The sequence below is a fragment of the Phaenicophaeus curvirostris genome, chromosome 2 (assembly GCF_032191515.1).
Source record: "Phaenicophaeus curvirostris isolate KB17595 chromosome 2, BPBGC_Pcur_1.0, whole genome shotgun sequence".
NCBI classification, from domain to species: Eukaryota; Metazoa; Chordata; class Aves; order Cuculiformes; family Cuculidae; genus Phaenicophaeus; species Phaenicophaeus curvirostris.
Window position 1 is genome coordinate 77,948,003 of NC_091393.1, and position 288,358 is coordinate 78,236,360.

The following is a 288,358-nucleotide window of genomic DNA, read 5'->3' on the forward strand; positions in this document are numbered from 1 at the left end:
TATCAAATGTGAAAACAGATTTTAATTTCTTGACTGGAGAAATGCAGTTGCTATATGTGATTTTTTGTTAACTAGATGATGTCAAACCACTGGCATTAGAAAGAGGTCAAGCAGAAGTCAAACTCAGTGTTGCAGAACATTGTTTTAAGGCATTATTGTTCTAGCTGGAGTAAATTGGCATCTCCATATGGCCACAATGCCTGCTGAGACTGAGATAATTTGCAAGGAGCTAATTGAAAATTGCTTATTCTGCCTTCATACTATGCTGGTATTGCCAGAACTATTTGCATTCACCTACCATTTAACTGAATTTATCAAGTTCAGGTAAAAAGCCATGCAGTCATTTTTTCTGTTATGGCCGCACAATATTTGACATGTCTAAGTTTCTGCTGTCTAAGGCAGAGCACTAAAGGTAATCAACTGAGTGTTTTGCAGAAATAGAAGATTCATACAATCTGATGATTCTATTCTAACTAGGTTCTCTCTCTTTCTTTGCTTGTTTGATACATACTCGGTTACCTGTTGGGTTATGTATCTTATCTCTTGTGTTAGCTACTGTCAATTAGCCTTCCCCTATCTGAGATCACTGACCTTTGAAATGGAGTGGTGCAATTCACAGAGCAGGGGAAAAATTAGTTTGCTGACAGCCGTTTTTGGTTCTGATAACCACAGATCAGACAGAGGTGCCCCAGTCCAATTGCAAGCTAATTTGCTTTAGGCCTTATAGCTTGCTGAGTTTTTCAAATATCAAAAAGAAGTGAAGGATACAGCTCTGTTAGTCTCCAAAAGCATGAAGTTATTTGGATTGTTAGCATTGCTATCACTGTGTGCTGTGATGTACATAGATACGCACATTTGTGACTTATGCTGTGTATTCTCATTACAATCAATCTTCATCTCTTACAACATTCCGCTCTTGGGAATTTCTGTGTGAGTGTGAAAGATTAAATCACCTCTTCCTTAGAATCATAGAATCATAGAACCACTAGGTTAGAAAGGACCCACTGGATCATCGAGTCCAACCATTCCTATCAAACACTAAATCATGCCCCTCAGCACCTCATCCACCTGTGCCTTAAACACCTCCAGGGAAGGTGACTCAACCACCTCCCTGGGCAGCCTGTTCCAGTGCCCAATGACCCTTTCTGTGAAATAGTTTGTCCTGATGTCAAGCCTAAACCTCCCCTGGTGGAGCTTGAGGCCATTCCCTCTTGTCCTGTGCCCTATCACTTGACAGAAGAGGCCAGATCCCTGCTCTCCTCAACCTCCTTTCAGGTAGTTGTAGAGAGCAATGAGGTCTCCCCTCAGCATCCTCTTCTCCAGGCTAAACAACCCCAGTTCTCTCAGCCGCTCCTTGTAAGACTTGTTCTCCAGGCCTCTCACCAGCTTCGTTGCTCTACTCTGGACACGCTCCAGAGCCTCAACATCCTTCTTGACATAAGGTGCTCTGAAGGCCTGTGCCAGGGGACACTTCTGGTTTACTGCCAAGAGTAAGTGTTTCTCCACAGTCAGAGCTTCTCCACCCAAGAGACCTATGGCACTCCTTGCCAAAGGATGGTGCAGGTACAAAGAATTTACATGGGCTAAATTGAAGATAAGATATTAAATTGACAGATATATTAATTGATGGTTGCTAAATAAACTACAAAATGCACAAGAAATCCATGGACAATTATTAGAGTAGAAAGTACCCTACTTGCTTGCTCCGGTTTCACTTTTCCCTTCCTCTAGTGACCACTGTTCAACACAGAAGACTGGACTAAACATGCTCTGAAGCCAGACTTATGTTCCTTCTAGCTCACACCATGCCCTGTTCTCCTCAATACCCCAGTCTTGCCATTTACATTTTAGGTTTCTGTAACTTTTTCAGCATAAGTATTTGCCAAGCTCACCACTGCATTTAGCTTTTCTCTAAACATGCAATGTTTAATTCCAACTGTTGCAAGGACTGTACAAGGAGAGCCCTGTGTGTCCATCATGACGCTCCATATCAGTTCTATATCACACTTTGTTTAGTGGATAGAACTTTCTTTTCCTTTCTACTCTTGTTTTGGCCGTTCTTATCAACATGCTACTGTCTGGGTTTTTATCCATGAATGCAGAGTTTTGTCTTTGGCCATTTTTTTGTTGCTTGCTTTGGGAATTTTCTAAAAACTTGCTGATGTTACTTCACTTGTTGAACAATAAACACCATTACTTTCCCCATAGATATGACTTCTGAATTTTGACTTGAATCTGTCAGTAATTTATATGTTTTTAAATGCTTTTGAGAAACAAAAAAGTAAATTATTCTGTCATCAAAACACAAAATCTGTTTCAGCACTTCTAAATTACTGGTGTTCATTTACATAGCAAAACACACTAATAGAGATACAATGGTTGGAAATCCATATTCTAGACAGACTTTGTACAGGAATGCAGAATTACATATGTTACATATTAAGATTGAGGCACACCAGCAAGTTACAAGAACCTTATGGATATTGTAATCAAGTGTCTTAAGAATCACATACTGGTTCAACCCACAGAAGTGACTGGGTAGGCTTGATGATAGCATCAAGGGATCTAGTCTGACAGTTTTATTTTTCAGGTCAAACATTTTTACTGAATATTTTATATCAAAGCAGTTCTCAGGATTGGAAAGATGGCAGAATGATGTTTCTGTCCTGGCCTGGAATGTGGAACCATTACTTTGGTGAATACTGGGGCCAAGCAAGTAATCACATTGATCTCACTAGCTCTTCAAAAAGAAAAAGGTTGTATAGATCAGTTCTTAGACTCATAAGGCCTCTGGTGTGGTGCTCATATCCTCTGTACTTAAAACGTCACCTTTGCCTGTGGCCTACTGGATCCATCAAAGTACTGAGTTAAAGCAAATACAGCTGAAGCCAAAGAGCTAGAAGAGATAAAATGGAGAAGAAAAGCATTTGAAGACATGTGAGTAGGTAAGCTCTACCTCCTGAGGAGTTCATGCTAGTTTTATGAGCCCTGCTTCTTTTAAAGAGTTCAAGGTCTGATGTCCCCTTTGCAGCACACTGACTGGTATGTTCTGCATGTTCTGAGAAACCAGTCTGTAGCTGTACAGCACCTCTCCTGTCATCTCCAGACTGGGTCTTCACACTCATCTTATGCATGTATCCGTATCTGCTGTGTTTGATTTTCACATAGGCACAACAGTTTTGCTGCCTACACAGTCTTTTTTTATAAAGGCTTGTTCCTGAGCCTTGTTTTTGGGTTCAGAGGCTCCTTAAAAATGTCCTGGCTGAAGTGCTTGTTCCAGCACTTGAGGACGGTATAAGGGAAAGGGGAAAGTGAGGCTTAGATGTGGAAGAAAAAGGATTTGTGGTAACTGGAGTTGTTAACAATAAGTTTGCATGCACTGTTTTATTTCTTATATATATAATTTATGCATAAAATAAACATTCCAGTTTTGACTTACATGGGAAAAAGGAAAGGAAAAATCTATATAGGAGATGGCACAATAAAGAAGGGAAGAACAAAAAATAAAATAATAAATTACAGATGTGGGTGGACTTTGTAAAACATTTTATTTAGATTTGCTGCTAGAAGGGAGAAATCATTGCCCAGAACCGATAAACAGCAGGTAGTGAGGATCACATCTGCTTTACATTCTAATTAAAGTTTCAAACAAGCACCTGAGATTCATGTTCTCTATAACCAACTGGCTGTGGTGTTTCAAGAGTTCTCTGATGCGATGAAAGATATAAGGTTCTAAGGGAGCTCATCTGAGTTATACCAACATCAGCCTACCCTACCAGACAGTCCTTGGTATTATCAATTATTTGTATAGAGTTAACATATTAAGATCCTAATTTTAATAGTAGCTCAGTAGGAATTACTGATTACATGAGAAAACTCTTGTCACAAAGAGTTTACACTTTGGATGCACAAACAGAAAAAAAGGTAAGAGAGGAAGTGAGCAGAAGGAGTTAAAATGAGCCAGGGCAATGATGACAGTCAGAGAGTTATGAAAGGAATCAAGTACTTTTAAATTCATAGTCCTATGCCTTAGGTATAAGACAACACATGCTGGTGTGCAGTGCTTGCTTGTGATACTGTTACTCTCGTGAAAGTTTTTCTAGAACAAGTGATAACTTGAAAGACAACAGAGAACACACCAAGAATGCTCCCTGGCTACCCCTGAGAAGCTTCAGAATTACATCCATCGTGCACATGTATAAACTGTTTTTCTTAGTGCTGATTTTTATTCTTGCCTGGGAAGGTCTAGATTGAAGCAAGGAGATTTACTGAGCTTATGCAATAATGCAGATAAACAATCAGGCTTATCCTCCACAAAAAAAGGTCAGTATTAAATAGCATGTGTTGAAAATAAACATTTTAAAATCAATAGGTTAACATAATTTCTGCAAGAGTAATAAAAATAATCCATGGAGTTTTGTAAACAGCTTATGTTAATATTTAATATCTCTTGAAAAAGAAAAAATAATCTAAATTGCTGGAGGGCTGCCATTTATATATTTTATATATGTTAAAATAGGAAAAGGAGACAAATCAGTGAACAGCAGCCCATTTAGGACTTAAGAGTGATTCAGTATTGGATAAGTTCATGGAGCAATTAATTTTGGAATTTATTATTGAGGTGTTCGAAAGCAAATACATAAATAATATCAGGTAACTTAGTTTTGTGGAGAGTAGGCCATGGTAAACAAATCTTTAAACTTTTTTGGCAAGTTTACAAATCAGTTTAATGAAAACAACTTTGTTGATACATTGGATTTGTTTGGTTTCTCTAAGGAATCTAGTACCACATGGAATCTTGAGGAGGTGGGAAAATATATATATATATATATATATATATACACACACACACACACATATATCTATACATATGGAAAGAACAGGGCATACTTTAATTGGATGAAAACCCTCTCACTAGAAGAATGGAAAATGCAATAGTTAATCAAATAGTTCTCATGAAATATTAGACCATAGACCTCAGTCAAATTGCCCCAAAATTCACAGCTTTCTGTGTTAGTGAATATAAGAGAGTAAATACTGTAAAAGCTTTTAACATTGGAAGGCACTTTGATTTCTTATGACAAATGCTTCTTTACACTAATAAATTGGTGAATACAGTAGATGTGTATGGGATGGATGGATGGATATATAGCTAAAAGAATGATATGAATACATGGATGAATAGATAGATGCATAATGCTCCACATACTGGAATAAAATGTTGACTACAAAACTATCCCAGGAAAAACTGGGAAGTTTCTCATACAGTGGTATGGACTTCTGCTCTTTGTGTCAGCTTAACAAAAACAAAATACAAAAAGGAGATATCTCAATTAAAGGCCACATCCTCTTTAAAGTATATGTCCTGATTTCAGTAAAAGCAGCTGAAAATCCTCCCATGTCGGGGAGGAGTTTGGCATGAATCCTGCAAGCTGTGGGCGGAGGATAATTGCCAGCAAACTTTGCACCTCCGCAGAAAGATGAAATTAAATGTAGCTTAAGCATTTAAGAAATACATTACTCTTCTTATGTTTTATGCTTAAATAGGGTGCTGGCAGGTATGGAGAACCACAGAGAAAAGTCTTACCAGCACAGTCAGTTGTGAAGTAGTTGTGCTTTTTATTTACATTTCTTTCATTCTTTTCTTCCTTTCCCTGGCAAAAGACTAAATTGATTACCTGTCTGTTTTTTTTATGAGTTCCATCTTTACCTACAAAACCAAAATAGTAATATATACCATGATTTAAAAATAATTTTATGCTGGGCAGTCAATTTATACTTTAATGACATATGTCTCATTTTCACAGGTAAAGAAAAATCAGTCCTACTTTTAGCCAGGCATGCTGGGCCTACAGATGAAAAATAGAGTTTTGGCCAGACTTGAGAGTTCCCCCTCCAAACTTGTGATGTTATATATCCTCTGTCACATTCAAATTTTAGAAAAAAATTGCATCCTTCTGCTTTGAGTTACCTACTTAAAAACATCTAAATAGGTTCATCTTTAATAAGCATCATTATTTCTACTACATGTCTAAACCCCTACTTTCTTTTGAATGAAAAATGTTAACTTTTAGAGTTTTCAGGTAATTCAGTCCTGGTAAAAGTGTCAAAGAATCACAGAGTGTTTGAAGTTGGAAGGGTCTTCTGGAGGTCATCTTATCCAACACCCCTTGCTCAAGCAGGGACACCCAGAGCCAGTTGCCCAGGACCATGTCCAGATAGCTTGTGAGTATCTCCAAGGATGGAGACTCTATCACCTCCCAGGGCAAATCTCTGCCAGTGCTTGATCACCCTCACAGTAAAAGTGTGTTTCCTGATGTTCAGAGAGAACCTCCCGAGTTTCAAGTTGTGCCTATTGCCTCTGGTCTTGCACTGGGCACCACTGAGGCTCTGTCTTTGCACTCTTCCTTCAGGTATTTATATACATTGATAACAACACTCCATGAGCCTTGCCTTCTCCAAGCTGGGCAGTCTCACCTCTCTCAGCCTCTCCTCATAGGAGAGATGCTCCAGTTGCTTAATCGTCTTTGTGGACCTTTGCTGAGTGCAGTTTGGACCCCTCCACACTAGACTTGACCCTTTCTACTGCACACAGTCTTTTAGCATGACCTTATACAAACAGTAATTATCCCAAGAGTATCTATACAGGACCCATGATATATGGGTCTCATGGTAGATGTAAGTACAGGTTTCTCCAGAAGCTGTCAGTGCTGTACAGTCTGGATATTAGCTACTCTGTGGTACTCTGTGTGGCTATTCAGAATAGCTCCCTGACACAGATGTCTTCAATGATGTGGGCATAGCTTGAACGGAAAAAGTAGTCCTTAGGGATGTTAAATCAGAGCACATGATTTCAGCAGATGGTACAGTTTTATTTATTTATTTTTTTTTATAGCCAGGCTCTGGGTCACATAGGAGTAGAAAAACTCAGGTATTCCTTGTGCTGATTAGTGGTAAAGCTCTATCATCAAGGAAGCCCTCCACAGCAGCATAAGTGAAGGTCAGATTTTCATGTTGTTTCAGCTCTGGGACAAGATCATAGTTATCATAGCTGCGTACCTGTGCCACTAAATTTTCTGTGGCAAAGCAGCAGTATATGGAGGTCCTACATAAACACCGGCAATAGAAAGTTGAAAGAAACTTGCAGAAGTTAAAGTGTGTATTAGAATGTGAATAGCAAGAGAGAATAGTTTGTGTAAGATTAGGGTGAAAAATATATATGATGATTATAAAACTTGACGTAATGAAACATGACAGGGTGGGGCCCTAGGGCTGAAATAAACTAGATTCTACTCTTTAAACTACATTATGCAAGAGTGAAGATATAGAAAATGGGAAAAGTAATGCAGTAATAAAAATGTTTTGGAAAGTAAGACAGGGTGAACCAACCCAGTCTTTTACCCCACATGAATCTCCTGCCAATATCTTTGAATATGAGTTTTATCTTGGCCTTGCTTATTTCAAGCTTATTTATTGGTGGAAAGGATTTATGATTTCTCTGTTTTCTTTTAATTGAGTGGAATATGTAAATAACCTCAACAAAGAAGAAATGATCATTAGCTAAAGCACATACAGAGAAATTTTATTACAATATGATCTGAATACTTCCATTCCCCTCGAGCCCCATTGCAACCTATCCATGGATAAGTGTTTACCCTCACACACAGTCATTCAGACATGATTCTACTTAGATGGTTCAAGGATCGACATGGCAGCAGTCTAATGGCAAGGAAAGAAATGCAGGTCTGTCCTGACGTGGAACAGGGACATGTGCCTTACTGACCATGGCTTACTATCATCAGCGACAAGGGTCTAGTCCCTCCTCCTCAGAGCTCCTTCTATTTTGCTCTATAAACTTGTGCTTTTGTGATCACAGATGTGCTGCATTTATGGAAGATATGCTGATAAGCATGGCTGTGTTTATTATACAGCCAAAATCTGCTGCCATGGAAAGGACTTAAAAGCTGGTCTGGCCCACCGCCCAGTAATGAGATGAATCAATCAGTTTCAATAACTCTTTGGAATCAAATACATGTATCTATGCATGCACAGACAGAGTTAGCGTGTTTATATGCTCATGAAAGAGGTACAGGACTTTCCATTTTATAGTCCAGGAAACTGAGTCGAAAGACATCAGCAGACTGATTCTCTTGCCATGGAAGTCAACAGCAAAAAATCCCTTTTACAGTCACAGAAAATGAAATGTTGAGTGAGATATGATACATCTCAGTAGAAATGCCAAATCTATTGGCTCACAACCTTTTACAGTTAAGCCCTTGTTTTCTTTCACTCTCTGTTAAGCACCTAAGGTCTATCATGATCAGTACTTTTTTGTTGCACATCTGTGATGCTTCATGAAAAAGTGATTCTTATCTGTAGTGAATTCATACAGATTTGCAGTGCTGTTTACTGGAGGAAATCAGATAGAAATGGTCTTTTTTACTAAATGGGGTTTACACTGAGGAAGAAATTAGGTTACCTTATTATACGCAGACATTATTTGATATGTATTACTGGTGGTAGAATTTTTAAACTTCTGGAATCTTGTATGGTGTATTGGATATGTGTTATATGATATTACTAATATCTAGCACAAGAAGTCTGACAGAACTCTGTTGGGAAAAAAAACACCTGTGCCTTACTTGGATTAGCATTCATTTTCTTTATCGTCTTGAAACCACACATTATCTATAAATTATAGGTAAAATTAAGGGACTGAGAAGTTGTCACCCTGCTGTATCTCTCTGGATCAACAAGTTGTCTTCTGAACATAAAGGGTTGCTGCTGTGTCAGAGCGGATTAAACCCTTTGCTCTTTCTCCTCTTTGTTCCGAGTATGGCAATGGTACCACACATCCAGCTGTTTGAACAGAGAGGATTAAGCATCTCCTGGGGCCAATTATACAGCCCAGATGTCTGCTGTCATTACAGAGCTGCCAAGGAGCCCAGCCAGGGACACGTATGGCAGGGTACTGCTGTAATGAACGTCTGTGTTTCTGGTGAGGGCTCCTGGCAGTTCCCGAGTTGTGGATTTGTGTAGCTCAGAGCACTGGCTGTTCTGCTCTCGTGGTGATTTCTGGTTGCTGAGGCTTTTGCTAAGTCATTCCACACTGGCCACCTATATGACTGAGCCACAGTTCCAGATGTGTCAAGGTCAGGTTGTCTTTCACTGGGTGTGTGGATCAGCCTTGTTATGGGTCAAGACGTGTGCATGTGAACACTGATAACTGGGGCTCTACCAAGATCCTGAGCATTTCTCAGGCCCTGGATCTTCAATATCTGCTCCTTACTTTGAGATGTTACAGACTGGTTCTCTTATAGGCCTTGAACACCAGCGGTCTGAGTTCCAGCTTATATGTGATGACTGACCCCATCATACTTCCTTTGTCAGTGGTAAAAACATGGCAACAATAAAGAAAGAGCAATTACAGTCACAGCTGTAGTCTCTATATGTATAAGCAAAATTCACCTACTCTTCTGATCAGTACAAGGCACTAAAATACAGTTAAACATAAAATCTGAAAGAATGTTTACTAGACTAGCCACTGGTAAAAGTACAAGGAATAAATTTTGAGCTATTTGGGGAGCCAGCCCCATGTGACAAAAACATGGATAGAAGGTTGACAGTTCTGGATATTTTCTTCTTGGAGGGAACCTGCCAAATCCACAAAGAGAGTTTGGATGAAAAATCGGGGGAGGAAATGAACAATGTTTTCCTTTCTCCCTGTCTCTCCAGCTGAGAACATCAGGACCATGAATCATAAGTTCCCACAAAAATTAAAGTATTTTTCATTCTGTTTTCTGCAGATGGACATTTTAAAATCAAACAATTATTATTTTATTTCAGGTTTTGAGGGAGGGCAGAGTATGAGGAGAAGGGCAAGGGTAATGTGCACTGAAAACTGTCTATTTAATTGTAGAAAGAAGTCCTTGAAAATTAAAAGGTAGTCTTGAAAGTGGTTGGTTTTAGTAAAATGACCTTGCTACTTTGGAAATATTTCTCAGCTAAATTTCATATTGTATTAGGACATGGTGAAGCCTGATAACAGTACAAGTTTACAAATAGTACCTTGAACTGCAACAACAGCTTTAACAGTGAATGCTAATACATTTTGAAAATGGCAGTAAACTTTAAGCCTATTTGTAATTGTGAGAGAAAAGGCTGAAACATAACAGAAGACTGCCTCCAAAACTGCTTGCAGTGAGCTGCTTCTATAGCTTCCACAGACTCCTGATAGGCGGAAGATTTGGGTCTGATCTAGTTCTTCTCATCTTCTTAATTATGGCAAGGATTAGAAAAATCAATTTAAATAAGAAATTAGGAGTCATCTGCATTTGAAGCACAGAGGAGTGGTTTTGCATGTGCAAAAGCCTTGCTGACCCAGATCTCCATTTTTTTTCAGTGCTTTCCCTGTGCGTACTAGTAACATGATATTCATGCTTGGTTTTGGCATGTTTGAAAATTGGAAAACTCTGGTTCTTTCCTGTGATCTATAACATAATGGGGATGTCAACTGGGTTTTTGCAGTCATTTCTCTAGACACCATGAGAAAGAATATGGAATGCCCCACTTTTGGGGAATTTATGTGTCAGTATCCATAAAATATGATGATTATTTTTCTACCAAAAAAGAGAATTGCTGGGGATAAAAAGATTCTTTATACAGAAAGTACATCAGAGGATTTTAAAGAGGTTCTTTCTCAATTTCCCCAAAATTATAAGTTAAGAGTATGGATATCATCAAATGTTTAAATCAGACTGTTGACCAAAGGTTTTTTGATATATAGGTCAGGAGTGACTGTTACTTCTTCAGGTATGAAACCTGTTATATATCCAGGGGTGAAAGCAGGGTTACTTAAGAAGAAAAGGCAAAGAGGAAAAAAAAGTGATGAAGGTGAACCAAAACATATATGACCAACCTTTTGAAACTGATGGGAATATCATCCCCTCATTACCTGAAATATGAATTATGAATACTTCATTTCATGCATTTAGCCCACACTCTTGTTTTAAATTTGTGAGAAAGTGGCAAAATAGTCTCAGATTTCACATTATTCACAGATAACCTAAACCCACAGTATTAAAGTTGTGCTAGAAGCTCCTAAATTTCTGAATCTTTTCACTTTTATAAAGTCCATAAGCAGCATATGCATCTAGAATGAAGAAGAGGATTTTTTTTTTATGTGCCAGGCATCCAAGCAATTAAATTCACTAAGGGCTGTCTCACATGAAACCACTGGTCTATGGAACGTGATTGAAGAAGTACTTTCTCAAAAAATGCTTGCCCATGATTCTGTTAGACTACCTATGAACTGTGATAGCTAGACAACAACCAGACTTTCTATGGCCTGTTTCTCCAAATGTTTCATTACTTATTTATAATTGTGATAACAGAAAAATAATCTCAAATGTTATAAAAATGTTCTCTGTGGCTTGAAAATTGAATTTGTTTTATGGAAAACAGATTCATCCCTCAGCCAAGTTCTAGTCCAGGAGAAGTAACAAATTATGCTAGTGACAGTGATGGAGCTGGACAAATTCAGAATGTGAATGGATGGTGTTTCTTAAGTTAGTATGGTTTAGTTCTAGTATCATATGAATAGGCACATGGCTCAGAATAGACTTATCACATCCCACATCTTTGAATCTGACTCTATACTTCTAAAAACTTAGAATAAAATAGTATCAATTGAAATTATTATGTAGAGTTCCCAATTAGTTGCCTGGAATACAATTGTTTTTGTTATTGTTTCACTTTCATCCTCATAAGGTGTTTTGCTGTACACTGGATGAGTACTAGGTACATAATGCTTATCTGAAAATGTCACATGTAAAAAAAATTAAAAAATTAACTAATTGTTCAACAGTATCTTTTCCTGCACAGTTTCTAAGTGAAACAAATATCATGGTACAATCCTTCTTACAGCAGTTGTGCTTCTTTTGGGTTACAGGAGAAACCAGAAGCTCTCACTGATATCTGTGGAGAATAGGATGTTTCCATACTTTATCATCACTGGCCATGCTGACAATGCGGACAGCTTAGTATATCAGGATTTGAGTAGGTAAAGTACCCAGATATTCCTGTTAAGTCCCAAAGGAGGCAACAGAATATAAATGTATGTCTTGAGTTTTGTGTGGATGTATGTGCTCTGTTGAGCTGCACATTTGCTATACAAATGGAATTCCTATCACTCTTGTGCTTGTGTTGTACTTGGTAGGATTCTAGACAAGTATCTATTGTTTATGTTTTAAAATTACTATGATATTATGAAGAGAAAATAATAATAGAGAGTAATAATCATAATTAAACCTCTAACTTTTCCTTGAGGTAGCCCAATTTAAATGCAGTGGAGCTATATAAAGCTCAGTTTGACCTATTATTTCCTATTAGGTTTTCTGACAGAACTAGGATGTCATACAAACACTAAAAAACTGAAAAGAACGCAATTACTACATGCCAGTTCTGTGTTCTAGAGACAATTGGGCGAATCACTCTGAGTTGAGTCTGTAACTAAGCACAATAAAAGCAAAAGAACTACATTGAAGACCTAGCAGTTAATTTACTATGTAGAAGTAAAAACCATCCGTGCTCCTAAGTCTTCCCGAAATTTACTACCAAACAAAAATAGTAAAGTACTGTACTGAAGTAAAAGTGTAAGAACTCCATCAGACTGACAAAGGCTTGCAGAGGATGTGTATTGGACACACATTTGGGAGTAGATGAAATTTCCTCTGTTCAAACATATTTTCTGTATGTGCGTGCTTGTTTACAATGCATGTATAACACGTAGCTATATACATGTATGCGGGTGTTTATATAGGTGTATATTTTGAGTTCTTTGTCTCTGAGTATTTTATACCTTGCTGACTTACTCCAATGAATTCACCAGCTTTGAATGCAAACTCGGGGTGGGAAGAACCCAATTTATTACAACACTTTCTGTTTTCTGTGCAATTTCTTGTGCCTGTGAATAGAGTCATCAGAACAAAAGTCTGCCTGAATCCATGACACACATTGCTGCTGACTGCAGCAAAAAAACAGACCTTGAGTAACTGTCAGCAAGACTAGCACAGTATGAACTTACTGCCCATACCTACTGGTGACTGGGAGAGATGTTGAAAGGTTTTTGTATCAAATGTCTTCATTTAATTAAAACAAGGGAGGAGAGAAAAAGGTCTAACTAATAAAGTAGTTGCATCCCTTGTGCTTCCAGCAAGCCCAGCTGCTCATACAGACAAGCACATATTCCCGACCAATATTTCATTAACAGCATTTTCCATTCCAGCTCCACTAATGTAGAGGTTTCCACTTTCAGGCCCCTTGCTGTGTTGCAGAGCTTATTATTAGTTACTATTCATCTGTCCTCAATTCAGTGACTGGATCTGTCTGTTGCTGCTTTAGGGGGCAGAGATTCCAGCCAAGATTACTGAGGGAAAAATATAGAGGTGGTAAACATAACCATCAAGTGAAGTAATTTTCCCGTGGACTGCCAACCTCACCCCGAAATCATGCAGATCGGGAATAATTTTCATTCAACAAAAAAAGGGCCATTGCAGATGAAGCCTGAGACAGACAGGACACAAAGTCACACTGTCCTTATCCCCAGCTGAACTGATCCTGAATGTTTCTCAAAGATACGAGTGGCTTCAAAGAACCACCTTACCAGAATTCCTGCTAACACCCTTCGTAATTCTTCCTCTCACAGTGCAAACAGCTAAGAAGGTGCAAACAGGAATATTAAGCTCTCAGCCAGGCAAAGGGGAACAGTCCTAGCAACCACTACTTCCTGGCATGGAAAAGCAAGCTACTGCTGGTTACACTGAGGAAGAAGGAAAAATGAGAGTCATGGGTCAGTATTGCGTCTTTATAGACACTGCTTCCAGCTGAGTGTGATTCACAGTGAATAAGAAAGCTCCTTCTTGAGCAGGCAAATTCTCTACAGCTTTGCAGGGCTTGAACAAGCCTAGGTCCATGTGTCTGCTGCTTCTGCTATAATGATTGCACTTTGTGGAAATATAAAGGACTGGGCTGAGGTGCAAATAGTGACAGAAGCGTGATACACAACAGTTATTAGGAGGAAGATTCTGGGTGTTCTGCCTGGGCTTGGGAACAGGGTAATTTCTCTTCCCCTTCACCTCTCCTTCCTGGGGAGCTATGCAAAACAGCTCATGTGAAACAGCTCGGCTTCCAAGGAAGCCAGCTGGAAAACTGGATAGCAAGCTGAAATAGGAGCCCGTTGCAAGTGATATATGCACAATAAAGTCCTCTTGTACAGTCTGGATGATCTGGCAGTGCCCATGCACAGTGTGGAAATGTGTCCCTGCTTGAACTGCCTCTATCTGTATGTTTTGTGACTCAGAAATGCAAAGATCTGGCATTGATAACAGCAGAATTGGATCCCTAGTTTACATCTGGGTAAAAGCAGTGGAGATAGCTAGCTAGCTAGCTAGCTAGCTAGCTAGGTAGGTAGGTAGGTAGGTAGGTAGGTAGGTAGGTAGGTAGGTAGGTAGGTAGGTAGATAGATAGATAGATAGATAGATAGATAGATAGATAGATAGATAGATAGATAGATAGATAGATAGATAGATAGATGAGTAAAAGTCTACTCATTTTGCTAGACAAGATGATTTGGTTAATAAAATGCAAACACAAGTTCTATGCTTTTGAATACCTAAAAAATCATCTAGTTAAATGTTTATGTGGTGAACACTATGCTCTTTCCAGGTACTTGCCAAGAGCAGAGATTTGGACTAAATATAAAAGGTAAAATTAATCATGGGTAACCTGCAAGCCTGAGAAATCAGGTAAGGTACACAATTAGTCTGCAGTTTTTTGGCTCACTAAAAGCCACCTGAACCAGACAAGGACGTCCATTTGAGAACATTAATAAATTTTGGCATGTCAGCCACAAATCAGTGATCACAGCCATGTTGATCCAAGCTGGCTCACACATCACTGTTAATCTACCTTACTATTTATTTATTGGATTATAAACCAACTTAGAATCTTCTATCCCCTGTATTTCCACATTCTGAAAATCTTCACTTCTGGTCCTCTCAGCTGGAAATGATATTTAGCAAAGGCAGGAACTGTTCAAAGATGGACAACAGGAATGACTGACAGGATGGTATGGCTGCATTAATGGAAAACACAAGCACTTGAGCCTGGGAAAGTGAGGACAAGCCTCTAGAAAAAATCCTCATCATATTTGACAACATGTACCCTTGTCTCAGTCCTACTGAAAGCCTACATGTACAAAGAAACTTCCAACAAAGTTCAAATTCCCAGCCTGAAATGTCTTGTCATGAGGAACTGAGAAGAAAAACCCAGGGAAAAGCTCAAGTATGTGGGAGGTAGATATAAGATTAATTCTCTGCTCTTTTCAGCCAAGAGAAAGCTGGGTACCTGCCACTCTGCAAACCCACAGATTTCTGAGATTATCCTCTGATGAGTAGATGTTTTCTTTAAATAGCATGCTGCAAATTAAGAGTTATCAGAAAACTTTAACGAAGTCTCTGATAAAGTTTCTTACTTAAGCCTTAAACTGCTGACTTGGAGCAATTAATAAAGTGATAGAAAAGGGAAGGTTTGACACAATCATTTCCCCTATGTTTAATAACCTCACATGGAAAAGTAAAAGTGGATGATAGTGTGCTTGTGATGTGGGAGACAGTGAGTAAATTTTGAACTCAGAGGCATCTCCAGAGGTCCCTTCTAACCCCTACTATTCTGTTTATAGCTATTTTCTCTGTTGCAAGCTAAGTTTCAGGGTGTTTTACATTGTTTGCTGTTCTGAATTAGGATAAATAAAACATAGTCTGTGAAATAAAAAATCAGGACAAACTCTTGGTTTTTTTTTTTTCCCTTCTCACAATAAATTAATCTAAAAAAGAAAATTAATTAATTAAAAAAGAAGTATTCAGATGTGTAATTCACAAAATCTCACATAATTTTACAAGTTTCTTCTCACTGCCTGTTTTAGAACCTTAAATATTTCAGAATGGACCTGTTCTGGTAAAAAAGATCTAGTATTTGCCTATAAGAAATGTTACATTGAAAACTGTCTGACTGATAGGCTACAATGGAGGAGAGGTTGCACCTGCACTTTTTGAAGGGAAGCATTTCATGTTCTTGCAGACCAAAGCACAGCAGTCACTTTCACAGCAAGAGAAGACATGTACAGGTAAATAAGTGTAATTTCATGTCTTTCAATAAAGCAGTGTAAATAGTGTAGGCAGCAAATCTCATACCTGGTTTCTAAAGCAGAATTTCCTGTCACAAATAAGTTAGTGCCTGGCTCTGTTAACATATCTTATGTGTCTCCTTAAAATTTTTCTACATCAGCCGTTGCTATACACCTTTGTATTGGACTGTAATAATCATGGACTTAATTACAAGATAGATGATGCTGATTCCTCTCAATGTGTTGCATAATAATATCTATCACTTTAGTTGAAACATCACATAGTCTTTCAAAAAAATTCCATGGGCACTTCCCCTGACTAATGAAGATCCACACAAAAGCTTTTGCAGTGTTGACACAATACGTTGCATTTACAAAGAAATACAAACTGGGCTAAATTTTTTCTTGTATTCTTTTTACTCTGCTGCATATTATTTACTCACTTGTGCGCCTGTGGATGAGAGTGCCATCATTTTTTATTTTTGCCATCTGACCATCTCATGGACCACTTTCCAATGTCCATGCCTCACAGACTGCCACCGGTTTATAATCCAAAAGACAAGAGTCACTGATGTGTAACACTGCAGTGCTGTTATTCTTAACCACAATAGACTATATATCATGTATTCTTTCTTTCATCAGATTCTTCTTCATAAAAGTAAATCACCCAAGTCCAAGGTCTTTTTTCCAGTGCTATTCCACTGAGTTTTGGAGAATTTTACTAGCATAAACAATATCATAACACTGTTCTTAGTTGAAAGAGGTATGCAACTCTGTCTGGTCAAATAGTTGAAGGCGTGCCATTAAATAATGTGTACTATCCGAAGTCTGACTCGTGTCAATAAAATCTGGCTTTCCAAAGCTGTTTCCTTGATTATTCTCCCATGGTCAAATACAAACCTCAACCATAGAAAAATAATGCAAAAATAGTATTCAGTAGTAGAAGAAAATACTTTGTCAAAGGAATACCTTCTTATAGTACAGTCATAGTACATTGGTAAGAACAGAACGACCAAACTCTCTAAACAGGCTCTGCAGATGTCTTCGGCAGCTGTATTGATGATTTCCTACCACATTCCCCAACAGTAAACTTTCTTCAGGTTATTTTCTGTATATTTTAAATGTAAGAGCTGGGATGGGGAAATTCAATTTGCAAGAGTTGTACACTGAGGAAGTCCAGGACAGTCATAGCTAACATCTGAAATAAAAAGAATCTTAGATAGAGAGAACCAGGCAAAAAGTGCAAAATAAAAATCTGTGCTCATTGCATTTAGCAACGGTTGTAGTGCAGCTGCAATTATCCTCAAGTGTACATTAAAAAATTTGGGACATTGAATTACAAATACAAAATTCGGGTCATTCTTGTAAGTGGGCCTCACTGTAATATTATGCAAGTTAATTCTCCTGAGTCTCATCACAGCTCCAGTTTATTGAAAATATCTTACTGTCTACAAGCATAACTAGATGATAGTTCTATTTAAATATTTATTCCAAGAAGTATGTGTTTTATATTAGAGGCAATCAGACAAAGACAGCATTTACTGAATTCACTAATTAAACGTTTTGCCTTTTCCACTGAAATCAGAGTCCTGGGAGAAGGACCTTTACTTGGTCTACTTGTCCAATATCACAGTTGTTAACAGCAAAGTGTAAACTGCTGCCTCCCACTTCCTACTCAAAAAGACTCAGACATTCAACATAATATAAGTAAAATACTCCACAGATAAATTGTGTTGAGGTACATCTTAGTCAAAAGCATTTTAAAATATGTATCATCAAGGCTTAAAAGCCCACTATGTTGAACTTTACTAAGGTACCTAAAGAAAATTTTCGACTCCTGTTTCCATCTCCAGAAAAGAGAGAACATGGGAATGTAAGGTAATATGTTCTTGAAGGAAATTACAAAGTGGTGGTCAATTTAGCCTTAAGTCTAGGCTTTAGTCACCTCTTTACACTACTAAGGCCAAAGACAATAAGACTCAATCAGTTCCAGCAGTATCTTCCATCAGGACTCTCGTAAATTACCTCTTTCAAAGTAACATAGAGAAAAATGACCATTTATTGTAATGTACTTTTATTGGAATGAAGAAGGCTGAATAAATTTAATTTACCAGGATAGTGAAGGTAGAACAGAGAAACTTTAGATAGTATTAAGTTTTATTTCAATTAATGGAACAAACTCAACTCAGTAATGCGAGACACCACTTGAGCTACTTTCTTTCCCTGATGAACTTCATTGAGCTCCTAAATGAGCCAAGTTTATAGGAACAGACACAATCTAAGTATTTTATGCTATAAAGTCATTGTTTTGCTTATTGCTTTAATAGCTTTGCTGAGTATTTCAAACTGTAAAAATCAAGAAGTTATAATAAGTTGTTGTGAAGATCTTACTCTTCAGATGACAGACTCTTTGGCTCTGGTTATCCATCTTTTTACTTTTAAAATACTTAATTATTTTCTTTGTATATATTGCTTGGCATTGTATTAAATAAAAGAATGCTGAGTTATGAAGCAGAACTAAAGTGATTACTTTTAGTCTTGAGATACATACACAGTCAATGAGAATAAATACATAAATTTCTTTCTACTTTTAAACCTCTTGTTATCTGCCTATCAATGTGTCAGGTTGTCCATGTGTCTCAGTTTCAGATTGGACAAAATTTTTAATTCATTCAAAAATGGAATATACCATTTGTTTGGAAAAGCAAGAAGTAAGAATTTGAGAAAATTATCTGTGTCTGGAGTCAAGATAAATTGAGAGATCATTTGGATACATCATAAGATCCAGTGTTTAGAAATTAGTGTGTATATATTATGAACATGTAAAATCTAATCTAAAAAACCCAAGCAACTAACCAACCAAACAAAATGTTCTCAGCCATAATAATAAGAACAAAACCCAATATGTTTCATTTTTCACTTCCATGGGCAGCTTCCCAGTAACCTGAAGTTAATGCCCCGTGTTGCCCAGTTACTCATGCTTAATATGATATTACAATGGTTTTAAAATATCTTTTTCTCAGGTTGGCCACTGAAAAACAATAACGCAAATGTATTCTTCACATGCTAAGAACAGAACTCAGTACAGAGCAGTCTCTGTTCATCAGGTATATCCCTGTGCTTCATTAATTTTAAGTTAATACACGTGCATTTCTGTGGGGAAAAATGAGAGTGAGAGAGAGCCAAGCAAAGGGAAAGGGAGAAAAATATTGCCATAGAATTTTAACACATCAAAGCTTGCCAGCTTTGCTGGAAAAAGTCACCTTGCTTTAGACTCTCTGTTTTTTAATTCCTTTTCTTGCTCTAAAATTAAACACATCCATTTCAAAGGAGCCATCTGGGCAATCCTAAGGAAAGCAAGAGAGACCAGACCTGACACTCTCTGAAGCTCAGTTAACCTGAGGAAAAAAAATGATTTCTCTTCTTTTTCCTCCTCTTTCTGATTTGAGGAATTAAATAAAGCAAAAGGAGACAAGAGAAACTCCTATTGTGAAGAATAATAGAGAATGTCATTGCAGCTTTTCCTTATATGATTCAAGGAGCTTGTTCAACCAGCATGTATCTGAATTTGTTTTATAACAGAGTGGCAGACAATAGGCTAAATGCTTAATATAAGGCTGTGATTCAGCAGGCTACATCCATTCAGAAAAAATACTGGAAGTTAAACTCTACTATGTTATTGGTTTCTCTGTTAGGTGTATATGCTCTTCTGAGCAGTAATTCCAGAGTCCAGTGCTGATTTTATTTTACAGATCTCCTACACAAGTACAGGAATGACTTAGCCATAACTAACCTAAGGACAAAGGAACAGTGAGGCAATATTTCCTCTGTATTTCTGATGTACACAGGTTTTAGTGGGTTTCTTTGTACTAAGGCAATATTTTTGTCCTCTTAGGGCAAAAATCCAAGATGATTTTTTCCTGTTCAATCTTGTCACTCCTATTTAAGTTAAACTATAACTTTCTGTGAAGAATGCATTGATTTCAGTAAGCAACCTGTGGAATAACATAACACACTGACTGAGTTAAATAAGGAAAACTAATCCCTTTAGAACGAGGTAACTAAAGAGCTGAATGGAGAATGATGGGCAGCTACTGTGGAAAGCAATATGTAAACTGAGTATCAGAGATCATTTGTAATTGAGAGATCTGTCTGTCTGGCTTCCATAGACACAGATAGGACAAGCAAGAAAGTTTTTTGTTAGGATTTTTCAAAGCAAATTGGTCAGACTTGTTGAGAACTGAGTTTACAGTGGCTGTGTTAGGGAATAAAATCTGAATACCCAGAAGTAACCTAATGTATTTTGTCCTCTGAATATTGGTGCTTACAAAATGGTAAACTGGTTGGCTTAGCTGGAAATGTGAAATGTGGTGTTCAATTACCTTTTCTACCCAACTACAACTATAGTTATTGGTTAACAACTAGTCTGGTCCCTATTTAAAACAAATCACTCTAATTGCCTTAGCGTCAGCATTATTTCCACAGTTCTTCCATGCACTGCAAGTTTTGTGCTTGCTTATCTCCATATTTTTGTCCTTTTCTATTTCCTTTGGCCTCTCAGCTGTTGATGTTAAGGAGACAGTAGTTTATTTTTCATTGAATACTTCAAAATTTTAATTGTTCCTTTTGTCTTCCTTTACATATTTCAAGCAGATGCCTGCTGGCACAAATAATCTTCATTACATATGAATCCAATACAGACTTCTAATCCCCCACTTTTACTTTAAGTATCATTTGTGTTCTACATTTCTTAAAGATGTACAATGAGATTATTTCAAATGCTTGAGTGAGCCATGTATTATACAGTACAAAATATAAGAAAATGTTCTTGGTTATCCTCACTCCCTGGTTTGACACACTTAACACCTTTGTTCTCAAGTTTATAGAGACGTATACCTCATGCTATGTCTAACTTAAGGAATTTTAACTGTGCTCATTATCTAGCTCCTGAATTGCTTATGCTGGCTTCTTCATCTCTTCCTCCTCTAGAGTAGCTGGCTGTTGGGCTTATAGACTGTCAGTGACTTTGATTTTTTTATTGTGTCAATGCAAAATATTTCCTAGTTATCCAAGATTTAATCTGCTATCATGCTTCCCAGATCTCCAATGACTTTAAGTACAACTGAGGAATTTCACAATCCTCTGTAATATATTTTTAGCTGAAACCACTTAACATTCTCTTAGTTTTCAGTAACTTGCTGTCTACTCTACTTTTTTACTGGTTTATTAACGCTTTAAAAAACACTGGTACCAATACTGACCTTTAGGACATTTCTATACTGACCATCATTCAAACTTAGAAAAAATCATTTTTTGGGTTCTTTGAATTTAACATATTAACTAATTTCTAATGTTATCTAGCCTTCTTGTTCTATTGTTATTATATTTATTTTAAGTCTGTAACAGTACTCCTTTCACTGATGATCATCCTGATTGTCTGAAATTTTCTGAGCCAGTAACCATATGTAGCATTGAACCATTTAAAGAAAAAAAAACAAACATGAAAATAAAACTCATGATAGTAGAAAAATCTATTAGATTTTCAGTAGGATTACTTTTGTTTTTTTAAGAAGAAATTAAAATATCTGTCATTCCAATTCAATGATATGGAGAAACTTGTATGTGCTCTACCTAAAACTGCATAGTTAGTGGCAGAACTCAGGACTTCCAAATTCTATTTCTCTCCCAGTGAGGTGTGCTGTCTCTCTTGCTGGCACGTTGCTAGTTTCCCTGTTACAGAATGTAGGCTGGGATGTGGTATAATTTCTCCTGAATGCATTTGACCGTTTCATGGTAGTAATTACCAAAAAGCAATATGAAGACCTAGTGTGATGTACACACAGAAAAAGTAACAGGAAGCACTCAGATCCTGTTTATGGTGGTGCTGAATGCAACAGAAACACCAGAAATAATAGGAGCTCTTTTCATTAAAAGAAATCACAATGATGTAAGTTTATTTAACACTTGGTAATTGCTTTATTTGGTACAAGTGTGACAGAAAATGAAATTAACTAAGTGGTTACAATGTATTTGCAAATGAATTAATGACCTCTTGAAATCAGATTTCAATTCATGCAAAATAAATATTTCCATTTATTTTGTTTCAAAATGTTTCTCATGATAGAATGTTTTGCAAGAATTATTGCATCCAAGCAAAGCCATTTATCTTCAAGGAAAAAAAGTGTGTAGAATATAGTGATAGAAGAGAAAAAGGAACACATTTAGCTGTATAAAGGTTCTTGTTCCACTTTTTAGACCCATCAGATTACTCACCAGGGCCATTTAATATCTCATGCATGCTTTTATCAGCACATCTGGAGGAGAAGTGATTGGTGCTAAATATATGCAAGGTAACAGACAGTTGGGCAGTTTTGATTCCCAGAAAGAGAAATGGTTTCTGTTCCGAATCATAGAATCACTGAGTTGGAAAGGACCTTTGAGATCATCAAGCCTAACTGTACGTGTGATCCAGTGATTGATGTTTTTTCCCAGTTGTGTATAAGCAGATACTTCTTTTGATTCTCAGGTGCAGATTGTGTTACAAACTCCTGACTAATTTTGTAGGATGTTTTTGGTTTTGTTTGCCCACCACTAACTGACGTTTCAGGTTTGGAACAGTGAGAGTTTCCAAGGGACGAGGGTCATGTTCATTGTTTTGGGAAGTGGACAGGATCCATGGTGGCTAATAGAGTGACACGATCACTCTAGTAGCTTTAAGGCCTAAATGGAGATAGGAATCACAAGATTTCCTGTTATTCTTGTTCTTTATATTTTCATACAAAAATGAGTCACCTGTCCTCTGAACTTGTTGATGAAAGAAGGTACTTGTTTCCCCTTGCAGACAACCTGGAGGATATACTCAGCCAGCAAAATACATTAGTATAAACTTGCTGTCACTTCCATGCTTTCACAATCTAGTTAATATGGTTTATGATATCTGCAAAGATATAGTCACATAGGCTTCAACATGTGTCAATGGGAAGCATGTGAATGCTATGCGAGCTTCTGAATCATAGAATTATAGAATCACCAGGTTGGAAGAGACCCACTGGATCATCGAGTCCAACCATTCCCACCAATCTCTAAACCATGCCTCTCAGTACTGGTTGAAGTCTGTATTATAAGCTGTGCTGATTTATATTTGTGAATACTGTTACTAAGGGCATTTAAAGTAATTTTATAAAAGTATGTTATTATGAGACACTGTAAGTCTGCCTTCACTGGATTATGGAGCAAATACATTGTGCTGGATTTCTTTCTATACAGGTATCTGAAAGATGTCCACTTGTGAACTGGTTACTCTGAGTGTGTGGTTAATCTGGCCCCATTTAGCAGAACAGTCCTGGAGGGAATTCATGGCAAATGTACCAGGCTTCTTCTTGCAAGAAGACTACACCCGGCTAGCTCATGTGTAATAATTTTTCTGGGAAACATCTGCATTTGTTCAGATGATTCCCATCTAAGCTGTCTCTCCAGTGAAATTGCTTTGTATAACAATAACAAACTCAGGGTAAAGGTATTAAGTTAGGGGAAAGGTTTGAACAAATCTTAAACTGAATTTGAACAGATTTTGGTTGTTGCTGGATTTTTGTTTGTTTGTTTGCTTTATTTTTAATCCTACTTTATTAATCTGAATTTTTAACAAAGAAACAGAGGCAGATCAAACCAGGGAAAACTCAGGTCAGAAGCAGTGCTCTCAGCATTCTTCTTCAACAGCATTACTCGGTAATAGTTCTGTCACCCCTTATTAAATGTTAAATTTAATCTAGGATGTATCTCTATATTGTCTGCTGAGGTTTTGAAAGAATGTAATAAAATTTTGAGAAGGAATTTCCCTTTTATATGTTTCTGCAGTAACTAGAATCTTTTCCTTCTCCCTATCCTTTTTTTTTAAAAAGCACAAAGATATCTGTTAATTAGTTATTGCTCCTAGAACAGAATGTTTTATTTATGTGTATCTGTGCTGAATATTAAATCGTAAATGTTTAGTGGTAGTCATACTTTTGTGAACACTACTCCAAACATATTTAATTACTGGAGAGCTGTACTTGGTGCTTATTGGGTTGCCGGCAGCCACTTGCAATTAAAGGTCAGACATGAAAAGCCTGGATTTCACAGGCAGAGGAATGCTGTGTTGACTCTGCAAGGTTCTTCATGAGAATAAACTTGCTACAGAGATGAAAGCGGCTAAGGTGGGCAGAACACCAGCTGGGCTGCTAAAACCACCTGGTACCTAGCAACAACTTAAAGCCTCATTCATGGTGGTTGGTAGGATGCCACCTGTAGCTGGGTGTACCTGTGTATACAGGTACAATCTAGTAGGCATGCAGTTCTGATGGTGCAGCCTAAGAATTTGGATGCACAGAGCATCATACTTACTGATTTACTAAGAAAGTAAAATTGCTTGTCTGTAAGCCATTCTAATCACTGTCTTCTTTCTGCTCCTGTATTCTTTCACTCTTGGCTTTTAAATCGAAAGAAGACCCTTTGTAATATATTTCTTTCCTGCTCTACAGATCTGTGTGGCAAATCACATAAGTATGAGCTGTCTTTCACAGCAGAGATTTCTGGGTTTGTAAGTTATATGATTCTCTATTGGAATGATAAAAACTTATCAATAGCTTATTTGGGGAAACATGTGGACCTAGAAAATAATGTGTCCTGGCACTTAAGACCAGAAGGGATTGATAAACAAAACTTTCTCATATAACTGTGCAATCTTTGCCTACTCCTCTATGCTACTACCATTCTATTCAAGCTATTTTTAAAACCTCTTTTTCCAGCCTGGGAGAAAAGAATTTTCTTTATAAATAGTCTATAGATTAACAGGAAAGGTCATTCATGTTCCAGGAATTTCCTGCTGTCATTTCATCCATCACAACTTTAAATTAAGGGCTCTGATCTGTTTTTATCTCATTGCTAGAGTAAATCATGCATCTTTTCCTGTTGAACTTTTGCATGTCCATAATTCCTTCTGTGTGATACGAAGATCAGTTTCTGAATGGGCAGTGAAGAGCTGAAAAACTGACGTGGGGATGACAGAAGTGAACTAAAAAGTAGTTGAGCCAGAGATCTTGTTGGTATCCTCTGCTTTCAGAAAAGGAAGTCATTGCCAAGTCATATAAAATGCAAAATAAAAAATGTTGGCTGTGGTACTTAAATATTAATATAATTCTCCTGTGGATTTGGAAGACAAGTGCATTTGCAGGATAAGGGAAGGATTGAAAGAGCTCCAAATGACACAATAGCTCATGACAAAAGTTTTACATATCCACCTAGTTTCTTTAGAGCTCGGTGAGGAAAACACAGATGTAGGAAGCTGTCTGGGATGTCTAGAGCCCACTTGTTTTGCTAGTCACTGAACTGCTTGACTATTTAAGAAAGGGACTTTTAGCTCATTTCTAAAGCGATTAAATATTTGGAGTCTGGGCTGAGGCTGCCTTGTAGAGTAGCTTTGCATAGTAATAATGTGATGGTTGCAGTGTCTGGTTTCGAGTGCAGGATCAGAAGTGTGGTTAATTTGACATCATCTAGACAACCTGTTCCACTGAAGCAGAGAGGATATGTATTAACTTGAAGGTGCAGCATTAATCAGAGTTAAAGATGTGCTTGGAACTCCTGCCTGTTCATGGTCTGACTTCAAACCACTGCACAGCTTCCTATATTTTTATTTTATCTCTTAACTGAAAAAAAGGGGGTAGGCAACTGAAGACTGTTACAACGTAATTGCATGAAACCCCATTATCAGTCTGTGCTTCCTTTCTAGGCAAAAGCACAGCTCAATTTTATTCCTAACCTTTCCAGCAGATACTTTTACCTGCAAATCACCTGGGAGAGTTTCTTGCTCTTAATCTAAATAATGTGCATCCACCAAGAGACTAGTAGTTAGAGAAATACATTCCAGTGCTGCCCACATTATTAAGAAAAATGTCACCACAAACCACCCAACAATTTATGCAATCCTTGAATTGCAAAAGCTAAGTGTACACACTATCTATAATGAATGAACCAGTTTCTGTGTAAATGCTGTGAGATCCAAGAGAGACTAGCTTGGATAATGGAGTTAAAATCAAGCTAATTTTTTTGTGAGATTGCTGACAGGTCAAAAGTCTCCTTCACAGCTTTGTTAGGCAGAGAGGTGGAGGAAGTTTCTGTGTTAGGCTCAGAGGTAATGAATGTAAATTTATTTCTGTCAATATACTTGGCTCTGTTGAACAAAATGAGCTGTATAGGCATGCCTCGTTTTATTGTGCTTCACGTTATTGCTCTTCACAGATATTGCATTTTTTATTGCACCATTTTTTAGCAATAAAGTATTTTTTTAATCCAGGTATGTAAATTGGGGTTTTTTTGACATAATGCACAGTTAATAGATTGCAATACAGTATAAATATGACTTTTATATGCATTGAGAAACCAAAAAATATTGCTGTGACTTGCTTTCCTGTGATATGAGATATTAGCTTTTTGCAGTGGTCTGGAACCAAACCTGCAATATCTCCAAGGTATCTGTATTCCCAGTTGTGTGGCTAAACCTGGACTGAGTCCAATGCAAGTAATGATCTGCAACAAAACGTTTCAGATCTGTGGAAGTATAAGCTGAGAGAGGTGAAAGCTGCTGACAGCTCTGGAGCTGAATGGGGATACACTAAATATAGAATGAGGAGCATGATCCACACTGCTTCTTTACTTTGTTTAACATGTGCCTAGCAATGTAGGAAACAATGATTGGAACTGTGAGAAAGAGCTGATTTTCATTTTGGACTTGTTGACTTTCTGAAAAATGTTAAATTTTCTACAGCTCTTTTGCTTTTGTTACCCATTTTGTTACCTTTCTTTATATCTGCCTTCCTTTCAGACCTTCTTCCCTCCTTCACAGATGCTCCTTCTTTTCAGCCACACTTTACAATATCTGTTTCTCCACCCACTGCATGCTTCCCACGACCAGTCCCCCTTGGCTATCTTAGCATATCCCCTCCGCTTTCCTTCATGATAGCTTTCAATGAAAAGTAAAATGGCTGAATTCTGCATCCCACAGAACAGCCTTGTAGCTTTTCTGTTGATCTCAGTAATTGTAAATGAAAACAATTGGATGAGATGCTGGCCAATGGCTTCAGAGAACCTCTGATTTTTCATCCTTCTTACCTACTAAAATTCCACTGAGAATATCTTCAGTTTCATAGATAGGTAACAGGGTTTTCCACTTAAATTTTTGAACTGAGTTGGAGAAGTTTGTTGTTCAAATAAAAATTACAAAACAACATATATATTTCCTTTTATTTCAACTGAAAATATCTCATTAGTTAAAGTTTTCAGTGTTAAAAAGCTAAGAAACAATGGTATGTAATAAAGAAGAAAACAGGTAGAGGACTCTTTTTGACCAGCAGTAGGTTCTCTGGTAGATCTCTCTTTGAGATCTCTGTAGTCTCATACCATAGTGTGTTGAGAAAGGCAGTATTTTTAAGATCATTATTAATCTTAAAGTAGATATTTAAAATGAGTCAGCTGAAAAGAAATTCATTGTCAGTTCTTTAAGCCATTCAGTTCAGCAAAATAGCCTTGTATCAAAATGTATCATTTATTTCCTTATACCTTCCTGGCAGGAGTCTAACTATAACAAACCACCTCAAACAGCAGTAGGATGTAGTAATATAGAGCAATTTAAGCCTAATGGAGCTTCAGAGCTTTCTAGTACTGTGAGATGACAGGTTTTAGAGGACAAGATATAAGGTGAGGAACAACGTTTTGTCTTATCCCTAGCCAGCAGTCACTGTCTATAAACATCCTTCCTATTCATGTTTCTGGGTCAGAGGGAATTTCTGAGTACTTTGAAACCTGCATTAGAACAGTCTTAGACTTTGAAAAGGCCTAAGGTAATTTTCTTCTACCTGCTGTGACTTTCTTTCCCAAGTCCTAAAACTGCATGACTGATTGGTCGGTAATTTCTGAATTTCATCTTGGGCAGTAATAAAGCTGTGAAAAGTATGTCCTGGTGTGAGGAGCAATTGTAACTGTATGCATTAGTATACATGCTCCTTTTACATTTATCCATTCAACACCTTTTCCATTTACCTTTCCTAAGTCAGACTTGAATGAGTTGAGAGAAATCAATGTCTCTTTGTAACCTCTGAATATTTTTTTCCCAGTAGAGTACTTCCCTAAAAAAGTGGTTAAGTTGAACAGCAGGATAGTCAACATTAGTTGTCACTAATGTCAGCAGTAAATTCTCTATTGGATCAGCTTTCGGTCACTTCACTTACTACCAGCCCAGGTGGTTTTGGAAGACATTTTCTATTAATCTCTTTCATCTGTTTTTTCTCAGCTTTTTGTTGCTGATCTAAATTTTGCTTGCAGTCCATTATGATTAAATAGTAATTCCAAACCAAGCTTGGTTTTGGTAAAATCAGTATTTTGGTTTAGAAGGATTCATTCTTTCCAGTAAGGATCTGAAATAAGAAACTTAATATCTCTTTCTGTCCAGAGACAAAAAGGTGCACTCAGCTCTTAGGCAACACTGAAATGTGTGAGACGTGGCAAAGATGCAATATACTCACCAGGCTCTTTAGTCCGAGGGAAGTCAGTTCAAACTTAAATTTTTGAGAAGATACTTATGGGTGCCTAACAAGCATAAAATAACTTCTGAGTCACTTAATTTCTACATATTTCAGTTCCTCCAGAAAATCTGACACCAACACAGAAGGATTTTCATTGACAGCTACATTTTATCTGGATAGTAAAGGAGACTTTGGATATTTCTCCATACCTTTGGGATGCCCAATTGCAGTTGACTCAGCCAGGTTGTCTGATGCCCTCAGTTCTGAAATGTTCTCCAAAAATGAAGGCTCGTACTTGAAGAGTGAAATTTTGTGTTTACTTTTCCTTATTTTGGACATCTGAGATGCCACTTGAGATGGTCAGAAGAGTTCAGCGTGACAGGCTTCAGAGGGTATCTTTTTCTGAGGAAGCAGCTGGTGGTTACACTCACTGACAGAACATTAGCAATGTAAAGTGTAAACTGCTTTCAGTTCCTCTGAAAAACAGGTTCCCTACCCTATGCCATTGTTTCACATCTAGAAAAGAGCTCACACAGAACCAAAGTGCATTTTCTGTCCTTCTCACAGAAGCACAATATCCAGATCAGAGCAGCTATCTGTTAATCTTTACAAGAAATAGATTGTTCTCATGTCCATGGAGACAGGGATGGCTATAGGAATAATTTCAGGAGGCCCTGCATTGCATCATAGTTCTCAACAGTATCTTGTCTCCTATGATGTAAAAAGCTCAGTAGCCCACCCTCCAAAATTAGCAGGAGTTGTTACTCCTTAAACAGATGACCTTTACAGAAAACATTTCAGTTACTCTTTTCAAAGCTGCTGATAGGCACAGATATTATAGTTTTCCCCTCCCTTGTTTATTTCCTATTTTTGACATTTTTCAAGCCTTGAGTTCTGTTTGGTGGAATGATCTTCAGATATGAAGATGGTCTTGCAGAAATACAGCTAGTTTTGCTGACAACCATATTGGCTTTTCATTCCTTTTTATTGTGAAAGGTTAGTTGTTCTACTTAGTTCGTTATTTTATTTATTTACTTCTGGCTCTGAGCTGTTCTTGAAATTAGACTCATTGTAACAACATTATGTGCAGACTATCTGCTGACTGTGTCAGATCAAGTGTTATAATATTTTATGAGTATTGAAAGAGCATGCACTGCCAGTAATAAGTATGCGCTGCCCCTGGGCCCAGCTCCTGTTATGTATTACAAATCTCAGAAATGTGGTCATTACTTTGTCTTAGCTGCAAAATGACTTTTATTGAATTCCAGTTAAGGCATCCTGTTACTTGCAATTGTTTTTTAAAAGAGTTTTTCCACATTCCTTCCCTTTTCTCCTCCGTTTCTGGAAACATCATAATGCCATTTGATCCCTGCAATACTCTGTAGCTGAATTCTCAGCCCAGGCTCACAATCTGACACTTCATAATCTGTGAAAATGAGGAGTAGTACTTGACCAACTTTGTTTTATGAATTTGCAGTAATGGCTTTATACAATATTCATGAACTAATGCACATTTTTTTTCTATAAACAGCAAATTTATTATTAAATGTGAAAGAACCTTTTGTAGCCCATAGGTTGTTTGCAGTGCATTTGTTATGAATATATTTTGAACCATATTTACATGGAAGGCCACATAGTGTATTGTTGTATTATGGTTTATACTCCATTATTGGCTATTCCTTTGGGTTTCAATCAAAACTTCTCAGTTTAAAGATGACTAATCTCCCAATAAGAAATAATAACTACAGTCTTTTACAACTTGTGTCTTGCATTCATGACAAAAATGTCAAAAGCATGTGGGATCTGAATATTGCAGTTCCAAAGGGTTATGAGCAGTATAAGCAAATGTGGTATAAAGGGAAAACAAACAAAACAAAAAAAACCCTCAACAAAACCTTGCCCAACAGTTAATGGTAATGTTTTCAAAATTCTTACTCACAACCAAGTTTTCTTCATGAAGTAGGTAACTGTTGACCGTGCAGGAGAAATAAAGTATTGAAAGTAGATATGTAGCTATGTAGAGACTCTCTTGGCTAAGCAGGTCTGCGGAAACTGCCTTTTAATATAGACGATAAGGCCAAACCTGTTTTTCATATAGCTTAAGTTTTCATGTTAGCTGTACATATAGCTTAAGTATGAATTTTATTTATAAAAAGAGACATTTATGCAAACCTTCACTTGAAAAGAAATCCTTTCAGAATGGTAAAACTTACTTTGAGAATTTTCTGGAATTGTGCTTTGCATATGGTGTTTTATTTGAATAATTATTCTAGCTTATTTTTCTATCCACAATATGGCTATTTTTAATGGTGTCTTTAAAAAGATTGATTCTTATAATAAAAATGAGTCAGAATACTCAGATAGTACTCAGTAATTTTTACAAACCAGCAATTTGTTTCCAAATTTGACCCAAAGGAGATATAGCTTAATTATAGAACCAGAGAATCATAGAATCACAGAATCATTAGGTTGGAAAAGACCTTTGAGAATCGTCAACTCCAACCGTACCTGTCCACTACTAAAACATATCTGTACTCGGCACTAGTGAGACCACTCCTTGAATACTGTGTTCAGTTCTGGGCTTCTCACCACAAGAAGGATGTTGAGGCTCTGGAGCGAGTCCAGAGAAGAGCAACGAAGCTGGTGAAGGGGTTGGAGAACAAGCCTTCTGACGAGCAGCTGAGAGAGCTGGGGTTGTTTAGCCTGGAGACGAGGAGGCTGAGGGGAGATTTTATTGTTCTCTACAACTACCTGAAAGGAGGTTGAGGAGAGCAGGGAGCTGGCCTCTTCTCCCAAGTGACAGGGGACAGGACAAGAGGGAATGGCCTCAAGCTCCGCCAGGGGAGGTTTAGGCTGGACATTAGGAAAAAACTTTCACAGAAAGAGTCATTGGACACTGGAACAGGCTGCCCAGGGAGGTGGTTGAGTCACCTTCCCTGGAGGTGTTTAAGGCACAGGTGGACGAGGTGCTGAGGGGCATGGTTTAGTGTTTAATAGGAATGTTTGGACTCGATTATCCGGTGGGTCTCTTACAATCTGGTTATTCTATGATTCTATATCCCCAAGCACCTCATTTATCCGCCTTTTAAACACCTCCAGGTATAGTGACTCAACTACCTCCCTGGGCAGCCAGTTCCAGTGCTTGATAAGCCTTTCTGTGAAGGAATTTTTCCTGATGTCCAATCTAAATTTCCCCTGATGCAACTTAAGGCCATTCTGTCTTGTACTATCATCTATCATTTGGGAGAAGAGACCAGTGCCCACCTCTACAACTACCTTTTATGTATTTGTAGAGAGCAATAAAGTCTCCCTTCAGCCTCCTTTTAGTGTTTGATAGGAATGGTTGGACTCGATGATCCAGTGGGTCTCTTCCAACCTGGTTATTCTATGATTGTATGATTCTATGATTCTATGATTCTCCTCTTCTCCAGGCTAAACAACCCCAGTTCCCTCAGTCTCTCCTAATAACACTTGTTCTCCAGCCCCATCAACAGCTTTGTCACTTTTCTCTGGACAAGCTCCAGGACCTCTATGTCTTTCTTACAGTGAAGGGCCCCAAACTGGACACAATGTTTGAGATGCAGCCTCAACAGTGCTGAGTACAAGGGCAGAATCCCTTCCCTGGTCCTGCTGGCCACATGATTTCTTGTACAAGCCATGGGGTTATTGGCTTTGTTGGCCACCTGGACACACTGTTGGCTCGTATTCAGTCATCTGTCAACCAATACACCCAGGTCTTTCTCTGCCTGGCAGCTTTCCAGCCAGACTTCCCCAAGCCTGCAGCACTGCACGGCGGGGCTGTGTCCCAGTTGCAGGACTCTGCACATGACCTTGGTAAATCTCAGCCCATTGATCCAGCCTTTTCAGATCCCTCTGTAGAGCCTCCCTACCCTCCAAGAGATTGACACTTCCTCCCAGTGTATTGTTGTCCAAAAATTTCCTAAGGGTGCATTTGATCCCCTCATCTAGGTCATTGATAAAGATATTGAACAGGACTGAACCCAGCACCAAGTCCTGGGGAACACTATTTGTGACTGGTCTCCAGCTAGATGTTGCTCCATTCACCACCATTCTTTGGGCCTGACTATCCAGACAGTTCTTAACCTGTGCAAGCCAATGGCACTGGTACAATTATGATAGAAATAATCCATCTTTCAATAAGTAAACTGTTTTTTTATTTTCTTATTTAATTAAAAAAATTAAAAAATCTTACTGTTAAAACAGAAAAGTTTGAATTTCAAATCACAGTAGGAAGGAATCTTGAGAGAATGTATAACCCATGTGTTTGCTACAGTGACATTAACTGCAATAAAATGAGGGAAGTTTGTCCTTCTTGTCCCTAATAATGTCTCATGGTGAAGATTCCATAACAACTGTGGTGAATCATGAGCTCTAGCAGTAGAAGCCCTTTTTAAATGTCTTACTTGAATTATTGCATTTCAAATGCCTTTACTTCTTGTCTTAATTTAATGGACATAGAAAAGTGATAATATCTTTTCTCTTTGGAGCATCCTTTTGCATATTTGCAGACTATTTCCATATTTCCTCTCATTATTTTCTTACATAGACAATCTTTCCTCTTAGTTTTTCCTTACAGGTTATTACTTTTAGACTTCTGAAAATTCTTCCTCCTCCTCTGTCTCTCCAATATGTCTTCATCTCTTTTAAAGCGTAGCCTGAAACTGTAATCCATTTTTGTTTAACAACTTCTGTTATGAACCTTAAAAATTGACATTAATGTTTGTACTGCTTAATGACTTAGGCCCAAGCGAGCTGCTATTAACAATATGTCAAAGATCACAATTTTTCAGTTTTCTATAGTAGGAAATAATTATCTTCCGTATCTATTACACTATTGAATTCATGGGTCTTTAAAGAGTTTTCTGGATTATAAACTAGTTGCCAGATCTAAAATCCAAATAAATCAGAAGACAGATTTTCACGAAGTTAATGAGCAGGACTTTGGTATCATTTACATTAGGTTTAGAGTAACATGACACTAGTAACATTGTGGAAGTTTTTCAGTGGTGTGAAATGAACCTGCACTTCTGTTAATTTTCAGAAAATCTCACCTGCTCTCCCTCAGCATCCAGCAGTGAAAGTTATTTGTGTCTGTCAGCATAACAGAGAACACAAATGTGTAACTTAGACATTGAGTTCGATTGTCTTGGATTAGCAGCAGAAATTTATCTTGTTTATGAAGGGAAAAAAAAGAATAAAAAACATTATTTACATGGGAAATCATGCAAGTTTTTTCAATTCTCTGCTGCATTTGAAATCTTCATCTCTACTTCTCTGCTGGTGCATCTTGTTTTCTTTTACTCTTTATCATATTGACAGGGGCTTTTGAACAGTCCAAGGTCGTAGCCTTGAAATGAAAAGAAGAATAGCTCTTTTTCAGGCCCTCTTGCCATTATAATTTGTACATAGCCTTTTAATGAGGCATAAACAGTATTTGTGGATTGTAATGGAGGACTGTTGTGCAGCTTTACTTTGACCTCTATTCTAAATTTATGCCCACGTGACTCTAAATTTCAATTTGTTTGCAATTCTGTTTGCCTTCCTGAGTGTTTATGGGTCCTTGCTAGCTATTAAGAGCAAGAACCCTAAGAGTCAGCCAGTTAAATGCTTAGTGTTTCAGTTAAAAAGTATTTGTATTGTACTCAGTAGAATACTTTCTTGGAGACATACTACAGACATTCTATGTAGATCCCACTTGCCCACATTACAGTATAGAGCTTGTGGACTCTTCAGCTGTGGGTAGAAAAGAGAGAAACTTCCTGAGAGCATTGTTAATAATACGTGTGGAGAGCTAGTGAAAAAATGGTGTACTGAACGCAGTTTATATGGCACGTCCCATTGTGTCCTACCGCTCTTGACCAGCTGTTCCTACCCCTGGTTTGTTCTTGCAAATAAATCAAAATCATAATAATAGAATCCATTTTGTTCACGTTACAGGTTTCTCAGATGGGTTTATTCCTAAAGCACGCAGTGAGACAAAAATGAAATCATGCGTTTTCATGACCTTGTCAAAGTAGGCATCATATCTTCATTAGAAATGCACAGGAGATATTTCTTCACTTTAACAAATGACTGCTTTTGAAAGGAGATTGCTTAGACTTAGGTGTGTTATCCTGGACTAATTGTGATATTCAATAAGTTACAGTCAGGCCTACTATCTGTGCCTTTTCTTCAACTCTGTCACTATCAAGTATTACGGGAAGGCATTACAGCTCCAATTCTGCAGAATTATGACAAATTCTAACATGAAATTGCGGGCTTTTCTCCAGGAAATAAGGATCTCTGCATGGCTTCCCATGAAGTTAATTCACTCCTTTCCAGCTGTGGGTTAAGTGGGGATCTAGTGATCCAAGTGGAAGTGACACAAGCCCCTGCAACAGCAGTGACTTAACAAATGCAGGTTTTGTTTCCTTTCTGATTTAGTGACTGCTTGTGGGCAGACCTGGTCAAAAAAAGTCCATTTTGAAAATGTTCTCATTTGCTGAATTTCAAAGAAGCTTTTACCAGCTTCCCCTGATGAGTGCCAATGCTACTCTGGGTAGAGTGTTTGTCATTATGTGGGACCCTGGAGCACACTGGAAGTCAGTGACAGAGCCAGCGGTTTACTTCAAACCCCTTTACTTCTTTTCTATGTGCTAATCACTGCACTGGGGAGGTCTCTCAGTGGCACAAAATGCTATGTGCACAGTCTCTTGAAGTCACACCTACACACTCTTTCTATTCCTTCTCCTCCTGTTTTCACGTATTTGCCTGGATAATGGATAATCCATTTCCTTACACCCCCTACTGCCTCTCGGCTGGAGGCAGTATTGCGTAATTGTGATAAAAGTATAAATCCCCTTCTACAACATTTTTTTTTGGAAGGAAAGGTCTTTCCAGTCTCCATGGCTCCTTTATCATATGCAGTGGAGTTAAAATGTTCATACTTTTAAAAAGCTTTCTCAGTAGTAATTATTTCACTTTCCTGCCAGAGGGACTTCGAATGCCTTTCTCCTCTTAGCCTCATGCTTAATCTGCTGTTTGTTACAGACATTAGAACTGACCTAAGACTAGTGTCTTATAATGCCTTGGGCATAATTTGCGTGTATGTCAGCTTCACATAACCAGTATAGAGGAATTGTGCATCTTTCATGACTTTTTTTTTTTAAATTTGTAGGGTTTTTTTCCTTTGATGTATATTTTTTAACCACCTTATAGTGTGATCTATATATTTTGCATAGACGTTATGAATAGGGTTTTCTAGGATCCTATTATGTCTTTGTAGTCTTACCTGTGGCATGAGAAAGGGAGGTAATGAAGTAGGAAAGAGATGAGGCAGGCAAGGCATGAGTAGGTGGGTGAGAATTAAAGGAATACAGAATGGAAAGATGATCTCTGCTTCCAAGATTTAGAGCTATATTTTCACACCTTACAGTTATTCCATTTCCAAGACTCTGTGAGTCAAAGTGATTCTTCCATCTTTCTTTGAAGGAAACAGAACAAGCAGCATGAAACAAAGCTCAGTGCTTTGCTAATGCATTGCACCTGTTTGGTCTTATGATTATTATGAACAGTGTGACGAACATCATATACTTGGCAGTTTAACTAAAACTCTGAAAAGTCCTAATCCAAGTGTCCCATTCTTCTTTCCAACAGTAAATTGGAAAATTCATACAGAGCTGGAGTCTTAATCACTGTACAGCACCTTTACACTTCTTTCCTCTGTACAAGGCTGTTAAAATGTGCATAAACATAATGTAAAATAATTTTATTTTCTATATATGACCCCAAATAGGTATTAAGAGGAATTAGTATTCATTAATCATTACATTCAGATCTATTGAAATTAATGAGAACAGGTCTGAAGTTCCTTTCAAAGAAAATATATTTTTCCTAGTTTTTCCCTACTTTTCTGTAAAGTTTGTGAAAAGGATTTTCTCTCTAGGAGGATTAATACTTTTTACTTTGAGCCAGACCATATTTGTTGTTATTTTTCAGTTCTTCTGCCTCTTTGTCCTGCTTTAAAAGACAAAGTTTAGACTACTGCAATAAATAACAGAAGAGGGACCACTTTTTGGGCAAGGAAGACCTACCTCAAATGATAAAGTCTCTGAGAAATATTATTCTGAAACAGCTAGGAAGCTGACCTCATTAAGTAATAGCTCTTTGCCCTCTTGCCTACTTTGCATGAAAAGAAAGAGAACAACCAATCTTTAGGGTTATTGTCTTTCTCTTAATCTTGAAAGACAATTTATCTGGAATGTTAAACCCAGTTTCATTTGTGGTTCTTTTATCTTCTCCAGATGGATTAATCTAATACATACTGACAGTCTATAATTTTATGCAGCCAGTGATGGGTAATAAGCTTTAGGTGTTTCTTGCATGAAATAGGATATCAGAACTAAATGATCCTGGCTATAGGCAACAACCATGTGAAGGACAGGACAGTTATCTCTGAAATAATATGTTGGATGAAATAAAACAGTGTTTCAACAGTAGTGAAAAACCTGCCATAATTTCTCACTTTTATCACAAATTTGGTGTTCTGTGCATACTCCAGGTGATCACTACAGAATATAGCTTTGAGAATGTGAAGCTTGTATTTGTACCCATCGACATATCGGTGTTCAGTGAACCTCTGGTGGCTTCAGCCCACTTTTCCACCTTCTGTTGCCTCCGGAGTTTTCCTAGGCAGAACTTTCTTGGATATGCAACAAAGCAGCAGTCACCACAAAAGGGACATGCTGGGAAGCTGAGCTAAAAGGCAAAATTGATGATTGGTCCAAAGCTTCAAACAATCTAAAATTTTTCATCCTTTACCATGATGATAGCCAGCATACAGCCAGCACAACAGCAAGAAATTCAGTTCCTTGGAAATATGATTTATTGCCTACAAGTTACCTTGGCCCTAACCAAGGTGTCAGTGTGTCAGAACAATTTGTTACACATATTTACTTTTTTTTTTTCTTTTTGTGGTGCTTCTTTTCATTGAGCATGTGGGTGGTACAAACATTTTGTTCAATACTTTGCTTTTCAATATTGTGCCATTGGGCTTTTTTCATCTGCCAATATTTTATCTGTTCCCTTTTTTTGCATTCATCCTTCACAAAAGTTGTTCAATTCATCACAGCCCATGCACTGAGACATATTCCTTTAATGAATCTGAGAGAGATCTATAAATAATTTTATTAACAACTCATCGTCCTTGAGAGAATCACAGCAGACCGTCCACAGATTAAGCTAGGAATAGGATAGCTGATTCCAGACTGCTGGGTGACCCTGGGGTATTTAATGAAGGGCCACTCCTTTCTATAGCAGAGTAAGTTGGGGTGATATAGCCCTGTACAATGAGAGTAGGATCCACACATGAAGAGATTCTTCCATTTACTTTATGCTGAATAGTGTCAGTCTACATCACCTTGAATCATATCAGCGACTCGGTGGTAGTTGTGTATTTATGAATTTCAGTACTTTGGAATAAAAAGCATGGCGCATAAATAAGATCATAACTTGTTGACAGGTATGTTCTTTACTCCAAATAGCTTTATTGCTGACAACTCATCATTTGTCACTAATATTGGGGGTGCATCTTTAGACAGTGGCATCATCTGGCAGTGAGACTAATCCTAATATTTAATTAATTGTTATAGATTGCTATTTCATGCAGGTGACTGTTCAGTGGCTTTGCTTAAATGACATTTTCCCTTTAGATCATGGAAAAATAAGGAGGTATGGCAAGGTAGTCATTAAATAAGAAAGAAGAATAAAGCACAATGGATCATGTTAATGGTAAAAAGCACAAGTAGTGTCCTAATTATTGAAACTTGCAAGTGGGCAAGGAGAGAGACGCAAAGAGAGAGAGGGGGAGAGGGGACAGGGACCTACTGGCCCCAGGGTAGGTCCTGAGATACTGTACCATTCACTTGCTAGCAAAGGAGGTCTTGGCTGATAATACTTCCTATGCCATATGGTAGGTGCGCATGCTGTTTCTCACTTGAACAAGATGAGATACAGCTCTTGTGCTGCTTGCTCTATAGCAATTGTAGACGGGGATAACTATGCACACATAGATAAATATAGACATGCTCACAGACATGCCCAATCATAACCTGTCTTTTGTTGCATGGTTTCATATGCTAGAGAGGTTTACTGTGCCAGTGGTAGAAATGGCAGTGCTACTTAATAGGGGAAAATGGTTTAAAAATCCACCAGCTGGCAAACTCTTCAGTTGCTATCTTGTACCACGCTTCTTCCTTGTCTATGAGGATGCATCTGGTAAAGCAGGAAAAGGTTACCTTACAAGCAATAAAATAAGGGTTTTGGAAGGACTGCAATAACAAAACAGTAAAGAATTGCTTTAGTAGGGGAATCTTTGTGAAACATTGCTATTTAGGTAGTCCACTGTGACATGACAGGAGCCTCTGTTTGCCATTTGTAGGAGAAGAGAAATGGACAGTAGAGTGAGTCAGAATACCTTGCAGATATATTTTCTTTTTCCAAAGTAAGGCCAAAGTTAACAAGCAGATTTACTCAGAGTTACAATGTCTTGAATTACACAGAGCTGGTTTGGCTACCTCCCTTCTTTCAGTGCTAGATGAGCTGTGGAGATAATGACTTACAAATTAAAATATGCTCACATTAATGGATTTTCAATAAATGAACATAGAGGGCCAGTGGAGCAACACAGGATGTTATTTGGTCCATGAGGAGTGATACACTTTTATAATTAGTTTCATTCACATGTGTTCAGTACCTACTGCACAAGTCATTTTTTATCTCTATCTCCAAAAATCTTTCTCAAATAGCTATCTTTATATATGCAACAGTGGTGAAAATGGAATAATATGCTGCCAATTCTGGAGAACCTAATAAATTATTCCATCCCCTGGAAGTCATCAACAGAGACAAGGAAATTACAAAGGCTAATAGGTCATTTTGATTATTTTCTTCTTTGTAATTAAATGTCCAGCCTACTTAAACATTCAGTAAAATAAAAGGGTTTATAAGACAAGGTTTTAATTCTTGACAACTAAAGCTATTTCCTAAACTATTCCAATGCTGTCAGTGGAAAAGTACGTGTTGATGTAACTGGAGGCTTTTGTGCCCCCTGTGGTGATCAGAACTCTGCAGAGCTCCCACTGGTTTGATCAGGTTACAGTAAATAGATACAGAAAACTAAAATGAGATTAAGAAACCTGTAGAGAAATAAAACTCACTATTCTGTTACATTAAAGCTATAGGAAGTTTATCTTTTTCTTTTACACGCATGTATATACCTAACTTTCTTCTGTTCTGCAGCCTTCCTTCTTCAGAAAACCCCTGCATGGAAAAATACTTGCTCAGGCCACAAGTTGTTTGTTATGAAGGAATTTCCAAATCCTGCTGATGTCACTGGATTTACCTTACCATGGCACAGGATTAGGCTTTTGAGGACATTGCCATTCATTGTATGCTTTACAGTCAGAAATACAAAATTATCTACTTCACAGCTGGCACTTGAGCCTTACTGGAGTAAAAGAGAACAACAACAATAAAATATTTTAATGAACCAGTTACTATTATTCATCTATTTTCTTGCCACGGCAGTGAATCAAAACTTGCATTATTTGCATATCACAAGAAGTATTTTTCTGAAGCTGGGAAAACTGCCATTAACATTGATTTCCTGGGATTATTTTTTTGCTAAAGCATAAGCCTTTTGAGTTCCCACTCCCAGGACTGAGCTTGAATGACAGGAGACATGTTCTGTTCTTGTAAAGAAAGAACCCAGGGAAATCCACACAGAGAGAAAAGTTTCAAAAGGCAACCTTCTCTCAAGATACATTAAGTAGGATTTGGTGCATGTTTAAAATTATTTTTGAGTTCAGTAGTCTGTGCACTCTAAAGAAAAGTACATTCTTAAAAATTGTCATCAGGGTGTAAATGGAGCAAACTGGCCAAATGGAAAAAAAATTGATTGCAAGCTCAGGAGTCTCCCTATTTGTATAAGAAATGCCAGACTGAAGAAAGCATTAGATAAAAAAAATAGCATTTATAAGAATAAATAAATATGACCATTTGTATGAATGAAGACAAAAGAAGATAGTTAATGAGAGTTTCGAATTAGAAACTGAGCTGCAGAGAAAACTAAACTGTTGAATGCTCTCATGTAAAGGGGTATAGATCATCTCCAGTTCAGAATCCTGAAAGAACTGTTAAATGAAGCCTTCATTTAGGAAAGAAAGATTTTAAATCTTCAGTTCAAGTTGGCAATGGAACCAAGCAGGAAAGAAAATATGTAAAATATCTTTTTGTAGAAAGAGAAGTGCATTGGGAGGCAAGAAATCCATGGGTCAGACGTTGGAAGCATGTTAAGAATTCAGAAAGAAAAAAATCATTGAAAAGACAGAGCAATAGGATATTAAAGGGCTTATTAAATGTAGATGCTACCAGGCTACTTGGATTTCTTTCTGTGAGGTTTTTGGGTTTTTTTTTCTGTTCCATGGAAACACATCTGATCTTATCTAGCCAGAAATACATAAGTGATTTCAGTTATTAAGTTGTGAAAGGAATTACTAGTTCTGTGCAGGAAGATGTAGATTAGTGAAAAGCATGAAATCATTAAGGAGGCAGCTAAAATCAGACCAAGAAAAGGGTGCTATTAGAACAAGGATTGTTGGGTTGTAAAACAATCATCAGTCCATTTTTTTCAAAAATTAGTCTTAAGAGTGATCTGATATGTTGTTTTTGTGAATGATCCTGGTCCTGATCCTGAAACAGAAAAAGAGATATTGATGACACAAACACAAGAGATATCAGCTATAGAAATCGGCTGTGAAATATTACACAGGAAGAATTAGATGACAGAAAATTCAGGGTGATAGGAAGGGGCAAGATGAGTTACTTCATATTTTCAACATCATGCGCCTGTGGACAAATGACAAGAATTTCTGGAATGCTATGGAATCACACTAGTCAGAGCAGAAAGAGAAAGGAAATTATCTGAATATATCTTTCAATACCAAAATGACATGTGAGCCACTAGTATGATGCTATCATTAAAAAGTAAAATGTCCTCTTTGGATATATCAGGAAGTATATAGGAGTGTTAATAGCAAAGTTTTGGGGAGGTGTTGTTTGGAATGCTGTGAGTGAGTTTCAACACCTGGAAAAACAGGATTCAGGCAACAGGAAATAAAAAGGAAGACTGGTAAAATGGTTAAGAAAATAGATATCATGGAATCATAGAATTGTTTGGGTTGAATGGTATCTTAAAGATCATCTAGTTCCAAACCCCCTGCCATGGGTAAGGACATCACTAGACCAGGCTGCACAAGGCCCCATCCAGCCTGGCCTTGAACACTTCGAGGGAGGAGGCATCCACAAATTCCCTGGGAAACCTATTCCAGTGCCTCACCGCCCTCATTGTGAAGAATTTCTTCCTGATGTATAAAATAAATGTTCCCCCTTCCAATTTAAAACCATTCCCATTGTCTTGTTACTACATGCCTTTGTAAAATAACCCTCCCCAGCTTCCTTGTAGGCCACCTTCAGGTACTGGAAGGCAGCCATAAGTTCTCCTTGGAGCCTTCTCTTCTACAGGCTGCACAACCCCAACTCTCACTCAGCCTGTCCTCATATCAGAAGTGCTCCAGCCCACTGATGATTTTTGTAACACTCCTCTGGACCCATTCCAACAGTTCCATATCCTTCTTATGTTGGAAATTCCATAAATGGTCAAAATACTTCAGGTATGGTCCAATGAGAGAGGAGTAGAGGAGGAGAATCACCTCAATCAACCTGCTGGCCAGGCTTCTCTTGATGCAGACATGGGTGGCCTTCTGGGCTATGAGTGCACATTGCTGGCTCATGGCAAGATTCTCATGAATCAGCACTCTGAAGTCCTCCTCTGCAGGGCTGCTCTCAATCATGTTCTCCCCCATCCTTTACTGAACCAATGGATTACCTGGAGCCAAGTGTAGGACCTTGCACTTGGCCTTGCTGAACCTGATGAGGTTCACACAGGCTCACTTCTTCAGCTTGTCCAGGTGCCTCCAGATGACATACAGTTATGAAGGAAGAATAGAATAGCATGGGCTGCTCAGTCTAGCAAAATGCAAGCTGAGGAGTTAGATGAGTGCTACTTAGAAATAAAATAGAGGGATACACACCAGTGAAGGAAGAGAACTCTTTGAACTACAGGACATTGTTGGCAGAGGGATAAAACAGATATTCATTTCCCACAATCAAATGGATGCAAGTTGTGGTAAATTTGCCAGTTATGGCAGAAGCAATGTTCTACAACACTGAGAATTCTGGAAACCCAGAGTCAAGAAAGATTAAATCAACCTGAAACAAGTGCAAAAAGGAATTACTACATGGGTAGCAGAATAATGAATGTATTGCTCAAGAGACACTAGAAGAAAACTTGCCTTTCCCAGTCTGGCAAAATAAAGAGGGAGAAGGAATATTGCTATTCTCTATTAATATGCAAAGGGAGTAATGATCAGGGAAGAAAATCTATTTAAATCTTAAAAAGCATTGATAGGAGAATAAATATATATGAACTGTCTATGAATATATTTAATCTAGAAATGAGAAAAGGGCTCCTAAAGATTGAAGTAGCAGTAATAATAACAGCAAAATGAATAAAATTATTAGTGAAATATAGTGAAATTACTGAGGGACACATAAATAACTCCTCTTTGCTAGTTACAAGTGGTTACTGCTTCTGATATCTAGGAGTCAGTGACAAAGGTAACCTAAATGGACAACTTAGGTGAATCAATTCTCAAGAAGTTCAGCCACAAAGGTCAGTGAGAAGAAGCATTAATTTGACATTTTTCTACATGTTGTAATTTCTTGATGCAGTCAACAATAATCCAGAGAGTGTCCAGACTTGATTGGATGAGAGATAATGGTTTTCTACATGTAGGTCTTGCACAAATCAGGTAAACTTCAGCACATCTACTAGCATATCTACTAGAAACTACAGTGAAGGTCCGAAGCAAATTATTTTCCTTACTTTTCTGACTCCAGAAAAGGCAAAACAATTTGGATCACTTTTACTTCTTTCTCTGCATGATGTGCTTCAGCCAAAAAAATGGTTACAGGAGAAGTGGAAAGGAGGCTAAGGACAGAATCCAGCTTAAGTTTTGCCACTCTCTACTCTTCCAACTGTTTATAATACAAACAGAGGAACAAAATTAGCAGATTCTGAATTTTTGACGGTGTAATATCCCCAGTTTAGTATGAATCTTGTAATGTTCACAAATAATTATGGATCTATCTTTTATTTTGTTATCATATTTACACGGCAAATTTCATATTTCAGTTCTAATCCAGCAGAGGGTTCAATTTTGAGAGTGGATTAACACAGATGTTTCCACTCATGCTTGCATGTCTCTGAAAATGTCCCTGAAGTTGTCCTTCTCTGAGATTTACAGACCTTTGTGAGTCAGTTCAAGCTATAGATACACAAAGGTTTTCTTCTGGTAATTGGACACTTTGTGGAAGCCAGAACAACACATTAAAAATAACTATGAAAAAAAATAAAGTTTCTGATACTTCAAAAGGTAACATTGTGATGCCGTGTTGAGTTTTCAGAAGGAAATTCATGCAGGTCTCATTTTGGTTACTGATTTTTTCTCTACAGCAACAGCAGACATGATGATAAATTTCTCTTTCAGTTACTTCCAGGTGCTGCACTTTATTTACCTTAAAAGGTAAGTGAAAAAGCCTACTTCATGAAAACGCAAGGCCTACAGCTCTGCTTATAGCTGGCAGCTGGATATGTAGAAAGACACTTGAGGGACAATCAAATTATGTCAGGGGCAAGGTGATTCATTGGAAACCACTGTTTTTTAAAGGTCAGGCATTGAGCCTGATTTATTTCCCTTTTCTTCAATGATAAGACAGAGTGAATAAACTGAATAGAAAACCATTGCTTCCAATGCTTTACAGGAACACAATTTGTCATTGGGGCCATACTTGAGTATATTTTTTAATTCCGATTGACCTTTTCCTGTGCTTTTTTCCCCTCTGGTTCATTCTTCAGCAACAGTAGCAAATCATAATTATCCCTTTCAAGTCACCTGCTTTTCCCTCCCTCCCGTAAGTTCTCAGAAATTTCTATTGTTCTCTCTTTTCTTTGTTTCAACAGGAATTTTGACTTTTCTACTAGTACTTAGTTATACATGAGGGTTAGGTCCCATATATATTCCTCATCCTGAAAAACCCAAGAAATCATTTTATCTGTTCACAAATTTGGTATCTCTAGAATGTCACACTATCCAGAAATGTTTGGTGAAAGTCTTACTACACCTATAGGTAAGAATAAAAGAATAGCATCCTACTTTCTACCTAAGATCTTTCAGGAATTCAGGTATTTTTCTGTTTTCAAATTTCATATGGTTTTGTTGTTGTTGTTTTTCCCCCAAACCTGAATCTTCTTTGCATGCTACTTTTAATCTTTTTCATATTAATTCAGGGTGTTTCTTCCAAAACATCAGGCACAATTACTGTTGTCCTTTGCAGTCTAAACTGGTTGTCTTGTAATCACTAGAGAGCTGGAAGAAGTCAGACTCAAGCTTTACATATCTTTTAATCATGGGTAAACTGAATAAGGGCTGTTTGTACCCAGATTAGGCTTGGTTTGGAGTGTGTGCTTGTGACTGGATCATGCCAAGTTTTCAATTTTAACAGAAATTGTATGATATTGAATCATCTCTTTGAATGTTTCTTCACAAGAAGGTAATAGTAAGTTTTTGTAAAGTGATTTCTACTATAAGCCTCCCCAAATTATTTTGAAAACAATTTTTCCCACAGGATTTTTATTGCATGGCTGTGGACTACAAAATGCATCCTCTTCTCTTATTCAGCCTAGTTACCCTGAACATGGGATAGAAAGTTTAAATTTTGATATTAGGACATTGTACAAGCAGCAACTTGGTAGAACCCTACACTATTTCTGGTCTTATGACTCTCTCTAGAGAGAGCCTAGTGAATTCTGTCAAGTTCACTATAGTCCACAACCTTGCAATAGAAATAAAATACACAAATTAGGATTTAAGATACAATGTGCTGCAAAATTGCCCCTAACATTTTCCTGCAGGAAAAAAACGAGATTGGAGTGAAATGAAAATTTCATCATTTGATTAACACCTTTCACAGCCCATGTAATCCAAATGGCTTTATGAATTACCGCCATTGAGACTGAAGTTTGGAGGAGGGATCACCAGTAGTTAAAAAAGTGAACCTAAAAGAAAGATAAGCAATGGTAAATAAAAAGCTTACAGAAAAAAAAAATAATTCAAGTTATCATTGCATGTAGAGACAGTTATGTTTTGAAAAAAAAATTCTGCTACATCATGAAAAATTTATGAAAACATGGCTATTAAGGATTGCTTTATTATTTATGTATTTTCTCTTTCATAATCATCCTCAGTTAAGAGAGTCTCTCCAGCTGCCGTGAAAATAATTAAAGAGCACAATACAATAAAGATAAAAACTTCTTTAATTATTTCTAATAGGGCTTTTGTTGGATTACAGAATGTCACTGAAATAATAATAGCATGAAATAAAAGATTTGTTTCTCTCTTTGATTTTCCAAAGCCAATGATATGTAACTGTCTGTTAGCTGTTGCACAATCGTGTCTCTAGGTATGAATTTAATACTTTAAATATGCCTTTGAATATATGAAAGCTTGATTATTCCAATATCTTTCAGATTGTGCATGATAATCATAGCTGTGCTAGAAGGGCCTGACCTAATGCCACCTGATGTCAAAGCAAAAACCAGCACTAAATACTGCAGGTAATATTATCAATCTTCTAGGTCAGCATTTCCTGAAGGGAAGCTGTGCAGTTCCGAACAGAACAGTAGTGGACCTCTCTCGTGGGTTTTTTGATGTGTTGCCTTACATTGTAAAGACAAATTTCTTCGACTCTTATGGTTGTGAAGAGCCATTTGGAAAATTTAAAGCAGATATAACTGGCTTCATGACAGAAACAATCTGTTGAAACTTCCCCTTAGCTTATTCCCACTGTTTAACCTCTCAATAATGGCCTTCTCTCCCTATGGTTCACCTATCCTATTTTCTGCAGGGCAGAATTGTGAGAGTAGCATGGTTACTCAGAGAGAAAGATAACCAATAATCTGACAGATGCCTTTAAAGTCCTCTTCATAGGGAAATACAGAAATAAAAAAATATTAGAGAACTGGAGTAATTATAGGTAGGTAGTGGATGAGTAAGTAAATAGGCAAACAGTAGGAAAAATGTGTTATGTCATCCTTATTTCCCTGTCAATGCAGAACGGCTTTTTTGAAGATTCTTTCTAATGTTTCTGCCATTCTTAACTTAAAGTGCCAAGCAGGAGCACCTGAATGACAATTATTACCACTTTGAGATCAGTGATCACAAAACTTCTCTCACTTCTTCCCTAGTCTTTAGACAAAGTCTGAATAACCACAGTTTCTTTGCTGTAGTATTTCTCAAGCACTGAATTCAGTTGTATTATTATTGGATGTTACAAAAAACAATCCAAACAGATACATGGAGAATTTGGGATGGGGGAGGGTGGTGGTGTCATAATCCAAATACAGACCAGAGCATCTTGTCTAGGGTTTAATTTTCACTGTCCAATGCCCGAGGCACTCGTCTGATCTTGTGGACATCCATAGCATAGGTGTCTGAGGTAACATCTGAATTAATCTAACTAGGTTCCTGTTTAAGGCAATGAGATAAATAGAAATTTCAAGAACACCAGTCTTCTGACCTAGGATAGACATCTCCTTTACCATAAGTTGAATCATATCCTAGGAGTGCCTATTTATCCTCATGAGATATAAAGCTAGGGTAATCAGTGAAATGGTAACAGTGAAGACATATGGATTCAGATGAGATAGATCCCAGCTTCATATATTCCAACTTTTGGTAGAACTTCTAGGAAAACTCCAAATTTTACTAAACCTGGATTAAAAACAAGGATCACCATGCCTAACCCAACAATGGTGAGTGCTAAAATCTTTTACTGCTGTAAATATCTTTTTTTCAAACCAGATTTCATAATCAAGATCCTATTGCAGGATCCTATATCACCCTCCTCAACAATAAATGCTTTCAGATCGTCTATAGTGTACTAGGTAATTTTTAAAAAAAGTCATCTATTCCGTTCTCTTCCTTTAAAACGAGGTAATACCTTCCTCTCATTGTACTATTGTAAAGGCAAAGTCCATCCATCAGTGTGAGGCCCCAAACAGTGAAGGGTGGAAGAGATGTTATTAGCTCTGTTTCACATCTTGTGTTTTGGTGTGATCTTAAAGACAATTTCTAACAATATCTACAAAAAATCAGTTTAAGCTGTAAAATTTTTGATGTATTTTAATCTATAATTGGAAAACCTTCTGTAGTTCCAAGCTTTAAAAACTGGTTACATCAAAAATTCTATTTGATGTGGGGATTTTTCCTGAAATAATGCCAATCTTACATTGCTTCTGATTATTTCTAATCAAAAGGATCATCTTTATCTAAGGCCTCTGCTCTAGTTCCTTATTTTCTCCCCTTCTTCCTCTGCTTTTACATACATTTTAAAGTCTAATTTAGGTCCCCAATACCATACTAAATATTATCTGTTCCTTTAGATCCTTATTTAACTGTTCTTGTCTTAATTTCATCTCTTGCAATTGTAACTTATTATTCAGGTTATTTCTCACAAGATTGATTTGAGTATTAGGGGATCATTTACTATTCCATTATACCAGCCACTTCAGGTTATAAATTCTGACTGTAAGGAGGAAATTTGCTTATCAGTTTTGTCAGCATTTGTATGAAACAGGACCAGGCTCATGCTGTAGAGACTTTCATGACTGATACTATTTCTATCCTTGTATTTTCTGTGGATAATCCTGCCACTGTATCTCGTGCATGTTGAAGGGCAGAGGAAAACATTTGGTTTTTATTGTCATTTTCCAATGTGAATTGATTATAGGCCTGAAGTTAGAGGATCTTTCAATCTAAGGTCTCTGTTAAGAGCTGCTACTTGAGGGAGCAGATAATTCAGGTGATTGCTAGCTATGTCTTATGCTGCTTCAGAACAACTATGGCTTAATTTTCTGTGTGCTGCACCTTTAAATTTCTGGATGTTTGCTGGAGGCTGCTGCCATTTTGTGTTCATTTGAGATAGGATATGTTGCAGATGATCTTCTGTTCTCCACCACTGGGACTTCTGTTCTTCCTTTTTGTTTGGATTTTCCTTCATCTGAATGAAATTACTGACAGAGTGAAACATGAGCTGATCTTTGTGCATGTAACAAGAATGTCTATGGAGACTCTGAAGCTGGTTTTCTAGCTTGAAACTAGCTTGATTCTTAGCAATTTGTAGCAAATACTACAGCTCCCTCCCAGTCTGGATATGTGGACTCAGAAAATTACGATCTAAATTGCTTCCCTGCCCATGTCTTACTGGTTATTTAGGCAAGCCTTCAAACAACATGTTGATTGCAGTTTGTCTGATGCTCAGTCTTGCAGGTCAGATATTGTTCTGCCCACTAGCAAAAGGGATTTGCAGGGGTTTGGTTTGACATCGGCAGTGCATTTTAGGGGAAAGTTCCCAAGTAAATGAATGGAGCCAACTTTGACTCCACGATTCTTAAAATTGCAGCTGTTATTTGACTGGGCCCTCTTGGCTGAACTTAAGACAGTTTCATTACTTTTTATTACTGAGGAAACACAAGCTTTGGTTTAGCCACCACCAGATGTCTTGGTCTTGCAAGGGTTTTGCAGCAGCACTGAGATGCTTGCCTATCTGAGGAGTGGCTAGAAAATTTGTTTTTAAGGTCAGGGCTTCCTTCATTGTGAAAGTCTTCTTCAATTTACAGAATGGTACTCTACCTGCCAGGTTCCTGGGGGCTCCACCAGCTACGCATACCCTTGCCCAGTACTTGGGACTTCCTCCCACCCTGCCTATGCCACAGGATCCCTTATCAGCCCCTCCTGGGCTGTCAGCTGCTGCACCAGTAATGCCCAGCCCACATCTGCTTTACCCAGGCACCCCCAGACCTAGAAATCTGCTGGACCACATAGCATCATGGCACTATCCACTCTGGTCTTAATTGAAAAGCTTCTCACTGCTTGCGTGGTCCTCTCTCACATCCCACAACTGTTAGCTTTTAGTGTTGGCTTTATGTGAGTGATTGCTGGGGAAGAGCTGGAACTCATAAAAAGAAACAGAGAAGATCTTGTTAATGACTTGTCATCATTTTTCTGCCTTTCTTTATGGGACAGGGCAAAGCAAACAGCTGTTTGGGTCTGTGTAGAAGGGCCTGACAGCCTTCCCTGACCTCCAGATGCTGAAATGACATTGATTAACAACAATACCTTAAACTGAAATCTTGCAGAGTGCATTTACACTGCAGATGAATGTGGTAATCCACTGAGTAAGAACAGTAGTATATCTGGAGGGGGATAGCAAAATGGCAGAGAAGAGTTTGTCAGCAAACATCTCCCTTGTCAATTTTCTTAAAAACCTTGTTCAGAAAAAGACTTGTCTGTGAGACCCTCAAAATGCCAGTGGCAACACAGTGTCTCAAAGGGCTCTTTCTACTGCAAACACTGCAAGGCTTGGGCTGGTGTTGATGTTGGGGGAAAATACTTCAAAGTGTCTCCAGAGCAGGCCAGGCCTAAATATGGGGGTCTCTGAAGTTACAAGTTTTCTTGTAAAGGCTCCAGATTAGTTCATTTGCTACTGAGCTACTGGTTTATTAGAGAAAGTTCCCATCTGTAATAAGACCCCTGATGTTGTGCTGAAAATATCAGCTTCTTTAAAATACAAACTGAACAGGATTCTCAGATTAAAAGTCTTTTTATCCTATGTCCTGTAAAAGGAAGAGAAGGAAGAACCCACAGGCAGCTGTAGATTAAGAGGCTGAGTTGGTGTAGGAGTGCATTAGGTTTTCACGGGCAAGGTTTTGTAGCTTTGATCAATTTGTGTGAAAACATAAACATTCTTTCATTCTAATATGAATAGTACGAGATTGTAAAATTGCTGGATTAGCATCTCCAGGGAAAAGAAATCTTCTATTTTTACAAGGGGGAAAGAAGAGACTTTAGAGATCACTTGCTTAGCTTACCCACAGCAGATTTCAGCACTGCAACAGACATTACTGCCTTGAGTCAAATGAGCTTAGATAGTCCTTAATTCAGGAGGAACAGGAGCATGTGGAGTATCTCTTCAAATCAGTTATGCAAATCAGTAGACAAGAAAAAAACCGATGTGTGTTATGTCATCTTCTCTTTCTGCAAGTGAACGACGGTCTTTAGAGATGTATCTATATTTGATCATTGGAAAATCCTCCCAAATTAGTGATGTAGGAGAGAAACCCCCTAGCTTGAACTCAGAAGTGCAGTTTATGTCTTAATTCACCCTTTCGAAATCTACTGGGAGATAAATGTCAAGACCCATTTGATATCTAAATACATTTGTGGATCTGAGCTCTTCTTCCTTTTATTGGTACACCAACTCTTTATAGTTATCTAACTTGTGAAGAAAATCAGGCCTTACATGGTAGTTTATAAAACTAGTACATTGTTTAAATACTAGATTGGAACAGCACCTGAGGAGACATGCTGTCCTCTTGGCTTGAGAGAGGCATTCAGACAGCTACTTAAAACCTCATCCCGTGCTCAGTTCAGAGCTGTTCCAAGCTATTAGCCGCGTTTCATTGCTAGCAGTAATCAGAGAATCAATAACACCTGTATCATCCACCTGAATAAAAAAGGACTGAACAGTATTTAGCTATCTCACAAGTACATTAAGAAAATTAAGCATTATTAATCTTCCAAAAGCTTTCTGAAATTTCTCAGTTAGAGCATTTAAACTTGGAAAGATTTGTGTTACCATAATCATTATTTACAGTGAAGGAATTCTCCAAATCTAGATATTCTGTTACTGTTTGTCTTCTAGTTTTGGTTTTCTCTTAACTTCCTGAACATAGATGGACAGGCCTGTGCATGTCTGATGGATACAGGTAGTTCCTCAACTGCTGTGATGCAAATAAATCTCAAGTATTGTGATGGCATATGTGTGACCACTTTTCTGTGATTTGCACCTTTGCATTTCTAGGAGATTGCTATCAACCGGAGGAGATGACATTTTATGTTGATTTTAGATGTAGCAGGTTACAGAGGACAGGCATTTGATGTGCTTTTCAATAAGAGATTTGTTTTCTTCTCTCTCTATGTTTTTTCTTTTTGCCTTACCTCATTAGAGTCATTCAGGATATGCCCAGCAAAAGACAATTCTTCTTTTATGGTAAACATGGCATCAATGTGCATCTTTCTCTTTTGCAGTTTCTTTCTTACCTTCCAGTGCCCAGAACAATTTGCCTGCTAATTCATTTTAGACTGCTTTTTTTGAGCCTGTCTGAACATGCAGTAGAATAGAGAAATTCGCAAGCATAAAAAAAGCAGGAGTGTTTCCTGCGCTGGCCATTTGTAGTGATAAAATAGTCATCTCCTACAGAAGGTTTACATGCTATTGTAGCAAGGGGCTCACAGTCTTCTCTTCACACTCAGGCTTAAAGATGAGAACAGGATCACATTTCCCCTTTTGGCTAGACCAGATCACCTGAAGACATCCTTCCTCCACACTAAAATCATTCCCTCTCCTCTTCAACTTTTGCAGCTATCTGATGAGTTACTGGGTGCTAATTTCTAAGCTTTTCTAGTCAAAGTGTCTATTTCTATGGCTGGCTTTGGCTAATCTTCATGCTTTTGCCTTACAGCAGTACGTGAGCCAACATATCTGGCGACAATCGCTGGGGTGAAGAATCTGTTCATCTAGTATACCTGTGAGTGAGGAGAATGACCGAGCCATCTGCCACCATGGGGTGCAGACTCATCATATAAACTGAGCCCTCAGTACAGGCGTGACACAAATAGTGTTACCTGAACTTGTAACATGCAAAGTATCCACTAAAAGACAGCGGTTTGCACTATATTTTCCAGGATGCCATACACCTATGTACTATCAGCAGGAGACAGTAACTTTACAGATGAAACAAGGCTTCTTTGTTGCATTAGTGTAGGTGTAGAGACAAATTCTGCTTAATTTGGCCTCACTGTTCTCATATACTTCCATGCACTTCTCATTCACCTGCGCTTCTGGTGATTTCTCTGTAGGTTTATTTTCTCTCTTGCTCAAGGCAATGATGATTGATTCATAAAGCACAGAGATGTGCTTTGCAAGGTCAACATCAGTGACACCATTAGTATGTGTAGTCTATAATCCCAGCTACCTTATTTTAAACATTGAGCACAGACAGAGACAGCATCTATTAACTAGAAATTTCCAGGTCTCTCTCTCTCTTTCTTTTTTTTATTTACTACTAAAAAACAATCATCCATTCTTGTATAAACTGAAACTGCGGGTTTTATTTGCATTATGCCTTCACAATAGATTATAGGCAGTTAAGCCGAGTCATGACTGATAATGACTGAGTGTTTTTTGTAAGGGTAGAAACAGTTAAGGTCAGGCTTCTGCTCAGGCTGCTTTTGTGAGCTTGTCTGAACACCCAGTAGAATAGGAAAATTAGCAGTAAAAAAGCAGAAGTGTTTTCTACAGTAGCCATTTGTAATGAAAATGTAGGCAACTCCAATAGAAGGGTTACATTTTGCAGGGTCTGCAGAAAGCAGACCTCAACAGTAGTTAAGAACTTCTCTTCACATTCAAAGCCCAGCAAAAGGATTTGGGAAAACTGGATGAAAAGTCAGAATATTTCTGAAGTAACATGGAAGAAAAGGTGTTCTGGAAATGGGTGATCTTTGGTCTGGGTCATAGGTTGGTTTTCGACTCTCTGGGAACATAGTTTAACTGGCAAACAGTATGTGTCCTGCAATCTACTCAAACATAAAGGGACTCACCTGTGCCACGGAATTTGAGTTCCCTCACCAAACAAAGTGAAATTTCTCATACTGTGAAGTGTCCAAGGATTTAATAATTCATGCAAGGTCAGAATAATTTGACTGAGTTATGGTTTCCTGACCTACTAACCAATGGCTACCTCCCTCTCTGTCTAGGAATATTCTAGGCAGAAAATCTGAAATATGAGGGGAAGAATAATATACCTTTGCCACTTTGTTTCTGAAGGAAGACCGTATGTTTGGTGACCCTAGCTCTGTACTGGGTGAGAAGGAAGAAGTGTATTCCTGTGAGTCACAGAATTGCATCGTGCAGCATATACTTCAAGGGGAGTAGAAAACTTGTTCAGATTTCTCATGAAAATGAGAAAGTTCTGATAGATAGCCTTTTCTGAATCAGGTACTTCAAATGTTTTGCTTTGGACATGTTGAAAAAAAGAAGAGGGTGAGAGCACATCGAAGAAGGGGAAAGGAATGTGACTAGAAGGTAGGGAATGAACGAAAGAGGACATCATCAGAAGAAAAAGAATGACATAGCAAAAATCAGGATATGTACTAGTGAAGGTGCAAGTTTGTATTTGAAGGTCTAATGCACATCATTAAAGGGACTCATGAAGTGAAGAACATGCAAGTGGCGAAGACAAAAGGTCACGCAGTATAAGCTTCAAAGAGATGTTTTGATATTTTCACATCATAGCAACTCTCTCTACAAAAAATGTTTCATTAAAGCTGATTTCAGCTCAATGATTTGATTTTTAAGTTTGAAATTTAAAATGACAAATATTTCTCTCAGTTTTCATTTAAATCTAAACAAATGGAAAGTGTTGTAAAAATACAGTTAAAATTAATTTTGAGGGAAGGAAAATATGACATTTTTGTCAATTTAACTGAAAATACAAACATTAGTTTTTTGGAAACTTTGGAAGCCAGATTGCAGCATTTTTCAGAATTGTAAAGCATAGTGTGTTTGGAATGGTGCTTTTTTTCTCTGTCTTGAAAAAAAATGATTCTGGAATGAAGAAATCTCCAGACTAAAGACATTCTGTTCTCACATAGTGCCTTAGGTGTTGCAGTCACTGTAAAGCTCAGCACTTTCCATTTGTTATTCTGTAACGGGCCTTTGTTCAAAGCTCACTGTAACTGTTCACCTGGGCTCCCTTTCCTGAGCTGCAAGGGCAGTATTTTTACCCTTGCTGTGTCATTCTGTTCTTCCCATATGGTTTCTCTCACAGCCTTGTACCTGTAAGCCGACATACCGATTTTATAGATGGTTCTTATGGGATACATTTACCATTGGCATGGAAAATCACCATTCATGTCTCTCCTCTCCTCTCCTCTCCTCTCCTCTCCTCTCCTCTCCTCTCCTCTCCTCTCCTCTCCTCTCCTCTCCTCTCCTCTCCTCTCCTCTCCTCTCCTCTCCTCTCCTCTCCTCTCCTCTCCTCTCCTCTCCTCTCCTCTCCTCTCCTCTCCTCTCCTCTCCTCTCCTCTCCTCTCCTCTCCTCTCCTCTCCTCTCCTCTCCTCTCCTCTCCTCTCCTCTCCTCTCCTCTCCTCTCCTCGATGCCTCCAAGAATGTATCTGTGTCTTTATCTGCATTCTGTGTCATGCATTCCTGTTGTTTCTTCCTACACAGTGAGTTCCAGCTTGAAAGAAGGACAAGGCAAACGTGCACAGTCACAGCATCAAATGCCGATAGCTAAATTGCCTGGAAAGATCACAGCTGAAACAGAGAGCCAAAAAAGCAAGCTGTTTCTTACTCTCCTCTCATCATTGCTTTCTTGCGCCTATACATTTCCAGAGAATCTTCAGGTTTAAACATCTTTTGCATAAAGTAGTCTGTCCAGGTCCTCTGACAGTGCTGATATATTCCTTGGCTAGTATGGACTAATTTAGATCCCGTCAGAGGTAATGGAAAGAGCATGGTGCTTGTTGACTGGAGTCAGATTTTGTCATGCCTCAAAAAATTTCACTGTCTTTGTTGCTGATGGCCACTTAAAGAGTTTATGTGACCTATTTATGAGAGACTACATCACCCTAATTTTGTGAAAGACACCCCTATATACCATTGGTGGAGTGGAATGAATCCCAGCCTAAGTGCTCTTGTCCTCTTTATCATGTGCTCCAGCCTTATCTAAAGAGCACTAAGCAGTACTATGTCCTGGAAAAGCACCTGCTTATGCTCCCCCTCAGGTCAGTGGGAATTTTTTGATTGCATTTCTTCATTGAAGAATAAAGCCTAATGTCCTTTTCCTTTTTTCCTTTTTTGCTTTCTTTTTTTTCTCTCAACAAATATACGTATTAAACAGCAAGGACATACGCTGCTATCCAAACAGTAGAGCACATTGAAGGAGTCATCTCATGGATCTCCCTGTACTTCTCTTGGCTGCCCAGTTCCCCCCCTACCCTGGCTGTGCAGATCACACAGGTTAATTATGCACGTTTCCGCTTCTTAACCTAACCAAGTATTCATCACTCTTACAAAGAAGTTACTACTCAAGGAATGGAAATGGAGCCACATTTTTCTCCTGATTTGGTACACCTCATTAGCTCCATGACAGCCTTTGGCTGAACTTGCTGCCAGGATAAGTGGCAGTGACAATGGTATTGTTTTGCCACATAGCAGTCAGCATTGACAGGAGTAGCCGTATCAGAGAAACACGCAGGAGATAAAGATGTCATGAAAATAATAATTAAGAAAGGCCTCTAGAAAGGCATGTCTTAATTTTATTAAGAGCTGTCGAGAACAATCATCTGTCTTATGTAACAGGTGACTGAGCATATATTTACGAAACGTCAGTAAATAGAATTAGCTGCAGACCACAGTAGCTGTAAAGAGGCAAACTGATCTCCTTTATTTTCCTCATATAAGTCAGCCAGAAAGTCTTGCATGTGTGGACTTCTTTTTCCCCACTGTAAATAAACTTCAGTGAGCTGTTTACTGGTGACTTCAGCAAGACTTATACGACTTGTTAGATAGAGTTTATTGACAAAAAAAAAAGAAAGGGGCTATGCTTAAATTTTAGTGACAGATCTTTTGTGAAATCACCATTAAAATTCTCAGAGATGATGTAGCAAGGCTAGATTAACACTGATTTATCCTATTCAATGTCTGCTGTACTCTGTACGCCATCTCATTTGACCTTACTTGCACCACTTACATATGGTCCTGGTGCCATGTAGTCAATTAAAAAAAACACAAAGGGCAAATTGGTACATTGTTTACATAAAATATGGAAAATTTTCTCAAAAACTTTGTTGTTTGATTTACAAGTAGAGATGTCAGGAGTTAACAGAATCCAGGAACATTTTGATCATAATTTCTAGGATTATTCTAAGAAATTGGCTATCATGTAACAACAGCATTTTCTCCAAATTTTGTTAAGTAATACAGTTAACTTAATTATATTGCAGTAATGTGCAGAAAAAACTGAGAGGTACCACTACTAGGGCCCACACAGAAGTAAAACAGAAGATAATGCCTGGCACAAGGATCATGAAATCCGAATATCATACTTTAAGGATTTGCCTGCACAACTTTTTAGTAGTTTAATTATATTTTGTACAGAACTGTTCAAACAATGTGTGGGCCAGCCAAAACATATGCTGAATGTATAGTTTCTGTTAAGATTTGCAGCATAAACAAACAAAGCAGCACAGCACACTGTCTGCCAAAAGCTATCGTGTGGCTGTTGTAGTCTTAAGGGACATATAAAATTATAGCTTTTGGAAGTACAGCATTTTTTATGTCAAAGATGATGAGATTGAAATAAATAAGATTGATTAGCCATATAGATGTCTTTATTAATACTTCATAGGAAGAAGATTGCTTGTTCTATGAAAATTTAATATTGAAGAAACCCATATCCATTTCCAATGGGAATACAAATAAAACCCATTCTTTAATTTATTTTTCATTGTTGAATTGTGTTTTGTTTCATTGCATAACAAAAAAAAAAACCCTTTTAAATGGAAAACACTGTCTTTTACTTCTGAAAAGGAGCTGAAATGCTCTGGTTTGACAGTTCTACAATATTTTCCTGAAAAATTCTGTAAAATAACTTAAGAAGAATGGCCTGCTCTCATAACTAATTTTGCATTTTATTAATTAGTAATTTCTGACAAGAAGTGTCAAAAAATAATTTCATTTCCAGTCAATGTAATGTGTATGTCTGGCATAATTCCATTGTCTTTAATTGCTTGTATTTTTCACTATTGTAAAAGAGCTCAGTATCATGTCTCTCAAAATTTACTTGAAGCTGTGTAAATCATTTAATCTTCCTGATAAAACAGTGATGTATTTTATCTCATAAAGGTCTATTTTTGCCCAGAATCTGGAAAGAAAAGAATCTGGAAAGCTATTTGTCCTTCTTTTTATGACATTTTCTGAATATTTAGTCTCTGCCTTTGACTCTAGTGGTTTTGTTCTCCCTTTTTATTTTTGTTTGTTCCAACCTTGCTTCATTCTCTTGCATGGCACTGGGTTGACAATTTCCCCTCCTTGGCTCCCAAAAATTAGAAAGGTAAAGAAAGCTTTAATTTTAAAAGAATTGAACTGTGGGAACAAGTAACATGGAAAGGCACGTTCTCCTATGTATATTATTTGAGGAAGTAGGTACAGAGCTTCACTTCACTTGGAGCTATATTTTTTTAGTTTCTCTAAACTAAACATAGGAACCTTCACATTTGTTATATATGCATTGCTTGATAGTTCCCTCATGTTTTCTATTGTGTTTTATGCACAATGAAAAGTGAGTGTCTTTGAGGCAGAGCCAGATGCTGCTTAGCAAGGGAACAACGAAAGATTACCTCCACCAAAGGGATATTATAGAGGTATGGAAGGCATAAGTAAGCACACCTATGGCCTCATAGACTTGAGTCGTGGGCAGCCATGGTGGGTAATGACAACTAGGTTCAGGACAGCCTCTCAGAGAGCAATATATGTGCAGAAATAATCAAAATACTGATGAACTGATCAAAAAGTACAGGTTCTTGGCACTTTCTTACCAACTGGATTGCTCTACAGCTATATTTTTGTCGTTGCCATGCCAAGTGAAAAGTCAGGAAGGAAACTTTTCCACTTAGGAAAGTCAAGAAGGAAACAGATACTTGTCTTCTTTAGAGATGTGATGGGAATGGTTTTAAGGACATATTGCCTCACATTTACCCATTCCCATTAGGTACCCTTCCTCTCTGTAGAGTGGTTATGAATACAGCGCCATTCATACTGACTGCTTCGCTTGCTTTTGTCTTGCCTTGCCTGCAGAGAATCCTGCATGAAGCTTTTGGTACCTGCCTGATTTGTTTTCTTTGTGCTGGGGCTAACAGAACAAAGACTGCCCCAATGTTATCTCCCATTTTAGGGGGGTTGTTTCTTTTACTTTAGAAGCTTCAAAAGCTCTTGTTAACTTCCTTCCCCTAGCATGTAAGAAAGCCCTTTTCTCTAAGCTATATTTCACATGGGATGAACCTGTCACATAAACAGCATGAAGGGATTAGCGTATGCTGTGTCTTTAATCCAACCTAATTCAGAGCAGATGGCTCTGAGATCTGCATAGGAACACCTGCATTACAAGCCTGTCCCTCCTGATTCCACTGCCTGCTTACCATCAGAAGAGCAGACCTCAGCTGCCCATGCAACTAGAGGGGCAGGAAGTGCTTCTGCTCTGTCCTGTGCTTGCAGGAGTCCAGAGTGTCCTTCCACACACTGCCTCACCTTATTATTTGTAATCTTCTGAAAGAGGTTAGTTGACCTTAAACCTTCTGTTCCTTAAACTCCTGTGACCTGGAAGATGTGGAGGAGGGATGCTATCCGGTTAGTAGCTTAGACTGGACAAAGGCTGGAACCTTCAATGAGGCAAGGAGTTCCTGGTGCAACATGTGACACTCATCTGAGAAGTGACATTGAATCAAGAGTGAGAAGTGATGGGATAATTTGCTGTTTTCCTCTTTCAGAATTGGATTAAATGCACCCTTGGAAATGTACCTAGTGCTGGGTTTCCCTAGCAGGCCCTAAGAAGAACTGACAGCCCTACAGAATCCCTTGAAATCTTCAATTGCAGCGTCCTATAGCCAGCTGTCAGCTCTGCTGGTTGCTGTAAAAGACAAAGTAAAAAGGCTGCTCCTAAACTAAGCTTTATTCTGAAGGGAGAAAGGATATGGTTTCTGGCACAGTCCAGTACACAGGAGGGATGGCCTCAAGTTTTCAAAAATCATGAGCAAGACTCACTACAAACCATAATATCATAAGACATTATAGTGCTGAAATAATAACTTTGACATCTGTATTACGTTCTGATTTTCAAATTTAGTCTAGACTTTTTTTGCCTCAGTCAGGAGGGGTAAAAATCTTTGTTTTAATAGAAGCTGATAATTTGCCAGAACAGTGTAAGCATAGGACATTTATGAAAGACACCAAGTATAGAAGCATCGTGATAAAATGGATCCAGTGTCAGTGATTTTTATGGACTGAAGTGTGCAAAGCGACAGCCCTTAGAATTTTTATGCCAACAAGAGTAGCTGCATATGCTATAATTATTTACATAAATGAAACATATAATCCTTTTCCTTAAACATTTTCATCTAGAAATTGGCTCTAAAAATTTAGTGGACCCAGCCCAGGTACTTAATCTTTCCCCACCAATCCAGTATCTGAATAGCTTGTAAAATCAATGTATATTAAGAATTTCAAGATCTCGGCTTGTTGGCAATAATTAAAGCAGTTTCTCTTTTCCATGAAGGACTAATTGATCTGGTTTTTTTTATTTTGCATATGATTCAATACTTGCTTTTGCATGTGGTGTGAGTGCTAGAAGATTATGAAATGATTGTGTTGAAAGAGATCATATTTAACCCTAAATCAGGCTAGTTTGTAATTTTGGACATTGATTGTTCAGAGTAAACTCACCTATTCCACACAATTCAAGTGTGTTTATGATCTGTCTCAGAGGAAAAAAAAAATCACTTGCTCTGACAGAACAGGAATGTGAACAGCAGCCAGAGACTTGGGAGGGAAGACAGTTTTTTTAAGTCTCCTATTCCTACAGCATCGAGGACATGAAAATGGAGATCAGGAGACACATACCCATGAATAATGAGATGTATAAAGTGTTAAATAAATACTTCGTGGATCACCTCCTGGATTTATAAATTTGAATAGCAACCAGAATCAATAACCTAGATGCTTTTGTAAATCTTATTTACTTGTCCTCACAGTTAGGTGGCCTAGATACCTTTGTAAAGGCCATTTCTGTCCTTACAGGAATGCATCATAATGGAAAGTTGAAAACACATGTACAAGGTTTTATTAGAGAATTCTTCCTGTTAAAACTGGAGCTTCTTGATTCATGCACCAGATCCAGCTTTTCAGGGTGGTCTAAGACAGAATAGAGAGCAGAATACCATATTAAAAGGTGTATCTGAGGAAAGGATAAACTCTGCAATTAAATATTCAAAATCCAGCATATCAAGTGGGGATGAACTTAGAGACTCAACACAGATGCAATGCATTTATTGCTTCTGAGTTTAATTTCACTCTTCTGCCCCACAGTGTGGAAGGGAAGAAGGTCATGGGAAAATCATTGAAACTAAACCTGACACAAGACGACTCTTACTCATACCTCTGTAGAACACTCTCTAATGCTGAAAAGAATGTAACCTGGGTAGGTGCTTCATGGCTGCACAGCAGAAGAGCCATTAGGCAGCAGCTGTCCAAAAAGGCACCTCCAATTCTTAAGTCACTCAATTTTAGCTGAATATAGCAGAATTTCCTCCCTTCTGCATCTCAACTATGTAGTGGAGGGAGCTGTAGTGAGAAGCCTGCCAGAAGCATTGCCAACTGTGGGTGTGTGAAGACACGTGGTAATGGGGCTGTACAAGATGTGAAGGTGAGGAGACCTGTGCAAAGTGCCACTGCTGCATCCATGAGTCATTAAGCTCACTTCTCCTGCTCCAACTTGCTGTATTCTCATTTTCCTCATGCTGGTTTTGCAGCAAAACTAGGATCCTGATGTTTGAAGCTTTTTAAGTACCCAGTCACCATTGAACTAAAAGGCTGTTAGGGGTAATGTCTGAAGTTCGCTGGAGAGAGACAGCGGTTAATACAGTGTGTCTGCTTTCAATCTCTGACTACTGACGCTGTCTCCTTCAGTGGAATTGGCCATTATTCTTTTCTTTGGTGCAGATAAATGAAAATTCCATGGAAATGCTATAATCGACTGGCACTGAAGACTGATAGAATTATTCTATATCTGTGTGTATATATATATGCGTGTATGAATGTACATACAGTTTTATATGTATGGGTTTCATTCCAGATATTTCCAAATTGCCTGTATATTTTCATAAGCATAATGAAAGAAAGCAAACAAACACCTGCACAGATGAATGGTTTTTTGCTTCACATCAAACCTGCATAAAGGGTATCATAAAAGGTTTGTAATCTTCCCTAGAACTAATAGAACAGATACACTGTCAGTACATGGATCAATACTGACCTGCTGGGTCTCTGAGTCTTCAGTCTCAGACAGAGAATATATAGTCTTATAAACATATCTACCAGAGTTAAGATGCATAATAACTTGAAACAGAGAATTTGTTTGTGTGTGAAGGAAAAAGGAAGAGATAAATGAAGAGGTGAAGCCATACTTAATTTCTGTGAATTCTTAATGGAAGTTTAAGTAAATGCCCGAACAAATCAGCTGGAGTCTTCCTGCTGCTACTAGTGATCAGAGGACCACGTGTAAATGAAGTCTTCAGACAACATAAGAACTGTGTCAGACAGGAATGAATGGAGACTTTGCCATCTTACTTTGGTGCCTGAGATTTATACACCCTTCAGGCCACTGCTTGTTTATGTGCTGAATGCATATCATATCTAAAGACTATTGAAGAAACATATTTTCCTAGAAGTTACAAATGTTGTGCCATGTGCAAGATTGCAAAAAAACAACTGCAAAAAAACAACTCACCATTTTGCCTGCCTCTTATCCCCCACAAGAGGAAATTTCTGTCTGCTCTGACTCCAGGGATTTCAGCCAATGTCAGCACTGCCAGGCTACTGGCACCCTGCAATCATTGTGTCAGGGACCCTCAAAAATCCCAGAGATCTATAAAAGACGCAGATTGTCTTGCAGAAATCTGGGTGATCTCCTCCTTCTGGGGCTGGAGGAAGGTGCTAAGAAGATTTGTGAGGTTTGAATTCACCCAATAGGCTCCTATTTGAGTAATTTTTTTCTAAGTGATGTAGGCTGTCTGTAGTGATTTTTAAACACTGGGGCTAAACATCTCATGCAGTTTAAGAGAGGTCAAAATGTTATAAATAGGAGACCAGATCAATATACATACAGTAATTTGGTCTTGCCTGTACCCTGCAGCAAATTAATTTTTCAGGATTTTATTCAGCGGTTTTATTCAGAGGAACACTAGGCCAGATTCTTCAGCTGGGTTAAACTGGTAGAAGTGTCCTTGAGAGTATATCCATATATACAAACTGAGATTTGGCCCTGATGCCTCTAGCGTTTTTTAAACTCAGCTTTTGAGGGAGATAACACAACCAGAAAAAAAGGAGAGAGTAAAGTAAAACATGAATACATACTAATTTGGATGTTTTTATAAAGTCTTGCAGACTTCTCTCCACAAACCATTAAGTCCTAATTGCCACACTAATGTTATTTTTTATTGTAAGTATAGCTCCCTACTCCTGATATTATGTCACACAGTGGAATTAAAGCAGACACTTATCTTTACCACCTTCTCTCCTCTAACCTTTTCAGTCCATGATTATTATTCTGTCAATGCATACTGGTTCATTATTACTTAAAGGTGTCATCCCTTCCACTAGGACGACATGCTTCTGTGTAAATTAGGGCCATAACTAACCTGGCTTGGTGCTGAAGTAAGCACCTTTCTTCTGACAAGCCATGAATTAAGGGCTTCTTTCCTCTCAGTGGAAGGAGCCTCTCTCCTTCATTGCTAATAAGGGCAATGCTGAAGTGGATTTAAAAGGTTCTTTTCTGTTAAAGGGGTTTGATCTGTGATAATCTCCTATAATCCGGAGAGTAGGAGCAAACTGAGCATTAGACCTTGATTGCAAATCCACTTTCAGCCTTTTTTTTTATTTTTTTATTTCAAAACCCATTTAAATAAAATGCACTCCTTTTCTTTTCCATAAGGGACATTAAGGATTCAAATTATGATTCAATTTTGGTTAATTATTATTAGTTAATCCCAGTTCTGGTAATTGCATTGGTCCTTCAGGATTTTCACAACCCTTTTAGAAATTGTACAGCATTGGGTTGAAAACTGCATGTGATAATTCTGTGTTAGCCTCACAGCTGTTTTCTTCCTTTGGCTGTATATGGAGTAGATACTGTATGCTTCAGGAAACATTATAATTTTCATTTTACCTCACCATTAAAGCTCTGAGACTTAACAATTTTCCAAATAAATCACCTAATCAATCTGATTCATTTTGTTCTTTTGTTTTCTTTCATGAATTGCTTCTGACCTACCCTAATATTAGTAAATCTTAGTTTCGTTTGAACATAATTTTGGAGAAAGACATTTTATTTTAGGATTGGTTTTTAGGATTTATTTTATATTGCTAATTTCAGCTGTTTTATTCACTATATAACTATATGTAGTAGATCAAATGTTATTACTTCTAGTCCCTTGCTGGACAAGGATAAATTTTCCTATGACCAAGTAATGAAGAAGACATGATGAACAACAAATAATGAATGGAGAATACTTGTACTCATGTGGGAGTACTGTAAGCTAATACAGTCAGTGGTAGAAACGCCACTCCCTGTGCCGTTATATGAATTAAAAATTAATTTACAGAAATATGTATGAGTTGAAGACAACACAGGATAGACAAGATGCACTGGAAGGAAACTAATTTGGAGTCTGACTAGGTTTTCACCAAAAGAGGTTGTAAAGAGAGCTTCATTCCCTCATCAGCTGCTTTGTATCATGTAAAAAATAACAAGGAACAAAAAGTCAAGGGAGACTCTTACCAGTACAGGAAGAGACTATAGTCTAGCTGTTTTGGGAAGAGCTGCTAAACAAATCTTGCTGAGAGTGATGAGGATAACAGAAAAGGAAACAAAAATCTACACCTGTAGAACTCCTGTAATTTATACAGGTCTCTAGCACTGGCTAGGTTATACTGGGGGTTGTGAGGGAGATAAAAACCAGAATAACACAGATCCGACTCTGTTTAGCATATTTGGGGTTGCACAAAACACATATTAATATTTGTCAAGTGTTAATTTCATATTTAGCTCTAATTTTCTCTTTCCGGTTTGTGCTTGAAGTGTAATTCAAAATAAACCCATTCTTGAAAGACTGGAGGTTTACTCTGATTTATTTTGGGGTATATTTAGTGTAATGTACAGGATTTCATTCTGAACAGTAGTATAGATAATGGGAACATGCCACACTACACTCTTTATATTTATAGAGATGAAGCTATATAGTAATATGAAATAAATGTGTACAGTAATTAGCTCGTTAAACGGACAGAGCAGATTCTCAAAAATATCCAGGAGAGGATGAAGCCTTGAAGTGTATGAGAATCTTTCCTCACTCAAATGACATCCAGGTCACCTGTCCTGAAGATTAGTTCTGAAGCTCTTCACCAGGTGTAATCCATATTAGTGCCAGATACAATTTAATCATAGTGGCATTAAGAGTAAATCTAACATACCTGACATAGTAATACCTTTCAGCTGTTTAAAAACTGGGTCACCAGTTTGATATTTGTAAGGCCTATACTCAGTTTCCTGGAACAGTGAGAAGCTGATGGATCTGTTTAGTCAGTGTATTTATGGTTAATTTATTTGTTTGTTTTGTACATGTTCTGAGGAAGTCATCCTGCAACTACCATCACCAAACTATTAATCATGAGTGAAAATGTAGCAAGTCTCTATATTGAACTGTGTTCATGCCACCTAATGGGAGAAAACTGAAGGATGACAGATACCTCTCAGGAAATATGGGTACTTAGTTTGTGAGTGATAAAGGAGATGAGTTCATCTAACTGTCTTGTTACACTAAATAATTCAAACAACTGTAATTATAATCATCAGTCACTGTAGTCAACAGCAAAGTTGCAGCAGGGTAACCGAGGAATGACAATGGCCAGAAAGCATATCAGCCATATTCAGCCTGGCCATTCTTCTGTGACGTGAAGTTACTTCATAGCACCAATTGGGCTGAGATGCAGAGTAGATAAAAAAACAAACAAACAAAAAAAAAAACCCAAAAAAACCCAAAAAAGCTTTTTGCCTAAAATCAAATGATAAATCAGTGAAGTAAGGAAATGGAGGAAGTGTAAAATTGGGGCGGTTGTGCACTTGGGGTGGGAAGGTGGTTGGTCCTGGAAGGCCAGGCTATAGATGTACAGTCCTTCCCTCTCAAATAAACTTAAGCTGTCACAGGCTAATCTAGATGGCAGTAGTGACCATTCTCCTTCTGGACTGAGGCCCTGGAGGGATCTGTAACCTACATTCCTCAAGAAAGGACATGTTCCGCAACATCACTCAAGAGCATGCTTGATGGTCTTTGTGGAGAAAGTGCAACTCAAGTGTCTCTGACCCTCAGATTATGGGTGCCCAAGGCAAGTAACAGTGCAGTAGTTTGGGTACCCAGCAGAATGCAGATGACTGTAGGCCAGAAGTAGCTGCCAATACTGTATTGCTCTCATCTGTATTCATGACTCCTAACCAATGCTAACTATTAGTTAACACTAAGTGTATTATGGGCAGTTACTTTTCACTCATTTGAGTCTGTGTAGTTGTTTTGAATGTGTTTGTGTAGCAGCCTAACCGTATAGCTAACTGAAGCTCTCTGGCAGTTGTTAAAAGCATTTATACTGATGACTCCAGGATTGTTTGCATCTTCACACACCTACTGAACCTTGCATTGGCCTCAAAATCCAGCTTTAAAGGTCCACAATCCCACTGTTTGGGTTTTTTTCAATAGAAAGCCATCATCTTATGGCTTGTATTAAGCAGGAAGACAAATAACATCTTCTACTGACCTTAAATATAGGAATATCTGTATCTTAAAATGAAATTTATACTTTATCAGGTGTTTCCTGTCTCCTCTCCAAATATTACTATACAACCTGGTACTGTTCATCTCATGGAAGATGGAATCTTATTTTCTATACAAATTTTGTATTATATGAATTTCCAGAGTAGTATTTGAATGGAAGAGACAATATATGATCTTTCATTTCTCAAAATCATGTGAGAAAGCCACTTGCTGAAGTGGTAGTATTTTGGGTTTTATTTTTTGGGATTGTTTTTATTTTGGCAGGGAGTTTCATATTTCATAAAGTTACTACAAATTTTAATGTTACTGCTGTTGCTGTGCACTTTGGTCTGTGTTTAACAGCAGTGAGACACACAAGAGGTGCACTCCTGCCTTCTTGCAAATGACAAATGTTATCATCATCTCTATAAATACTCACCTGTCCATTTCCGAACTCCTTGGGCAACCAAGTCTCAGATGACAAGCACTGTCCTGTTTTTAAAATCAGGCTTGACAGGCTCAGGAGCAAAAACTCCAAAACAAAAGAAGTCATTCAGGGCTTGATCTTGTCCCAGTTTTAGTTGTAAGTTGTGCTTTAATTGTCAAGCTTTGAATTTTGGAAGAAACTCTTTGCTTCCTTATGTGGAATAGGATAAAGACAACAAACCTACCAGGCCTTGGGAAAGAGCTCTCTGAAGTTTTCCTGAAATAACTTCCTCTGAAGTAGCTTGTGTTGGATACAGGATACTAGGATAAGAATGATTTATTGGACTAGCCAGGTCTAACACATTGCTACATTTCCATGCCTCCCGTCTGTGCTGTGACCTGTGTAGTGATTCCCTCCTGGGCATCCCACTTCACCAGGCCCAGCCTTCTTGGATCACACCAGTCCAGTAAGTGCTATTTTTCTGCCTATGTTATATCAGATTTATAAACTTAATTATTTGAAGTTTAACATCTCTGAGTCATGTTCAAAGGAAGGAGCATAACGCATCCCCTCTCTGAATTTCTGTTTCAACCTCACTACCACAGGTTAAAAAGTAGATATTTCACTGCATGCAGCTCTACCTATGCCTTTTCAGATCCTACATTTCATACCGGTGTACCAGTAAATTGGCAAAGATGACCAGCTCCCCTGAAACCACAGAGTCTCTTTTTCTCCTGTCAGACACTCATCCTGTGATTTGACTCAAAAATCACACAGGTGGTAATTACCTGCTTAGTATTAAAATGTTCCTGCATTGTTCATTCCAGGGAAGAGGACAGGATTATTAATACTTTTAAAATAAACTAGTCCAACAGAAGGAAGTTGAAAAGTATCGTGAATAACATCCATTCAATTTCTTTTTGCATGAAAAATACTATGGGCAAACATGACTGAGCAACTTCAAGCATATGTTCATGCTCATCTCTGTAACTGTACAGGTAAGTAATAAAGCATGTGATGCTGCATTCTCTTTCAGGGCAAACCAACTAACAAATTCGAACACAACATTGGCAGCACATCTAAGAGCACAAACAGAGGCAGTGAACGCAGAACAATAGTTCCCTATGGCCACTTGCCTCCCTGCAAAACATGAGTCCTCAAAGACAGCAAACTTAGCAGCATGTGATGGGAGAATCAGGTTGTTACATGCCCTAACACAGGAGTTCAGTCTTCATTGTTCATTGTCTGTTACAGACCACCCAGCCAAGGAGAAGCAGCTGATGAGCTCTTCTATAAGCAGCTGGGGTTAATCTCTAGATCTATGCTTCTCATTCTTGTGGGAGACTTCAATCTGCCTGATATCTGCTGGGAGTACAACAGAGCAGAAAGGAAGCAGTCTAGGAGGTTCCTGGAGTGCGTGGAAGACAACTTCCTTGCACAGCTGGTGAATGAACCCGGAAGGGAGGATGCCCTCCTGGACCTGCTGTTTGTGAACAGAGAAGGCCTTGTGGGGGATGTGGCAGTAGGTGGACGCCTAGGGCTAAGTGACCATGAGATGGTAGGGTTTTCTGTTCTAGGTGAAGTGACGAGGGTTGTTAGTAGGATGCTGGCATTAAATTTCCAGAGGGCAGACTTTGATCTCTTCAGAAAGCTGGTTGGCAAAGTCTCATGGGAGACAATACTCAAGGGCAAGGGAGCCCAGGAGGGCTGGGAGCTCTTCAAAAAGGAAGTTCTAGCAGCTCAGGAGAAAGCCATCCCCGTGTTCTGGAAAAAAAGCCGGCAGGGGGGAAAGCCAGCTTGGTTGAATAGAGAGATCTTGAGTGATATCAAGAAGAAGAGAAATGTTTATGGGCTCTGGAAGAGGGGACAGGCCTCTTGGGAGGACTACAGGAGGGAAGTGAGATTGTGTAGGGGAAAAATCAGAAGGGCTAAGGCACAGCTAGAATTCAGATTGGCAAAGTCTGTGAAAGGTAACAAAAAATCTTTCTATAAATATATAAATAATAAAAGGAGGACTAGGGAGACCAGATAGTCCCTATTGGACGCAGAAGGAACAACAGTGACAGGGGATGAGGAAAAGGCTGAGGTACTTAATGCCTTCTTTGCCTCAGTCTTTAGTTGTAAGGAGGGTCGTTCCATCTGTGTACTAACCCAGGAGCTAGAGGAGTATAATGAGGCTCCCGTGATCCAAGAGGAGGTGGTCAGAGCCTTGCTAGCCCGACTAGACACCCACAAGTCTATGGGGCCGGATGGGATTCACCCAAGGGTATTGAAGGAGCTGGCGGATGTGCTGGCCAAACGCCTTTCCATCATCTTCCAACAGTCCTGGAAGACTGGGGAAGTTCCACTGGACTGGAGGCTGGCTGATGTTGTGCCCATCTACAAAAAGGGTTGCAGGGAGGACCCAGGAAACTACAGGCCTGTCACTCTGACCTCAGTGCCAGGGAAAGTCATGGAACAGGTGATCTTGAGTGCTATCATGAAGCACATGCAAGAGAACTGGGTGATCAGGACCAGTCAACATGGGTTCACAAAAGGCAGGTCTTGCCAAACTAACCTGATCGCCTTCTATGACAAAGTGGCTCGGCTGCTGGATGAGGGGAAGGCTGTGGATGTGGTCTTCCTGGACTTCAGCAAAGCCTTTGACACAGTTTCTCACAGCGTTCTGCTTGAGAAACTGTCAGCCTCTGGCCTGGACAGGCACACACTCTCCTGGGTGGAAAACTGTTTGGATGGCCGGGCCCAGAGAGTGGTGGTAAATGGTGTGAAATCCAGCTGGAGGCCAGTGACAAGTGGGGTTCCCCAGGGCTCAGTGCTGGGTCCAGCCCTGTTCAATGTCTTCATCAATGAGCTGGATGAAGGCATTGAGGGCACCCTTAGCAAGTTTGTGGACAACACTAAGCTGGGTGGAGGTGTTGATCTGCGGGAGGGTAAGAAGGCTCTGCAAAGGGATCTGAACAGGCTGGACCGCTGGGCAGAGTCCAACAGCATGAAGTTTAACAAGGCCAAGTGCCGGGTCCTGCACTTGGGGCACAACAACCCTATGCAGTGCTACAGACTAGGAGAAGTCTGTCTAGAAAGCTGCCTGGAGGAGAGGGACCTGGGTGTGTTGGTTGACAACCGACTGAATATGAGCCAGCAGTGTGCCCAGGTGGCCAAGAAGGCCAATGGCATCTTGGCTTGTATCCAAAATGATGTATCCACCATGTCTAGGGTGGTTATTCTCCCTCTGTACTCGGCACTGGTGAGACCGCTCCTCGAATCCTGTGTTCAGTTCTGGGCCCCTCACCACAAGAAGGATGTTGAGGCTCTGGAGCGAGTCCAGAGAAGAGCAACAAAGCTGGTGAAGGGGCTGGAGAGCAGGTCTTACGAGGAGCGACTGAGAGAGCTGGGGTTGTTTAGCCTGGAGAAGAGGAGGCTGAGAGGAGACCTCATTGCTCTCTACAACTACCTGAAAGGAGGTTGTAGAGAGGAGGGTGCTGGCCTCTTCTTCCAAGTGACAGGTGACAGGACAAGAGGGAATGGCCTCAAGCTCCACCAGGGAAAGTTTAGGCTGGACATTAGGAAAAGATTTTTCACAGAAAGGGTCATTGGGCACTGGAACAGGCTGCCCAGGGAGGTGGTTGAGTCACCTTCCCTGGAGGTGTTTAAGGGACGGGTGGACGAGGTGCTGAGGGGCATGGTTTAGTGTTTGATGGGAATGGTTGGACTCGATGATCCGGTGGGTCTCTTCCAACCTGGTGATTCTATGATTCTATGATTCTATGATTGTGGTCATATGAAAGGAATGAATTGTTTCACTTCCAGATAAGTTCATTTGAATCACTGAACTTTCACAGCTGGGATGAGATGCAGATTATCAACTAACCTGCTTCATAGAAAGAGAAGGTTTCTGCTCTCTCTCTCTTTCTCCCAATTGAATTTCAAAAGATTGTAAATCTTCCTTTACTATCAAACTAGGAAATATGTACATTGGAAACCATAAAATTAAAGAGCACAACGTCTACATGTGTGCATGTGTTTACATGAACATGTACACATGAATACCAATACACACACTTGCTGATATATCTATATCTGGGTATATCTCTAGCATTTGCCATCTGCTGGGAGTGTAATACAGGGAATAAGTATCTGGCACTGTTTCATATACTAGGGCTTTTTGACAGCTGATGCTAGGGAATGCTGTACCTTTGGGGATTAAGGAGTAATTAATTAGGACAAGGAAAACATACTGCAGAACATGAAATTCCTATACTGAAAGTAAGAGTTTGAAGGTACACTTTGATTTAGTATTCATCTGGCCTACAGCCTAAAATTGAACCTAATTTAATTTATTTGGAGGGAATCCCTAGTCACATTTAGGGAATTTTAAATATGAAACATGTAAGATGTTAATAACATCATTTGTTCATTCCACACCCAGAGTATTATTACACATCCAGAATTTCCTAAGTGTTGAATTACAAACAGTGAACATGGACAGGAGAGAATGACTGAGAAAAGGTTCCCAAGAAATAGGCTGCTAGGGGTGGAAGGGCGTGCTGCATGCACCATATGGTAGGCTGTGGTTTATCCACCGGTTAATGGGTACAAAACATTGCAAACAGATGTGACATTCAAGCTGTTCAAAGAATAAAATGTTCTGTTGGTTATCAGGTGGAACTATTCATTGGCCTCCAGGTAAGAAAGCATTTAAATCATTGCTGCATTTATTGCACTCGTGCAGAGACCTCCAAGGGCTCTTTTTGTTTATCTGACTTTGAAACCCTTTTCTAGATGAAGAGTGAGAATGAAACAGTGTCTTCTGAAATATAATTTTTTACTTCTTCCAGAGTGGATCAATCCCATGGTGTGGGATATAAACAAGTTTAGCAAAGGAAAAGGTATCTCCAGTTCAGTCTTCCATCACGCAGAGCAGAAGTAACTTTCATTGTTTTGTTGTTATGCATTTCTTTCTGAGTGAATTAATCCAAATTGTAAACAGGTACTATATGTAGTATGGAGACATATAAAAGGTTATCTTCCTCTTAGGATAAGGGGAAAGCAAATTGGTTGCTGTTCTCTAAAGCTGGCAAACTCAAAAAAGACATTTGAAACCAGAACTATATTCAAATCAATGAAATCTGTAGGAAGATATAAATTGTAAGCAAATAGTATAATATGATTTGCTAGGCATATTTTCAAATGTAGACACACACACACACACACACACACACTCTCTTTTATTTTCATTTCAGACAACCATTTGCTTCCTAGCAGTAGCAGTCATCAAATTCACATCATCACTAATTTCAGAAATTTCCATTTCATCGTCCTGTCCAATAGTCTCCAGGATGATATTCTGGGGATTTGAGTTGGTTTTTTTAGCAGGACTAACTGTGTGCGGAATTTCACAGTGGAATCATATCCTGTTTTTTCAAGTAAATGGCAGATATTTTTAGAAAAAAAAAAAAAAGCTTATTCCACTATTATAAAACATGTCAAAAAAATTACAGGGGTTACACATATGCAGATGTCTTTAATTATTCCCACAAGCTTCACTTTAAATTCTGCAGCACTTTTTAATTCCCAGGCTTCTCTTTCAGAAGGTTCTTGTTTATCTCTGTTATTATCCTCACTGTCTGCTGTAGCTGACACTTGCATCTAAAGCACAGTTGGTGCAGCTGCATGTCACACTACCACATGTTAATTTGTGAGACAGCACTGTGAGAGGCCTGTATAAATTTCTCAGTGTCAGTTTGTGAGACCAGAGGACTAGGCCATTTGAGCTAACTCAGCTCCTCAATGATATATGAAAATATTTATAACACCCAAGTAATTGGATATCTATGTATTATTTCAGCAGCCACTGTTGTGCAGATTTTCTCAGAAGTGAATGAAGAATCTCTACCATGCAGCAGCACCACAGCAAAGTAATCAAATCCAGAGATGCTGAGTGAATTGTCCGTATGAAAATGGAAGCAAAACAAAGGCAAAGTATAGTTTGGTCAGATTGTGCATGGAAGACCCTGGAGTCACACTTGTGTATTAGGAATTAGGGTATTGATTCAGAGTGTAACCCAAAAGACAGAGCTGTTTTCAGCAGCTCTCAGATTGGTAAAGAGGAAGCCAGAGAATAATTTCAGAAGTCTGTTTGGCCAGCTGTGTAAGCAGGACAGTGACTAGTGTCACTATAAGGATGATCACAACCCAGCAGGTTCCCAGGCACTTACACCACCATGCCAGGCTGGCTCCATTCTTCTCTCAGGACTGGCTACTTGCTGACTTATCAGAGGGCTCACTGCCTCACCTTTGAGTCCCGGAGTCCTCTTCCTCTCACATGCTCTGAGCACCAAAGGTAATTGCTAAGCACTTGTTTAATTTTGCTCTCTATTTGCAAAATTGCTGATGTGGATTGAGCCTCATTCATTAAAGCTAAATGAATTAAAATCATGATTAACAGTAATGAATGCACCTGTTAGATTGTGGACTTTATTACCTGGATTCTTTAACAGTTGTTCATTATTTTAAAACAGCATCTGTTGGCTTACATCCTCTAATCTTGTAGGAGAAAGTGAAAAGGGTGTTTTTCTTTTAAATAAAATAGTATAGGATATTGCTTTTGAAAATTTTTGCTGCATATGCTACTAATATTGATGATGAATTCCATAGCTAAATCAAAACCAACCCAGGTATCGTATTCAAAGTGAAGGAGCAACATAACAAAACCATCCAACCACATTACAATTTTATAAGGAAAACAAAACAATTGCATTAACATTTTTAAGAGTCTTCAGTGTAACATAATTGTAAATGTCATTAATGTTTAATATGAAGGTACCATCTGGACAGCTGGGTGATGAGGATTCTGGCACTAAAGGTGTCATTCCTCTTGGAAAGCATTAGAAAACTAGAGACTTTTAAAGGTGTTGCAAATAAAATTTGACTGGATCTCTTTCAAATATATTAACCTCAGGAGTGAGCAATAATCTGAACAAAACCTTTCTAAGCCTAAAAAGAATTCCTGTAATTTCTGTAGGTTTTGGATCAGGGTTTAAAATACAATAGTGTGGGAATCTTTTCTTATTTGTTGCAAAAAGATCTGTATTTCTAGATTCCTACTCCATATCTAAAATCCTGAATTCAAAGATATTTTGAGGGAAAGAGACAGCAAGCGTCTAATTTTTTCAAGACAATTTAAGAAATAATTACTGTTTCTTGCTTAGATTTCAAAGCAGACCACATAATATCAAATAAATGAAAAACGAGTATTTTTCTTTTCCCCAAGAATGATTTTTTACTGTACATTTTGTAGAAAAAAAAAAAAGAAAATCAAGGAAAAATATTTTGATCACAGGGGTGTCATTTTCTAAAACTCCAAGTAGGAAACGTGACAAATACAAGATCAAGTACACAGCCATGTAACAATGTATCTCTGCACCTTTAAAAAAAATATACATAGAGTTTCTTCATGTGTTATTTTCTCTGTGCCTTGCACCCTTTCTCCCAATGTCTTTTACGAAATCATAGTAATAATATGCAATTTCAGAAAGGTTCCCAGCAGCTCATCGTATGGAGCCAACAAATAACTAAACAAATGAAAGACATTTACAGTAGCCACCAGAATGCTGGAAATCACAGTAAAGTCCTTGAGGGCAATGAAGTCAGATGAGCAGGCCATGTGCATTTCCACAACCATTGCAATACTCCCCAAAACCAAATCTGACAATCAGTTTACAAGCCCTAAAGATCTCCTGTTCTTAGTAAGAATCTTAGTGAAGGTGTGAAACGGGGGCAGGAGTACACTCGGGAATGGGGAAGGGCTACCTGTAATGCAGGGGACACATGAGAGACCCCTCTGCCTTAAGACATCTAATTCAATTTCCATGGCTAACTGTGAACATACCCAATCCCCTAAAATACACAAAACCCTTAGATTTCCAGCGATGTTACTGATGCAGTCAAATCGTGTCATGGCAACTGAACAGATAAAAGTCTTTTGTCACAATTGGGTGAAAGTCTGTTTTCTTTGTCAATTGAACGGAGTGACAGTGTGACATTTGCCAGAAGCCATTGGTATTCATAATATGGAACTTATGGAAGGTAATTTAGTTTTCCCTTTCTTTATCCTTTAATAGGAAATCTTGATTACTAATTTTCTCATCTTTGATAGCAACACCACTAGAGATATCAACAGCTGCTGCAATCTGCCTTAAGAATTGACAAGAAGAGACTATGAAGAAGATGGAAGAAAGAGGATGATTTTTTTTTTTTTAGTTTATTAGCCCCTAGATTTAATTTTTCTTAGGACAGGTGTTTGACATTTTTACATATCCTCTTTTTCATCTGTGGGAATTGATGAGACTGAAAACAAAAATAGGAAGTGCATGGAAGCATACTTTCTCCTGTGGGGAAAAAAACAACTTAAAAGCATTAACAAGGCAAAACAGAACAGAAATCATTAAATCCCAACCAAAAGCCCACTCAGCGACAGGTATTTTTTCCCCAGATGTCACAGGTAACATGAGATGATATTGAACAATTTGCTCTGATCTCTCCCTGTGGATGCTTTGCCTGTACTTTTGATAAAGTCACTTGCAATGACAACCAGATATGTCCTAGCACCAATCTTATATTCACAGAAGTGTACTTCTGTGGTTAGAAAATAAAAAAAAAGAGGTGCCCTTCAGAAAAAAAAAAATTAAATTTGTGCTGTTAAATCCCTTTTCATCCTACTTGTTTCATCTTGAGTAATGGTTCACCAGGAGCTTGAGTAACTTTTGGAAAGCAATGCTAAATACAACTAGCAAATTCCTTGAAACATTCACACATGGTTTAGCTGGGGCCAGACAAGAATGGTGCCATACGTGCCTATTCACATTTCACAACCTTCTTTCCCTTTTCATATCCCTGTTACTTATTTGTTAACCTATCTTTTTGGCCAGTACAACTGAAAAATATTTCCTCCTCTCTCTTTCCAAATGCATGGCCCTGAAGCAAACCACGCTTTGTAACACAAAGGGAGAAGAGAACCAGGGAGATATTGGTATTTACACTGTGCTTTCCATCACCCACTCTGAGCTCCCAAAAGTCCCTTTTGCCCCTGTAAGGTCATTGTCATCATACTGCAAAAGCATGCCGTTCACCGAGAGGCTCCTCTTTGTCCAAATGTTTGTTATCTTTTTTGGGTAGGTGCAACACTGTGATGTGCCGAAGTCCCCCATGTCAAAAGAATGGCTACGTTTAGTTTTGCCCTCCAGAGGCAATGTGAGGAGGCTGCGAAATTTGGACTCTGGTTGGCCCAGCAGTGGCTCTTTGTCTGAGTGGTGGGCCACTGTAGAAGTTCTGGAGTCTGTCATCTCCTCTTTTTTCTGACATTTCAGTTCCAGGGAGGCAAAAGCTCCCATTAGACGGTCAATATTGTGTTTCGACCTGGAAGGAGGCCTCCACTTACTGGACAATGTGGCCTGCTCACTTTGGAGGCTATAGTCATCACAGTCACGGCTATTTGCAGAGCTGGAGGAAGAGGAGATGCTGCTCCGTGCAGACTGGCAGTTAAACTCCATAAGTTCATTTCTCACCACCACTTTTGGGTTGACTTGGGGCAAGACTCCATTCTGAACTGGTTGTGCTCCATTTGTCTGTGAGTAGACATTGCTGACATTAGACATCTTCCCCTGGGAATTGTTGCAGACCTTGTAGCGGACCATGAGTATTACAATAAATACCAACAGAGTTGCCACAATGATGCCTCCAATGATCAGAATCATAGTCCCACCTAGGAACTGACTGTGCATTGACTGGCATTGAGGGTAGTCTTCTTTGGTGAAGAACTGGGCGCATCCCACAATATTGGTAGCAGTAAGGGTTGTGGCTGTGTCATCCCACATTGCCAGGACACAGAGGTCATAGCCTGTTCCAGAAACAAGATTGTTTACAACAAAGGCTTTGTTTGTAGCTGGAATCATCCTTGAAAAAAAAAATAGAAAAAAGAAATGGTTACTCTTTATGTTAAGGAAAAAGGGAGGAGAACAGACATAAGAACAGTGTGATGTTTACAATGTTGAATACTGGCAGAGAGGAGTCAGAGCCATAAAATTTAAATAAGCATTGAATCTTCCCAGCTCCTTAGGCTTCAACATCCCAGCATTTAGTAACCTGCAAGTTTTGAGGGCTATTTCTCAAATGTGCATTGTGCATTAAAGGGAATAAGAAAAAACAGACCAAAGTAATCTGTTGTTGGTTTGGTTTTTTTTAATCTTCACTTGTTTCTGTCTTAATCTTAAATACATTTAAGACTGAAAATAACTCAGAATAAAAATAGGTGCCTACAAAGACTAGTTCTTTCTGAGTGTACAAAAGATCCTTGCACTTTCTGAGTCTGAATCTGGCAGCTCCCACATTGCTTCATTGATGCTTAAACATTTACTGTGTAGCATTAACTGGTTGATTACCTTTTGGAGGTGAGGGGCTGTATTTAGTTTTCTCATTCCCTGATAAGGCAAGACAGGCACTTCTCTCTCTTTCTCTACTCCTCATCTACTTTCCCCACCCTCCTACTCCCCCCTGTGGAAAACATCTCCTATAAATGCAGCTATCAACTTTTTTTGCCAGAAATTTCTCCTTGCAACCATCTTGCCCTCTGAGTGATAAAGAAATGCTGGCATTGGCATTATGGGCAGTGGAAGTGTGAGGAGAGACAGGAAAACACGGACATGGAAAAAAGAAAGTTGTTTTTTTTTAAATAAGAAAATATACTGAAATACAAATCCATTTGCAAACCCAAAGTAGCTAGGCCCATACTGTGCTCCAAGTTTGGTCATTTATGTATATTATTCTTTGCTGCCACAAAACTTAAGCAGTCATTTGAACACATGCAGTATTAGAGCATTACTAGCATTCAAAAGTAGCAGATGAGAATAAATATGGCCTAAGCCTACTTCAGACTGGTGAAAATTGCAACGCACTAGTGGAATTCAGTGGAGAATCCCAAACTCAGTGCCTACTGGGTAGCCAAAAATGAAACCAAAGAGATGCCCCATGCGTGTTTCTCTTTTCTTCCACATAACAGGCTTGAGCGAAAGAAAAACAAGCTGAAATTAAAACCAGCCCATTGTGACTTAAAGCTGCAGATCTTCAGCACCAGCAGCAAGGGAGCCCTACTGGCCCTTATACTGCACAATAGCCGGTAAGACCTTGCTGGAGGAAAAAGGTATATTCCCTGTGGGAGTGCCAGGCTTTCTTAACCTCAAATTGTCATCAAAGCTAGCATGAATTGCAGCTCATCAGAGGCCTCTCTGTGCAAGTGGAAGGTTACAGGCCTGTACAGAGAAGTAGCCATGTCAAGGCATTGCAAAGATGAGCTTCTGATCATCTTTGCGTTTATGCATTCAAGCCACTTACACAGCACTTCAGTCTGGCCACAGGCGAGGATGTGGCTCCTTTTTAAAAAGCAAACAAACACAGAAAATATTCTGTAAGGAAAATAAATATTGGTGAGAGACACCTGGAATAGAAACATCATATGGCAGGTTTATTCAACATGATATTTGAGATTCTTGGCACATTTACCATCCTAACGCAGATGCTGTGCACAGACATTGACAAGCTATCAGAAAAAGCCAAGAGGTCATAAAGCAGTCACCCTGGAAAACTCCAGATGCAGTTGCTAAAATGTTTTTGAATAGTTGAAATGGTTTGTCTCAAGTTATTTCTAATTATTCTTTCCCTGTGGCTCCAAGGCTGTTGACTTGATCAAGGAATTTCATACATATGCACTAAGGATGATGTACATCATAACTGAATACTATTGATCTTCAAACATATGACCTTCAAACTCTTGGACGGTTTCACCTATTGCTTTGTATTGCCTTCTGTATCACCTAGTGCTATACTCTACTTTCCACCATCATTCCCATCCATATTCTTAAAAAATTCAGAAGTATGTTCAGACCTTCAGAAATTATTTCACTGCAAAACCTCATCATAAACAAGTAGAATTGTTAGCAGAAAGAACAGTCAGACCTATAAACCGGGTCTTGGATTTGGGTCATCAGTCTCGAAAAACAGAGCTGTAGCACCATCTGTTACAGTGGTTCCTTCTGTCTTGTACCAATGAAACACAGAGATGCCTCTATGTTACTCTCCAGCTGGACAGCAAAAACTGGCTTTTTATAGTATATAGCCTCGAACATATTTCACGCATGTAGAATACAGTCCTTCAGCCTAACACACTATGTCAAGTTCTATAGAGTGAACACTGATAACTTCAATAATTTCCAGCTTGTTTTCTTCAAATACTGTTACACGCAAGCTTCCAAGGAAATGTAAATGCCTGGAATAGTTCAAGGACTGACAGGTAGTGATAGTGGTAGGAAATGTAAACCAGTGCATTTTTAAATGTACAGAAGTAAGACCACAATGGGTACTAAAATTTGGCCATGTTAACTGTATTAAAATAATGAGCAATAAAAGCTCATCTTAGCCTTTAAAAGAAACTGAGTAATTTCTAAGCTCAATTGTGTAAGCTACAGCTGTGATAATATTGGCCGTAGTAATAGCTTTATAAAAGATCACAGTTGCAATCCCAATTATGGAAAAAGCAATCAACTCTCCATATACGTCTAAAATGTAGAAGTTGTGATATTTCCATAAATAAACTTCAAATGTTCTTGTAAACTATTCAAATAAATGTAATTGTAAAAGAACAGCGGAGCACAAGAGTAAGCACCAAGTTCAAGAGTCCTGGGAGTTAAGTAATTAATCCCAGGCTCAGTTTTCTAGCTTGCAAGGAAGATGATCTTGTTTTCATGAAGTTGCCAAATTGTAAAAGTATTTTGGCATTTCCCCATGCTTTAACTCACCCTCTCAAACATACTGCCAGTCAGCTATAATGGATGACATCTCTTAACATTTTCTACACCAAAAAGTGACAGACAGATTTTCATTCTTGGATGTTATTGACCTTCCACTTATCCGAACATCAGTATCTGCAAGATGCCACTTCAGTCTTTGCTTTGCTTGCCTTACAGGGGGAGTTCTCTTCATGACTGCTTAGTCCATACTCAATAGCCAGGAGCTACCACAAAACTAAAAGACTTCATTAAAACTGTGTCTAGGCAGAACTCCTGTAAGGCTTTATTCAGTCAACTCATCAGTGAAACACAGAACATTGGTTTCAGGTAGCAAGAATCTATAGCCTGGTTCAGTGGAGATAAAAGAGATCTGTTGAAAATGGTTAGCTTTGGAAACTCAGAAGATCCCAGTGCTCACTTAGCCCTCAGATAGCAAACAAACTGAATTGCAGTGTATCTTGAGGAAGTGAGCCTGATATTGTCCACCTGCTCTTCAGGGCGATGTGATCTTGCAAAGATGCTCCTTATCACAGAACAGGAGCAGAGATCTAAATTTGATACTAACCTTTCCTTAGAACAAAAAGAGTAACAGTTGACTCACTGCAAGAGAAAATCAACTAGAAAAACACTTGTTTAATTCTAAATTAATGATAGATGATGGTAAGTTTTAATTCATAAAGTTCAAGGAACAGAGAGGACTGGGAAGGCAAAGAAACACTCAAATATGTTAATGGTGTAAGTGTAAATGTGGTCCTTACTAAGACAACAAGAAATCTGAAAATCTCCTCATAGAGATTTCACTGGACAGATGCACAGGACACAGTAGTTTCTGTCTTTCTCCTCTGATTTATTTTTTATGTTGTAGGAGTAGCAGGCATATCTCCTCCACATTGGTTCCAGGTTATTGTTAACTGATTCTTAAGGCAGTTTCTGAATCCTATGTGAAGATCAAAATACTCCAAGGAAAGCTATTCATGTTAGAACATGTTTCTGACCTCTCTGAAAATCGTGTCTCTAAGGAATGAAATGAGCACAAGAGTTTTACAACTGACCTTCTTAATCTACCAAAAAAAAAAAAAAAGCCTTCTTCTCTTACCCTTTAGCACAATAACATCACTTACTCAGAGAGGAGGAGAGCTATAGCCAGGACTGAGGCATGGCATAAACATGTTGCTCCTATGAAAGTTTGTGTGTGATGAAGAACTACAAAGCTGAGATGAAAGTTTGCAGGGCTTGTGCAAATGATACATTCCCTTCAGTTCATGGAGATCTACGCCTCATTTTGCGAAAGCACCAAAATGAAGCCATGAGTCTGTTTTTTTGAAAAAAAAGAAACATTATGCTAGCACCCTTCTTAGAAGCCAGCCTCATTTTCTACCACTACTAAAAAGTCCTTGTTGTGCCCTTGTAGAAACAACATATGGAAAACAAGCAATTTTGTAATTACTCACTTCAGTGTGCGGTAGTATTAAGAAAATTAGAAAATAAATTACTTAGAAATGCAGAAGAAAAAGGTTTACTGCAGACTTCACTTGTAATCCCAGATGCAAGTAAGCACTGAACCTCGCAGACAGTGGACTGTCCTGAGAATTTAGGAGACCTGAGTTTATTCTCTCCTTTATCAGTTACACTGATATCAGGCTCTACTTTATCAGTAATTCTCAGTTCCTGAGAAATCATTTTGCTCTGCTGTGAGTCTCTTCATTTATAAAATGGGGATAATGCCAGCAATCTCCTTTCAAAAGGCCTGTAGTGTATGGAAGGAAATTAGTAGATATTATGATTACACTGTAATATACAAATAGGTTCTTTTCTTCTTTGTAGAACTGGGGATTAGCAGGAATGAACTGCTGGTTAATACCATGGTTATGCAAAACAGACAAATTAGAGAAAAGGCAGATTAGACTAATTGGCTAGGCAATTCTGTTCCTTTTCTCCACTGAAAGAGGGGTACGATACCATCTAATTTTAGCCTGAAACTGCTTTAATCACAGAACTTGCAGTGAGCTGTCAAGGCAGTTCCTTTGGGAAAGCACTTGAAACTCCCAGAACTCAGTTTTATATTAAACTGCTACATTATGTTGCTTTTCTCATGGTCCTTTATTCATATTATCCAGGGCTATAAACTATCTATACTGCAACATGATTTCTCCTTTTGAAGTGAATGCTAGAAGTTTGAAATGGAAAGTAATATTGATTTATCATATGCTTGTATCAGATAAGAAAAAAAGAGGTGAGGTGTTATTTCATTGAGGATAGGTAAGGAAAGAAGAAGGAAGAAATGGTTGAAGTGAGAGAGGATTCAGGAAGAAAAGTGGAGAAGGAAAGTTGGTGATTCTGGCAGTGTCAGAGCAGCAGAAAATGATAGAAAGACAAGAAAGGTCAAATAGGCTTTGGCAGGGCACTATCTGGCAAGTAGCTACCATCAAAATGGTGGAAGGATTCCAGTTGACCACTGAGTGGGCACCAAGATCAGAAAACCAGCTCAATGTATGTTGAGTGCAATCAAATGCAGGTTAAAACCTTTCAGCAGAGACAAGACAATTAGAAAGATAGTGAAGTAAATCAGGTCAGTGGAAAAAGTTCACATGGGGGACAGATATTAAGAAAGCGGGAGAAGAGGGCAAAAATGTTCAGAGGACTAGGAGGTTCTAAATTGCAGTGCAAATATCAGACATAATGTATTGCCTGGCAGCAAGAGCAACTAATTGACAAATTTGGATTGTAGAGCTGACATTCTTCTCTATCAACTTTTGTAATTTCCTTGAAAGTATTATGGTGCATACTGCTACAATTTTTTGCTGCATTTTTATCCTAGAAAGACCAATTTCTGGAATCATGGAATGAAAAAATAATCTAGACTTTTATTAAAAATTAAATAAACTAACAATGAAGATTATTTTTTGATCCCTATAATTGTCAAAAATCCCTTGAATATATATCTTCAGATGATCCTAAAGCCTTAGGAATCAAAAAACAAATACAAAGTACCAAGTATATTACTGTGCGAAATTTCACAGTCTTTTGGTGCCTGATTGAAACTTTATATTCTAGGAATCTGAGAAAGACAAAGGCCTACTGTGACCTGCATCTCAAAAAAATGACAGTTGTATTTCTGGTATCCTGGGAAAAGAGATAGTTATTAGCATTAGCAACAGGGCATAATTCCTCTGTCAGTCATGTCAACATAAGGAAATGTCAGATAATACCAGGAGGTAGCCAGACTTGTTCAGTAAACACTAACCCAACCCAGCATGAATAATTTCCTGCATTTTTTATTGTATTAGTTTTTTTTTGGGGGGGGTTATGACATACAATCATAATTTTGCCTTCAGATGGAACATTTATTATTAACCACAAATCCCTTCCTGCTTTTTCAAATCTTATCGTCTCATCACTCATGCACCCAGCTGCCCTTCAGAGAATATGCCTTGTCAAATGAAACCCATATCATTTCATTATTATTTTCTAATTTGCTTATGCTCTTTTCTACTCTTTTGAAAAGGTGGGGTGGGAGGTTTGGAAGAGAAGACAACGCCAAAAGCAATTGGTATGTCTGTCACAAGATGGTGAGCCAGGGAGATATTGATAATGAATATATTCCCTGCAGTATGGCAGAGGGGAAAGCAACAAAACATTAAACTGCTAGCTCAAAGAATATAAATTTCTGTTGATATCCATAAGGCTGCTGAACAGTGTCCCCTGGGGATGCACTGAAGTCATTCAACAGGTGACAGAATAAAGTGTTGGCTTCTAAGGCACATGACTGCACAAATGCTGAGAAAGGGAAACTGTGGTACAAGGTACTCTTCTCCCCTCCATCAGCCATTGCTCTAAGAGGAAATGTCCTTCTCGCTATCATTCCCAACCAGATTCTTGTAAAGAATAGGGAGCTGCAGGCAGGCAGAACTGCTGAGGCACTCCTGGATGAGTGAAGACCGCCAGAACCCTCTCATAATGCTGTAAATCAACAAAGGTGCTCAGTTCAGCTGTCTCTGTTGATATAGCTACATCCAGACCTGCCAGGTTTATTACTTCTTTAACATGATCAATTATTATTCATCATACATGAAGGTTTTTCCAGTTATGGTTATTTTATTGCCCATTGGTAGAACAAAAGTTTTTATCTATTGTAGGCATCCGTAAGACACTGTTACAGGTAACAGAAAACAGCTTGTGAATAATTTCATTGAAAAATTCTATAAATGCTGTGGAATCACGTGTAAAAGTACTGTTGAAAATGAAATTAATGATTTTTTTTCTTTATTTTTGCTTGAAAAACTTTCAAAGCAGTAAGAAATGAAGACAGAGATTGGCAGAATGCTCCACTATGCAGTGTTTCAAGTATAAAGCCTGCAAAACTGTCTCTTCTTCACTCTGTAAAACCTTCTCTGAGCTTTCCTTCTGTAACTCCAGATAGCTTAAGTAAGTAGGACATGCAAAAATGACTGTGAGAATTGAAAAAGGAAAGCATAGAACAAAATGCAAATAAAATACAAAATGATAATAAAACTAAATTTTTTGTCTGCTTGGAAAAATACAGAATCATTTGTCACCTTCACAAGGAAATGCCATCCATATCCTGTCAAATTGAGCAGTAGTAGGAATTTACCAAATGTTAATTGATGTTTAGGAGCAATAAAGATGAGCTGGACATTGATTCATAAAATCAAGCAGAATTAAAACATCATGATCCCTCAAAAAACCCCACTAAGGAGTAAAAAGCCACACTCTATCCTTCCTAGAAAGGAGTCTAAAACAAATACTCTAAAAAAAGCATTGCATAGAAATATAAGATTCCAGGCTTCTTGGAGAGCACAGATAGCACTGCATTTAAGGGTACATTAGTTCTATAACTCTGTTTTCCTATGCGTATATTCATCATGAGTATTATCAATAAGGACATTCAATTCAACATTTCTAATAGCCAATGTAATACTTCAGAGCAGACTTAAGCATCTCCCTCCTTAACAATTGTTTGGGCTAGCAAAGTTACTTACATCTGCAGTCAAGAAAGAACAAAATCTGTTGCCCTCAGTAATACATTTCCCCTTCTTTTTCTAATAAAAGAACATCCTAGAAGTACTGGAGTGCAGCTCAGAGTGTACATGCGACAGGATACAGCAGATGAGTGGTTTACCTCCTTGTGAAGTCTTGCAAAGCTGAGGTGTTGATTTTGGCTTCCCTGCAGTGGGCTGAGTAGGGAAGAGTCCTAAACTTGTCTCTGTACCACTTCATACAGTCTCTGAGCTGTAAGTTGTCTTCTCTAAATGACTGAGTCCCCTTTCTAGGTCATGCCAAGACAGTGCTGTCCATGTGACATGGAATTTGGGTGGGCACAGCCATCAGTTTGTGGTAGGACTTCATCAAGACACAGTCACTACCTTTTTACTTAAGATGAGAATAAGAACTGGATTTGAGAATCTTGACTGATAATATGACCTTTCCTGCTTTCTCACTGGGAAAGCCAAACTGCTTTGGAGAGGAGGGATTCATATATTTCTTTTTAAGTTTACTTTCCTTCCTGATTTCTCCATGTCACCAAAATTACAGAAGAGGGGGGAGTCACAAACAGAAGAAATTAAGCTATAAACCTGCTGAACAGCAACTCTGACCAAACTGGAGGGAGGGATGTGACTTGTACTCAGGTGTCTGTAATAAGAATGTCCACATATCCTCAAAAGATGTAGCAACAGAATCAAAATAGGAATGTTTTAACAAGAGATGATTCTTGTCCTCAAAGTCTTCTGGAAAGATATCTTTGTTTCCCCTGTTCCTGAAGTGATCTCAAACAGAACACGCTCTGTTTCATTCCTTATGCCTTTCCCAGCAGGTTGTAAAGGTAAAAAATATCCTGTGTCCAAGCATTTTAAGGGCTTTCTATGCATTTTAAGTTTCAGGATTGCTTCTAGAAGAGACATTTAGGTTGTAGTCCTTTCCTGGTCATGTGTAAAGTGTCTTTGCAGATGTGTATTTGTAGTGCTTGTTCACATTCAGTGTGAATGTTTTTCCTAGATCTAACTTAGGAAATTCTGACTCTGCTGTGATGCTGCCATAAATCATAATTTGGAGGTTGAAAAGTGCTGCATTCAGGAATGAAGTGGAGATATCTTCGACACTGCAGAAAACTTCAATGAGCTGCTTCCTTTTACATAACTTGGAGAAGCTATCTAATATGCCTCGTAGGCAGATTAAAAATTAACTTATCTCAGCCAACAGAAACTACAAACAGAGGCAAAAGATTCCCCACAATGCATGTGTTTCTCTCTTCCACAACAGCATGACTATAAGCCACAAGTCAAAGATGAGTCTGCTCCTTAATTCATGTGTCTAGGCACCCAATGAAGGTATAACTCTGACTTATGGTGATTAAATTTCAATGAAATATTGAAGAATGCTTAATTGGTTTTAACACCTCAGCAGTACAAAAGAATTTATTCTGCCATGAATAAACTTCCTAACAATGTTTCAGAAAATTAGTTGGTTTTTAATGACCAGGTTGGCTACTTTTTGCAGTGCCATACACAAGGTGGATGAACAGAAATGTTTTGTAACCACCAGCGCAATTTCTTGCTCCATAATGTAAATATATGGCACCCTGGTACAGGTTCCACCTAGTTGGTGTTTTTTTTCATATGCACTCTGGCTTTGTCTGCAGATACTGGTCTCTTTATTCTCTGAAGTGTCCCAGAACTTTCATAGATGTATTTCTAAATTCACTGCTATATGGATTTTTTTTTTTTTTTTACTTTGCTATGGAATGAATCACTTCACCCTCCCTCCAGCACGAAGACAAATGTGTTTGCTGCTCCTGAACATATGGTATAGCCTAAAAAAAGGGTTACTTTGTAGGAGTGTATCAGTATGGATCACTTGTCACAGTCCCCAACAGAGGATTTAGGAGATAACATCACTTTTTCTTTCTCAAACTGCTCATATTCAGCGTCTTTCTGTCTGTTGCTTTCCAATAAGCTCATGATTCCTCGAGAGAGAAAAGCCCACTCTCTTTAACACTGGCCTTTTACATATGCCTCAGAAAACTTGGATTCACTCTACTGACAAGGACTAGTTGTATAAGATGAAAAATCAAACATGCAAAAGTTATCCTCTGTTCTGTATTCATCATCCTGTATTTGTCTAGAGTCATTCCTCATAAGAATGAAATTCAGATTCTGAAATATTTGGTGACATTATGCCACTTTTTTCTTTGTCTCTGAAGAGAGTAACCCGTAATAATGTGAAAAGGCAGATTTTCAAAGTCACAGATTTCTATACGGATATCAGTTTAAGAGAGAAGGTATTAACAAATTTTAACCCAAAGCAATCTCAGAATATAAGGTTTTTCTATCTCAAGAACCTAAAAACATCTTCAGAGACACGCATGTGATGAAAGCAAAGGGTCATAATTTCAAGGGAATTCTCTACTGTCTCAGGCAAATACTTAGAGGATTACAGATTGCTTTTACAGATATCCAAAAGTACTTAATTAGAATAATCGCTAATGGAAATCCTTTATAACACTCAAGAGAGAGCTACTCTAACTTGAGGGAACACCTGGCTCTGTTCTTGGCTATAAAACAGTCTTCAATAGGTGGAGTTGGCTCTTCCAATGTTTCTGTGCATTGGCTAAAATAGAGTTTAAGGCTTGGTAGAGCAATGGCTACTGCAGTTGCACACATAAAAATTTACTAAAGCATAACAAATGTGAACCTTGCTAGGAAAACCTGACTGAAACACAACCCCCTTACCTAAGCAGAAATTGCAAGTTTGATGATGGCTGGTGTCAAGAGTGCACAGTTTTAAAGATGGGATGAGAAAAAGTTTACCATGGATGCAGGATGGCTCAGATAAAATGAATCGGAAGTACAATGGGTGATATCGCCATAAAAGATTATACAGCAAAAATGCAAATGCATCAGCTGGTTTCATGTTGGTTTAGATCAGAGTGGAAAAGATGAGCACAGTGGTCCCAGGGAGCCCTGTGGTACTGAGACTGTTCACCCAGCCACCAGCACGCTATGCCTTACAACATCCTTCAGTGAGTATCAGCAGAAATGTTTTAAAGCCATGTTTATGCTCATTAAACCTGGCCAGACTTGTGCCACTGCACTGAGTCTGTCCCTGATTCTTAAGAGAAACCTGATACTGCAACCTCTCAACTACGGCCCTATTGGCATTGCACTACTTGAGACCTTGACACAGGCATATCAGTAACACCGGCAGAAGCAGCAAAGAGGAAGACACTGATGAATTACTCCAGTGATCAATAAGCATTCCAGACATCAATATAACGAAAAAGACAGTTCTAGACCAAACACCTTCCACAATGACTAGCAGCACAGAAGGCAGACTGAAAAGCAGAGATATGTCTGCAGAAAGATGTGTCTGCAGAACTCAAAAAATCCTTTTACACCACTGTCCAAGGGGCCGTCTAGAAAAGAACACTCCTACAACGAAGCAAGAAAGAAGCATACATTTTCCTCTTTTTCATTCTCAGTCACAACCCAGTGCAAAGTATCATAAAACACTCATCTCCATTTACTCACAAGTACAAGTGTTTCTATCAAGTTGGATCTTACTGAGATAAAATACATTGAAAAGATTGCAGAGGATCAGGATAGGAGAGGCTTAATGGATCATAGCTTAATAGCTTACTCAAAGAATAAACAATCATAGAATCATAGAATAACCAGGTTGGAAGAGACCCACTGGATCATCGAGTCCAGCCATTCCTATCAAACACTAAACCATGCCCCTTAGCACCTCGTCCACCCGTGCCTTAAACACCTCCAGGGAAGGTGACTCAATCACCTCCCTGGGCAGCCTGTTCCAGTGCCCAGTGATAGACTTTAACCCTGCCACATGCTTTCTGCACCTGTGGACATTGCTTAAGGTTTGGTAAGATCTTTCCTACTAGAGTTCTAGACCAGAAGTCTCTGTAACAATCAGTACTGGTTGTTTCCATCAGCCTTACTTTCTGTAAGGTGAGAGCTGGCATTTTGAGACAAGCACTGACTGAAAGCTTGTCAACATTCTATCATGTCGGTTAAAAAGGTTCTTAGTTCTCAAGGAAGGTGAAGTCATGTAATACCTATTTTTGATATAGCCTGAGAAGATTTATTCAGCATATCGCTTCTGTGACATGACCACAAGTTAAAGTATTAGGTATTCACTTTCATAAAAGTTAAAGAAATTGAAGTCTCAATGTATACAATTGCAACATTAGAGTACACAGAGATAATCAATTTTATTGAACCTTCTAACTTTACCAGAAGACTTTGATTGACGGTTTGACTGCTTTTACATAATTGTCTTTGTAGGTGGCTGGTTCCCAAATCTTAAGAGCAGTGTGGGTAGTCATGATCATCTAGTCTGATCTTCTGGATGATAGAGTCCAGCATAGGCTGAAGTATTTATCCAAAGATTCTTCCACTTAGTTCCAGCTGTTTACTGGACATATGGTCTTAAGGTTTTCTCAGGGCATGAGAAGTGGGTGACTCCACCTCCTCCTGCTGGTTCATACCACAAGGTTAAAATGTCTTTTGCAATTTAAATATATAGGTTTTCACTTCAGCCTGATAAATATAAAGAATGGTTTACACATCTGCATGTAAAATTAAACTAATAAGCAAACAACAGACTTTGAGGCATGGATGGTCAGTTATTGGTCAAAATGACTGGCTAAATACTCAACAGCTCCTCATAAAATAGTTGAACTACGGGCTCAGATGGCGTCAGGCAATCTGCCCCAGGCTAGGATAAATTTGAAGTCAAGTATCCAGACTATGGGAAAAGACATAGGACAACTTGTTGAAATTGAAGGGGATGTAAAGAAACCATGGGAAAAGGAAGACTATGACATTTCATGTGTAGAAGGAAAAAGAAGGTAGTCGGAGGTATTTAAAGTTAGTCCTGGAACGCCCAGACACAGGACATTCATTTTATAACCACCCACTTCCACTTGAAATGTTTCTGTGACTGTGAGGTACTTCTCTGTGTTACTATCACTATTAAATAAAAGACATAGAAAAAAATCCCCTAAACATTTACAAGCTTTTTTTGAAGGTCATAGAACCACATGACCACAGAAGGTCATAAATCCACTCTTTTCAGCTTAGTATCTTAGTTACAATTTCTACAGAACTGTTCGGTTCTAAGGTGCCTCTATGATCACTTTGATCATGAGAAAGTCTGTGGGGAAACCCAGCATCATTCAGCCCAATGGTTTTGTGCAAATGATCTTTAATACTTTCATGACAAGCCATTTTCAAAACTTCTGTTGTGTAGATGAAATAAAGATGACCTTTATGCTTTACTGTTCTCCATTTAAGGTCAACAGCACTTCTGTGATCCACTGACAGCATCACATGACGCCCATGGAGAATATCCCATTCCTTCCAATGATTAATAGTTGCATTTCATTCTCCTCAGGGCCATAATTCACTAAAAGCTTCAGCATTTGAGAATTAATGAACAACTCTGGGACAGATAAACCCTTAAATCCTTCCAAGCCAACAAAAAATTGCCTGGTCTTTAGGAATTTCTTCACAACTTCGGCTACAGTTTTCAGATTAATAAAGGCATGTAACACAAGAGGAGGGAAACTACATCACCAACAGGAAAAATCAGAGAAGTAATTTAAGGCTGGTTATTGTCACTTTCTATTCGCTCTTCACTATTGTTATCTATGCAGATAGAAACCTTCTGACAGGCAGATATTGCTTATTGTCCATGGTATCTGCATCTGCAGGAGTTATTTTATTTGCAGTTGTACTGGGAAGAACATTTCTGAAGCATGCAGTTTAACCCAAAAGCAGCTGTTTAATATCACGAACCAGCCTTCAAAAGGACTGCCTGTAGGAGTAGTTTATCAGGCACATCATTTAAAGATATATCTGCCAGTTTTAGCCTCCAAAAGATGTTATTTCTGATAGCTCTGTGGAATAAATTCATGTATCAGAGAGAGGTGGACTATGTTTAGGCTAGTGCATCATCTACAAATGGCTCAGCCAATAAAAGCTCCTACTTCCCTATTTGTCGAGAGCTCAGAATCTACCACTATTGAGGGACAGAGTCTTTTCCCCACCCTGGCAACGTAGAGGAACAGCCCTGCTGCCTGGGGCTGTGGTGAGTCCAGCTTATAGGTGCATCTGAGATAAAAGCCCCAAGGGAGAGCAGCTGTCACTCTGCTCCGACTGTGTGCTGGACCTGGCGAAAAGAGGAAGGGCAGCCCTTCTTGAGCTGCCTCTGCAGTCACTGTCTAAACTAAATGCTGGAGCTCAGTTATATGAATGCATCTCCTGGGGATCCAGGCAGCCTGTTTGTGTAGGTTGTCAACTGCATTCAACTTTTTCATAAACAAAATGGAAGGCATGTGAGATTGCCAAAATGCTAACTGTAGGAAGTTCTCAGCTACACACTGTAAAGTTCTGCTCTGAAGTTTAACAGAGGTTTTCAGGACTCATAACAGAAAAATTTCCCATAGTTATCAGAAGCTGTGGTTTTATTTGCATCTTTTATTTTTAATAAGAATGTTCACAGGTTCCAGAGGGGAAAAAAAAAAAAGTGTTTTTTTCAGCTATCCATTTTCAAAAGCAGAACTTGGGAATCTATTTATAACTGCATTCTTTTCAGTGAATACCTTTAAAATTTTACTGGAAGAGAGCACTATTTTCTGCATATTTCTCTCATATGTGCAATTTCACTTTTTGTTTTGGGGGAAAAAGATCTACAATTTTCTGACTTGTTCCGCCTATAGATATTTAGTGTTAACAATTGTCTAATTAAAAAAAAGCTTGAATATTTCTTTGAATAGTCAGTCTCTGCAAAGTTTTGGTGCTTTTCCAAATCTGACTGAACAGCAGTGAATTTTCCATAGCTTCTGAAGATGTAAAATAGGACCCACAGTAAAGTCTGTTCTGCTTCCATTTCTGGCATGCTCTACAAGAAAAGAAAGCACCTTATGTTACCCCTGTGCTGGAGTAGAGAAAATACTGAATTTTAGAGGAACGCATGTTAAACCATCTTTGGAAGTAATACTGCATTTCTTATCTCTGAGTCCTAATGGCAAGTTGTTTCCACCTCTGATTGTCACAAGCGTAGCTGCCATTAAGTATATGACAGATATATGTATCGGGAACATCCCATGTTGACTGAAAAAACTACAACCTAAGCACATATTCACCTGACAATACTTAGTAAAATAATGACTGTCATAAAAGGTACCTTTTAGTGGGGAGAAGATAGAGATCATAAAACAGAGTCTCAAATGATTTATTGAATGGAAAAATTTAAACAACAAAAAAATGCCTTCAGAAAATCAGTCAAAAGTCATAACTCTCATTATTACACTAATTAGAAATAAGTCTCATAAAATCACCAGCTTGATAATTCTGAACATAAAAATAAAGATGAAGAAACCTCATTCTGATCATGGATTAAATTATGAGTGGAAAAAGAGTATCCGGTCCTGACAAGTGATCTGTTGTGATTTACTAGCTTAGCTCTACTCAGCTCTTGATTTGTAGCAAAATCATAGGGGGACAAAAGTAAAGGAAACAGGGACTGCGTTTAAAGTTACATTTAATTTATATTTGGGAAGGGAGAGAGGGAGGAAAAATTAAGAATTTTTATTCTCCAAACTGAATTCTCTGCCTTCATGTGTCTTTTTATGTGTTCACATGTCACCCTTTTCATACTGTATTTTCCATCTTCATTCCTCCGCCTTTAGCTAAATGTTCTGTAGCTCTCTGCCTTTTTGAACTGTCATTAAAATGACATGTAAGAAACTGCAGATAAACAGCAATACATGTCACCTGGTAAGTTATGATGTCACTACAGAGGAAAAGAAAAAACATCATACACTCAAAATTTAGCAAAATATCTGAAAAAGTCAGAGAGGCTTATAGTTTCACCAAAGCGCAAACCTTGGTGGGGATAGTGAAGCTGGGATGGGACAAGCATAGCTGGTATCTATTGCTGTTGTCAGAGAACAACTGAAAAATGTGATGGATCTCAGAACAAAAACTACAGTCAGAGGTTTTCGACTCCTGCAGCTCTGGCTGTGTAAGGTAGAGTCATTCAGTTTCTGTCCGGCAGAGGGATTCATTACTCAGGACAAATCAGTAGCTCCCTAAGGGAATTTGTGTAAAGTGTACAATTATTTTGCGTTAGTTGGATGTCTCTCAGACTATGTGTTCAAAGCTTACAGGCATTGACACTAGATGCATCTAGCAAGATGGCATTCTGACAGAAAATTTGATCAGATACCTCAATGAAAGGCATTTTTAGTGTTAAAATAGGGGTTTCTTCTAGATCAATTTTTTTTCTTATCTGTTGTCATGAAAATTGGAATGCAAGCTAAAGCTGTAGGAAGCCACAATGCTCTTCCTCTCCTTGGCATCTTTAAGGGATGCCCTTGCTCTTGTCCTTTTCCACAGACAACCACCCGTTCTCCTTGTACACCCTGACCATCCCTTCACCATTTCATTTGCTGAAAGCTGGGACAGGGTGCAAGGAAAGAAGACCTCTGTGGTGAGGGCAGAGAGCAAAGTGAATGTGGTGAATTTAGGGAGCTTTCAGGAGAGGAGTAACTCTCCAACAGGTATGATGTATGGTGGAGTCAGGGATGTAAAATACACAAACAGTTTGTTAGCAACATTTCCATGTTTCCAAATGAAATACTTGTGAAGTTTTCTTTCCATAAGCAAACAAAACAACTGTTATGGACAATATTCAGCCTGATTCTTGACAGAAACAGATGTTGCAACATTAGAATTTCCCATGGGACAGATATTCCAGGGTTTGTTCAGTTTTAAACATGGCTAGAAAATAAAACAGAATTGATGTATGGCTGTCTTCTTCATAACCATTGCAGAGGCAGGTGGTTAAAGGATGTGCTAGACAGATGTTACATGCTGCTGCAATGACTATGAGACCAGTTAGTGTGGATGGATTTTTTTTTTTAAATAGTTTTGGAACATTTTCCTCATTCTGTTTAAGGGGGAATCAATTACTTTATGGTTCTATCCCATCATACAGCAGATTAAAGCTTGTTTTGGGTAAACTGAGGCACTAGTTTGAGAATTTCCCCAACATGTTATCTCTTGTTTGGGAAAATGTGACCTGCTTTGAAAAGCAATACAGAGCTCTTTTTAGTATATGCCGCCCTGTCCTCAACAAGCTTAACCATGTCTAGACAGAAGAGAAGAAAATGACAGAAGCCAGGAAAACACTCTGATTTGAAGACTCTTGAGGATCATGTTCTTAGGGACTTTCTCTAAGTTGGAAGAAGGGTTCTGCTTCTATTGCTTTTCCTGGACTCCCTTTCCTTCTTATAAAAACATCAACAGCTTCTGGACTGAAATTAAGTGAAGAGGAGTAGAACAGAATTTAACCTAATGCAGGCTTATATAGTTTCACTAACTGATGGACATGAGGCACAGTAAGCATGTTTATCCAGCCTTTACTGAGTAATGGTCAAGGGCTCAATGTCCCAATGGAGATCCATGAAAGGTGGTGTCCCTAAGGGGTCCATACTTGGACCAGTGCTCTTTAATATTTTCATTGGTGATGTAGACAGTGAGATTGAGTTCACCCTCAGCAAGTTTGCAGGTAATACCAAGCTGACTGGTGCAGCTGTCACACCAGAAGAACGGGATGTTATCCAGAAGGACCTGGACAAGCCGGAGAGGTAGGCCTGTGTGAACCTCATGAGGTTCATCAAGGTAAAGTACAAGGTCCTCCACCTGAGTTTGGGCAAATCCGTGGTTTCAGTACAGGATTGGGGATGACGCAATTGAAAGCAGCCCTGTGGAAAAGGACTTGGGGATGCTGATTGATGAGAAGCTAGGCATGATCTGGCAATGTGTGCTTGGACCCCAGAAAGCCAACTGTATCCTGGGGTGCAACAAAAGAAGTGCAGCCAGCAGGTCCACAGCAGGTCCACCTCCAAGGGAGGTGATTCTCCCCCTCTACTCTGTGAGACCTCGTGTGGGGCATTGTGTCCAGTTATGGAATACCCAACATTGATGGATATGGAACTGTTGGAACAGATCCAGGGAAGGGCCACAAAGACTATCAGAGGGCTGGAACATCTCTTCTATGAGGACAGGCTGAGACAGTTGGGGTTGCTCAGCCTGGAGAAAAGAAGGCTCAGGGGAGACCTTATAGTTGCCCCGAAGGGGGCCTGCAAGAAAGCTGGAGAGGGAGATTTTACAAGGGCATGTAGTAATAGGATGAGGCAGAATGGCTTTAAATTGGAAGGGGGAAGATTAAGATTAGATATTAGGAAGAAATTCTTCACAATGAAGGTGATGAGGCACTGGAACAGGTTGCCCAGGGAAGTTGTGGATGCTCCCTCCCTGGAGGTGTTCAACACCAGGTTGGATGGGGCCTTAAGCAACCTGATATAGTGGGACGTGTCCCTGCTAGATGATCTTTAAGTTCCCTTCCAACCCAAAACAGTCTATGATTCTATGATTTGTATATGGAAATTGTCCAGCAAACTGTCATGAGGTAGGTCACCATGATGACTATTAAAGCTGGAGGCTTCTTAGCACTGTGCACCTCTAAGGTCACAATTTGGCACCTTGAGCTAGAGTGTGATCCTGATGAAGTTCATAGTAAATGCAGGTTCCCAAATGTTTCATCAAAGCCCTGGCCTTGTTACTGTGACTAGCTGCATCCAAGGGGTGCCGAAAATAAGAAAGAAGAAAATTGTCTACAATGCACAGTCCCACATACACACAGTGAAAGCAATGAGACAGCAAATAGTCTTAGAAGACTTTCCTCAGTAGTACCTTCAATAGTTGAACCACATCTAGTGACTCTAAATGAACACCAAACAATGGAAAAGTGGAATTTGCAATAGTCACTACAAGGTTATATGGATTTGGAGAGGAAGCTGTAGGACTTTAAGGGAGCTAGGCACTGCTGCAAAAAACATACCTTACAATTCCACATTACAGCAACATAAATCTTAAATTTGTGCATGTTAATCGGGCCAAGGAGCAGCCCTCTTTGCTTGCTTCACTGTGCTACTCCTTGTTATCTTTGTGTTTTTCAAGCAAGACCAGACAGCTTTGATTCCATTCACCTGTAACCTCTAGTTCAGCACCTCCGTGACTACCTAAACCTTTGTCTACAGTACAGCTAGCAACAGGAGCAAGACTTATATACTGAAAACTAAGCCTCCTAAGGAAAAGGGATTTTTGTTGTTGTTGCTGCTTGAAGATACAAAGGCTAAATTCAAAAACCTTTATACTTAATAGGTAAAATGTATCCTTTAAAGGCGTTAATATGAAGGTTCAAATCACCCTTCTAGGGATAAAAGGGAAGAAACACAGAAAGACAAGCCAGTTTCAAGCCATTTACCTTCATTACTCCTCCCCTATTGTCAAACCTTGGCAAAGCTGCCAAATCCTCCCCATGGCACTCCCAGGCTGCGAACCTCTGCATGCAGTGGAAAGAAGAGTAAATATCAGGCTGGTTATCCATCCTTGCTCCAGAGCAATCAGGCTGAAAGTCTGCCTCTACATACTCAAATTAAGAAGATTCAAGTTCACTTGGAAATTGATGCTGCAAAGCCACAACACAATGTGTGGGAAGACTCAGTGATCACTGTTATGTATCTTTCTCATTCGGCAGCAGCCTTCTAGAGAAGGGGTGCTGACATCCCCCATCCTCCAACCACTGGCAGAAGGACTGATTCATCAAGCCTGACTCTCTGAGGCAATCTGCCAAGTGACAGAGCTGCTGGTGGGGCGCCTTGATGCTGTCAGCTGCCCATATGTCTATCGGGCAGCTTCTGCCTGTGCAATCCCTACTCTGAGAGCAATTCAGAGTAGTTTGGAATATCTACATAAGAATCAATTCCACAACCCAATCCAAGCCAAACAAATAAACAATTAGACAAAACAAAAAAAACCAAAAAAATAAAAGACAGCTAACAGCTCTTTTATTTATTTTCTTGTCAAAATGAAGTAAATTATGAGGTAATAAATATATTACAACATGTAAACCTATGCATATTTGAAGGAATGCAAGGGAAAGGGAAGGGAGGACAGATGGGCAAATTCAGCACATATTCATACTTAATGCTGGCTGTCTCAAACTGTTCTCCTCTGCAAATAAACTAATCTATAAACCAGGAGCAGCTGAACAGAAAGCAGCTACAGTGTAGTCTTACTTTACCTTCTACAGGCATTTTTTTGGCCACATTAAAGCACAGCTGCAGCCTGTAGCTCTTTTTGATCTGAGGATGCCAGGCTTGGTATCTTTCCCTTGCCTAGCACCAATGCAGCCCTTCCTCTGCTGTGGCATACAGCTGATTTTACTTCCACTCTACAGTGAAAGGAAGATGAAGGCAATTCCCATTTCCTTTCTAGGCAGTCTCAGTTTGTGGGATTCTTGTCAAATGCTCTGGGACCTAATATGATCATGCTGTGACTCTGAGACATCAGCAGGGCTGTCACAATAAGGCAGATCAGCCTGCTGGCTAGGCTGCTTTTTCTCTGCTATGATAATAATTTTAAACATAGAAATTTCTCAATGGCATTATAGTTTCAAGTTTTCTTTTGATGGCAGTGCTAGCCTATTATCCTCTGCTAGGACTGGATTACCTTTGTTCTTGGCCCTATTACAGATTATTATGGATTATGGGACATGTCTGCACTGCTCTCATATTAGACTGTAAACCAAGACACATTTGGGGAAAAAGGTTAATATGACAACAAAATAACCTGTATTGTGTTTTCAAAGACATCCATTACCTCACATTTTCATTCTTTACCACTGAATGCTTGAGCTACATTTCTCCTGTGCCATTTAAGAACAAAGAAAGGATAAATGACTTCCTGGTAGCACAAGCTTTCCTTGAAAAATGACAAGTACAACACTCAAAAAATTACATGGAGTATGAATCTACCTCAAGTTTTAAGTTCCTCATCTTGTCTGAAATCATCCTCTTTCATCCTTCCCTGACCAGAGAATTAACACAAAGACTACTCACTATCAACATTCCAATTACAGCCTCAAAATAGGTTTAAATAAGAAACAAATGTCATCATCACCTTGTACTGAATCTCCTGAAAAGAATTATATTTGCCCCTTCTGTGCTCATATTTTTTTACTCAGAAAATCTGCCTAAGTAAATCCAAAACATAAGCAGACTTTTAAGAGATAAAGCTAATGAAGACCTACTCTATAATTTTAGTCTAGTGTGTTCTTTATTTTCCCAGTGCTGTGTCTTTTTCAGTTCTATATTTTTCAAATGATGAGTCTTAATTAATTTCTCTAAGGAAACAAGATGTACCATTGCTATCATATGTTAGAGTTTACCATTGAAATCATTGTACAAAATACAGCTTTTCTGAAAACAAACTGATTATACATACAGAAAGCCTGGTATGAAAGAGAGAGGATATGACAGAAAATTCAGAACGAGCAATTAGATAGCTGAGTCTGCAACTATGGCAGCGAAATAAGGCACAAAGTTTTGGCTGTGTTTGTAGTTTTGAGTTATTCTCCCCTTGCCTTCCTCCTTGTCCTGTCCTGGGTGTTTGATAGATAAAATAGCCCTACATAAAAAATTAAACATAATTTCTTGCACAAACCCCAAAACAAATTCCACAGTCAGAACTCAATGGGTCAGTGCAGGAGAGATAAGGAGTATTAGGAGTCTGCAGCATGAGGAGCAGGTGCCCTCTTCCAAGAACTTTTTATTAAAAACCTAAAACCAAGACAACTTTGAAAAGGGTAAAAAGGTTTCCTGTGACTTCAGAGGGGGGCTGGAAGGGGTAGGGTGCCAGATGGCTGGGGAGGCAGGAGCTGTCAAGGCACCGTGTCTCACCTACCCACAGCATGGAGCCTGCGCATGAGCAAGTGGGAGCTAAGTTATGTAGAATGATCTCAAACTGGCAAGGCAAATTTTAGGAACTCGATATGTTTTAGGAATGCTATACACGTTCAAGATTTGCTTTTTCTTTTTTATAACTCTCTTGTAAAACACCTGTGGATAGAAATAGATTATTCTCTCTTTGAAGTAGGTAGTTTTCAGCCACTGATTTTACTGGAGGTTCACCACTCTTGAAGGAGGTTTCTTAGCAGCTTGGACATTACCTGGACTGCTGGTGTCCCAGCTGAAATAAATAGTGAAGTTAGAGGAGGGAGAAATTCTCAGATACAGATTTAGAAAGTCTAGGAGTAGACATCAAGCTTTGTGGTAATTGTTGCTTTTTCCTAAAATGATCCAGACATCAGTATCTGTGACCAAAAATGATGAAGGGTTTAGAGTGAATCTCTGATACCACCTGGAACTCAATAGGTCAGTACAAGTGAGACATGGAGTGTTGGAAACCTGCTGCAGGCACCATCTGGACAAATGAAATCTAAGACATCAAACGGAGCATCTAGATCTCTTAAATGCATAGTACATATACAAGCTATGGAGGAAATCAAGCCTCACTGTTTTCACTGTTCCTTTAGGGAGATGACAAACCTCTGTTGTATAGGTACATTCCTACAGTGAAGCCCTGGTCTGAGTTTGATACTATCGAAGATGCCTCTCCCAAGTCAGATTTATAACCATATTTAACAAGAGTAACAACACCAGGAGTACTGTATTTTCTCTTCAAATCATGATATTATCAGAGGAAATTATCAGATTTGAAATGCGATGAAGGACTTTATTAGGAACAGATTGAAAGCTAAATCAAGATTACTTCCAGCTGTGATTCTGTAGGCATGTTGTTTCTTCCACTGGCTTACCAACTTACCTTGAGCAAAACACTTAACCTTGTTCTCCCTCCATCTGCCTCTCTAGAAAAAAGCAGTAATCCCTAAAATGCAAGATTTTCAGGCTGAACCGAAAATCTTCAGAGTCAATGGTGTCTAGTAATTTCTGAGGGCTTTGAGTCAAGCCTTCTGTCAAACATTTGATCAGTTAACACTCAGTGCTAACTACTATTACTATGCATGACTCCAAATAAAATTGGAGGTTGTTACTATTAAACAATTGGCAAATGGCAACAGTTTGGGGGTTTTGTTTTTTATTTTTTTATTTTCACTGAGCAGCACATGAACTGCTATAAGTCTACCCTAGATTTAAAACAGGAAAGAGAGTGATGACCATGCAGTTGCATGCTGGTGGCTTCTTAATATTCAGGAATAGTATGAATATGAATATGTTAGAACTTTTCATTCAGACATCAAACTGTTGATTCATCTGAAGCTTAAAAATCTTATTTCAATAGTTCTTTGTGGCATCAGATGTGTAGCTTGTTATTGCAACGACGAGTCAGGATAGCTCCTGGCACTTGGGTTCAGAGCAGCTGAGCGAGGGGTTGTGGCAGATGTTATGGGCAAGCATTAGCTGATCCTAAATTCCCCTCAAGTAAAAATGCTGGGCCTTTGATGAACTAAGTAAATAATTAGCAGCAGAGATTAAATAGAAGTACTGCTGTCTTATTTCCGAAAACTGGATTCTGACTTCTTTTTCACCCTGTGCAACACTCTTGGCTGTGGCAGAGTTATGTCCCAGCAGCACAACAGAGGTTGAGATGAGAATCAGGCTCTTTGCCTTTGTATTCAGCTCCTGAGGCCAAGCTCAAGGGTAGAGCTGTAGTATAAAACCTCTCCACATACCTTACTAAATGTAATTTGACAGCTGTTAAACTTTGAAGGAAATGGGAAGGCATCCAAGCTGGCAAAAGATGCTGTCTTGTCCTTCTCTTCCTGCTCTTTTCACTCTACTGGGGCACTACAAAGTGTGCAGCAGTAATGTAAGTGCCCTCTCATATGCCCTCACATGTGTCTCACCTGCCTAAAAGGACATATCTCCTACAGGGATAAGTGACTGCTTAGTATTTTACTTTCTGTAGCAGTTATCACATAAGAAAATATTGGTCTGAATAGCATCTACATGGTCCACCTCTGCTCATCATGAACTGGATTGGCTCTGACCAATTGATTTCTCACCAGCTCCTGTACAAGCATCAGGTGGATGCCAATTTGTCACAACAATCACTAATGACTTTAGTGACTTATTTTGTCAAATTTTTATTACATTTATGTTAATTTCATATTTTATATTTCTATTTTTCACTTCATTATCTAGAAATACATGTAATTTTTCTCATTTTCACTGGATTTTCTTTCTTATTCTTCAGAGATTTCTCATAGTGCAAGATAAGGGAAGAAAATAAAACCAAACACACACAAGCAAGCAAACAAATAAAAAAAACCCCACCCTAAAACAACACATGTCCCTGTACTTGTCCAGCAAAAGAGACAAAACACAAATAAAAGACTAGATGAAAATTTTTACAGCAGATGCAGATAGAACCTCATAGTCCCAGAATACATGGTTCCATGAAGCAGCTTCCTCATTACATCTGGTGCCTTTCAGCAAGCCTGCACTTGCTTGGGGTCCTCTAGAAGTCAATACGCAGTATTGTTGCAAACTAATTTTAAATGACCTGAAGTGCCAAAAATCCATGTCAAACTTTCCCCTGCTCTGCTTATTTAAATTTCGCTTCCCTTTGGGACTGTGACTTTACTTTTTTTATTTTTATACAGTTGCTGTCTCAATCTGTCAAATACAAATATATGTAAACATGATGGTTAATGATTTCCTGCAATGTCTTCCCTTCCAATGGTTATTCTATTCAATGCTTAAATATGCAAATATTTTGACCAATCAAGGTTTGTGTCCTGGATGCAATGCAACTGGAATAGCTCAGCTCATGTGTTGGGGCTGAGGAGGGCTTTTTCCACCAGCTCTGTGCCACAGAGGGAGATCAGTGCCTAACCATATTGGAGATGGAACTGAAAAAGTAGAAAAGTGATAAACATTTACCTGTTAGACTTATTTTGTATGAACCTACTGCCCAAATCACAAGTAAGGATAGATGTTCTGGTCTTGCAGAATAAATTAATCCTCTGCCTTTTCTAAAATTAGCAGAACTGTGTATTTCTAACTTTCCTCACAGCGAAAAAAATGCAATTACACTTTAGTACAGCATCAGGCTGTTGAGATTATTTGCCCCAACAGCAACAGGGTAGGGCTGTCTCTGTTTTCAGTCTTTAGCTGACAGACCTGCACACAACAGGCTTTTGTGGCGAGAACCTTTAAAAAGCTAGGCAGAGGCATCCTGTTTGATACGAGTGATGTTCAGTGTGGCACTGCTGTTTGAGAGAACATCCTTATGCAGCTAAGATATTTCTGAAGTTTACAGCACCTTAGTCATTAAATATTTTCTTATTCATGTGCAATTGACTAGAAGAATGCCTGGTTATGTTTATTCCAATACTGGAAATTCAAATTCAGTTAATTACTTCCTACCTAGATTACAGTATATGTAAGTGCAAATGATGAAGTTACATTTTGCTCATAAAATGGAGTTGCATTATCACCTGACTGACAAACTGCAGCTAATATTTAACTGAGAGGTGACAGGATAGCATGGGTTGGTGGAGCAATATCTCTTCAGCCAGTATGTAAAGAGCTTGCAATGAAAAGAGCTGTGTAAATGTAAATCACTATTAGATTGTTTAAGGAATCAAATCCACAGAACCATTGTTTAAATAGATTGGAGATGTGGAGCCATCTATTCATATTTTAATGCTTAGACTGCCTGCTACATAAAATATATATGGAAAAAATAAGCTTTCACAAATATATACTCTTTGTTCCAATGCTGAATTTATAAACTGTAGGGAGACTATAGCGCTACAGTAATTCCTAATTTGTACAGTTGTTTTCATCACTCTTACTATGTAATATCACAAAATAAAATAAGGCTAAATATTTCATAAATCTGTAGCAGTGCTGCAATTCAGATGTTCATTTTTAAGTGGCTGCATCATTGCTCTAATTCAAAACACAGCCAGCAGGCTCAGTATGACCTGTGAAGTTCTACAAAAGACTTCTAAATTTATTCATCATTTGAAATAGTGGTGAATTTATGTATTACACCAATGCCTGAGGGCCAAAATTGAGATTTGGTCCCACATTGTGTAGGATGCTCTATACATAAAAAACCCATAATCTCTGTTTCCAGATGCTGTACTTGAATATAAGCATTGCAGTTATTTAATGCTCCATCTTAATCATTCATGAGTATCCTCGTTGCTGCAGACCACACAATGACTTCAAAGCAACAGTCTACCTAGTCATTTATGTGGGCTCCTGATTCTACAATATATTCTAATGTGTTTATATCTATAAGCCAAGGCAGTGCTGTTACCTCAGGCTACAGATGGGAAACTGAGGCCCAAAGATACTATTTTCCTGAATTTTATATTTCAGTTCAAACCCTTATTCAAAATGAATTAGGTATGCCAGTGTATAAAGTTGTACTGCTCATAGATCTGAAGATCTTAAAAATCTAAAACACTTAAGAAAGGGGAGATTAGTTTTAGAAAAATGTACCCTTTAAGTTTCCTAGGAGCAGGTAGAATTTTTATGATAGAGCAGGTCTCCTAGTGATTGCTCCTTTAAACCTGACTGAAAGGACAGACATTGTTTTGCAGTCCTCTGGCCTTCTTCCATCCCTTTCTCTGTTGCCCATTGGTTACTCTTCCTGCATGTTTTTCCTTTGAATAATAAGTGATTTTCAGTTGTGCATTTTGTAACAAACTTCTGGTCTTTGCTGAAAGTGACGGGTGCAATAAACATTTACTGTCACTGGTATGTGTTTAAGGGTGACTTATATTACAGAAAAGAATGAAAGAATGGAAGAATTGCTACAATGAAACCTATTTAAATGCCTAGGCATACCCAAATTCACTTGACTCTGACTTTTACAAACTGATTTGTACTTTTCTAGAGGCACAGTTACAAATGCCTTTTCTTTGGTGATTAGTTCACAGTGTCAAAAGAAGTGCCCACCTGAGAAGCACTCAGGATTTCAGAATCACAGAATGGCTGAGGTTAGAAGGAATCTCTGGATGTCATCCAATCCCTCTGGTCAAGCAGGGTCACCTAGACCAAACTGGCCAGGACCATGTTCGGATGGCTCTTGAATATCTCTTGAATGGAGACTTCACCACTTCTCTAGGCCATCTGTACCAGTTATCAGTCACCATCATAGTAAAAAAAGTATTACCTGATAGAACCATAGAATCACAGAGACAGAATCATTTGGGTTGGAAGGGTCGTTCAATGTAATCTTTTTCCAATACCCTTGCCATGGACAGGGACATCTTCCACTAGATCAGATTGCTCAAAGCTTCATCCAACCCATCCTTGAACACTTGTAGGGATGGGGTATGTGCAATTTCTTTCATCAGCTTGTTCTAGTGCCTCACCAAATACACAGTAAAAAAATTTATAATATCTAATCTGAATCACCCCTCTTTCAGATTAAAATTGTTACCACTGATCCTGGTCTAATAGCTACTCCTTACAATGTTGCTGACATCAGCAAAATTGCAAAAGATACATTTTGTGCTGTCATACAGGTTTGTAATGAAAATATTAAATAGGATCAGATGTTAAATAGGTTGTGGGCTAGGGAATCTTGGAGTATACTGCTAGTTACTCGTCTCCAGCTAGACTTCATACCATTGATCACAACCCTTCTGGCTTAGCCTTTGGCTAATTTAAAATCCATCTCACTAGTCATCCAGCCCATATTTCATCAGCTTCCCTGCATGGATCTTCTAAGAAAGTGTTACAAGCCTTAGTGAAGTCAAGGTAGAAATCTGCTGCTCTTGCCTTTTCTATCAACTGAATTATTTCATTGTAAATGTTTATCAGATTTGTCAAACATGACTTCGTCAATCCACACCGATGTCTCTCAGTCAAGCCTTGTTCATCATGTTCCTGGAAATAGTTTCCAGGATTGGTTGTTCCATCTCTTTCCTAGGGACTGAGGTAAAGCTGACTGTCTTGTAGTTTCCTGGGACCTCCTTCTCACCTCTTTTGAAGACAGGAGTGATATTTGCTTTCCTCCAGTCCTCAGGTATCTTTCCCAAATGCTATGATTGTTCAAAGTTAATGGCCTTACACTGACATCAAGACGGATCCTTGGCACTCATGGGTGCACCTATCTGTGCCCACGTATATCTAATTTGCTAGATTGGGGCAGCATGAATCATGACTATGTGTGCCAGTGAAAAGACCTTATTACATGACAGTGGTTTAAAAAAATAACTTGCAGTTTTCAGTTAATTGCCACTTCAAAAAGGCTTCCTCTTATGACCTTTGTGTATGAACAGGAGATGTAGGCAGCAATCTATTATATTTTCTGTGACATCTACTAGACATGACATGACCAACAATTTCCATTTTCTCCATCCAAAGAAATATGTGTTTGAAAGGCACAAAGATAAAAAAGGCAGTAAAGGAGATTGAATGGGAAAGAAAGGTAAGAATGAGTAAGGAACATAAATCAGAAAAGGGGAAAAATTTAAAACGAGAAAAAAAAAGAACAAACAAGAAAAGGAAGTCAAAACCACCCCCCAACATACCAAAAAGAAAAACAAGATTTCCTCTCACTCTGCCTAGAAAGGACAGACTCCTGGTTCTGTTCCAGGTGAAACAAAATAGTTACCTTGACAGTAGGATTACTAAAACCAGTGCAAGAGCAAGTCAGAAAGAGAGAGAAAGAGCTAATTTGGAGCACAAATCGATCAGTGAAGCAAAGGTGTTTGCCTGTGTATTACACAACTCCAGCACAGGCCACTGTTGTAGGATCTTTTTCAATATGATCACAGGCCAAGTCAGAAGAAGGAAGCACTGAGATACTAAGAGCTAAGTGCATGGTCCACTAAAGATGGTATGTTCCCTTCTGACAATAATGTGAAAAAGATAATATAGCATGTCACCCCTGAGCAGCCTCAGGTTACAGATTTGGTTCCAAAGTTGAGGTAGTCATAGTCTTTGCAAGCTGACATTGACCAAGGTGCCTCTTTGAGACATTTGCACAAGCTATCACTCTCTTCCCTTCACCTTCTCAATCTGGGAAGACATGTGGAACAGAGTGCTGATCCAGGACTATGCTCATTAAAAACATGCATCCTGAATCCACTGAAAGATATAAAACACTTCATCAATGGCTCTGAGAAGGGAAGGTCATGTGGAAGAAAACAACAGTCCTCGTGCTAATCCTCATTATGATTGCACTGATGTAAAGTCAGACTTCAGATGATGATACCATTTCAGCTCAGTGAAATCAGGAAACTCAACAGACTCTTCCACTGTGAGTACAAAGTTCATCAGAAATTCTTAGCAGAAAATGCAGCAAAAGTTTGTCTTTTGTGCATACGCTTCTTACTAGTGAGGAAGGATTCCTTCAAGCTGAGCTCAGTCAGCGCGCCTCAGTCCTAGAATACTGATATATCTTAACATATACTAAGTGCCCGTCATTTTAGCAGCTAAGCAATATTGCATCCCATTTAGCACATACACAAAATTTTATAGAGCAGAGCACTGTAGAAATCTATTTCCCTTAGGTTTTTCTACATGTTCACTGCAGTGACATGCATCTGACCAATTAAAGCAAAACAGCTTTAGTTAATTAACTCTAAGGGACCAAGTGGTTCCCTGGCTGTAAGTCATAAGAGCTGGTTTTGATATTATGAGTGCCACTGATTAACTCTCAGACACTGAACAATTCACTTCATCTTTCTATGCTTCATTTTTCCCTGGTGCAAAATGTAGCTAAATAAAATTTGTTTTCTTTTGTGAAGTGCTTTTGAGAGCTGTGAATGAAAAGAGCTATGTATCATCAGTACATACTCAAAAAGGCCTGATGGGAGATTTATGGAAACAGCACTGTCCTTCCTGTTCTTCTGGAAAATTGAGCAACAACCAAGTAAAGCAACAAAGGGCCAAAATCTCACTGAGAAGCAGTAATGGGAACAGGATAACAATTTAGAGTTGCCTGACACCTTGACAGCCACTTGTCTCTTCAGACCAAGCTGACAAGACAACACCTTTCTCTCATTTCTGCCCACGGTACCCAATTCTCAGTCTTCCAGCTACTGGATTGCATGTCTCCCCTTCAGTGTTGTTTTTTTTATTATCCTGGCCATCCTTCTTCACAGCAAATCAACACATCAATCACCTCCAACAATTTACAACCTCCACTAACATCTCTTTCTGGATGCGGGGATATTCTAATCCATTGGGCCAAATTCATTATACAACTCTACATGTCTTTTGGAGTATTTTATCAGAATCCTGCTGGGCTGAAGATCTTAAATACTGTGGAGTTTTTGTCAAAAGCTTTGCCTCAAGAAAAAAAATTACACTAGCATATTGTCTTTGATTCTATTCCTATTACTTTATTATTGCTTAGTTTTATCTTATCCTTTCATTCTCCTTAACTCCACACAGTTGCAAGTCCCAAAGCTAGCACACCAGTTCCACAGTACATTAGCCTGAGCAAGGCAAGTAATTTGCACCTTCAAATTGATTTGATTATTTCAACATGTTTTTATAATTGAGCAATGGATATGAACAGAACTAAATTTCCTCAGTCTTTTTTTCAGTATTTGAACATCCTTTTTAAAATAAAATAAAAATATTTCTTTGGACTTGCTAGTCAGTATTCCTACTTTTGGCTGATTGATTAAGTCTGGAGTAGCTAAATAAGTCACTATTTTTTTTCTGCTCTACAACTGTTAAAGTATTTCTGACACAAAATTTTGTCCATGTCAACTAAGATTCAGTTCTGAAAAAAACTTAAGATTAGACTATATCACAGGGGAAGAGCGAGTGACAAACATCACATAAGGATTTATTACCTCTCATTTTGACTTTCTCATATTAAAAAAAAAATCACACTATGGTAAAGGAGGAAATAGCAAGGTCTGTTCTGGGATCTGGGGGCTGAGCACTGTGATTTGACTGGTGCCTCATGTCTCACTGCAGGACAGAGTAGTGTGCAGACCAGCAGATAAAAACTCCAAGCCTCCTGTAGAAATCAATGGCTTTGACTACATTTTGACTAGAATTTTTTCTAAAATTAGAGTAAAAACCTAAATCCTATTATTCCTCTACCAGATCCAGGTTTTCTTCACTAGTTTCAGGATGCCTGTAAATTATAGGAGTTTGCATTTGGTTCTACTTTGGCCTGAGATTCTGAGTTCTCCTGGTAGGTCACATACATACAAAGACAGACTTCAGTTCATCACATCTGATACAGTTGCCTCTGTAATAAAAAGGCAGGAAAGAGTCGTTTCTAGGAATTCATTGTTAGCAGGAACAAACCACAAAAAAGAAGCAACACTGTTTTTCTGTACTGTTAAGCAATTTCCTACTCATTTTTAGTGTCTAATATTTATTGCTTCTTTCTTACTGTTAGGGTCTCTGCAAAAGCAACTCCTGCTTTACATCATTACAAGTTGGAGTTGTTGTAGTACTGAAGGAGTGTAATGAAAGTTCTGGGCTTGATTTTGAAATTACCTCTATGTCTTCTTGCATTTAATATGATATAAAACATTAAATACTCCAAAGCTGTCAGCCATTACAATTACGTAAAACAGATGTTAGTGAAGTAAGAAATTAGCTTTATTACATAGGTGAAAAAAATCTCTTGCAAGCAACCCTGAATCTTGACTTGCAGAATAACTAGAGCCTGTGTTATGGGTAGACAGCACAAACTTCCTCCCACGTCGCTTCCTCTCTTAGTAGTATGTTTCAATCCCACCTACAGGAGGTGGAAACGGAAACGTCTGACTTTGAGTCGTTCGAGCTTTTCTTTCTTTGTTAAGCCTAGTAAGGAGGCTACCAACTGTGGTACTATTTTCTCCTAAATTGGAAATTTTACTGAAAACAACTCTTGTTAGAGAATGAATGCTATAGGGTTTTGCAATGTGTGACAGATAGAAAAGTGATGAACAAATCAACAGATGACCTGGCAAACACAATACAAATTTATTGGACACTGCTAATACGAGTGGTGGCAGTGGCTATGTTACCTCAGTTCAAAGTCTTATCAGTGATTTAAGAGTAAAAAACTTCATATCCTGCTCTCCTAACCCTGCCATCATCAGAGGACAAAATAGCAATTGTGTTTACCTGTAGATCAAGACTTCATCATCTGAGCAATTATACTGAAGCTGATACATTTTTACCCGAGGGGCTGACTTGCTCACTGTCCACTTCACCAAAGCTGAGGTAGTAGTCACCTCTGACACCAGGACAGCCCTTTCTGGTGGGCCTTTTGTTTCTCCACGATTAGACTTGCTGGAGCTTGTGATATCTGAGAGCCTTGATTTTGGTGGGGCTGCTCGGCCTGTGCCATTGCTGAGATGGGGTAGCTGAACAATTGAAAGCTCAATCGTTGCAGTGGACTCTCCAGCAGCATTGGCTGCTATGCATGTGAAAGTCCCATAATCCTTGGAGGTGGTGATGAGGATATCTAAGGTGCCATTGTCATAGACAGCTGTCCTCGAAGAGTTCCCGATAAGACGGTCATCGGGGGCCACCCAATGAATGATGGGTGTGGGATCCCCGATGGCTTTGCATTTCAAGGTAGCAGTTTGCCCTTCTAAAACCAGCAACTTATGGGTATGTTGTGTAATAAGGGGAGGCTCACAAACAAATTCTTCCTCCCGTACATACCAGAAATACCTTCCTTTTAGACCTGGAGGAGAAGCACAAGTTTCCATATCATCATCCCTGTCAAGTCGCCTTAACCACAGTAGCTCACAGTTGCAATGCAATGGGTTGCCTCCAAAGCTGAGAGACAAAGGTGGAGAAAATGGGGTAACGTCTAATGCAATTACTTGAGATCTGGCAAATATAGGGTCAGGGGGGAGCTTTTGAAGTCTGTTAGATGTCAGGTCCAATCTGGCCAATTTCTGAAGATCGGCAAACGTCCCTTCTGTAATATAATCTATCAGGTTATGATCCAAACTGAGCTGGTGCAAGTTTATCATCTTTCTTATGGATTCCCAAGGAATGCTTCGTAGGTTATTGTAGGAAAGATCTAAGTCTTCCAAAGTCAGCAAAAAATCCTCGAAGGCTTCGTCAGAGATGCTGCTTAGTTGGTTGTTGTTTAAAATCAAATGCTGAAGGTTAATTAAACCTCTCAAAATATCCTCCCCAATGTCAGGTAGCCTGTTGCTGTCCAAATGTAAAGATCGAAGGCTCTCCAAGTCAGTGAAAGAGTAGGGCTGAATGTAGCTGATGGTGTTCCTGGACAAAGTAAGGTCAACAAGTCCAGACATATTGGCAAAATCCTGTCGGCTGATATTAATAATAAAGTTGCCCCCAAGTCGGAGTTCAACAGTCCTTCGATCTATGTCTAGCGGTACAAACAGGAGACCCTTGGAGGGACACAAAGTCCCCAGAGACTCAGACAGGTTCTGACAAACGCAGTATTTGGGACAAGCGTTGACCATAACAGCCATTCCAAACACCAGGATGCTGCAGAGCAATTTTTCCATGGTAAATCACGCAACAGTACCTGCAAGAAATGAAAAGAGTTACAAGGCACATCAACAAATAGCTACCTTTCCTCTTATGATTTATCTTAGTATCTACCTCCAGAGAGACATCGCTGTGCCTCCTCTCAGGAGTCACACCTAAAGAAATCAGCACTCTGGGATGGGAAGGTTAAGTGTTACAGCAACACGTTTCTCCACATAATGCATTTCTTTCTTAAACAAAATCAAACCAAAACAAATGAACAAAAATCCCAACAAAAATCCCCAGTGAAATGTTTTTGGCTCCAAATCTGAATGGGATAAGAATTGTTAGAGCTTATCCACAGTAATAGTGTTTTGTGACTATCTGTTTCCTAGTTACATTTTTATAATTTTGGGGTATCTAGTAGAAGACAAATCCTGCTGTCAGATCGCATAGCTTACATAAAACCTTGAAAGATTTCATTTGGAATAGTGCCTGCTTCTTTGAGGGTGGAAGCTGTCTTTAATTACATACTGCTGCATAATAATGTAGAATTAGTCTTAGGGTTGAAAGAGCTGATTTTATGGATAAAAATAACTGCATATTTACCCTTCAGTAATGTGGTTAGTAATGACCATGTAATTATCTGGCCATTTTGGGGGCAATTCAGTTCACCTGCCTACCCATAATAAAATTCATGGTAGTTAGTATATGAAACAGACATCATTTGTGCAATCATCACCTGGATTCATCCTGGGCTCAACCAACCTATGGAAAGCATGGAAGTGTCTAGCTCCAATGAGAAGAGAAGCAGGGTAAACCTGTAATACCTCAGGCAAGTTTTCTGATGGACTCATGCTCTCACATTGCAATCTTTTCTGTTGTGACAATGCGATTCTCACCTGTGTCCATGGCCCCCTCTTGCATCCTGCCCCATTGTCTTCACACCATTATCTCCATTTTTTTTTCAGCTTGCATAAGCTTTTCTAGCTTAAGCTGTAAGGTATGTGTCTTTGAAAAATACGCAAAATGTATTTACAGGCTGACTCAGAGGGTTGATAGTATCTGGGAGAATTTGCAGCTCTGCTTCAGGTTTGTGAATATCTTCTTTCTTAGGCTCGTTTGCCTTCTTCCTACATGTGCAGGACACAGGTAAGCTTGTTGTCTTTCTGTACCTCCCTTGTCCAGACCCTGCTAACAGAAGGGCTGAGGAATGGGCAGATCATTACTTTTTAACCCTCATTCTCTCACTGAGGAAAAAGGTGGGTTGACAAAGAGCTATGTTTTTGTAAGGGGTCTCCCAGGATTGGTTTTTTTTATTTTGGCCAAGATGGTGTGTTCTAGACTCCAAGCCTCTCACTCATGACTGTAGCTACAGACACAATTCAGGCTATAATTTCCAGTGTGGCCATTTTGCCTTAATTTAACCTACATTATCCCACCATGTGACTTCACACCACTGTCCTTGGTACTTAGCCTACACCACAATTCTTCTCAATTTGTCAGGTAATCATACACTTAGCAGTTTTTGGCACTCATGTTTCAAGAGCAGTTATGGTACTGTAAGAGATGAGATACACTCATACTTCATCAATTGCCCATCCAGTTCCTAAGCATTGGATAGCACACTGTCACCTATGCCTAAGATGGCTCTCCTACTGCTGTATACATGATGGGATGAGATGCAGTGTCTCATAATGACTCCAATAATTAGCACTATGAGACCACTCGAACTTACCAAACATATGACACAAGAAATACATTTTACAAAAAGGTCACATTGCAGTTATTTACACTTCATCACTCAACTGAAATGAGTTACACAGATGTCTTATAATTAAGAGAAATTACAAAGGTCGGTTGTTAATCCCACAGTAATACACACTAAATGCAAAATGAAAACTATTGCATTGGTATTTTATTTTTTTTTAACTCTTTAAACAGGTCTTGCTCCCTGTGAAAGGAGCAAAAACTAGCGCCCTGTGTTTGGGGCTCTCTCCAAAGGTGGCCAGTTCAGCTCCTGGGTAAGGATGTTCAGTTTCTCCTCTATAGAATATGTGGGATGAGTCAGAAAGAAGGACCTGTAGAAATGCAAGATGTTATAAATGCTAACTATGTATAGTAAGTTCATTATGGCATGGTTTTCTGCATGATGTGATGCCAGTAATTACATACCATTTTTATTATTTCATAGAAGAAGAAAGTAGTGAAACATCTGCATCTGCTGAACTCAGCAAACAAGATGAAAGCAAGAGACTTTTAGAAAGGGTGGCTTGAGAAGAGTAATCTTATCTTCAATAGTAAGTAAAAGGCTACTGAATAAAATGTTTGGAGATTAGCAAGCATGTTATTGATGTAAATCTGTGGCATACTTAGCAAACAGCTATAAATATGCCTTACATTATTATCAATTGGTAGTTTACTAACAGGCATTTGCCTTTTTGAATCTTAATTATAATTGTTCTGCAGATTTAATTTAGTGTATTACCCTACCAGCTGAAATTGTAAACAAAAAGCAGTTTAAAAGGGGAAGAAATAGATACATTTAATTAGTAATAAGCCCTTTCATAGCTTCTCCCTCATCTATACTCCCACCCTCTGAATATCTATTCAAAAATGTGAATGCACACTTACGAGAGCAGTGTCTCCTTTAAGTGGCTCAATTCTCTTACCACATTTTTTCCAGATGCTGTTAAATATCGCAGTGCTTTGGGGAGATTGTTGACTCTAAGCATCAGAGTGAAAAGCGTTTGTGAAAAAAAGATGGAAGGAGGAACGGAAGTCATTTACAGAAAATAGGGACTGCAACACCGAGAGGAAACTGTGAAGCAGGAGATCTAAATGGCAAAGTAAACCCTGATGGGGAAACCATCTGTGAATGGCTTGAAAGTACATCATCTGCCTACATATGCTTGCATGTGTGTATGAGAAAGATTCTGTGAGTGCAATATGTAGTTTTACCAGCAGGAGGACAAAATCAATAACAGCCGTACTAGGACAGAAACATTGTGGCTGCTGTCATTCCAGTAATTGAATATATTTGAATATCTTAATGTAGATACTGTTTGTCTGCAAAGGAAATTTCTAGCCTTTGTGATTTATTGCCAGCATCGATATTACAAGATTCTGAGCTTTAGAATTCTCTAAAATGTAGCCCTGAAAGGATCAGTTCACCACATTAAAAAATAGTGTACAAATCCAAAGGGCTACCTACACGACATTGGAGTGAACAGAGATAGGCAGGGCTCCTTAAGGAGGATATCTGGGATTTCCATAGGGCAGCTGGTTTTCATTTTCCTCTCCAGACAGGCAAAGTACCTGGACCGCAGATGAGATAAGGTTTTCTGAGTTTGTATAATTATAATAGTATCTTCTAAAATCTAGATTCTCCCACAAAATCATGGCAATTGCTAGCCTCCAAGGGGATGGATATATAATAAAAATTGTTTTGATGTCAGTTCTAGTAACTTTCATATAAGATCAAAAATAAAGTGTCAAGTTTAGAGTCTGTGTTTGCTACTACTTTACTCACCTTGCTTCCAAAATCTCTTATGACCTTCAACAACAAGTATTTTATGGGCTACTCAGGGTACCTTTCTGATAAACTCACCATTCTGATTTACATTTTAAAGGTATCTATCAGCTAGATAAAGTGGATTTCTCACAAAAATCAGTAAGTCTGGCAGATGTCCTGTCTCAGCACAAGATGAAAAATAGCCCCTTTAGTCCTCTTATAACAAGGATTGCTATGAATTAATATGTGTGAGACTCATAAACCTTGGTGTTCTGTATTCAAATTTTCCTCATAAAGATACAACTTCTGAGATTTGGCATCTCATTTCTGGAATGTCTCCGAGGCATTTTTTAATTCTAAATTCATTGAGCTTTGCATATAAATTCCAATAACCTTTGCGTACCACAGCACCAAGTACAAGATAACTGTCAGATAAATAAACTACAGCTGCAGCATACAGCCTGGGGAAAAAAAAAAAAGACAAAAGAAAGGCTAGCAGCTCCAATTCTTTAGTATCCAAGTGCCTTGGGACCCAGCTTCCAGGAGCTGTATGGGTGAGTTCATAATTTTTCTTCAGCTTTATAGGTGCTGTGGAGTAGTTGGATTTTCTTTTCCTAGAGCTGCCCTTTTTCCTATTTCTTAACCTTTTCTTATCTCTGCTTTCAGAGAACCTCTGTGACTAGGAAATCTACCGCTCAGCTACAAAACCTGAAGGACTCTAGGGATAGGTGAAGTTTCATGCATGTTCTCTGATGCAAAAGGGGGTGGGACCCTGTCAGGACAAAAATTACTACTTATTCCTTGCATTGCCAAAAACTGTGGGAAAGGTAGGTTTCCTGTACTCTGATGTGTGCAGATAGTTTGTGCTTAACTCACCAAGGGATAACTATGGTAGTAAGGAACGTAAATATCTCTGCCTCTCAATCTTTCCTCAGTATCAGATACATTGAATCATGGGTTGGGTGATAAGCCGTTGCTAGCTTTGTGAGATTCTGTGAAACTGTTCAGACATTTTAAGTTGGTTATGTACCTATGTGCTTACAGACTGAAAGTCAGGATAACTAACACTGCTTTTATTTAGTTTTTGTCCTTTGTGTTTTTCTAGGTTGCTGCACTCCTTTGGGGTAAAGCAGTTTATAATTAGGCGTGCAACTTAGATTTTTGGCTAGGGTTTTTAGGAGCTAGTTTTTTTTTAAAAGAATTCATAGGTCTAATATGTGAAGTGCTTGGCCACCTTGCATTTTTAATATCACAGAGAGGGAACATTTACAAGCACACACTTCTTCAGGTATTTGTGGTTGTCTTTGCTAAGCTCCAGCCATATTAATTTGTCCGATATTACTTCCACAGTAGCAGAAAAAAAACCAAGGGAATTCTGGGTGAATGTATTGCCCTTTGTACATTTTCTTGAATGCTACAGCCATAACAAGGCTGCAACTAAAAATATTTCACTACCCCAGTACTATCATGATGTTAATTTATATGGGTTTGCTTCATTTGAGGGCTGTTCCCTTGTTTTCACCTTTACAGGTGGCTGGAAGTCCATCCTACCTGCTCCGTGCTCCCCAGCCCTGGAAGCAGTTTTGTAGTATTTAGGAAGAGCTGTGTTAAAGAGCTGTAGACCTTCAAATGAAATTGACTCATAGGATGGTCTCAAATGTCAGAACACTTCTGTTATGGTTTCAGTCTTTAAAGTCCTGGTTGCAACTTGATCCAGAACAGAGGTAAAGAAAAACCTTAAAAGGCAGTTTTCTAGAGGGCTCACTCTCTGAAAGCTGATTTAATCCCAAAGCAAATAACACAGTATAAGACTATCTCACACAGGAAGATATTGATCTCTCAGTCTTTCATTGGCAAAACTCGTGACCATTCATGTGCATTTTTGGAAAGAGTTTCTTTATTTTTCACAATTCTTTCCTGACCTTCCCCTGACACTAGTCATATTATTCATGTTTTTAAGTACTAACTTTACTCAATTCCTTTTACTGGTCCCAAGACTGAAGCAACACAGTTATCAAAAGCCCAAATTATTAACACCGCTATTTAGATAAAAAGCTAGGTCACATGTAATTCACTTATATCCTAAGCATCTTGCATCACCATGCTATGAGCATGATAGAACATATTTTACATATGATGAACCTCTATTCACTGCAGGATTTTCTTAGAGGAAGATCTGACATCACAGCAGCTTTTCTGCTGAGATACAGGGCTGTAACATTGATAGTGTCTAGCACACGAGCCTCACAGATTTAACACAGATAAATGTTTCCATAATTTCATGCCTCCTGGTTTGCTAAGGAATCTCATTTCAACCATTAAAAGCTGTGCTTTCAATACACCCCTAAAAGAAGAAATCTGTATGCTAAGTCACCTCTTCACATTTCAGGTTAATTTTTCAGGTGAAAAAAGAACCTTGGATACTTCTATGATGGTTTAACCTCTGCAGTACTTGAAAGACAATAGTGACTCAAAATCAGACAAATTTCAGAGTCAGTCAGAAATACCAGCACCTTGTTTCTGTTTGACATAGTTAAACTACTAGCAAGTGCTGCTTAAGTAAGCTCCTGAAATGCATGGTACAAATTCCCTTCCTAGAGTTGATTTCTTGCAAAATGTAGACATGGAAAGGCCATTTTGAGCACTAACAGAAAAGTGGGTGTGCTCACATACGTGTGTACATGAACGTTTTAATTTTTCACAGTGATTTTGATCCTGGAGAAACATAATATATCTGCAGTTTATCTACCAAAGGAATGGACCCCCGCCTGCTGGACAGCATGTATGTCTAATAGCCTTAGTGACCCTGTACAACTTAAATCCCAAGACGTGTTTGCATCAAGTAAATGCAGCATGAGCTGCAGCATGAGTCAGGAGGAAACCAGTGCAAGTCTCTTAGATCCTACCTCACTTTTACTAGCACTTTGCTGAAATGAAGACATCATTATAAGCCATTTGGTTTTATGAAATGTGCAAAATTGTTCAAGCCTTTGAAATTCATTTTGTGAGAAAGTAAAACCTAGTGAACACATTCTGTGTGCTCTGAGCATCTGTCTGTCTGGCACTTACCCACAATACATTTGGGACATTTTCAATACCGCAGATAAAATCTGAAGTGCAAAAGCCTGAGAAATATTTACTACTCGCACATTTCAAGAATAGAGTAAGTTCCATGAATGCAAAGGAGAGAGACTTCATTAACTTTATTAGACTTCTACAAAGAAAATAATGCATTGAGAGTCCAAATTTTGTTGAGCATCAGAGAATCCACATGCAAAATAGACATTATTAATAACCGTGCTGTTGAAAAGGCTTTAACCTGAATTCAGCCTTTTTAGACAAGCCTTTTTAGACTTTGCTTTTAAGGTGGTCTGAGCTATACATCTTCACCAGTGTCTGAGAAGCAGTAAGGTTACTCTACAGTCCTAATATAATTCAGGAGTAGATCAGTCAGAGATGTACATCCTTTGCAAGCCAGAATTTCTACTAGTTTCCACACAAAAGTGCATTCCAGTAAACTTATGTATGTAAATGCTGATGAAGACGCAGACCTGGGAAACTATTGAGGGACTGTGGATGCTCCATTCCAGTTCACTTCAATGACCCTTGAAGGCCCATGCTCCTGACATGTTTTTTAAAGAACCAGTACTTGATAGTAACATTGTTCTGTGAAAATATCTACACTACTTTTGTAGTAGGGGCTGTTATTTCTGCAAATGCACTGTGCAAACCTAAGTATTGTTTAATGATTAAGTTAACAAAATAAGACAGTTTCTATCCAAAGGCTAAAGATGCCACTACTTCATTATAACTCATGTCTAGACCTGGAATGATTTGGCATCATGCCACTTGAATACTGGAGAGAAAAGATTTCACAGACATAGAGAACAAAACAAAAGAAAAATGGGCTTAAAATTTCACTTAACAATTAGGCTAAATTACTTGTGCTGCAGAATATAGAACTTTTACTCTAGGATGATGTTTACCTTCGATTACAGAGTCAGTTTCATTTGTATCTGTCCTGAAGCTTATGGTTCAATTTTAATTCCTGAATTCTTACTGCAGTAACTGAATTTATTAATTCCTGTAGCATGAAACCAATAGACATGTTTAATTTACTCATTCCTTAAAAATCCTTAAAAACTCCTTAAACATTTGCTTTAGGCAAATACCTACACAAAACACATCATTGGAAAATGAAAACATTACATCTCAGAAATATAAGAAACAAATATTTTGAAAGACTGATTTAGCACCTTTTCTAAATTGTTTTTATGAAACCTGAATAATCTCACAAATACATTTTCTCAACACGGCCTTGGGTTGGAAGGGACATTTCAAGGTCCAACCAAACCATAGTCAGGGGGCAATGAGAAGGGACATCTTCACCTAGATCAGGTTGTTCAGAGTCCTATACAATATGACCCTGACTATTTAAAAGTATGGGGCATCTGCCATCTGCCTGGTCTGCCTGTTCCACTTTTTGACCACCCTCACTGTAAAAAATTTCTTCCTTATATCTACTTTAAATCTACTTTCTTTTAGCTTAAAACTAGTAATGTTTGTCCTGTCACTACAGCCTTGATAGAAAGTTTGTCTCCAACTTTCTTATGAGCCCTCTTTAAGTACTGAAAAGTCACAATATGTTGTCCCTAGAGCCTTCTCTTCTCCGTGATTAACAACGCCAGCTCAGCCTTTCTTTACAAGATAGGTGTTCATTTTAGTGTCCCTCCTCTCCACCTGCTCCAACAGGTCTATGTATTTCCTGTAATGAGGGTTTCAGAGCTGTTCGTTGATGAAGATATTAGACAACATTGGTCCCAATATGGAGCCTTAAAGGACACTACTTGTTACTGATTTCCATCCGGACATTGAACTATTGACCACTATATACATATCTCACAAGTTTAGAGGGAAGGGTTTTATGGGGAACTATGTCAAAGGCCTTATAGAGGTCCAGATAGATGACATCCATAGGTCTTTCCTTGTCCACTGATGTAATCATTCCGTCATAGAAGGCTACTAGGTTGGTCAGACAGGACTTGCCCTTGATGAAGCCATATTGGCTTTCTCAAATATCCTCCCTGTCCTCCATGTGCCTTAGTATTACTTTTAGGAGGATCTGTTCAATGATCTATCTTCCCAGGCACAGAGGTGAGGCTGACAGGCTAGTAATTCCCAGAGAGTCTCCTTTCTACCATTTCAGAAAAGGGGTGCGATATTTCCCTTTTTCCAGTTGCTAGGGACTTCAGTCGCTACGGACTTCACCTGGCTGCCATGACTTTTCAAATATCATGGAGAGTGGTTTGACCAATTCCGTCAGGACTCTATGATGCATCTCACTGGGTTTCATAGACTCATACTCTTCTTCTGCCCAAACAGAAAAAATTATCTAGCTCTAGTCAGAACTTGTGAGTGCCATGTTGTAACATTAATAATCATAGCTAGATTTTGTTGATGAGTATTTATTTACCTGCATTTTCATTATTCTGCCTTCACTGACTGGAAAGCACAGGCTTTAACTGCCTGATTTATTGGGACAAAAAACTGCTTAGCTACGTGCATGGTCTTCAAATATGCAGAAAATTTAAACATGCAGACTATTCCTTGTAAGCATACAAATCAAATTGAGAAGAAAAAAAATTCATATAGAAAATCCAAGTGTAGATGTTTGGTAAGGAGATAGACTCAGGTATCCGCATTCTATATATGCCTGTGCATGTGTATTTATTTCAGCTGCTTAAAATGTCACTTTTCTTCAGTGACTAGACACTATCTGTGGATTGCCTGAATAAACTGATGAGAATCTGCAGGTGGGGGCACAGAGAAGCCCTGAAGCAGCTGAGCTGTTACTTACTGGCTTCTGCCCAGGGGAAGAAATAGTCCATTCCCCAGGCATAGGGATGTATTGTATAAACAACAGGTCTATTTGATCTGCTTCTCAGAGCTTTTCTGAGCACCTGCATCTTCAGAGGATGGTGAATTCCCAGCGAGAGTGACACAGGAAATGCAGAACAGCATTTTCAAGAGCACTAATTAGAAATCACTTGGGCTGTGTTGCGTTTTTTCCCCCAGACCATTTGCAGATCTATTCATTTTTGGGTTGTTTTTTTTTCATTAAATGTTCCCCAACATTTACCTTTGCCTCCGATTTTAATGCTGTGTGCCAGTCTCTGCTAGATTCCATCTATACACTCATGAGTCAGCTATGCTGAGCCCTTTTGTTATTTTTAGCCATCCAGTTCACTTATTTATTTGGTTCTTTACTGCAATCATGCATTTTGCTTTGTCAGCACAACAGAGAAGTTACCAGTTATTCCATCTCTTACTCATTTTGAACACATAGGGAAGCTGCACAGGTATGAAGGAGCTCTTTAAGAAATATTGCCTATGCTGTGAAACATAAATGTCTATCAACAAACAATATTGCTTTCTGCAAATACAACTGAAGGCCTGTTCTCATGATCTGAATCCAAATTCCCTTCTGCTCTGAGCCAAAACAGCAATTCCTCAGTTAGCTCTTCATCCCTAGCTTACCTTAATTCTTATAAAAGCATTTGTAAGTTCTTATTTCCTTCCACATCAAAGGAAAAGGTGGATAAATTAAAATTGGGATTAATTTCTTTTTCTGGGCTTGTTAACTTTTTTTTTTTGAGCTTTCATTGGCTCTCGAGATGAGCTCTGTCCAATGTACCTTAGAAAGTATTCTTCATTTGCAGTAAGGACTACAATTTTACTTTCATGTGCAACCTACAGTAAAAGAGGTAGTGGTAGGAAAAATAAGGCATACATGCAAAATGATCTTTTTCTAATATTTCTTATAAATTTAATTATAGAAAGGAAAGTCACATGCAAAGATTTGGAGATGCTATGAAACATATGCAAAGCAAACTGAAGTCCACACTGAAAAAAAAATAAAATGCTGATGTCACAGATTAGGATTTCTATGCATGTTAGCATGGGCAATTGGTAGCTGAAGTCCTCTGTTACAGGGAACACAACCCCAATGGTTTGTCATTTTGGTTGGCTTATAATTTGATAAGAAACCAGCAGAGATGGTTTTGCTCTGAGAAGCAAAACTGTGACTCCTGCTGTGGCATTCCACGACACAATCCACAGTCTCCAGGCTCTTTCTTGAGCCTGGTAAATTTTTTACTGTAATTTGTTGTTTTTCATTTAGTTTGGACAGGAATAGATTCACCAGCTAAATCTTCTTTTTTTTTAGTCACTCTCGATTTCCAGTTCCCATGCAAGAGGACAGTTCACTCTTTCTTTGGAGGACTTAACAGTCCCATTTTTCCTACTGTGTGAATATTGTGTTTTTAAACTTGTAGACCATGTCACAACTTATACAGTTATGTATTTCCAAACTGTTGTGTCACTGGACAGAAAATAGAAAAAAGGCATGTGTTTTTGGAAGTAATACCTGTTCGTTTATATCAAGTTCTTAATGAACTTTACAGAAAAGACTTACCACTACTACCTCATTTTTACAGGTGAGTAAGAAGAGGCACAATCTGGCTCAAATAACTCAGTCTTACACAAGGTTATCCACCAAGTCCCTCCTGGGAAACACAACTCTTATACCTTCTCTTTGCGCAGTGATGTTTCCATATATAGAATGAGTACATACATGTGACTGTACAATTTGTTAATACAAATCCAATGTTGTGGATAGTGTTTGTTGTAGATGTTGTGGAGAAACTGTGAGCCTGAATCTCTGTCTTGATACACAGCCTTGGAGGAATTTCACTTAACTTTTCTTTCTCCCTTGTAAGTTAAATATACCTACTGGCTTCTACTAATCAGTTGTTTGCAAGGTACCTAGAGACCGTGAGTGTGTATAAAGACAGTTTGTAGGGAAGACCATTATCATGGCATGGAAAGGAAGATTGCAGGTAAGAGATAGCTTTTACAGTCCTTTCTCTAGCTTGGTCACTAGTTCATTATCATCCCAAGGCTGGCAGCCAACAGAAGTCAGAGGCAGTGGATGGCTGTGTGGAGCTGAAATGACTCAGGTCCCTGGTGCCCTGTTTCTGACCCAAGAACCTGCAATGCAGAAGCCCCTGAAGGAAGCTTTTCCCACTTTCCCGCTTTTCTCATCTTCTCCTCTTTCAATGATTTAACCATAACTAAGTGTCTCAGCTTTCACCAGTAGTAAATTCATACAGAGTGGAGTATTTTTTTAACTCTTTTGGCTGTAGAGAAAACTTGACTAGTGCAAATGAGTACACAGGGCAACATCACCATTAAAGCAAATGAAAGGTAAACAAAAAGTACTCCAAGTCTATTACTTTATAAATAGCAACAGTACAAGTGCATTGTGACCTCCCAGTCATGCTGATGAGGTTAAAAGTTTTGAATTGAAACCATGCAAGGTACTGCTCTTTTCCTGTCAAACACTGACTGGTCTGCAGAGACCTTGCCCCATGAAAGACAGAAAACCTTCCGGGTGAAGTTAGAGGAAGGTGAGTGGAAGACAGGATGAGGATAGTTGCTTTTCTGCTACACTTCCTATGTTTATTTATGAGGAAACTAAAGTTTTCAATCCATAGGACTCTCTGTGTAGTGCTTTTTGCTGGCACTAAGTCAGCAAAAAAGAACAAGTCTCTTAAAATTAAAATGAAGGAAAACATGTGATAAAATAAAACATATGAGTCCCAAATATTTCAAATATATATATTCTGATTCACTTCACAGTTTCTGCTTTCAAAGTACTTATAGGATGACACTCTCATCAGATAAGAGCAGCCAGATGCTATATACTGCATTTAAATTTATATTGCAAACAACAGGCTCCATTACCCAAGGATTTTCTTGTTGCATTCCTAATATTGTATGCTTTATTATTCTTCATTTCCTTACATGCTTTTTGCTTTCCAGTGTATACCAACACATCCTGGTATTTGTTTTAAACCTTTTGGGTTTTGTACTTAATCTACTTTTGACTAAATTTCCTTTTTTATACCTCTAAACATTCTGCTTCTCAAACACCATCTCTAAAGCTTCTGTCTCATAGACTCTTTGCTCTTCCTTTCTCTCTTTCTGTTCCCCCCCCCCTCTTCCTTCATCTCCTAATCATTTGATCACTGCAGTTCTTTGATGTATGAGTCTTACAGTTCAGGCCCAATTTAATTATGTTTTTCAGAAGTCTGACCTCTGTGGTCCCAATTTGTTCAAGACATTTCCTTCATTGATCAAGGGCCAGATCACTGTACTGCCTGTTCTACACTAGATTTCTGATGTTAGAAGCAGCCATGTACTAACTCTCATGGTCAATTTGCATGTATCAGCAGTTAATTGTACTGATTTCTTTGCAGTTGATACAATACACTCTTTCTTGCCCTTAGGTCCAGACACATTAAAACAAAATCAAGGGGAAGTAATTACAGGCATTGTCATACTATGACAATATTCATAAGCATCCTCAAAAAATATATTGCACTTTTCAGCAAACTGCAACACATCCAAACAGTCCATATATTAGATTTCCTTTTGGCTATTATAAAAACAACATCCAAACCTACTGGACTTTCCTTTTCTAAATCCTCCACCAGTCATCCACCATTTAGGAAATAATCAGAAAGATGTTTCAAGCTTTGAGGTGGAAAGAAAAATGTATGGTTTCAACAAAGAACAAGAGTCCTGTAGAACGTTTACAGAGTAAAATGTGCTGTCTTGATGGCACCCAGAGTGGGTAGAAGCTAGCTATTTGTTATGAAATACCAGCCTTGTATACAGTAAAAACTGCCCTGTAATTGTTTTAAACTGAGAGAGGGTAGACTTAGGCTAGATATAAGGAAGCAGGTTTTTACGATGAGGATGGTGGAAACACTGGAACAGGTTGCCCAGTGAGGTGGCAGAAGCCCCTTCCCTGGAGACATTCAAAGTCAGGTTGGACAGAGCTCTGAGCAGTCTGACCTAGCTGAAGATGTCCCTGCTCACTGACGGTGTGGGTGTGGGTGGACTAGATGACCTTGAAAAGTCCTTTCCAGCACAAACCACTCTGTTATTCTATGGCTCTATGATTCCTCAATAAAACAGTACAAACTTACTATCTACAGTAGTATAATGGTGTGGAAAACCAAAATACAATTTTTTATCTCAAGGAGTAAAAAAATTGCAGTATTCTAGCCAAGAAAAGGGGGAAGAAAATGTGCATGGTGATTGCTGATATTCATCGCTTCTATAGGATCTGCAGTAAGTGAACATCCAGAAGGATGCAGAGCTCAGTGAATCACTGAGCTGTGTGTGGTCAGTGAGCATGAGGTGTGGCAAAGACCTCCCTGAATTAAATTGAGCTAATTAAATGCAGCTCTGTGCTTGACAGGATCTACAGATGCCTCAATCTACTTTGTCCAGTTCTACCCAAGGATGATGTCAAATCTAAGTAAAACAGCACTGAACAGACTATCATTGCCTGCTGCCGAAAGCTAACAGCCTGAATAAGATCAGCACAACCATTACACTTGACCCTGATTGAAAAGTGTCAAGGAAACTGAGCCTTTGGGAAAACCAGAGCTGCTTCAAGATCATAATGTCTGCTCTCCAAACAGAGAGCTAAAACTGGGATAGCCTATCTGCTACCATGGCCTCCTGGGATTTAATGTGAGAGGTGCTGAAATCCAAGGAGATCTTCAAAGCCCCTCTTTCATCACCGTGACCACCACAAGATGTTAGCTTTCATATTGATGGAAGATGTTTCCCACTGAGTTTTTAATTTTAAATATAGGAGAAAAGTACTCTCACCTCCCTTATGTAATCTGCATAATTACAGCCATATGGTGTGAGAAAACACAGAAATTCTTCCAAGGAGATGGATATCCATGAAAAAGAAGAGATTAAAACAATCATATAGTCATAATTCAGAAATAGATAAAAAATAACACATGCCTCTCTGTAACATCTACTTGAAATGTGAAGGGAAAGGGAAGTAGGGATCAGTTCCTGCTTGGTATTTCCCCACTCATGCTTCCTCTTGCCTTCTGGCTCATAAAAGGTGTTCAGTCTGTCTGAATCCTGGAGAGTGATCCTTTGTGTGGACTAAATTCAGAGTCTCCAGTCTCAAAAGCTGTGTGAAGTTTGCCCAAGAAAAAATTGAGCAAGGATTTCAAGACACAAACCTCTGAGCCATGGACTCCTGGAAAATAGCACAAAAAATGGCAAAAAAAACTGTTCAATGTTCACCACCATGTTAATTAGGAGCTGTGTCACAAGGATGTCTGCTCTTCCAGTACAGAGGAACACAGTGGTGCCTGCTAACAATAATAATAGGGATGGTGAACACAGCATCTTTGGCAGGCCCTCTGCAGGGTGTCAATGCCAGGACATCAGTGAGTACTTGACACTTATTTGGCCAAAGAATCATCATAAATCTCCAGGTTGGCTGGAAGCCCTAAACAATCACAACTGTGAAACCTCCTCTGAAGGTATTTCTTGATTTCATTCAGATAATATTGTTTACTTTTTCTCTTTTCAATAGCTTGCTTTTTCTGGGATCTCTGACATGCAGTGGATTATCCTCATGCTCCCTTTCCTATTCATTAATATTAAGGATGCACTGTGGCTGTGCTAGATGCCAAGAAGTGTCTACTTTCCATGACAATAGCAGTTACCAAATCAGATAAAATAAAAGTGAAATGTAAAGAAGACACTGAGACAAGGGTTAAGAGGCTTGATCTCCTTTGCTTATAATTTAGCCTGCAACCTCTATGTGGCTGTCATCCCCTCCATGTTTTATTTTCCCCAACAACTCAAGACATAAATTATGTTAGCCAGTATACAGCACTGAGACTCAAAAAATTAATATTCTAAGTAAGGGATTAATAATGCTTGTGATGACTTATTGGGACCTAGAAGAATGCACAATAGGAAGTGTTAAATATGTGTCAGTGTTCACATGTTTAATTCAACTGCAAGCTACATTTTTCTGGTGTGCACCATAAGCACAGCAAACAAAGCAGCCAATAGTCACATCAGTCAGCACATGCAGCAAGGCCAGAATCTCCACTAAGGACTCCAAAATCATAGTGACACATGGCAAGGCACAGTCCCTAGCACCCAGGCTGAGTTCCCAAAGGAGAATGCAGCTCTGCACATCTGAGACTGCAGGGGTGCCTAGAACCTTATGGTGGCACTGGGGCTGAGGGAGATGGGCTGTTTGCACATATGTGTGTGCTGGTGAAGGGTCTGCATCATCAGTGGAGCTGCAGAAGAATGTCAGTAGACTACATAGCATCAGAAATTGTGAAAGCAACATCAAATGGATATTCTCCAAGACTCTTTAGATATAAGAGCCTGAACTCCCAACTGTGCCAATGGAGTGAAAACCATATGGAAAGCAGCTTTTCAGAAAAGGACCTGGCAGTCTTGGAGGACACTGAGATGAATGATTCTGAAATGTGCCTTTATGGTGAACACCATCAGCCTCCTGGGCTGCAGTAGGAGGATACCCTCCTTCAGCCTGCTGGTCACACTCTTCTTAATGCACCCTAGGACACCATTGACTTTCTTGGCCATGAGGGCAAATTGCTGGCTCGTGGTTAACTCCTTATCCACATCTGCCCAATTCTCTAGCCTGTCCAAGTCTCACTGAATTGCAGCACAGACTTGTGGTGTATCAGCCACTCCTCCCAGTTCTCTATCATCAGCAAACTTGCTGAGGGTGCACTCTGTCACCTCATCCTGGTCATTCACAAATATGTTGAATGAGGCTGGGACCAGTACTGACCCCTAGGGAACACGGCTAGCTATAGGCCTCCAGTTAGTCAACACCTCCGATCATGACCCTCTGAGCTCTGACATCCATCCAGTTCTCAATCCACCTCACTGTACACTCATTTAATCTACACTTCCTAAACTTACCTATGCTGATGCAACAGGAGGCAGTGTCAAAAGCCTTCCTGAAATCGAGGCAGGCAACATCCAGTCTAATCTACCCAGCCGGTAATGCCATCATAGAAAGTTGTCGTATCGGTCAAGTATGGTTTCCTCTTGGTGAATCCACTCCTGATAACCTTCTTGCCAATTCTGTTCCGTGATTCTGTGGTGTAAACTGGTAGCACATTTTTGTGCTGCTTCAATAAAGAGCATCTCTGATTTCACTGCAGAGGCAGAACAGCTTCTGCCCTTGTGCTGTCAACAACATTACCTGTCTCATATGTAACTTTGAGCATGATAGACATAATTAGACTAGTAGATTCTACAATAATGAACTCTATTCACAAGAAAATTAATTTCTAGTGAAGATGATTCAGCCAAACTGACCATCATTATAGCAAATGCCTCTCTCCAGAACACAAGCTAATGATTTCCCCCATCCATCACACTTTGCAGTTCAAGCTCAAGTACCAAGTATAGCTGAGAAGAGTCACCTTTCATGGATCAATATTCCAGACACAAAGTGAGCAGGTCAGATTGCACTGGTTGAGTAATCATAGTATAGCCATTGCTGGAAATCAATCCTTTGTTAAAATGACTGAGAATGATTGGACTCAAATTATGGTCAGAGAAGCAAAGTTCCTAGACTCCCTTTTCAAGATTATTGCCCAGTTTGGAAATCAAATGTCACAATATTTATTTTTTTTCTTTCTTTCATTTTCAGTTTAGGTAAATTGTGCCAGCAAATAAAGTCATCATCTCAGTTTCAATTTTTCCTCAGCCTGTTGTAGGAGTGGGAGTACAATGAGTGGGAAAGAGGAGGATAGGAGACTTGTGCTTGTAACTGTAAGGAGGGAAAGTGAGAATAGTGATAAAATAGGCTTTGCTATAGCACAGCGACAAGTGGAAGGTAGGCAGTTCAATCTCTCTGGCTTGTACTTACTACCCATCTTTCCTAGTCTGATGGTTCTGTGCATGCTGTTCATTGTAGCAGTGCCCCTTGCCTGAAGATGTAACATTTCTCTGGTTAAAGGTGAAGAATAAAGATCATATGGAATTAATGTCTTTCCAGAAAAAGCGCTGGATATAAAATGCCTATGAATATAGTCAAAGGAATTCCAACATTTAAAGAAAAACTCTGTGTCCTGAGATATAGATGCATTTCTAGTGAAATATAAAGAGCCACAGAATACGTGGATGACAAACATGTTCAGAAAACAAATTGAACCTAATCGAATACGTGGAAACATTTCTCTTAATTATCAAATCTTCCATTTGGTCATAGTTTATGCTGAAGAACACGGCCAAACGCTGCAATGAAAAGTGGTAGAGGAGAATCTCAGGGGAAACCTGCAAACAGAAAGGACCACCCTAAAACAGGCACATGGTTGAATCTGTGAATTTCTTTACTGCTCTCCAGCACATGAGGACCTGAAATCCAAACAAGTTTTGGTGCTACCTTTGGAAGTGGACACATCATCACAGCAGCAACACAAAAGTCCAAAGAGTTTACAACATGTTTCATCCCAAATACAGAAAGCTCACCCCTCTGTGTCAAAGCCATCTTAGCCATCAAAGCCAAAATAACTCCTCTATTAAACTGTTCACAACCTTACAACCACAGCTATTTTATTGAAGCACGAATGAAATCTAATGTCTTTTAATGAAGTGTCTATTGCTTCAGAACTTTCAGGTTCCAGGAGTTTACCATCCTTAAAATCCAGTAAAAGTCTCAGCTACTTCTTTACCAATATGAGTCAGGAAGCATCTGGAAACAGCTTCTCATCTGATGCAATACCTTGAAATAATACAAGGACCTTAAGGTTTTGATACACTCTCACACTACAGCTGCATATCAAAATGCAAGCAAATGATTCATCAAAGCACAGAGAGCTAGGAGAAAAATGCAAGGGTCCCATGTCATTTCAGTTGCCTAATTCACTGTTTACCAGCATTTCCAGATTATTATGTTTATATTGGTTCCTTGTAAGAAGTTGTTATTTCTGCAAGAGTTTGCTGGTATTGGGAGATTATTCCTTAATGGCAAGGCTGATTTTACCAAGCTGCTGTACACTCCCTTTTTACAGAAATGAGCTGAATAACAGGTTTGACACAGCAAGCATGGAGGAAAAATAATGGAAAGAGCTAGGGTCTCCTTGACTTTATTTATACATCAGCTGCAGGTGTAGTGTAACTGGAATCAGTCTTCAGTATTTTTAACCCTTTGTTCATTATGCTACATTTAAAATAATCAGTAAAAATATGTGTACAGGATCCACCAGTTTAACAAAGTTTAGTCATTGGAATTAAGGTCAAATGAGATCACTCATTTGTTTCTCCCAGTCATATATAAAGTTTTAAACAGTTTTCCATTCCTATAATGCAAAAGGAATGTGCAAGTTAACTTTGGGGCTTTAAGAGCATGGTTTAAAGTGGTCAAAAGTAGTTAGAACACAGAAGAATTACACAAGAGTTGTTTTTCCTGTGAGTTTTTCACCCTCTCATAGTAGTAATTGTTTAAAATTATACTACTTCAAGCATTAATTTATTTTGGAAGATTCATGGTACATAGTCGTAGGAGTCCTGGAATGACGAGATATGTATTTGACCTTTCATAGCCTTGCTTCTGTAAGGTTTACACAGAAATTTCCATGGCTGAAAACTAGAAGAAAGGCAGGAGACTGGGGACTGCTGCCAGTATCATGGCTGCTTGCTTGGAGCTTCACCATGTCATCATGTCCCGCACTGGCTACTGAAAACTGCAGCCAAAGCACTTCACTATAGAGGCAGCACATCACTGGGACATGGCCTTTGAATGTTCTACAGGCTGTAATTGCACAGATGGATCCAGGGATGTAATAAAAGAACTATTTATTTTTTTTAGGAAGACAGATTGGAATAAAAAACACAAACCAAAAATGGTATATATATAGCAATGACTAACAGTCTACAAATAGTTGAAACATCTGACTGTTAAAGACGAAAAACATTTAACACATTGCAGAGGTGTATAAATCATAAGAATTTAGTGTGTATAAAAGAGCTGAAAATGGAAAGGAAAGATGTTGTGATGCACAGAAACTTAATTTCACTACTTTGTCAGAGAAAAATGGTATTTGTCCTTTGGAAAGTTTCTTAAAAATCTTCTTTGTGAATTCTCTATCTTTACAAGGAAAGCAAGACTTCTACTGTTCATTGGTTTACTGTCCTGTCAACACATTTGGAATCGGTTAGGGCTGAAATTGTTTATTTCTATGCATTTACATAGTATGTGCAAATTATAAACCACATTGGTTTGGAGGCCTCTCAGCAGTGCCCCAATTAAGTAATTATAGTAGTACAAAAAGTGCCTTATAAATATTGCATGTCATATTCTACCTATTTTAATTATATTATGTACCCAATGCTATAATGTATAATAAATTACTATTTTCAAAGCATAATTTAATCTGAATACCAGCAGGCTTATTAAAGTCAAAAACTAAAATTTCAAAGAAACGTAGTGGTTTAGGAACTGCAGACGTATTTCCAAAAGTATTGAGTATAGGCTCAAGGTATCATTGACAACCTTTGAGAATCTCACTTTTGGAGAACTAAGTAATTTATGAAATCTTTATTTTGGTATGAAAGACAGCTAAGGACTTCTAAAATTTTGATCCCAGAACTCTTGACTGTGGTATACTCTCCCAGGAAACCAGACAGAGACTCACATTGCTAAAAGCCATATTTAAGCAGAGTGCATAGAGCACTCAAATTTTGTCGCAAGGAAAATACTAGAGAAATAAACAAACACCCCAGACAAGCAGAAAGATAGATCAGTATGAGTGAACAGGTCTTCTTTTGATCTCTCTTTTCAGTAAGTCTTTTTCAGAGCATTATTTTTTTCCTAATGGCAAAACTAATAGAAGAAACTCTTCTTCAGTACATCCTTACAGTCACGCTGTTAATTCACTGGAGAATAAAACCCTTTTATTAATATACTCTACAGTCTCGCACACACGTCAAATAATATGTCAAAAGATAAGACGAAAAGCAAAGAACGTGGGTGACATTTGTTGACATTTCCAACACAGAGGAAGCAAACAAGTTATGTTGTCACTGAATGTTAAAAAGGCCGTGGAGAGTGAATTTCCCCTCATCAATATGGCCCTTGGGGCATTTTTAATGCTGTCTGATACTGTGTTCCCAAGCAAGAGGTATTTCTGCAACACTAGGAGACAAGGATGGCTCCTCTCAGCTCTTTGGAGACCTCAATAAAAAGGTCACCAGATCTTTTATTTTAGTTTACATTTTTGAAAGATCAAGGTCACTTTTAAAAGAGAATAATCAAGATGTTCAGCCTGTATCTTTGCAAAATATCAATTCTAAACATAAATAAAAATCAAAAACCAAGAGTCTTCATTTTTGTTTAAAATGAGACTGAAGGTTCTATACTTTTCTTCTTTCTTTTTCTGAAATCATGCTAAGATCCCTTAAGAGGCTGCAACTGAGAAACATCAAAAACCTTAATGTGGCCTAAGGGTGGCTCACTACAAAGCCATGTGCTAATAATACTTTACATTTATAGCTCTTTTCATCCAGAAGTAGTGGATCCCCAGGCAGTGCAGATACTGTGTATGCAGGAATAATGACTTTGAACCCATCTTACTGACATGTGTGTGTTCCTGTGGGGGTTTAACACCCAAAATGCCCAATATGTTTAGAGCCAAGGAAGCACTTTATGTTACAAAATCTATGTGGTAAATTTCAGTATAACAAAAAGCAAATATGAGCTATAATTCACTGGAAAATAGAAGCTGTGAAGCCTACCCTCTTAGAAAGTGTCTTGGGGTCACCAAAGAAATAGCTACACTACTTCAGGAGGTGCCCTGGAGTCCCCCTAAGGGCTATGGCTCAGCCCTGATGCATATGGGTGCTGCAACCTGACATCCTGGAAGCATCTCTACAAGCACAGCATCTCTCCCTTCAAGGCTTCCCATGTGAGGAGGAGCAGGCTCTGACCAGGTCTGGTCAGTGATCTCAAAGAGATGCTATAAACCACATAATTCATGTAGAAAATCAAAACTGCTTTTTTGTGTAACAAAAATAAATCTCATGCTTCCATAATCTTAGCTTTACAGGGCACCAGCTCATCAGGATGGAAAGGCTGATATGATGAAACCTAATAATAAAACACCAGAATTACTCTGAATTCATTTTTACCACCTGCTAATTTTTGAATTGATATGAACATAATTCTTGGTATTTCACAGGAAAGTACCTGTTTCATTGTCTACATTTTAAGAATTGTGAGGGAAAGGTGATATACTAATATATCTCAGGCAAAAGATAGACATGTTTTCTCTGCGTGTAGGAAACTGTCCTTGTATCTATGCCCAAATACTGAACTACTCAATGATGCACATGGGCATGACCAAATTAAAAGTTGACAGAGCAATGCTGATTTACAACTGATGTGTCTATTTCTAGAGTTTTCTTAAAAAAAAATAATAGAGTAATAATAGCAAATGCAGCTCACATTATTCAGTGGCAGTAATCATGGAATCTCAAAGCATTTATAAGGTATTTCCATAGGGTATTGCACTCACAGTTACATACACACGTATAACAATCACATCAGTTATTTAGACTTTATTTTGTAAAATCCCATAGGTCCAGGATCAAATGCTGATTTAATCCTGTCAGCTTTACCACCTACACTTTCATGCTATGACTTTTTAAGTGTTTATCCATCATAACAATTCCTGTGTTGAAGATAATGGAAGCGGTGTCTTTTTTCAGCCTTTCTGAAAATAATACTACCACCACTGGTACTGCTTTTATTTCAATTCTTCCTCATTTATCACTGCACTAGGGCTCATGAAAATGTTTGAATTGTTCATTTTTAGGTTTAATAAATACTTTCTACAGCCCATGGCTTTATATTTTGGATATGGAAAAAAGGAGAATTTAAACTACAGAAAAAAAATTGTCAATCATACTTCCCTGTCATCTTCATAAGTAAGCTGGAATGCTGGCACTCATTCTATAGCTCTGGTGTGATTTACATGTTTAACAAAGTAGCTTATTTACTGAATTGTACCCTTCCCCTCACAGTTGTTCTGTGGATTATATCTAGTTGTGCCAATCCTGTGTATGCCAGATTTCACAGATGCTCATTCCTTTTCTTTCTGTTCTTTTTTGTGCGTGTGCATAACTTGAAATTTCCAGTCCATTTGCCTCAACAGGTATAGATCCCTGCTCCCTGCCTATGTACCATATAATTCAGTCCAAAATTCAATCTTATGCAAAGTCCAAGGAAATTTTCACCTAATGAAGGCGACCAGCTCAGAGCTGGGTGGAGAAAATAGGGCATGACTGTCACTCACCATTAATGCTATTTACCACAGTCTCTATCACTGCACAGCAGAATACCTCGCAAAGCCTCTCTTAGGTGGGGCCAGCTTAGTCTGTAACTCTCTGTGAGCACTCAATGACAAAATGTACCCAAGAGACAAGCTGCTGCCAGGTTTGGTTTCTCTAGTTACTTTTATCAATTCTATTTGATATGGGCTTCAATGTCCATAAGCCACCCAGCATGAAAGTACATCATCTTGGATGTGACTTTATAGATTTTAAAACGAAGAAGGGCATAGTAAATTCTGAGGTGTGAGCTGTAACAGCCTCTTGAGCCTGCAGTCACTGCAAGAGCTTTGTTGGCTTGTTTCAAGGTCTGGCAGCAGTCTCTGACATGGACAGTAGCATGATTCTATTGGTCATGGTGGGGCAAGGGGACAGGAAAACATCCTGTCTTCTCCTCAGACAGATGGGACACTGTCAGACCCACTGTGTCTGATGGAAGGGGTAAACACCACTCCAACATCAGTGTCTGTACCTGCCTAAAACACATTGCCTGTTCAGTATCCCACTTTTGCAAACTATCTTTTCAGTCCACCTGTGATGGAACTGCAATTGCATTTCATTTTGTCCTCCTATGCCACCAGTATTGATTCTGACTGACTAACGTATTGCAGCTTCTCAAAAATTGGTATTTGTGTTGTGGTTTCTATTTACTGAACTCCAGGCATTTATTAGTAGTAGTTCTTTACTTCATGAGTTCTTACCTGTTTAAAGTTTTATCAGCTCTGTTCCTGGAGTTTTAAATAGAAAATAGCTTTCTGAGGGGAAGAATTATGATACTTTTAATAAAAAAACATTAGTTTGTTTATCAGTGTTTTGGTAGTTCAGTTAAAGTTCACAAGAGTTTTCCATTACATTTTATTCCAAATCCAGCTTCCTGTGTGTTTTTGTTTAAATGCCTAGTTTCTCTGACTCTTCCCACTCATCCCATTTTTCTAAATGCATCTATAACGCAGATGGAAGGCTGGAATTCATGTTCAGAACTAAAACATTCTCTCTTCTCTTCCCGCAGCTCATTTACTCAGGGCAATTACATATAAGAAACAAAACAATCCGGTTTATATTTTTCAATAGGTGAAAGTTCAGTTGGCTTTAACTTATAACTCCATCTAACAATTGGTACTATTCTGAGAAAGTCAAGTTGATTGAGCATATTGTAAGTCTAAGGTCACCCTCAGTGGTCAGTAGAGTTAGATGGGTTTTTTGCCATACCTCAAAACTGAATTGTCATTTGGAGATGTTTATCACCATCCTTTGACTATAGCTGTAGCCTCAAGTGAGTACTATGCTCTCAGCTGCCAGGATGAATCCAGACCTGTTTGGTCATAGTAAAGGAAAGTAAAAGGTAAATAAACGCCTCCCCATGATTTATATTTTTTATGCTATTCTTACAGCAGCAACACTAATATTGGCCTTCTAATTGCTCACCTTCCATATTAAAAAGCTGCAGGTCCATATGCCAGTTTTAATTACAGAGGTTGAAAATAATTTTAATTTCATAGTTTTATACTGTTGCCCATGATTTTACTAAAGGTGGCTTTCTGCTTCAGGGTGCTTAGTGAACAAAAACAGCAGCTGCAGGACAACCTTCTAATATAAAAATGGGCTTTGCAGAACTTCCTTGTGTACCTCCCTAAATATAATTGCCTGACCTTGACAAAAGAAGTAGGAGGCATGTATATTTGACTTAAGTATTAACAGATAGGAACAGGCAAGTGAATCCTTCAAAGGTCCACTGAAAAGCAACAAAAATTCAACATAAAAGGGAAGCTCTGACCTTTACATTTAAGTCTCCTGAAGTCACTAGGGAAAAGAACTGTGGCTCCTCTATAATGTTAGTCAACAGTACTGTCCACTTTAGATGCAAAGGGAACCTCTAGTCCATACTGGGAGATAAAACAAGTAGGAAAAGGCCAAATCTTTCATAAATTACTCTACTCTCCCAAGAGGATGAACAAATGTCAGCCAGCTGCCCTGAAGTACAATCTTTATCCATTAAAATAAATGTTAGTACATTATCACTTTGGTCAGTATGCGAAAGAAGCACAGAACTTGCACCAGTAGCAAGGTTTTAATCTTTGGGCTAGATTAATTCAGGTAGCTCTGGAGGTCTCAAATTACCTATTCCACTGATCTGCATGAAGCACTATGCCTATGAAGGGATTTGGTTCCAAGGACATTACCAGCAAGAAGCACATCAAGTTTCCCGTAGTCTATATTTTACTAGTGAAAGCTTTACAATCTGACTAGTACTTCATAAAAAACTTTGTGAATTACTGACTGAATGCACTTCCTGGTCATTTGGGATGTTCTTCACTTCTAGTCATACTGTACAGTTCTGAGTTGCACATACAGGAGTAGAGGTTGCAAGTGAATTCTGTGACTCCTTTGGATTAAAACTCGGCACACAAAACTACATTCATTCATAGCTATTCACATCAGAAAAGAGGCCAGGAGACCTGTAATAACAGCAGTCAACAAAGAGTGAAAGTCACAGAATCACAGAATCACTAGGTTGGAAAAGACCAACAAGATCATTGAGTCCAACCATTCCTATCAAACACTAAACCATGCCCCTCAGCACCTCATCCACCTGCCTTTTAAATACCTCCAGGGATGGTGACTCAACCACCTCTCTGGGCAGCCTGTTCCTGTGCCCAGTGACCTGTTCTGTGATTTTTATTTTTTTTTTCTGATGTCCAGCCTAAACCTCCCCTGGCAGAGCTTGAGGCCATTCCCTCTTGTCCTGTCCCCTGTCACTTGGAAGAAGAGGCCAGCTCCCTCCTCTCCACAACCTCCTTTCAGGTAGTTGTAGAGAGCAATGAGGTCTCCCCTCAGCCTCCTCTTCTCAAGGCTAAACAACTCCAGCTCTCTTAGCTGCTCTTCTTAAGACTTGTTCTCCAGCCCCTTCACCAGCTTTGTCACTCTTCTCTGCACTAGCTCCAGAGCCTCAACATCCTTCTTGTGGTGAGGGGCCCAGAACTGAACACAGGATTCAAGATGAGGCCTCATCAGTGCCGAGTACAGAGGGAGAATTACCTCCCTGGACCTGCTGGTCGCACCATTTCTGATACAAGCCAAGATGCCATTGGGCTTCAACCAACACCCCCAGGTCCTTCTCCTCCAGGCAGCTTTCTAGCCAGACTTCTCCTAGCCTGTAGCACTGCAGAGGGTTGTTGTGTCCCAAGTGCAGGGTCCAGCATTTGGTCTTGTTAAGCCTCATGCCACTGGACTCAGCCCAGCGGTCCAGCCTGTTCAGATCTCTTTGCAGAGCCTCCCTACCCTGCAGCAGATTGACACTTCCACCCAGCTGATGGGTGGACTTGATGATCCAATGAGTCTTTTCCAACCCTGTGATTCTGTGATTCTGTGATTCCTGGGCTTTCTCTGACTCTGGGAAGTGCCCCACTGCCTCAAATTGCCACCCCGCCGCAGAATTCACTGTCCTGCTGCAGGATGTCACCGAAAAAGTGAAATCCTGTGGATTTCATTTTCATTTTTTTCCATCCTGGCACTACATTTCTCAAGCTGACTGTACTTCTCTCCCAGCTACATGCAGCACACTGAAATAATGGCATGTGTGAGGTTGATTTCCTCAGTAAGCTTCAGACAAAGCTTTTCCAGATCCATGCAGAATTTTAGATGTAATCAGAATCAGTGCTCTAAGTTAGACAAAAAGCCCTCAAAACTCAGACAACTCCCCTATTCTTTACTTTGCATTCAGATCTGTCACTCCACCTGATAACAAAAGACAGATTCTCTTCTGTACAAGCATTGCTACCCAGAGCTCAATTCAAGCATTAAGACCCAGTAGATAGAAACTCAACATACTGCTCCTCTGTGAGTTTAAGATTTGTAGAACCTCTTGAAGGACATTCCTAAAAATTAAGTAAGTCAGGTGAACAGAACCATTACTTGCTACTTAAATTCACTGTAGTGCTTTCAACACTTTCTTGATGTGACGGCTGAACAGGTGGATTTACTTTGGAGTGGCTGACAGCCAGAGCTGATTCTGTGAGACCTTTATATTAGAGCTTGACATTAAATCTTGTTTTAAAATACTTAAGGAAAAAGCAAAGAGTAAAATACATATGTTCACTTTTCCACCCTTCTTTATTTTGTTTCTTGACATCATAGTGGAGGTGCATCTGGGACAATCAGGTGGAAGAAGAGGGCTGTTCATCAAGCTGTAAATAGTTATTTTTCTCTGAGGGTAAGCTGAGTCCAATTGTTGTTTCTAAGCATGAGGGAAAAGAGCAAATACTGCAGTGTTTACATGATAAAATTTCCCCAGTGAATTTGGTGCATTGGCGTATGATGATCCAGTTGCATAGTAGGAAAGCAGTTAAAACAAGTCTGTTGCGTTACAGTTTTTTCTAGATGTCTCAGTCAATATGTCAGTGCTTAAAGTTTCAGTATGTACTTGGGACTGAAGTACTCTCTGCCTTTCTGCAAATACAACATATTTAATATGCAGTATTACTAGTCCAGTAATTCTGGCTCTTATCCCTCACCCTCCCCTCCTGCCACCTCAGAAAAGCTGTGTTGCTGTTGTAACCCACTGTACCTGCTCTTATTTGGGACCTCTGCATTTAAACAAAGCTTTGTGCATTGCATTTGGGACACGACCTCTTACCCTGGTTTCCCTCCGCATACTTTTCATTGTGCAGCATCAAAATATAGTACGATTTGACTTAGATTCGTAGAATGGGCTGGGTTAGAAGGGACCATTAAAGGTCATCTGGACCAAACCACCTGTAATAAGCAGGGGCCTGTTCAACTAGATCAGGTTGCTCAGAGCCCCATCCGACCTGACATTGACCAATTCAAGGGATGGGGAATATACCACCTCTTTGGGCAACCTGTTTCAATTTGTATTTTCTAGAGCTGTCCCACAGGCACCTTCCAAGTGATACTACTAAGAAAAACAAACAAACAAAAAGACTTAATGTCTTTTGTAAAACCATCAATGTGAAAAGGAATATGACAACTCTCTATATGGACATGAAGAGTAAGAGTAAGAGAACTTGTAATAAGAGGTCCAACCAGGAAGTGAAAAGACTAAGTTAGTTAGGAATTTTCATTAAGATTCTAAAATGAATATATGAATTATGGAAATCTTCTCTGAAAAAGGAAAGAGGTCTGTCAGATGTAACAAGGAAAAATAGGTTTTCACTGATTAGTCAGAAATGGTCCTGCTCTAACAGGGGGTGGAGAAGATGATTTACTGGTAACACATTTTTTCACCTTCTGCTTCTGTAGTTCCCTTGTAAAGCTACTGGATTACATTTTGAACATGAGAGATCCCACAAAGAACTTATGCTCATACTTGTGCACAGCCAAGTGAATTAAAGATTAAAAACTTTTTTAACTCTCTATAAATCAGCATAGCAAGATTTCTGGTACATTTTTTTTACAGGTATTTCTATTTTTATAACTAAGCTGATGGGAGAAACAGATGAGTTTTGACCTTAAATACTAAATGGCTTCTTCAAAAGTACATAAGCTTTAGTTCTTTATTTTTGTTTGGTCATTTTAGGCTCAGCCTTCCAATGTTTTCTAGCTGATAGTTCCATCCAGTGGTTTCAGGACTTTTTTTTTAGTTTAGGAAATGTCCATTCTTGAAATCCCTGAGAATTCTTTGAACTTACGTTTCTCTGAATGTCTAAACATTCACTCGCATCAGGGTGCAGAAGGTCTAATCTCCCTAACTCAAACAGGAAGTACCAATCTAAAACAAAGTAATACTAGCTACATGGTTTTATGCACCAAAAAATCATTTAAATTTTAATACATACTTTGAATTGTGCACTTCATATAAAAAAAAAAAGCTATTTTAAAGTAAAAAAATCCACCAAACTAAACAAAGACAAGAACAAGACTGGTTTTTTTCATGGCAGATGAAAAAAAACAGATGAGAAAGGAATGCATTACAGTACCTTAAGTAATTCCTATCAATCAATTAATTCAGTTTAGATTTTCTAAGTATTTTTTTTCTATTCCCCAACTAAGATGTGAGATTTATCCATTGCGAAGCAGAAGTCTTCTCCTGTCACTTGAGCAAAAATAGCTCAGACAAAGCAAACCTTTATACAGCTTACATCAGCCTTAGCTAAGGAAGGTATATATTGTTTCTGCATATCGTTGTTATAAATGTTAATGATTATATTGCATGGTCACAGTAGGAATGATGTTACCTAATTTTCATTGCCTAAACGTAAAGTCTCTGGTTTAGAGCTGATTGTCTAAGGTATTTTTATAGACAAAGAGCAAATAGGCATTTACAATCGCTAATTCAGCTCACGTTAGAGTAAAAAGCTCAGAATAGATGAGGCTCTGTGTTGCCTGTCTTGCAGTATGGAGGAAACCACAACAATCAGCTTACAGCAGGTGTTCAACATGTCAGTATCTAGACACAATAAATCTGGCTGGACAGAGTGGTTTTTCCCAGAAACACACCTACATTCGCCTAAGTATCACTTCCAAGTCAAAAGCAGCCAATGAAGTAATAAATGCCAAAGATATAGATTAAGAAAACCAAGAAAATAAATAGCAAATAATTATTTAGCCTGGAAAAGCAGAATACAAATTCATTTGAATACATCCCTCTCTTGTATGTGAATCAGTCAGTTAAAAAAACCTCAAAAGCAACAAAATCACTATCTAATAAACTCATACACACTCATGGCTTTTATTACTTTGTTATTTCACATTAAAAAAAGAAGGCATTTTTGAACTTGATGGCTACACCCTTATCCCCTGAGTGTCTCATATATATACAGGGAAATAAATGAAGACAAAGAACATGCTCAGGGCACTTGGAAGCTATCTGTTATTACCTGCAATTCCAGATAGGTCAAGATTTTCAGGAATGAGCTTTGTATTTGTTAGCATTACTGATTTAGTGCAGTCTGTTCATGGTACTTAGTGGAGTGGAGACATGTTATGAGTTGCAATTGTTTGAGGATGATCAGAATGCATATGATATGATCATTTACAATTTAGAGAGGGAATCATTCTGGTAACTCTGATAGCAATCCAGGAGGGTATTTAGACTAAGGGTCCTTTAGGTGGTGATGCTGTCAAATCGATGTTTGCCAGCTTACAGGCCTAAAGTTGAAGGATTCTCATCATCGTTCATAGACCTCCAGACATGTCTTTTTATACCAATGACAAGTTGTTGATCCATGCCATCAGGTTGTAAAGGAGGCCTAAATTCAACCTATGAGCTCAGAGCACGTAAAAAAATCACCAGTAAAATTGACTGTCCTGAAAACAGTCTCAGTATCAAGTAAAGAAAATTAAAAAGATGTAAATAAGCAGTCTCATCACCCTGGAATTTTTAAGGAAGAGCAAGAGCATATTGTTGCTATTCATACAGTACCTGCTCTTTGATAAAAAACCCAAAAAAATCCAGGCTCAAAGGCTGCCAATCTGCCATTTTTCATCAGTGCTGAAATTCCCTTCAAGAAGCAAAATTGCTCATGATTTCTAGCTTCATAGCTCAATTATCTTTCTTTAATGTAACATCATAAATGGTGAAAATGTGACCTGCAGCACAGTTACTCCTCCTCTGAGGCATACCAGCATCTCTTGGCTGCCTATTAACACTGCTGCCTGTTTCCTGTCCAGAGCCATAAACTTCAATACGACATAAAATGCTAATATCACCAGCCATAAAGCTATGAGAGGCAGTTTGCTCTGCATGCCATCTGGGAAAAAGCTTCCTTGCTGTTCTTAAAGACAGCCCACAGGAACCACCCACTTGCTGTTACTGACCTTGAGTTTGATCTATCTAGATGCTGCCAATCCTTGTTAACAGATTTCTAATAGGAGGTGGAGAATATGATTTCTCAGACTCTTCAAAATTGCTCTTGCATTCACTCTGAGTGTGGGGACTGAGTCTCATGACCACAGCACAGTGCAGACCAGCCCAAAGCTCTTGGGAAGTATTTTGACAAAATGTTTCATCAATAGAACGTGCTGGTTCATCACAGCTGAAATCCCTGCGATAATTGCTGGGAAAAGGTTAGCAGGTAAATTTCTGAGGTTCCAAGAGTAACTGGTCAGTTGTGAGGAAAGAAATGGAAAAACCCAGACTGAAAGTCCCACTCCACAGACCTCCTGAACTCCTGTATTTTTTGGGCTTGGGTACTCAGAAAACTAATTCAAAACACTAGACGCTGTTTTAGAATTAAATTCTAGTTAGGAATCTTCCATTGTCTCTTGTCTTTTCCCCTGTTCTTTAGGAAAAACATTTAATTCCCCCTCATCAGTTTTCCCTAAAACTAAAAAAAGCTATGACCGTCTGTTTTAAGTGATGACATGATTTTTAGCTGATTGGTATTTGCCAAGAGAATTGAAACCTGTGAAGGAAAATGCCAACTCCTGATAGTGTGCCAGAAGAGATAGAAAAAAATTGTTGAAATCATAGTAGCTTTCCCTCAGTGGCAAGTTCCTTGTTTTGTGTAAATAAATATTTTCTTGTCAGCATTTACTACTAACTATTTGAAACATTTGCATTGCATTTTCACAGCTAAGCTCTTTAAAAATAAACTCAACATTTTCTGTGTACAGTATTTTCATGGGATTTGAAAATGCCTTTTACTCTCAGCAGTGCCCAAGATCATAGTCTGATATGCTGGTTTCATATATAAGCTGTTGCAATCTGCTGAGATAATAAAAGATAATGGAGAAGTAGGGCAGTAATAGCCATATTTTGTGCCAAATTGCAAAAATAGTTCTTTGAAATTAATTTGAGTGTTACAACTTAGAGGTGCTCAAGGAGAAAGTTGCTTCTTTCTACTATGGCCACTAGGAACATAAGAACAGCTAAACTGCTGCACACCTGGTGTCCATACAGCCCATTCTCACTGCAATGTTCTTCATGAGCAGATGCTTAGGACAGCTATATATGATATTTCTTTCAGATTTCTCTCGTTATGCTCTATCTTCTTTATTGCATATTCCTCCCAGTAAAGATGAAAACTTATGCTTTTCAAAAATACTCACATCCAGGTCTCTTGCTGAACAATCAAACTAGCAACATTTACTAAAATATTATAAATGTGGAAATCCTCTGTCTCAGAATAAGTGAATATGAATGACTCTAACCTATCACCTATATTGAATGTAAGAAGGTTTGAGTATAATTATTATGTTTAATTTCCGTATATGAAAATATCTTTTATTACTGAGAAATGCTCAACAGTCTTTAGCAGCATGATTTTTAAAATGATGAATAGCCTTACTACTCCAACGAGTTTGATTAGCAAGATTCCATTCCATTAAGAATAGGACTTCGGGTGGGAGCCTTTCTAGAGCTGGTAATATTCCCCAAGTTTTCTCCTGTCTCTTCCTCCTGTTTTGCGTTTTGGACATGGCATTCCCACAGCACTGCTTGGCTCCTCACATTGCTAATCAAAACTGAGTGGGTCTTGATATCAGTAGCACCTGTTAAGGATGTATCAGCAAACAGAGCTCAGGTTAGTTTTTCTTAGCTGCCAGCAGATGTGTAGTATAGCAGCATGCTGTACTCTGGTAGTTCCAGAGGTGTGACAGACAGTGAATACCTCTCTGCTTTCCAGCATTGCTGTGCATAGTAGCAGGCAAATCTGCACACACCTATACCATGTTCTCTGCCCTTTTCTTTTTCCCCAGTACTAGCATGAGGTAGCTATGGTGTGCACACACATTACCCAGCAGTTGATAGCTAACATGATAAAAAAATTTCTCAGAAAATAATTCTCTAGATACCACTGGCCCATTATAACATTTCAACTTTGGCTCCAGAGGAGACTAAATGACATATCATCTACACCAGTTAGTCACAATCCCTGGTATCATTCTGCTAAAGGAATTTAGATTAGACCCAGGTTTGGGATGTGAAGATGCTAAAAGTTTTGGCACATTGCTCAAAAGGAAAAGAACACAAGGAGTTTCCCCATCTTTATTTAATCTGGCTGTAGAATTTCTTAATATGTCTAGGATTTGGTGCATACTTTGTGATACTCTGCAAGACATGTTCCCTTGCAGAACTGTTTTCACTCGAAATTTCAATTTAAACAATAATGTTCCCTCATCCAGGCTCTGAGAGTCAGTTTTGCATTATTGATTGCATGCATTTTAAAAAGCAACAAGCATCCTGAAAATACATTCGTGGAAAGCTGTTGACTGTTCTAAGTATTCTCGATTGCTTAAAACAAAAAAAAAACCAAAAAGTTTGCAAAAAAGATTGTGGGGAAATATAAAAAGTTGAACATCAGGCAAAGAATTTCATATCTGGGGAACAGAAATAATTCTTCCAAACCTTAAAAAACTGTTATGCTTAACTTATCATACAAACCACAAGAAGTTATTTGATATTGGCCAGCATGTACAGTTTCTGCCATAAATCGTGAATATTTTGATCTGGCTCACTCTTTCCACATTGCCTTAATTTTTTTTTAAAACAACAAATAAAAGATCAGATGGTCAGAACAATATAGACTATTTAAAACAGGCAAGGTTAGCATTTGGTTGACAATCAAGAAACTTTCAGTTTTCTTGAATTATGATGCAGCAGTTCTAAACATGTGGAAGTAGGCTGCTTTTTGTCCTAGAAAGACACAAGAGAAGAACCTAATATTCTGCTCCCCACAACAGCTCTCCCAGTGTACTTCACCTGGATAAATTGGTGCATGCTCCAAAGTTCTCTATGCTTTAGAGTTTCATTGCAGAAAATATGATAGAGCAGTAGGTACTACCAAGACACAAAATTTGGCATGCTCTAATATGAGGTCATCATAATTCTCACAAGATTTGAGTCTCTTCTTTTCTTTGCTACACATCTGCCCAGTGTGTGCATTTGTTGCTCTGGACCATTCTCTCTCCTTCCATCTCTCTCTTGCCTTGGAAAACTAGACTGAAAGTGCTGCAGCATTGATTCTCTTTCTGCATGTTAATGAGAACACAAGCAACAGACCTTCAGTTGCAACTGAGACCTCTCGGTACTGCTGATAAGTAGTACAGATTCGATTACACAGACCAGACACTTATTCTAATCTCAGTTACCCACCTGTGCAGATGCAAAATTACTCAAAAGAAATCCCCTGGTGCTAGCCTGATAAAGCACAATAAATACTCTGTCCAACAATTGCTTTGGAAAAGGTTAGTTGCCAATGCAGATGGCTCTGAGCCTAACACTTTTCTTCCTTTCACTAGTGATTTTTTCCATGTCAAAGAAAATCCTTCTGACATTATTTTCTTGTTTTTCTAGCAAGCTTGTTTTGAAGCATCTCAGTACCAAATCCTTGCAAGCAGACTGAATACACTGAATAATCCAAGGTTTATGCAAAGGCAGCCACCACGGTCATCAGGAGTAGCTAAACCTCACTCCTCTCCATCAAAGGAAATACATCAAGGACATTCTTTTCTTGTGTTATTACTGAAAATTACAAGGCATAGCCAAGAAAAAAAACCATGCTACTTGCAGCACTCTCAGGGTGGAACACTTCTCTGGCTTATTCTCCTCTTGGCTTTAAACATCTGGGAAGAACAAGAATTTTTTTCTTTTTTTCTTGCTAATTGTGAAGTAGCTGACTGATTGCTTATGACTGAGAAGTTTCTGATAACAGGAAATTGTGGCACGGCAGGCGTTTGGTGGGTTAAAGAGAATGAGACTGGAAAATCAATGAAGTGATTCTTCACTTAAACATGTGAGCATACTGATTGAGAAATGTCAGCCTTATAGTTTTTTGAAGGGTTTGGATACAGGAACTGCTGAGCACCAAACATTATTACTATCGGTATTTGTACCACTGTAGCTATTCTGAGCCCCAATCACAAGCCAGCTTCTCTCTGGGTCAATGAAGCACAGAGAAGCAGCCCAACAAATCCATTCCTTAGCTGCCTGAAATTACGTTTACACCTCAGTAATGTGACTGTGCAGTTATTCTCAGACAGTCCTATACACAGCAGTTCTTTGGAAAGCCCCATATGAGATCTGCTGGCTCTGTTTGAGCCTTTACTTCTAGACAATAAGAAGTGGACACTCCGAGGCAAATCAATGATGAGAACGCACGTGGCTGGGGCAATCCCATGGATTGGTGTTTCTGGCATCCTAGGAACAGTTTATTGCCTACGTATACATACCAGCTCTAGGCATCCTCAGCACTGGAGATGCACAACATGATCCCCGCTAGTAGTTATAGCGTTGGTGATGGAATCAAATGAATCAGGGACCAACAGCAGGCTTTTTAGAAAGGACTCCAACAGATAAGGTCCCAAATTAAAGTTTGGTTTGAAGTAGACGTTCTATGACTGTGGTTTTTCAGGAACTGGTTCAGTTTCAATATGAAAAGCAAAGTCATGAAGAGAAGTTAATGAAAGTAACTGTTTTGGTTTTTATGCATCCATCATTGCATTGAGAACAGTAAAGTGAAATTGACTGAAAATCCAAAGTGAAGCAGAGCAGTCCACTTTCAGGCCCAGCAGACAGAAGAGCAAAAGTAAACAAGTAGCCTGAAATGTTGCCATTATATTAGCAATATGAATAACATGTTAAAATGTCAGTTGATTTTTCATGGTGCAAAATATTATTTATAGTATAGATAAAAAATGCAAATTTGTAATAAAACGTCCTGAAGTGTATATTTTGTACTGAATTGTGCTGAAATTGCTCAAGCACATCATCGTATTAAAGTCTTTAGGACTGTACAAATAAGTAATGGCAGCACGAGCTGGCCTTTTATTGGCATGAGTTTGAAATGGCTGCCTTATTCAAGCATGCTAATAAAACACTTTTGCCACAATATCATGTATCCCATTTACTCCATATTTAAGAGAGAGGGGAAAAGGTTATTTTAGAAATAGAGTAATAAAATCTTTATTGCTACAATTTTTTTGTATCTCTTATGCCTGTGAAGTCAGTTGATTTAGTTATGTCCACGGTTCTGGAAGTGATAGAAAGTCAGTACTTATGCATTTTGTATACCCTTAAGTATTACATATGCTGGAATGTCTACAAATTTGGGGAGGTGGCGGGGAGGAGATGGGCTGTGCATTTTTTAAGGTCATATAACTCCCTACTCAATACAAAAAGAAAAAAAAAAACCACTAAAAAAGCCATGCTGGGTATAGGACACCCTTTACAGTCCCTCCTTCCAGTGGGACACAGCAGGTATTTCTGGCTCTGATGACTTACATGCAACACAACAATTTTAAACAGCCTGGGATTGAATTGAAGCCTATTACTCTAAATGAAAGATCTCAAAGATTGGGAAGGAAAGTCTGCCAAGAGTAGAGAAGAACATAAACACACAAACACATAGGTTTGGAATCTTTTCAAATCTACATTAGGATCACACATGCTTTTTAAATGTTATTAATATGCAAATATATTACTGCATATTTGGAATATCATCTTCTTCCATTAATTTAAAAAACATGCCCTATCATACAGTTTATCTATTTACTGTACAATAAACCAAATAGATATCTCTAACATGCGGGCTGAAAATTTGGTTTTTATCCATTAAAACAATACTGTGCATTTTGGACATTCTTTCCACATTCTTTGTACAACTCACATCCTCCACTATTGCTGGCTTACAGACAATCAATGCAAACAAAACCCAAACAAACAAAACCCCACTTTCCTATTGTTATGGGAAGTGATAAAATCCTATTTTGCTTAGTTCATCAACAAATTAAATGTTAAATGGCTGACAGTTAAATGGCTACTGTGGTATCTACTCTGGCAGTGGCATAAGAGAAACAGAAGAATCCTGGTGAAGTTTTCTAAGTCTGAGATTGCAATGCTAGTAGTTAGAAAAATCATTCTGGGACTTATAAATAGAACAAATTTTCTCAGGAAGTCTCAGAGAGAAAAAGCATGAATGCCACACTGCCATTTTGACAATTGCTTTCCTTCTTTAACTGAACTTTAAAAGAGAAGCCAACATCATTTGTAAAAAGATATCTGCTTTCTCAGCTGACACCAGTCTGCTGAATAGCAGAATGACAAATATCTCTGTTGTTATTTAATTATTTAGGGCATAATACGCGATTTTATTCGACAATCTGTTTGCTCTGTGGATAAACTGTAATGCTGAGTAATTTTTCCTTGTGAAGGAACAAGATTATCTGCTCATTAAATAGCCTCATTGGCCCAGTAGCAACATCACACTACAAATGGAAATGATGCTATGAGAAGTATGGAGTTACATAAAATACAATAGAAACAACTCATTTGCTGCAGGAAGTGAGGGGAAGGAAAGCTTTGGGAAACCAGCAGCAGCAGTGCTGCCGGCATAAGCAGAGGAAGTTAAGCTGCCAGGGAGTTACTGAGGTGAAGATCAGTTTTCCCTTTCTGGCTGGTCGGGTAAATTTGCTTGCAGACCCCTGGGTGATACTGGGTGGATCATGCTAGTATCCCACAGAACCAAGATCAACAAGTCTTGCTTATAATTTCCTGGGGCTGCTATACCAGTTGCTGGTTTGATCTAGGAACCCAAACAGATGCAGAAGGTTCATTTTCCATAACTTATTTCTATTTGATGTGTATCTTCAGATGGAGATGCTCAGGATTTCACGGAGTAAGATATGTAAGTGAGGACAGCAGGCATTTTGTGATGCTCAGATTTTGCAGGGTCTGCATTATGCATGGTCATAATAATAAGCTCTAAGCTATCAAACAGTGCTTTCTGTTTTAATATGGCCAAATGTTTTCACAGAACTCTGTCATCATCATCACTACTTTGCAGATGAAAAAGCACAGAAGTATTTTGCTTAAGGCTATATTAGAAACCAGTAACATACCTGATACTAGCTTTTCAACCTCATAGTCTGATGCTCTAGTTACTATTTTACCATAGAGATAAGACCATGGATAAAAAACTTTGTCATAACTCAAGCAGCATAGTTTACATCACCTATAAGAAAGTAATAATGATAAGAAATTATTTTAATAACTGACTGTTCCAGCCAGCATAGATTATCTCCAATACATAGATTTGCTATGGCAAATGGCAAAATAAATACTTTTGGAACTAATGGACAAATGATAGTAAGACCTCACATCGTGACTCAGATAAAAGCTCCAGATGAAAGAGCCGTCTCATTCATTTTCTGTCTCTGGCAGTGGCTAAAATGGAATATTTAGGGAAGAGCTGAGCAAGCACTTATCAACATTTCTCTAGAATATTCTCAAAAGCTCCCCAAATTTGCAGATGAATGACTTTCTGAGACAAAAGATATGGCTTGTATTTGATAGCCCAAAGGCAAGGAGTGTCACCGCTTACCTGAAAGCTGAAGAAGGGCTTCCATTAATTTATTCCTAACAGAAAAAAAGCAAGCGGCAGTTGATGTGTTGTAATAGGAAGAAATGTGAATAATTTCCTATTCATCCTCTCTGTGAAGCTCCTCGTTTTCAGGGTGTCTGTCAACCAAAGTTAAATGCAAATTGAAATTAAGTTTAGTCCATTCTGGCTGTTGCTAGTGTTAGGATATGTCCACAGACAGTCCTGTGAAAGGAGGGACTCATTCCCTCAGAGATTCAGTAAAATATCATAGTTTTTATCCCCATATGCTTTGCTTGGGAATGTTACTACATAGATTGGCTGACACAGACAGTGTCTTTAAAACAAATGACTCTTTGATATCTACAGCAGGATAAGAATAATCAAGTATTTCTGCCAGTTTAACTTTCTGTTTTCTCTGACTCTGCTGGCCCATCTTCTTTCTAGTGTTAATGTCAGTGTGAACAACAATTCATTAGAATCATGTGATCCCATCAACTCATTGGAAACAGACTGACTTGATACCATTGACTTCAAGCAAAACAAAATTTGAGGTGGTGATTTACAGATATAGTGTTTGATGTTCTGTTGACAAACCCCCAAATACAAGCAGTTCTGTAAAGAACTTTTTTTAAAAAAATACATGATTTCTCTGGCCCAATAGAAACACACATGACTTACTTGCTGTTATCATCTCATCTTTTTAGATCTTAAAATTTTCTTAAGGTGAAGGTAGGAAACTCAGTTTCAGTAAGTAGTTTTCAAAAAAGGAGGTGTCTGTTTGCCCTACAAGGTCTTTTGAGCCCTTCATCTTTTTATGCCACAACAGTGATCCAGTAATGCCATTCAGAAACAGCTAGCTCAGGCTCAAGAGCAAACCTAACACAGTTTAATTGCATAAACTAATGCACCTGGGTTTCTAATATTGGGTTTCTAGTATTTGGATGAATAAAACACTGTTAGCCCAGCAGAACTGTTCCCAGCCTGTGGTCATAGTCTGCTCATCTCTACTGTGCATTTCTTAGTACAGAGTGACAAGACCATCCTGAGGCCTTTGATGTGTCCATTTATGTACCACTGCCTAACTAAAATCTCATCTAGATTAAGAGCAAACCTTCTTTTTCTAGACCACATGGATCTTTTCAAGTCCTCAGTTTGCCTGTCTCCACTGAAGTGCCAAAACAATGCTATGTGGTACGGAAAGGATTTCTAAGTATACAATCCCACTGGTTATAATTAGCAATATAATGCCTAATGATCATTAGTCAGTAGAGGTCTTGAACTACCTGATTTTCATCCAAAACCTGTTGATTAGCAATCCCCTGTAGCTGGGCCATAACACTTTACCGAAGCACTGAAGAGAAACTTGGCTTGAATATAATCATTTGATTAGCATTCATCCAAGCAAAACATCCTCTTTGCAGAGAGCAAGCATATTTCTACCTTTTGCTAGCTTTTCACAAGAGTCAGGTGTATTAAGGTAGGAAATGTAAACAGTACAGAGTGTTCTTCAACCAAGCATACAGAAAAATATATTCTGCTCTTACAACAGTGACACTTCGCAGTACACCAGTAAGGTATCACTGAACTGTCTTTAGCTGTACTCTCAGAAGGAAGAGAGATGATGCATCGACATAAACCCAGAAAAATAGAGGAAAAGATGAAAAATGCTCAAAAAATAATTACAGATATGTTATCTAAAATTACTTTTGCTGTGATGTTGCATTTTGTTGGTGATAAGCAAGCAGCTGGCAAGTTTAAATTGTGTTGTTTCTTCAAGAAAACATGATCAACACAACAGCTACCAAAATGTTGAGTTAGCTTCTGTACCTTCTCTACTGAAGCCATGTAAACCCCTGGAATGTGATACAAATTTCAGAAGCTGGAACAACACACATGTACAGGGCATTGAACAGTGAAGTAATGTATGTCAAGAGCAGAGAAATTCCCCATCAGTTTAACCACACTGAAATGCTACTTTCTGCTTCAGATTGCATTGACAGCTTCCCTTTCATGAGGATTCCTGTGACTGCCTTGACCCCTGTACACTTTTCTGAGCTGTGTTGAACAAGTTGTGCCTCATTTTCTTCTTCCTTCAACAGGTCTCTTTCTTGCCCAGCCTTAGACTTCTTTCCCTTGGTCTCTCCAGTACCTACTTTTAGACATTTTTTATGTCATACAACACAATATTGTTAATCCAATCTCCCAGGTAATCATTACTTTTCACTTATGATGTATTCATGAATCTTCTTTCTCCATTGGGAGCATTTGGAAACAGTAGAAGTATAGTTGGAGGTTGGGTGAAGGTTCCCACCTTCTGTCACCTAGTCCAGGCTCTCACAGCTTTTATAACCATTCTTGACATCCCTTGGGCACTTCAAATACATCTATGAACCCATAAAGCAAGACTGAAAATGTACTTAGTAACTCAATATGCAAGGAACTACTTCCACTACAGACAGTAGGTACTTCTATCTGTACACAATTTTTTGTTTATTCTGCATTTTCTTGTCTGGTAGATTAGAAGGGAATTTCTTAATCTTCTTCCTTGGCTAGTGTTCATGAGGGAGCACAGCCCCTGCAGCTGCCCTGCTAGAAACAGATACATTGTGCTGTCACCAGGTTACAGGACAGGAAGTTTCTTGTTTGGCAGTGAAGGGTCCCTTCCAGCTTCAAAAGGAGGTAAGAGAAAGAGCAAGGAAGAGAAGGAAGATTAATATTATATGCAACACAGTAGAAATAATAAATTATCATACTCAGAAGAAAGGAGCTTTCTAGAGGAAATGGCTTGAGACAGGTGAATGTAGGAGCTACTAACAACCTCAACTAGTCTTTTAGCCAATTTATGTAACTGCGTGATAAGCTTTGTGAAGTCCTGTGATAATATCTTCTGACTTGAATTTATATCTTCTGATTTGAATGCCACCCAAAGCAAGGAGATCACAATCAATCACTGGCAAGCACAGGGTTCTTGTTACCAAGCAACATGACTTCTTTTGCAGAGAGAAATCTCTACTTTGATTCATTTCCATTCATTTTCTACAATTTATACATTAACAATTGAAAGGAACAGGTAAAATAAATATCATTGAATCATCTGTTAACTCTGTAATATTCCTTAAAATTCAGATCAGTCGCAAATGACATAAAAAAAAGAACTTTATTTTAAATAATGCACCCATAAAATTAACTCACAGATAAAACCTTTCTGAGAGAAACTTTATTACCTAGTCTGAGATTCAATTCACTAGCTCTAGTGGACTATGTGGATGCTTTCTGGAGTTTCAATGTCCTGCCATTTGCTCACTGAGATATATATATAACTTCAAGACAGAGACATTAGAAGGGAAAGTGTGACAGTAAATGCAATGAAGAAGCTACTATATTTAAAAAAAAAATCACTACATTACACCCTTTGCTAATGGGAAAACAACTTTGTCAATGGGATTTGCCATAATGCCGTCTCCTTATGGAAAAACTACTAATTAGAGTAGACGACTGCATTATGAACTGCTAATCTTTCCCAGTAACCTTATGGGAAAGAGCATAAGCTTCAGGACTGTGAGTGGTTGTCTGATTTTAAAGACTTAAATAATCTTCTAGACATCTGTGTCCAAAATATAACGGTACCAGTGAATTCTTAGGTGATGCTCGGCAAGTTTCTTAACAAAGATTTGCATGAATGCTCACAGTGGTTTTAACATTTTCTGTTCATTCAACATGACATATGGTGATTCAGTTTCTAGAAATGCTGACATCTTCTGTCTAAAATAAAAGCAAAGGAATTGTGCCCTGAGACAACAGATTTCTAAATGGTAAAATGCCAATTTGAAAGCAAGGTGTCTAAAAAGCTGAGAAATGCATATAACAATTTTAACATTTAAACATTGTCAAAACTCAGGTCTTAAAAGGTAAAATAATAATGGAGGATGACAATGTGTATTCAGTTTGAGTCAAATAGTCATGCCATATTGGGGTATCTGGAGAGTCCAGTTTGGTCCTTTTCTATACTATTCATCTCCTGACCCTCTCTTTGGCAAAATCTAGTATATATCATGTAAGATGGAAAACAGCAGAGCTCCAGAAAAGAGAGAACACTGTAGATAAACCCACCTTTACTCTGCTATATGAATAGCTGGTGAAGACATAGTTGTGTCACTTGAGAGACCAGGAAACATACTTGGAACTGCCTTTCAGCTCTCTTCACAGACCTGATGTCCAGAGTGTGAAGAGACATTCCTCAATAGTCATGAAGCAAAAATACAGATGAGAAACACCTTGCTCTTCTCAACCACAGACTGAAAGTCACCTGCCAGGAAGAACAATTTCCCCAAAGTTGCCCTGTGGTGTCAAGAGGTCATAAAATAGAAGCAACAGCCTTCACTGAAGTTCAGTAGGGTCTATAAAACAATGTTTCTACAGCTGTCTCTGAATCAAGCTTTAGCAGTCATGATCATTGCTGCAGGCTTGTTTCCCAATGAATCTTATCCAGCAGTTGTTGCAGTGTATCTTGCTTAACAATTGACAAATGAGGGCATTTTCATGAACATCACTTCTTTCAGATGATTTGGATTAATGTGTCTCCAGTACTAGCTGTGTTTTCCTCCCAAATGAAAGAACTTTTTCCCCTCCCCAGATATCAAGAAACATGTAAACTGGATTAAATGCAGCTATTTTTTATAAATCAGCAAACCAATTACTCTTCTAAGTGGAATTTTTTTATTATTTTTCTTTTCTGAACTTCTGTATCTCCCAGTGGCTATTGTTTAGTCCTTGTGTGGGGAAATACTGCACCTATACTTTACACTTGCTTTCAGAAAACCTTGAAGAAAAACTCACAGTAGAAAAAAGCATTTTCTTTGAGTTAAATTCTTCGTATAATCTCAGCACCTCCTTCAGTTATTCTTGTTTCTGATTATATCTTTGATTGAAATCCTAGGTTGATTTTTAGAAATGACAGAGCAAACCTAACAGCCATAATCCTTGTAGTAGTTCAAAATGTTTGAGAGCTGAAGAACGGAGTACTGACTTCACCCCTGGTATCCCCAGTGTAAGGAGATGCACCTATTGCAGTGAGTCCAGAGAAGGGCCGCAAAGATGATCAGAGGGCTGGAGCACTTTTCTTATGAAGACATGCTGAGAGAGTCAGGGTTGTTCAACTTGGAGAACAGAAGGCTCTGGGGGGAATCTTTTAGCTGCCTTCCAGTACCTGAAAGAAGTCTTCAAAAAAGCTGGAGAGGGACTTTTACAGGGACATAGAGCAATAGGACAAGGGCTAACGCTTTTAAACTGAAAGAGGTTAGATTTAGTTTAGATATAAGGAGAAAATTCTTTACTATGAGGGTGGTGAGACACTGGAAAAGGTTGTCCAGAGAAGATGTGGGTGCCCCATCCCTGGAAACACTCAAAGCCACGTGGACAGGGCTTTCAGCAACTTGAAACGAAAGTGTCCCTGCCCATGACACGGGAGTTGGAACCAGGTGATCTTTAAGGTCCCTTCCAACCCAAACCATTCCATGCTTCTGTGATTCTGTGTTGATGTGGTAGTTTAAATGCTAAACTGAGAAATCAGTTCATGAGGAATTTGCTCAATATGTTTGTCATCTGCAGCTGAAGCATGCAAAACTGGACAGTTTAATGTATGAACAAGATAGACTCCTCAAGCATTGATTGACGGACCCAGGGATTTTGTTAGCAGAGATAAGTGCGTATTCACACCCACAGATAAATTATCTACTTCCAGCATTGAGGCAGTTATAAAACTGCAGTTAGCAGCTGGGGCAGGCATGCACAACTCCACCTCCAAGATCCTGACACAGGACAGCCTCAGCCAGCAAAGCTAGGCTTCAAAGGGTTGAGAAGGAATCTGAGGAGCTCCATCACAGTCATGGAAACCTTTCTGTTGATTATTATGGGAATTGTCCCACTGTTGTGTGGTGGACCTGCAGACACTGAAATAGAATCATAGAACCATAGAACCATAGAATCATAGAATCATAGAATCATAGAATCATAGAATCGTAGAATCGTAGAATCGTAGAATCGTAGAATCATAAAATGGTTTGAGTTGGAAAGGATCATCTAATTCCAACTCCCCTGCCCATGGCAGGGATACCTCACACTAGACCAGTCTGCTCAAGGCCCCATCCAACCTGGCCTTGAACGCTTCCAGGGGTGGGGCAACCACAACTTCCCTGGGCTACATACGCAAGTGCCTCACCACCCTCACCATGAAGAATTTCCTCCTTATGTTTAGTCTAAATCTTCCCCTCTCCAATTTATAGCCATTGCCCCTAGTCCTATCACTATATGCCTTTATGAAAAGTCTCTCCCCAGCTTTCTTGTACACCTCCTTCAGGTACTGGAAGGTCACTATAGGATCTCCTTGGAGCCTTCTTTTCTCCAGGATGAACAAGCCCAATTGTCTCAGCCTGACCCCATATGGGAGGTGCACCAGCCCAAAGATCCTCTTTGTAGCCCTCCTCTGGAGCCATTCCAACAGCTCCATATCCTTCTTATGTTGAGGATTCCAGAAGTGGACACAAATCTCCAGGTAGGGTCTCACAAGAGTGGAACAGAGGGGCAGAATCATGTCCCTCAACCTCCTGGGCATGCTTCTTTTGATGCAGCCCAGGATATGTTTGGCCTTCTGGGCTGCAAGCACTTATGGGCAGCTCACATCAAGCTTCTCATCAGTCAGCAACCCCAAGTCCTCCACAGAGTAGCTCTCAATCACACCATCCCCAATCCTGTACTGAAATCGGGAATTGCCCCGATGCAGTTGTAGGATCTCATACTTGACCGTGTTGAACCTCATAAGGTTCACATAGGCCCACTTCTCCAGCTTGTCCAGGTCCCTCTGGATGTCATCCCATCCTTCTGGTGTGACATCTGCACCACTTGGTGCCATCTGCAAACCTGCTGAGGGTGCACTCAATCTCGCTGTCTATATCATTGATGAAGATATTAAACAGCACCAGTCCCAGTACAGATTCCCGAGGGACACCACTTGTCATGGATTTCCATCTGGACACTGAGTCTTTGATCACTACTCTCTAAATATGACCATTCAACCAGTTTCTTATCCACTGAACCATCTGCCCATCAAATCTACAAGTCTCCAATTTAGAGAGAAGAATGTTGTGGGGGACCATGTCAAACACTTTACAGAAGCCTAGAGAGATCACATCCATTGGTTTTCCTGTCTCCACTGATGTGGTTACCCCACCATAGAATGCCACTAGGTTGGTCATACAGGAGTTTCCTCTGGTGAAGCCAATCTGGCTGCCACTAATCACCTCCCCATCCTTCACATGCTTTAGCATAGCTTCTAGGCGTGGAGGTGTGGGCAAGGAGGGGGGCTGTTTTCTGCCCCGTTGATAGACTTACTTCCACTCCTGCATCCTTTTAAGTCCCTGCCTACATCGCCATGGGGGGGAAGATAACAGATCCCTTTGATCGGGGGCTTTTTCTGGTAGCTGTCTCTGTTCCTGTATCGGGGAGCTCAGGGTGTGGTTCCCCCAGTCTTATCTCTAGCTCAGACTCCCTGGTGCTCCTTAGCTTCTCTACTTCCTCTTGCAGCTCTTCCACCAGGCTGAGGAGATCTTCCACCTGCTTGCACCTTACACAACTGTTGCCCCTGCTGCCCTCTGTCTCCAGTCCAAGATGGTGGAACCCCTGCAGCCTGAGATGGCTGCATGTTTTCCTGGGAGCTCCGTCTGGGTTGATGCATCCCTTCTGGCTAATGCAGAGGACACAGCCTCCCACTGGGTGGACACCATGGCTGGGCTCCCTCTTACCACATGAACTCACGCCCTGAGCACGGATACTGCACCCTTCCTGTGTGCCCTGCCTGTGCGAACTGCTGAGCCCACTCTTCTGACAAGGCCCACCTGTTTGCACTCTCCTGATCACAGAGCTCCGGTCACTGCACTCCTAGGGCATTGTTTAAACCTCCCATAGACACTTCTAGGACCGTCCCCTACATCAGCTGCCAGATGGCAGCTGCTGGGACTGAGAATCAGGAGTCATCTGCCCCTTGCTCCCTGCTGGGGAACTTCATGTTTGCTTAGAACAATTACAGTGTTGAAGAAGATGGCCAGAAAAGTCTGAACCACACTAGACTTCATAGTTTCCAAAGCATCTACTCGTTTCTTTCAGTGAAAGAAGATATCACTCTTAAAATAATGGGTTAAAGACTATTTTCCCTCTGCAATTTAGAAGCCTCTGAGGATTAACCTGATGCAGGACCTTCTCCTCCAGCACTCCATTAACATTCACTTAGTTTCTTGCTAGTGTCCTATTAAATGCAGAGTTGGTTTAGACTTAGAAGCAATTCATGAAGCCCCTAGTATTTCACTGATCAAAATTCTCTCGAGGCTCTGCTTCTGCAACAAAAATTTGTGTAAGGATAATGAAGGGAGCAGGGGAGAAACAGAAGAGCAAAACCCTGCATCACAGTTCAGCATGATAAACAAGCATGTGAAAGAAGGTTGTGCTATGGGAAGAGGGAGGAAAGAAGAGACTATGTGGCAGAGAATGATCTTCCTCCTCAAAATTCCTCTGGGAAGAAGGAAGCAAGAAAACATGAGAATCCCACCAGTATACACAGTGACCCTTCAAAGCACCATGGGAAACCCACTGAAGAAGAGCTTCTTTCTAATGCCTCCTGCCAACTCGATATTTGCTAAATCCCATTTGCCTCTAATCGCTCACAGACAGTTGCTTGGTCTGAATCTCTTCCATTTTTCTCTGGGCCAAAACTGCAGTTAGGTCACAGAAGCTCACTTGGTGCTGGTGTATGCAAGAGTAGGTCTGTACCTATCTTTACGGTCTGGTGTATGCGAGAGTAGGTCTGTACCTATCTTTATGATCCTCAGAGAAATAAAAATGCTGGCTGATCTGCCTTAGTGGCTCCCTTGGACAAGTCCTGGAGAAGCAGGTGGGTAGCAGAGTGGGCATATGGACTTGCATGACATCAAAAGTGTTGTCATTGGAAAAAAGAGTACACAGCCAGGATATTCCCAGTAGGTGTTCTGGAAAGTTGTGATTTATCAGAAACACGATTGTTTTGCTGACATCTCAGAACAGAGAAGCTAGTTACTGAAGACCATATTGACATTCATCTTGCTACAATTTGTGTTATTACTCTGCCCCAAAACCAGAGTTACCCTTTCTTACTCATCCAGTGACTGTGGCAGGATACAGTGCACAAGGTCAGGCTGCCTTTTGGAGGCAAGCCCAATTTTCTGAAAGGTCCTTCATGTTACAGCAAAAACAAAGAGGAAAGGGTGTCTTTATTAGGTGCTAGTCACCCAGACAAAGCACCAAGGCAAATCTAACCTGGATCTTAGTAATATGTGCCATTGTCTATAAGACCAGCAGTTCATCATGTCCACCTTCCTTCAACCCTTAAATTATGGCAATACATAAGGACAAGAAACTGCTTTCTGAACCTCCTCTGCATACCTTCTGCACCAGCAGCAATCAGCTGACATCCTGAGCCTCAGCATCTGATTGCATTTTGCATGCATAACAGTGGCTGTTATTAATGATAAGAACCACAGTTGTTACAGTTCAGCAAATGTGTCTTAATTATTTTCTGCTTATGTAACACACCGTATACAAGTATTAATGCAATCAAGTGCACTCTAAATACTTCTTGCAGAAATACTGCCTGCAGTTTCCTCTTACTCAATAAGGACTGTTACTGAAATTAAAGGTCTGAATAGAAAAGCACTGTACAGAAGCTGGGTAATTTGAGGGTATCCGTCCGATGTTTAGATGTCACATATGTAAGGTGACCCTTAATAGTTACGGTTTTAGAACTGAGATTAAGAAAAGTGAAACAAAATTTCTCAAGGGGGAACATGTGGGGAGGGTAAAAAAAAGAAATTAGAAAAGCTTTGCGTGTAGCTACAGAGATGCTCTGATTTTGCCTCTCATGCTCATAAATTAATTATGCCAGTACATTCTTTAGCACTCAAGAGAACAGCTACAGACCTGCATACATTTGTACCACTGTATTCACTCATGCTTCCAACAAGGTAGTATCATCCAGGCTGCCTATTGAGAGAGGCTTGTGGCCCCTGTTATATCGTGAGTGATTGTCTGGGAAACTGCATAGGTCAAATCCCCTGTGAGGACAGTTGTAGAAATATATCAGTATCAGCAATTAGATTTGAGTCCCCTGGAACTTTTTCTGGTGCTTTTGAAAATACTAAACTATAATAACCTCATCATTGCTATACTAAATTTGCTGAAGACATCATGTACTGGCATAATATGCAGGAGGGAAAAGAATAAACTCAGTCAGGTGGGAAGACATTTCCCAAAGTGCCCCTGAAAATTCATTTCTAACTTGGAGCTATCCAGGGGTTTGTGTGTGTGTGTGTGTGTATGTGCAAGGACCAAAGGTCTTTGCTGGTTTTCATATTTACAAATTACAAGATAAACCTTGGAATGAAGATATCATTAATGTCAGAAGGAAATATCACCTTGGCTTTTTGTACAGTACGGGGCAATTCACACAGTTCAGATTAAGCATACAGAAGCATGCCCATTGCCTCATTCTTCTCCTAACCAGGTTTTTTACTGGAAAAGTTTTGCTGTAGATTCAGTAACCACAGAGCATATCCCCACTGCTAACTGGAACACAATATACAACTACTTAACCTAAGACATCATATGAAGTTAGTCTGGCAGCAACAAGAGACTCCCGCTCAGCCACTCTAGCTCAGTTTTGACACTGACTCTCTTGGCACTGGTGAACAAGTTTCTGGAGTTGCAGTTTCAGAAGCAGAAAACAATAAGCTGCCCTTCATTAAACACTAGAATAAACTGAACAAATGGAAACAGAGTCACAACTGAGATCAGCAGGGATGCCTGCCTGCCTCCTTCTTGCTCAGAGTAACATTTAATGGCAAAGACCAGCCCAGGGATATTTGAAGTGGAAACCAACAACAGTATATGTCTGAGATCAGCATGGTCACCACTTTTAAAATCCACTCAATGTCAGTTACTTTTGTACTTTGTCACTTCTCCTGAGACTGACTTATTTCTGGAAGTCTTTCAAATGGGCCAGGTTGAACCAAGCCATGAGAAGTTTAGCCAGACATCTCCCTCTGCACAAGCAGATGCTGGCAGCAAAGTCCAGAGACAGACATCCACTGTGCTCTTGACAGGTTGTTTTGTTTAATGATATCATGGTTTAACCCCAGACAGCAGCTAAGGACCACACAGCTACTCACTCACTCTCTCCCCTCAGTGGGACTAGGGAGAGAATCAGAAGGGTAAAAGTGAGACAAATCATGGATTGAGATAAAGGCATTTTAATAGGTGAAGTGAAAACTGCATGCCATAAGCAAAGAAAAACAAGGAATTCACTCTCTACTTCCCACCAGCAGGCAGGTATTCAGCCATACCTGGGAAAGCAGGGCTCCATCACACCTAATGGTTACTTTGGAAGACAAATACTCTTAACTCTGAAGGTGTCCCTCTTCCTTCTTCTTCCCGCAGCTTTATATGCTGAACATGGCATCATATTGTATGGAATATCCCTTTGTCAGCTGACGTCAGCTGTCCAGCTATAATGACAATCCCCAGAATTTTTGATTATTTTTCCATAGTGGAAAAATGAACAATATAATTTCTTCACTGCTGGGATCAAATAGCCTGTGGCATTATGGTATAAATACATCTGAATAAATTAAAGAAGGGTAGGGAAGATATTCAATACAAAATATATCCTCTTCTCAGAGGCACTCAGCACCAAAATCCCTATGCAGTGCTACAGACTAGGAGAAGTCTGTCTAGAAAGCTGCCTGGAGGAGAGGGACCTGGGAGGGTTGGTTGACAACCGACTGAATATGAGCCAGCAGTGTGCCCAGGTGGCCAAGAAGGCCAATGGCATCTTGGCTTGTATCAGAAACGGCGTGACCAGTAGGCCCAGGGAGGTTATTCTCCCTCTGTACTCGGCACTGGTGAGACTGCTCCTCGAATACTGTGTTCAGTTCTGGGCCCCTCACCACAAGAAGGATGTTGAGGCTCTGGAACGAGTCCAGAGAAGAGCAACAAAGCTGGTGAAGGGGCTGGAGAACAGGCCTTATGAGGAGCGGCTGAGAGAGCTGGGGTTGTTTAGCCTGGAGAAGAGGAGGCTGAGAGGAGACCTCATTGCTCTCTACAACTACCTGAAAGGAGGTTGTAGAGAGGAGGGTGCTGGCCTCTTCTTCCAAGTGACAGGGGACAGGACAAGAGGGAATGGCCTCAAGCTCCGCCAGGGGAGGTTTAGGCTAGACGTTAGGAAAAAATTCTTTACAGAAAGGGTCATTGGGCACTGGAACAGGCTGCCCAGGGAGGTGGTTGAGTCACCTTCCCTGGAGGTGTTTAAGGCACGGGTGGATGAGGTGCTGAGGGATATGGTTTAGTGTTTGATGGGAACGGTTGGACTCGATGATCCGGTGGGTCTCTTCCAACCTGGTTATTCTGTGATTCTGTGATTCTGTGAAAATGACCTTTCCATGTAAGAGTATGAAACTTAGAAGAATTATGTTATATTCATGTCCTCTCAGCTTCTAAGACTCTGCTGGGGATCTTATGGCTTTCGATAGTGACATATACAAGATACAATAAATCAAAAGAAATCTTGACCTCGGGTATATGAAGATCCAAGAAGCAGGTTATGCACAAACAGGTCTTTTTTTTTCAGCATCTTATGGTAGTTAGGATATATGCAGCTGGCTTTTGTTTTTCCCTAACAGGAAATAAATACTTGGATATCACAAGTGTGGGAATTGTGAATCTAGAGGTTTCTAAAGTAGATAATGCAGTACAAAAAATAGTGACTGTCCTGCACACATATGGATATGGCTCAATGTTTAACCATGCATAGCAACAACGCATACAATTTTGACAGCCGATCAAGAATACAGTACTCAGATGAAAATGCATGTTAGATTTTAGAATTTGTATGTAGAATACGTTAACAATAAAGCCTGGACCATGGCCAGGATGTTAAGTCTCACAAACGAGGAGTTACTGTGCAGTTGACAGTTGCAAGGATGAATGGCTTTGTACATGTGGAATCAAATCTGGTTAGTGTCCTGATCACAGTCAACCTGGATCAAAAAAATCAGCACTTGCAAAGAAAACAGTGGTATGTCCTGAATTGACAGCACCTGGATTCTCCTGTTTAATAAATTCTTAGACCTATTTTGGTTACAAAATTTGCAAGAGTACAACAGATGAGTAAAGAAGAATGACAGCTTATCTGAATAAATTATACACTTCTTTAATGGAAGAGATGTCTCGTTTGTTAAAGGGACAATTTACCTTGCATTGTCTTCAGATGGTGGATGAAAACAATGTTGTTGCAAGTAGAGATTAGCTGTAGGGAAGGAGAACTAGCGGAAGTCACAGTAATTTTGAAGAACAGTTGTAACGAAGTACCAGACAAATGAGTTGGGAAAAATTCCTTTGTTCAAACACTGCAGGAAATAGTGGTCCTACATTTCCATTCAGAAGTAGGCAGTGAAATGCCAGAGGTATTTAACCTGTGAAATCCATCATTAAGATATATGCTTTATTGTGGGAGGCGCCTCAGTATTTATTTCAGGTAGATAATGCCAGCTGAGCATGTTGGACTTTATTAAGTGCTGCAGGCAAAAATCCCTCTGAGTGATGGTCTTGAAATTCCAGTGATTGAGTCTATGATAAACCATCTGTACAGCACAGGTTTCACTTTCCAAACCTGTGAAAAATTAACAAACTCCTTCATTTGTCAAATTGACAGTGTCAAAATTAGTCAGCAAGAGTCAGAGAACAAAATCTGACTCCCTGGATGAATTCTTTTACCTAGCTAATCTGTCCAGTTTCTCTGGAACTGGGCATTTAATTATTCTTTAAGACTGTAATATTTACACAGTATTTTGGAAGAAGTTTTAATAACACCACGTTGTAAGAGTCATAACTGATTACCTATTTTTAATTATTATTTTTAAAGAGGCATGAGTTTTATGAGACAGAAGAAATATAATAGTTAACAATGGAACTGGAGGCAATTCTATGTTCCCATCTTGTGGGCTCTACTCCTAAGGAGAAGTGAAGACAGAAGATGTTCTGTTGTTTGAGGTTTTGACTGGCATGGTTTGAAAATGTTCTTGTTCTAGTCTGACATGACAATCTGGCATGCTGGAAGTTTCTTTACAACCCAAAGATGGCAAAGAAGTCAAAATATTAGAAGTATTTATTCAATGAAAATTAAAAAACTCCATAAAAATTAGGAAATATTGAAACTTAGAATTATTTAAGCAAATTTAAGCATATAGAAATATTGATATTTTTATATCTTTAAAAGATAACCCAAGTTACATCAAAATTGATTTTTCCATAGCTTAAAAAAGAGGAAAAGCACTATTTTTTGGAAAACTGTTACAGTTCTTTTCTGCTTGACTGCAAATGCATGCTGTACATGGCTGAAATAGCAAGTCAGTTAGGAACCCCCAAACTATTGTTTTATTACTGTAAGTGCTCTTATTATGTCTTGGCCTAAGAATCTCCAGGAAGCTTATGATGCCAGAGTGTTAGGGTCCATCCAAATATTTAATGTACTCTCCTAAAGAAGCGTCTAATCTAAATAGGCAAAATGCTAGGAGGAAAAAAGATATATTATTAGCCCCCATTTTCAATGTGAAGAGTACATAACACTGAGTGGAAGCTACGAGTAGCTACCTAAGAACTCAGGGCCAGCAGCAAGGATTGTTCTCACTCTCTGAGAGCATACCGGGTTCAAAACTATCCTTGGCCTTTGCAGAGTTATGTTATAAATGACTTATTCTGTATGAAGAAAAAGGAAAAATGAAGGCTATGTCTGTGTGCTACTCCAGATCCAGGATTAGTTTCTTACAGTAATGAGATGGCTCAGTAATTCCACAGGATTTCACCAAGGTAATCAAGTCCAGGTACTCAGCATCTTACAGCCTTTAAACACCGATTAACCCAAAGTCTTTCCTCTTATCAATGCACGTAGTTAAAAAGCAAGAAAGTAATTTGAAAAGTACCCTCTGCTTAGAGCTACCACAATTCTTTCTTAAAGCATGCTCTGGGTTGAAGTGTGGTTTAGACAGCAGAGGTATTAAAATCCTTTCTGGTAAGAAGTTGCCAGTGATGCTTGTGTCTATATGCCCTTGGAGTGTCCAGGCTGTCAGCTGCAGCAGCTGCTGCTTCATTCATTATACATGAGAAGTCACAGGCAGTGTGAAGCTCTGAAATTAATCCTGACAGTCATGAATAAAATGTAAATATATCTTGAGAAGGAAACATTTGCAAGGAAATTGGAAAAAAAAAAAGAAAAAGAAAAAAGAAGAAAGATCAGTTGTAGGAATGTAGGAGAAGAATCAGGCAGTACAGTCTGCGGAGTGAAAACCTGAGTCTTCTTGCCTCCTTTTGTGCCACTGGGAAGCAGGGTCAAGGACTGCAATCCAACCATAAACCAAAAGATATCCATGGGTGCTTATGGAGCTGTAAACCCAGTTTATCTGTGGGACTGGCATTGAGGGCAACAGAATAAGGCTTGTTCTGTTTGTGTTTGTCTTTGACAGAATGGGGAAAAGCTGATTTCCACTTGCCTTTTAGCTCCATCTTCCTTATGACTCAATGTCTAGTTTAAAATTGTAGGCAATTTGTTTGGAACTTTAAGACAAGCTACCCCCATTTGCTTCTGGATGCTACCTCTTTTAACAGGCAGTGACCCAATGGTTCCTCCTAGGCTGTTTGCTCAGGAAAACAGACCATTAAAATCACCTTTCATAGGACCACGTAGAGCAAATCTAGGTGGTAGGTTGTTGATCTTCCTGAGCAGGTCAGATTATATGGCTTGCACTCATCCAACTACATGTACACTGCTTGGTAGCAGACAAGTTGCTTCAGCTCTCACTGCCTCAGATTACCCGGTCTAACAGTTCTCCAAATGATATTCATCTGCTTCACTGGGGAATGAGGAATAGTTATATGATTCATTATCCTTGATAAAAAGTTGTTCTCTAGATACAAACACTGACTATAACATTGTATTTTCACAGCCTCTTTTATCTCCTGTGGTTTGAAAACTGCAGGTCAAATATTACTCTCAGCTACGCCCAAGCAATTCCAACCAATTTCAGTCACAGGTAGGACAAAACTCTGCATATGCAGGGCTCAGACTCGCATCACTGCAATTTGTGTATGTATGTAGACAGAAGGCATGGGGGTGACACGCAGCAGCCTCTCTCTGACAGTGATAGTACCTACCCAGTGGAGTGCAGGAAGGAAAAATGAAGAATCATTTTCCCAGCAGAAACTACAGGGAGAATTTTAAGCAGGCAAAATGTAATTAACTGAAATAGAATCATACATTACACCCATCACACCATTCCGCATAAAAATTTAAAGTGTGATTTGCAACTGAGGAAGCTGAGGTAAATTTCTGAGTTTTATTAATTTGGTTGCTTCTTTTTAGCATGGTTCTGGTGATGAAATACAGATTCACCTGCATGGAGAAGCAATACCACCTGCTCCTTGCCCTAATCTAGAGGGAGAAGCTGGGAGGTATGTTAGGCCTATTTCTGACAAGATCTCAGCTATAGATCTTCCATCATATTCTTTGTGCTGCTTTCACCTAACAGCTACATTATCTGTACCTTACTGAACGCACGTATGTGACTTAAACACTGTCCCTAGCTCCCTCTATTACATGGCACCTGAAAGCCTCAAAACCTTTAAGGCTCTTATCCTTCCATTTAATCCCTCCTGAGACACAGCTGACAATTTCAAAGGCAAGAACTGAGGCTCAGAAAAACTGAGAGTAGGATTCATCTCACCTAACTTTAGGAGTCTGAAATGTAGGTATTTGCACCAAAGGAAAAGCCGGGGTTGTTAGCTTAAGAGTCATTAGACAAAAGGATGTGCTTATAGGTGTGACCTGTCCTTAGTGTCTGGTTTAGGAGGGAACTGATCATTACCTAGAAGTGCCTGCTTTCCCTCTGGCTATAAAAAAAGGATTAGACAATTGCTGTATTATTTAAACCCATGTGTTCTAAACAGAAATCTGTAGTGGAATAGGGAATTGAAACCACATCACCTAATTCATACACAGATTTCTTAGCTAGTGAGCCAGCTAAGGTATAAAAGGTATAAAAGATCCTCAAAAATATAGGCCTGATAGGAATATTGCCTTCATTGCTTCACAGATATTGTGTCCCATGAGTGAATGGGTAATTCTGTGTCAGCTTCCACAAGATTTTCAAAGAAATATTGGGCCCTGCAATGGGTTGCTGAAGCAGAAGAGCATTGTCGCCAGTGCTTCAGTAGACAAAGTTTGTATGTTAAAATGATAAGCCTGAATTACAGGGAATTCTCATCTGCCTAAGCAGGAGAATGGGGCTAGATTGAGGAATGCCTAGAGACTTCTGGGTCACTCTGCTTCCTTATCATCATGTAACAGATGAGAGAGGAGTTAATTTTATGTATAACACATATTTATTTAGTAAGCAGATGCAACAACAATTACCAAGGTCTCAATATTAATTGACTATTACACTAATAGCCAAAGAAGAAAAATGCATACATTCATCAGGATGGAGAAGTAAAAGCTTACTTGAGGGCTGATCTTCCAATACTTAGAGGAAGTAATTGAGAAGACAGCACCAGGCTCTTTAGTGAGAAACAGCATGTAAGAATAAAAAAAATACATGGTCATGAAACGATAAAGAAATTTATTATGGGTCAGTGTCTATCCGCTAACAAGGCAGTCAGAGGATAAATGAATGTAGTCCTATTGCAGCTTCAAATGGAGTAAATGGACGTCTACCAGCCCTTCTTAGTCCTCATTGTGATGTGTGCAACAAAGACAGGTGAGAGTAGAAATTCAACATTAAGTTTTGCAGCCTCTAGCTCCTTAAGCAGCCTGAAACTTTGAACAAAGTAATGAGAAATAGCTTGAGAAATCTTTGCAGCACGTGATATAACAAAGGAGGTAACTGGTGTGATGATATGGCTGTGACTTTTGTCCCTGGTGCCTCAGGTTTCAGACAGCATAGTTTGCATCAGAGGGATATAGCTTCTCCTTTCCACATAGAAAGCTAGCAGTAGGGACATCCCTTTCTCTGAGACAGCATAACCATCTTTACAAAGTGCTTTCAAGAAAAGAACTTTATTTTCCCTGTATGAGCATCACTTTACTTTGTAGTATAGACTAAAAGAAAAAATAATAAAAAAAAATCAGTAGTGAATTCCCTGAATAACCAGAATTTTAACCCTTTTGACCTACATAGATACTGCATGCTCCAGAAATCAACAAAGATTTCTTTGGATATTTCTAACTCACAGTTCTTCCTGAAAGGAAGCAAATAATCTACTTTTCTTTTGTGTATCTCTTTACTTTCATGGCAAATTACATGAGCCACTTGGCTGAAAAAAATGGATCAAGTTATGTCAGCATTTGATATGGAACTGAATTGCTCAACCATGGTGTCACTGAGCCTGAGTCCCAGGGGTCTTTCACTCTTGCCAAGTCCAAATAGACACAGACATACTTCTCTTGTACCTGCAAAACAGCTGCAAAAAGCATTGAATTGTTGTGTTCTAGTGATTTCTTTGCATTCCTACTCCTTCCTGCTTCATTAAGGATTTTAAAGTGAATTTTAAATCACTTGACTGGCCAGCCGCACATCTGCAGGAAATGCAGAAGGCATGTTCACACCTAATGTTTGTTTGTTTGTTTTTACCTGGTTTAATTGGAAAAAAATATCTACTTTGTACTCTTTCTCAAGTTGTCCCTCTGGGCTTGTGAAACAAGGAAAACTCCTCTTGCAAAGAAAACTCTTCAAAGCCAATGGACAGGCCATAAAGCCATTGAAACGGAAAATTAGAAAACAGGATAAATCGGCTCTTTGGAGGAAAATAGGTCTTCCCTGCTATAGTGAGCATGAATAAACAGGAAAAGATCATCTCAATAAGGAAAACACTTGCTAATGGAGGTCTTACCTCTTCAGCTGCAAATCTTTCATTGGGAGGCAGAAGTGCACAGGCAGAGAATTAACCTTGCTAGGCTCTTCAAATGTCTTAATCTCCCATGGGATTTATCACCACCTCCTCCGTCCAAAATAATGGATATGTTCTCTTGTCTGATGATGCATATTTGATCCTGAAGGATGCAAGTGTAGGGAAGGTGATTTTGTTTTGCTGAGACCCCTTAAAGAGACTTGGAAGAGCAGGACCTCTTTCTTGTCAAATTCTGTTAAAGATGCAGGATGTGAACCAAGTTTGAAAACACGTCAGCTCTTCTAAATCATGTTTCTTAGGAACACCTTAAATTGGTAATATTAGACTTCATATAAAGGATCTGCCCATCTTAGAAGACAGTTCATACTCAAACAATACACAACTGAACCAAATCAGGACAAAATAAAGTTTAGACTATGACACATTTTTCAGTTTCCCAGATGGTACATACTAGAAGAATTACTGTGGAGTTATGTTGATTACTCATTAAATTACTGCAATATCCAGCTTTTGAGAAGAAAAATTAAATTTTAAAATAATTTTTCCTTTAATTTTGATTATCAATAATGAATAATTTTTCAGCAAAAAATGGAATGGAAAAACAATAATTTAATTGTCCAGAAAATATTGTATTTTGAATCTGCTTTTTCTGACAAAACCCAAAAGATAACTGAAACAAGGTAACACTTGCAATACAATTTCCACCTAATAAATTGTGTTTTATTCAAATTACTACAGCCAATTTATTTTAATCTGGAATAAAGGAATATTTTGAACACATATCTCCAAATTAAGTTAAAAAAATAGGATTAAGTAAAATATAACATAAAACCAGACTCAGTAATCAAGAACCTGGAAACCCCTTCTTGTGAAGATAAGCCAGTAATATAATACCATATTAAATCCTCTTTTTTTTGAATATTTTTTAATGCAGCAAATACACAACAGTATGCTCAGGAAAGCAATCCATACATACACAGGAAACAAAAAAAAAAAACAAACCAAAAACAGAAGACCCCCACATCCTGGAAAATAAGTGGCTTATAAATAAGCCTCCAGGCTACAACTGATAGGCAACTCAGATTCAAACTCCCAAAATGGTGGAAGGTGGTGGAAACTAATGTGTAGTGGAGTTTGATCCCCTGTTATTAAACAAAAATGTTGAGGTTAAGAAATTTTAAAAATTCAGATGTGTTTTTCATTAAACTTAAAACATGGCAATAGCAAAAAACTATTGTTGCTGGTGATTAATAGAAGGTTGGCATTTTCTTTTTATCCATTGGCAAACTATGCTAAGGTAGACTACTACTTGCTTTACTTATCCATAAAGGTAGTCCTCTTCCTTTTTTTTTTAAATGAAAGAAATTTATGGTTCATGTGTCTGACAGCTCCACTTTAGCATTGATAGATATAGCTCACTCAATCAGAATTATCATCAGCTGAGGGTGAAAAGTGTTAATTGACTATGAATGCTGTGAGAGAAACAATTCCAGGTTCTTTAGAAGCCTTGAGTGGATGAACAGCCACAGGTTAGCTCCCATAAAAAAGGGTTCCTTATCACTATCATCACCATCATTGTCAGAATTCCTTCAATAGGAAGAAAAAGTACATGGAAAATAAGATGTTTCTGAGGATAATAATGAAAAATACAGCTTGTGAGACAGAGCATGAGGTCAAGCTTAAGGCTGTAATGAAAAGAGGCAATTTTCTCTGCTCATTACTCATCTTTTCATGAAAGGGGCTTTATTCTCTATTCCCATTTTTGTATTTATTTTTTTACCTCCCCTCGGAATGATTTTTAGAACTGAAAATTAAAGTGCTAAGCTTAATAATCCTCAGCATTTTTTGGATCAGTGCAATGGTCTTTGACACAGATTTTTTTCAGGACTGAAATACTGTAGTTTGACTAGTCCCCTAGTTATTAACTTCCCTCCCCATATGCAAAAAGCTTAGTGGTGTCTCAGATCTCTGCCCATCCCTTTCCACTCTGTCTTTAGATAGAAAAATTTACTCTAAGAACTCACTATGTTACTATCATGTCTCGTCTGCCTTCTAACTTTTCAAGACATCAGCTCAGTAGTCAGCAAAAAAATGAAGTACCATGCAATTAAATAAGGTTTTTACCACACCACAGCTGGAAGAGATATAGCTGTTCTCCTGCAATCATATGAGCTGGGCTGAATCAAGACAGGCCGATTTATAGTTATAGGAAGAACAGGAAAGAGGTGTTTTTTTCCTTTCCACCCTATAAGGGCTGTCTGGACTAGCTGGAATACTTGTCTGAAGGGAAAAAGAAAGATATGGGCTTTTGTGTAGCTGTGTGTCTGACAGAGCTGATGGAGACCTGAAAATCCTGGCCCAACAATAACTACGTGCTCAGGTTGATCAGCAAAGTCAGGATAAAATATGTACAGCTCCTAAACTCTAGTAGAATTCCCATATTAGGATGGTTTCAATGGTACAGTAGCCCCATCCCTCTACACTTTGAAGAACTGAATCACTAACGAGTCGGACATTACCTTCAGCCACAAAACTTGGGCCTCTCACCAACATTAGCAGCCCTAGGATGCAGGCTCAGCTCACCATGGATGTGAGAACAAAACTTTTGGGTAAACTTTGAAATTTCAACACATTTTCCCACACTTCCACTGGGATCAGATGTGAGAGCTTGTTCACACTCAAGTGCTAACTTTGGTAGTTAACTTTGGTAGTTAACTTTGGTAACATACACCCATTCCCAAACATGGCTTGAATTTGACAAGAGTGGATCATTTCTTGTTTTGCAGAAGGCTGTGGAATTCAAAGGCAAAAGAACGACCTCAGTGACTACATTTCATTCCTTAGATTCTCTGTGTAAGAAGAGAGAACTGCTTGTTAAATCTGTATATTTATTTATTAATGGGACAATTTATGTTAGCCTGACATTTCTTCGGAGAAGTACAACTTAAAGGATACATTATTTTCTTTGATCTGATCAGAGTTTTGTTATGCATATTTATCAGAGTGACTTTGCTGGTGCTGAAGTTCAGTATCCTTCCCTCCATTCCACTGCAACCCACTCAATACCACAACAGCCTCAGCTACCCCTGAATTACATCCAGGGCAGCATTTTTCCTACACTAAAACATGCCTGTTATTGAATATTAAAAAAGAACCGACTGAGATTCTGGGTTAGGAGTCCTTTTTCTAATTCAGTAGGCTAGTTCCACTCAGTTTCCACAAAACCTGTCCCTTACAGAGATTAAGCAGGTGAACCTGTGGTTCTCTTGCATTTAATAGGGCTTGGGCACTGCTACCAGAAGGGGAGCTGTGCAGCATTATGGATGTTTCTCCCTTTGTTCCATGGCTTCAGAGTGGGAGTGTTCAGACAGAAATTCACGTCTCTCAGTCCTCCCCCAACAGGTAAAGTGATGGGAGTAAATGTGAGGGAAGTGAGGGGGGACACTGCTAAAACATGGTCAGATTTTTGTCCCAGCCTCGGCTGTTCATGGCAAGGCAGCTTCAGTGGCCTCAGCTCTCTGGTATGAGGCAGGTTCACAGGCCTGGGGAGGTGCTGAGGGCTCTTTTCTACCCTACTTTGTGCCTGGGATTGCTCGTGCTTTAAAGTTTAACAGAGGGTGGCATGCAGGCATCAATGGCACTAATCCTGTGATTCACTTAAACACTAAGAAAAATGGAGATAAGGCATTATCATGATCCTCAGCCATGTTTTTTTTACGTAATCACATGTCTTACAGAAAATTGCCTTCTCAGTGAGCGAATCCATGCACATTTGTTTGGGAAGCCTAGAGGTTTCTGTGTATTTTGGGTATTAATCGTTAAACAACAGTTTATCACTAAGGAGTTCTTTGTGCAGTGAGAACACAAATTAGATGCTGCCTCCGGTTACATTGCTGTGAGTTTGCAAATATAGATCTCCAACCTAGATCAGGACACAGCCCATCATCTAAATTCAAAGAAAGACAGATAGAGATGTGCACATACAAATTACTAAGTGATCCAGGCATTCCTTGGGGAATTTAGTCTAAATCTTACACATCATATAACCGAGATAGGAAGCAGATGTCTAATAATAGATCTGTATTCTAATACCATCTGCTCAGACTGAATCCCCGTAACAAACTGTGTCCGCCTGCATGTTGTACATTTCTGCATTTTCAGCTTTTCCACAGCTCCTTCTCCAGGTTGAAAGAATAAATCCCTGTCATGTTCACCCAAAGCAAAGCATTAGGCCATCAGCCATCTGTTGTTTATTTGTGAGGTTATCTTATCTCTGCTGAGCCTCAGCATCCTAGCACATGGTATAACTCAGCCACATACTACTTCTCTGTCTTTTCATAGCAAGACATTAAAGATGTCCTGTTAAATTGAATCAACCCCAAAATCTAAAAGATAAAGGTTAATCTCAAACGTGCTTTTACAATGCAGAGTAATTTTATTTCAGTCATACAATTGATTGTTTTTCAATTACCTTTATTGAGGTTTAACAACTGTGCAAGGAGCTTTCCTGTCAGTTTTCAAAACAGCAGACACGTTCTTCCATTTCCTGCACAGGCACACGATACTGCAAACTGTTTAGAGGCATTTTTAACTTTATCCAGCTAATAAGTCTCTATTTCTAACAGAGTATTTTCACCTTACCCATTATGGAGAGGGTAAGCAGCTGTACAGATCATGGGTTTATCAAGATCTGTAAATATTCAGGGTACACTAAAGAGTAAATGCTATGGAGGTCTGGTCTATCCCAGATATTCGAGCTTGTCTTTCTGTTAGGTGGACAAGGTAGGATGCCCTTTGGTTTCTATGGAGTCATGTAATGGCAAGAGTTTCAATAGCATTAGGATGGTTTGTCAATCAACATCTAGAAAGCAGCTGAGATTATCAAGAATTAAGTTTCTACAGATGTCTTTTACATGATGGCTGCAGGGATTCAAAATGTTTATAATAGAAGAGGGTGGGGTAGTGGTGTCTGTGTTTTTTTTTCCATTAATCAACACAGGCAATTCCCTTTTTCTCTTTTTCTACTTCATATGCACCTAAATAAGCAGTAGCACTCTAGCCACACTTTATAAAACACTAGAATGTTTTCTGTGTCAAAAACTCAAGGTGGATGCTAAGGCTTCCCCCTCACATCGCTGCTCCTGAGCATTTCTTTCACTGCTATTTATGGAAGGGACTCCTCTGTTCAGTACACAGATCACTTGCTCCAGTTCAGTGTAAGTAGGTGGTTTGATTCACAGAACTTGGGGGTGTTGATTGATAGCTAGCTGAACATGAGACAGCAGTGTGCCGAGGTGGCTAAGAAGACCAATGGCATCTTGGCTTGTATAAGAAACCTGTGGCCAGCAGGTCCAGGGAGGTTATTCTCCTCCTGTGCTCGGTACTGGTTACACCACACCTCGAATACTCTGTTCAGTTCTGAGACCCTCACTACAAGAAGGATGTTAAGGCTCTGGAGCGAGTCCAGAGAAGAGAAATGAAGCTGGTGAAGGGGCTGGAGAACAGGCCTTATGAGGAATAGCTGAAGGAACTGGAGTTGTTTAGCCTTGAGAAGAAGAGGCTGAGAGGTGACCTTATTGCTCTCTATAACTACCTGAAAGCAGATTGCAGAGAGGAGGGTGCTGGCCTCTTCTCCCAAGCATCAGGGGACAGGACAAGGAGGAATGGCCTCAAGCTGCACCAGGGGAGGTTCAGACTAGACATCAGAAAGAAATTTTTCATTGAAAGGGAACAGGCTGCCCAGGGAGTTGCTTGAGTCACCATCCCTGAAGGTGTTTAAAAGTTGGGTAGACAGGTGCTCAGGGACGTGGTTTAGTGGCAGACAAGAATGGTTGGACTCTATGACCCAAGAGGTCTTTTCCAGCCTGGTGATTCTATGATTCTGTGATTCTATGAAATTCCTGTTTTGCAGTGCTATCTTGGTAACCTTCCCTCTCACACTCTGCTGGTGTTAGCAGGAAAATGGGGCTGTCCTAGTGAGATGGTAAACTGTGTGATTAGCTATGGTTGTTATGTAAAGCAAATATACAACCTGGGGACAGGAAAGGAGCTCACATCCATTCTTTATCTGAAAATACCTAACGGGGTTTGAAGCTAGCAACTCCCTTAGCTTGTAGAGGTTAAGCAAGTGACCTGTGGTTGAATGAAACTTGGTGGCTAACCCAGGAATCACAACACAGCAGCCATCATAAATCATGAGCCTCAGTGCCTGCTACTCAGCAGCTCATAGGGTTGTCCTTCCTGCAGCCGTCTGTTACACAGTTGTCATGCTCAGTGCACTGGGCCAAATTTGGATCGTGAGATGGTGAAATTAGATTTGACCTTTTCATAAATCCTCAATAATTACTATACAAAAAGTAAACCTTGCGTCATGAATGTTAAGCCCCAGAAAGTGTACTGCTTCAGTGCTCCTATCTAAAAGCAGAAAACCCTCAGTGACACTACTAATTTTCCTCAAAAGCCTCAAGACAATCTCACCTATTCCCCCTTGACTTTTGCTGCCCTCTATTCTAATAGTGCTGGATAATGAGGATTGAAGGATTTTGTAACTTTTGTAGCAGGGGATGAGAGAAATTGGGAGAAGTTCTGACACCATGCCAGAAGCAGCTGAGAGGTGTGCTCCTAGCTCGGGAGTACAGCATTCGCACATCATGTTATGATGCCAGTGTCATAATGTTGTGACACCGCAAATTGCTCTGCTCTCCTCACACATATTTTCATTACAGAGATGCTTTCACCTTTGCTGCCTGGGAAAAATGGAAGGGAAACTCTCAAATTGCTGAGAAAAGGAAGGAATAGAAAGGAAATAGTGCTTCCCTGAGGCTAGAGAAAGTCAAGAATGAGTAATTACAACAAACCTTAACACAAAATCTAATGGCCACTCTGTAGAAGACTACTGAGCACTAGTATATTGACTGCAGAGCAAAAGTAGATTTCAGGAGGTAACTTACAGTAAACTGAAAACAATATATTATAAGTCAAGGTTATTTTACTTTTGTGTTCAAATGATCAAAGATTTTCGGCTTATTTGTTAGATTTTATCTGAAGAAGATTAATATTAAACTCATTAACGGAAGTATGTAGGAAGTCAAGTAGCAATAAATAAAATGCTTTTTATGACCTAATGTTATTGTTTCACACCAAAATATGAACAGAACAGAGAAAATATGGTTTGTGTTGAAACAAGATGAGAAAAAAACCCTGTGAAAACAGGAAATAATTTCTAAACTTAATGCTTCTTATTCCAGTTCTTTAGACTTCATGAAGCACAAAACTCTTCTAATTCACAAAAATCACAGCAATTTTCTACTGTTTTTCTTTTTTTTGCATGTCTGACTTCTAAGAATTATGATATTGGGTTCAAGCAACACAACAGGAAAGCACATAATTTTTTGCAAATTTAGCTGAGCACATTACTATTGAAATTATGCCACTTCCTGATTTTTTTAAAGCAAACTATGCCTATAATACTTTCAAAGAAGATAATTTTGCTGCATATGTTCTCATTTTGAATGGGTTTTAAACCTCTCAGCCATATTGCCTCTTTAGTTATTCTTATGCATACTGGACTTTTAGAACTTTTCTTGTTTTTCAGGAATGTTAGGGTAATAATTATAGCAGTACTTGCCTAAACTAGAGTCCACAGCTTTGATGTCAAAATGCTAGTTAACATGCCTGAAATTTTAGTCATAATTAAAGCATACGGATATGAAATACTAGTTGGTTTTGTAGATTTTAATTCTCTGTGAATTTCAGAAACAAGTTAGCAATAATTTATATCAAGATAACAGTCCAGACCAACCTCCTAGCATTTAATGGAGCAATTTGAGATTTGCAGTATTTTAACTGAGGTTCTAAGAGGGGATGAGAGAAAAGTTAAGGCAACTTTCCATGACTGCTGTGACTCTAGATGAAAAAGATGAGATAGATCATCAAGTAAAAAAATGTTTTAGGATGTAAATGGAAATGACCCTGCAGCAAACTTCAGGCAAGATGCATGGTCATCTTGTGTAACAGGCTTTCATTTGCTTTTAAATTCTTCAAAGAGCTGTCAATCACCTGTACAACAAATACTCATGTATGACAGACACTTGTAGAAACATTTGTGAATTCAGTTGGAACACCCTACCATTCATCAAGGGAAAAGCCGCTGACCATAAACTGTCATTTGAGTTAATAACACACATAAATCTGAACAGCTTCTTTCATTCTCAAGTCCTCTGATCTTATCAAATGCAAAAGCTTGTAAACTGTCTCAGCCTCTGGGGTATAAATGGATGAAAACTCATATTCTGCTGTAAATTTAACCATAGATGCAGGCAAGGATCTTCAGCAACAAAGCTAAAAGGCTGGGGCTAAGTGAACCATTCTGCCATCATTCAGCTAAACACAATCTCTAGTAATTGTTACAGCTAAAAGTTACTAGGAAGCGGTAGTCTTGGCACAGATTACTGTTAAATATAAGTTTCATCTAAACAGATGTCAAGTGCATTCGCAAGGCACATCATCCTTTGGAAGGAAATCTGAGTAAATGTGCTGGAAGGGAACCCTTGTTTGTTCAGAGGGATTGCCTGCTGCGGATAACTGTGCAGTTAGACTAGGAAAGACAGAGACAGTTTTTTCAGTGCAGACACAGCCACATAAGCCAGAAAAGCAGCACCGTATGTTTTGGAAGGTGGATTTCCTTTCTTCTGATTGCAATGATATTTTTTTTTTCCTAAAACTCAACACACTGTCTGAAATTACATCTTCCTTGAGCTCCCCATCATTTAGACACGTATACAGTTAAACAGAATGCATGTCAAAAATGTTTATGCTGTTGAATATACCAAGGAAAATATTTTCTCTAGACCAAAAATTCTAACCTTATGTTTCTATGTAATAATCTTGCCAATACTGTAACTATCCATATAGCATAATTTCCACTGGGAATAGAATAAACCAGAAAGCAACAAACAAACAGAAAAACCAGGTCTGTGATTCATTCACAAATACTGCAAGTTCACTCTTTTATTTGTAGCAACTTGTTCATTATTCACACAGCTTTTTCCCTCCTCATGAAAGTTTCCACAATGTTAAGAGAAGCTAAGTGTTCCTTAAGGCTTACCTCTCATTAGCTCCCTGTTTCAAGGGATCAAAAGATGAAACCAGGTGAATATTTTTACAAATAAAGCATTACAAATACCCAAAGGGACCTTAGATAAAACAAAAGCTGAAAGTTGTTCCTTGATATTTTTTTTCAAGGAACGCTTCTGGGAAGCCACCATCTTAAAAGATTGTCAGGATTTAGTGATGAACATGACAATGAAATTCAGGCTGTGAATACGGACACAGCAAGAAGCACTGTCTCTGTCATATTAAAACATAAAATTCTGCAGTCCTTATGCCACCCACTTCATAAGACTAAGGTCGCCTAAATTAATTTGAAAAAAAAGGCCTAAGTTTACAGCAAAATGAGTCAAATGTCTATATGAATAAAAAGGTTGATGATAATATTTGGTGGAAACATTCCATATCTTAATAACACATTATGAATGACCTCTAATAATCTAGCTTCATACCTCTCTCATCTGCACAAGTCTGTTTTCCAGCATTAAAATTCCAAAGCTATACTGCTCTGTCACAATCCTATACAGCAGTCTTGGATGCTGTGCTCTGTATAAGCTATTTATATTAGGAACTAATAAAGCTCCCCTTTGATTTCATACTCTGGGAACCTGAGTGGGGTGCAGCAAAGTCATAGGTAAAGGAGTTTGTACTTAGCTTATCTCAGCCTACTGTAATTCTCAGTGAGCAAATGGCACATACGCTCACAGCTGGAGACCAGTCCAAATCCCTGACTTCCCGAATAAGACCGTGGAAATAATGCATCAAAACCAAGCAAACCTTACTGTGCAATGCGGTGTTCTGCAAACTGCAAATTGTAATTGTGCTGCAGTCTTAGCAGACTTTTGTGAAGCCAAAGGCTGAAGAATATGAATACACCACTTTGTAGCTGGGGAATGGTTTTTTCGAAAGTATCTTTCTATTCTGTGAGTAAAAAACATAATTTTTTAGAACAAGTATATACACCCATCGTAGATTCTATCAACAAAAACCACAGAAAACCTACTTCAAAACTTTTACAAGTCAATGACAAAAAAACCCCTATTGACTTCAGCAGGCTTTAGAAGAGAGCAATCAAAACGTCTAAGCTATCAAAATACTGCTAGGATATCTGCATTTTCTGATAAGGAAATTAATAATGTCAAAGTAGTGGTCAGAGCAAAAATAACATCATCTTTGACTTGTCTCTGTTAGTTTTGTACCATATCTCTCAACAGTCAGAGAGATACCTTCACAAACAGCACCACAAAGAAGCCTCTTAACTATTGACAGTACTTATCTATGCACAGTCATGGTCAGAGATAGCTTTTTAGTGTGACAACATCACTACTGAGACAAAAAAATGATATGTGATGTATCCTTACCTCTCTGTTTAACAACAAGCATTATAGTCTTTCAGAGCTTAGAATAGAAAGTGTTTATTCAATCAAGAAAACACAAAATGAACAAATGAGGAAAGACAGGAGAAGAAATTAAGGAGAAGAAATTAATTGAATTCATTAATAATGAAAAAGGGATGCTTGGCATAATGAAAATCATGATGGACAGTCCCATCCAGTAGTTGTTGTGTGTGTTTATAGTGTTCTCAACTAAAAAAAGAGTGATAAAGGTCAAGGGAGCCTTAGAAAGGGGCTTTTCTTCATGATGCAAAATATTAGAGATAGAGAACAGACTCCTTACAGATTCCTGCTTTACATAGTTCCTCCTCCCACCCCATCTTGCCTCTCTCTTTGCCTTCCTCAGCCTTTCTTTTGAGCTCTGAGCACATTTCCTAGTCTGTTTCTGTCAATTGCTGTTGTCAGAACAGCAGCTGCATGGAAGTGGCCGTGGAATTATTTTATGCTGAAATACACCAGCTTAATGTATCTGAAATATACAGGAAATTTTACCCCATTGCCTGCCTGCCTGCTGTTCCACTTCCTAAGACAGGTGGTTTGGTGGGACACTGCAGAGTTTGCTGGCTGCCTGTACTGCGAGAGCTGGCAGACCCAGAAGTCTTTCCCTCAGTTGGAAGTCAGTTTGGATTGGTCTTGATATTGTTGGCGTGGCTTTTGACCTGCAAGTATGTTCAACTTCTAGTTCCTTTTTCCATTAAAAGGCTTACTGCAGAATGAATTCAGGGTGTGACTAGGAATAAACTGAGGCAAATAGACATGTTTATGATGGGATACCTGCCAACTGAACATATTAGATCAGCTAACAGTGAAGAGGAAGGGGTAATGACTTGATGTGGCTTTAGTTTCAGGTAAAATGAAGCATAGTTTTCCTGTATTACTTCTGTTTGTAAGCTCCCTCCGGCAATACTTTTCCTGCTACTGCCCTTGGAATGATTACTTATTTGTCTTTAATTTTTTAAAATTTAAATTACAAACAATGAATTGATACACATCTCAAATCTGGCATCTTTAGTCTTGCTTTGGAGCAGTCAAGAAGAATGTAGCAGAAAGTTTGAACTGCCTCCTTCGGATCTCCCTTTACCTCTTAATGACTCATCTGGGTCCGTGTGTAGGAATGAAGGTTTGCTCCTTCAGTATCCTGTCATTAGAAAAATGTAAAGAAATATACTCCTGAAGTTTGTCTTCTATCCCAGACAGTTTTGGGCGAAGCACAAAAGTTTTCAAGCATTAACAATGAGGCTGAACATTAACCCAAAGGTCTAATTCTTGCTGAAGTGCTGACACAGATCAAGTCCAGGAAAAAAATATATGTTTTGAGAAACTGTACTAGGCTGAAAGTTAGCACGTAGAGTTTTGGCCCAAGAGACAAATTACATTAGCCACTCTTTGAGATAAAATAAGGACTGGCGTTTATTATTCTGAATGAGTAGAGATCAAGTTAATCTAAATTTAATGTCTTGACTTGTTTGTGGGATGGTGTTGGTGGTGGTCGTTTTTTTTAAATCTGATGTCCATAAAAATTATGACTGAATTTTCTTTAAAATCTGCATCTGTATGAAAAAACATCACAAGGTACAAGCTATTTCTAAGGAAATGCCCCCACAAAAACTGCATTTGATTTCATTGTCTAGAAACTGGCTGAGACTCTCCAGTAAGTGCCAAGTCACAGGATCAAAACCAGAGAACAATTCTCATATTTCTTCACAGAGATGAAGTGGGATTTACGGACTGCCTAGACCTTGCAGATGGAATCAGTGGAATTCCACTGTACGACTGAAATAGAGGAATGTAAGAGAGAGCATAAAATATTCGTAAAGGTAGATTAAATATTTAAAAAACAGCAACAGTAGTTTTGTGGGAAAAAAGGGACAATATTATGGGGTTGGTGTGACTTCAAATGTAGTTAACTGTCTAATTAACAGAATGAAAATTATCGTAACATTGAGGAATAAGAGACAACAGGGCAGTATTTCACAAAAAAAGGATGGCAACCCTTTTGATTTGACTCATCTGACATTGCACTGGCTACAGAATTGGAGAGGAATATTTCTGGACTAACAGGGTGATCAGAAATTATTATGACCAAGTACCCATGCAGAAAAGAGGCTGGAGTAAACCCTACCCTGCCTTTCTTCCTTCAGTCCTGTAGGTTTAGAAAGTGCAAAAGAGAAAAACATTCTTCCAAGGAAAAAAATTGTCAACTATCTTTCCCAGCCGCATATCAGCCACAGTGGCTTTTCCATTATTCTGATGTTTTCTAATGAGCTGTGAAAAAAAAAAAAAAAAAAGACAAAATCATTCTAAACACTTGGTTGGGAAAGAAGAGATATGATTTAACCTCACAAAATGACACCACACATGTAACTGCTAACCACAAGAGTGCTGATCACTGGCATTAGAATTCGTGTTGCTCTTTTTCTAAATAGGCACTTAGAGGCATTGTGCTAGCAGCTGAAGGGTGATCATTAGCAACTCCTGCAGCCATGATTCAGTCTTTTAAGTTTCCCCTTTTTCTACTATATTTTTTGTTGCCTTTTTTTTTTTGTATTTTGTTGTTGGTTTTTGTTTGTGGTTTCGGGGTTTTTTTGGCAGCCTGATGATAACCACACAAATGTCAGATCCAGCAGCCTGAAATCGGTACAAAGAGAAAAAAGTCTTCATCCACCTTCCCCACAGCCTGCATAAAGACCCTGCATGCAGTGCCAGGCCCTATCACCAGGCTTACTGAAGTCATACTATACAACACAAAGTAGAAGAATACTCTCCACTTCAGATAATTTACAAGTTCTCTGTACAGATCCACATCACCTTACGGGATTTTTGGCCTTTATCAGCAGAAGCTGAAAAACCAATCTAAGAACATGAATGTCTGGAGAAATTAGATTCAGTCAATTGGTCTAAATAGTGAACAAGCGCAAGCCTTTCTACTTCTTTCCCTTCCTGCCTGCCTTTTGGGAGAAGGCAGCCCAAATTCACAACATAAAAAAAAAAGAAAAGAGAGAGGAAAAAATTTCATCAAATAAGACTCAGCTGCGTTAGATATTCTCCTTCACATTTCCCCTACTTCTCTCTTTCTACAATCGAACTCACAGTTCAGGAGGTGTCCATGGTATTAACTTCATTACAGTGGTACCAATTAAACACTTTTAAGCACTTATGTAAATGAATACATGTTTCCAGTATATTTGCATACAGGTCTCATTTTCCTGTGGATAGGAAGATTTCTTTAGCTATAAGAGATTACTATTAGGCAATAACACTATTTCAAAGAAGTGAAGAACAGGAGAGGTTTTTCTCACTCAGCTAGGACTGAGGGCAAAGAGTACTCCTTTCACCTCTAGATCCCCTTTGAAGGGGGCATCAGAGAGGAAGGGTCACCTTACCAGTGGAGCAGAGTCTGCTTCTGCTTCCTCTCTGCTCACTTCCCAAGGATGTGAAGCTTTCCTCAGTGCTGCTTGTTGCTTCAGCAATCTTGACTATAAGAGCATTACAGGGCAATGCTGAGAAACGCCTGAGATCAAGAGACATGTGCTGCTTGGATGGAAATCTTTACCTCTGCTGGCTTTCCTAATGAATTCTCCACAAAATACACAAATTCATCAGTTTCTAGGTGTTTTGGGATTTAACCAAAAGCCCAATAATCAAATGCAAATGACAAACTGAAACTGCTACCTATTTTCTCCCTCACTAACACACCGTCTTCTTCTCCAAGCTACTTGATGCAGTTGCTCTGAGTATCAGTGTCGGGACAATTCTGCCACTGCTGACAGCTGAAATAAACTTCCCTGTCATAATTTTATCTGGATTGCCTTAACCCTTTGAACTTAAGGAGTTGGGCAATTCATGTATATATAGCCAGTGGAGTAACCTTTTGACATCCACATTATCCACCGCTGTTAAAAACTTAGAAAGATGATGGGCAGAATTAGAAAAATACTTTTTTAATGAAACATTCAAGTTATAGATTAATTCCAGGGTCTGCTTTTTTAGATCCTTTAGGAAGGTTGAGCCAGAAATATTTCAGGCTGTGAGGCCACCAGAAGACCATCACATTACAGCATCAGACTTCTTGACACATATAAAAAACCTTCACAAGCCTTTTAGTAGCCAATACCACTAGCAATGTTATTTAACTGGTCAGGGAGATTTCTGTAACTAAAGTTTTGGGACCTGACAGGACTTTGCTCCATGTCATTTAATATTCAGAAACTTTCATGACCCCAAAGTGGATAAGTTTATAGAAAGTTTCTCAAAGGACAGCTGCAGTGATACAACTGCTAAGGTACAGTTAGTAATTAGTTCAAAAGTTGTTACCCTGAATTAACACAGTAACATCCAAAACACTTACTTAATGAGACAAAACAAACTGGTATCTAAACTGCAGCCATGGGTAGGTAAGGATGTGGGGGAGCAAGTGTCTTCTGGTGATGGATCAGATGGTGGAGCACCTTCTTGGTGTAAGACCATTTGAGATATCCAGGTATAGACTAAGTAAAACTTGGGAAATGCAGCATAAAGAGCTGCATTGGCTCTTGGCTGGCATAAGGTACCCCAAGATTAAAAGGTGAGGTTGGATGAGATAAAATAGTTCAGTTTCATGTTTTTCCATCAAGCTTATCTTTGTGGTACTGGACACAAATTTTCATCTTTACTTGTCCTTCATTTTCATGAAGATCTAGGGTCTTGGTTGTATCTGGCTATGAAAATGATTCTTACTACTGTTTCTGCAGTTATATGAGGAATTTGGGAAGTTTTTGGCAAAGTCTATGACTATTAACTTTCCAGATAAGTTAAGGTGTAAGGGGTAGGGATTTTTTTTTTTTTTTTCATTAAATCTTTGCCAGCTCTCCTAACAAATCAGGAAATCATTTCACAGCTTCAAATAATCAGAGTAGGTCCCTTATTTATGCAAAAGGTTGGCACTTCCTGGCACTTCTGGTACAGTTTGCAGTATATTAATCATTCTCTCTGTGACACACCTGTCAATTTGATTTCTCCGGTTAAACAACTTGAGAAGATCCTTAGAAAAATCTGACCTTTCTGCTACTTATCTAAATCGAAAACTCAAAATGCTCTGAGATTCATGAACTGCTCATCCTAATCAATTATTCCTGTGCCAATCTGTTAACCACGTGAGACAGCCTGTGACCCAGGAGAGAGCCCACAAACACACCACAATGCTCCTATGATTTGAACAATTACTCTTCTGTGCTTTGGCCACAGAGATCTCTCTTCCATTGACATATATATTTGTGGAAACTGGCTGAAATGGCTATTTAAAAGCTAGAGTCAGGATTCCAGCTTTCTGTCTCTGGACTGAGAGCCACATGACCTACAGCAAATCACAGACATCACTTCTTCCCCTAGATTTTTGGCTAGGTTTATATACTGGCCTTGACCCATACTGTAGTGTTTAAATTTTCAAAGATGCTGAGGGTTTTGAGTTCTCATTAAATTCATCAAAATCTCAGGATGCTTATAGCTCAAAAACATAGATTCTTTCTATCTCATCCGGACTACCCAAAAATGAATTTACTGAAATTCATTTTATATGTATATATATTTTTATATATATGCATGTATACACATGCTTATGCATTCATGGGATCACAGCCATGTTTGCCTCCTGAGCAAAAACCAATGAAGTCCTCACCTCACAGCACGGTGTGGCTAACCTGATTTCATATGCCAGAATCAGTGGACAGATGGAAGACACTAGAGGCCACATAAGAATTTATCATCGATTTTCTTGCTTTCCCAAGAGCCAAGGGTCCACACACAGCCCTGCTTCTTCTTATGGCAGCGCACACTCCCTGCTGTCTGGATCCGGTAGTGAGTTGCTGAAAGCCTCACTGTAAAGTGCGAAAGCTGGTTTTATGCTGACACTGGATTAGTCCATTATGAACTGCTGAGTACAGTGCAGCAGAGGATAAAGCTCTTGCATCTGCAACTGTAGATTAGGCCTGCCAGGACAGTCCAAATTAGAGAAACAAAAGGGACAAGTAACAGAAAAGGTGTGTTCTGCAGGTGTGCTTCCTGCCGAACTCTGCCTCCTCTGGAGCCAAATGCCAGTGTAGATGACACTGCAGATGCCACCCAGGTGAGGAAACTAGCTGAATGAAAGTATGTCTTGTGCACAGGTATAAAAGTAAAACTAGCAGTAATGAGGCATTTTAAAAAAAGCACAATGTGTGGCTCAGGAAAACAACAACAACCACAACAACAACCACATTTAGTGGGTAATTTCATACAAACTTTATTGGTAGAGTAACCATATACGTAGTATATATAGCAGTATATATGGAAATGTACCATTACTACATTGGCTGGCCTGACAGAATCCTTTCCCCACTCCTGAACATGAATGCAAATGCATATTTTTAGAATGAATGGCTTCTTAGAGACTGAATGACATCTGTTGCTGTCATTCTTCTTGATCTTAGAGACTCCCATAACTCAGTTTATTTACCTGTGAGTAATGCAATCATTCCAAGCCCATGTTGGCAAATCCTTACTATCCTATCTGTAGCTTAAAGAAGGTCCTGATACACAAGGTCAACACATAGGTTTATAGGATTACAACAATCTAGTCTGATCTGCTTTATAAATTGAGTTCCTATAAGAAAAAGATATTCTCTAGTTACAAGAGGAGTCTCCATTGTCTTAATTGCTCTATAGGTCTGAATTTACGTATTTCAGCTCAGGGAACCTTCATGTATCATACCATCTATTGTATGTGTGTCTGAAGACACAAGCACATGAAAGCACACACAGAGCACTGTTGTAATGTTGTATAGTGCTAGGATGTGAGGGATCCTTGGAAAAAGAATGAACCAAAGAGAAAATTAAATAGCAATCAAAAGGAAACACGTCTGTGCTTTGATGGCACACCAATAACTACCTTACGGTGAGACCCAACTATTCTGATAAGTGTTAGGGTGGTAGCTTTCTACTTCCTGATGGCATTCCTCTTCTCTCAGTGCTATGACAAAGAGTTACAGTCATAACCCATTTTCCATGCTTAATTTCTTGTTTCTTTGACTTGTTTCGAATCTTTGATTCTTTCCCCTCCTTTTCTTTTTCTTCCACTCCTCTTATGTAATTTCAGAGGTACAAAACCCCAAACATAATAAACAACTAACTGCAGACATTATGTGAATGGTTTCAGTTTTGGCTCCCATCTGTTGTGCACAACTAGAACAGAAGCAATCGTGATGTTTGCTCACAAGTTTGTAGAAAACTGATGAATGCATTCCAGCATATGCAGAGGTTGGAGTGAATATCATAACAGAAGGCCAGGGAATTTTAATAGCAACTGGTAGCTTAGGGAATATTCATGACTGATGTCTAAACATACATGATAATAAATTAAAATCTGGTCTCTCAAAATAAAATAAGAACTCCCAGAGCAAAGGCATCCAGACTCCTGATAGGTCTAGGAACTTTGGTCCAAAGATCAATCTAAATTTGCCCAATGCAGAGGATTAAGGGACAGCACACGACCAATATGATCGAGTGCAGCCTTTTTAATCGAAGTTCACAACACATTTATACCTAACTTAGATGAAACAATCTATTGTATAACAAGCTGATTCGACAATTCTCCTTTGGCAACAAGCAATCATTAGTTACATACACTATTATACTTTCCCATGGAAAACAGCTATGTGAGCATTCTGGTCCGCAAATTGATAGACTACAAAGTAACAAATCAAGGACTACCGAGGAAAGTTACCTGTGAGAAACAAGAGGAGCACAAGGCAGAACAACTCCCTAACGTTACAAAGAGAAACCTTATGGACTGCGTGTCCTCTACAGTAGCTGCTTCTTCTGCAAAGTTAGCTTTTATTCTGGTGCAAAAGCTGGGTTGTGCACATCTAAATATCCATGCCCATTTTGGACTAAAAATTCCTCAACAGGCCGACATTTGACACACTCCAGAAACTGGCATATAATATGGCATTTTGCGTTTTTTGGGGGAGGGGTAAAGTGGTCTGTTGAGGACTATTTTATTAAAATCCAGCTATAGATGCCCTGCAAGCAGCATAAGGCGGGTTCTGTGTACACCGGTCTTTAATTCCCAAACTCTCCAAACTAAAGACCAGGAAGAACTGGTGTCTACTTTTTTTTTTTCTTTTTAACAGGATTTTATCTCTGACAACATCTTTGACTGATTTGCCTTCTTGCACATCCAGATGTTTCCCTCTCATCCAGCCCTAAAGGGATATATTAACATTAAATAACAATTCTAAACTATTTCCCCTTCAACGAGTTGATGTACCAGCACCCTCTAGGTGGATCCTTCTGTCTTTATAGAGTTGTGAAATTTTAGAATTGCAGTTTTTCCGGGAATAGTATGCACTTTTATGCCCAATTCCATCAACTCAATACACTGATCACTGGGAGGAATACTAATTTTCAGTCATTGCCATGGGCAGAGACACTTCCCATCAAAGTAGGTTGCTCAAAGCCGCACTCAATCTGGCCTTGAACACCATCAGGAATGGGGAATCCACAACTTCACCGGGCAACCTCTTCAAGTACCTCAATGCCGTCATAATGAAGAATTTCTTCCTAGTATCTAACCTAATACCTAATCTAATCTAATCTAAATCTATCCTCTTGCATCTTTTGAAGGACAAGACCCAATTCTGAAGCACTAATCTGGATACAAATCTTTATTTGTACCTGATGTTTTGCTGAATTTTTATTTCTCTTTTGTGTGTGTGTAACTTCATAAAAATGGTAGCTTCATATTTGCAACTAGTTGTAATTGCTTCAAAAGTCATTGTTTCTGAATTTTCTGATGAATTTGCAGGAAATCCAGCATTCATACCAACTGTAAAAGCCACGTATTGATATTGTCACAGGGAAATAAAAACCAGAGCCTCTTGGAGAAGATTCATGTCCAGAGTTTATGTACCAGTCTACCAAAAACACAGCTGCATTGTATAAGTAGCAATCCATTCCCATCACTGGGAAAATTGGATCACAAATAAAACTGTCACAACAGACCGAAATCTGCATCTGAATGACATACATCGCAGTGAAGCAAACAATAACAATCACCATTACAATTATTATTAACAGACATTGCCTCCAAATTTTTTACAAACTGAGTTGAATGTTTCCATATTAGCCCACTCTTTCTGCAAACAGTCCTGATGAAATCCTTTTGACAATCCTAATGTGCATAAGACATTGATAGAAGACACTGAGTTACGAGCCTCTGCATGCTGAACCAGCTGTCTGGAAAAAGTATCTTGGGGAAAGTAACAATTTGAAATGCACTGAGAGATTCTTTATCATAAATTTCCTGCCTGCAGGATCATTCCACACGTCATATAAGGACATAAAAGTGAAGTACATAGATGGGCAACAGAAGGGCCAATAGCTGAACCAAAAAGGGAACAGCAAATCCTTTAGTCTGACTGCAGGGATCAGGGATGAGAAGATGGCAGCCTAATTCCTTATAGCCCAAATGCTTTTCTGATAAGGGTAATGGAGATGAACATTTTTACATTGGTACAGCTGACTTTTTTTTTCCATGAAAGTGTGGAAAATTGCAAACTTCAGTCAGTACCACTTAGCCTAAAAACAGGGCAGACCTACATATTAAATTCAAACCAAGCACAAACTAGGCACACAGAGAAGGTAAAAGCCATAGCAAACCAGCATGTTTGGCATAAAGTACGGTTAGTGTCCAGGGTTTGGCCTGGGTCAGGAAGCAGGGAAACCAAGGAAATTTTAGTTTGAAGATTAAGATGGAAACACTGTCAAAAAGCAAGGAGCATGGACGTGCTTGTTAAAATGAGGGAAAGAAATGTGATGGTTTGGAACAAGGCCACTGCATGATCTCAGAAGCACCAAGCTGTGCAGGGTTTCGGAGATAAAGATCAGGAATAAGGTTGAGCAGGACAGGGGGTACACCATGAACTGGTAGAGGACAGGCAAAAATATGACTATGTGATGACAATGGGGTAAGGGTGAAGAACTTAGGAGAGGGAATAAGGGCTAGAAAGTAACAAATATGACTCATGTCACAAGCTGTCTAGCAAAAGACATCCTCTGGGATTCCTTTCCCTACTGCTTAGACTCAGAGGCCAGCTACTGGAGTAACCGGGGGCACAGTCTCCTAGCAGACTGATTGCAGTCAAAGCATTTGTGAATGCTTGATTGCCAAGGCAGAGCTGTATGAAAATTAAGGCAATCAAATCCTGAATTTCCAAACTATTGAACCTGGTAATACCATGGTGACACTCCATCATACAAATAAAAAACAAAGCTTGGATAATCAGTGTTCAACCTTTCCGTAGTTTGATGTGATTGTGACTAGGAATATCTCCACTTCAAAAGCCATGGATGCTCTGTTCATGTAAGCATGCAAACCTCAGATTTTTGTCTCAAAACCTTGGGTATACAAAAAGTGAATTAGAATCCTACAAAACCCAAAAAAGCTTCTTCATGTGTTCAAATCTTTCCTGCTTCTACCCCAGCTGTGAAAGCTGCAGTTACTTTGTTTTCCCCTAATATTTCATTAGAATTCGCACACACAACTAAAGGGGCAGATTATTCTTCTTTGATTATTTTGTTGGGTTTGGGTTTTTGGGGTATTTTGGGTTTCTTTTTATTTTTTTTAAATCACATCAAATAAACCTGTCAATAAAATGCCTGAGTCTTGATTTAAATTCTCTGATAGTCAGGGAGTCTTTCAGTCTGGGTCCCTACTTTATAGACATCTCTACATTTCAGAGGAACTGCTTGGCAGTAATCTGACTTGGGGAACTTTAATTGCAATGAAACTACTGCACAGCATGTTTTGGATGCTTTGGACATTATTTTTGACACTGAAAATACTACTGTAAACATATTCCAAGGTAGAAAAGAGCAGGCTCTGCACGTCGATTCCCAAACACTAAAATAAACTTTGTAAAAGAGTCTAAAAATACTCTAGTGTGGCATGAAATCTGAACAACTTCTCATGGACAGGCAATTACATCCTTCTCTCTGCTTTCTCTTCTCTCAGCACCTTACAGCATAATTATTTTTATTATTGAACTGGGAAAAACTTTTGAATCAAAGGAAATGGAAATCTGATGGGCAAAACAGTCACCTGGATTTACACTTAGTAGCTTTATCATTTCAAGTAATGTTTAACATGATTTGTTTTTAAAACAAATACTTCAGCAGCCTCCTGTAATGACTTCTTGAAGCTCAGTCTTTACATTTTCACCTTAGCTACCATGATGAACAGCACTGTATAGAAAGCACATAGATATTGAGCTGTAAGACGGGAATAATCTTAGTCACTGATCATGGCAAACTACTTAACTCCTAACTCGTGATTTTAATTTTTTGATTCCACCTTTCTTGACAAAAGAAGAAAATAAGGTTCGTCAGTGCCCTTTCTTCTATAATCTGTTGAAGAAGAAAGGTAAATAGAGTCTTCAACTAAGGAAACAGTGTTCTTGGAGTTTTTTGGGTTTTTCTTTTTCAGCAAAGGGTCATTTGTGAAAATTTTTATTAAGAACAAGAGCCCAATGGTTTTGTAAAAATCGTACTGAATGCTAAATATCTTTCCTCTCCTATTTTTCACATTTAAGTATTTCCATGTTTTTTCAGTTTTTTTTTCAAGTTCCTTTATGAATTGCATTCACCACCTGCCTCCTCTACCCTCTGACAAGGACACCAATGATTGTTTATAACATATCTGGAAGATGAAGGACTGGTAGTTAGAAGGGGAGTTGCACTGAGGGTATCAGGAGCACAGAGCTGATTGGTGACATGGACAACCCAGGCATCTCCAAAGAGACATAGAGGAAGAACTCTGAGTTTAAATGTTTGAGATTCTGATGCAGCTTTTTAGCTGAAAATTTGCTTGTCTACTTTTTCAGGTTGAAAGGATTTTTTACTTTCCAAGAAGAGAAAACTTCAACTTTTTTTCCTGACAAGACCTCAAAATTATCTTTTGTTTTCCCCACAGAAAGCTGAAACACAGTAAATGTAGTGCTGTGCCCACTGGCAAATCCTGATTCACTGTCAGGGTAGAAAGGGAGTTCATATGCCTCACTGCCAGTGAAGTGCTACAATAAAAGCCCTAGTGCAGATACAGTCTGAATAACATAAGGTGATTTATGGGGGTGTAACTTATTTCTTCTGCTGAACTGGAATAAGATATACTGACATAAGCAATTTTACGCTCGTAATAACTGTATCACATTACAGTTTCTTGCTGGTTTAACAATATCAGCACAGTTAAAAAGCAAAACTGCTTAGTATTGACAAGACTTTATCCACCTTTGCAAAGTAGCCACGTTTTCAACAGAAACAGGAGGGGAAAAAGAAAGTAGTTTATTTTGCTGAAATAAAACAGTAATTTCTGTTCTCTTTCTTCTCCATTTCCCCCATTAGTCCCTCCTCCAGACAATAAGCTCATGTAAGGTTGCACCACATTTTTACTGACAATACTGAGGTTAAATTTAACACTACAATTTTAAACTAAAATTTGGGTGTGGTTTTAAAAGAAGTAAATGATTGCTGGCTCTCAAATTGTTCTTGAAATCCCACTCTATTTTTCCTCATCTTTCTTAACATGACCATCACTCTGAGCTAGTCTGACATCAATTTATACACATACATAAAATAATTTTCTGTGTGGTATCATAGCAATGGAGTTGTACAGTGCCACAAGATACTACAAAAGGAGAGACCACATAACTCAATCATCATTAAAGCAGAGATATTTTTTCTGTTAACAACACTCCTTTATCAAGATATCATTTCCCATGTACCAAAGAACTCATGTTAATCTTATTACTGAATCGCAAAATGGTAGAAGTTGTAAGGGACCTGTGGAGATCATCTAGGTCCACCCCCCCTGCTAAAGCAGGATTACCTAGAGTAGGCTGCACATAAACATAATTATTACAATATCTAGTGCATCACAACTTGCTATTACATTTGAGAATGAAGGGTTGCCAGGATGTTTTGAGGACTCTTAAACAGTATGCTTCCAATCAAGGGTAGGAGCATGTGTCACAGGACAGCTTGAACTCATACAGAACACATGATCCTGAATAGATTGAAATCTTGTAGGTTAGCAATAGTCAAGAAGACTGCAGTCTTGAAAGCACGGTACTATGACTGCTCTGGGTCATAACCTGTCTTTGTACATTGTCCTGATTTGTTTCTACCCTGATTTCAACAGATCACAAACCTTTTAGTAAATCTTCACTCTGTCTTAAAATGAAGATGCTCTAAAGACTCTGGCCTGTAGAATGTCATGTTTCATAATATCACCCAGGGCTGGTTTTGGGGTGTTCATCAACACAGGACCATTCACCACAATGTACATGTTCTCATTTTTACCAAGCTCTTTATAAAACAAAGTTTGTTTCCTTTGTACCAGGATGACATTGAACAGTTAGGATCTGATGTCTTAAAAATACAGAGGAGACACTGATTTGCAGTGGAGATTCAGAATAGCTTTAAGAAATATCTAAATTTATCTGACAGCAATAGACACTTGTAATAGCTGGTAAAGTCTTAATGCTGAATGACAACCACTGTGTGGAGGTACAGTGCCATTGGCAGCATTATGCTTTAGAGGCAACAGTAATTCAAAATGCACAGTGTCTGCTCTTGTGGAACATAATGGTCCCATGGCACTACTGTGCAACCACGGTGCCTTGGCCAACATCCCCATTGCCAGTAAAATAGCTTTAATACATCCCCATCTGTGTATGAACCACTGCAGAGTACATCAGAGCAGTTGCATTTGCCTGCACAGTCCCTGCAGGATTCTACTTTTTCCTACCCAAAGCAAGAGCAGTTTCAGGAAAGCTCATAGAGACACACTGAGAAAATCATGGTGTGAGCTGCAAAAAGGTGAACCCTCATCCTATCCTTCTCTGTGTTGAGACCTGCTGATTTTAAAAAGGGGGATCCTTTCTGCAATAATGATGTGGCATAAAAAAACTATTAGATTTCTTTCTATAATTTAGCTTATTGAATTCCCTACTTTCAAATGCTGTGGACATTCTTCATGGAACACATTCTCTTTTACGTCAATTCAAATATGGTAAAAAATTTTAAGACGTATGAAAGTTCAAACAGTTTAGGCACAAAACCTCAGGTACTGCATGGAGCATAACACATCCTTTGTGGTGCTTGTTTGCTGCTGTACATGAAAATCTAGTACGATCAATTTTCAACTTCTCATTTTACCAGTATTTGTTGTCCCCTAGTATAATTTCACAGCTAGATTTTCACTCCAGAGTTCTACATCGTGCCATGTTCATTTGGCACGTTCACTGCAGTGCTAGAAATACTGCCAGGTTGGTTAAGAGCAACGCAAACCAGTTGGCTGATTTACCTGCCTTAACTGCCTTCTAACATTTGGCAGGACAAGTGCAAACATGGTGGACACTAAACAGGAAAAGAAAGTATCTATTTAAATCAAGGAAGAGTCTTCCAGCTGAATGCCTGTAGTAAAACCAAATACTTTATACTTCTAATGGCTCCCAGTGCCCTTCTCTCCTTTTGATTCATTGTATTTACTGGCCTCTCTTATGTAGTTTAGGTTCAAAAATGTTCCACAATGGCTTGCCTTAGCTGATAAATCTCCTTGAGAGATGCCAAGTATCTTTCACCACATAATTTAAAACACATTTTCAAGGTTATTCACTGCTAATGTAGGTCTGTGAGCTCAGTTTAGGGTTATTTTCCTGCATTCTCTGGAGCAATCGTCTATTTGTGTACCTTGGATGCAGAGACTTTCCTCCACACAATTTTCTTTAAGGAATACCAAACATCTAGTTCATATCAGCACTCAGTTTTTAAGAGACATCCATCACATTGCAGATAAAAGCTACCTGAACTGGGAAAATACTTGGTCCTGTTGTCAAGAACAGTGCTTTTTCAGTCTGGTTATTGCATCACAGGAGTGTAAATCTTAGATAATACTTGGAACAACCCTTTCAAGATAGAGTTTTAAACAAACTAAACTCTTAAATTTGAGGATTACCAACAGCCAGTCTTCCCCCCAGCCTCCCAGAAAGCATTCCTTCATTGTTATTGCAGGCAGTCTAACCATCAAGTGGATCTATGATACGTCACCTCTATCATTCCTGTTTCTATCACAATAATCAAGGTTCCACTCTGCTATACATTATGTAAAGGATGATACCAGCAGTTCTCATATTGTCAGGCAAATGTTGATCTGCTCTCACAGCTTAATTCCCTCAGGAGTCACACTGCTAGCTCAGCAGCCCACTCATCAACCATATGCACTGTAGTTCACTGGAGGCAGAGAGCCTGGAGAAATCCAGCATCATGTCGTAGTACTTAGGCAACCTTAGGCAAGCAAGACACAAGCTGATCTAAGTCAACTGTAGCCTATTCCAATAGATTTAATTTTATCTTTCTTAAGAAATCCTAGGAAACACATTAAAAAGCTGCAACAGGGATAGAAAACCCTAAGGCAGCTGACTCTCAGCACACTTAATGCCAGCTCTCATGCCATGCTCTCTTCTTCTTTGCAGTGTTGGTGTATTCAAAGTGCTTGCCACCAGCATCTCAGCAGAAGACAATAGAGAGGGATTTTGCATATGTACAAAAAAGCATTTGTTAAATCCACAGTACTAGTCATATTATTTTCGAAGTAGTTCCCAGATGATTAAATTTGAACATTTGAAAGAAAGATGTATATTGGTTTTTTGTTGTTTTTTTTTTTTTTTTAAACTAGGTAGTTTTCTCAGTAGCATGAATGCACCTGTGGTGGGATGATCCATGTGATAAAAGGTTTAATTACAGGCATTCATGGTTGCATTTCAGTCAAAGCATGTGTGTTATTTGTACCTTTTAATTCCTTGCCTCTAGTCATAGGCACTGACTACTTGATCATTGATATAATAAAAGAAGGTACATATGAAAAGGGATGTGGATGCGAACAAGCTAGTTATTAACTACGGGATTATTCATTGCATAGTATGCCACAATAGTCTCCATTAATTCAAGGTCACTTCCCCCTCCTCATCGAGTCCATTCCTTTTTCTATCTGTAACTAACTGACAATTTATTAACACTTCATTTATAAATGCTGACAATTGTACAGTTTTAATACTCCTATCTGCCCAAGAATCATGTCTTGTGGCCAGAAGAGAATTATACTGTGGATCCATATTCCCTGCTCCACTCAGATCCTGGTGTCCTCCCTCGGACTCTGAACTGTCATCACATTTATTTTTTAGACAAAGTAAGTTAATCTCTTCTCAAAGTGGTGAAAGAATGCTGGGACTACAATTTCAATGAAGGGACTCTTGAATTTTTATTCAACAAAAAAAATTCACAAACTGCTATGAAATATTCATTCAGGAAGTCGACAATAAGAACTTTGTAATTATGAGGCTGGAATGTCAACTCAAAAACAGAAAAGAAAAAAAATACAAATTGAGGCAAAAGAATGAAAATGTAAAATTGATATAATGCAAAGATGCTTTAGTATTTACTTTCTGGGTTTAGGGCTGTAGGGAAAAGGAACAATCCATAAGCTTCCACTTATAACTGTAAAGCATAAAAGGTGAGATTATTTTTTTTTAATGAGAAATGAGGTTCTAACACAGTCTATCATCTTCTGGGGCTGCTAGAAATGGGAATAGTTTGATATATATTTGTAACAATGGAGAGTAGTACTGAAAGAGTTCAGTCTTTGAATGGAAGCATGTCTGCAAACATGTTGATCAAGAAACATGAAAGATTAAAAGATGCAGATTATGGTGGGGTCTATCCCACCTGCTTTTAGAGTTGTCTTTCAGCTAGATTACAATACCTATGTACAAAGCTGTGTGTGTAAGTTAAAAGGATGAAACAGCAACAAGGTGAAAGTAATAAGCTGATAATCACAGTTTTGGAAGCAGCAACCAAGAAAACATTCTCAAGCTCATCCTTCCCTGACATAACACAGCATGAGAAGTAGTGGGTAGGATCAGGTCAAGAGGCTGTCCTAAGAAACACAGCGTCTTAAACAGATTTCCTAGTAAATCTACTGTTTTTTCTGTTAAACCCATATCTACGTGACAGGGAAGATTTCCACTCATCACAGCTCAGAACCCCAAGGGAGATTTAGGTTTACAGGTGTAAGACTAATTACAAGGTAGTTAGAGTCTCAAGGCTTTCTGCCTTGAACTGCAAGTAAGCACATATCTTCGTAAAACTTGTGGTGAAATTGATTTTGGAAAAAGGTACGAAATATCAAACAGTTTTCTGTTCCCCAAACATAAAAATGTGTACACCTTTATTCATCCTCAGAGCTGGGTATTTTTCATATAACAACCCCCCCTGAAAGCTACTGTGGTTTAAAAGCTAAAAGTAAAATCTCTGTGGAAACTGAATATTGAATTTCACAAGGAAATGCAATGATCCAGTTTCATGGGGTATTTGGCTTTCAAATGAGATTAACGTGTTATTTACATTGAGGCTCCAACAGGAAGCCAATATATCATAAAAAGTCTTTAGGATCAGTCTCATAGATCCAGATGTTCTCTTTGAAAGCCCTTTCCCCAGGAGTTGCAGTATATGTTGTATTCCAGGAAAAGAGTATATTCTGAAATTCTTGGACAAGGAGGCCATGGAACAACCCTCAAAGGTTTATTAAAGGCCTCAAAGGCCTTTTTGTCCGTCCCACAAAGGATGATCAGGTATTCTTGAGTAAACATTGACTTGAATCATGTCTTTCCCTGGTGACGTCTGACTAGCTATTTTACCATTGTGTAATTTCATACACACCTCAGAATGAGATTATCCTGGACCTTGAACTAGGTTTGTGCATCCCAGGAAGCAGGACAGAAATCCACAGTGTAAATACAACGTGAGAGTTGCAGTTCAAGTCCACTCCCACATGGGAGCAGAAGGACACATACTCTTGTCTGGCAGTTTTCTGAACTGACACACTGTGAAGTTTCAGGTTCTGATTCTCGTTTGCTTAACACCACCCATACAAATTAATGCAAAAGGACTGTTGCCAAATCACCATGACAGCATTTTAAATTCTGCTTCACAGGCTGATAAATTGTGAGAAGTAAAATAGTGCAGGGACAAAGCCTTATCCTGTGCAGAGAAATAGACAAATGTTTATTGACTCTAACCAGAGCATGCATATGTATACGTATGTGTAACTACTATTTTTAGTCTGTGCTCAAAATACACAAAAATATTTCATTGGCTTGGGCATGTTTTGCTTCCCTAGCCCACTACAAAAAGCATACATTGATAAACTCTCATGAACTTTTGGAGACCTCAGATAACAAGAATTTGAAGAATTCATGTTTGCCTGCATTTTAATAGTATTAGTGATACCTCACTAAATTTCTCAACAGTCTTTATAACATAAATGTATTTTTCATTTAAAAATGTAAATTTAAGCTTGGAAAATTCCAGCTTTTATTTGCCTGATGATCAAATGTTCTTCATGCCCAACTTCAAATGTGTAACCTTAGCAATTATGTTCTTCACCCTTTAATATAATACATATTTAACTAAAGCAATAGGAAGGAATCACAAGAAAGATGCGGTTGGGGTTTTTTTTCCATTTTCTGTGCATGCTTTGTCCTGGGTAATGAAAGAACCTAAGATTTGACATAAAGCATATGCCTCGCAAGGAGCCTAGGGCTTTGAAACACCTTCAGCAAGAATCATCACCAGGGAAGTTCCTTGCTTTATTCACTGTCCATCACAACTGTCACGACAGGAGCAATTTCATTAGGAGTCCATTCAGTTGCCAACTCTTGAGAAATCAGCACTGGTGTAACTACAGGGAAACTCCAGGCTAGTTTTGTTCAATGTAGGAACAAGCTGGTGCTGTTGTTTCTCCTTATTTTTCATGCAGCTCACTCTATATGCAGCTGAAGTTTAAGCCTCCAGTATTCCTCTGTTTTCCACAATCCATCCACCTTCATGGCCCCTGATGGAAAATTCTATGCAGTATTTGTAGCACTTACAGCCTGTAGAAAAGGATCATATTTTTGCCCTTGATGAAGGATATTCCCTTTATTTAGGATCAATAAGACTTTTTGGTCTCATGATTAATCCTGTATTAGGACATCAGAAGAGACTACTATTAAAATGTAAGATCAAGAATCTTCTACCCAGGTTCTACACTTATGCCTGAAGCAATGCTTCATGGACATTCATCCCTAATATTCCTTACCATGCTTTGATTGAGATGGCTGTCGACCACAGGCTTAAAAATTGAAGTCAACTGATACTTCTCCAAATCAAATCTGTAAGCCTTTGAATATTCTCCAGACTAAAACTCTATTAACATTATTTTAGCAAAACAACTACAGGTACAACCCATATCTTGTTTCTGGAATAAAAGCCAAAACAGCCACTTCAAAGAGTTCCAGGCTTCTTAGATTAACATTTACAATGGACTTGGCAATTGCAAGCATCATTTTTAGAAGAACAGGCAGTAGGGCAGTATTCTTGTCTGGCATATGTCTCAGTCTACATAACTGACAACCACAACAATAAATAGGGCTAAAAGAGTGATAAAGCTTTAGGCATAAGACTGTTTGTTCCTTATTTTTGTTTTGGTTATCTTCAAGAATCTGATCATAAAAGGACTGGAATAAATGCTTGCCCATTATGAAAACAGGAGAGAGTAGTATGTCCCAAAGGGACTCATAGCTGTCTATGGAGATACTATATCATTATAGGCATAGAATATAATGTTATTTTCATTATGAGAATAAGATCTAAAGCAATATCAAGCTGCTTGCAAAGCATTATGTTGGTTTTCCTTTTAGTCTAGAGGGATGGCTAACATCATTCATTACCATGAATGCAATGCACAAGATCCATGCTGGTTTTTTCCACAAACTTTAGTGGCAGCAGCATGTAATTTTTGATGGACTTAGATTTTTTCCTCTGTTTATCACTGAGAAGTTTTAGTCTGCTTTTCTTCAAGACTATCTCAGATTTTCATCGACTCTGTACTTGCATATTTCAGAAAGCATATATTTTATCAGAATACACACCATGATCAGTACATCTGGTAGCAGGGACTCTAGAATGGTGCTATGCATCAGCTTGGCCATACAAGTCAGCAGTTTCCCTGAAATGGCTATTTAGGACAGATCAGACAAGTGTGGTGACATGCTAAAACTACTTTGCCTAAGAACAGTGATTGTCTAAATGGACATTTCCTCTCTGCCTCTATTTTCTGAAACACACAGGTATGGAAAATTTTAATTTTGACTTCTCTGTATCATGCTCTTACAGTTTTATTCTGAGGTGGCTTCCAAGAAGAATATAACATGTAGATTACGGATTCTAGGTGTCCCATTCTTTTCTCACCCAGCAGAAGCCACGGGGTCATTGCATGATCCCTATTAAGACCTTTTCAAACATATTTACGGATTAAGCTTTTGACAGAGGGAAGGAGGAGCCAAACCCATTCTTCCTTAAATTCTATTTTCCTGTCATAGCATCATTTTAAACTTAACACTCTTAACAGTCTATTCAGACTTTCTTTTTCTCCTAATGAAGTTCTGGATTTTTATATACTTAACACTGATGAAAGAACTAGCTGAGGTGAGGAGAAAATATATTCACCTTATAGTCACCTTGTTCTTCCTGTATGTACACCTCCCTCACCCCACAAACAAACAAAAAAATTTTCCTTAATAAAAAATGAGCTCATTACAAACCATGCCAGACTGACTAAAGAAACACTCGAGGTAAGGAGACTCCACATGCACCATATGGTACACATCTTGTTGCGGCAGTTTCCAAGTGCACGGTACAGATTGTACAATCGTCTTTACAGAGCTTAGCCAGAAGAGCACATTTCCTTTTATTTAACAGCAAATGCAATTGCCACCTAGAAGAAACTGCTTCCTTGGCTTTGGAAAGTAAAAACATTCCTGAAATCATTATGAGGTGAGATGAAAACAGGATTAAAAGAAAATAAGTAACATATACTGCCAAGAGAAACTTCCAACAAAATTTGTACCTAATGCCCTGAAAGGATCATGTTCTCCCTTTTTAAAGCCTGCTTTACACATTGATTTAAAGACTTCTTTGAGCAAAAGCTGCATAAAGTTAGTTGGATTTATAAAGGCAGGACAGTCAGCTAAATCTGAATGTCAGAGGGAAAGCCTGTGCATTTATGGATCTTTTGAAAAAAACCTACAAGAGAACAGCCCTGTGTAAATACAGACTTTGTGGCTCACAGACCAGCACTTGATTAATCACCCAAGGAGGGGAGAGAAATACAATTGTCCATAACTGTTTTGTTAGGATGTTTGTGCACCTGCTGCATTGTAATTTAGAGCAGTGCATTTGGCTCCTCTCCTAAACAATTAAGGGTTGTTCATTGTCGACAGAGACCAAGAGTATATGCTTCCTTACACAGGGCTAGTTGATCTACTGTCATGTTCCTCTATCAAAAACATTCAGAAATTATGTTGGACTGAAACCTTCAAGACTTTCTTTCCCAGTACCAAATTCTTCCCAGCCACCACCAACTCCTATTTTCAATGATCGCAGGTCTTACTCCTCCAAAATTGGCCTTGTTTCCTTTCCATGAAGGTAGAGTTAAAAAAAAAAAAAAAAAAAAAAAATCTCTTACAGATTGATCAAACCACCAGGTCTTTATCAAGAACTCTAACATTCATGCTAAGAGACTTTTGCTAGTAACATACAGCTTCATATCTTCATGAAATATGCAGTGGTTCATCACTGAATGCTCAGAAAAGCAAACAGGTGCCCTCACCCTTCTCCTCCCTGAAGTAGCTCAAGATTTGCTTTTATGCTGTGTCTCCTACAGACTTCTGTTTTGCCACTTTAAAAAGAGAACCCTTATCTGCAGTGGAGGGCTGTATCTCAGATCACAGACATTAAAGATGATCTTTCTGACAAGTGAGAATAAAATGCTCTAATAAGGGATTAGTCAGATATTAAGCCTTTCTCACTCAATGCTACCCAAAATACCCAGGGTTAACTCTTCACAAGAAAGCGAAAATTTCATAGTCATTAAGCAGTTAGCACACACACTATTTTCAGATAAAATTATGAATTATTCTAAGTTTATGGATTCAAGTCTCAGGTATATTATCTTTCTCTTTTATTTTGAAGATATTCCTGCTCTGACCTTCCTCCCTCCATAGATTGATTACTTTTTGCTTATAAAGATATTTACATAATGTCTTTAACCAGATCATAATTATCTGAGCAAACAGCAAGAAGGAAGGTTATTAAATGATAAAGCTCCAATTTCTGTAAATTTGAGTTACAGAAACAAGATTATGGGAATGCTACAGGGAAAACATAATACAACATTTGGGAAATAACATGTAGACTGAGCATCTCTGGGAAACACCAAGTTTTTTTGGATATTCCCCAGCCTTAGCAATCTTCTTTTATCTCAGAAACTTCAGTGGACACTGTGAGGCTACTTCAGAGGACACTTTCCTAAGAAGCAGTAGACAAATCTCACAGGATATTTCAGGTTTAGACTAAGGGGTACTGACAAAGTTTAAAATTAGAAACACAGTGAAAAGGAGACATGGCAAATCAGTTAGGGAAGATTTATTTTCAAGAATTTGTGACCTGATGGAGGGCCCAAAGGCAGAGGACAAAACAGGGAAGATCAAAGTGTTTCTACAGTGTAAGTAAGATGTACAGTACAAATGCTGGCAGGGTGACAAGACAGTAGTTGGGATTGTGACTCAGGGCTGGAATATGTTAGGCCTCTATTCAGGCACAGCTGTCATCAACAAACCAAAAGAGGCACTAGAAAGATAAGAGTGAAAGACTGTCAGAGCTCTTTGCACACTTAGTCAACTCATTCACACTGGGCATCTTAGTGGGTTTTTTCCCTCAGACATTCATATGTTGGAAAACTCCTTGACAGAAAAATCCAGACCAAAGAAAACCCTCCTCAATCTATACATTAAGTCTGCCCCAGTGATAGCGACGATAGTTTATGATGTGGGAACCTCTGAAGCATTCCCACTCAGGCGCCAGCTCTGGAGAGAGTTTCTGAAAAATATCTGAAATGCTGCGTTAGTCTCAGTGAAAGCTGCTTCTCTCTTTTTCTATTACTATGAGTAAACTGCTGTGCTTGTCAGAGGTGTTGCTTTCATATGACAAGACAAACCAACAGAGGTCATGTGACAACTACTTCCCAAAAAACTTTTATACACAATTTGACCCTTACAACTTCTCTACCATCTTGTGTTCCCCAAACTACCATCACCAGCCACCCACAGAACTTCAGCTCCCACTCCAGAGGGCTCTTTTGGGGGGTTCAGTATCTTAGAGCCTCATGCTGGTCATGAAGATGATCCCAGAGACACACACAGGAGTGTATCCCCAACAGCCCCAGCTCACAGTAGTGGCTAAGCTACACCATCTCCTAACACCAGCTGCCCTACAGCACAGACCAGCAGGCTCTCAAGGATCTTCTCTTACCCTCAATACTAAGAGCTTCTTTGATGAAATTAATTTGCACCAAAAAAAATAGATTTTAACCAAATCAAAACCTTACACTGAAAAGTAAATGAACTATTCATAACAGACACCATCTCTTCTTTGAAATAAAATTGTCTCCGGAACAGTAGCCTGGACACTAAGAAAGTTACTGTTAGTGAAGACAGATAAATAACACAATAAGTGTTCCGATTAAACTCCAAGTGGCCACAACAAGATGACTGTTTCATATATTTATTCCATAGATAGTTGTTTTAAAAGGAGAATTAAACCTTAATGCAGATACCATTAAATGTTAAGATAAAATCCTGCTAAAAATACTTTTGTGCTCACACTTCAATGTATTCTCTCTTCAGAGGAGAGGCATCTGTCGCTTATCACTGGGCAGGATGACTGAACAAACAGAACTTCTCAATTTGAAAAAAAAAAAAATTGAAAAGGCACTGCCCTAATCTGTTCTGTGGTATGGAGGGACCTTTCCCATAATGAGACTCTCCCCAGGTCCCACAGAACAAACATGTAATATCATTGTGGGGAGGGACAGAAAAAGAAAACCAAAGAAAAATACAGTATTCCTAGCGATGTCTAATGGACGAACACAGAATGCTTCCAGCTTCTTTCCTTTTTTTAAAGAAATAGTAGCCTTTCCTTAGTTTGTGCTCTTTATATCACAGAATCACAGAATAACCAGGTTGGAAGAGACCCACCGGATCACCGAGTCCAACCGTTCCTACCAAACACTAAACCATATCCCTCAGCACCTCGTCCACCCGTGCCTTAAACACCTCCAGGGAAGGTGACTCAACCACCTCCCTGGGCAGCCTGTTCCAGTGCCCAATGACCCTTTCTGTAAAGAATTTTTTCCTAACGTCTAGCCTAAACCTCCCCTGGCGGAGCTTGAGGCCATTCCCTCTTGTCCTGTCCCCTGTCACTTGGAAGAAGAGGCCAGCACCCTCCTCTCTACAACCTCCTTTCAGGTAGTTGTAGAGAGCAATGAGGTCTCCTCTCAGCCTCCTCTTCTCCAGGCTAAACAACCCCAGCTCTCTCAGCCGCTCCTCATAAGGCCTGTTCTCCAGCCCTTTCACCAGCTTTGTTGCTCTTCTCTGGACTCTCTCCAGAGCCTCAACATCCTTCTTGTGGTGAGGGGCCCAGAACTGAACACAGGATTCGAGGAGCGGTCTCACCAGTGCCGAGTACAGAGGGAGGATTACCTCCCTGGACCTGCTGGTCACGCCGTTTCTGATACAAGCCAAGATGCCATTGGCCTTCTTGGCCACCTGGGCACACTGCTGGCTCATATTCAGTCGGCTGTCAACCAACACCCCCAGGTCCCTCTCCTCCAGGCAGCTTTCTAGACAGACTTCTCCCAGTCTGTAGCACTGCATAGGGTTGTTGTGCCCCAAGTGCAGGACCCGGCATTTGGCCTTGTTAAACCTCATGCCATTGGACTCTGCCCAGCGGTCCAGCCTGTTCAGATCCCTTTGCAGAGCCTCCCGACCTTCCAGCAGATCGACACTTCCACCCAGCTTAGTGTCGTCCGCAAACTTGCTAAGAGTGCACTCGATGCCTTCATCCAGGTCATTGATGAAGACATTGAACAGGGCTGGACCCAGCACTGAGCCCTGGGGAACCCCACTTGTCACTGGCCTCCAGCTGGATTTCACACCATTTACCACCACTCTCTGGGCCCGGCCATCCAACCAGTTTTCCACCCAGGAGAGTGTGCGCCTGTCCAGGCCAGAGGCTGACAGTTTCTCAAGCAGAACGCTGTGAGAAACTCTGTCAAAGGCTTTGCTGAAGTCCAGGAAGACCACATCCACAGCCTTTCCCTCATCCAGTAGCCGGGTCACTTTGTCATAGAAGGCGATCAGGTTAGTCTGGCAAGACCTGCCTTTTGTGAACCCATGTTGACTGGGCCTGATCACCCGGTTCTCTTGCATGTGCTTCGTGATAGCACTCAAGATCACCTGTTCCATGACTTTCCCTGGCACTGAGGTCAGACTGATATGTCTAGATTGACAATTCAGGAGTCTGATAATCTCTTTGCAGCCTCCAGGATCATGGCAGTATAGGCTTCCTGGAGCAGCACATCACACTGAAAAATGACCCATTTGTGGACCTGGAAAAAAAGTCACTTCAATGGCAAGAACTGCCAGGGAGATTAGTACTTGGTTCTAAGTGTTACAGCACCACTCTGTACAACATCTGTGTGTCATGGAAAGGAACAAGATTCAATATCCACAAGGTTCCTTCCAGTCCTATGTCTGCATGCAAGTAAATAATGTTCATCGAGTACTCTATGCTTATATGCTTTTCTGGATTGAATTTACTGCATTGTGGTCAGTCCTTGGCATTCTCCTGCTCTGGGTTTCCAGGTTTCTTTTGTCCCCTAAAATTTCGGGGCTCCATCATGCCTTCTCAGCTCATGCAAGGTTCCTGAATGCTTCCTTTACCATTCTCTGTTATTCCTCTCTTTTTTTTCACATAATTTTCTCTGCCCTGGAAGAAATCATTCAATAAGTAAAGGAGAAGAGGGTTAAGAGAAACACAGAATCATAGAATGGTTGATCTCTGGAAAGGGATCTCTGGAGGTCATCTTGTCCAATCTTCATACTCAAACATGGCCAGTAGAACCAGTTACCCATGACCATGTCAGGATGGCTTTTTATCATTTCCAAGGATGGAGATATCATAACCTTTCTGAAAAAAAAATATTTCAATTGCTTGGTGTGACAGCACATTTTAAAAAAAAGTGACCTCTTTATCCCAGCATGGCACCAGAGTGATCCAAAATCACTCAAGAAAAGGATGTAAAAGATACTTTTTACTAAACAAGGTTCATGCCTTTAAAACATTAGATTCAAATGAACAAACAACCCATATGTGACAGAGCACGGATGGAAAATCTGCATCAGTCAAAGTAATGGAACAGCCCCTCAGTTGGCAACAATTCAGCACTGTGACAATGTGCTTAACTAAACCAGGAGAATAGCAGGAGAGCCTTAATGCTGTCTGGGGTGAAGCCAGAGAGCAAACCAAAACTGCCAGTTACAGCCAGAAAAAAGGGAGAGTAAGAGAAGAGGGAAAGAAAGAAAACGAGAAAGGAGAGAAATAGTTACAAGAGAAATAGGAAAGATGATAAATAATCACCACCTTATGCACTCCAAGTGCAGTAACTTGTGTTTCTTTGTCCAGCAGGTTCAGAAGATGGTGAGTGTCCACACAGAACACAACACAGCAGGACACAAGGTTGCAGGCTTTCACGGGGATTTTTAAGCTCTCTGTCCACTCTCCTCACTGGACAGTGTTGGGAGGGGACAGGTAACATACTCTCATGCCCCCCCAGGCAGGTTCAGACGTGCTCTCCAACATATCTGTTCCTGCTGCTGTGGGCTGGGGGGCATCACCTGCTTTGAGACACTAACCCATGCCATGCTGGGTCCATACACTTGGTTACTCTTATGGTGGAGAAGTGTTCTCTGATGTTCAGACGGAGCCTCCTGTGTTTCTGTTTGTGCTTATTGCCTCTTGTCCTGTCCCTGGGCACCGGTAAAAAAGAGCTTAGCATTGCTGTAGAGGTAGCCAGAAATGGATACCATCATCTTTCTGTTTAATTGATAAACAATTAGAAGCACGATGCATATTGAGATCAAACTAAACAGAGGTATGGGACCTTATTTTCTGCCTCTTTCTATTTTCAAATGCTCTGAAATTCAGAAGGGTTCTAGCAGCTGAAGTGTACTTCATACCTAGTAAAGTATTTATCAAGATGGGAGAATTCATGATTTTTCATATTTCTGTGAAAAGAAAAACTGTACAATTCTAAATAGGACCCTTTTAAGTAAATCTATAGTATTGTTTGTGGACTACTGTCTTGAACTCAGAGCTAGTACATTTAGTGCTTCGGTCCACTTACACCCCTATGGGAAAACTGACTCCAGTAATATTTGTGATCACTACTACATTAAATAAGTGTACAGACAGTTGCTCTATGTATATACATACACGGCAGCAGTAACTGTGAAAGCGAAGCATGCTATTGTGCTCTTGGGACTTGATTCTCTGCAATTTACTCAGTGTTTCTTGCCAGCAATAGAAGAAGAAATAATAGTCTACCAACAGAAATCACAGGATTTTTAAAAAAGAGGATGTAAAAAATATAAATCAAAATCGTGTACGGGAGTTCACAAAGGAATAGCATAAAGAGACCCAATTAATGTTGGATGCTATAGGGTTAGCTTCAGAGACTGCCTAAGGAAAGCCGTTTGATCTCTGACCCTCATACTGAGCTGTCTGGAGAAATGCCAGTCTACCAGGTGTGGTGAAACATCACACAGTGCAGACACCTGCTCATTCAGGACTTAGCACAACCCACTCCTTTAACTAATGGTAATGATTGTGCACTGTACAGCTCGTTTCAGATGTGCTAACTGCATTTGAAAAGGAAAGACTATTTGCTCAGACACATCTGCATGGAGATGTTTTGATGAGATTCCCCACAAACACACCACAGTAGAGCTACCAGTCAGAGGTTGCAATGCTAGAATATTCCTGGATGAGAAGAAAAACCACCCACTGAAATACAGCTGCAGCACCCAAGGCTTAGCCTGTACATGTGTGGCTGGGAGCCAGGCTGGCCCAAGAGCTTGTTAGCTCAGCAGCTGCAGCTACACGTTGCTACTAATGATCCATGCCACTTTCTTTGGCAGCAGACAAAGAACGAACAACATGATCACATGGGTGAATTACAGCCCTCTGTTGAGTGCCACAGTGTTAAATCATGAAAGCTGGCCACAGTTTTCCTGAGTTTCCCATGAGACTTGCCCTTCCTCCCTTTGGACACTGTGAAACATCTGCTCTGCTACTGGCTGGAGGGGCTCCCACACCATTCCAAAATCCATCTGTGTAGTGCTTTGGGTCCTGTTTGCTGTCATCATTCCCTTCATGCTGCTCAGGCATGTTGCACTTCTTGCAGAATGGGAATTGTATTACAGAGTTACCTGTGCTTATTTCTGCACACAGAGTCCCTCATTCTCTTCGGATGGAAAAGCTCCACTGTACACACAATAGGTATGTTGGTAAAGTATGTGCAAAACACACATCTTCCCCATATTCTGTAGAGGCTTTTATATTCTACTGTTCACAGAAAGCATAGAAAGAAAGGTGAGGTAGAATAGGAACATAGCACTGTCAGACGCCTGACATTACGGGAACACAGAAATATGGATGCTTTCACAGAGATTCCGTACAGCATGAGGGAAAAAGTAAGCAGTCAGCCTTCTGCGAGTGGATGTGGGAAAGCAAATTATCCATGCCCTCATAAACTGCATAGTTACGTAAGTAGAGGAATCCAGATGTACGGTGGAGATGAGACCACCTCAAGGTTTTTGAGCAATGCAAGGAGAATTTCACTTCACTAAGGGTGAAAAGTTAAGCCTCTAACAGGGATACATAACTCTAGCTATTGAAAGAAACAAGATAAAGATATGGGACAGAAATAGAGGAGTGTTCTGTAGGGTCGAATTTCCTGTTTTCCAGGGAGAATGATGGTGGCGGTGCTTCTGCAGCATCAACTATACCACCAGCTTTTCCATAAGTCCTCTCTTAGGCTGAGATTTCTGGACTTCTATAAACAGAGACAAAACAGGGTTGAGAATCACAACCTGCTTTGTTGTCCCTCAGTTGTCTGCTTTGCTGGCAGGCACCCACTTTGCCTGTGCCTAAAACCAACCCTGAGAATTTTTCTGGCTAACTCAGCAAACCCCAGAGCAAAATAAATAGCACATAGGCATAAATAGATTCATGTTTCTAAGTTATGGGACTATATCCATAAACTGGGGTCCTGTCTCAGTATTTTGCAAAAAATCTATCTTCTGTCTAAGCAGATGGCAGGAGGCTGGCACTCAACCATTTTAAGCCCTCAGACTTCTTGTTCCTGAGAGGCCACTAGGAACATGGAGCTCCTGTCTTGCTAGGGTGTTCACTATAGAAACTAAGTTCATGGGACTCAGAAAGCAATGCTATGCTTCAGTTGAGCCATAAACAAAATATGCTAACTCCAGCTGTAAAGTTATTGCTTGTAAGCATATTCCTGTCAATAAGTTGTCTACATTGAAATGTATCATCATATTCACTAGCTTCATTGTGCTCAGCCAAAAATGACATGATGCAGATAATCAAGGCAAAACAGGACTCTTAAAAACAAACACCTCCATCTGTCAAATAACAATAAAAGCCCTAGTTGCTGGAAGTTTGTGCAGCATTTGCTTTAGTTAACAGCAAGATGGTTTTCCAAGTCAAGAGCAGAGAAGGATATGTTTATTTTTCAGTGTTTTTTCTTTTTTCCTTTTTTTTTAGAGAGGCTCTAGGCAACCAAAATTAATAACCTGCAATATAATATCTTCAGTTCTGCTAACAAACAACTTCCTGTTAATGAGGGTAAATAGTGTGTTTTGTAGAACTTGGAAAAAAAATATTCTAACTCATTTCCCCATCCATTTATCTCTCCTTATCAGGCAGGATAGGTAAGCTAATGATTCCATAATGACTATTACTGGGCTAAACAAACCCAGGGAACCCTGGAAAAATATATTCAGTATTAAAGAATCAGGACCCTAGAAGAAGGTTTCAAAATTAATTCTTACTCTTCATTGTGAACACAAGTTTATGCCACAAAAATTCTTGTTTGTCCAAAGGAGTTTTGCCCCACAGCAGGAAGCCAAATTAATATGGTTGTGACTCCCAAGATAAACATTTCTCCTGTAAAGGACTTATTTCAGATATTATCTACAATGCTCTTCTGCAGAGACCTTTAGAATCCAGATTTGTCAAACCTGGAATTTCTGATAGAATTAGTTTAATTTTAAATTATGGAGGTGGGAATAAAGTTAAATGTGGGAATAAAGATAAATATGGGGAGAAATGGGAGCCCTAAAGTTTTCTGACTAAAAGCAAAGTCAGTGGAGATGCAACACGGATAGGGGCAGCACACTTTTCATCAGAAATGAATGCAGCAAGGACCTCTTGCCCTGTGAAGTGCAGGACGGGATGTCAGGAGACAGACCTAGCCAGCCCCGACTATCAGCAGAGAGTATGATCCCTCTCACTACCCTCAAGGAGCCTGGAACCCAAAGACAAATGATCAATTGTTTTCCAAGAAGACAAATTGAAGATGCTGCTCTGACAGTCCTGCCCTCCAGCTCACCTGTACTCATTATAACATCATTGTAATGCTAAAACACACCTCTACACAAAAGGCTACTTGCCTCCTTCCCAACTCTGAGGCAAAACATTCCCGTAATCATTCTTACTGGGCATGTGCAGCTAAGCTTTGACGTGCAAAGTGAGAACTTTTTCTCCACCAGTCAGCAGGGTTTAACATAATGACTTCAGTCACTCAAGCTCAACCTAAAACTCTGCCCCAAACATGCAAGTTATAAAAATGTAAACAAAGCAGAAAGCTGTGAGTAGAAAACGTCATTGAAACTATTGGGATCAGCCAACCAGTTGGATCCCATCTCTCCTCCTCCCACTTCTTATCATCTGGGGTTATGCGTGCTAAATATATATCTTAACATCACTATAATTATTAATATCTCTCTATACTTTGACCTTAACTACGTATTTCTTACCTGCATATTGCTTCTACCTATGCTTGTGTGCTTGGCTTTAAATGCATTTTTGTAAACGGTATCTTATCCCCAGTAACCAGCAAACCCTTATTTAATCATGAGTTGTTACAACTCTTAATAAAAACAACTTTTTCATACATATACAAGTCTCAGGAATCCTACCATCTGTTAAAAGGGGTATAATGGAAGTTTCTGATTGTCTTTGCAAGAAAAGAGCCCAGTAAACAGGTGTGGAAAAAGCTGGACAATATTAATTCCTCTTGTGTATTTGCTCAGTGTACCATACTCTGGCAAGCTAGACAGTATATTTTGTTCTTCTGAGATTGTTGAGGGGGAAAGGGGTTAAACCTGAGCTGAGCAGTTTATTCCATTCTTACAATATTGTTGGAAGAAGGGTTAAGCAGGCTGGTAAATTTTCCCCTCCTGAAGTCTCTCGTATAATCTCAATTTAAGTCATGACAATGAAAGGAGGAAAGATTGACTCTTGCTATAGTGGCAGGGAAATGACAATCAAACATCTATAGTGTGACTGGATAACTACAGCTGAGTAGATTATAGGTTCCTGGGTTTGATGTTTTAATTTCTCTTCTGTTAGTTAATCGTTCCCCCGAAGTGTTTCTTGTTTGGAATAAGATTCTTAAGCTGAAAGTTTTTGGGGTGGAGAGATTCCAGCAAAAAGAAACAAGCAAGCAAAAAGAAGAAAAACAAGACAGAAGAGGTAGCCCGGAATATTTCACTGAACCTGATACGATTTTTCTTCAATAATTCTTAGTTAATTTAAATGTCTTTTCAAACATGCAATTTTTTTAAAGTGGCAAGTAAGACTTCAAACAGCAGGTGCTGAAACTGTTTTCTCTAACATCTCTCAGAAGCATAGGTAGTTTTCACCTGCCTATACCATCAAGATGAGGATAAATTTCCTCTCAATAGCTGGATCTGACGAGGGACCAGCAGGAAAGGACGCTTGCTTCTTTTGGAAGAGGCTAGTCATAAAACAGAGCAGCAGATACCTACAATTATTCTGATCAAAACCACAGAGAAGGTAGAAAAACAGAGACCTTTTGTTACCTGCTAGCTCAGACCATCATTTACCCAAGGCAGGAGACCTGGTCTCTGTTATTTCTGACTCAAGAGACGATACTGGAAAAGCCCCTCTTGCATCTTGGATGCCTCCATTGCCACTTATGTTCACTCACTTGCTCTCACCGACCTGGATATTAGCCCATTTGTAAAGGTTCATGTGCAGCAGAATAAAACAAGAGCAAACTTCAGAGCATCCAGGAGACTACAATGTCTAACTGGACACTAGATAGGGAACTGGACACTTTCTAGTTGGGAAGAAGGAGTCTGTGTTCCTGTACTACACTGAGAAGAACAGGGACTAAAATGTGGATTGTCACTTCCTAAACGAACAACTAAGTCTGTTTATCCCACCTGTCCACACAGAATCAGCAGGGAGATGTTTGAAACCACAAAGCTTACTCTGCAGGGTAATACAGTTTCTATGCCTTCACTGCATTCCATTTCTCAAAAAACCTCCACAAATATACTTCAGTACAAACCCCACCCTTGTCTTTTGGCCATCATTCCCCAATTCAAATGAATGTCTTTTTTTATTGGCAAGTATTGTAAAAGTATGACATAGAGCCCTATTGTAACAAGATTGACTTTTTTTCCTGGTCCTCTTAACCAAACATGGATTCAAGTGACAAAAGCAGACACAGATTTTACCTGTCTTTGTCACTGTCACTTTCGACTACAAAGAATGAAGCTCTGAACACTGTACGAATTCTTTTGTGGTACAGAACTCAAATCCCATCTCAGTCAAAAGAATAGAACAGGCAAGATTTTTTCCATTTTTCTTGTGCTTGTCATGTACTTCCTTACAATAGATTCATTTTGTTTACCTTGGTATAGGCAGGGCAGCATAAGACAATGTAAAGGGGGATGTGTTGCAGAAAATAAAAGCACCTACTGGAATGCAAAGCAGAGAGGAAGGTCTTCAGCTACCAAACTGAAGACTAGAAAAAGAGCAAGGTATCCATTGCAAGGCATGTCAGAATCAAAAGGTAGCAGCATATTGCATTAGTGACTGCTTCTTCCCTGGCCTCTCCTTCCCTGTGAGTCAGTGGTGATGATGGCCATCTGTGTTCATGCTCCCGTTGAGGAGCACAGTAAGAGAGAAAACCTGGCTGTGCGCCTGCCTTGCTTCATTTCTTTCCTGTGGTGGTGGAGACAAAGACTTCCTGCAATGTGAGAGCTCTTATTTTGCTGACTTTGTGCTCTGGGAGAGTCCCTGCTGCCCTGGCTCTGTAGCAGGTTACAGAGATTGTGTATTTGCCTGCAACATTTTTTGGGATTGCGTTCTGTACCCAGATTCAATGGTCCCACAAGGAATAAGCTTTTCTTTTCACTATGAACTAACTTCTAACTGCAGTTCACTTATTTAACAGAAAGCCAAAACTGTGAAAAGTACTTATAATCTCAGGAAGAATATAACTCCTGGTTCCTTACACCAGAGTTTGCAACAATGCTACAGATGCTTATACAGATCTGCTATTCAATGTATAGGTCTTGGACAAGCTTCAAAGTCCTAGTGACTTTCTGTGCCAAGGCTTTGTAAATAAACTGCAGCTGCTTTTTCATTAGGCTTTGCAGTATCATAGCACAGCATTAAAAATACCAGACATGGGCCATCTTGTCCCTTTTGGAAAGAGAAAAAAAACAAGACAGAGTGAAAAGGCTGAGAAAGAAAGTTCCACATTCCTAACATTTCTTTCCATGTGCAAAAAGAAAAACCAAACCAAAAAGCACAAACTCACACAAATAAAAAATCCCAAGAGTTCTGATATGTTTTACATGACAGAATCAGCTTGTATGGTCAGAAAAGAGTTTCTTGTTACCCACATCAGCACCTGCCTTTCTGCTGTACTTACAAATATTTAATGCAAGTGGTAAGAAATTACTTTTTCACATGTCTAATACAAACATAAGCAGATTTTTAACTCCCCAAATGTCTCACCAGTCAAGTATTCAGTGTTCCAACTAGGCTGAGGAAAACTATCTGTTTCACATTGTTGGCTTACAGAGAACACTTACCCTTCCTCTGAATGATATGGTGGCAGGTGGATTTCCCACAGTCTAACCTTGTTAATTTTGTTGAAATGAATGAGATTCCTTTCTAATAGCAGTAAATGCTGAAAGATATAGCAGAAGAAAACTAGGTACCTTGCAGTTACTGCCACAACATAATAAATTGACCAAAATACCACCAGAGTACAAAGCTTCTTCCAGAGACAATAAGTCAGAACTCATAGTGAAAGTGATTACGCTTGCAGCCCATCTTAGAAGATTACCTAGCACCATAATTTGAGAATTTTCAGTGCTAGTTTGGTTTACTGCTGGGCTGCAAATCTTATATAAACAATCCTAGAAGGACTGCTGCAAACCACAGAAGCACAAGTACTTACACAAAAAGCCACCTTAAAGCACAGACAAGTTGCAGGCTTCAGTGCCAGCCACTTCTGGAAACCTAATCCACAAGAGATGTTTCAGAAGGGCTCCTTATGTGTTAACCTATGAGTTTCCTGTAGAAGGAAGGTGTAAGGTCAACCAGTGTCTAAATATCAGTTTATTACCAAGTTCAGTTTTGTTTAATTTCAGAAGCTCTGTAGCAGATATCCTGGCACATATCATTATTGAAATTCATTTGAGATCTAAGTTGAAATCCAGACCAAGAGAATTTAATGCACAAAGTGAAAGAATCAGTCAATCAGTCTCAGTTTGATAATTTGCAACAAATACTTTATACCGATCTTCTGCTATGGGTGGCATTCTCAGCATATGCTCTAAAAAATTAGAAAGTAGAAGATATGCGAAAAAAACCCCAGAACAACCAAACACAACACCAGAGTCAAAGGAAAAATAAATTCCACTTATAGCAGCAGTACCAAAAAGCACTGATATGCTAGGATCTAGTCTCTTTTATCCAAGGTTCATCTGTTACAAAAAAAAACTTTTCATAAAAAAAGAAAAAGGAAATCAAACAGAGAAAACATCTTCTCTTGCTCCTCATCTCTGTGAATAATTGTGATAACGACAGCACAAAAAAAAACCCAAAAAAGCCAAGCAAAGGGTTTCCTAAATAAACATTTAGAGAGGTCAAGGAACATATTCAAATAAAGAAAGGTGCCATCAGACCACTGATGGATACAATATGAAATAAATGATATCTCAGGGAGTTAATTGATTAGTCACTGCTCAATTTCTTTGTCTGTGGTACTAAAACAGTCTCAGGGACAAATTTCCTCACCAAAAAAAAAAAAAAAGTAGGCAATTTTAAAGGGAAATGGCCTTAGTGGAGCATACAGCTACACAGCATCTGAGCTGTAGATAAAGTATTCAGAGAAAAACTTAACATTTAATTGCTTTTCTCAAGTGAAGCCAGGAGGGCAAAAATAAGATAAGGATGCAAAGTTAGGATAAAGATGAAGAGTTTTTACATGCTGAATGACCACTATATTTTCTACCCACAATGACAATCATGCCTAGCAGTGAATTTGATCTAAGATTTGAAGCCCATAATACAGGAATTTCACATATTAGATAGTCATCTGGTGACATTTATGGATGAATCAAAAGACCTAGGACATGATTCATCTGGCATACTATAGATATCTATCATAGGAGGTGCTTCATCTACCATAGATGAGCTGAACTGTACCATGAAAGCATATTTCTCCTCACCAGTCCTAAAAATTCTGTTCTGGTTTGAGATAAAGAAGAATCAACTTTTCAGCTAAGCCTCATTTTAGTAATTTCATTTTCTGCAAGTTAACTACATGTTTGCAAGCAGTATCTGTCTCTATAAGTGGTCTTGATTAAAATTTATGATTATCACCAAAGAGATGGGGAATTAATATGCAGAAAGACCATTGCTTATATTAGCTTCTACAGAGACCAAGAATACTCTTGAAGTGGCAAAATGCCATAAGTCAAAAGGGCGAAAAAAGGCTACACCTCCATGGAGAAGTGGACAGGTCAAGTGACCCAAAACTGGTCAGCAGAGTATTCCATGCCATATACATCATACTCTGTATAAAACTGAGGGATCACAAGAGTTAAGACCTCTTCTTAGATAGACAGCATCTAATAAACACCTCATCTGCCCTTTTGCCCTTGATCCTGGATCCATACACTCCTAAATCCAGTTCCTGAGTCCAGCTCCCATCTACCACAAAGATCAGCCTAGGACCTTTCCCCATGCCCACTCTTCAGCATCAGTGGTGATATATAGTTATTGTAAACCTGCTGGCAGGATAAGACCTAAGTTACTTTGTACCACATATGCTTGGTCCACCCACAGTACAGGAACAAAGAGTATGGACTAGTGTTGAAGCACAGCTTTGGTCCTGTGTGAGCTCAGATTAAGTCTATTCCTGAACATATACCCATGGACAAATGATAAAAATAGCAAGCAGTAACAACTGTGCAAATTGGCTCAGGTCAACACCAGATAGCATGATTTTAAGGTAGAAGTATTTTCACCAATTTCAATGCGAGTAAACTTTGGCCAACTGGGAGAATGCCTGGAAACCTCACAACTACGGTGCTTTTCCAAAACAACAAAAGGTATTAATAACCAACTGTCACCGGCATGAGATGTTTACTTAAGTAAATACTTAAATTAAAGAAAAAAACCCAAAACAATCAAACCACTCATCAAACACCACCCCCCCAAAAACCCAAACCCTAAGCTTAGCACTCCATTTACATGCAGCATGCTGAGCAGATTTGAAAAAAATGACCTTAAATTATTATCTCCAACAGGCTTAAAATGTGTTTTTTGAAGGAAATGTTCTTGCTGTCATGTCCATGAGAAAATGAAGAGCGAAGAAAAATGTAATCATAGTCATTTAAAACTGGGTATCTAGTTTGCCAAAATATGCCTGAATGTTATCCCCCATTATTCACTCCTTTATCTTGGGCTGTAGGCCATGCTTCTGCCAGATATAGGCATCAAAGTGTAATTTCTATCTGAGTAGAATCTATCTATTACAGAGAGAACAGAATTAACTCAATGTTAAAATACATATGACTAGGCATCCGTCATTCAGAAATATGAAAGACCTTACAATTTGATTCAAATTTGAGGAGCAGTAGGGAAGAAGAAAAAGAAAAAAAAACCAGTGTTTTGATTTGGAACCCTAACTTCTCTACAGCACCGAAATTCTTCATGAGGTATCAGCAATTTATAATAAAAAACTGTGATGAGAATTAAAACAAGTAAGCATTTTAATAACAACTCTCAGGAACTTTTACAGGTTTTGAAGTTCTACAAAATCCAAGAACTAGTATTGATACTAGTTCTAAAATAGAAGTGGTGTACCAATTAGAAGGAGCGTGCCTAAACTTCTGTGTATTTATTTTACATCTGACTTACCCAGTTGAGAAAATCTGTTCAGGTAGGTATTTTAAAAAGAGAAGAGTACAGACTAAATAAAACTCTCTTTAAAAAAATTGTCTCACTTTTTCCTTACTAATTCTTTGGCATAGGCAAGAATAAAAGTATTTTAAATTATTTTCCCACCTGTTGCATTGCTAGCCTTTAATTTATCTTTCTTGTATTGGTCAGCAGAGTACAATAAATCAGTTTCTCTCTCTGTAAGAATCCATTTCATTTCCTGTTTTTCCTGAACAAACAAGTGCCTTAATATTCAAGTTTCTGGCTCTCAGAATACTTAAGCAGTAATACATTGAAAAACAAACAAACAAACAAACAAACAAACAAATTATATTTAGAACACTATGGAGAGAAAAAAACATTACCACCCCTCCAAAATAAATCCAACCCCTGCTGCTGTTATATTAAGTATCCTGGTTTTAACAAAAGGTTATATACAAGCAAACAAGAAAATCAACAAAATCCTGCACAGCATTAAGAAACTGTCTTGTTTTAGTTTGAAATGCACACAAAGAAAATAATATAAAATGGCCCCTAATACTGCTGCACAGGGAACACAGACAGTAAGAACACAGGGCTACTAACTTCTGTGTTTGCTGCAAGATACTAAAGAAGGCAGTTTGTTTTCAATTTGCCCACTCTTGAAGTCATTTTCTTGGGGAAGACTTATTTTTAACTGTTTTTTAAATATTGTCTACAATAGTTCAGATGTTGGAGAAGCCTGACAAAAGACTGGTCTACAAAATGTAGATTATGCCAAGTAAGCTTATCTCATCTGGTGTTCAGAGTGATGATTTCTGAATGATTATGGCTAGCAAGACTTAGTATTTTCTACTGTTTCTTCACAATGATCATACAGTCCCCTGCTCTACAAATTATAGGTTTAATTATATTACAAAATCATTTAAAACTCAAAGATGGAGCAAAGAAGACAGATGTTAACAGGCCTTATGAGGAACAGCTGAGAGAGCTGGGGTTGTTTAGCCTTGAGAAGAGGAGGCTGAGGGGAGACCTCATTGCTCTCTATAACTACCTGAAAGGAGGTTGTAGAGAGGAGGGTGCTGGCCTCTTCTCTCAAGTGACAGGGGACAGAAAAAGAGGGAATGGCCTCAAGCTCCACCAGGGGAGATTTAGGCTGGACATTAGGAAAAATTTTTCAAAGAAAGGGTCATTGGGCACTGGAACGGGCTACCCAGGGAGGTGGTTGAGTCACTTTCCCTGGAGGTGTTTAAGGCACGGGTGGACAAAGTGCTAGGGGTCATGGTTTAGTGTTTGATAGGAATGGTTGGACTCGATGATCCGGTTATTCCAACCTGGTTGTTCTATGATTCTATGATATAAGAAACAGGTGACATCATACACTACAGACTAGTACTGATGTTCATCCCAGAGAGCCAGCCAGGGGCTGCTGACAGTGCAGTCCTGTAGGGAGGTACCCCAGAGCCCATAGTGATTTGTAACCAAGTCAGGACTTGTATTCTCTGCCTCCAGGAAAAATTGCAGTCTTTTTTTGGCCTACTAAGAAGCGTGTCTCTCTTCCACATACCTCAGATTTTATATGAATAAAATCTTCACCATAAAGTATCAGCACAAAGGTTGATGGCTCCTTTCAGCCTTCTGATCATGCATAGTGGATAGATACGGAGGTTAACAGCCAAAAATGTAGAGTTGTGATGAAAGAAACTGTCTGGATTCAGGAGTTACCGAATGAGACTGTTGATATCATCCTCCAGAGAGAAACTATCATTGCAAGAAGTCCTTCTTGGCCACAGCGGCATTACCTTGACAAATGGGCTGGCATGATTTTGTTTAAATAGAAAGGGAAGTCAGGCACTTAAAATTACAACATTAATGCTAAAGCTGAATGACAGTTTAAGTCTTCATCTTCCATTACAGCATGTAATTGAGGCAATATCATGACATCATCACCAGAGGATACTGCTGTCATTATTGAAATTGGCCTCTAAAGAGTCACTGACACTTGAAGAGTTTTGAGAAAACATTGTATTTAGGGAAAAATCTAATCATTCATCACTGGTGAGGCCGCTCCTCGAATCCTGGGGTCAGTTCTGGGCCCCTCACCACAAGAAGGATGTTGAGGCTCTGGAGCGAGTCCAGAGAAGAGCAACAAAGCTGGTGAAGGGGCTGGAGAACAGGCCTTATGAGGAGTGGCTGAAGGAAAGTGGGGTTTTTTTAGCCTGGAGAAGAGGAGGCTGAGGGTAGACCTCATTGCTCTCTGCAACTACCTGAGAGGAGGTTGTAGAGAGGAGGGTGATGGCCTCTTCTCCCAAGTGACAGGGGACAGGACAAGAGAGAATGGCCTCGAGCTCCTCCAGGGGAGGTTCAGGCTAGATATCAGGAAAAAATTCTTCACAGAACGGGTCATTGGGAACTGGAACAGGCTGCCCAGGGAAGGGGTTGAGTCACCTTCCCTGGAGGGGTTTAAGGGACGGGTGGACGAGGTGCTGAGGGACATGGGTTAGTGATTGATAGGAATGGTTGGATTCGATGATCCGGTGGGTCTTTTCCAGCCTAGTTATTCTGTGATTCTGTGATTCTGTGATCACATATTTTCTGACTGAAACGAAAAAGTGATTGTAAGCTATGGTCAGCAGACAGCAAGCACAGCCTGAATGAGAAATGCACAAAGTGAAAGCTACGACAACACCATGGAAAAATGGGCCTTATTATTTTATAAAGCAGTTCAGCCGCCCCCAGGATTACATCCTGAAAGACCTAAGACATCATATCCATACACGTATGCTGCAGCACCACTACCTAATCCCTTGCTTTGGGCTTCACTTAATAATATGGGTGCATATATTATCTCCACCCTTCATGCCATGTATTTTCTTTTGCTCAGGTTTCGCAATTTCAAAAAAAAATTTCCTGTCTGCAGTGACAGTGACAAACTTTATGAAAACTTGAAGACAAAGCCCTTAGCAATCTTAACAAAATTCCATAGTTCTTATATTGATACTGGAAGCACATATGTGAGTTCTATTTTCTTTACCACCCCAAACCAATTTTTTTGCTTTATATGAATGCATTTAAAACAGCTTACAACTGTCTACTAAAGAGACAGCTTCTCCCCCTTCCTCTTCTAGGTGTTTCCTGCTTCCCATGCTGTCCATCTGGAATACCTCCTCCTGGCCAGGTGCAGTCATAAAATGATGCTTCTCAGCCCACTTAATTGTCCTCAAGTGACAGATGGGATTTGACTATAGATGGTAAGCCATAAGCACATGAAGCAGATGAGCAGTTAATTAGCAATGCTCATGTTTCTGTGCAAATATCTATAGAAACTAGGCATAAAAAGATAGCCTTATCAAGCCAGTTAGCCCATCCTCTCTTTATCAACACTTTTTTCCCTCATGTGGTACATTTTAAAGATTTGCTTTTTGGGTTGGCTCCCCTTGCTCCCAAAGCTGCTTTTGAGGTCCCAAGTGACAAAGTTTCTATCAGCTCCCTTAGGAGACTATTCCATAGCCTCATGAAACTTACTGTCAAGAAACCTTTTCTTTCTGTTATGCCTAAAGCTAATAATTGAAAAACTGAGCAGGCAAAAAAATAAAAAGTGGAAGTTATACCTGGTAAATCTGCACAACAATTTCTAAAAACAAGACTGATATTTCATGTTTCCTAGGACACATTAGCACTTCTGTAAATGGTTGTATTAGAAAAAGAATCAGTGTAATTTTCTCTTGGGGACAGGTTTCACTTTATCCCACCACATTACACAAATCTAAAGAAATGGATCAATAGAGTAGAAATGAATTTGGTGACCCCAGGAAGAAAAGCCACACAGTCTGTCTTTCTTATATTCCTGGTCAAAACATAATTTTCGCTGTCTATACAAGCAGCCAGTGTCCCAATTTAAATTCATTTATTTAACCAGTACTGAAAATATACAGAAGAGTCTGGAGAACTTTAGCTAAAGAATCCCCTCCAGGGACCCATATACTTCATAAAATAGCTCAGAATTTCCTTAGGTTTTCAGAGTAGTTCAAAAACACATGAAAAAATGTGCTAAAAACTCAGCCTAAGAAAAATACTAGAAACAAAGACATATTTTAGACTATTACTTTAATCACATTTGGCATGTTTCTTTCATACACATATGCCAGCTTGCTGATGTTCTTATGTACTGAGTCTTGAGAAGTTTGTTTATAGCTCATAACTAAAGATATTTGATTAAACAAGACACGTCAGCCTCAAGAAATAAGTGAGTTCTAGATCCTGACAACAGCTGTCTCTTTGACAGTCCTTTAGTCTTCCTTATCCTTTTTCTCTTGGTTCAGAGCCTTCCATCTATTCTTTTCTGCGTGAAAAGTCTCCCTAGAATGATCCCTCACCAGCCACAGCAAACACTCCCCTGGAAATGCAATGCAGGTGAATTATTCAGCCCATATAAAACTCATGTCAGTCAGAGACTAAATGCACACCCAAAATCCCATCACAGGCTACAGAAACAATATCTATTCATCAGTGTACATGAAAGAGTTTCTCCTGTCTTCCATAGCTTCTAATCCATCGCAGAGATTGTGCCCTAAATACAGGAGCTCAGACTCCTGCACCTTTCCAGGAGATGTCTCTTCTATATAGCCAGAAGTCATCCTTATTAGACTCTCTGATACAATAGTTTCTCAACAGAGAAAGCAGAATGCTCTTTCTCCTTTTTTTTTTTTTCATCTTAAAGAGGCCAGTAATGCAACTTGACCTTTTCTTCCCAAGAAATAGGTGAAGACCTACCTGCTCCAGCTACCAGAGCTCAGCAGCAAAACTCCCAGTATTCCCACCAATGCAACTAACCCCTGCAATTGTGGAGAAGCCCTAGGTGCAGACAGAACAATTTTCACCTAACAAGGAGTGAAACACTATAAAATTTATCTGAATTACTGCAGTCAGAGAACGTGATTATTATCAGCATCACTGCCAAGTCAGGGGTGCTAATAACTTCGTAAATTCAGCAGTGGAGCTCTGTCTCAATATCCTTGTAGATCACTTTTTCTGCCCACACTTGCAGGTACTGAGTAATTAACACCTCTTTTCACCCCGCTGAAATACAGTTCAGACAAACAATGTGTCAGGCGGTACAATGAGGACTGTAAGAATCAGTATCCTGACTCAAATCAGAAGTTTGAACTGTGTCATGCCTATGGTATATCCAGCTTAGCATCTCATCTTTTCTAGTAGTCAATAAGGGAAACCAAACAAATAACTTAAAAGCTATGCAAACATACAGCGATAATTTCCTAGAATACCCTCTCTCTCAGCCTCTTAGTAATTTGTGGTTGCTCCAACATTCCTAGCTGAAGATACTGTCTGTGCATAAAGAGCTTTCTTTTGTCCATTTCTCCAATTGGTCTATAAATCGATGCAAAGATTTAGAAATTTCTGCAACCTGTAGGAAAGGGTTTCACAGCTTTTCAGAATCCCAAGTGCATTATATTGTTTATTCCAGACCTGTCACTTGCCAGTTTAATCTGTTGTCCTCTAAGACTTGTATTAGAAAAGACAAATAACAGAAGTGTCTTTCATTGTCTTAGATATCTTTATCATAGCAAGCCAGAGTAAATCTCTTCTGAGCTGAAGAGTAAAAAGGCTACTCAATCATTCTTTTTGCAAAAACTGCTCCACAAAAATATCCAAACTGCCCTTCTCCCTATTTTTTCCAGTTCCTCTTCCAGGACCAGAACAGCATAACAACATTGATAAAAGCACTGAAGTCTCTTAGCAGCTCAAGCTGAAACAAAACGAACTGTGGTACACAAACAGGAAATTGTGCTGGGTGCATTCTTAGCACTAAAGAAATTAACAATTTAATGTCACTGGATAATAATCTGCTGTACCTACAGAGCAATACAACTTTGTACCAACCAGAAAAGCTCACACAGCACTTCCCAGAGATGTCTGGTAGATTTACAGGGACTAGACTCTAAAGTTTTATTTCCTGAGCTAGGGAGTACAGGAAGACATGCTGGCAAATATAGAGATGTTTGTGGCATCAGCAAAAACTCTTCCTTCTGCCATTCTATTCCATTATACAGAAAAATAAATAAAACCATGAATGAATCATCACTTGACAGATCTCAGGAATTCACAAATCACAACCTTATTGATGACACAGTGAGTAAATTATCTATAGTTAATGACTACTACTATAGCTACTCATGGACTATGTGTGCTAAACACAGCAACCGTCTTTCAAGATTTATTGTCACTTTTCATCTCCATTGCAGTCACTTATTAGAAGCTTTTGCATTAAGAAAAGCAAGTTAACATGTTGCTGCTAACTGCATGACCTTAAAAGTAAGTCCTTAGGAGTAACTGTTTTTCAGAGGCAGTGCATCTTCATTTAACTGAATGTCATGGGAGAAAAAGTATGTCTGACTAACTATGGGAATTATCAGTGCAACTCACAGATACAGAAGACCATCACCCTGTTTTGAGTAATGGAGGTCTGGACAGTTGAAACTGGATTGTAATCTACAGAATGAGGGACTAGTTGTAATTCAGCCTAATGACACCAAATGTGAAATGGGTGATTGACAGCTGCAGTGCAGAACCTTTTTAGATTTAATGGCATTTGTTTGGTTGGTTTTCTGTCAATGCAGACTTAAATGCAGTCATGAAAAAATGATAAAGAAAAACCGTGATCAAGGAACTTAAGAATCTTTCTGCCAGGTTAATATGAGTAATTACAAATCTTGTAGCAGACAAAGTCTGTATGTTTTTCCCATATGAACCGTTTATAAGCAGTTTGTATTTTTCTCAATGAATAACTATGCCAGCGATTTTGGGTCATCTGAGCTTTCTGATTTTGCTAGATTAATTATTTTCACTACCAGAGCCGGAGGTTCAGTAGATGATGATATCAGTAGAATTTCTCCTAGTATGAATTTCATTAGTAATTCAGTATGACAGTTCAAAACAATAGGCAGAAAATAAGTGAAGATGATTTGGTTTGCCTGGATATATACTTGGAAAATCCCAAGCAGGACCATAAGCTAAGTGTAGTTATTTTTTGATAATTTCAGATGCCAGTATATCCATATCCCTCCCAAATGACTATTAAACTTGGCAAAAGGAAGGTAATATAAGTGATTACTATTTTTTTCAACTTTGTTAAAGCATGTAAACAAGTTTACAAAAGAGTTCGATGGTTTTGACTTTTGCTAATACTTGCTATTTGAGTACTGTTTTCATAGTCTTGGTAAAATGAAAACCCTAAATGAAGCTTTCCAGTGGGCTTACTCATGTGAGTCGGAGCTGACTCTTCCTGCTGCCTCATAACTCAGGGATATGATCGGTTCTCCATTCCACCCTTTTAGCACTACTTCACCATTGTTTATGGCTCAACATATGGGCACATAGTTTAATGGTTACCTGTTCAATAGCTCTACTGCAAACACTGTGTGTGATCACAGAGTAGTTCAAGCCAAAAATCCATGCCCCGTTTTTTTTGATGATAGAACAGTAACAGTAACCCAGTTCACATGGAAAGTGCCAAGGATCAATTTATTCATATTAGCTCAGAATCCCGAGTGGAAGATATAGTTAAAGTGCATGGAGTTGCTACTGCAGTGTCAGTATACTAATATACTGTCCCTGTAAGCTCTACACTTTAGGAAGATTTTGGCTTAAGTCATCAGTAACTTCTCATTTCCCTTTCCAATGAGTGATAGAGATGAATCACCTGTTAATGATAATTCCAAACACACTTAAAAGTGTAGGAGTTGGGAGTTTCATTTTTTACATGTAAGATAATACAAACCACGTACCCGCCAACAGCATTCCTAGTATAAACAACATTGAACTGCTGCAATGCAGCTGCTCTGCCATGGGAAACTTTCATAATTTTTTTTCAGCTGCTTCTTTTACCTTTCAACTCTCACAAAAGTTTTGGTGGTGAAGTCCTTTATATTTTCTTGATGATCAGTCATCTGTGTGTGTCCCCTACCCTCCACCTTTGCCATTGTCCAAGCCTTACACTCCAGTACTACGTGTTGATAGCCATTTTACCTTCATATTACACATCCTGTGAACCTTAAAGCAAATTCAGCACTTTTAGAGTCTATTTTATTTGGAGAGGTCTTTGAAATATCTGTTCCCTTTATGCACAGCTATCCACAAAAACAGATCTACTAGGGTGAGAAAACAGACAAATGGGAAAGAAGGAAAGAAATATTCTGCAAGAAGTGATACAATGTCTGTATGGCTATCAAAAAATACTGAGAAAGCCTGATTATATCAAGAATTGAGAGACAAGTTTGACTTAATTAGATTAGATTGACGGAATATTTGGAGAATGTCTGTTTATTAGAAAATGCAAAAGCTTGTTTTCTGTAAAAAAGTGCAAAGTTCCATATCAAAGCTCTTCACATGATAAAAATTTCAATTTTATTTTAAACAAAATACATGAACTTTCTAGGTGAAAATATTTTTTTTAAAAAAGCAAAGGAAGATGTTGCACAACAACCTTCCTCCAATATCTTTCACATGACCAGTGAACTAATTTAAGCAGAAGATATTTTCTACTGAAAAAAAAATGACTGGAAATTCTTCACCAGATGTCATTAAGTTATGTCTCTCCTTTTGCCAACACAGAGTAGTTACTCCCCTGAGTGTATCTTTCATCTTTGCTAGTCTATAAACACAACATAAACATCAGTATGCTTAGTCTTAAGACAAGTCTTACCTTCTTTACAAAAGCAGAAGTAAAAAGCTAGGTTTATGTCCATGGCAAAGAATTGAACTAACCATAGCCACACACACACATGCATCAACTTGATATAAACGTGTATTTGACGATTTAAAAAAAAAGGAATTACACAGGATAGAAAGGAATCAAAAAAGGGGTTTGCAATAACTTGTGGTGTTTTATTCAAACAGAAGGAAGATACTTTGTTTAAGTAGGACTCATTTAACATTTGAAAAATATTTATTGCTTCTGAAGTGGAAATGCAATTGTGAATTATCAGAGCATTTCATTTGAAATTACTATTTCCATTTCAGAAGTAACCTAATGTATAATATACAAAAGGTGGAAAAAATCCCCCAATTAAGCAAACTATAATCATGGAAGTTGTCCTCCGTTTTTCTTTGCAACCAAGTGTACGTTTTTTGCAAGTTTTACTGAGCGATGCGCAGATTGTTTCTTGAAGACCTACTCTGACTTTGAGACCAAGCCTTAATTACAAGGTTATGTTTCCTACATAATTTTATTTTTTTTCTGAGTTTGTCCTACAATAAATGAATATATATATATATATGTCACAGGAGCTGGTATTGCCATTCCTTTCCCTCGTCAAATGCCAGGATTTACTGGATATCAATAATAAAATGCACTTACTGCTATATAGTCTACACTTCATTTTTATTAATTTTTAATGGTGGTTAGAAATATTGATCTTAAAAAATATTTGTAATGATTGAATCCTTACTTTACTTTTTATTTTATCCTGCTTATTTCTTATATATTTGGCAAATGCCTCATATTCTAGCTACTAATATTAGTGATCTGCTAAATCATAGTTCATATTGTGTTTAGAATTCTGTCCATCTTAATCACATGTGGTACGGATGTTTCTGCTTCTTTGAATGACTAAAACACTTGAGAACGTGAATATTTGAATGTCACTAGTCAAACAAATCTTAGAAAATTATGAGAGTCACTAGAACTCAAGTGACCAACATCACTTAATGTCACCCAAAGCTTAGCATCTATCAACAGAATTGTAAGGAACCAACTTTTTCCTGGGCATCAACTTCCAGATGCCTACTGGTAAGCTCATATGCCCTTTTCTTATCGGAGGTAAGTATGATTTTATTACTTTATGCCCTATAAGCATTCAGCATTATTTGTTACTCTGTTGCAAGATGATCAAAAAAGAACTGTGTGTTGGCAAGGAACATGGTTTTATCTTATGCCTGGTAAGACTACAGAAATAAACTTCCCATAAATTTTTAGAAGAGCCCAACAATAAAAAGGTCCCAGAATATGTTACAGAATGAATGTATAGCCACCAGAGAGACTGTTTGGAAGCAAAGTAGAAATTATTCTGAGAATAACAATCTGAGATCCCATATTAATTCTTTCCAAACAGCTCTCCGACAATACTTTGCTTAAATGTCAGAGAGACTTTGAAAAATACAATCAGAAACAGGACTCCAAAGCTGTGTTCTTTTGTACTTAAATGTCTTTGCCACCCATGTCTAAAGACTCTGAAAACGTGGCATCTTGAAATACTGTGACAGATGAAACTGGCTTCTGAAGACAGACTTGATTTGCTGGAGACTAAGATTTGCTGCAAATGAAGTCTCAAGCTACTATTTGTCTTTTACCTAAGCCAACAAGACAAGACATATTTAGGAAGAACAGCTGGCTGCAGAGTTCATATTTGTTCTTTATGTACTTGTCAACCTAAAGAAAAATGAGAGGACAATTGTGAGAGAATACGAGTGTAACTATATCACACACTCAACTTGTAAGACTTTTTATTCAGGTTTTCCGAAAATACGCTTGATTTCCCCTTTGTGGAAAACTGCACTTTTGATGTATGCATTAAGCTCATCACAGTTCCATGATAAAAAAAATATAAGCTATCAAAAAAAGGCTTGAAAGCAATTCCTTAAAACGAACATGATTAGACTAACATAAAATAATTTTAAAAAAACCCTCTGCAAGTAATAGAAAGACAAAACACAGCCTAGAAAGACCTAATTCTCAGTTTGTTCTCTAGTATCTGGCAAGGTGGTATTGTAGGGCTCCGTATCTCTGATGGACTGTGTGTGTAACACCTACCCCAACTGGGTAGCAATTTTGGTTAGGTCACCACGGGATCTGCCTGTGAGTTAGGACTAACTACAGCAATATGGGAGTAGCAGGATCTGTCAAATGAGAGGACAAGATTAATGAGCCATGCTGGAAAGAACTGCAGCAGCTGCTCTTCAGCCTGAGGACATTATTTATTTTTAAATGTAAATCCTATAGTTGAGATAAGATGTAGCATAACTTCGATTTTTCCATTCAGTGATAGGACACTGATGCAGGATAGAAGTCATCATTGCACAGAAATTTACCTCATTTTCAACCTTCTTGCAGGAAGACAGATTTCTTCCTTTTTTTGGCACAATCTTAACTGCAAGGAAGTCTCCTGAGCCACAAACCCACAGGGTCATCACAGACCTCTGTTATGCTGGTCACAGAATTAGGCAGTTGTCAAATGGGGAAACATAACACAAAGATCGGCATAAAATGCGACTATTTGAGGTCCAGCACAGAAGGATGGAATCTTAGTCCATCAACTGCACTTTCTGGAAGAGAGGGTATGAAGATAAGAAGATTGATCTGTCATGTTCATGAGAGAAGGTCTCTCACATTAATTTGAAAGTTTGTTGCTAGGTTCTAGTAAGAATTGAGGAAAGGGTTGTAATTACTAAAGACTAACTCATCTGCTCAGTGATGAGTGTATTCATTGCTGAGGGAAAACAAATATATAGCATCCTCATTCTACTCCCTGGTACACAAATGTGAAAGAAAGATGGAGGAAAAAGAAACAAATGCACAAAGAGCTTGAATGATTTTTTCTGTGTGCATCAAAACTCTAGAACAGGTTATAAGTGACAAATAAGGCATCTCACAGCGGCACAAGAAGGAATTGGCTTCCTTCAGTGTGACTGAATATATGTATCATATCGTAAGCCCTTCTTTAGCTTAGTCTCACACTCCAGCTCAGAAGTAAGGACTGTACAAATATCTGGAGAGAGAGACACATGTTCTTAGTGGTATTACTGTCGATTCTTCTCTCTTCCTCCTTATCCTACCAAACTTTCTCCAGTCTTCCTACAAACATGAGCCTCTTTACCTTCAGTGCATTTGCTTTCATAAATATCCATTGTGTTGCTCCTCAAACCCTCTGCCAGTTATCTCCAGTTCATATGGAACTGCTGTCACCCACCTCTGGATTTGAAAGAAAATGTCATTTACGGAGGCACTTGCAATTTCTCCTCGCATCAGCTGGAGGACCATCAAATCCAGCCATGGTAGGGTGCTGGGAGACCATGGATAGGGGAAAGCTCAGTCTCTGGGATACTCCTGGCCACAATATGTAATGGTGAAGCCTCTAAATATACTCCTTCAACTCAAGAAGATATCACTGTCAAAATGTGTCTGGGGAACTTTGAACAGAAGATGTAACTGTGGTGATAGGAAAAGGTCACCCTGTCCTTGCAAAGTGTTCATAGCTTGGTGTACTACTTGGTCCCATGAAATGGATTAGAAAATACTTACACACCTCACAGTGATATTTATTAAGTGAATTGAGATTTAACAGGGAAAGCTGTAAGATATTTTGGTTATAGTCAGCCTGCAAAAAAACCTCTTGATCCTTTCCTCCATGACAATTTCTGGGACCTAACACATTTTTCTACTGAACATTTCCAGAGGAGATAAGTTATCTGACTTGACTACAGGGAGAAAGTGCAGTCAATGATTTGGAGAGCAAGGAATCAATGTTGTACCCTTATTTACAAACCAATATACAGTAAATAATTGCCAGCCACAGTGATAACATTCACTTACACTGGAGATAACTCATATAAAATGCCAACTAGCTATCAGTTTAAGAAACCAATAAAATTATCTCAGTCCAGATCAGTTATGTTCTATCGATAGTTTGGTCTTTTTCTATTTTAGCTTAGTACACTTGTTTCACATGCAAACTGTGCAGAGCTTTCTAGAGTATCCCATGTATTTACTTAGTTACAGGAAGAGTCACAAAGGGAAGAAGATCAAATGACTACTGAAATTATTGGGAAGGTTTTGATTTTTATCTCTGAGGAGACAGATATTTCTCATTGGCTGCTTTCAAACCAGACAGGGACTGCTGAGTGAGACATGACAGGCATTTCTTTCTACTTAACTTTTCCATTTGCCATTTGACTACTCATTGTTTTCATTCTGTACTGAAAGGGCAGATATATTTTTAAAGGCTGATAACAGAGAGATCTGATATAAATTCTGCTACAGTCAGTTTTTCCTGTCTAGCACACATAAGGTGCTGCCCTTTCACTGCTATCAAAACACATCCATCCTGCCACTGCAACAGAGTATGTGGCATGTTTAAGACAGCATGTTTTCCTTTCCTGTTCTTAATTTTTATCTTTATGATGTAACAAAAGAAGGATTAGTTAGTCTGACTGACTTGTATACTAAAGGTTTTCTGAAGAGCTTAGACAAGATGAGAGAATGGCCGAAGACTCTTTGCACATGGTGCCATTTCAAGATCCCTTGCTTCTCAGGTTGCCAAAGAAAAATTGCACCTCTAAATGTAGGAGAGGGAAAATTCGTTACTTCCTCACCAGTGTATTTCCTCCAATGTCACACGTCTGATCTGCAGTCCTTCTCCCAAGTAAGCCAACTCAAACTCTATTGTTTTAACTGGACAGTTGCAGCAATTTGTCTCAGTCCCACACATAAAGACTTCTGCTCAGCCCCGACTTTCCTTCTTTGGCTTCAGGGAAAAAGTCACACTGATAATTTTCTGGACCAGTGCCACAGACATGATTTCCAGTGATTTTAGTGCAACTTTATGTCTATTAAAACAGACAAGGTGCATTCATACATCATGTACTTTTTGTGATTTTATCCTTAATCCAGGTTTCTGTTCTGCTCAGAACTTATATTGGTATGCACAGGGATGCCGCAGCCCTACCTCTCACCTTCTGACTAACTGAGGTCCAGGATCCTGGATTTATTGCTGTTCCAGGGCCCTCTCCTTATCTCACCTCTTTCCCTAACACCACAATGATACCAGAATTAGAGAACAGTTACTTCCTGAGGAGCAGATAAGAGAAGAATCCTAAATACTTTGTTGCGCTGCTTGTACTACAGCTGCAGCCATCATCTTATGTCTACTCTACTCTCAGCATGTTTTCCATAGATGGAAAAATGTTTTCAAGAGCAAATGCTCAGAGGCCTTGATATGTCACAGTGCTCATTAGCAAGATGATCCTGGAATAATGTAACTTGGCCTAGTAAACTGACTTCCAGGTAAGGTTTGTGGGACAAAAGTTTTCTGGTCCTATGAATTGAAATGAAAGTGCTTACAATTTCCTTGGCCCAAACTGAGATTGAAAGTGTGTAAGCCTTCTAATGAGCTAGAAGTGTTTAGTTCCAGTTTGACTAACAGATTTTCTGGCCATTTACAAAAATGGGATTTGGTCATGGCCCTTTTTATTATCAACTTTCATATGATTTCTTTTCAGTTTTAATACAAAAACTGAAAAGAAAAAAAAGGATATCTTCCAGGAAAAAGTAAGATAGGATATTCTGGCAGTTTTGTCCATACAGTATTTTCAGTCAGGAATTAATAAAACTGACCATTTTTTAATTATGTTTTGTCTGATAAATCTATATTTTCCTAAGAAAAAAAAAACGTTTATCACTGCAAAAATCCCACTCAGCTCTGTCTTATATTCAGGTCAATAAGGATTCGGCATAGAACCAGCTCCTGACAGCACATCTCTTCCTTTTCTCCCATGTTTTCAAATCAGCATTTTTTTCTTACTGAAAAGATGTTTTCTGACTTCTGCTGTTGTTGCTCATTTTGTAGACCAAAGTTGACATCTTGGATTTGTCACAAATGTTTTATCATGAAGATGAGGATGTCATTAGAGACTCAGATCATGAGCAGGACAAAGAAAATGACAGGAAGAGAGAAAAATTGGAAAAGTTGTCACGCAAATATTTTGAAGTATGGAGACAACCACTGCTCCTAGGGAAGCAGAAATACTTCTAAATGACATGCCCTTTATACATAGGTTCCATGTGGTTTCATAGTGGGCCTTTCAATGACATATTTATGTCTGTTAATTTCATGTTAAGGTTTGGCAGCTGCCCACACAGAAAGTAATTTGAGTTCCTAGAAGCAGAAGTACTGCTTACGAGTTTCTGCCCTCCTGTGCATCCAAGGTGGATGTGGGCTGGGTAAAGAGTGACAGCTGGTCCCATCACTGAAGCAATGCATCATATTAGGTGATTTATAGATTTTATTATTATTCCAGTGCACTCGGATAAAACCTTGTCTTTTGTCATGAGTTTCAGTGGATGCCTGAAATCTATTCAGCACCATGAGAGTGCACACAGCCTCTGGACACCAGGGAAGTAAATACCAACACCTTGGTGAGATCCTTAGTCACAAGAATCAAAGCCTAAATGGTTAAGGCAAAGAAAAGACATAAAGGATGCAACAGTGGCCTATTTAGTGCTGGGCAATGGATTCCACAGTCCTTAGGACTGTTTTGAAGAAGCCACAAATGATTTTCTTCTGCCTTTCATAAGAAGTGTTATTGCTTTTCAGTCCAGCACCTAGAGGACAATTACTGCAACCCCTTGCTAGGGATTTAGAGTCCTTCTAAGTAACCTGAAGTATGTTCCTGATTGCTACTAGTTAAACCTTGCAATTTTGAATAAGCTTCCCATTTTGGTTTTTTGCCCACAAGGGCAAAAACTGTCATAAAAAAGGGGGGATCATCTGGCTTTAACAACACTACATTGCAAAGTTCAGTCAGTGGCCAGGGTCCTCTGCAAAGAGAGGGAGCAGGAGCACTTTAACAGAGATTGCCAGAGAATTGTCAGCTCAGGTCCACCTGAGCAACAGACAGAGTAGTGGCTGCAGGGCAAGGCTACATGTGTCATTTGTACTTCCCACTGGGAAAAATGATCAGTTATGTTCCAAACGTAAATATAAATTGGAAGCGCTTATGCCACGAAGAGTGGCATGAGGCAGAGAGGGCAGCAGAAATAGAGGCTCTGAGGATAGTTCACATTTCTCACCCTGCGTGGTGCAGCTGGTGCTGCCTGCTTGCTTGCCAGATACCAGGGGAGACTGAGCCCAGAGTTGCACTAAAGAGAACGGAGCTGTGCTGGGTGGAGTAGGACAGACATATCTCTGATCAGAGAGGTGATCTTTGCTGGGATTCATAGGATAAAATGGCTTGATTGAGCATAATGACTTTTTCTTCCTGCCTCCTAGCATTTCTGTTTATTTTTTATTGCATCCCATCACTCCCTGAAGATCAGTATCAGTTTCAGAGAAGCTCTGAAGCTCTGATTTGTGCTGCTGCATCAGGGCAGCTATGAACACAGCGCACACAAAAAGCACTCTGTTGTGCTCAAGTGGTGATCTGTAGGCAATGCAAACCAATTACCAACCCAGGGCAAGCTGTAAACAAGGGAACTGTAACCAGCCTAAAATACAGCAAGAGTAAAAGTAATTGTCTGTTTCTCTTCCTTCTCACCACAAGCTCAAATTGCTTTAGTGCAGACTCTGTGCACAGCAAGGTCCCAGAGAAAACTGACACTCTGCATGACAATGTTTCTTTTTTTGCTGAGGAATAGAAAATACCAGTGACAATTCTTATGGCGTCTGCTGGATTCATCCCTGGTGGATATTGTATAATAAAGTTAAAAAGCATCAATTATTTCATTAATTTTGACTTTGTAAACTTCAATAATGCTTACTGTTTGCCTCTCAAAGCCTGTCTCTTCTTGTTAGAAGAGCTATTCTGTCCTATTAATACCAAAGATGGGGAAGGTAAAATAAACCTTACTCTTCTTAACATTTCCATAATACTGCCCCAAATAGACTAGAGAAGCCCTTGCAAAAAAATTATTCTTGCTTTAACTTAATGTTGTTTATCTTCTTTGGGTAGGAAGGAGTTACCCCGTTCAAGAACCCTTCCTTGCAGACATTACCACAACTGCCTACTTTACATTTACAGTTTTCTGATCCATCATATTGGGACTTCTTGACTTATTCACTGATTTCTGCTGTCACTTTAGCTTCTTTTTTTTATTCAGTCATGCACTTGTTTCATGATGCAAAATTGTGCATGTGTCCATGTAAGTCAGGGAGAGACTCGGTTTCCATTTTGCTACATCTTGTCCTGTGCTGCCATTTAGACGCTTCCCCCACTCCCCCTCCCAAATTCTCAGTGTACTTAGTCTTGCGGAGAGCATATATGTCTGATGACATCAGACAGACATGACATAGCATATACATGCCGGTCTACCCCATTCCATGCATGTCCACCTTGCCAGTTCTGGCAATCAGTTCTGCCATCATCAGTAGCATCACCTTAACCAGAATGCCAGCCTTTGTGATAAAAAACACTGAAGTGGGTGCCCACTGTCCCTCCTCATCCTTCATTCCCGTCTCTTGTCTAGCTTTTCCTATGCCTTCAATTTTTTCACATGACATTTTCCCAGTTACCCACTCTTTTACTCTGTGTTTGTATAGAGCAGAGTTGATCTGTCCAGCAAAGTTCTTCCTTAGCCTTGCAGGACCTACTAATTCCTCCAGAAAGCTGAAATCACATTCACAACCTTGCTCTGTTGCTCAGGGTTAGTTTTTCTTCAATATTAGAAACCAAATTATTATCCTTTTTTCAAATCTCTTTCCTTTACTATCTAAAAGCTGCAATGAAAAAATCCCTACTGACAGTTAAAATAATATTCTTTTTGAACTGCATTTTCATACTGAGAGTAGCAGAAACCAAACTGAGATTCATTTTCTATATTAACAATCTTATATTGGCTAGCCTGAAAAGGAATATAAAGTTATACATTTCTCTGATGTTTTAAAAATATACAGCAACAGACTTTCTTGCCATCAGAGGCAACTGTTTTGTATGCATATCTATATATAGTTTATTTTATAGCTATGTAGTTGATGTGAAAAAAAATCAGGCACTTACCTTTGAGAAGTAACATTTATCCCAGATTTGTTAAAACAGTCTCAGACAGACACTTAGACCTTCTTTCTATGCCATGCATCCTTTGTTCAAAAGAAGATATAATCAGAAATATCCCAGTTGATCTTTAGCAAACCAAAATGCAGACTAGATTGTTTGTCAGATGCAGCTTGATTCAGTAAAGTCCAAGTGTGTGGATCCCTGAGACTCCTTTTCCAGTAATATCCAAAGCACAAAAAAGGAACAAAAAGACACCAAAAAAATTAAAAACCAAGAAAGAAGGAAAAAAAGTGAATAACTTGTCCTTTTCTTGTTTGATTTAAAAAACCCAGTCCTGGAGGACTAAGCAGCCTGCAGGCTTTTCAAGCATTCTGATCCTAGTGCATCCCAAGGTAACACATGCATTTTGTACGGTAAGTCTTCAAGTTCATACTAGCAAGTCCAGCTTCTGTGTACGTGTGTGTGTGTGTTGGCGAGGGGGGTTGAGTTGTTTCATGGTGGGGAGAAGAGAGACAGGGCGATACACACACACAGAGTCACGCAGAGATGGAAAAAGGAAAAACAGCGAACTGAAGTGATCTCACAAAGTGCTCTAGATGGCAGAGCCTGCACGGCTTGTGAGACAAGCAATGTGCACACACTAAAAAAAAAAAAAAATGAAAAGAGAGAGAAAAACCTGATAGAACTAGCAGGCAGCTTCAGGAATTTCTTCTTACTTCTTCTGACGATGCAACATGCAGCAAGTGTTTTGTGCTGCATAGGAATCCTTGCAGGCACGACTCAGCCAGACCCCTCACTTCTGAAGTAAACAAATTTATCGCACAGGAGAGGGGGAAAAAAAACAGAAACCAGAGGAAATAAGGGTACGAAAATAAGCTATTAAACAAGTAAGAGCATCAGGGAGGAAGATTGAGCAGGTGGGAGTTGATATGGAAAGAAGCATCCAAACTCCTGGTCCTAATACAGATTGGCTGTGTAATTATGTGGCAAAGCACTGCCTTCTAAGCCATTGCGTAATAATAGAAACCTAAGCTGTGTAGACAGAGCCTGACATGCTAAATCCTCAGGAGCCACACTTAACAGTTGTTGCTGGAAAGCGTGGCAGTTCTCTGGGGGCAGGGGAAGCTGAGGCAAAACTGAAGGGGAGAGAACTTTTGCTGCAAAATACGTGAGCTGCAAATGCAAATAAGTCTCATGTGGTGATGATGCCTGAGATGTTATAGTGGAAGTAATATAGATCTGTATCTATATTGGGAGAGACAGATAAATACAAAAACACTATCAGCTTCATTCATGCTACTCAATACTGGAAGAATTTCCCCTCACTCTATTTCAGTAATTTAAATGACAAAGAGAAGAGTGCATACAAAGGTTTTCTGTGTTAAGTGTTATTAGGAGTATTTCTAATGCTGGTGGTGAGAAGTAGTTCTCCCTTTGTACTGAGTGATATTGGATGTTCTAAATAAAACCTGAATTAAAAGAACTCAGGAGGATTGCTCAGCCTTTCCCATTTACCGGTGGCTTCCTCTCACTGGCCCTCCAGACATAGACACATATTTTCTCCTGCCTTCCTTGGTTGAAGAGGCTCCTAGGCAGAGGCAAGGAAACAATGAGCAGTGACTTTAGAGGACGCAAAACTCCAACTCATTTAAATTACCAGACACTAGTATCAATATATCAACAGACAAAACAGTTTATAATGCACATGGAAGGAATCAAAAACAAAGTATAATTGTGAGAATTTACCTAGAAATAGTGGCCCTGGCTCACAACTATGGGCCATCTAGTCCAGTATCCTACCTCTGGACAATGATCAGTGCTACAGATCTCCAATTAATTTGGATGAATTTGTGCATCTAGGGCTAGATGGCCAGAGCTAACCTGTTCACGGGTAAAGCTTCTCCTTAATCCCTGTTCTTTAAAGATTAGTTAATGCACTGTAAGCATGAGCAGGGGAACAGTCTGCCTCTGCACATTCAGATTAAACATGTAAGATGTGATTCTGAGGTCCTTTGTAGTTGGCATGAAGTACACCTCTTTTTAAGACATCCAGGATCTAAGGAGTAAAATTGTCTGATGCTTTGTAAACGTCCCGGTGTGAAAAAAGGGCGTGAGTTCAGAAAAAGCTGCAGTATTTCAGTCTGGAGAGTAAGAAGTATATTTTTATATGTCTTAATGTAGCTTAGTTACTCTCCTCACTCATTTACTCCTTACTCCTGGTGGAGACAACAGCTATGTTTCTAGAACTCATACAATGCAGGCAGGAGAACTAGGTCACCCAGATGAAATGTAGTTATTTGGCCTTTAGAAACTGAAAACAGACTGAACTGAAAACTTTCAAGACATTTTTTAAAATGACTGCATAGAACGACATATGCATTTTGGAGATGGGAGGTGAGCTCATGAAAAAGATTATGCTGCAAATTTCTGATCCTTTACGATTATCTTTGATCTATACCTGCTGTGTTCCTCAGTGACTCTCTCTGTAGCTCCAAGGTGAAGACTGCAAATGTCACATGTAAGGGAATTACACTGTGGTAAAACAGAGGAGGGAGTTCTGTGGACAGAGCAAGTGCATGTTTTGCATTGTATTCAGCTTTCCTCAGCTTTATGGGGAACAATGGTAAAGCGCCCTTCTTGGGAGGAAGACCAAGAGTTATGACACTCAGTAACCTTACTGGGCACTGAAATAAATGGAAGAAAGAGTTGAGAAAGTGGTAATTGCTGAACTAGGCATAAGAATCTTAAACAATGTCTTCATTTACTAGATGACTAAGACGTGAATTTAGCAAGTTAACCTTAAACATACCTCCTGGGAATCCTGGGTCAAGTGTGTTTGCTAGAAAATCAAATTGAATATCTAATAATTCCAGTGCCTTATAAAATATGTCAGTGCATCACAGAGGGAAAAGACATCTCTTAATGACATCAGGAACTAATAATAGACTCTGGGACTAGTGTTTCACAGTCTAATTTGAAAGTGAATTATTGCTTGCAATGTCAGAATTCAATGAACTCCAAAAATCTTCCAAAATTTTTTTGCCATTTACATTGTGACAGTGCTGATTGCCAAGAAAGAAAACAAAGATTATACAGCCTTGGCAAAAAGTTACCCCCAAATTATTTTCATCAGGCTGAGTTGTGGTGCATTCGCAATATGCTAGGCCAATGTGCTTTCTGTGAGCCCATTAAATTTAAATCATAGTTCTCTTAAGGTTCACCCAATAGCCTCTTCTTTCTACTAACCATCCTTAATATATATTGCTTCCCTCCTAATTAAGGAGCTTTTCAGTGAAGCAACCTCCTCCTTTCTTGGTTATTCTTGCAGGAAGAAAACTACCACTTCCATTCCTCTTTTTTGCTCAGTCCTCCCCTCTCCGCAACCCTGCCTTAGTCTATAGTCAGCCAGTATGATTGCTTTAGTCTTATTTCCACCATACAGAGAAATGCCATCACCATCCAAAGAGCCACAGGGGAAATCTTGCTCTGCCTAGGTAGTGATCACCTCATGGGCCTATAACACTTTCCCCTGGAAGGAACTGTCAAGGTTCAATGTCCTGCTCCAGACTTAGATCTAGAAAATACATGAGAAACCATGACTACAGATCACTAACTCCATGCTCACTGAACCTTTAAAACTACTGTACTGCTGAGTAGCTGAATCTTTCAGTATTGCAGCAATTCCAGCACCTCAACAACATGCACAATTTCTAAATACCCAACCCCAAGAAAATTTTGAAGTAGAATAGCACATCAAGACAAAAAGAAATTGAGATGCTTTAAAATCTCCAGGACAACTTTACCTGTCTCAAATGTCATTCTCCTAGCAGAAACGTACTGAAGCCTTTGGCCATCTGATTGACGATACAATTTAGTATGTACATGTAGGCACTGGCAATTTCCATTTCCTGCCCAACCCTTCCAAAGTGAATTAGTCAGCACTGGTCCACATGACTGTTTAATCAATGGCTGTCAATCAATCACACTGACTGAAGAACAGTTTAAAAAATATTTGTTCTGTGGCCCTACTTATGAAAATAGTTATCAGGTGCTGAACCCACTAACATTCAAACACTGGAGATTGGGAGAAAAATTATATTTTTTTTGGGTTCTGTTCATCTCAGCTCTTTATAAAGCATTGAATAGCTGTTTACATGTGTATATGCCAGTACAGAATATCCTTCTCACATTCTCCACCCACACATCTCTCTGCTTTTAAAAGCTGCTCTAGCCAATAGACAAACTGAATGTGTTTTCTTTTTCCTGCACCTTATCATGGGGAAATCCTATCCTTAAATTTCTGCACCCAGAGATCCAACAGAAAGCAGGCATTGTTTCACAGTGCAGTGGAAGAAAAGGATTCTTGAGGCTATAGGTGAGACAAAAGAAGCACAGAAGCTCCCTTTTGTAATGCACTGTTATAAAAAGCACAGAATAATATCACATAGAAACTATGAACATTAACTTCTTTAAAATACTCCAACAACTCCACAACAATCATTCATTGTCTGTCTTGTAACTGAATGCAGAAGAATTTCCATACATCAGGAAACAGTTCTTTCAGATCAGAGAATCAATTATGCATTCATAATCTACTCCATACTAAGCATTCATCTCACCTGGAATAACTAGGATGCTTATGCTAACCTGAAAAGAATCCACTGTAACTTTGTAGATGCCCTGAAAGAAGGTCAGCATTTTATTTTTATCCCATGATTATCATTCTTTCTAGGTTCTTCATTTACAAGCAGGGGAATCCTAATGTTTCTGTGTTGCATAATCACATGTCCAGCTCAATGAGTGAAATTTAATGTCCTTTGATTGATAGGTTAAGACCAGTAGGAATCATTATGGCCATCTCATTTGACCTTCAGCATAACCTCAGTTACAGAATTCTTCTCTGTGGTTCCTGTATGTATCATCATACTATTGGCTGATACAAGAAATATCCATCCCTTTGTTTAAAGATTTCAAGTGATGGATCATATATTCCCCACTTGCTTTACACGTTTGTCCAATTTTTAATTCCTTTAATTGTGACAAAAAGTCAGCATTTGATTTCATTGGTCAGAAGATTCTGGTTTATAATCAAAAACTTAAAGTACTAAGTATGAATTATAGCTGGATATCTCCTCATCAGAAAACTCAAAATGAGGAATAGCAGAAGTTTTTCCTAGATAAATTAATTTGTTCCAATAGGGGCTAAAGAGTGCTATTTGAGTCCAGTGCAATCTATTTACTCCACAAACAAACAAACTTCTTGTTTAATGACCATCTGTTTCAGCACAGTATTCATCAGAACAAAAAGACTACTACTTTGGCAATGCTTTCCTAATTCTTGTAATTTGATGGAAAGTACAGCATTAGCTCCCACAGTACACCTAGAGGCAGCAATACTCTGCCAGTAGCCCATCAGGAAGCAGGACCTCATCCTGGTGGGTTTGCAACCTCTGGCTTTGCTTCTTTCTGTGTGCAGAACACTGTCAGTCACCATAAAAATCCAGCGGGGGCAGCAGATGCTCCACATATAGTAATGCAATATAGTCATGGCACAAGAAGAGTGTAAGTAAGAGTCTTAATTTTATATTCTAACTTTCACCTTGCAGAATAAGGACACACAAATGTTTCACTATTGAAGGAGGAGATGTGGACTTGTCATGCAGCAGGGAGGCCCTACTTGGAGAAGATGTTGTTGGGCTGTGAGCTTCTGTTGCAATTCCACAGGCAACAGGAGAAATTTAAAGGAGGTCAGGCTCTCCACTGCCTGGACTGGGCCAAGCTGCAGTGACTGCCTTACTCAACCTACATTTGCACACCAGCTGAACCATTTGTCTGGATGCACTGTTACACGATACATATCTTGGTTTGCTTTCTAAATTGTCTAAATAAATAAAATTTGATTTAAAATTTTATTGTTCTAATGAAAAGCTATTTGGAGGGAAAGAAGGTTGTTTGAGGTTTCTTAACATCTAAGGATAAGGGAATCATTAGAGACGGAGGACAGGTAGCCCTTAGACAGGATTTGTGAACCAGGGATAATGTTGTGAAACCAGTCTTACACTAATCGTGTGAGAAGAAAGATACTCTGGCACATAGTGGACAAGAGCCCATATTTAGGACAAGGTCAATTGTTTAAGCTGTTTATGAACCATCCCGATGCTTTCAAGTTTGTATGCCTTAGCCACAGAAAGGAATGGTACGATTTTGTGTCTAAAGGAATAAAGGTACATAGGGAGGCAAGACTTTTGGATAGAGCCTTGTTTTGTATCAAAACTGAAGACATCACATAAATAAATTCAGTATTTTTTAACAGTTGCCATCTTATAGTGTGAAGGTGGCAAATAAATGCATCCATCAATAAACTTAATAATATGCATTGTAAATTGTGGGAAGAAAGTACCATTCAACCCCGTCACAAAGCACTTAGAAAGATTCTGTGGTCACAATTACCTGCAAGTTATTAGGCTTATCAAGGATGGAGACAGGCACTTAATCAGAAGAATCCTAGACCTCTGAAAGGAATTCAGATTGTATCACAAATTTCTGCAGTACACAGGTCAAAAGAAACAATACAGACAATATTTTTCTTAGTGAAACTTAAGCATGATCTAAAAAGTAATTTTTGTCTTCCTAAAACAAATTTTACATTACTTCAAAAAAATTATTCTGAGTGGAAAAGAAGAAAAGCAGCAATAATCCATGTAGAAAACCCACAAACTAGGTAGCATGAACTTGGGAACTGACTTGGAACCTGAGGGATATTTATAAGTTTGATGCAGAAAGGAATGGGAAGCAGAAAGCGGTTTTAAAGTCTCAGAAATTATGTCACCTCCTAGAAGGCAGCCTGTGACTTCTGCCTGCTATACTGGGCCCCAGCTGAGATTGAAGATGGGCCTCTTCTTGGCTCCCTCCCCTGCCTCCCAACCTCCTTCCAGAGCTCATGCCAATAAAGTGGGTGCATATAGAAAGGAGCGCTCAACTGTTCCTTCCTGGGTCTCTCTTGAGACCTTGGAAGCCTCTGCAAGGTGTGCAAGAGTGAGGTTCCTGCTCCCATTCATAATCCAGGTGGACACATCCAAAGAAAGGAAGAGGAGGAAATTTTGAGGTGCCACAAAGTAGCAGTGTCAGGATACTGAGTGGATTAGACTCATGTCTCAGCCATTGTTCTTATTTAGTTCCATCAGAGGAAAAGAAAAAGGAGAAAATTAGTCCATATCTTTTTACTTCTTACTTACTTACTCAATATCATCTGCCTTTCTTATTTACTCTATATCCTCTTAATTACTTCTTAATGTTAAGAGAAATCAAAGAGAAAATGGCATCTATTTTAAAAACATCAGTGAATATAAGACCTAACATAAATTATTTAAATTTAAGCTGTGATCAGAAAGAGGCACAGAAAGAACTACTTGACTGTGAGGAGCGGCAGGGGGCACAGAATAATTTCTGAAGTTTTGGGTTATCTCAAGCCTGAAATGAAGATAAGTCAATGTTTTAAGGACAATCACAATACAGAATATTTTGAGGTGGTTTCTACTGTTGTCTATGTTCTTAGCTTCCAAAAGGATGTGGGAACAGTGGTTCTTCAGTGGGACCTGGTATATCCAGGGTACATCACCATGTCTTCCCTCTGCTGCTATTCTACTCAGAGGCACTGCAGAAGACGGAGCACATAGTTGATAAGTATACACAAAGGAACATTTTCTCATGTATTAAAAACTTAAGCACCTATGACAAGGCCTGTGTGATTCATCTTAACGTTGTAGCACTCAATGTAAAAACTTCGGGGATTCAATTTTTACAGTAAGTTCACTCTATAGCAGTTGGACAAACTTTGCATGAGCTGCTACTTCTCCTCCTCAGCCTACTCCATCTCTCATGTTCACAGACACAACACAAGGAAGACAGTCTGTACTTCCTAGAGCATCAGAGTGAGTAAGGCTAATTGCATTTCTGTATTTCCTTATAAAATATTAAATATTCATAGCTATGTCAAATTAAATTATTTTCTTGTGCAGTTATTCTTTTCAGCTCATTGGGTCCTCCTCAGATGATACCTGCACTGCAACTATGTGATTGACCACTGGAGACTTCATCTTTATCTAACATTGTTCAATGCAAGCTCAGTTTCAGATCAGAATATAGGAAAAATACAAATTCAGAAGAACTTGATTACTGATCAACTGCTGTGTCATTACCACAGTTGTATTACAGGAGAAATGGAAAACTCCTTTGTGGTTACAAGCGTAACAAAGACATACAATAAGGCTTGGCAGTTGGTGCATTACTGAGTGAATAAATAATCTCTAGAAGTTAAAAGGAAATTATTCTGAAAGAGTTACAGAAATCTCTAAGAAACCAGGCACATAAACATACAAACTAGAATGAGAAATTCTTGCTTTCTTTTTGACAGATCTTCATTTTTCTGTACATAATATTGAACATGAGGCCATCAGAGTAGAAGCCTGAAATATTTCCACATTTCTTTTTTACCTGGAAATCATTGTCTCTGTAATTGGGCATAAAATGGGATACTAAGAACATATTGACAAGTACTGTACAGCTGGATAAAAAACTGTGGAATAGAATAACTATTTTCAGAATAATTAGGCAACTGAAAATCTTAAAGGTAGAGGACACTGGGCATTAGTAGATGAAATTTAATCAAGAGAAAATGCCTTGATATATGTAAGAAAAGGTGAAATTATATAACATGTACATACATAGACAGAGACACACACAAAGTTTGTGATAGCTGGAGAGCTGTCTTGGAAGATTGAGGTGGAGTCCTTCAAAGGCTGTGATACTCCACAGGTGATGGACTACATTCAGAACTAAGCCTTCCATGTCTACACATCTTATAAACCAAATGGGATGTCAGACAGATTAACTAATGTGTCCTGATAAAGAGAATCGGGGCCCTTTGATCACCACTTTGGTCCAAGCAGTCTCCCTAGCAGCAGAGAGCCTGTAGAACTGTGGGATGGTTGATGACCCAAGACCCCTGGGAAGCCTGTTTTAGCCATCCCTGGACTGCCCTTTAAATTAACAGATGCTTGATCAGGCCTCTAGTTGAGAGGACTTTACACAAAGCATACCTTTAAACTACATATCTATCACTACACTTTTTGCTGCTTTAACTTAAATGGAAGTAGATTTTCCTGCCTAGGAGCTGGCTACAGAAGCACTTACACCTGCTGCAAACAGATGCCATCAAGCTGACACCATCCAGCTTTACACATGGAGGAAGATGAGGGCTGAATGCACCCAGAAGCATTCCTGTCTCTATACCTTATATCTGCTCCCTTGCTACAGCAGGATAGGAGGAGATGGTGTTGCAGGAAGGTGAGGGTACAAATGCCCCACTGGATTTACTCCTTCCATGCTGCAGAACTGCTCTGCAACCCACTGTAAGTCTTTGATTCTTGGTATGCAGTGGAGGAAAAGGGTGAAATGGAGGTACTGTGAGGTCTCCCAGAGTCCCTGAGAAAAGACAGAGAATCTGTCTGTCATGGCATAATGAACATAAAACAATAAAAGAAGGAGTAGTAGAGCCAAACCAACTAAATGCGGAAAGAGAACAGGGACCAAAGGAATATGCATCAAGCAGGAAAGTGAAGCATGGACAGGAACATCACAAAGGGGTTTGAAACTTACACGTGTATAAGAACAGAAAATTTGAGGAAAGAGGGGAGTCTAGAGCAGAGGAGAAAATAAAGGTAAGAAAAGAAGATGTAGGAAGTTAAAAAAGGAATTGATGAGGGACCCAAAAGGGGCAGAATGCACTTATGGTCATCTTCTCCCTTTCTGCTCTGGGCAGCAACTTAAACATGGGCTGATGACTTTTGCTTGCATCACCAGGAAAGATAAACCATTTTGTTGGGCATCAATGAATTGTGCAAATATGCTTCCTCACTATCTTGTATTAACATGCATGCCTTGGACCTGAGGTGAGCGCTTCTAAACAATAACAAGAACTCCGTGCTTCACAGCAGCTAACTAGAGATAATCTCTGCAATTACAATTGCTGTGAATCTGAAATGTGGATTTCTTTCATTCCAAAGGTTTCAAAACAGTCTGTTTAGTTAGAAGACCAGATTTTGTAGAATCCAAACCAATTTCCCTTACAAAACTATTAAAAGTGAAAACATTCCCTTGGTAATAAAACCATAATGTTTCCTGAATGTCTGATGAGAATGCATTTTGAGAAGCCTAATGTACAATCAAACCCAAAATGATTTCTGTTTTCACATGATATGCATAAGTGCTTTTCACTTCTGTATGCAGGCAAAAGAGAGGGACATTTATATATATATATATGTAAGTTTCAATTTTGGCAGCATGTACCTTTTGATCAAACACTCAATTTCTTAGAGAGAGCACAGAAGAGTGAAAATAGAGGCAGCCATTCGAGAGTGAAGAGGCAGCATGCAGAGCTGGAATCCAGGGCACAGCCCTCCTATCCCTGTTGCAGCATTTGTATGGGTGCTCACTGGTGGTTTCAGGACTAACTTTCCATCACTGGCTGCACAACTGAGCAATGCACAGGCAGATACCAAAAACCAGCTGTGTCACTCTCAAGTAACCTCCCTGTGTAGGAACAATATCTATGTATATAAACAAGGCCAGAGAACAGTGACACCATGACTTGGCACAAAATGTGGTCAGAGAACATGAAACTCACTCCCAGTTTTGCATATTAACACTTCCACTAAATTCTTGGACTTTCTAGTTACTCATCATTGGAAATTCTGTTGATGGTGAAGGCACTTGCCCTTATGCATCCACGTTGCATTTGAAGTCTTACCAAGACAGGCCAAGAGTGAATTTATTTGACAGAAAACTGAACACCCTTCTTCTTGGATACAGGGAACACCCATGCAAAGATGATGAATGAGGTATCTAACTGCCACTGCTGCCATTAACAGCTTAATGCCAAACCTACTAAGGCTGGGCAAAAGGGTCCACTAAGCACTCATCCACATTGTCAGGCATGCAAATGTCCATGGAATTTTGATCTGAGTTGTCAAGCCATTGACATTTCATGTGCCAAAGGTCTTAAATCACACAGAAATGTACTGCACGCTCCTCAGTGGATTTGGGATTAGACCTTACTGAACACATAAAACTGGCCATAGACTATGTTGTTTGGTAGATTTCCTTTTCTTCGAGGTGTGTACTTCAATAATTTGGCCAAATAGGCACATGCACTGGGAAGTATGTTCCTTTTAAGCAGCAGGATAAGCCCTCCTAGCACTGGGAACTAACCCATTTGCATGAATCTCATTTATCTACCCTCGTGCAGAGTATAGCTTTCCTCAGGTGTAGTAAAAAGACTGAGGCAGTTAACTACAACTCTAACCCAGCCAGAGAAGTAAGAAGCTTTCCAGAAAAAGGAACAGTTGTTCACTCTACCTCTTCCCAAGCTATTTATTTAAAATTAGTATCATTTTCCTTCTGGTTTCCAGCCTGAAAGAGAGATAATCCTAATCTAAAATTCAAGCCTAAAGCTTAACTCATTCACCTTTTTTCAACCCTGATGTGAAATCGGTTGTTTCATCAGATTAGGTTTTATAACTATGCAAGCAAGACCAATTTCTGAGACAAGGAGGAACTTAGCATACAGAGTTCCTCAGACGGCAGTTTTCTTTATGTCCATCCAGAGAGGAGTAACAAATCGAGAGTAAAAATATTTCAGAGTATTGGGCTCCTCTCAAGTGTGCTTAGGCTGTCTGAACCTGAAATTTCTCTGAAAATTCAAAATGGGATCATTTTTCTCTATGTTACATATTAAAAACTGACCTCCTTTAAAAATATTGCTTCTACTGATTTTCATACAAAAGTTTTCTGTTTGGTATATGTTTCCAGCCTTACTACTGCTTTCTTAGGATTGATTAAGTCATAAGGTGTATAAAAATAAGACTGTGAAAATTAAATTGACTAAATTAAATTTCATTGAACTGTACAATTGCCAATTCTAGTTCACTACTATATCTAAACGGCTAAATCAAGCCTCAAAGCAGCACTGAAAACAAAGTCAAGATCCCAAGTGTACTGAAGTTCATCTCAAACACATGACACCTGTACTGTATTTCCTACTGAATACTTCTGTTTGCAGACATATAAACTGCTGTCCCTAATGGCAGCAAGGAAACCTAATTGTGCAAATTATTTAAGAAAACAGGAAGTTTATTAAACAGGTTCAGAGGATGAATGTGGGAAGTTCATTTGGTGGGAAGTAATTAAACTGAAATTGAGGTCAAAGTCAAGCCGCAGAAACAGCATTTTATTAGGTATTGTCAAGCAAATGGAGTGAAAAAACTTCAAAAAGGCCAATAACCACAGAGTGATTAATATTCAAGCTTATCCCTTCAGCTATTATCTCCAGATACAGCCTGAGTTCCTGATCAGAAGTAACATCACCAATGCAAGACTATGAATGCATGTAAATCTTGCAACTTTGTTATGCTTTCTATATTCTGGCTGAGGTTTCAGGGAAGATCTATGACAGGAGTAGATTTGACAAAGCTTCACTTTTATAGAAAAAATGGTATAATGCACATGCAGCCTAAGAAATTTTTTATTGTGAGGGTGATGAGGCACTGGAACAGATTACCCAGAGAAGTCATGGAAGCCCCACCCCTGGAGTTGTTCAAGGTCAGCTTGGATGAGGATTTGAGGAACCTGATCTAGTGGAAGATGTGCCTGCTCATGTCAGAGCTGTTGGAACTGGGTGGTCTTTAATGTTCCTTCCAACGCAAACCATTCTATGATTCTATGAGTCCTCTCCCATGTTATTCTTGACCATCTCTATGTATGTCACACAACTTTGCACTAATGACACTATTTTATAAAACCATTGTCAAAGATATCTTAAAGTAAAGCAGGCAATTTGGAAGTATGTAAGATTGTGTCTGAATTTACTCTTTATGTTAGAGAAGACAGTCCCAAAGGGAAGATATATTCAGCTGAAGGTTGGATGTCCAGGTTTCAGAGTCAAGTTGTCAGATTCAGGAGGCTGCTTTAAGTCAAAATTTCTTAAAGAACATGACACAAGGTCTTTATCAAAGGCAGGAAAGGTGGCATTGTTCATCTCACGTTACCCCTTTGAAAGCTGCTGTTGCTTATCACTTCAGCTGTCTAGCGTCTGCCCTTTGGTGCAGTAGATGTGTAAAACCTGACAGGGTAAATGTACGCAGAGTATGTATGCAGCCTTTGTGCCATGCCCTCTATGCAGGCTCCTGAAGGGAAAGAATTTCAGCTCTATCACTGGAGTCATTTAGAGCTCCCCTGGATTATGCCCTGATAAATACCTCATATAGAAACCGCACATTGAATATGATGAGTGGGCAGGCCCTCTGCACCTCCAGCTTCTAAGTACAGTCAGATAAGAAAGGGTAAGTTCAAAATGGCTGAAGTTTGGAGCCTTAAACTGTGGTAACGCATGAGACATGGCAGAACTGATAAAATTTTATTATTCAAGGCTCATGCTGAGACTAGTCTAGGGAGCATGAACCAATCTGAGAGCACATTCATAAACGTTTGAAACACCCCTAAAAAACATGTAAAAAGTGGTAATAATTGTTTCATAATCTCCACTATATGATTTCTTGCCTTTATCAAGAAGTTAACTACAGACTTACTGTGGTACGAAGGTTCTGTGAAACAACAGGTGGTGAGTGACTTCTCCTTGGCTCCTGTTGTTTTTGTGAAAAAAGCTGCTCACATACTTGGGTGGGGGAGGATAGGAGAGGCCGGGACAAATATACATCTTTTTTCTATGGGGTCGATTATAAGGAGATTAATAAAACTGGATTTTATACACAGGTCTTCCCACCTGTACCTGAAGAAAGGTCCAGCTGTATCTCGGATCAGGGTTACAAGAACAGCCATCCATTCCCTAAAAATCAAATTCACCTCTGCACAGAGAACCAGCACACTGACTCTGTATTACTTGTACCTATTCTTGATGGCTTAGTGAATCAGTGATCCCATGCCAGGTGTTCGCAAAGGGATGCATATCATACTTAAAAGGTACGTCTCACAGAGAATTTACCAACAAGCAATTGTATCTTGAACAGTTAGGCAATTTAATAAAGTAAATTGCAATTATTTTTACATGTTCCATATGTGCAAGGTCTAGAATTTATTTGAAAAGTATTTTCCTTCAGGCAAAAAAACCCACAAACATTTTACTTCTCCTTCTCTCATATTGTTTAAGAATCAAAGAATGCCACAGTTAAAGCCTTTTTTCATGACTTCTTCTGGGCCTCCAGAGTTTAGTAAGATCTAGGGAATACATTTTGTTAGACCTTACATTTAATTTTTGTTGTCATTCCCAATATACTTCTATTACATTGACAGAAATATGTCTTCTCTTTCTCTATTGTCAAATACTGTGCAGCAGATCAAATGCCTGTTCTATGTGTAGAAATAACTGAAAGTGCTAAACAGAAAGGTTTCTGTTACCACCAGCCTAACTTCAAGGCAGAACAAGAGAAAAACTATTCACAGCAAGACTTCAGCCCACCTTTTCCCTCCCTTGAAGAACAGATTTGCTGTAATAAACCACATCTTAAGCCTTAATTAACAGGGTGTTGCCTGCATCGGACAGAAAGGGCAGAGGCACACTTTATAACTTATGCCAAGGTGTGTTCTGGGGTGTTAGCTGCAGCTTGTCTCATTTTCTTTGCCTTGCCTTCATGGATGGAAAAGTGGGATCCCTCTGGTGGGCAGCGCTGCACTGTATGGTTCCATACACCCAGAAATGTCCAGAATTGGGGCACAGAGCTCAGGCTGGGCTGTAGAGGGGTTGGGACTGCCCACTTCTGACTGAAAGTGACTGAAAAAGTCACTAATAACCCTTTCTTCTATAACTGAAATTTAATAGCAAGAAAACATATCCAAACCTCTCTCCAGCACTCCCAAAGAGACAGGTGCCAGCAGGGCTCAGTGACCCATGTCGTGCCATGCACGCTGGCATTTGCGATGCAGGACCTTGTAGCACCAGACAGGAGAGAGCTGGGAGCCCTCTGCCAAAGAGTGTCTCTGCCTGGGGTACAAGGCATCAGGATGTTCCTGAGACTATGTGAAGAAACCTGTCTAAGCTGCACCCAAGCAAAGATCAGTGATGAGCACAAGCATGACATTCACACATTCCTCTTCCTTCACTGAGCCTTGCTTAACGTTGAGATGGGAAGATTCATGGTGGATTATATCCCAGTTTGTGTGAGAGATGATTAAGGACTTGGTTTTCCATGGGAGGGAAAGAGTGGAGACAACAACCTTCTCTAAAATGTGCTGGTACCATGCAAGCAATGTAGCATACAATAGTACACTTAAAATGTCAGAAGAAGTTCCTGACAATTTCAGTTTTAATTTATTTTAACAGTGACAAGGCTGCCCGGGATGAGAGATCAAAAGCTTTGTAAAATTAAGTTGTGCGAGTACTTGGCTCAAGGCGTCTGCGTATCTTTAAATAGCTGTTTAGGACTGTGACCACCACTGAAAAATTCCTGAGCTGAATTAAGATCAAGTTCAAGCTTCATTCCAAGAGCAGCCAAACCTATGCCTTCAGAAACTGGCTTTCCTCTATAAAGTGACAAGAAGAGCCAGGGTGCTCTAACCTGCATTATAATCCTTCTGGTTTGAAAAGGCTGGGGTCTGCAGTATGCAGCTTGATATTTCAAAAAAACAGAGGGAAATAAAAAAATTAACCCAAGCTCTTACAGAGAAAGCCTGCAAACTGCACAGTGACCTCATGTGCCTCTGCTGATACATTCTTAACTTATAAAAGTCATATATTGGTAGAGCAGAAAATCAAAAGAGGAAAGAAAAATGTAGTGTGAATTACAAAAAAAAAAAAATATATATATACCAAAACCAAACTTAAGAATAAGGAACAAAAATCTTAATCATAAGAGGAAATAAATATCTTGGGGAAAGGATTCTTTACAGATAATATTCTTTCATCTTTCCATTGTACCTTTTCTATCTGCCTGTTTTCCCCCAGATAACTTAGCCAATTGGTAAATTAAATCCAACAGGCAGACAGAGGCCTTTGAAGTACAAAGAAACTACAAATGCCACAAAAACCAGCAACTGGGAAGAAGAGCCATTATTTTTGTCGTTGATGAGAGCAATTTCTGCAGTGTTATCTCACTAAGTAGAATTATAGACTCATCAGGTTGGAAAAGACCCATCGGATCATCAAGTCCAACCATTCCTATCACATATGAAAAAATGCCCTTCCACACGTCATCCACCTGTCCCTTAAACACCTCAAGGGAAGGTGACTCAACCACATAAATGTCCCATCACAGGAAAGACGTTAGCTGGAAGTTGCTCCTTTCCAGTTACTCAAGTCAAATGATCCCTAGGAGCAGCACCGCTGCATACAAGGATCTGGTATGCATGCAACTCAGGGAGTAAACTATCTTTTTCTGCTTTCTGGAATATGCTTGTGTGTTATGAAATTCTTCCAAGCAGGAAAAATAAAACTATGTATCGCAGAGAAAAATGGATCAGCAGATGAAAACCATCTGTTCAAGATACAAGACCCCAGACAAAAATAGATATTTGACCTGAATCACCAAAACTCTGCTTCAGTTGGTGTGATGGCAAATCATGTGAGCTGAAACTTCTCATGTATAAGCCATGGGACCTCTGAGAGATTAAAGTAAATAGTGTATAAAATATGATTTTATAACCCTAGCAAGAAAGTGCTGCAGAAATAAAAAAATCATGACTTTGCAATGCATTTTAAAACATAAGATCCATGTTTTCTTTAAACTTTTAACTAGAACTAGTGCTAGGTGAAGGTTCTGAAAAAAACCAGTGTATGCTATGAGGACTAATATTCTGAAAGCAAATCTTTCTGCATTTCTTCTCAAAAGTCACAGTGTTTGCTTAAATGCTGTCTCTTGCTTTTGTCATTTGAGCAGCCACTTTAACCTCAGAAGTGTTGCAGTACTCTGAGAAAGACAAATAAAGGAAGGTGTTTGTGTTCCATCTACAGGAGGAGTGGGATTTGACTTCGAGAAGCAGAGTTGGTACCATTACACATAAGTCACTGCAGACACTAGTGTGATACTGAATCACAGGCGGTCCCTCTTCTTGCTTTCCTGTTATTTGTGAAGCATACATGGGAACTGTTGGCCGTTTTAGTTCTCAGCATCAAGAATAGACTTCATGTGCAAGATTTAAGAAGAATCATAATCTTAGAAGCTGAACACATCATTAATAGGCTTCAATATTCAAAAGGTCATCATGGAAGTTGAGCTCTGCTGCCCCAACCCGCTGTTTCACCGGGCTCTTAACTGACTGATAGCTCTTTAAGGCAGTCTGCAGGCTACGGACTGCAGAAGAAACCAACCCATCATCAACAGACCCTGCACTTCAAAGTCCGTAAAGGACAAACAAATAAATAAAGACATTTCCTTCATTAAAGAAAATGGCGGTTATGGCCTGAGACATGAATTAATATGCATGGACACAAATCCTTGTGAATAGGGGCAATATTGAAGGCTGTTTTCTGGATTTGGATGTGGCAATGCTCATCTCCTCACAAGACCAGGTTTTAGTAAAGCTCCTTTCAGCCACAAGGAGCTCTGATGATCCTTCATGGAATGACAGTCTAATGTGGAATCAGGACCTAAAGATGCAGCACAAAACCATGTAGTGTCTGGTACTCCCATGTTCATGGGGCACTTAGTACCACAGCATTGTTCAGTTTAGCATCAAACTGTCATAAGCAGTAAATTACCCAAGGCTTGAAGAACAACATAATTAAGAAAAAATTATTAATGAAGACAGGAAAGGAGCAATTCCTTGTTTTCACACATATATGTATCTGAGTAGAGGAACTATTTACAGAGGCTTATAAGGACTCTGTTTCCAGCCCCTTCTCACTGCCATGTGCAAAGGAGCTTTACCTTGTACACTTCATTTTGTGCTGCAGAGTCCGATGTATAAAACTCATTCTTATTTTTGGCAAGTACTCTGCACTCTGTGAACCAAATGTTATTGTTTAGCCTCTGATTGAGAAGATTTCTGGTTTTGCTTTAGATTTTATGCAGTGGTTTTGGACTCAATTTATATTTTTCTGTCGACAAAAAATCTTTAATTTCTTGCAGTTACAGCCAGTATCTAATGTCATCCTGTCTCCTTTATGTTAGTGTCTGACCTTCCCTTATTCTGTTCATAACAAAGCAGGTTTTTATGCCACCTATGCAGCAGTCAGTTTACAGGAACTTTACATTAAGCAAAATATTAAACCGTAAAATAACAGGACTTTAACACATAAACATGAAAATAAAAGTGAGACAGAATTCTTTCACAAAAATGCCAAAGAAGTGGAAAAAATGAACAGGTGCCTGAAAATGAGGAGGTGTCTGTGAGGGTATTGCAGCTGCCCAGCTGACAGGTAGTAGGGTCAATGGTAACAAAAATACCACTGGAGCAGAACTTGGCAAGGGATGCAACAAAAAAAAGGGAGGGCTGTTAGAGCCTGCTCCCAAGACCAGTAGTGCTAGAGCCTACCCCAACCTGCACAGTCAAAGAGGGAGGGTCTTTTGATATCTGCATAGCAAATCAAAGACTGGCAAATCTCCCTGGGGCAAATTCAAATGCAGTATTTATTTTGGACACAGCCAAAATTACAAACCAGTTACTCATGTGCACTCAAAGTCACAATTTCTCAAAGCTGAAAAAAAGAGATCCCAATCTGTTCACATCACTATCTAATACCCTGAACACAGGCAAGGTCACTAAACAAACTACAACACAACTCGGATTTGATCTGATACACTATAATGCCAAGGAAAAAAAAGAAGGTACAGTAAGATAAGTAAGAAAGAGAGAGAAAGAAGTAGCAGAGAAAAGGAAAAACTGTCACCACTCCTGTGGGGCATGACAGTTCCTCAAGAAAACAAGGTCCAACTGACAACAACTCCTCCATCAGCAATTCTGCAGGAACATGCGGTCTTCAGGTTCTTCAGGCCAGTCAGGGAGACCTTTCTCAGGATGGTTCCATGGGCTGCTGGGCATGTGCACCATGCCTTCTTGGCAGGCTCTTTTTAAAGGGCAAGTCCCTGCACTCATTAGCATGCGAGGGGTGGTCTTGGTGTGGGAAGTTCTCAAACTGAGGCATGCATAGAAGTTCCTTTGGGGAGGTTCTGGAATTGGGGCTGTGGGGGCTCCAGGATCACTGCCAGTTCAATAGACCTTTGTCAGAACAACCTCTGTGTGAGCCCTTTGGTTACACATGTGCAGTCAGGGTTAGGGGGGCAACACCTGCTGCTGTGCCTCCTCCCTTCTCATTGTTAACCAGAAGCTACAGAAAAGCTTCTCAAGCACATATAGCCCTGCACTCAGACAATGTTTAAGACACTATAAAAATAAATCAGTCTTTACAAGTGCTTCTACAGGTATGTAAATCAGAAAAGAAAGGTCAAAGAGAGTGTACCTGCCCTGGTGAACAAAACTGCCAAGCTGGTAACAGCAGGTGAGGAGAAGGCTGAAGTACTCAACACCTTTGTCTCAATCTTCACTAGCAACCTGTCTTCATCTCCCAGCCTGTATCGATATTGAAGGTTGCCCTGACCCAGGTGGGGTGCAAGACACAGACTGGAAGAACAAAGTTTCTCCTGCTGTAAAAGATCAGGGTCATGATCACCTGAGGAACCTTGATGTACGTAGGTCCATGGGACCAGATGAGATGCATCTGAGAGTTCTCGGGGAACCAAGAACTGCCAAGTTCTTGGCAAACCACTCTCCATGACATTTAAAAAGTCATGGAGATGAAGATTAAGTCCCTGGTGACTGGAAGAAGGGAAACATTGCCCCAGTTTTATAAAAAGGGTAGAAAAAAAGGTCCCTGGGAGCTACAAAGCTGTCAGCCTCACTTCTGTACCTGTGAAGATCATGAAACAGATCCTCCTGGAAGCTATGCAAAGGCACATGGAAGACAGGAAGGTGATTTAAGACAGCCAGCAGAACTTCATCTGAGGTAATCCTGCCTCACCAACCTAGTGGCCATCTGCAAGGGAATGACTGCATCAGTGAACAAGGGAAGACCCACAGATGTCATCTATCTGGACTTCTCTGAGACCTTTGACATGAGCCCCCACAACATACTTCCTTCTAAATTGGAGAGGTATGAATTTGAAAGATGGACTATCCTGTGGATAAGAAATTAGTTGGATGGTTGCACCCAGAGGGTAGTGGTCAATGGCTCAAAATTTAGATGGAGACCAGTGATGATCGGTGTCTGTTCTGGTGGTTTTCAATATCTTCATCAATGACATAGATGATGGGATTGAGTGCACCCTCAACAAGTTTGTGGATGATACCAAGACACTCCAGAGGGACAGGATGCCATCCAGAAGGACCTTGACAGGCTGGAGAAGGAGGCTTGTGAATACCTCATATGGTTCAACATAGCTAAGTGCAGGGTCCTGCACCTGGGTCAGGGCAACCTTCAATATCGATACAGTCTGGGAGATGAAGAGACTTAAAACAGAACCACAGAGAAAGACCTGGGGGTCCTGGTGGATTAGAAGCTGGGCATGAGCTGGCAATGTGTGCTTGTAGCCAGAAGGCAAACTGTATCCTAGGCTGCATGAAAAGAAGTGTGGCCAGGAGAGCGAGGGAGGTGATTCTGCCCCTCTACTCTACTCTGATGAGACTACACCTGGAATATTGTATCCATTTCTAGAGCCCTCAGCACAGGAGGGACCTGTTGGAGCAGGTCCAGAGGGAGGCCACTAAAATGATTAAAGGCCTGGAACAACTCCCATATGAAGAGAATCTGAAGGAGTTGGGGTTGTTGAATTTCTCTGAGTTCAAGACTCTGAGGAGACTTCATTGTGGCCTTTCAATACTTAAAGGGAGCCTATAAGAAACATAGGGAAAAACCTTTTAGCAGGGCTTGTAGCAATAAGACTAGAGGTAGTGGTTTTAAACTGAAAGAGGAGAGACTGGATATTAGGTTGAAATTTTTTATGCTGAGAGTGGTGAAACACTGAAATGCGTTGCCCGGAGAGGTGGTAAATGTTTCATCCCTGGAAACATTTCAGGATCAGGATGGATGGGGCTCTGAGCAGCCTGATCTAGTTGAAGATGACCCTGCTCGCTGCAGGGGAGCTGGACCAAATGACCTTTATTGTCCCTTCCAAGACAAACCATTCCATGATTTTATGTGGGTCTTCATGTGGAAGCATTATTCATTCAAGGAGATGTGTAGCTGTTCCAGTTTTTCTGAGCCATTCATTTAAGGGGTCAGTGGGCTTTTTTTCTCACACTAATACTACAGACACTAAAAGCTCTAGAAGAAAGTTTTCCCCACTATTCAGAAAAATGGCCAGTCCCATAAGCTCACTACATAACAAGAAAATCTTTGAAAGGATTTGTTTGCAGAGAATGGTCAACTAATATGCAATTTTATTTTTAAAAAATAGTAATTTAATAATCTGTTGTCATTCAGTTCCAGCCATTCTAAAGAACATTTCCAAGTGTAAAATCTCATATTTGATATGCAAAACCTTTTGGGTAGCCCGTATTGAGAGAAGTGAATTTTTTTATAAGTTTTGAAATAATATTCCTCATTAAGGAAACAGTCCTGGGTAAGAAAAATGTTTTGTCTAATTAATCAGAACATGTGAGATATGTACTACAGGACTATTCTGGGAGAAGCTCACATGAAAGTAACATAAACCCAGAGAAAACAAAATGCTGAAAATTATGTGAGGTGGCAAAAATTTCAGCACCTGAGGACTACAAGAAAAAGGACTCAAGAAGTTTAGAATGGCAAAATAGGACATAACAGTCCACTAAGAAGGAAATCAATATGTCAAAACATGAAACTGGGAAAAAGGATCTATCCACTAGCAGAACACTTTGGATTTCAAAATGAACTGACTGTGGTGGGATTTATAAAGGAAAAGAAGGCTTATATATTCAAGGCATACCATTAAATATGGAGCTACTGTTCAAAACTCAAACACATCCAGCCTGTAACTTTTGTATTAATATATTAATCTTAGTTACAAGATGTAGAATCTTGACTTACATTCTGTGGCATAATATGTTGCTGGGCTAAGGCTCCCATTGAATAAATTTGAAATTGTCAAAAGTAATAGGCTAGTTTTGTCTGCGATCTTACTTCTAGCAAGTACATATGACAATAGCTTTGAAACATTAATTGAGGAGAGAATAGCTATAAAGTTTCGTAAATAACTCGGTTTTTGTTTCTCTGCAAAATAATTCTGAGTAAAAGTAAAATGAGCAATTGTTTTCAATTCCTTTGATATAGGAGAGTCTCAGTTTTCTGCAAGTTCATTCTAGAATAAAATTTGTAACAAATTTACTTGGAAGGTTAAATGAAATATTAATAACTGGTATTGTCATCCAGAATTATATCTATAAAGGTTCTACTGTTTCACTAGAATAAATTTTACATTTCACCGTTACTATCAGATAGCTTTCTCTAGGTTGAGGAGCAAAAAACCCAAAAACGTACAAGGATACACATGGATTTAGTTGAGAAAGCACTAGGTAACCTCTATCAGCTCAAGCTAGAATTAAGACAATTGAAAAAATAATGTTTTTTTTTTTCCTGGTTCTTTTCTACACCTGCATCTATTCCACTAAACCAATCTTTCTTTAAAATGATTTCTAAAGAGACTATCTGGACCATCAGTAAAATTTATGTTTTTCTGCTTTGTCTGATAAAAGACTATTTTAAGAAATGAGCACTAAAAAGGTAGAAATTATATGTTTACACCAGTACTTGTCCATTTGAGGAATGACTTTTCCATATTGTTCTTCACAGAATTTAAAAAAAAAAAAAAATTACTTGAAAATTTGATCTTTGGCGCCCAGTCAAGGCAATAACAAGTGTTGATGCTAGGTCTTCTCCGGGGATGAGAAATGTAGTTCTCACAACAGTTCCACTTCACAGACCTCTCTACACACTATTTGTTCACATCAAATATGGTCATGGTAATGTCTTCTGAACAGAAGATGTCCCTAGCTGCACTGTACCAGGTCTGTTTGTAAGTCACATTCAGGAAAGTGAGAAGGACAATTGGTAGCCACTTGAGAGAGGACACAGTGAAAGAGCAGAGGCTGCTTCTCTCCAGTATGGCGCTCACCTCCCACATGATGGATTGAACCGGACAAAGAAGGCGATCAGAAAGCTGGTAAATGACAATGAAAGATTCTCAATGGATGAAAATTAAGAAAATTAATAATGAAATTTTAGAGAGGTCACAAGGTCAGCTGGTGAGACTTCATTGCACACAATAATCGGCAGAAGGAAGTGCAAATATTTCTCAGTCTTATTTTCTCTCTTCTCCCTCTTCTTTACCTTGGTCCTGCTACCATTTTGGGTTTCACAGTAACAGCCCAAACATACTGCCCATATTGCAAAAGGAAGTGATAAAGCAAGAATAAATTATAAAGAAGATGAGACAAATCTATTCCTCTAATTCTATTAAGCATCTAAAACTAGGACTGGCTAATACAGCTATACAGCAGTCAGTACATCCACAGGGAAAATGAGGTAGCCTTTTAATGACAGATTCTTACAAGTCTTTTGTTCTTTCCTAGAGAAAGTAAAAAAATTAGTCAAATGTCAATCTGAAATACTAAATTAGGTTCCACAGAAAGGGGTTTAGAAGAGTCAGTACATGAGTGGAAAAGTTGCTTTAAGAGGGGCCCTGGTGAAGCATGGGAGTTAGTTGTCTAATTGTAAAGTAGGGGGAAGCTTCTAAATCCAATGAGAAACTGCAAGTTTGTGTATGTTATAGTGTCTAATAAATTTCTTGGAAAAAAAGCACAAAAGAAGGCCTCAGAGTTGGAGGCAGTATTGAAATCCTCTTTCTTAGCTCATCATTTTGTACAGAAAGAAGAGCAACCCTCTTTCACTTAAGGTCTGGCCCTGCAGATGAGTAGGAAGCTAGCTTGGCAAGCTGAACATATGCAGGATCAGTAGGAGAAAAAAATCTGTAGTGGGTTTTGCTGCGTATGACACCTATTGAGTTATTCAGGGCAGAAAAGAATAGAGACCCAAGTCCACACAAGAACATTAAGGGAACATAGGAAAGATGCATCCTTTTATGAACATTAAATACTTATGAAATTGCATTTAGACAATGATCCAATTTAAAATCATTGGCATTTAAGGCTGAATTCATAGGAAAACTATACATGAAGGAGGAACTGTACTGTTGTACCTGACAGAACAGGATGAACAAAAGGTACAGAAGATGTCTGCAAGGTGAAAGAGGCAGGGCAGATCCCAGTTCTCCACTGATGGCAGTTCACTGAAGACTTTACCTCAAAGACACTGTTTGAAGTAACCTAGTAGTTGCTTCAAGTACATGAGGGCTAAACCATGTCAAGACTTGAGGCCATATTTTACTCCCTGTTTACATTCTGCTCCCTCCCTAGACTTAAAGCTATGAAAACCATAGCACCAGGAAAAGACTTATTAACTGCTAAAGGGACAGAACAAAAAAATTGGACAGTTTTATATAAAGACACGAGCATCAACCAACAGCTCCCATGTTTTTGTCTCTCCAGAATGAGCAAGTAAAACTTGAAAAGTGATCATTGGAGATGCTCTGAAAAAGGGAAAAATAAGGCCACTGCTGTCATAAAGCAACCACCACAGGTTCAACAAATGGTACACCGAACTGAACTGAAGAGATTGATGCCTGCTTTGTGGTGAACAGACAGTAGAAAATGAAAACCACACTGGGAAAGACTGAAGGGTTAAATAAAGCCAGATTTCTCATTAAAACTTGTAAGATCCTGCAGCAGCAAGAGGAAAAGGGAAAATTGAAGGCAAAAGATATTTGATCCAGCTCTGCTTTCTATAGAGGATAGCATTAAGCATGAAAATTGCTGAATGTGTGAGGAAGATCTTTGCTTGTATGGAAAGAAGAAATGAGTTGATAAAATCTTCAGAATCTGGATGGGTAAAAATATAGCCCATCATTTTCCTTTTCTTGATTTCCCCATAAAAATTGCCCAGTACTTATTTTGCCTCATCTCTTTTATAACGAAGGTAAAAAACTAAAGCAGTTGTAAGAACTAAATTGAAGAAACCAAGCAGTTTTGTTTTGTGAGCCTATTAATGCTCTATGAAGAAAAAAAGTACTAATGAAAAACACAGAAGGAAACTAAAAGTTAAAAGACCATTCTGGCTCACAAACAAATAAATATAAGCCAGCACAGGTTTACTTGAAAAGAAATTTAGAAGTTTTGTAACCAATGGAGATTTGATGATCTGGGAAGTTAAAGAAGGAATTTAGTAGGCTTCTGAATGAGTTGAAAAGTTGTGATTGCTGCAGCAAAATTTTTTTGATTGGCCAGGAAATCAAGTGGTTCCCTTCCAACATTTTTACTGTCATATTTTCATCTAGTGCTAAATCAAGAGAGGTGTTAGACTCCTCCAGAGCTTCAACAGGAAGACAGGGACACACTTGCTACATTGGGAGCCACATCTCTCCTGTTTTTCACTCTTTCACACATTTGGTGCCTTTGACACCCTAAGTTACCTCCCTGCCTGTGATTTAAGAAGAATGTCGGTACAGAGTTGCTCAGTGCACTGAACCATACCTTTTTGAAGCAAGGAGGGAGTAGGCACATAGGATCTGTCCTTCAAGCTCATCTAATTCAGAGTTTGAGGAAAGAAGAAGAAAACAGCAAATAAAAATCATAGTCCTCGTCCCCATCCCATTTTGTGATTTCTTTTTTCTGTTTTTCCTGTCCAACTGTAAAGCAACCTCAGGAAAAAAAGGGGGCCTGCATTCCCAGTGAAGCATTTAATTTCTTATATTTTTTCATGTTTAAAACTTAGAAACAAAGTGGTTTATATTCTGGAAATTAAAGAAAGCAGAATGGGTGACGCTTCTGGGCTAGTCTTTTTTTCACTCTTGTAACTCAGTAGTAAATGTTAAGAAGCCATACATACTGCAACAAACCGAGATTATCTCTAGGGTGTTCATCTGACAAACAAGTTGATTCATCTCATCTGCTTTCTGAAAGAGACATGAAAATTAGTCTGCACCTTTACGTCTACTGACAAAGGAGAGGGTGAGTTCAAACTCCTTTAAAAAGACAGTGAACTTCTAAAAGTCTCTGAAGAATGAGTACAGAGCTTCACTTTATCTGCAGGGGATTAACTTTATCCCAGGTGTAGGGAAAAAGGAGGTATATTCATATGACTTTCAGGTTTGGTCCTTTGGGCCTAAAGCAAAAATTTAGTTAACTTTCAGCTCATGTCTGCCTTCTAGAAGTCTTCTGATTTAATTGATTGTAAAAGATGTCTCATAGACAGCACTCTTTGGGAAGAGGCAAGGTTCTTTGAGCACTTGTTTTAACGAGGAAATTGTAATTCAGCAGCTTGCACAGGGAAGGAGGACAGAGATGCCAATGCACTTGGGGAGGAGGAAGAGTTAAGAACCAGCTGCAAGAAAGATTGGCCCCTTTTCATTTACAGAAGTGACAACAAGGCTGCCACTGTCCAGCATAAAAATGAACTGATGAAATGAAAGTTAGGTAAAATCCATTTCCTTGTCCTCAATCAAACCTTCGCTAAGTCTTCATTTTTACATATTTTCTTTACTTATTTATCACATCATCTGTGTGCTTATTACCCACTCCCCCAAAATCTCTAATGTAGACACAGTGAAGCATCCAGATCACTTCAAGACAAACATGCATCTATGAGAGTATCTAAATTCCATTGCCCTGTGTCTGACATACCACCTTTCCTGTCCCTTCAGTCTTTTCATCTCTGACGTTTTGTTTATTCAGCCTTTCATTCTGCAAACTGGCACTTGTTCAGGGTAGGGATCTACCTGTCTTCCTAAAATGCCCCATTCATGCATAATGCAGACCAAGTACACAGAAAATAGTTCCCCCAGCAGTGAATTCACAGTGATAACTTTATGAGGGTCCCTGCTGGGGAGAGATTTAAACTATGATGATGTCAGAGATGAATACAATTCTGCTCTGTCTGAACACTCACAAGACTTTGTGGTAGGGCAGCAGTTAGAAGCAACAGACAGGGAGCAGAACAGAGGTTCTTCAGCTAAAGGAGCCAGAAAATGGTAAACATAAACCCAGTATTGATCAAGGAGCTCGAGTCTGAATCCATTCATTAAACATATTTGATTGGTACTGAACCCTATGACAAACTTTCCCCATCTCTCCTGCTGTAGCTGCGTGATCAGAAGAAAGCAACAGAAAACATGATCACTGCACTCAGTAAGGATGATATTCTCTTGGGAGACAGTTGTCTGGGTAACAGCCTTGTTCCATGAAATATTTTTGCATTTTTAGCTATTATTCAGTACAAAGTGGGGATGTGGACCACAGTTCAGGACTCAGCTCTCTCAGCTCAGACCTTCACAGCATTATTCAATAAGCAAAATCAGTTGTCACTACTGTGATTTCTGCAGTGTTCAGAGTGGTTAAGATGCTTTAGGTGTGGTAGGCCAGACTTATCAGGAACACAGTCAGAAGAACATTTAAGTTTTGAGATTTCAAAGAGCTTCAGCAAGAGACATGTACTGAGAGACGCGGCTCTGTAAAAACTGATGCAGATCTCAACATGCAGAAGAACAGAGCACTTTGCATCTTAGCAGACCTAGTGGTACAGAGAGCTAGACATTAAACAAAAGTTTTCTGGGTCACCCTGCTGATTTTAGATGCCCAAATCTTTTTCGTAATCTAAGTAAATACTGTTTTCAGAGGTAGGAACTTGTGGAGGACATTAGGATGGATGTTCTGAAGTCATGAAAATTGCTTTGAAATAATATTATTTTGAAAACTGTACTACAACTATTATTGTGACCTCTCACTCTTCTCCTTGTTCCCCAGCCTTTCAAACATCTAGGCAAGCATATAGTCTTTGCAATGCACCTGAAGGACATATCTTCTTTTCAAATACGCTGCTGCAACCTAATATTAATGAAACAAATAGAGACTGCAACAACAAAGCTGGGATCTACAGAAATGTCCACATTAAAAGAAAAAAAAAAAGGAAAAAGAGAGAAGAAATGAAGCAAGACTTTCCCAGGACCTACTACTTCATGATGTGTTGATGAATTATGATGTAGCACAATGTCCCAGTGGAGGCGAGATATCCTCAACTAGGATGGTTACAATCTTCAGCTACTCAGTTGCTTCTTCAAAAACAGCAGTAATACTCCTCTAGGTACCTGTGGGATCAGGATCAAAGCTGTTGCCATCATGGTGGCTCTTATATTATTTTCTTCTTTTCATTTTTGGTTCATATGTAAAGAAAGATGACTCAGACTTCCCAAATCAATTCCACATTTCCAGTATTTCCATGTTTGCTAGGACATCTGGTCTGCACAGTGGTCTTTCCGTTTGAACATCTGTTGCAGATCTGTGGCCTGGAACCATCTGTCAGACTCCACAGCCCCAACATCAAAGACTGAAGTCTGGTAAACTGCATGAAAGAAAAATTGTTATGGATAGTATGCAATATCATAGAAATCTGCCTCTTCTCTTATCATGACATTGATACAAGCCTTGAATATTTCCTGGTCAATGAAATTACAGTAGTGGCACTTAGCAGGGTGAAGGAAATAAAATTTCATCACTCTGTAATACTGTCATCTACTTTACTGTTTCCAGGTTAAAATATTTATTCACTGTAAGACTTGTCCTTAGGCCATATAATTTCAGAAAACTATATTAACCAACTTTACAGTTTCTTTTCCTAAAACAATCAAATGACAGCTTTAATTTCCTCATCTTGTTTTTAAAACTGAGAAAGTTTCTGTTGCAAACTGGGAAAAAAAAATGGAAATAAAGCTTGTAACTGTATCATCAAAGGGACAAATCCGTAGTCTCCAGGCCAAAACTCTTACTTTTTCACAGTTTCAGATTTCCCTGAGAAAGGTGCTCTGGTTTGTCCTGCATGCACACACAAGGATCAACTCACTTGCTTCTTAGTAAGAGATCTCAGTTGCATGGTTTTACGTTCTGAGACAGCCAACAAACTTTGGTGAGTTGATCCTGGTGGGATGCCAAGTGCCCACCAAAAGATACTCTATCATTCTCCCTCCTTAGCTGGACTGGGGAAGAAAATATAACAAAAATGCTCCTGGATCAAGATATGGACAATGAGAGGTGGTTCAGCAATTACTGTAATGGGCAAAACAAATATGACTTGGGGAAATTAATTTAATCAATTACCAATCAAATCAGTAGGGCAATAAGAACGAAAACCAAATCTTAAAACACTTTGCCCCCACTCCTCTCTTTCTCCCAGGCTTAAGTTTTCTCCTGATATCTCTACATCCTCCCCCTGAGCATCTCAGTGGGACAAACAATGGGGGCTGCAGTCAGTCCATCATACAGTTTCTGCTGGTCCTTCCTCTTCAGAGGAGGATTCCTCACACTGTCTCCCTGCTCCAACATGCATCCCTTCCACAAAGTCTAGTTCTTCAGGAATAGACTGCTCCAACATGAGCTCCCCTCTCCATGGGTTCACAGGTCTTGCCAGGACCCTGATCCAGCACAGGCGTCCCACAGGGTAACAGACTTCTTCGTGCATCCATCTTCTCTATTGTGGGATCCTCCAAGGGCTGCAGGTGGATATCTGCTCCACTGTTAATTTCTATGGGCTGCAGGGAAATCTATGCTCCAGTGCCTGTAGCACCTACTCCCCCTCCATCTCCACTGACCTTGGTGTCAGCAGAATTGTTTCTCTTACATGTTCTCACTCCTATCTCTAGCTACAACTGCTGTGCCCAGGGTATTTTTCCCTTTTCTTAAATGTTATCACAGAGGTGCTGCCACTGCTGTTGATGGACTTAGCCTTGGCCAGTGGCACATCCATTTTGGAGCCTCTGGCAGATTCTCACAAAATTCACCCCTTTAGCAGCTCTGCTAACAGCTCCTTGCCATACAAACCCAATACAATAAGGCATGTGAAAATTACAATGAGAATGTGAGGTGAAATTTTCAAAACTATTTAGTAACGGTTAAAGTTTGCTTTCATCGAAAGTATGATTTTATTAATGATTTTAATGGGAGTGGAACTGTACCCAGGTCAAGCCTTGTAAAAAGTTGTTCCCTATGCAAATGCTCAGATTTGCATATTTATTTGCAGAAATGCTTCACTGATTGTCAACATCACAAATATTACAGAAGTTCACTAAGAATTTCCCCACAAACAGCTTTTCTTAAACATGAGATACAAGAGTTTTGCTGTGATTCTCCTTCCCCACAGACAGAAGCAGAGTCAGAGGCTTGTTCACCAAGGTACTTCAGCATACCCAGAAATTGTTGGATTGAGGTCCTTACTTCAAATACAGTCTTCAAGTAACATTTTATCATGTGTTTACATAATACATTATGGACCACTAAAAAACCTTCGGCTAGAGGAACCTGTAGTTTCTAAAACACAGCCAAATACTAATTAAACTGAAATGGACCGCTTACTTGCCACTGTAAGTCTCCTCTGCTATAGATCTTTGTATGTGCCCATTACGTTATACAAAATACATGGAAACACTCCGGTGTTCAGAGCACTCACCAATTAAAACCCAGAGATTAAACTGTCAGCATTATTACAGGAAATATAGGTTTAGGTCGCTGGGCTCCAAAATGTTTAATTTAAAAAAACCAAGACGATTGTCTCTGCAATAATGTTATATTATTATGTTTATTGCCTTCTCTGTCTCTCCAGTAACAACTTTTCCTAAAACTAAACGTCTCAAACTACTCACATTACTGTGATGATATAATCTGCAATGTTTAGTCATAGGGTAAGCACAATTTCCTTTATGAATTACATACTTAAATGCATACAGAAAGTTCTTTCTTTTAAAGGGTTGTTTAGATTTTACCAATATACCTGGAGTTCATGGACATTCTGAAAATATAAACCAAATTGTCTGTCTTAAATAATTAAACCTCTTATTTAAAATCTCTTCTGTAGGTGGAAATAATGATACTTAAAGATTATGTAATAATGGCTATGCTGGCTTCAGGCCAGAAACAAAAATACAGACTTGGAAGTGTGAGCATGCATCCTGGAAGCACTGTATTCACTGAGGAGTCCTTCTGCTTATCATATTTCAATAACTTAAGGTTTTATTAAAAAGCATTTACTATTCAATTAGCATTGGTTTGTTTATTTTTTTAAAGACATGAATCCTAAAACTGTGAATTAATTGGAATTAGCCTGGTACCATCAACCCGATTAAACATATGACTGAGAATAGTAGAATAGCTCAGTCCCTTAGGAGCTATTTGTTATAACAGGCTTCTGACAGTGAAATACATGGAAAACATTTACCTGTCTCTACTGCTCCTGATCTGAATAGACATTGAAAAATCAAGAGTGAGAATTTTATCGTATAATCTCAAAATGTCAAACTCCAGTGCAGTGTGCCATCCTCTGCATTCAACCCTAGATATCAAAAATGCACATTTTCTTCACATAACTACGATGTGTAAGATGTAACTGATATTTATACTGAGAGCTGAATATGGAAACTGTAGGCATATTTTCAATCCAACTTGAAAATAAACACAGGATTTAGAGTACTGAACATATAGTTCAGTTTTGTAATGATCGTGTCTACAAAAATCTTGTCTGTAAAACCAGTAACTCACAAAACTGTAGTCTGCCATAACAGGATGTCAAGAAGGTTCAGGTGTAGAATGAAAATGTGATGTGGAAAACAGGGACTGCAGCAAATGGATCTGATATATAGGTTGCCATACGGGTTTCTCTGTGCTTTACAAAACTCCTTCAAGTGCAGTGTCAAGAGAAGATAGGAAGAGCAGGACTCGTTTCTTCCCCAGGGATGGGCTCAATGACAGAGCCTGGAGCAAATCCTGAACTCGCCCAGAGTGGCTCCCATCCAAGTGCTGCCACTCTGCTCATGCTGAGCCCCTAAATTGTGAGGTATTGATGCCAAGGCTGATAAAGGGAGTGTACAGTAGTGGTGATGACAGACGAACTTTTCTTGCATTTAGTCACCAGCTGACAACCTCACACTTAAAGGACACTTGCAGATTCTTTCTTATGATAGCAAATTGCTATACTGGTCAATATCAAGCTAAACAGAATTAAAGAGCTGAGACATTTCTCTATTTAATGTAAAACCCAAGTGATTTCTTGACTGCTTTTAATAAAATGACATGTTAAGCACAACAATGGATATTTCTGGATGAGCACATCTCTAATTCAGACCATGGACAAGAAAGTAGTTAAAAAGTTTTACCAAAAACAACATTTGGCAAGGCATGCCAGATGACTTAGTGTTCCGGTTTGAGTTAAAGCAGTATCGGTTTTCTAAATTTTCAGGTAAGTATTGTCTAAGTAACTTCACTTTCTGAAAGTTAACTGCATGTTTTTCAAACAATGTTTCTCTCTAGAAGAGATAACACGGGGCACTATCATGTAGAAAGGATATTATTTACATCTATCCCTACAGAGATGAAGGTCATCCTCAAGCTGGTTGAATGTCCTAAGTGAAAGAGGCAAAAACCAGTCACATCTGCAGAGTGGGGTGTACAGGACAGGTGATCAAACCTGATCAACATTCTATATTTATCATACTCAGAATAAAACTAAGGGATCACAAGTCTCTTCTTCGATGGCCAACATCCAGAATGAACTCCATCTGCCCTTTTGTCCCTGATCCCAGATACGTGTGTTCCTGAATCCAATACCCGAGTCTCACTTGCCACTGAGTTCAGCCCAGCACCTTTTGTCTGCGTCTGCTCTGCAGATGTAGTCCTTGATGAGGGATTTACTTATTTTGTATTCGCATATATTTCTTTTATTTTATTGTTAATAATTTCCTTATTAATATTACTGTTTAATTAAAGCTGGTTTAGTTTTAGTTTCCATCCCACAAGGCTCTTTCTCTCTTTTTCTCGACTTTTTCTTGTACAGTACGTATTTATGAGGCACAACAAGCTGGAGCTTTTGTTGAAATCACCATTAATAAAGATATTTTTCATTTCAAAATAATGACAGGTTCAAGTTCTTACACCTGTCAACATGGAGAAGGCTTACCTCTTATAATTAAACACATGTGTAGCTTTACTCATAGTGTCTAATTCCTGAGAATAAATACATGTCTTCAGCAAGGAGATCCAATTGCTAAGCCATTAGCTGCATTTTGATTGGAACCACAGCTTGCAAAATATGGCTCCTATCTTAAGTATCTTTTAATTTCCAGCAAATATAGAGCGATATTTTAAATATAATTTATGTATAACTGAGTACAACAACATTTAATCCTATGACTAATTAAAGGATCTAGTTATGCTGACTATGCTGTTCCAGGCAATGAAAATCTCATGACAGACTCACTGTTTCAAGAGAGTGCAATCTGAACAGCGATACCAAGAGGAAAAACTAGGACATACAAACATAAAATTAAGGGTTAAGGTAGAGAAAGGTGTCAGTATACCCCAAGGCCTACAATATAAACCAGAACTAAAACTTTTGCTTTTGAACTCTTACCTGCAAGGGTTGAGGGGAACAAAATTATCGTCTGTGTACCAGACAGAAAACCAGAAAAACATAGTCTAGGCATATACACATATAGTCCTAGAGTCATGCAAGACTGTGGTTATGTAACAGATTTTAATCAATGGTCACAAGAAATGCAGGTTGGATACTTTTCCGCATTCCCTTCCCCACGCCCAAAGCAAACTCATTTTCATACAGATTTATCTACTTTGGATATTTAAAATTTTGAGTATGTAACATGAAATCCCTCTTTCTGCTCAGGCTTTGGATCAGACTTCTGAAGAATTTGTTTGTGGAGAGAAAATCAGGTTCTGAAAAGATTAACATAATTTAGCAACCTCTGAGCAGATAAACCCTTCACTTCAATTATGATTAACAGTATTACAGGAAATGTAACTGAAAAATCCCTTGATTTGACAACTAGTATGTTTCCATGGGGCCAACAAACACCTCCAAATAAAATTTCATCTACCATGGGACAGAAGCACTCTATTTCCAGGCAAATAATACACAGTAGATGACAAACAGTAACTGATCGCTTGTTTTCTTTGTGTCATCGCTTGCAAATGTGAAACTTAGTAATGTGGTTCAGCATTTTGAATACAGCTACCTAAGATAATATAGCACGAGGTAAATCTGGTTATGCTTGCTATGTACAGCACTACTGCTTGTGATTTGCAGTTTCATTAAGGGTTCTACTGATTTACTGTAATATATAGTAAGTTTCAGAGAGGTTTAATCCAACTCGTAACAGTATCTAAAAGTAATTTTACTTGGCTGTAGAAGTGCTACTTCAGAAACTGTTCTTCAGTGTGATTCAGCTGTTCTTTCTTCCTCTCTCAATCCCAAAAGCAGAAAAGGTTAATGATGGCAACTTTGGTGGATGATCATTTTCCTTTTCTTAAAGTAGTGTCTGTGAAAGTGATTCAGCTGCAATTACTGTCTGTTCTGAGCCCTGTGTGCAGAACAGTTTTTTAGATTTTATCTCACAAAAAGTCAGCGTAAAATAACTAAGGACTTCAGGCAGCAGGGACAGGACCAGAACTCACACTTCCCCTACTGCCCACTAGTCCACAGTCATTAGACTTTTTGCACTGTCATAGTCAATGAAGCATAATGTGCAAGGAGGAGTGGAGTGAGTCGCTGAAAAATAAGCATAGTGACCAGCAGACACTGGGGAGGTAGGAAGTGTGTGTTGGAGTTATCTGAAGCCAAACAAATACTTGCACCCAACTATCCTGCTTCCTAGGCAGAAAGCCTCACCAAAGAGTGACAATACATAAGAAAGGTAAACCCTAGCCCCTCGTCTGGTGTTTGTGTGTTCAAGAAGTATGGGAACAATGTAATGTCCTAAAATAACTTTTCCAGGCTTTTCACACTGAGGACATTCAAATGGACAGAAGTGCCTAAAAACTGGAGTAGCAAGGTAGAACAGTAGGACCTTTTTCCTCAGCAGAGCTGATTAGCACCCCACCCACGGCCTTCTTCCACTCAATGGCCTTTCCAGATCTCACTCAATCCCTCTCCTTTCACAGCAACTGGGTCTCCTACAGGACAGGCATTGTTACTCATTCCAAAATTCAGCTTTTATATACTGAAATCTGTCACTGGTTTCACTTCTCACAGCTCCCTGGCAAAACCCATCTCACAGGCTGCAGGATCCCATCAATGATGACAATTTGATTGCCTTCATGGTACAAGCACCCTCAAAGAAAACCTGCTCATGCTTACCAAGGAAAATGTGGACACTATTTCCTCTAGTACAGAAGACAGGATGTTATCAAGGTATAATAATAGTTATAGAAAAGGTAAAAGATTTTATTAGAATCAAGGTCCACATGGCAGAAGAGTTCAGCTGAATCACCTTTTGACCTGTGATATTCTAATAACACTTTATGATCTAAAAGATTTTTCTATTTATACAAGTTTGTACTGTGGCATTACAGCGTATTTTGTGCTCAAACTGGTCAGAGTCATATTTTGCTCTGGGCCTTCTGTGCATTCGCAGCAGAGAAGCAAGAAATAGGACAGGGAACAAAGGAAAAATAAAACCACAGATCTTTGCAGTTATGGAGTCTATAAATGTACGTATAACATAAGTGACAAACAAGATTGTATGTGAGCTACCACACATTCATCTGTTTTGTCCTGCTGGTTGAAACCTTTCTTCAGGTAAATCCAGTGTAGCTGAAAGGTACAAAAATAAAGAAGCAGAGAATTTTAATTATCCGTAGAAGCTACCATATGAATATCTGTACTGTGCATCTCTTCAATGTTGCCCATTCTTACCTGCTGACAAGTTAAGCATACAAAGTGGAGGATATCTAGGGAGAGGAGCAGGATCTCAGTAGGTATAAATCTGCACTGGTCCTTTCAAATGACAGAATATTTTAAGCTCATTTTGATGAAAAGTACTAAAGTTATACAAAATCATATTAAATTTCTTGGGTTTGGAATTCTCTTTTAGAATCCCAGCCATTGTTCTAGTGATGACTGTTCTGCCTGAACAGATTTTCCCTTTGCTCTCAAAATCAGAGGCAAAGAAGAAAGAGACCAAATTGCCTTTCTATCTAATAACTCCTAAAGAAGGGTTGAAGTAGGAAACTACAGAAATAAGGAAATGAGCTGCAGCTTTTCTCTGCCTCTGTTAGGCACAAGATTTGGATGAACTTAGGCCTGACAGGGAATGTAAGTCTATTGCAACTCAGATAAGTGTCTGGCTTCTTTGTCTAAAAACTGAAGAATTTCCAGACGAGGTCAGCCCTCTGACAGTATAGAAGTACTTACCACACTGGAAAGAAAAATAATGGGAGAGACAAAGAAGAACACAAAGGGAATTTCTGAGATACCTTCCTCAGGGTATTGTTCTATAAGTGTGTTGTAAATAGAAAGAAAAAAGAATAAAAGATGGACAATGAATTAAATGCATGAGACTTCATTTTGGGGCATGCTGAATGTCTTCATATCAATCCCCAGTGCATATGACCCTCAGCCATACAAGTAATCTCTCACTATTTATTTGTCTTCTGATATCCTCCAAAAAACTAAAATGAAAATCTGTTGTTATTATAGAGCCCCTAGTCCAAAGAAGGAGTCTGCCTTAATTAGGGCCCAAATTCCGTGCAAAAGAAATGTAGGACAGTTTTAAGTACACCTCTTGTACAGAGATGCATGTTTCCATTTCTTAAGATTTAATAACCTTCCAGGCCACAGCTCACAAAAAAAACATGGCAAGCTCTTGTTTCAAATTTTCTGCCTGGTCATTTTGTCAGTTTTCCCCTATTTCTTCATTATTTTCCATATTTTCCCTGCCATTTATGACTATGTAGGCCTATACTCCAGTTGTTTCTTTTGTGACCTAAAGCATCCTTTTCCAATCTGAATTATGCTATGCAGTATTGAAAATGTAGGAAAAAAGATACAGAATAATGGAATAATAAAGCATATGGAAGTGTGATATATTCTGTTTTTTTTCTTTGTTTCCTTCCAATCATTCCCATCTTTCTATTTGCCTTTACAACTGGTGTTGCATACAAAGATATTTTGTATCAAAGTTTTTGTAAAAGTTCCTATATTTCATTTCTATTTTTGTATAGATGTATAGATGGAGTTACATCCATTCTCAGTCCCCTCACTCACATTTTCATTTGCAAATATCAGTATTGAACTTAGCCTGACGATTTCTCACTCACTTATTCAATACCACTCTGTCCTTTCATAGATCTCCTAATCCACCTTTATTTTCTTATTTAAAAAAAAAAATCTGAAAACCACTGTATCATCAGCAAATGTTATCATATCACTGTCCATTTCTTTGTGGAGATAGCATAGGAATTTGTTAAGCAGCGCTAATCCCAGCACATATCCTAGTGGAAAGCATTAGAAAAGTCTTTCAGCTATAGAACCTGGCCATTATTCAGCCCACATGAGCCATAGCTGATTAGATCATCCACATCTTTGACTTCATCTGAGAACTCAAATATACACATCTAAGACATGGTCTCCATATATAAAATACACGGCAATTCTTTCCCAATTTGTCATGTTAATTCATATTTGCTCTACTAGAACAGCAGTTACAACCTGTGCATAAGGCAAATAACAATCAATTTAGATCAGATCCATGGCGGTTATTAAAAAAGATATTTTATTTGTTACATATTCAGTCCTCAGATAATAGAACACATTTAAACGATAAACTACATATGGTTTGAATACTACATAATAGTTTGAATTCTTGAATAGGTCATTACTAAAAAGCAAGCCCAGAATAGAAAAGAATCTTCAACAGTCATATCTATAGCTCCTTTTTTCTTATTATTTTTTCATTATATTCTTACAATGACCATACCTGTTGTTTACTTCCATTAAATCACTCAAGGAACAAAGTACTCTTTATCCTGAATAAAAGAATCACACCCTTGTATCTAACAGGGTTCATGTCTATCCAATATGAAGCATATTTATGATCCTGGCTTTTTAATAGTAGAAACTCCAAGCACTTCCCTGTGATTTTTCTGAACTTTGTCTTTGACCCTATTTATTATCTGGACTTTCTTGTTAGGAAAAAAGGTAACAAACTGGAGGATTCTGTCTGTTTCTCAAAGTCAACAGTACTTGCTTGTTCATACTGGGAAGAAGAGAAACTCAAAGAATCTGAAAGGACCAAAAATGAAAATTGGAAATTTAATGGGGGCTTGGAGCTGCCAGCTTGTTTTTATCAGCCCTCAAACTTATTGCAGGTTGAATCAGCTGTGGCAGATTGATTAAGGTAGTAAATTACATCTTTGTTATATGAGACAGGCTTAACATCTCCATAGTTAAACTTTCGTGACTTACAAGTCTCTTTCTGCAGAAAATAAAGCTGCTCACTGCAGCAACTGGAGAATGAGAACACTAGTGATCATTGGTTTGGGAGCTGTTAGGCAAGAGCATTCATGGGAGTCTTGCATGAAGCACCAGGAGGTGCATGAGCAAAAGGAAGATCACAGGATAGCCAAGTCATTTTTCCATTCCTGTCAATATCCATGTAGGATGGTGAACAGCAGTGTGAATGAGGACAGTAGTGTCTGTTTTCATCTAATGAGGTGAGAGACTGTAATTTATTCAGAAACATGAATTGGCTGTGCCTGTTAGTCAACCATTTCCCAGGAGAAAGTGTGGTTTTATTGCATGGGAGTGAGAAAATAGGAGGTTTCTATACACAGTCAAAAAACCCTCATAAGTTTTGTAGCTGAGTAATTCTTCCATGTGCTGACCAAATTGACCATCCTTGTGTCTCTGTATTCATTGACCATTTTAGTTGTGCTGGTGATCTAATCCTCATATTCTCAAACTACAAACATTAGACTCCCAAGAATTGCTCTATCAGTATTAATTTCTTAGAAGTAGCGAAATTCAATTTGACACAAGGGAGTATTTGCCATTTTATACTGAACCACGTAAACATCCCGCAGAACAAAACAAGCATCATTTCCAAGCTTTAGTTTGCAAAGCAGGTAACAGAGCCCAAAACAATGAGTAGTTCTTTACCGTAGCTTTAGCTTATATAGAAACTTGCCATTTATAAAAACAAAACACTCTGTTCTTTCTGTAGCTTCTCAGCAACCATGGAGGCATTTGGGGAAAAAACCCACCCAAACCCAATGCCAAAACAAAAAACTGTGCTATTTTGTAGTCTCTTCTGTGACAAGAATTACTTTTATGTCTTCATTAACACATCTTAATGATCACTTTTATCTTTAAATGCTAAATAATACCTGCTTTTTATTGTCATTGTGTGTCCATCCTCTTTTTCACTGTGTTAGAATTTTCTCCTGCCTCCCAGGTTTACCTTTATTAAGCCAAGCCATTTATACCAGAAACTGCCCAAAAGTAATAATAAAAATGTTCATCACTTACCATCTCACAAAATTCAGCCAGCAGGATTTTCTAACACATAGTGCAGACTAGATGCTGATCTCTTCAGTATCTTTACAATATTTACAATTAGAAAGTTTTAATTAACTGCTTGACAAGGATATTTCCTTCCATGATTTATGAGGTGAATAATTAACTTTTTTCAGTACATATTATACGTGCAATTGACCGTATCAGTCAATAGTCTACCATCAATACAAATATGGGCCATATGATAAAAATCAGAGTGATTCCTTGATGCAATAACCTGTGTTCCAAGAACTGAAATAGCTGAACCATTTCCCAGTGAATAAGGAAAGGGACAAAGTAGCAAAATAAAACATTTTTCCTTCATTATGATTCTGTTCATCCACTTGTGCTAACGTCTTATTTACTTGCTCTTCTGAAGTTTTAAAGGACATTCAGAATACATTCAATGGTGTTTCCTAAACTATTTCAGTCCTCATTGGAGCAAAATTTGACCATCAAAACTGATCAAAATTCCCATGAATTGTAATGGTAGCAATTCATTCAGTGCGGAGGGGGTTTACACCAGGAGGAGAATGGCTTGGATGTCAGTGAATTACTTTTCAGATTGTCTTTCTCCTTAAGTAATGCATTGGTGCATTACCGTTAGCCTGCCATTGACCTTCCAGAGAAAACAGTTACAACTACTGCTGATCTATTTGGTGAATTCTACATCTGCAGTGTTTAGCTGCAACTTGTGAATCAAGCTGTGTAGGAAAGATGTGTAGAGGCAGATGTGTGGTGGAGGGTAGATAAGGGTACAGTATGAGACATTGCTGAAAGCAATCAATAGCTGTCATCCCAATATAGATGCCCTTCTACAGTCATCCTCCACATTCATTTCCCCACAGTGACACATGCATGTGGTGTGCAACAAGCATGACAACTGTCTAGTACAAACACGCCTTTGTCAGCCCACCATGTGGCCATGCAGTAAGGTGACTTTGTCATATATACTCCCTTGTCTCACACAACAAGTATTGAAAGGTACATCCATAAAGTTCCGTTTAACATAATCCGCAGGGAAACAAGGAGTTTGCTAAATGGTGAATACTTGTATTTACCTCATATTCTTTTATTTATCAGCTTCCTAGCATCCAACTGTTGTCAGTAAAAGCTACACCTTAGGTTAACAGTACAAAACTTGTGTGTAATCAAAGACTTTCTTTGCAGAAGAACCACCTGGCCCTCTTGATTTTTTCTTTGCCATTGACAGCATTAACATCTTGAATGAAAATACTGCATGCTCCCATAACATCATCATTAGTTTTTGTTTGACTTCTAATTCCTTGAGTACAGACCTTTAGAACCAGCATCTTGATTCTAATCCCAGTTGCATTAATTTCATGATACAGTAGCTACATATGGCATTACTCCTGTGCAGTAAGGTCAGGATTTTTTTTTTCTAAAGGACACGGTGCTCCTGAGAAGGGCAGATAATTTCCAGATATGCCTGTTAGAATTACAAAATCAAAAGTTGTTCAGAAACAACTGGGGTTCTCTTTGTATTTCTGAAATTTAAGCTTGGCTAACCTGTTTGGGGCTTGGATTGTTGTGTTGGTGGATTTTTAGCATTCAGAGTCATCACTTTTCCCTAGAAACCTGTATATTAACAAACAACTTGAGCACAAATCTGTCCCTCTGGAAACAGAGTAAGGAAGTATTGGTGATGGGGCAGACAAATCTGTTGTCTTTTGTGAGATCCATGTTGGCTTGTAAACATTTGTTTGAGCAGCATCTTCTTTGTTGCATCTTCCATGTTTGGATAATTTTTCAGTCTTTTATTGAAAAGCAGCTGCTGTCTGATAGAGAAGGGAACAACGGAAATTTGCCTTAGCAGAGGAGATTAGGTAATACCTGAGTTTACTCAAACATATCCATCCTAATCATTATAGAGCTGTGAACTCATGATAGATAAATAGCCCTCCTCCTTACTGTAAGGTCATGATTCCATGTTTTATTGCCATTTGTACAAGGATAGTAAAAAAGATAACAAAATATGAGCTCCACAGTCTTGAAAGGCCACTCAGGACAGTTGAGGAAAGCAAAACCCTAATTTGCTTGTCCAGGAAAAGACTCCAGTGTCTACAATAGCTGCATGCCCCAGGATTTGAATACAGGATGTTTTTTTAAAAAAACAAGTTCTCGGTATGGTAAAAATAACTACCTATGCCAGAGATCTATTGAGAATTTTTGTTTCAGCAGTTGAGGCTGAAAATCCAAAGGGATTCAACATGAGTCCCAACTAAGCAGTTCACAAGTGACGAAGAAATAAGTATCATTTCATTTTTTTTTTAAGTAGTTTAAAACTTATGTTTATTAGATGTCTGTCATGACAGGAGATCCATCAAGTCAGGGCTGATCTGCTAGTGCTGAGTGACAGCTGGAGGAGACAGTAGGAGTAGAGGGAAATTTTCAGGTGTATCAGGAGATCAGTTGGGGACCACATATCACCATTATAATGGTCACTGTGGTCTTAAAGCACTGTGTGGACTATTCACAGTGAATCTGAAGGGGATTACTGCTCAGATGTAAAAAGCTGTGGCAAAATAGCAGATGCTGATGGATTACTGTTGGCTAAACCTTAGGACTAAGGTTAATTAACAAAACCTTCATCACACCTGTCCACATGATACCTGCCTCTAATGCTGCTATTAACCACTCACAGGCAGAAGTGATACATTTCCAAAACAGAAGACACAGAAAGCTATTATGAAATGCTAAATTCTGCCTTTAGCAATCTTTGTGAGGTTGTAACTGTTCCCAAGCAAAGTTTACCCTAGCATAGAGGATCCTTTCCACTTTAAGAGAAACATCACTGCAGTAGAAGCAGCTTTCTCTGAACTCCAGCAAGCGACACTCAAGCAAGCATAAGTGGCAACATATTTTCTGTAGTAAAGCAGATACTAAGAGATCAGGGTGAAACATGAACGAAAGAATAGTGTGTTAATAATAAGAAGTATTAAAAAAGACGTATTTCTTTATCTGTGCCACCTTAGAAGAGACACTTCAAGCACACTCTGCTGATGCTTGTCGGTAAGCACAATAATGCTTTGCACTGACATGTCATACTGAAAGTCACCCTAGTTTTATGTTCACCATCTCAAGTTCCCCCTGTAGTTTCAGCTACAGAAGTTATTTTAACTTACTCATCTGAAAGAGAATACAACTTTTGCTTTTAAACTACAATAGAGAAGTTGGAGTGGCAGTAGGTCCAGCTGACAGACAGATATGAGGGACTAATGATATATCATACATAGGATTATACAAAAGTAGTACAGATAGGAAAGAGAAAAAAAAAAGACTAGGAATGAGCAAGTCATAACTGCAACTGATTGGCTCAATCCCCACCACTTGTTATTGCATCAATGAAACCTTAACTTTAAATGGTAACGAGTCCTGAGGCAAAGTCGAAGTAGAGACACATATAAGTTGAAGAGGTGTAGGTAACCAAAATGTAATTTAAAGTATAGTGATACTTTAAATCATTGCCAACATGACTATTTATTTTTAAAATATGACTTGGAGGTGCTGAAGCTCGAAAACAAGAAAGAAATTTGCTTGAACAGCCAGGCCTAGAAGCCTAGAATACAGGATGTCTTGACTAGCTCCAAATTCAAGAACTCTGTACAATTCAGCCTCAAGATTTCAAGACCAGCTGAGGATATCTTGTAGCTTCTTGGTGCAGGTTGCTTACAAGGAGTGGACAAAACTGACAAACACCAAGATCTCAACATTGAGTTTTCTTCTGAGTTGAGAGTAGCTACTCAGCTCATTGCAAACACCCTTCTGAAGGCAACTTAGTAACACCGAAGAAGCAAAAGGAACCCTCTGGGGTCATGTTTCCACATTTGCTATACAAGCTCCCAGTGAGGATCACAAGAGAGTTAGCAGTTTTAAGCCCTGAAAAGGGGTTTATTTCATTCCAGCAGAGTATTATGTGGATTGCTGGGATACTTATTTACTATGGTTATAGTGCTTAACTGCTTATGTACTGACCAAAAGCATACTGAGATAGTCACTGCATCAGCACAGCAGAAACAGAACCTGGGTTTAGATATAGAGTACATCTATGAGTGGGGAATATATCATTTTCATTTGCATTGACTCAAGCCTGCATTTTCTTCATTTCCTTGAACAAAATAATTCACATTATTAATAAAAATATAGCTGGGAACAAAACTGGTTTTGGAACCACTGAAATGTACTTTTATTTCTTCTAGAAGAGACAGTTCTCTGAAGCTACTGTGGCCTTTGTCTGACAGCATGAACCGGGATCATTCAAGCAGTTACTGCTGAAAGAAGTGTAAATATACAACTGATCTACCCGCCAACGGCCACTGCACTGCTCATGTGGCAGTGTTTTCCAGGGTTTGCGGACAGAAAGAAATGGGAACGTAACAGTAATGGTTTTGTGGTTCTGATGGTATAAAAGGTGAAGTTTGTGCTCATTTTTTTTTGTTGTTGTTTTGATTTTATTTTCTAGCTAGAGCCTCTGGCTTAATGAAAATAAACAACCCTTCAGAGATAAAAGCCATTCTTTAAGAAGAACACCTTTTAACCAGCCCATCCATCTATGCCTATTTGTGCTCAGATTCTTTTCAAAGAGTGAGTCAGATATTCACTATCACATTTCAGCTGTTCCCCCAGCTCTGTGCTCTATTTCTTACCTCTGTTGTTATTGTTTTTCTCTTTAGGCAGATCTCAGTCTTACTTACCAGACTATTTCATGTTGCTTCCTTCACTGCTACATAATCTCTGTGGTAAATTGTTCTGTTGACTTGAATGGGAGTGGTGGCCCTGGCTAACATATGTTTAGCTTTTATATTTGCTTCACTACAATACTATGACTAAACCCAGTTGCGTTTGGCTCATGATCTACCGCAGATCCCAGATCCCTACTTTCCACTGAGCTGCTTCCTGGCTATTGCCCCCTTACCACCTCACTGGTTTAAAAAAAATAATTTCTTTCAAAATTTCATGGTTTGATTCACAGTTCTCTCCATCCCCTGAAGCCCATACACACACACAGGTAACTCCATTACCTTCTGCAGTAAAATCTGCTTTCTCAAGGACTTAAGCCACATTTTTCATTAATTCCTTCTCAGCAGAATTAGAATTTTCTCATTCTACTCATTTTGGCAGGAGGTCACAGGTCTCTACTTGCTTCCAGTACTCTTCATTCTCCCTTCCTTTCTCTTAGAGCTACTCATCCTGTGCATTTGGCAGTAATGTCAAACCCTTTAAATTCACCCATCACCCAGCTTTCCTACACATAACATTATCCGTGTGGACTACGGAAGTTCACATTGTCATCTCTCTCCTGGGAGCTGGCAACTCTTGAAGAGGGGTTGCCAGCTGCAGCCAGGTGCATGCACCTCTCCTCACCCTCCTACCTGTGACAACATAACATCACATCTCTTCTCACACACTGCTTGATCCACTGCACTATGTGGCACAGAGCACCTGACAGTCTCACCACCTCCCTGCCTGGACAGCTTTGGCTGGTGGGCCAGACACTGTCTTTAGTGATATGAAACCCTGCAAGTTTCTCAGACCTTCCTGTTCCTTACAGGGCTTCCTAAATCTTCACTTAATCTGTTTACCAAATATTGTTTGCAAGGTGATTTTAGGAACAGAGAGCTGCCTGAGGGTGGAAGTATTTTAAAGGCATCCTCAAGATAATAAGTAATTGGTCTGCAAAGTACAAGCCCTGTACTGTTGTTCAGCTTCATCTTGCTGTCTTCCTCAACTGCTCTACTGGAAAGGTATTTAAACTCCAATTAGCAGGTAATGTCACACTTATTTTGTAGTGAACAGGTACTATGCTCTGCAATATTAAACTTAACACAGCCACCATTCTCTGAAGTGAACATCCTAGGAGAGATCTGGAGGTCTCCTCAGACCAAATTTATCACTCCTACTGAAAAGGACTATGCCTTCAGCCAGCATATTCTTTGTGCTTTCCTCTCTCACTAATTCAGTTCCTAATTCAGTGCCTAATTAGTTCCTAATTCAGTGCCTAAGTCTGCAGAACAGAAGTTCTTGACAAGGTAGGTATTGGCCAGCATAACCTAAACAATATTTTTCCTACTTGCAATAGATGCGGATCTGAAGTCTATCCCATGGAAAAACATCTCTTTGGTGATGACACAGTTGAAGGGAAGTGCTTTGTGAATGGTCTGATGGACATTTGATTTGTGGAATAAAGGTGCTCAATGAATAAAACTAGAAGGCCAGGCTGAAGGGGATGGAAACATATGCTGTGGTCTCTGATTGCTCCTAGCAGATAATTCTGCTATCTAGAGACAAGGGTGTTATTGTGCCTTCAGGACCAAATAGACAGAGGTGTTTTAACCAGAAGAACCTGCTTTAAAGTCAATGAGACATCAGTTCAAGAGACATGGGAGTAGGTGAAAGAGAATCCAGTGAAGTGGTTGATTTCATTCTGGCTGAGAAAATGAAAGACTTGGATAAGCTGCTGCAGGGGAGGTGGGAAAAAAACTCAGAAGGTTACTGTAAGGCTTTATCTAGATCATTGGGAAATAAAAAAGATCTGAACGGAGTTTTTTTTTTACCATAGGAGGGGTTATGAAGGAAGAGGGGTGCAGACATGAGCAATCTGAAGTTCAAAAACATATTTATACTGACAGTCTATATTAATCTGAAGATAACTGTAAATTATCAGGATAACTTCTGTGAAGTCAGCACAGCAGGAAAACTGGATGACATCTAGTTACAGTACAGGAAGTAAAGCACATTGAATCATAGAAGTGGAATATTCCAACCTAAAGCAATGGGTTTTGCCACACTTTGTATTTAGAAAATTAAATTATCTACCTCAAGATATCATGAAGGATATAAAGCTTTACCCCTCAGGAGATAAGCTAACAACTCATTTAGAGGAAAGGATATTTTTTAACTGTTTCACCCATTTTTTTGTCCTCTCAGCAAAATGTATTAAAGGAGTATTTTTAGTACGTTTAGTTTTCACTCAATAACTGAAAGAACTCCAAAACTAAAAGGTATCTAAATTCTAGGTATATTAGGACAGAGGAGTGAAGAAGCCTGAATTTATCTTTTAAAGTTCTACATGAGTTCTTCACCTAGTTACGAAGCTTCTTCCCATTGAATAAAAAGATATGGTATAGATCAGAGGTATTTAAAGTCCTCAAGGTCTAACTAAACTTCCTGATATAGGAATGTGAAATGACATGATTATGTTAGAAGAATAAAAACTTAACTTTTAAAGAAAAGAACATTATAAAACAAATCAACTGTAACAGATCTCCCATTTGTCATCATATCGGTAAAGCAAAGCCACACAGAAAGTGAAGATACAAAACTCCTAGCAGTCTAATTTAGGGAGGCTATTCCAAATAACTTATTATCAGTTCTGAACAAGTCCTGTGGAAAAGACTCTGTAGAATAAAACAAAATCTGATCATAGATTTGTAATGCTTCTGATGTATCTTATGATATTTGTTAGAAATAAGTTTTTGTTTTAACTGCCACTAGATGGAGGAAGAAAAATCGATACATAGTATAGAGTGATAGACACTCATAAGTTTCGTGTCTCTTTTATTGCAACTAGCTGCAGAACAGAATTCATTTCAATCATCTTTGGTCCCATTTAATTTACAAACCCACACAGTTGGGGAGTGATTTCCAAATCCTAAGAACAAATATTTAGACACAAGTGTTTAATCAGAACGAAATGCCAAGCATCAAGTAGTCCATCTGTGAGTAATTGGTACATGTCCACAGAAGAAAGATTAAGAATATGCTGTTGGATATTGCATGAGGGTAAGTATTACATTCATTTGGCACAACATCTCCTACATGGAAACACTAAAGCAGCACCAGGCAGTTTTGCCTGTACCTTATCAGTTCTGTACAGAAAAAATGAATTTCTTTAGCCCTAACTATCGCACCATGAGCTTCCTTTACCACCAAAACCACACCACAGTTTTGTCAGTAGTCAAGGTTTCAATTCCTTCCCCCTCAAGACAATATAAGCAGAATCTTTTCAAATCTCTTTTTAAATGAGTTGCTTGGTTCCTTTTCAAATGAACAATCTTGCAATAGAATAATCAGGAGTTGTATTTTACATAACAATAGCCTTTCTCTCAATATGCAAAACATGTACAGATTAGTTGCTGGAAGTACAAGTACCTTCTTTACTACTATGTACATAAAACTACTTTTTACCTCCATCTGCCAATGTAGTCATCATTCTGATATGCTTAGTCAAACCCTAAACAAGTAAATTACATATATTCCTAATATCTGGCAGAGTCTGATGTGACAGTGGCAACTGACAAAATGCATGAGATGCCGGTAATATGCAATTTGTCATTAACGGACCCAGCTTGATAGCATTTATGACCGGTTTAAGAAACTTAACTCAAAACAAATCCATTCATACAAACATGACAATCAAGGAAGTCAATCTCTCCTGTACTAAGTGAGGAATGAAAAGGTTATTTAAATATGAATTCCTGTGAGAATATAGGTTTGGCATAGAGTGCTCAGCTCTGGAGAATAAAAACTTGTTTATCCACTCAAAAGAATCACACCAGGAGAGGCAGTTTCTCCAAAACTGCATTTATTTGACATGCCCCTACAATGAACCAGAGAAAATATTTTCAGAACTGAGGGAAGCTTGTTGTTTTTACTCTGACAATGCTGTTTAAAAAAAGGCAGTCACCGAATCTTGTCATAATAGTTGATGCTTAGGTCCCCCATCCTTAAGAAAAATAGCGTAATAATACATATTATGCAGCATTATAAACAGAAATATCTCAAGTTTGAGATGTATTTAGTTATTACTTGAATGAGGTACCCGAAACAGAAATGCTCATTCCTGCACTTCACACTTTGGAACACATTCATAACCCTGACAGGACTGTAGATCATCACTACTGCTGGACCTGTTTCCACAGAGAAAGAAAGTATTTCTCTGAGACCATATGATACCAGCAGGCCACGCAGCACTGCTAAACTCCTTCCTTTAACAGTATTGATATGTTTTTACTGATATACATCTATTTCCCTTCAAACACCACTAGTCATTTTCTGAATGATTCAGGGATGGAGAAGAGAATGGAGATGGAGAAGAAATTACTTCTAATGTATTTTGCATGTTTATACATCACCCTGATTAGTGAAAAGAGCCATCAAGTTATATAAACATCCCACTCCTTGGTCTTTTTCCCGGTAGCAAACCATATCTTATACGATGTTTGTAATAGACAGTAGTAATATTGAAAATGCAGACATATTTGTGGAGCCCAAGATGTATTACCTAGAGGAACAGCAAAGGAGAGATGCAATAGGGCCCTGGAAGTTTACTCAGAGGTGAAAAATCTCAGTTACCATCAAAAACTGTTGCAAAAACTTTGCATTTATTCTGAAGACACCAGTTGCCTGTCTGCTTTAAGTCAAAGACATGAGGCAGCAAAGTGGCAATAGGTCATCTGCAAATGGCAGTTCCTAATTATTAAGTTACATGGTTGCAGGCTGATTCATAGCATAATTAAGACAGAATTCCTAATTTACACTTTCATGGCTAGTAGATACATACGGTCACCACAAAATTGCCTAAATCTGGAAAGCAGTGTTGAATTTATTCACAAGAAGCTCACTGGTACAATGCTTATTGAAGAAGCATCAATAAAGAGCAGAAGGGAAGAAATGGAAAACAGTCTTCATTTTAAATAGTAAGGAACACAAAGCTTCAACCATGACAGCTGAGTTTTTTTAATGAATAGATGACATAGTTAATGCTAAACAATATAAAGTTGAGTATACAGTGAATACAAAATTTTATATTGCATGAGACCTTTTAAATAAGACACTAATTTATATGTGTTCTAATAACTATGAAAAAGTTTGTTCATTCCCTTGCCTTGTGAATTCTCAGTTCATTTCTTCATTGATCTACAGATTCCTACCTACAATTCACAGTTTACTTTTCACTTCAACCTCTTGTTAATCACTCAGGCAACAGAACTACCAAATATTTAACAAGTGAAGTGAAATACCTAACAAGCAAAAAGAGTCCAAAAATATTTATCTAAAGACTTCTGTAGATAAACATCTACATGTAAGTTATTTGTTAATATATTGACATAAATCCTGTGGCAGATTTGGAACTTTGACTAAAAAAAAACAAGAATGCACTTGCAGCAAATATAATTTAAAAGTAATAGTTCAATGAATTGTACTCTACAGGGTAATAGTAGATGCACTAAATGACTAATGCTATGTCTCCTCATTTAATCCTCCTAAACTATTTTCCCTTATTTCCTATGGTCATCCATTCTAAAGGTGACAGCAAACACAGTTTCCCATACTGAAAACTGAAGAGTTTATGTATGTCTGTGACCTATTTGAAATTGTTTAACATGTATAAAATACCATTCTTTAAAGATTATGTTTAATTCTGTGTCTAGTCATATGAAATGGAAATCACATAAAACTCCTCTTCACTACTAGTTAACCTCAGGATTACATTTCAAGGTCTGTGAAAGTTGTAAAGGACTGGGAAGTGGGATTTCCAGGTTCTGTTCCTGACAATTAGCATTTTGATCCTTAACCTTATGCAATTTCCCTAACCTTTACAAACATCATATCTCCTCCTGAAAATTGGAAGAGGAAGAGGGGGAAGGGGAAGGGGAAGAGAAATTCAATAATGCTTGGAAACTAATTTGAGATATTCTAGTGAAAAAAGTTCTACTGCAAATTTGTACCAGAAAAAGTGTAGTGCATCTAGTCTAAAAGCTTCCAAGACACACAATGATTCAGTAGAAAGAAAAAGAAAGATCTCTTAGCCTGAAGAAGTATGGTACTTGTAGATACTGAGTAGGGGGTGTTGAGGAAACTGTGGGCTTGTTTTGGCCATGCCCTTCATCACAGCTTCCTGTTTTGCAGTCTGGTTTCAGCTTGGAACTACTAAAGCCAGCTCACGTCTTACTGACATAGATATAGACTTGCCAGCTCCTACCTCTTCTCCAGGTTATCTTTACCCATGCCTTAAAGGGTTTCTTCAGTTGACTCAACACCACAAATTTTGTAATTACACATGCAACCTTAACTTCAACTCAGAACAAAACCATGGAAGAAGTTTTCCCCTTGCAATGAGAAGACTGGGCACTCAGTCCCTTGGAAGCCAGAACAAAATGAACCTAGTTAAACTGTTTTCTTGTGAAGGGCAACTGGGAAGTGGTTCAATCTTCTGAGCCTGAATAATTTTAATGTGGATTATGGAAACATGTAGAAAGTGCTTAGAAGTTAGCGGTGGAGGACAGGAATCCAAGGGACATCCTAGTGCAAAAGAAGAGTTAGAGAGGGTGTTTCTGTGGAATGGAAAATGGTTCTGTACCAAGCAATAAGTAAGAGGGAAGTGTTGGCACTTAGAAAAGGAAACCTAAATGAAGATGATAAATTCTGTTCTTTTACTTTGTCCTTGATTAAAACTGAGGCTTAATAAGAAAAGGTAACAGCAATTTCTTTATCCTTTAACCTCTTTTATTCCTTTATCTGTGTTCTGTCTGCCTAAATATTCTATGAGCAATTAATTAGTTTATTAGCTTCACATGGAGAAATAATTTCAGTTTTCCGAAAGATTTAGGAAAAATATTTCCACCAGAAGCCTTATAAGATATTCTGGTACCAGCAGCAATTGAGAATGCAGTAGAAAATGCAGTATGGAACTACTTTCCCTTTCCAAGGCTCTTGTAACTCAAAAGGGAGAAACAAACCCCAACAATGTTCTGATACACCAGCTGACAAAAATACAACTACCCATTAGCCAGTGGCGCAGTGTTATAGTGTGAAGCCTGTGTGCAAACAATGCATATGTACCACTTTTACCACATTTTGCCTTCTAGTCTCTTCTTATGTCTAATATGTTCTAATATCTAAGCTTTTAATCCTTAGGAATAATAGCTCTACCTTTTCTATGACCAAGAAATATAGTACTACCATTACAAATATTCCTGTTCTTAAGATCACATACATTTTCTGGCAAGACTAAAAATTCCAGTTTCAAGTACGAACAGCCCTTGCCTGTTTACTATGCCCTTCTACAGAAAACTACAGTTTTCTAACTAAATTATAGGGGTGGAAACTGTAGCATAAATTAGTCTCTTAGCTATAAGGCCAATGCTTTGTTCTTACTTATATAAAAAGTGACAGGAATAAGAATATGGACGTCCTGCAGGTAACCACAACTCCTCAGCAGGGAATATGTTTTTCAAAGAGGACAGGAAAAAGAGGAAAGCAAAAGCAAATTCCTGTTAATACCTCAGAATCAGAGCTGAAAACTAAGTGTTCTTTTATTGCTATTTCCCAGCAGGGCCAGCTTACTACCTCCCCTTATCCCTGAGTGGCAGGGCTTTAACTGAAAAATTTAGCAAGGAATAAAAATATTTTTCAGTATTGTTTGAGCTTCCATCTCTAACCACTTGTATTTCACACAAGTCCAGCCTTTCCATTTCTTGTACAGTATCTTGTTCCTGGAGGGTCACCAGTTCCAATTGGGAGGTTCTTCATGCTCTTTCTAAATAATTTTATTCACAAAAAACCCTAAGCATGTCCAGATCTGAACACTGGCTTCTCCCGACCATTTCACTTACATTTGCATAGTAAAAATAAGGTTCAAAACCAGGATATGTCTTCACAGGAGGCTCAGCACTGGCACTTAGGAGGTCTCTTACAACTTAGAAATCATGGGAACTGACACAACACAGGACCTCTAGGAAGTGCAAGGGGTATGGCACACTCACGAAAAGCAAATGAATGGTTCTAGCGGAGCAAGCTGTCTTCCCTGCAAGAGGTAGCTTTAGGTCACCTTTTTGATTCCTCAGACTTTGACTAGCACAGGAATGGGCATTTTTCCAAAACAGATTAAAGGAGCTATACATAACCCTCTGCTAAATTTTTGCTTGGGTTCAGCAGTCATGGAAGTAATTGCTGACTACACTCCAAATATGAGCCAAAAAACCCTCTGATCTAGATCCAAGTTTCCCTGAAGCTTAAAGATGCTTAGATCCAGCTTTCTGGGTCATATCGAATTCTAAACTCCTTTGTTTATCTTCTATAGGCTATTAAGTCTCCATTAGATGAGGAATTTAGAACAGCAAGTAACAGCATAGCCTTCCTGGGAGTACTGTGTGTGATGTTCATGCCATCCAAATAAGACATCTCTTAACTAGAAGAGACTCAGAATAGTGATAAAAATGAGCAATTGCTTAGGAAAAAAGCTTCTTCCAATAAAAAAAGTAGAAAAGACCTGGACTCGGAAATAAGCTACTGAAAAAAATAGAACTATTTATAGAACAGTGCACAGCCTGAAGAAAAAGGGCTGGGAGCATCTAGTCACCTCATCTCACAGGGCAAGAACAAAGGAAGCTGAAAGGTGGAAAAAGAGAAAGGAGCATCACTCATGCAGTGTGAAATTAGACTGAGGAACTCATTGCCAACATGCTAAGATTCAGACTGGATTCAAAGATGGAAATTATGCGTAGCAAAAATATCCAGAAACAGCTGCTTTTTAAAGGAGGTAGGTGGAATGAAAAAAAGGAAAAGACAGTTGCAAAGAACAAAATCTGTTGCTTTCCAGCTTATGTTAGCTTCTGAAATTTCAGAAGAGTAAGTGCAAGATTGTATCACACCTCCAGGTTTTCTGGAAACTCTTCTGAAATTCCCAGTGCTGCCCAGCATCAGAGAGGATACAGTGCAAAACCTGGACACAGCCCACTCACTGAAATGCTGCAATTGAACCGAAAGACCAGGGTAAACAACAAATATCATTCAACATGACTTTAGAAGCTTGTGGAGTGCTGTCGTATAAACAATTTTATTAAACTGCAGGGTCTGTCCTCACTTGCATCTCAGTGTTTTTTTCTTTACACTGATAGCTGCCTGTGTGGAACAGACATGGAAAATGTTTGGCAGCTTCATGTGCCCTGAAAACCCTGCGTACAGTGGCCTGTGACTGAACAATCACATCACAGGCAGTAATTAGGAACCACGAGTGAAAGGCAAAGTAGAGCCTTTCCAGACAGTGTTTCCCAGCCAAAGGCACAGACTCTGCCAAGACCCCCTGAAAGGGAATGCCCTCTGCAAACAGAGGTATCCTCTGAGGAGCACATGGGACCAGATCCCAGCCAACAGCTCCAGCCTGTTCTGAACTGCTCTGACATACAGGGAGATTGCAATAAATATGGACTTTAGTTTCAAGACGAACCTCAAAGCCATCAAGTTCCAGAGTTTTGCAGGTATCACCTGCACTGGGACTATGCTTGCTGAACAATTACTAAGACACCAGTCTCTACTACATCTTCCCTGAAGTATAAATGACAGGATTTTACATCTTTTTATGCTACTTTTTCTAGTCAGCTCTTCTGTTTCCTCTGCTCTACAGGTAAATCTGCCTATGCATGCAGGAGGCAGAGTACCTCAACAGGATTCAACTCCAGAGCTGTGGACAAAATATGCTGTAGGAGATTGTGTCAGGCTCAGAAGCTGGATAACATCTGCTGAATTCACCAGTTCTACTTACCACTCCACTCATTCCAATATCTTCTCGAGAATTAGGAATAGGATTTAGTAAGTGACAACAGATGCTCATGAAATCTCATGTCTTTACAAAAACAGCTGCCTGAGACTAAGCATAGCACAGACAAATATCAGGGAAAGACCAGCCTTTCAGTGTATCCTCTTTTCTGGTGTGCTTTACATATGATGAAAGCCATCTCTTGCCACGTTGCTACTTGCATCATGCAGATGCTTCTCAGTCTTAACATATGAAATAATTCAGGCTCAGTCCCAAAGCTCTGCAAGAATGCTCAGAGACAGGGTGCACTTTCAGCTCCAGCTTTAAGACTCCATGTCATCCAACCAATGAGACCCAGCCTGACACAAACCAGCTCTCACTGTTACAGATATAGGTATGATTAAAGTGAAAGTGATAGCTGTACTACGATGTTCCTATTACCTGTCACACACTGGGTTTACAGAGAGTATCTCTAAACTTTCTGTTTACCTGACTTATTCAGACACAAATTTACAACTGCATGAAAGGCTTTGGCCCCAGACAGCTACCTCTCAGCTGCTCAGGTAGAATTTATGTTTACTTCACTGACATTGAGTCTCTTTTACTCACCGTTATGTTCTGCTAGTCTGCTGTCAGCTATAGTATTGTTCTGCCTTTACTGCAATGTTATTGAGATCCAAAACTGAACAGGACAGGCTCTTAAGACCTAAGTTAGCAGGTCAGGGCTTATTTATAATTTGTTTCCCAGCAGAATGCTTGTTTCTCTCATCCCAAAATGCTTCTCTCAATTTTCTTTTCAAGTTAATTTTTTTTATCTCTTCCAGATAAGAGATGGTAACACATGGCAGATACTAGCAAAAGATTTGTGTAGCAGCAACAACACAAATTTCTCCCACACAAAGACTCTGAATTTTTTCCTAAAAATAACTTGAACAAATGAGATCAGATTAACTGCTGGAGTAGTTTCCCCATATTTGTTGTGACTCCTCTTATGAGGAATCTGCCAGAATTACTTCTGGAAGCTTGTCCTCTCTGCATTTCATCAAAACTGTGCCTATGTCAAAACTTCCCAA

At 38.9% G+C, this 288,358-nt stretch overlaps 1 protein-coding gene across 1 annotated transcript; it reads right to left on the reverse strand.

Annotated features, from left to right (window-relative positions):
• Positions 1-75,781: 75,781 nt before the first annotated feature.
• On the reverse strand, positions 75,782-234,172 carry LRFN2 (leucine rich repeat and fibronectin type III domain containing 2). Its single transcript, XM_069852544.1, has 4 exons — positions 233,967-234,172; positions 233,254-233,333; positions 108,962-110,354; positions 75,782-77,047 (listed from the first exon to the last, which is right to left on the reverse strand). The coding sequence occupies exons 3-4, from the start codon at positions 110,332-110,334 to the stop codon at positions 76,129-76,131; spliced, it is 2,292 nt and encodes a 763-aa protein (XP_069708645.1). The 5' UTR covers positions 110,335-110,354; positions 233,254-233,333; positions 233,967-234,172; the 3' UTR covers positions 75,782-76,128.
• Between the last annotated feature and the right edge of the window lie 54,186 nt (positions 234,173-288,358).

What these genes read in the sequence shown, in the direction of transcription:
- LRFN2 (XM_069852544.1), bottom strand. Translation starts at nt 110,334, where the DNA reads ATGGAAAAATTGCTCTGCAGCATCCTGGTGTTTGGAATGGCTGTTATG. An exon ending in GATGAAGTCTTGATCTACAG is followed by an intron (nt 77,048 to 108,961) that starts GTAAACACAATT and finishes TTTTTTTTCAAG; the next exon opens with GATGATTCCAGCTACAAACA.